The sequence below is a fragment of the Parasteatoda tepidariorum genome, chromosome 8, assembly GCF_982258835.1.
Source record: "Parasteatoda tepidariorum strain Cologne lab strain chromosome 8, Ptep-v5.0, whole genome shotgun sequence".
Classification (NCBI taxonomy): Eukaryota; Metazoa; Arthropoda; class Arachnida; order Araneae; family Theridiidae; genus Parasteatoda; species Parasteatoda tepidariorum.
The window spans coordinates 30667113-30901999 of NC_141762.1; the positions used below are offsets into that span (position 1 = coordinate 30667113).

A 234887-nucleotide genomic window follows, 5' to 3' on the forward strand; every position below is an offset into this window, starting at 1 on the left:
TTTGAATGTGGAGAATGGCAGATGTGAAGCAATTTTATACAGATTTTGCACTTAATCAAATAAAATTAACAAGGAACTTTATAGCAATGAATCCCACATAAAGAAACGTATGCCTAAGAGACTACGATATTAATTCTTAAATCAGGAATTAGAAGGACTCATTAACGATTAAACGAAAATTGATGGTAGGTTAGTTATCGGTAAACAATGTACTTATAGAAAATGGTATATAATAAACTCGTCTAGATTTTCTCGACAGCCATCGATTTTAATGCTCCAAGTATTTATCACAGTTTAGTTATTCAATCTTCAGAAAAGTATAGAGTCACTTTGATTTTCACATTTCATTGATTTATATGGTGAAGTCATTGCTAATTAAAAGGAAAGAATTATAGAGGTTGAAAATTTACATCAAAGGAGTTAGGAATCTGAATTACTAACAATGTTCCTTCAAAACTTTCCGCAGTTAAATTTCTGCTCAGTTTCTATGCATTGAGACAGAGGAACTTAATCTAAACTTCCGTAATATGAATAAAATTAATAACTTTAACAGATTTGGTTTCATTTAACATAAAAATTGAATTTTCAACCTTTTGACAGTTATGTTGTAAAAACCGTGGTGTAATATCTCTCCAAATTTGATATTCAAGTTGTGTGAGCATCAAATCTAAATATTTATAAAATGAAATGTATTTGATCTGAGATGTGTGAATGAACTTTTTTTTTATCAATTTAATTCCAAATAATTTAATTTAATTCATATACAATTTAAAGAATTTAAAAAAGCTCGAAACACCAAAAATGCAAACAGTTTACACCGGGATCATTCTCCTTTACACCATACGTTAAATATTTTTGTTTCCAAAAATTCCAATCGTGGAGCGTTTCGATTTCATCTATAATATTGTACGCAATCTATAACGAGTTGGCGAGTAATTACGACTGTCTTCTATGATGCATTTCATCAGCAGAAATTTAGTTCACCGTTAAAATATGTAGGTATGTTTTTAATTACAAGAGTATTTATTATGAGCCGTGATGGGTCAGGGGATAGAGCGTTCGCCTTATAATGAGGTGAACCGGGTTCAAATCCCGACGATGGCTGGTTGATACGAATGCACATACGAACCGGCTTGCACTGACCACAGTGCTGACGTGAAATATCCTTAGTGGTAAGCGGATCGTGGGTTAGAGTCCCCTTGCCGACAGCCTAAATGGGGGAGGTTCTCGTGGTCTTCCTCTCCACGTAACGCAAATGCTGGTTAATTCCATCAAAAGTCCTCCACGAAGGCAAATTTCTCCCTATACTTGCTCCAGGAGTTCCCTTGTCTTCTGGATTGGGTTTAAAATTACAAGGCTATGGAGTTGAACATTAGTAGCGTCGTAAAACCCAAAAATTGGATCGGTTGTTCAACGACGGTTGCTGTTGTTGTTAATTTACGTCGCACTAGAGCTGCACAATGGGCTATTGGCGACGGTCTGGGAAACATCCCGGAGGATGGTCCGAAGACATGCCATCACAATTTTGATCCTCTGCGGAGGGGATGGCACCCCCGCTTCGTTCAACGACGGTTGTAAAAAAAAAGGTATTTATATTGGCTCCGGGGATAGATCGTTCGCCTTCCAATGAGGTAACTGGTTTTCGAATCTCAACAATGGTCGATACAATCCGCATCTGGCTTGTATCGGTCACAGTACTGACGTGAAATATCCTGAGCGGAAGACGGACCATCTCTTTGCCATCAGGCTAACCGTGGACGTCAAGAAAATTACTCATTTTTTAAGCTCCTCATCACTGGTGACGAAAAATGGCTAGTCTACAACAGTGGTGGTGTCTTTACAAATGTTTTTAAACGGTAAAACTTTTACTTTAAATAAGAAGGTCAGAAATCACCTGGATTAGCTTTTTTACCAGCAAGAAACAAAAATTTTATACGCGTGATATCATGCTACTGCCAGAAAAATGGAAAAAGGTATTGAATCAGAATGAACAATATGACATTCAATAAAATATTTTTTCATCATGTAAGAAAATTTCCTTTCATTTTCATAAAAAAGAAAGAAAGCGAAATTACTTTTCGAATAACCCAATAAAAGTATTAGCCCACCTCCAGCGTATACATCTGTTGGTAAACAGAAGACTCCACAAATCAGATGAGATAGGATAATACAACATATTCAATAACCTTCGAGGCTTGGTAGCTTAAAATGAACAAAAATCGTGGTGCATTACTATTCCAATAAGGTCTCCATTTAAGATTTTTCTTTCATTAAATTTTTTTCTCATTATTCGCTATACAATTTATGCGATCTTTTACCCTAAATTCTATTCTATTTTTACCATTATGTTTTAAAATTGTTTGAATTAAATTAAAATAAAAAGTATACCTTAAATAATTTTTTATTTAAATAATTATTTTTACCCGTATTTTCAGCCAATAACTAATTGAGACAACGCTTATGCGAATCATTCTATGACTCATCTAACAGTTTTGAGTCGACCCATGATCGATTTTAATGAAATTCGGTGTAATGGACATGACACGGAAAGTACTTCTAACAATTTTCAATCTTCTAAATTGAAAATTGCTTGCATTATGGACGTAAAAAACATTAATTTTCATAAAAGTGACAAAATTGCATGCATTAAGAAGGTCTAAATGATTTTTCTGATTCTGGTGAAAAAGATATTAATATTATTGTGAAGCTATGTAGTAGAATTTTCAATCTATACACTTATTATCTTCTTAAAGTATGCTATATTTAGCTATGCAATATGTAATAAGTGATCTGATTTGACATTAAATGTCTAAAAACATGCATCATAAAAAATAAATTTTTTTTCACAACATTCTTCTTCACAAATCTTAATTCACCTTTCTATTCCAGACTATCTATACGCCAGGTATTAAGTGTTTCAAAACATGTTCTCTAACTGTATCTTTGTTTCAATTGTCCATATTTATTAAATGGTTAAACTTTCTGGTAGTTTTTAGAAATCGTTTTAAAATCAAACACATTTAAGGGAAATATCAATTTAGGTCCAATATCACTAAGAAAAGTGAGTTGATTTAAAAAAATAATACGAAAACTGATTCGAATCTATAATAAATCAATTTAAACTTAATGCTTATAGGTTTAGAAAAAAAATCAGGCTATGTTATTTTATTTTAAGTTTGCTTCTATTTAATTAAAATATAAATATATTTTATGAACAAAGCTGTAAATATAAAAAAGAAAAGGTTTAAATGAAAAATGCAAATCTCTTTAAAATAAATTTCATATGAGTTTTTGTAGAAATGTTAATAGCTAAATAATAATAAGTAATATTCAATATATTTTTATACCTACTTAGATATGGTATTACATTTATACAAAAATATCATTTTGAAAACTTACTTTCTATTTTCTTTTATGTGCATAAAGGTTTATAAAACTAGCTTGCTTTTAAAAACAGGATGGTGGCTCGTAGTGGTACAAAACGTTTATTTCTAGATATATAGAATTAAAATTAAATCACAAATGCAAGTGTTGCTCTAAAATTTACATAAAGCTAATTTTAACTTCCTGTTTTATTGGTGTTATTTAAATAGATAATTAAAATGCATTTAATACCTAAAATGGCAATACAAACAGGCCAAAAATATTTTTACGTGTCAATATCTTTAACCAAAAACTGATATCACTATACATAGTAATTCCATATATTTTTCTACTATCTATCCTTTTCTCTACACAGCATTCACTACTTCCTATACTTTCTAGAAGACGGCGCTGAAACAAACTTGTTTTCCCAGGCGGGAAGGCGGTGTCTGGGAAAACGGGAAAAGATAAAAGCAATATGTCACCGAAGTGGGCACAAAAAAAGGGGGAAAAATCTTTGGAGGGATAAGTAAAGGGGAAAATGGAACAGTTGATTCCAGCAATACTAGCCTTAGATGATGTTTATATGTACCAAATATATGACAAGTCGTATACATCAAAAAGTATTAGTCGTGGTTCATATGAATGATGCTGAGTAGGTAGCGTCCATAAATCATGCCAATTTCATGGTCTTTTTTCGGTTTTAACGTTTATTCACGTTTAATGTATATTTATTGATAATATTTTTTTAAATCATGATTCTGAAAAACTTATGTTTGAAAATAAAGATTTAGTGTGATATTTTGAGCTTCAAAACTGTCTTTAGAGGGGAAGTGATGTTGGGAGTTTTTACCTTAAGTGATTCAATTTTTTATTGATATAATCATAAAGGATTTATACATCTGTAGAATTTGTTAACATAAAGACTATCCAGAGATTTTGAAATTATAAAAGAATCAGTTTTTTGTTTTTCTTCTTAAAGACTAATCGGGTTAAAAGAAAGAATGAAAAATTTTGGAGAGAATATATTAAACAAATTATATCAAATATAAGATATCAAAAATGTTAAGATATATCAAAAATAAGAAGAATACAAAAATGCATAGATAAATTTAAAACTCCTTTTCAGTACGGCTAGTAACTTTATTTTTTAAATATGATTCGAAGTTCTAAAGATTATTAAAAAGATCTATAACTTTCATCTTATTACATTGTTTCTCACCTATGCACTTTGAAGCAATTAAAATGCTCGCATGGTTTTTAAATAAATTCAAACAAGGTTTGGTCCTTTTGATGTTACAAAACGTTTAGTTTTATCGAGAGAAAAAAAAATTGGTTAACATTTTCCGAGGCAGCCAGTCTAGCAAACTAAATCAGCAAATGCTACAAACCTCTAGAAATGTGAAACAAGATGCTTTTAAGGGGTTAGCAATCACTATTCTTCAACAACAATAAGCTAAAGTAGGTCGCTTCACTGTGAATGTATTGTCTAAAGTCGCACTTGCTAATGTCTAAATGACTAAAATTTCGATTGCAATATTAAGTCAGAGTAAGTCTGAGGTCGCTTGTAACTGCGACCTTAGACAGTATGTTCTTACTGAAGAGGCATACATTATGCCTTTGTTGCTCAAAGAATGGTGTTTTCTAAAAACTGGTGATTGTTTAGAGGCAAGTTCTTTTATATGTCCAATGGTTCATCACATTTTTGGATTAAGTGCTGTCAAACTGAAAGGTATAAAGTGCGACGCCTAATTATATATATACATCGAACACTCGATTGATTAATTACAAAGAGTTGTATGAAATGCAGCTCAGGAAAAAAAAATCGCTGCATGCATTGACATTACGGTTACAAAATCTGTACGTTCCTGGTTTTGTATGACAAACGAGTAAGCACATACATTCATACCTTGAGTTTAATGTTTCGTTTAGTGTGAAATGTGAATGGTGTAACTCACTGAATAAGATTTTTAACGTAAGTTCCTTTAACTGCTTCTATCATTTGGTCATGCAAATTCCATGGTCCTAAATAAATTCTAAACTGCCGATTTTTACTGTTAATGCAAAATTCTAAACCTTTTTGCACTTAAAATATGGTTAAAAAAACAAGGCTTATGACATTTTTTTAGTGCTATAAAACTTTTCAAAACCCTCGTAATTCAATTTCTTCACGTAATTATATTTATTTTAGTTTTATAACTTGGGCCTCTTAGAGTTAAATTGGTTTCATTTTTAAACAAATAATCAATTAAAATGCATGCAAACTTAAGAAAAAATATTTAAAAAGTTTTGTTTCACTTAAAAAAACTGCAAAAATGCACGTATAAAAGATTTATGCATGGAAAGTCCCTGGGAGATTAGATAAAGAAACAATTATCAATAAAAAATGTAATTTTATTTTCGAAAATTTTATTTTAGTTTTTTACTTTTGTAAAGATAAAATAAGAATTAATAGTAAATTAAATGCACATTAAAATTTTTTAAGTATTCCTTTGCTCTGAGTAATTAATTATCTCTCTCTCTGTGTATATTATTATTATTATTAAATATTTAAAAAAAAACTCTTAATTTTCTAATTAAAATTCAATCTAATAACTTTTTTACTTTAAATATATGCATCAAAATATGAAATGAAATATTTCTTTAGATTTTATAGAATTTCTTTTAGTGTAACACGGAAAAGTTTTAGAGTTTCCAAATTTTAAATAGTTCTTTTAGATATATTTTTAAAACTAATTTAAGTATAACAACGTGCATAGAGCGAATGCATTTCACGTTTTAGCATTACTGAAAGTTCAACGTGGGAATGCAAATCATAATTTGGACTTCAATTGTGAGATGTAATATAATCTGTTAAATTATTTTTAAAATAATAAATATTTTATTTTCTCAAATGATTAAAAAATCAGTGCAAATAAAGTCTTTGAAGTTTACTTTCAATGTTATAGATCTCCTTTAAGTAAAGTTATTCATAGATATTTTTTCTAAGTAGTGTTTGTTTTTCGCTATCATAGTTATTTAAATGTGAGGACATTACTTGTAGTATACAGATATATTAATATTAGAAATTTTGGTTTGCACTACAATCTATATATATATTTCTCTTACACGGCGACAAAAAAAAGCCCCATTAAAAAGCCCTCGAATGGCATCGCTAGAAAATCGACCAATGATTGTCGCTAAAAATGTCACATGCCAAATCTAGCTGATATGGCTCAACATATAGCGCTTTTAAGAACGGAAACTGAAATAACCAGAGAGAGCATAAGCTAGGCAGAAGTGAGTAGTCCTTGTGGATAGATCTCTATTTTAGTATTTTGTCGAAAGCGCTTTCTTTCACGAATTTATATATTACGAATTTATTTGACGATTTTTGATTTATATCACGAATTTATTTGTTTTACTAGAATTTATTTGTTTATGCAGGTTTTTCCAATGCAATTCACTTATTTCAATTTTTAATAGACTTAATTATAGCCAAAATTTTAACCTTTTTAAAGAGATATCAGGTTTAACGAATTACATGTCATTTATTTAAATTCAAATTTATTTTAATGACTCAGTATTTACTAAAAAGATGTAATTTTTTTTAAAAAAAAAGTTGTTATATGGATTTGAATGATTGTTTTGAATTTTTAGAATTTGTGCATTTGCAATGTACCTAAGTTAGTTGCGAGCGAATCGAGCTTGGTTTTCGAAGCAAACCATATAAGATTGCGTTGCAATTTTCGGGGGTTGCTGAGCGTTAGCGAGCAGGGGGAGCAGCCCACTAGTATAGTTTAAATTTGCTGAAGCGTACCGTGGTGCCAAATTGCACCATAATATGGGGCATAATAATCTTTCTTAAACTTAACTACACAATAGCAAGGTTAAATTTGAATGAGAACACAGTTTTTTTTTTAGCGCCTGATCAACCAATACAGCTTTACGAACAGAATATTTTATTGGCATATAATCTAGAGCAATAGTGCCACGACTAAGATTTTTCTATGTGTAAACAAGATCAAAATCTTTACTAATAGAATTTGTCCGGTAGTATTCTATAAAAAAATAATAACGGTGACTAAATAACATTAAAATAGTCTTTGGATGTTAGAACACCTTTTTATTCAAATTTTGAAAGGTGTGACGTTGAATGGGTTAATGTTGAACAAAATTTGCACGATAATATTGTTTAAGCTACCAATATTACGTTCAATGGCGAACTGATTTTTCTGATTGTACTAAACTGTTCCGTTTCAGAGAAGGAGAAAAAAATGTAAGGTAAAACAACCAGAATATGGTAAATTTTACCGTGTTTCTTGCTCTATGAGAACACGAAAAAAGCTCTGTAACTTTTACCAGAGCATTTTTATAGTGATTTTGATAAAGTTGTCAATAAAACAAAATTTTTAAAACGTGATAAATTTAGTTAGTGTAATAAAATTCCATAATTTTATCATGATATCATACCATGGCATAAAACCCATTTATTCGGTAACATTTAATTTTCAGTTCTGCATTTTTTACTGAATAAGTGAAAATAAGAGCTATAATTATGAGCAAAATATGCGGTAAATTGTTATCACATAATTGGAAAAATTTATGAAATGAATAATTCGAATTTTACATATTTTGGCTATTATTACCAGAATTAGAATTTATTTTAAACTAGAAATGTCATTACCATACAATAAGCTAATTTTAACACCATTTTTTTCCGCATGCATAACAGTGATAATCAATTAGTATAACATTAAGAATTAGCATATTAATGAAATTATTAGATGAGAAAAAAAAAATGCGTATGAATGCATCGTATAGAATGCATAATATAATATTAAGAATTAGCATATAAATTAATGAAAAAAGTGTTGATAAAATTTTCTTTTATTTACGTTTAATAATTTAAAAAAATAGATCTTAGTATGAATTAAAACTATTTAGGGCGTAAATAAAACTAAGAATGTTTCCAGCGTTTTAGTGATATTCCACGGTTGCTGTATTGATTGAAAACCATTGATTTATCCATTATCAACGCCCAGAAGGTATTTTATTCCTTTTTTATTGTCTTTCTACTTTTTCCTCTTTAGGCAAGCCTTGATAGGGTATTTGGAAACCGAAAACTCATTTCAGGTGTATTAACGACTTTTTATACTAACTTCTTCAAATTAAAACTCTTCTTGGTGAAACATTTTCAGGGACTAACTTTTTAAAAGGAGAGAACAGTTAAGTGGTAAAACTACTTAAATCTACCTTTTTTTCTTACTTGTTAAGGTAAAATTGTCAAATAAATTGAGTTCAAGAAATAATTTTCCCAAGAACGAGAACTTGAAATGGAGACTGAATGATTGCCCAGATTAAGTTTGTAAATTGAATACTTTATTTCACGAAAATCTTCTAAATGGCAATTTTGAGAAAATTAAGTGTTTTGTGTATTTTAGATCCCCGTTGATGGATTTACTGCACACTTAAGACGACAATTGTGCATTTATTGCAAGTGTAGAGGGAATGCAATGTAATTTTTTTTAAAAAACTCTACATGCAAGTGATCACTTTTTATACTTGAAACAGAAAAAATAATTATTTACTGCCAGAAATATCATTCTAAAATAATGGTAAAATAATCGACAGTAGTCTGTTCATTCAATTAACAGTGAAGTTTGCAGCGAAAAGCATTTTTTACCTTAAAGATTTCGAAACCGTTTGCAACTAGTATTATGAAACTGTGGATACAAATCTGTACGTTTTTTTAACCATTTACAACTAGCATGCTTTCAAAACCACAAAAAAGAAATTTCACTGAATATGAAAGCTAAATTTTTCGTTAGGAAATGGTCATTGGAGAACGCAGGACACAAATTGGGGAAAGCTGGACACTCTTCACGTAAAGGGAATGGAGCAAATATTGTGGTGTCAATACTAGGACTCGAATATCCATTCTGTTGCTCCTGTGACTGACAGATTAGCTCCTTCGGCTAAAATATGTACCCATGTACAAAGAACTATGGCTTTATCAGGTGGGCATCAGGGTGCGATAAAATTCTGGTTGTCTAATTGTACTAGGTGAAAGAGTAAAATAAACGGCTTTTCTTACAGCTGACAGTTATACCATCTTGTTTATGGTTACTCGAGTGTTTTGCTTGAATATGATAAAATAACAATTAAATTTAACTATTTTTCCTACTAATTTTTATCAGTGTAAAATACATATAAACTTATTAAGTATACTGCGTGGATTGCTTAGTGGATTGCTGCGTGGATTATTATCTTAAAGGGTAAAAATTTTCCTCTTGTATATTGTTGATGGAGCAATGATATAAAGATTTTGAGTAATAAGAAAAAAATTAGATACTAATATAGTTTGTTTATAGTTTGATAAATATAGTTTGGTTTTGATGAAATCAATAACTTCAAAATACTCCGAGTGGACATTTTGTCAAACTGAGAAAATCATCAGCGAAATTTGTTTCAAGATTGGAAATTCGTCAGAAGAATCAAACTAATTCTGCTTATTGTTCAAGCAATATTATTAGAAAATGCATCATAAAAGGAATATGTGTAAAAAAGTATTCAGTTATAAGTAAGAGTCGAATCCGAGAAGCGAGCCTATGAATATTCTAATGTTATAAAATTTTTCAGGAAATCAGAAACAAAAATAACTTTTAGAAAGTAGTAAGATGATGACACATGAGTAGGAGTAAAGAAGCAATATCATCAAATATTTGAGAGTTCACATTTCGTCATAACTCTCCACTTTTCCATTGTTTCCACATACATTGAACTTTGTTGATGTAGCCATGATATAAAGATTTCGAACACCGAGAAAAAATTGGAAACTCAAAATTCGCGAAATATTCTTTGTTTTTTATGAAATAAATTTCTTTAAACTGCTCCGAGTGGACATTTTGTCAAACTAAGAAAATCTCCATATCAAGTTGTTTCAGGATTGGAAATTTGAAAAAAAAACGAATCAAACTAGTTCTACTTATTGTTCAAGCAATATTATTAAAAAATGCAACATAAAAGAAATATGTTTAAATAAGTATTCGCTTCTATCGAAGAATTGAATCCGGGATGCGAACCCATTTGTCTATATACCCTAATGTAATATTTTTCAAAAAATTGGAAAAAAATTACGGTGAACTGCCAGAAAGTAGCAAGATGACACACGAGTAAAGAAGCAATATCATCAAGTATTTGAGAGTTTACATTTCGTCAAAAATCACTTGGCTTTGTGATGAAATGATTATTAAAAATAACAATAACCAGTTCCAGAGTGATAAGAATTGAGAAGAGAGATTAGGTGAGAATTGTTATATAGTTTCTGAATAAATTAATTTAAGCATGGAAATTCCTTGGTAGAAATTTAAATTTCAAATTTCTAATAAAATATTTATATAATTGTAGAATTTGAATGGTCTTTAAGTTAACAGAGATTTTGATATTTCATCATGTTTCGAGTTCATATTTCAGAAAAAATCTCTTGGTTTAGTGATGAAATAATTATCAAAAATAACAATATACAACTCAAGAATTAATGTATACTTACTAAATAAATTTAATTAATCAGTAGTATTTCTTCTCAAAAATTTAAATTAAATTTTTTTTAAATAGTAGAAAATATTAATTAATTCCGTAAAAACAATTAAATTTGCAACTTTTAGCTGTTTTAATTTCTTTCCTGTCTTTAGGAATACCTTATTACAATAAAATGAATATGAATAAATAAGAGCATTGAGGAAAAAAAAGTATGGCCAAAACTACCAGAAGATGGCAATATTTACCGTGTATTTGAATCTATAGAAACAATGAAAATCATGGTAATTTTTACCGAAGCGCCTAGGTAAGGAATGTGGTAAAACTAACAATAAAATATAGCTTTACAATATGTAATAAAGTTATAAAAATTTGGTATTATGGAAAAATTTGGAAAATTTAACACTATTTTTAACAATATTTCGACTCCTCTAAAGGATGTCCACGTGATTCTTAGGTTATTTCCAATTAGTATATTTTTAAAGCAAATGAAGTTATTAATCAAATAATAACCTACTACTTAAGTTGCTTGGGATTATTTATTAAATATTTTACCCCTTTTGGATTTCCTCCCTAGGTTGCACACGCGAGTTTTTAATCAATTAATATAAAATAAATCGGTTAAATACAGTATATTTTAATTCTATTGTCCAAAAGTACGTTTTTTTTCATTATAAATGTTATTACCATTCAGTACGGTAATTTCAACGGAATTTTTTTCTCTATGAACATATTCCAAACTTAAGGAATTGCTTGTTCATTCATTGGAAGATAAAGAGAGTGAGCTTTCTAAAAGCTCCAATAATTTTAATTTTATTTGATTTGATTTATGAAACATTCCAGGATTACTTTATTTTTTTTCCAGATCCAATTAAAATTCCTTAATATTTTTAAAATGTTCTATTCTTATAACAAAATTGTCGTCAGATATTATTTCAACCTTGTTGCATAAAAAATTATTAAAATGTTCCTTGCTTTTGACACATATTTTAGCAAAACAATCTGGTGTTATCACAATTTGAAGGGCGATCAAATTGTGAAACTCAAAGCAATATTGAAAGGAAAATTTTACCATTTATTTCTTTTCTTATTCCTTTTCAATAAAATTCAAAATTCTTTTATTTTTCACAGAAACTAAATATTTATTTTAGCTTTGATAAGAATAACTAAAAAAAAAATCTAATTTAAAGTTTCTTTATTCGTTAAAAAATAGAGAATTCGAATTTGTAATATTCCGAGGCTTCGGAGAAAACATTTAAGAAGCATTGCGGTTCAAATGGGATGTTTGCCAACAAGTATTGAGAGGTCCTTGATTCTTTCAAAGTCGCCAAGATGTCTGGGGGTAATAGCACAATGACAGTGGCTTTTGAAATGCATCCCAAAATATTCCAAATAATAAAAATCTTTAGAGCACTTTGAAAAATTTTTGCATTATTTTTATAAATGGAATTTTAAATTTAAATTTTAAAAAACGAATTTTGATTATTATTTCGACATTAGGTATGGAAAATATTTAAATTTCTATGAAATAGAGATATATATTTATTTAAATGCTGCTAAATAAAATTAAACAACCCGATGTAAATTTTAATGCAATGCACATTTTAGCACATTACTTAAAATTTAATTGCTTTAAAATAAATATAATGTGTGTAGTTGACATTTTAGGTGCTTTTTACATTCATTTGATATTAATAACCTAGTCCGACGGTTTCTATTCTTTTTGGCTATAGAACCTTAAATAATCGTGCTTCTTAATATCAAAAAAAAGTTTATTAGCAGCTGCGAATATGCTAACTCAAAGAAAGAGTACTAATTATTTTGTAAATATTTCATAAGAAGAATGAAACACTTAAAATTCTATATTAGTTCTTGGTTTATGTCTGTACTGAAAATGAATAAAATAAGCTGAATTAGGATTTTCACTGTTATGTTATAAATATCGAAAATAGTTAACAGAGAGACATAATTCTTTGTTCTTGAATTTTATTCTTTTATTTTGAATTGAAAAGTTTGATGATCTTATGGGATTTTTTATAAATGCATATTTTTTTACAATTTATTCATTTGTAATTAAAAAAATGTTCTTTTTCTTTTTCTTAATTTTGCTACTGCTTTTTCCTTGGCATTTTGCTTGAATAATTTCATTTGAACAATCAAAATATTAAAAAAATTATGGATAATTGATTGGATATGAGTAAAATTGTTACTGGGTAAAAAAAAAAGTCCTAGCTCTCGGAACTAATCCTTCCATGGAACCCTGGGGTTCCGTGGAATATTACTTGGGAACTGCTGACCTAGTCTTGTCATATTAATTTATGCATAAAATTATCTATCAACTTTTTAATTTGATAAGAAATAAAAAAAATTAATATAAAATCACTAAACGCTATCAACAATTAATAACTTTTCTACTCGGTTCAGCTCCATTGAATTCCAAAAATTCGAAATAATGGATTAAACAATTGCCATATTTATAGAAAAGATATTTAGAGACAATCTAAAAAATTTACTACAACCTAGAAAAGATTATAATAATTATTATTCTATAACAATTCTCTCAGTTTCTAGATATATAGAGGATTTTATTACGTTTTTTTTCGTAGGAAACAATATAAAAAAGATCATTACTATTTAGAGGAACCTTTATTAACGATTCTACAGGAGGAATAAAAAGTAGAGATTACTTAAGAGAAAACTTTACAATTTAGAGAAAACTTGATAAACGTACTGTTGTAAATTATATAAAGAAGTGAGCATTTCTTCTCCTGTTAAAAAAATCTGGTCAACTTTACCGTACTGGTAAAGTTGTCCCAATTTGTGGTACATAATAATTACTCAGATTTCTGTCTGTCAGAAAAATCTTGGGTATCATTCCGATAATTTAAAAAAAAATGAGAACTGTTATTATTTTTTAATAGTATTCAAAACATGTTCCCGTATATTTTTTTAAAGTTTCCAAGCATTTTTTAAAATCAAATTTTAAAAATATTTAAATAAATACAGTTGCAAGAATGTGTTTTTTTAAAAATTTTCTCAAATATTTTTGCATGACTTCTGATGCAATACGACTTTTTTAACCTCCTCTAATGAAATAATAAGTAAATAGCTTAATGTTTTCAGGCTGATTTTTTTTTTATTATTTCAGGATATTTAATTTTAATTTACAAAATTGAAAGAGTGAGACTTAGTTTTTACCGAGTTAGCCTTTTTCAAAACTTTTTCAATCAGATATCAAATTTTGTAGCAAATAAATGTTTAGAAAAACTGCTAAGTTTGTTTTCATGATTCATTTTTTTTAATTATTTAAATAAAAATTTAATATCTAACTCAAAATTTGTGCTAAACAATTATGTTTATTTAATGTTACAGTAATTTCAAAGCATCATTACGGCACATCACTAATTTCAACGTGTTTGTAAAAGTATAGACATTCAATTAATTTTATTCTATATCGTTTAATTTATTTAAAATATATGATAAATTGCCTAAATGAGATAATATCACAAACGCATTATTTCTTTTAATGTCTTTCAATTATAATAATACCCTAGTAATACCCGGGGTAAAAAATTTCAGATCAAATTACGTTAAAAGGTACCGGCACTCAGGGTACCGGTACTTTTTTACCGGCACATGTTGCGAAACAAAATCTGATGTACCGCATTTTTTGCCGTAATAATTACCGTAAAATCACTGAATCACTCTAATGAAATAGATATTACTGTAAAAATTGTGATACACTATTTTAAGGTAAAAATGGATTGTACTCAAAAACGGATTTTACGGATGATATAAGCCTCCGTTCCGGTACTTAATACCGAACTTTGATCCTGAGTTTTTTTTTACAGCTCCGAGTGTCTGCTTGCTGATAAGTCACAAATTAGTTAAATAGTTGTTGCTAACGGAGACTTGGAACTACAGCTCAATTTATAGTATCACATTAAAGTAATACGTTCATATCTGTAGTTTCCTATCACCTTTTAGCTCCAGGTCCCGCAGTGGACTGATCGTTAAGACACGGTTCCCAACAGATCACCGAAGTCAAGCATCACTGGCTGCGGTCAGTGTGCGGATGGGTGACCACTTGGATTAGTTTGCGTAGGGACCGAGGGTGTGCGGTATTGGTCCTCGTTAAACTGTTCTACCGTAAAGTGCTCGACTTCGCGCGCAAATCATCGGGCTACCGAAGCGGGGGTGCCATCCCTTCTGCAGAGGATCAAAATTATGATGATATGTCTTCGGATCATCCTCAGGGATGTTTCCCAGACCGCCGCCAATAGCCCATTGTGCAGCTCTAGTGCGACGTAAATGAACTACTACTACTACTACTACTTTTAGCTCCAGGGCAACCCCAGGACTGTTTTGTTGATACCAATCTGGACTAGGTGGAATCCTCCAAGTCCTGTTATTGTCAGCCTTTACTTTTGCATAGATTTCATTGTATGTTAGAAGACCGCTACTATCGATAGGATCATCAGAGCTCTCCGTGACCAGTCTACACCTGATCATTTGCTGTCCTGCATGGGGCTAGAGAAGAATTTTATCTTGGGTGGTCTGGCGATGGTATATGATTTTATATCGGTGAACGGTATTCTGGACTTAGTCTAGCCTTGTTCTGGGCCGAGTGGAATAAGTAACAACAACAAGAACCCTCCCAAGTCCTACTAGCTGCCTCAACGTGGCGGGGAGTGGCACTGGACGGGATGGGTGAAGTACGTCGGGAGTTTAACTCCTGGTAGGGCCACCCTAGGCGTGAAGACCATCCCACTATGCCCAGCTAAAGCTAGTAGGTGAACGGAGCAAAGTCAGACTTCTACCTTCGGGTGCTCCAGGTTTTTCAACCAACAAAAGCTGTCCCCTAATCCTTTATTCCATGAGTTTATACATCCTTTGAGATTCTGTCCCACGTTGGGACAGAATCTATGAGGGATGGGAATGAGATCGCTGACTCGCTGGCAAAACTTGGCACGAATGAACCTCTGCTGGAAAGTTTGGCACTCACATCCTCGGAAATTCACTCCGTTAGAAAGAAAGGTGTCCAGCTAGTCTGGAATACTCCCCCAGTATATATCTGGTACTCTGGGAATAAGCCGGGTCGTGCTTTGACCTTCAGAGGTAATAGAGGCGACAAGACCGCGTTCACTAGATTCATCAGTGGTCATATAAAGTGTGAACAGCAGCGAAAGGTGTGTCCCACCTGCAACAAATGTTTCTTCAGTGCAGTCAGCCCGGCCCACCTCCTTAGCTGTGTGGATTTTGAAAAGGAGGATTTTCTGCGTGACCCGGTCTTGTTTTTTGATTTCCTGAGGGTGAGTGGACTCATGGACCTGGTCTAGCTCCGCTAGACCAGTGGGGATGAGAAACAACAACAACAGTAATATGTAAATCGATTCTTATTTATTGCCTGCTGGATATAAGAAGGTTCTGTTATAAACTTTAGTATTATATATAAATTTTTATATATGAAAAAAACAAGAATTTTTAATTTTTATTCTTTAAATGAATTTAAAATACACTCATCCATACGTTTCGTTGGACCATAAAGATTAAAAAAAAAAATAAAGTCTTCAATGTTATGAAAGAAACCTCCATTTAAAACCAGCCTTACCACACAAATAAATCGCCCATCAATCAATGTGAACAAAGACTAAAAAAAAACGCACTGCTTATGTGAAATATATAAAAAAAGTACAAAAAGCGGGATAAATACTAAGGATCAAGACGCGTAGAAAAAGTGTGCGATATTATTTACTGGACGATCGATATTTACAGTAAGGACCTCCGGCAAAAGGATAAGGTTGTCAAAAAGGGTCTTCTGTAATGTTTATGCATTTCCCCCCTTCTTCCTATACTGTCACAACTTTGGAATGGGTTTCAGATCATATGGGGAAAAGCAATAAATATTCACCGTGCGTCAAAGTATATATTTTAAGATATTTATTTACTTGGCTTTCTTTTTCCCCCCCCTTTCGAAGACGGTATGATATCCTGCTTTCTTCGCTCGCTTGGAAAAAGAGATTCTATTATAGATGATACTTTTAGTGCCAAGCTAATGCGTTTGAACTTTTTGAAATCTTGCTTAGGGGCTGCAAACTTGATTTAAATATTCCTTTTATTTTTTCCCCCTCTTCTCGTGCGCTTCAAATAGGTTTTGTTTTCCTTAAAACTCTCTTCTGTGCTAATCAATTAATGCAATTTAGGTGTTCTCTTCAATTTTGGTTTGAACATAAAAACATTGAGCTGTGTTTCTCTGCTATTATAAATTCCACTTCGGTTTTTTTGAATTTTAGTAATTAGATGGGGTTTGTAATTAATTAAAGCGGTATGAATAGGGTAGAAAAAAACTTTTATGAACCTTATAGAGTTTCTTTTAAGTTGCATTCAAAGTGAATAAGTTCGCCTCCAGTCATTATTTTATTTTTTAATGTACGATTCTGGAATTTATTTTTAAGGACAATCTATAAAATGAATGATGAATCAAATTAAATTAAATTCCTACATCAAAATTTTATACTCAAATAGTATCAATCAAAATACACTAATTTTGTAATCTATAAGGAAAAAACAAATAATGGTAAAATTGCCGAATTGTTTGGTGATGGTATTACTGACAAAAAAAAAAACAAAAAAAAAAAAAAAAAAAAAAAAACATTAATTCTGATTAATAAAACCAAAATTTATGGTATTTAAACCATTTAGTTAGCTGATTTTTCTTTCATATGGTCTGATTTTCAAAATTATAGTTCTCATTATCACACATTTAGAAAAAAAAATTTCATGCCATGCTCTAAAGTATAATGATAAAATTACAAAATGTTACAACATTTATCAGATTTTACAACAAATTATAAACCATATTTTATTGTCAATTTTACTAAAATCATTTCCAAAGCACTTAGGTAAAATTTATCGAGCTCTTCAGCGTTTTCATGCAGTCAGAAATGTAAAAAAAATTATATTCTGGTACTTTTGAACATACTTTACTACTTAAATAACTATTTCAAAAGACAATTCAAATACTTAGAAAAGTTAATAGAATACCTTAAAATTTAGCTTTCTAGGATACAAATAAGCACCAATTAAAACTAAATTTTTAATGTATCAGAAATGTTACAAGTTTAAATTTTTTCCTCTAATAAAATCAAATGTTTCCTAACAATAAAATATTAAATATACGGAACAATAAATAAATGCATTAAAATCTATTAAAAATAACAATAAAAACAGCTAATTATTACTATATTTTTAATGTTTTTATTAGTAGATAAGATAAACAAGCGAAACGAAGCAATTCTAAATGCACTTACTAGTGATTTTTATAACTTTAAAATATTTTAATATTCTAAAAGATTTTCGTAGTAAACTGGGTATACTTTTTAATGTGAAATACATTATTAATATTATTAAGAATAACATTGCGCAGCTTTAAAGTATAAATTAACACTTAGAGACAGTTAACTTAACGAATTTAACAATTTTTTTCTACTGGGATGAATATCTAATTGTTATAGCCTTATTTTGGGAAACAACAAGCTATATTTTTCGCATATATTTGCATGAGGAAAGAATTATTGAAAGCTAATTTATATATATATTTATTTTGAGAAATATTCTATAGCTTATATTACTATCAGAAAACAATATCTTTGAAATATAATTTGAACATATTTCTTTTAGAAAATACCATTTAAATTTTTTTTCTATATTAGTAATAAAAACATTATCTTTAAAAACTAACTGTATGTATATGGCTAGTGTAATGATTTTCTATCCAAAAATTTAAAAGGTTACTCCATGGTAACTCTTGTTACATGTATTGTGGTGCTGCAAATCGATTTGCTTTTACTTATGTTCCTTTTTCTTTCAATTGAGCAATTATTTTGCCGAATAACAAGGAAGAATGTCTACCTTTCATATTCATGCTACAGAAACGTGATAATTGTTTTTTGGTTTTAGAAAATTTGGAATTTAAAATGAGGTTATTCTTCTTACCTGAAAAGAACATGATCCATTTACAAATTATGTAAATTTGCATTAAAGATTATTCTCTTTAAACTATATAATAAAATCTTCTTATTTTGAATAAATTCTAGAAAGCAAGGTCAACTTCTTAAATAACAGATATAAAAATTTTAAATACAATGGTATTATTTATTATGAATTTTAGTTTAGCTATTTTATTGAAACTTCAATCTTTTTGTAACTATTGCATTTCAAGTGACAAAAAGAATTTCAACAAACAAAAAAGTTTGTCTTTACTCTTGTTACACAAACTTGAAAGTTACTCTTGTTACAAAAACTTAAAAAGTTACTGTTGCTACGAAATTAAACTTAGAATTACTGCAGAATTTTTTTTTGGATTGTATGAATTGCATTGAAATCATAAGCCATTGTATTACAGGTAAGCAGCGTCTAAATATGGATATTTTTGATTTTAAAAAAATATTTCTATTTTAGGATGCACTTTTATAATATAATTTTTTGTACTTGTTACATTTCAAAGAATAATTAAATCAACTTTTTTTTATCACAGTAGTAGATATTTTTTTAAAATCATTTTTAATACTAACTGAAAGAAAGACATTTAATAACATTTTAAAGATTTTACTTTAATTGAGCTAATGAAATTACTTTATGAATTGGTATTTTGAAATCGGCATATTGGAATTCATAAATTTTTGGCTTTGAAAATATTATTTTCTAGACCATTTACCAAAAAAATAAATAAATATGGAAACAGGAAAAAATATTGTTCCAGTTTAGGTTTCTTTGTACTTTTAACTAAAAATGAAAATTGATATCCAGTACGACGAGTCAATTTGAAGAAAAAACTACATCCACTATGTCTCACTTCCCTTGGAATCGGCCAAATATTATACAAATATTATACTTGACTATTATACAAATATTATGCGTGAATATAAAAAAAAAAGTATTCTTAACAGCTATACTTAATTTTATTTATAAGAAAGAGAATTATCTTTCGCTTTAGTATTTATTATAATCTCATTGCGATGTTTCCATTCTGGAAAAATCGACTAATATTTTTTTGTCAAGCTCCTTTTTCTAAACATAATCGAAAAAAAAATATTTCTTTTAATATGTACTACTTTCAGAATTGATAAAGCCACTGCGGGTTCGACAGCTTTGTTGTTGCTGTTTCTAATGTCACTTGCCAATATAAGCAGCCTGCTTGCTTATATTATAGTGATACCAAGCAAATTTATATATTATAGTGATACCAAGCAAAAGCAGAGGGTGCGTTTCTTGTTTTCTAGTGGCCAATAATACGATTTCAGTCACACACATGTCACAGCTCGCTTATAGGGCGGAACCATTTATACTTCCATTCATCCACAGATCGTAATTCTGACCTGAGCCATCGAACGATCTATCTCCAATTGAGTAATAACTTGTTATGGAAAAATTGATGACTTTGTGACCCGACAGATTTAACTTGCACAAGTCAAATGGCTGGTGGGTTTCGAACTAACAACCCCTTGGGCATGTGTCTAACGCTCTACCAGCCAGGTTATCCCGGCCTTTGGTCAGTTTTTTATACATAAAAGCAGTAAGGTGATTTCAAAGGGGTTGTCTTCCACTTGTTAAATATTAGACTTTCAGGTTGTTCTTTTCAGATTAATGATTTAATATTAGTCAAGCGAAAGTTTCTAAAAGCCACATTACAATGTGGGATATTGGCAGCGTATTAGATGAGTATTCATTTTTTTCTCTTTTTGTTTTGATCAGCATTCGTATAAATATTATATTAAATTATTATAATAGAAAAACACGCACATTGCTAAACGCTAATAACTATTCCTTAGTGCAAAGTATTTTCTTCTTATTTTGAGATTATTAAATATTTTTTAAAATTTTTCTTAAATCAACTGCTTTCCGCAAATACCATCCTACATACTGCATATTTTTCAGTTGAATAACAAGATGGTAATGCCAAAATTTTAAATTGTATTCTGAAAATAAGTGAATTAGGATGAAAAAATCTCTATTTTGATTTTTTTTTCGTTTTGAACAGGAACAATTTAAGCGCATTATTATCAACAAAAGCTTTCCTAACTTTTCTGCTGACTTAATCTTCTACTACTTTTGATAGCATAGGTATATAAAAGTTGGAAGAATTTCTAGAGAAAACATTCGAGACAATAGACTACTAAATAGTTTTTTAAAGTTTATAGAACTGTGAAGAAAAACACTTACTTTATTACATCTCCAATGTGAATTTAAGAGGCAAACAAAGCTGCTTGATAAAAAAAATTTTTTTACCTGGGATTTTTCTTCTTCCGTTCTAGTTACGATGCAAGACAATAACAGAAAACCATTTAGATACGAAATGTTGCATGTCATTGCATATGGGCTATTTAGTTCATTTACAAGCGCAAGCTAATGAACTAAATTTCTGATACAAAAACACGAAGCAAATGCAAGAAGAACAGGCATCTAAATAATAGTAAGTACTATAAGATATTTTATTTATTCAGATCTAATTTTTAATTCAGAGAAGTATGAGATACATTTTACCCCCATTAGGTACCTAAATTTGCATTTTAAGATCATGATATATGCTTAAAATGTTTATACACTTTTGATGATAAATTAGTATGAAATAATGCAAGTCTACAAAAACACATATTTAATGAAAATTTAATTTGCAATGCATGGTGTATTACGAGATTGATCTGTAAATATATTTCACTACATTATAACTTTGTGTGCAGTAAAAATAACAGACGGTTGTGACTGATCTTGCTTGCTTTCATCGGCAAATTTATTATTTTATTACTTTTAAAGGATCTTAAATAATAATATTAGGAAGAAAAATGATAAAAAAATACAATCAATAGATAAGCAAAAAGAAAAATATTTGAATAAATCGTAAATTGTGGGACTTTTTAGTAAATTTTTTTCTCATTGAATAATAATAATATACCACTGAATTGCTTAGTTTAATGAGAACAATAAGAAAAGGAAAATATGAAAATGTCTCGTAAAATTTTTAAGATTTATCTAAAGAAAGAAAGGTTGATATGTTACGAGCAGTAAATTTAAAAAGAAATTTTGTTGCTGAAATTTTTAAAATTTATTGTGAATTTATCTAAAGAAAGAAAGGCTGATGCGTTTTCCTCAGAGAATTAAAACAAAAAACAAAATTACTTGTCATTTGTAAAAGATCATTGTATTTGTCACAAATCATTTTTCCTCTCTATAATAAAATTGTATCTTTACCTAAAAAAACATGCTTAACTTTGATAATTAAGAAGAATTAAGAAGTACGTTTTTATGTGCTACTGCAAAACATAGTGTAGTTACAGGATATAAAAAAAAAGTCTAATGCGTAATTTTCTAGAAAAACCTAACGTCAAGTGAATGAAAGTCTTTTTTTGGGGTAAAGGCAAGTCGTTGAAAAAGTATATTTATTCTATTTTTTTCGTGTTACATCTTGAAAATATTTCCTCAAAGTACACTGAAATCAAAAGTATGGTCTTAATTACCAGAATATGGTAAGATTTCCCGTATTTCTGTAATCAATGGGAACACCAAGGAGCTTAGTACTTTTTACCGAAACTCTTTGGTAATGATTTTGGTAAAATAAACAAAATATGGTTTTATAATACGGGATAAAATTTGGTAAATATGGCAAAATTTCGTAAATTCACTAGAATACCTAATAGCAGGGCATTAAAACCCTTTATTCAGTTAACGTTACTTTTCAGTTTTATATTTTTTTTACTAAATGCATGGTAATACGAATTATAATTTTGAAAATCAGAATTTCCCAAAAGATGATTGGCATATGAACAGAAATATTACAAATAATTTTTAAAATACTGTATATTTTGGTTCGATTATCCAGAATTATTTTTACCAAAAATGTCCTAACGATACAGTATGTGAATTTTGCTCGAATTTTTTCTTCACGCCGGACATTTTCAGGAACATTTTATTTATTAAAATAATAAAGTTTATACGTAAATTCATATATTTGATTTTTTTTAAATCTTCAAAATCAAACTGCTCAAAAATAATTTAAAAATTTTTAAAAATCATCAGGAAAAAAAAACCGAAAATAAAATTTATGAGGTATATGAATACACATTGAAGTAAATTAATTTCAATCTTACAAAAAGTACTCAAATAATTTCCCTCAACTGAATCCTTTACCTATTTTCTCAAACAAATGACTTTCTCAAAGCAGCATTCAAATTGAATGATTTTTGAAAAAAAGATCTTTAAAGGCTTACAATATATTTGAATATCCTCGTTTTAAACCATGAGTGAGAGCTTGGGATAAAAAAAGCGCTTTGGATAAATGAAAAGAAACCTTTTTATGTTTTTTTCTCGCAGCATTTTCACGCATGTTTTATAAACACTATATTCAGCTATTGCTTTTGAAAGTTGCACACGTTTCAGGTTAATGAGGCAATCGAAATGTATGAAACATATTGAGCTTCTTGGCAATGCAATCCTAACACCAGGAACGATATTCTTATAGGCCATTTCAGCTTTCCATCAAAGAAAAATTTGGTTCTTTCAGAGCCACTAAATTCTGGCCTACATTCGGGCATGAATGCATGGATTTCGCTTTCATTGAATAGATTGAATATACATTGAATATACAGAGTCTGAAAAAAGTGTGGAAATGGCTAAATATCTCAAGAAATATGCTTCGGATCGAAAAAGGGAAAATTGTCTCATATAATATTTTTAAAAGCTATCCAGTGGTACAGAGTTCGAATATTGCACTTTCTCAACCTAGGGGCTGGGTTGGGAGAAATTTTGTAATCTTAAATACGAACCCTTATTTTTCAATGCAGATTCGGATTCGCCGGAAAAAAACCCCGTTTGAGGTGTGGCTTTATGAATTTTTTTCTTCACAGATGGCGTTGCAATCGAGAAAAACTAAATAGGGTACAAGCTGTTTAAATTGTGGTAACTCGTGATCGAGACTCATCGCTGTAACTTAAAAAAATTAAATAGGGTACAGCTGATTAAAATTTTGGTAATTCTTGACCGAGATTCACCATTTTAAACAACTTGAAACCCTATTAAATTTTTTCTCGGTTGCAGTGCCATCTGTGAAGCAAAATGAATAACCCTACAACTCAAATAGAGTTACTTTTTTCTTTAGAATTATAATCTGCATTAAAAAATAGGGGTTCATGCTGAAGATTTCAGAGTTCCCCTGGCCACAATCCGGGAGTTGCGGGTGAACGATTGAGTTTGGTATCATTGGATAGCTTTTAAGAAATATTGAATGTGTCTAGTTTTACTTTTTGAATGTTTCTGAAGTATTTTTACCCCCTGTTTTGTCGTATTAATAATTTTATTTTACGGCATTTTCAGCAAAGAAAAAGTACTTATATAAAACTAAATTTTGCCGAAAATAAATAGCAGGCTTAAAATTGTATCCGTAGAAAAATTAATTAATAATTTGGTAATGTTGTTAAAATTTTATGGATGTAATAACTATTGTTTAAGGGTAATTGTTACCGAAGCACAAAGTTTTTATGCAATCTATTACTATTTGAATATTAACATTAATATTTTTAAGTTAGTAACATATATGAACAAATTTTTTTTTCATATATAAACAAAAAAAAAAAGTATTTTTTTTATTTATGTACGTAGAATGCTTGACATTTACAGTAATTTGCTCTTTTAATAAATTTTTCAATCCTTTTAACCACATTTAAGATATAAAAGAAAATCCTTTCGTTATTATTATTGCTCGATATCGAAACATTAAGAAAAAAAACATGAATATTTTAAGCAATGAATTCATATTCTTTTTACTTAACGCTTATGAAGATTGTAAATATTGACCACATTAAAAATTAAGTTATATTTTATTCTAAAACTTATTAATGAATTAGTTCATTTTAGTATTTTGCCATGCAAAATTTCGCTCTCCAAAACGATGCAAAAAAATTTGCATCTTATGATTCAACATTTTTTCAACTGTAATTAAGTATTATTATTAAAAAATAATTAATCTTTGCTAAAATATATTTTTTACCAAGAAATCTTTCAATACACGAGTTTTATACTTGTATGTAAAAATTTTTCAATTCTCTGATAAAGTTTTCTTGATAAAGCGAACTAGGCAAAACAGTAAAATTAACATTTGTGGTCCCAAACGCTTAGGAGATACAGCGTCCGCCTTCCAACTAGGTGAACCGGGTTTGAATCCCCAGCCATGGCTGGTCGAAGTGAATCCGCATCCGGCTTGCACCGACCACAGCGCTGACGTGAAATATCTTTAGTGGTAGACGGAGTCCCTTTGCCGTCAGGCTAACTGTGGGCGTCGTCTTCTCCGCGTAGCGCAAATGCTGGTTAGTTCCATCAAAAAGTCCTTCACAAAGGCATATTTCTTTCAATACTTGATCCAGGAGCTCCCTTGTCTTCTGGATTGGGTTCAAAATCACAAGGCTACGGAGTTGAACATTAGTAGTCGTACCCCCCCCCCCCACCCAAAAGAAAATTGGGTCGGCTGTTCAACGACGGTTGTAAAATATAAAATATCCCCATAGTTTTGAGGGGGTGGGTCAAAAATCTGAATCCGTTAAAAAAAAATTATGTTTATTCAGAGAAAGGGAGATTTTGTGTTCGATTTCGTAACTTAAATTATCCTAAGCACTATTAAAGTAGCATATTTGAGCTCATATCCTTGAACCATTAAGATTGAGTTCTAGAAAGTTAAGATTCGATCATTAGATCAAAAGTTATTCAGGATGTTGCGTTTTTTTGCACACTGTTAATTAAAGGTGGTGATTACAAGACATCCTGGGCATCCTAGAGTACTAGCCCTAAATAAACTTAACGTATATTTCATCTGTAAGGAATACAAAATGTAAATAAAGTTTAAAAAATATTTTTAAAGCTTCATTGTCTAGAATTAATGCAATAAATTTATTATTTAATTATATTTTTTGGTTTCTAAAGTTTAGTTACTTGAAGGATATGCAGCTTGCTTTGTTGCGGATATTTACAAATAAAATGTACAATTGCTAATGCATTCAAAATCAAATATGCTTTTTAAAAAGATATTTCGTTACGAATTTAAATTTAAATTTCATTTTTATTAGTATTTTTTATATTTTTGGTGCATTTCTCTAAGTAGTTTCAATAAATTTTTAAGTCTTTTATAAGTCTGATATTTTAAAATTCGAATTTCTTAGATTTTCTAAAAAAAGCTTTTAACAAATTTTTCTTCTCGTTTCGTTATTATGTTAGCATAAATTTTTTTCCAGATTCATGCTAAAGATAAACAATATTAATATTCTTTGTAGTGAAAATGGGGAAAATACGTATTTGAAAAGTGTTAAGAAAGTGTGCTTCACAAATTCTTTTTAACAAACTGCCATAAGGTTTTAACAAACTGCTATAAGGTTTTATTTAACTCTTTATTAGCAATATATTGGAACGGTTTCATAACATTGATTAACGAAAGCATTACTTTCAAGTTTATTTTTAAAGCATCCAAAAATAGTCAAATTCTGAAACAAGTTCACAAAACTTTCTTCATTAGATACCCAAGAAATGGAATACTTAAATATTCTTCAATTAAGTAGCATAGCTGGATGGTATCATGTGTAGCCATCTTCAAAAAATACTTAGTCCATTAACTTCAAAACATCTGATACCATTATCTTATATCTTTGAAATAAAAGCTTTCTGATACATAAAGCTTTAAGATAATATCTTTTTTGTTTACCAAGATAAGTAAAGAAGATTATCTTGCCTCATTTCCCAAATTTACCATTACTTTTACTCACTTAATAGGATAGAATTAGGACATAAATGTGCACATGATCCTGAAATCTGATGACAATCCTCCATTAAAATTGGTTTGTTTATTCATGAAAAAGTATATTATCATTCTGAATAGAAATATTAAGCAAGATATATTTCAGCGAAAGAGGCAGATATAATAATAAAAATTAGCTCATTATCATTTATTTTCAAATTAATACCAATGATTTTACTTATAAAGTGCAATATGATTTTAATAATGCGAAGTGTTTATTTGGAATCGAAGAACAGATTATACTAAAGATTTGAAGTATTATCATTATTTGTATTGTATTATGTCGTTGCTGTAAAATACTAAGAAATATGACTTATTTTATCAATTTGTGACTAATAACAAAAAATAGTTAATAATAGTCAATTATATATAGATATTTCGTATTTTCCTACTTACAAAATTTAAAAAATATGAATATTCTGTCTTTCTTTTGTGCGCATGACTAAATTCATGGAAAATATATTTCAATTCCTCTTAACAATGTTTCAATCTAAAACAGCTTTGACAAGAGGATTTCATCATATGTATTAAATTACTTATTGACTATTAGTTAAATTTTCTTCCACACTTTTGCGGAAATTAAATAGAATTTCATTATGATGTTTTAAATGATGTTTGATGTTGTAATAATTCTCAAAATTTATTTTGTTAATTTTCAGCTTCCTTCAATTGTAGTTAAAAACACTCGTTTCTCTTTGTCTCAGATATATTTTTTTCCTAAGTTGTATTTATATTCTCATTAATTGTTTGGCTAAAGTATTTTAAATTTTTACATTGCTTAATTTTCTGAAACACCAATTGATTTCTTTCCACTTGTATTTCAGAAAACGGAATAGAAAAGAAACAGAGTCTTTGTAGAGTCTTTTGAAGAGTGCAAAATCCCATTCTTACTTGATTACTTATAATCAACGTTTGGAAGGTATGTTCATTTTTTCATAAAATTTCAAAATTTTCAACTAATTCAAATTAATTACGGATTTAAACTTAGAATTTTCAACAAGTTGAATTAACTTTGAAGAATGATTGAAAAAAGTTGTCTTTTACTTTTCATACCTCATCACTTTAAAATTTATACATTTTGAATTTATTATAAGGACGGAATTAGTGATTTGAATCAAGGATGTGTATGACTAGTGATTGAATTAATAACTAAAATAACTAAAGCACTAAATCAATTGATTTCATTCACCATTTTAACAAATGATTAGGGTTCTTGGTTTAAAATCTATCAAAGACTTTAATCAGTGGTTTTGTATAAATGATTTGAACGAATATTTGAGTAGCTGGTTTCAAAATAACTGATTTAAAGTGTAAAATAATTGAAAACGATTAAATCAGTAGACAGGAATTCTTTAATTTAAATAGATATCTTTCATAAACTTTGAAACTAATTCAAATTAGAAATTCCAAAAGTACTTTCTTAAATAAAATTTGTTAAAAAACATTTAAAGATGCAACATCAAAACAATGTACATGATATTCGTTCATACATTATGTTTTTCTCCTCCAAAATGAGGCTTTGGGACACGAATAATATGTTTTTTCAAGCAGTTATTCATCGAAGAGCTACCACATAAACGTATGCGGTTGTTCCATAAACATGTCCCAAAACTGTGTTACATTCATGATTTTTTTCATTCGAATTCAATATACTTTCCTTTTTTAATTTAAATATTATTTCTCTTTTAATAAGTAAGTGATTCTAATTGATCTGGATAAATATTATTCTTTGATTTGAACCAACTTATTCGTATTTGTTAATTTGTACCAGGTGATTCATTTATAATTTTATGTCTCGCTTGATGAGTTTTGCAATTGATTTATTTCCTTTATTTTATTCTGTTGATTTGAAACAGTTGATTAAAATCAGTTGATTAAAATCAGTTGATTCCAAGAAATTCATTCATTTATATATTTTAAATTTGGTTTAAGCCATTCAATATAATCTTTTGATTTGAATCAATTTAATCATTTCGATTCGAATTCATTTTTTAACTTATTAATGTTAGTTAATTTGAATTGGGGATTGGAATTGATTGATTTTTATTAATTTATTTAACTGAGTAACCTTAAAAGAATGCTTTTGCTTCCAAAAAAGTGTTTAGCAACACGCTGTATATTCATTCTACACAGGAAGAAAAATGTTTGTTTTTAGTATAAAAAAAAAGGAATCATATGGGTTGCCCACGTAAAAAATTATCGCATATAATAGCGTAATAAGTTTGATAGCAATAACATTGTACCATAATTTATATTTATAACTGATTAAAACACAAGTTTGCATGTGAACATTTAAAGTGAGTGTAAAGTCGTGCTTAGATGGATTCACCCAATACACAATTACGTGCAGTAGTAAGATTTAGTGGTAAAAAGTAAGCGTAATGTGGGCTTTTAATATCGAATGCTTACTTTTTTATGGCAAACATTGTCAAAGCCAAATAGCTAATAACAAATGCTGTAACAGTTTTCGTGAATGGTGTACGTTAATGCCCAATCTACTAATATTCAGGGCAAACAAACGGTATCATTTCAATGAATTAATTGCCGCTGTTAATAAAATGATGATTAGTATTTGAGAAATTACGATTCGTGACATATGAATAAAGAAACAGTGCAAGTATGATCTACCATTGGCACCCAAACTTGTTCAGGTTATTTTGCATTGAGCGAAACGTTCTTAGCTTGACTTTACATTCACTTTCAAATGCTTTTACGTGTATTGGTTAATTAGTTATTCTCAGTCTACTGTGTATTCATCATTCATCTCACCTTTTTTTAACGCTATCACACGTAGTCGCATTTCATTTGAGTCACCATTCTTGGCGCGTTATGAGTTATTTACATAACAGCAACTTTAATGAAAATATTTAAGGAATTTTCATTAAACTCACTCTTTTCGTTTTTTTAAAGTTGTAATTGGTCTTTTAAAAGCTGACTTGAGCTAATATTTATATTTTTGAAAACAGAAAAAGAGACAAAGTTTGAAAATGATCATCCGTTGAGTTTTGGTATCAGAAAAACTACGCAATTTTTTTAAGAAACTATATCCATTTGAGCAACCAAATCTTATAGAAGATGTTCAATTCTATAACCGGTAATTTTGCAACCGAAATCAAGCATTAGATAAGCTTGTCTTTTTTAAAACTTTAGAAGTGAAAATAACACCATTTGTGTTTTGTCAAAGGAAAAATCATGAGAACCCCCATGTTTAGTCGAACTGTAAATTTTTTTTTATTCTTTTATCAAATGAAGAAAACATTCTGATGAAATTACCGTACTGTGTAATAATGAAACTTCAGGTAGAAAAAGCCCGTAATTCTGGTTAATAAAACCAAAATATATGGTTTTTAAACAATTCATTTGGTAATTCATGTGGCAATGGTTTACCCAATAAATGGTTCTCTTGTCCATGATAAAAAATTACCAAATTTTACCACATTTACCTCCAAACTTTATCGCAGATTATAAAACTATATTTTATAAATTAATTTTACCAAAATCGTAACCAAAGCATTGGGTAAAAATTATCGAGATTTTTTTTGTTTTTTCATAGAGCCAGAAACAGAATTTTTGGCATATTCTGGTAGTTTAAGCCATATTTTTTTCTCAGTGAACAAAAAGTTTAATTTTTATTTCAGTAAAAGTTTTCTCTCTCTCAAAATGAAGTAAGGGAGAGGAGTGAACACCTGGAAGATTTTTTTAATTTATTGGTCAAATTTTCTCTGTGAGATATCGTAAATTGGCAATTGAAGTAAATGCGCGAAAAAAAATTTGATTTAATGATTGGATCTTTACGTTTTAAGACTTAATCTTAATGGTTTAAGGGATGTTATCAAATATGCTAATTAGTTTGTGCAGACGATATCATAAAGTACGAAGTAAGACACAAATGTACTTTCTCTGAATAAACACAATTTTTTACTGATGGTTTCTGAATTTGGCTTCAAAAATATAGGGGCTAATCGTAATCTAGGAAATATGGTCTTAAAATTTTGGTCAGATGAGGGTTTGGTCCCCTTATTGTTAATTTTACTTTTTACACATTTCACCATATCTCGAAAACTTTTTAAGTGAACTGAATTAATTGCACGCGATTATAAAATTCATTTATCCTAAGATAATCCCAAGAAAAGAATGCTTTAGTAAATACTTATTATTATTTATTATTATTTCATTTAATTTAATAATAGCCAGAAAAATTTGAATTGTAAGGTTTATAATTTTTTACTACATTTTAAAGAATGCAATTTTGCATGGAAAATACAAAATTTGATCGAAATCGGTCAAATATTCCAGATAAATTAAATTTAAAAAAAGTTGCGTTCAAACTAAAACTCATTAAATTAAAACAGAATGACAGCGAATAGTTCCGTCCTCTCTATTGCGATTTGTTTACATTGCTCCAATGGAGGAAATATCTCTCTACCATGCACTCCGTGTGTTCTTTAATCGAACCATTTTCTCATCAGTTTAAAACTAAGGTTATTAAAATTGATTCAGCTTAAAATTGGTTCTGTGCTTTCAAATAAATCAAATTGAATATTAGTTTTCAAATATATAGATTTGCGTACAAACTCTCTTTCTAAGTAGGTATAATGAAATGCTTTATGACAAATTAGTACTGTACTTAAAATGTGCCAATATTTATTCTCCAGTAAGATTTGGTAGGAAATTAATAGCAGTTAGGCTTTAGATATACTTTTCTGAGTTGTATTAAAGACTACTTAATGAGTAATCAAGTTACACCACACTATAGCCGTATGACATGTTCACGCTAGCGAAGCGTAGTGGGGCTAGTGGGGATGAAAACGATCTTTTTTTTTAAAAAAAATATTATGGTAATGCTAGATAACAACTTTGTATTTCAAGATATAAAGTATAATGCAGTCAATTATTGTTAAAAAGCGTCCAATTTATTTTAAAAAAATATTTCATGAGTTTAAAATATGGTGTTTTGACAAATTTGTAAAAAATGACCACAGTACTCTCCCCTAACTTATATTCAAACTAGATTTTTCTTGTCGTTTCAATTTTTCAATATCTTTACTTTAGGATAATAAGACAGAAACCAGAAATTGCTGTAAATTATCTTAAATTTGACTCTAAGAAGGACTTTTTAACGATGTTTGCGCTTCGATAATTTTTGTGCTCTCTTCTGCATTATAAGAAACTTTAAAGAATTTCTTAGCGTAAAGAGCAGTCAAAGGCTTTGCAGACTAAGAAAAAAGGAATGTAGTTTTTGTGAAGGCATACAATAGATCTTCAGTTAAATATTTACGGGATGATTAAGAGCTGGAATACCTTTTAAGTAAATCAAACTTGGGAGTCATGTTACTCATATGAGTTTGTTTATCACAAATTGTTTACTCACAAATTAGCTCATTTTCTTTCTTCACTCATTTTGTTTGTTTACTCACAAATAAATGAATGATATCATTAATAAGTAGATGATAGTGTAATCTGTTCTATCTCATTGCACTTGCAACCAATTAAAATATTTCCAGGATGATTGTGAGACATTTCAAAGTTGTGTAAATAAGAACTTTTCTCAATGGTAGATTTAAGTTGGGCGGTTCAATGTTTCTGTAAGTGAGTAAAAACTTTTTTTGTATAATCTATAAATAATGTTTATTTAGTACAGTTTTGTAATCATTTGTTCAGTGTTGGGTGACTCTAGCAACTGTGCTATTTTCATTACAAGAAATCTAAACAATTAATTTTTGTAGTTTTTGTGTACTTACTTAAATTGATGAAGTATAGTTTAGAAAAAAGATTTGTAAGTTTAAAAAGAATTTTACCAAAAATAGAAACTTTAAAAAAAAAATTGCACTTTAAAATAATTATAAAAAAATATACTTCCTATTGATTTAAACTAAGAAATGTGCAATTTTAAAACAATGTGCTTGTTGCATCTACAAAAAATTGAAAATAAAATTCTGGAAGAAATTTATATAAATAGATGATATTCTGCAAATAATTTATGTGTCATATTTCTTTTATAAGAATTTTCTTCTTGAAAGATCACTCATACTATGCAATAAGAAATATTTGCTCTTTAACCCGTTCGCAACCATAGTAGTAAACGCACGCATATCACTGAGGCCAAGAATCTCTTTTGCAAGTACTATTCAGAGCTGGAGGATCCGCTGTTCCATAAAATCATTGAAAGATTAAAACGTTCTTAAATAATGTACAGCAAAGCATATGAACGACATATGCTGAATATATTTTCTTCTTAACATACTTTATTTACTTAAGTTTTTTTTGATTTAAATACATTATTTAAATACAATTTCGAGTTCAGTTTAAATCTTAAATGTTGCAACGGTAAAAAAAATTACATCCACAAAAGACATTATTTCATATTTCTCAAGAAGTACTTAAAGAATCATTTTATAATTTTAGAAGCGTTTAGATCATGCGGTTTCTCATCTATATCAATGAAATTAAGAACTTTAAGAGGTTCGAGGGACCGACAATAAATTAGAAACCGAAAATAGAGCACGGTATTTGTAACTTGTAGAACTTTTTTTTGTTATTATATGCAATAAATTCGCAAAACTTCGTAAGTTTAGCTTGAATATTTATGGAGATTTGAACACTTTATAAAATACTAATTTTTTTTCACCTTACTTTACCTTACTATACTTTGTAACTTTACTATATTTATACAATATATATATATATATATATATATATATATATATATATATATATATATATATATATATATATATATATATATATATATATATATATATATATATATATATATATATATATATATATATATATATATATATATATATATATATATATATATATATATATATATATATATATATATATATATATATTTATACAATATATATATATGTATATATATATATATATATATATATATATATTTATACAATATATATATATATGTATATATATATATATATATATATATATATATATATATATATATATATATATATCCATCATAAAAGAGGCGTACTTGTTAAGAGATAGCACGTTTTGTGCTTGATTTCGTAATTGAAAATATCGTCTGCACTAATTAATTATCATATTTGAGATCAAGCCATCAAGATGGAATCCTAGAATGTGAAGATCCGATTATTAGATCGAAAATTATTAAGGATGGTCTTTTTTTTAAGCACTGTACATACAATGCCATCTTGTGCATAAAATAATAGTTTTTTAAACGTTCCAAAACAAATATGTGATGACTGGGAGTGAACGAGAAATCGCTCTGGCACGCTGGCATTGTCGGCTGGGAGATCAGAATGTTTCATGCTGGCACGAATACGAAACAGTCTTTGCGAAAGGGTTAAAGAGAAAAACAATAAATTGAAACTTCGAGATAAGGAACAAGAAGACAGTTTATTTTTTTTTGTAAACAATTACTGTTACTACACTGTCTAAAATACATAAATATGACGTATAACATTGATGAAATGCTTAACATTTTCATGTGTAAAGCTTTCTTACAGAGTTCATACATTCAAATCGAAGTTTTTTGTCTGAGTCTTTTGGCAGACAAAAAAGTAAACATTTTCCAACACAAACATATAATCTATGACAGAATAGGCACGTCGACGAGAGCTTGATCCATACATTTAAATATCACAGTTGGGGTTCAATGAGTTGTATTTTAGAATTCATAGCACTGTCATCCAAAAGGGTCACCCGAACTGATTACAGCCATAAACTTCAGGGAAATGATCAACAGCAGATACAGTGGTATCAACTGGACGGAGGTCATTCTTGAAGATCTGTTTTGGACTAGAATTGAAATTACAGAAAATATTAAAACAACCGTTATTGAAACAAATTGCAAAATGAAAAACATTTTTAAATGAAATATAATATTTAGCAAACACAACCATTCTTATTTTAATTAACCTTACACTTTAATTTATGAAAAAAAGCACCTTACTAATGATCGTTTTACAATATTTGAATAGTAAAGTTGGTAATATTTTGAAAAATAACAGACTTAATATGTAAAAATATAACAGGTTTTGAAAAGGAGAAAAAGCCTGTTATCTCTTTCCTTCTTTTCAAAACCTGTTATATACATTTTATGCATACATATCAGTAGATGAAATCATAACACGCTGCTAGAGTTCATGCATTTGTCGGTAAGAAAATTGACGCTAGTCTTAAAATTTATTAAATAATTAAGTTAGTCAAACCCATTGAATTGCGTTGACTATCGTTGCTACAAGAGGTCTCTGGTATTTATTATAAAAAAGTGTCTTTTTGCGAAGAAATTATATTAGGAAAACAAAACTTATGATACACACAGATGGTGTTGGATATATAGCAAAGCAAGTAAAAAGCAAAAATAACATTAAGGTGTCAAAAGTTTTGGCCCGATTATAAATTTGAAGCCGTATTTTTTTTTATCCCTCATCTTTAGAGAATCAAAATATTATGTTTGTTCAGAGAACGCTTATGTTAGCAACAGATATTCAATTACAGAAAAATTTAGAGTTATTGCAAAATCAGACAGAGTCATCTGTTTTCTTCCAAACACACAGAGATCATATTCTATCAAAGTGGTAAAATCACGTCAAATGCATGGATACACACATTCCACTCGAATATTTTTGATTGAGATGAATACTGGATGATTTCTTTGCATACCGGTTATATAAATAAAAGGTTCAGGGAAAAAAAAACATTTTAAATCCGTAATTATTTAAAGTAACAAAATATATGCTTTAACCTTAGACTTTAAATGATTTTGATTATAATGGTATTTAAATACTTTGAAGATACATAAAATACTTGATTCTGAGGTTTTAATATAATGTTTTTAATTGTTAGAAAATTTTTTAAAAACATGTGTTATTTTAATTTTTATTTTACATACTATTTCGGAGAGCTAGTACTTCCAGTTCGCCAGCTCTATACATGATGTTTCGAAAAAAAAACAGTATTTTTCTTTTTAAAACTATGTTATTGCTAACTGTTTTCCAATTATTTAAATAAAAGCAAAATGTCTTGGATGAAAAACATTTTTGAATGATGCTTTCATACGAGCTAGAACTGAATTTTCCTTAAGTCACTCATATGATGCCTACTTAAAATGTTCTTCTAAGTTTCATAAAATATAAATTTTTTTGCTCCAATGTTTATACTATGAAATAAAATATTATTCGGAAAACTTTCTGACGGCGCTGTTTTTAAAAGAAGATTCTTTTTCATATACTTCCACTCTTTGGTTTAAGAGTCTTTTGAAGACTTGAGACTGCCTCAGAACAGTTCTTCATTCTTTACGGTTCTGTGCTTTAGATATACATTTCTTAATTTTCACATTTTTCAGACGCGTTTCAACATCTTCCAACCATCTACTTTCTGTCTTCTGCGTGAACCAGAATCAACAGAATTTGATTCGAAGTCCTTTTTTAACTCTCTATTTTAATGCATGTGTTTCCCAGCCATTTCGTTCTCTTTATATTCGTATCATTCTCTTTATCTTTATATTCGTTACCTTGTATTCTTTTTATCTTTATATACAGTAGTGGCCAAAAATGTGGACATTTTTTGAAAGTTTCATGCTTTTCAACTTTGTGTGCTTGTAGAATATATTAATTTTCACTTAAATACAAACGTTTATATGTCAAATGAAGGTAATTTAATGTTAAATTTAATAATAAAAGCAGAATTAAAATATCTGTATTACAAAAAAAAGTTATGCTCATTTTAGGAGAACAAACAAACACAAATCGTTTTGAATAACGACGTGTTTTGTAATAAAAGCGTACTAGAAAGTCACAAACACTGCTCTTAGGACCAATCAAATGTTTGTAACTATAGTTTAGGTTATTTGGATGGTAAAAGAGTTATTGTTGTGGAAATATTTTGCGGAATGATGCATACTAGTACAATTAAATAGAGTATTGCTGTTTTTGAATATTTTAAATCCTTTTTCAAATTAAACAAATTTTAAACAATGTCATCAACAAGAAGAACTAATTGGACATCTACAAAAAGAAGCCGAATCGTCATATTGAGAGAAAATGGCCTCTCTTATGCTGAAATTGCAAGACAAGTTGGTGATTCAGTGACTTGTTCTGGTGTACGAAAGTTCTGTTTACGTTATGAAAAAATGAAATCAGTGGAAAGTAAAGCCAAATCAGGCCGAAAAAAATGCACAAGTGCTATTGCCGATAGAAAAAAAAATTAATCGGCTATGTCTTCAAGATAGAAAAATTTCCCCAGATGCCATTAGATGTGAAATGAATATTGTGTATTGCAGTAAGTTCAAGAACAATAAGAAGAAAGTTATCAGGATTTGGACTACAAGCTAGAATTCCAAGGAAAAAACCATATTTAAATCAAAAGCAACGTGAAAAACGAGTTAAGTGGACAAAAGAACACATTAAATGGCCAGAAAATCAATGGAAGCAAGTAATCTGGAGCGATGAGAGTAAAATATAGCTCTTTGTTAGTGAGGGTAGAAAATACGTGAGACGTAGAGTAGGTGAAGCACTTCATCTTGATTGCATTGAAGCAACTACAAAAAACCCAACAAATGTCATGATTTGGGAATGTATGTCTGCAGATGGTGTGGACCGAATTCAAGTGATTGATGGCATCCTGAATGCCAAAAAATACATCGAAACTGTCCTGAAACCAAAATTGATACCTTCCCCAACAACGCACCACTTATTTTTCAGCAGGATTCAGCTCCATGCCCCACAGCAAAAGTATGCAAAGCATGGTTTCAAAATAAAGGCATAGATATATTACCATGGCCGGGAAACAGCCCTGATCTCAATCCTATTGAAAATTTGTGGCGACGTTTGAAAATTCTTGTACGAAAAAAGCGTTCATCCAATAAAAGACAACTTATTGAAGCTATAATTGTTTCTTGGCACCATGTGATTACGAAAGATGAACTCCAAAAACTCGTTCACTCGATGGAAAGACGCTGTGAAGCTGTTTTTAAAAATAAGGGTTATCCTACTAAGCATTGATTGTGTAAGTATCACTTTAAAAAAAATGCAAGTCTAAGATGGATCTTACTATTAGTTGCATGACTTTTTTTGTAATACAGATATTGTAATACTGTACTTATTATTAAATTTTACATTAAATTACCTTCAATTTGATATGTAATCGTTTGTATTTAAGTGAGAATTAATATATTCTACAAGCACACAAAGTTGAAAGACATTAAACTTTCAAAAAATGTCCACACTTTTGGCCACCACTGCATAATTGAATTGTTTATATATTCTTACACGATTACAGAAATACTTTTAATTTTTAAGACTCCATTTTCCTTGACAATTAAAATTTTTTTTCCCACCATCTTCTCAAATACTAACAAACTATCTTGATCTTTTTTCATGAATGTCCTGGATTCATTCCTATACTGTAAAAAATTCAGGATCAAACTACCGTAAAATACACCGGCGGCACTCAGAGTGCCGGTACTTTTCACCGTAAAATCCATTTTTACCGGAATATGTTATGGAGCTAAAAACTCTGATATACAGTGAAATCTCTTGGCAGCGACTACTCTCTGTTCCATAGTAAAATGATCGTTAATGGTAGGTCGTTCTTAGGGGTTAACTTTATTGATTTCAAAATGTTATGGAAGGTACATGAATTTTCGAAATGTTGATTTTACTCCCTGTTATTTTCTTGGTGCAGAAATGTCACTTATATTGAGGTCATAAAAACTGGACCGATGAATAAAATTTAGCGTAAAAAATGACCTTTACTGGGAAGTGTAAAAACAAATTTACCAATTTTGAATGACACTATTTTGAATAAATTACAAATTGTGTTTTTTGTTTAAGTTTGCATTTTATCTTATGTCAAATAAATTAGTAAACCTTAAAAAATGAGAAGAGGTCTGCTTGCTTAAAATACTTAGATTTTTTTTCGAAAATAACTTTATTTTTCTAATTTAACTTTCAACTCTAATTATAAAATTATTGATCCTGTTTAGAATACTTTGACTGAAGCATGAAGTTGTCGATCTCTTCCGGAAATCGTTAAAAAGAATTCTCTTACCAGGAGCCAATCTTAAAAATTTTGAATAAATTTTAATATACCTATTTGTTTTGTTAATATTTTTTATTTTGATATTTTTTCTTGATTACTTATTTGCATTTGGGTCAAAGTTTTGTCCAATCGCTGGTGGAAGTTTTTAATGTCTCTCCTAAAGGTTTTCTTCAAAGTCTATGGAATACCTATATGGAAAGTCTATGGAACGATATTTAAACTTTATCGGTTACAGCGCCACCTATAAAGCAAAATGCATAAACCTACAATTCAAATAAGGTTATTTTTTTGGATAATCCGAATCTGCAATAAAAAATAAGTGTTCATATTTAAGATTTCAAAGTTGCTCCCCACCTTACCGTCAGGCAGTACTAAGTGAAAATCGAGTTCGGTATCACTAGATAGCTTTAAAAAAATATTAATGTGACCATTTTCACTTTTTTGATTCGCTATATATTTCTCGAGATATTTGACCATTTCTGCACTTTTTTTACACCCAGAATATTTTTGAACTGTTAACAAACAGGTAATAAACAGAGTAACAGAACAAAAATTAGACGCAGCCTAGACGGTAACAAACAGGCAAATCTCCAAAATGATGCGCAAACGCAAGATGTCATTTGATTAAGTATCTCGTTGGAATTTAGAGATTCAGGGAACGACAGTATAATCAAGATTCCTTAATCATTAGCTGGCGGTGCTAAATGCCACTTTTATTATCCCTCAACAATACCGGAGAGGCACGATGAACTGGAATGAAAAATAAGAGGGAATATCTTTCTCAGTACCATTATTTGCCTCTTCTTATTGTGCTATTCAAATTGTAGCAAAAAGAAAGGTACTTAAAAGATAGCTTTTAAAGCAATAAATAAATCTAATAAAATCTAATGCTGTGATTACGGACTCCGTGTGATTTGATTTTCTTTAATGCATTCCTACGTATTCATTTAATTTAGAAAATAGGATTTTTAAGGAAAATTTACTGATGGTTACTTTAGTTGAGACGAACTAAGGAAGTATATATGTATTTGATCTTATCAATATTCCATTAATTTCTACTAGTGTTACTCGTATTTAAGACACACTAATAAATAGCATAAAAAATATAAAATACATAAATTTTTTAATTTTAGTTTTACGAAAATTCAGAAAACTCAATTACGCATGATTTTACAAATAGCAAAGAAGATCGCTGAATATTTATTTTCCCCTTTGCATTGGATTATAGATTATGAAGTAGAATACTGTGCTTGTACTTATTTGTATATTGAAATATTAAATAAATATAATAATAAATTTTAAGCCATGGCAAAAATTGATTTCGCATGTTAATGGTAAATTTTATTTATTTATCGGAAACATATTAAAAATAAATGAAAAAAAATATAGTCATCGAATCTTTTTTATATTAAAAATTGTTATATATTATTAGTCTGTATGTTATATAAAATTAAGTAGCTTATTTTACCATATCTCTTTTAAAATTATAAATACACATTTTCCTATATTTTAACTTTAGGTGCCAATAGTTCTATTTAGATCTTTTTTTCATTTTCTATTATCAGTACGTATAACTACAGATATGTTTTGAAGCTTTTTCAATTTTTAATATCCCTAACTTTTTCTGAAAAGAAATTGGCGATAAGTACATAACAAGAGTTCATTCAGTCATAATAATATAACAGATTGTTACCGTGGCTCATATTTTCTGTGATATGGAGTCCGGATGTTTGTTGGCGCAGACCGGATCCAAAGAACAGTTCCTCATTACTCATTGTGTACACCCTAGAAATGGTGGCTGTGCATTTTAATTTCATATTCCCTGATCTAAAATGTTGATCATTCACCGCAAATCTCAAATTTAAACTTGAAGTTTCTAATCCATCTGCATGCAACGTTGTAGAATGTTCCAACTCATTGTCTGGTGTCGCCTGAAATTAATGTTAAAATTAACTTTCTTTTAACAACTATAAATGCTGTTGTCACTTAAACCACAAAAAGAATCAGTCCACAATCTCGGTTGTAGTAATTATTAAACTAATTTACGGGATATAGAAAAAATACTAAAACAGTATGTCCCAAACTTCACGTATGAAGTAATTTTGAAAAGAATTAACTGCCAGTCAATTCTCTTCATTTTTATATTACTGTATAAATGTCACGGTATTTGAATTTCACGCGAATTTTGAATTACTTAAATCATGAAAAATCTTATGATTTAAAAGAAATACATAAAAGTAATATTAAATAAGATGTAGTTTACATAAGTATAACCTTTAACCTAATACTAATTTTTATCAAATACTATTGCATAATATTGTTTGTAATATTAAAATATCATTGATGCTGTGATGCCATTATAGGCATTACATATTCACTGACTTTTAATTTCTTTAATTTTATATATTCATTTAAGCATTCTTAAGCTAATTTTAATTAAATAAAGCAACCATTAAAATTTTTTCACATTTTACGAAAAGTGAATATAAATATTTTATTCTTTTCTTTACAATCAATTTAATAGCTAACTTTTTAATTCAATACAAATATATAGCTTCTTAATGCACTGTCGTGACTGAATCGAATATCAAAATCTATTTTTAACTCTTTATTCCTTAAGCTACTTTATATCTCTAACCACAAAAAATATTCCAATTACAGGGTTATATTAATTCTTACGATCTTATTGGTGACTAAGCTGTAGCCAGATTATTTAAAGTTTAATACTAATAATGTCGGGTTTTATTTGTTTTTTGCTATTTTATTTACCATTAAATCACTAAATTCATAACGTGTCTATTAGGAACTATTCAGTTACTGCCCATTTAAAATTCTTGGTGTTAAGACTAGCGGTTTTGCCCCTTAGTGTGACCGTTATTAAATTATAAAATCAAATCGTAATAATCGTTTTCGTGTTAAAATAATGCATATCTTTATTTTGTGATTTTTCATTTTATGAAATAAAAATATTATAAAATTCTCACTAAATAAGGCAAATCTTTAATATATATGTTTAATAATGCCTCCTCACAAAAACGCATAGGTACGGTGGAACATTACCATTATTACGATAATTATTCTTCCGTAAAATCTAGATCCAATGATATTATAGAGGCTTATTTTAAACTGGCATTACGAATGCATCAATCAAAAATCAATTTTCTTTAGATACAACAAACTAAGCTCCAAAATATAATAAATGCATACAGAGCGTTCATGCCTATTTTGTATTATGAAATAAATGCATCTACTAGTAACAAAACATAATTTACTGAAATATTTAAATTTGTAATTTGCATATTTTAAAATAAATCTTGTATGGAAAAATTTTGCATTGAAAAATATATGACTTTAATAAATTTAACAAAAATATCTTTTTCAAAAAATATAAAATACAAAATAGCTGAACGAAATATTTGAATTTTACAAACATTTTTTTTCGTACATAATTCTTTTTACATTGCATTAATTTGTTTTTATGAAAACATAATTAGTTTTTTGTTTGTTTGAATATCACTGCTTAAAAAGGCTACTTAAATTCTGTTTGGGAAGTTTCAAATAAGTGAACATTCAAAAAATCATCAAACTTAATCCATACAAACGATATTAATTATAGTAATGGCATTAACAAAAATCTTGAAATGTACGAATAAAAAGTCAGTTTATCTAATTTGAATAATTTATTAGTTTGAGAATAAAAATTAATGAAATACTAGAACAGATATTTTTTAGTATAAAAGTTACTTTTAATGCAAAAAGTAAAAGTTTCAATACAACATATTTTAATTAATTAAAAAAAAGCAGCAAATAAATTTAAATAAAATAAAATTGGAAAAATTATTATCGTTTTTTTTTAAATCTGGAGGGTTCACTTTTTAGCTAATTAAATTCATTAAAAGTAAAGAGTAATCCCATAAAAAGTTAATAATTCTTTTTAAATTTTTTCACTGCTTTTGAGAAAATTTATGCATTTTGTTATAAATTCAAATACATGAAATAAAATAAATTCTGCAAACTTATATCTGTGATCAATAACTAAAAATTTTCCGTAAGACAAATATTTTCGTTTCTTCCGTGAAACAGTGCTCTACTTTAAACTAAAGCAAACAAGTAGTTATCTATATAAAACAAAACAAGCTATCTAGTTGATAAAAAGTAAAAAAGAAAAAAATGAGTATTTACTATAAAGTAAAAACAAATATAATAACAAAAACAAAAGTCAGTTATGCTGACAACATTTTATATATTCAGTCCTGCTTTCTTTAGTATTTCGCCGTGAGATTTAGAATTTTTCTAGTGTTTTATTCATGCATATTTAACTCTAAATTCATAAACATGCAAAAGGAATACACTATTCATAAAGATTCGTCGAACGGTCTCGGAAAGTATTTAGAAGTTAGCCTTTCTATATTTTTCAATTTAAAAGTTTAAGTATTGACGTATTCTGGGCAGTCTATGAAACCAATGTTAATGAATCTAATATTAAATGTCAACTCACATCTTTGGTGTGCATTCAATTTTTACTTTATTCCTCATAAGGATTGTCAATATAAATATTACGGGCGGTGGTTACGGAATACCTTGCATAGGCAAGCCGCCACAGGGAATGTTAGGACTGGAAAAGCCTGTAAGAAATAGTACTCACTCAGTCAAGTGATCAGTGTGTAGTTTACACCAACCACTGCAAGAGAGCCTACGAATTCCGCATCCGGCATGCACCGACCAACCACAGTGCTGACGTGAAATATCCTCAGTGGTAGACGGATCATGGGTTAGAGTCCCCTTGCCGTCAGGCTAACCGTGGGTGGATCTCGTGATCTTCCTATCCAACTAACGCAAATGAGGGCTAGTTTTATCAAAAAGTTCTCCACGAAGGCAAATTTCTCCCAATACTCGATCCAGGAGTTCCCTTGTCTTCTGGATTGGGTTCAAAATTACAAGGCTACGGAGTTGAACAGGAGTAGTCGTAAACCCATAAAATTGGGCCGGCTGTTCAACGACGGATAAAATAAAATAAAATCACTACAAGACTTCACTTTTTTATTCAATCATATTTCTAAGCTTAACGTTAGTGTTAGAGTCCTTTTGTTGAGCTTTGGCGAAACATGTTCAGTTTTCGGGGTTAAGCATGGCAAATTTATTAATCATTTACATTAAAGTCCTTGCATTGAACTTTGGCAGAAAAGGTTCAATTTCCGGGGAAAAGTTCGACAGAATTAATAATCAATTACTCTCTAATCCTGATTTTTTTTAAAAAACAGAAAAACCATTCAAATCAAGATTCGAAGATATCATTTGTAATCATAGAACGTCATTCTTTGTAATAATAATTCAAAATTATAAATGCAAAATACTTACTAATTCGTCATTAATGTACCATCTGAGAGTAGCTGCAGGTTTAGACTTAGAAGAAGTACAATTAACTGAAACTGTATCTCCAAGTCGATACTTAGAGCGTCCACCTGTTATGCTAGGCCCCTCTGTTGGCAGAACTGTAAGATAAAATTTTTAAAACGTGAATCAGTTAATAAGGCATATTAGACAATAAAAAAATAAACACGTTACGTTAAATCATACGCATACTAACATGTTGTAATTATATATTTTAATAAAAATTCAGAAAAATAAAGATGGTGATGTTTATTCTCTATAACTTAAGAGTCAGTCATTGGTGTGCATCGAATAAAAAAGTAATAAGTTTTAGGATCAAATGCATAAATCTAATCCTACCGAAACTTAAATGAGCGATAAGTGCCAAAAATTCTATTTGTTCGATTAAGTTTGTAGAGAAAACAACATTTTGAAAATAAACTATTTGAACAAAAGTTTAATACAAGCAAAGGGTTGCATATTTTATAAGATACATAATTATTAAGATATAGATTGCCTACATCATTTATGCAGAATTGAGATAATAATAATATTTTCTTGAACTCACGTTAAGAATAGTTTTTTATTCTCAAATTTTCGAATTCTATTAATGTGAAGGCTTTTTAACGAGTTAGTTAAACAGCATCGCCTAATTTGAGTACAGATTATTTAAGCAAGACTTCCGCGTCCGTTTCGAAGTGAGGGGGGGGGGATGTAACTTATGAGGTGAAAGGGTTCTAAAATAAAATAAAAAGTTCTGTGACGTTTTATGCTTTAAGATGCTGCATGAATCTGTGGATTATCTTCTTTCCGCCAATGAAATTTATGCGTAGTACATCTGGCTAGTACAGCAAAGGTAACATATGAAGAAAATATTTATTATTTGGTAAAATTTGACACATTAATATATAAAACCTATGATCGGATTAGTTCTTTCATTGTGATTAGATGTAACGTAATACATAAACTCATTAACTAGTTTTACCGATATTACATTGATTTTAATAATTTTTGTAAATTATTCAGTGTTGCAGCTCCATCAATAAGCTTTTAAATTTTATTAAAATACTACAACTCCACCTAAACTATGGTAGTTTAGTGCACGCACGTACCACACTTTTTGAAGGTTTTCTAAATTTAGGGAAAAATGACCGACGACAGTATATCTATTCTATTAATCAAGTTAGGTTAAGAAAATTTTTACCATAATGGTTTTGAAACCGTTTACAACCGTTACGTTTAAAAAACCGTGAATATAATACTATACGTTTTTGTAACTACTTAAAACTGACACAGTTTCTGAACCATCAAAATGAAACTTAAACGAACATTGGAGTTCTGTGGGTGCTGCTTTATTTACGCGTGGATGACATTTTCGTATTATAATAGTCCAGGGTCACCAATTGAAAAGTGCAGGACACAGGAAACTCCTCATGTATTGAAGCAATGGAAGAAATATAGTAGTATAAAAGCTGAAATTCAACTCCCTGTTCATCCATAAGGTGGGTCCAGATGGCACGTATACAATTCTGGTTGCAAAATTGTATTAGTAAGGAACAATCAAAATTTTTTTTTCTTCCCATAAAGAGTTTTAACCTCATCTTTTTTACTGTTATTTGACTGTTTCGGTTGAATATAGTAAACTAACAATTGAATAAATTGCTATTTAACCATTTTCACCGAGAAATTTTTAAAAGTGTAGAATTGATCATTCGGGACGAATGATCATTTGGGGTCAGTACTAGTTGAAAATAAACGCAATGAAAAATACCAGACAATCGCAAGGACTTTATTGGTGTCTCTTTACTTTAACAGAAATATCAAATCAACTAAAACTATTGTCTATAATAAACTGAAAAAAAAATCTCGTTCCTTAGGAATAGTTAAAAAAAGCAATCTAATAAGCGCAAAAGGGTTTTGTATTTTTAGTCAAAATTGTTCAACTTATAACGGAATAAACTGAAATATAGGACTATGAGGATACGTATTTGTTAAAATAAAAAAACTTTAGAGTAAATAACCTAGATATTTTTCGAAACCTATTATAGTGGATAGCCATATTTCCCTTCATTTTAAAAATGAATAAAATATTTGTTTTTAACTATTAGTTTCAATAGCTATTTCAAGCTTGTTTTCAAAGTTTAAATTATCAAAATATTTAACAGTTAATTTTAATTAAATGCGACTAGAAATTTCGAAATGTATAGTAAGATCTTTTTCTAGCATAATTTAAAATTGAAGAAATATGCAATTTTGTTTAATTACGACAACTAGGTCTTGAGAAAAATATGTGTGTAGTCATAAAAAAGTTTTAAATTATAATAATCAGCCATAAAACATGTTGTTTCATGCAAAACCTTAATTTACTTTCAAATAGCGTCATTAATTTTTCATAAATCTAAGTACTTATATTAAAAGAAATTTTAGTTTCTTTTAAGCAGGTCCCATTAAACTGCTGTGAAATAAATATAAAGAGAACGCATAAGTGCTTTGACTCATAGTTTAGAAACAATTTCAATTTATATGACTTTAAGGAGAAACATATATTTACAGCATAGAAGTTGTTAAGATAGGGTAAATTTTAACTAATTTGTTTAAAATTGTTACTTTTTTTACAGTTAACATCTGAAGACTTATTTCTAACATTCCTTTATAATTCTATTGAGATAAATTAATTATCTTGAAAATCTGAAATAAGTCTCAATTAACTATAAATTAATTGTAATAAAAATGTTAAATATACGTCTAATTGTATACTAATCATGAGGAAGCTTAAAGTTTTTTTTTGTTGTTATATGTAAAAATAACTGAGAGAAATTAAAATAAGCATACTGAGCAACTGAGCAACTGAGAGAATTTTAATCAAGCATTCTTTATTGCTAGTTTTAATTGCGACTATCAACTTCAATTTAATAGTTGCTGATTATTTCCCATCTGTTTTGATAGAGTCCGACCAAATTATGGATTTAATACTAAACAATGGAATTAGTAAAAACTTCTTGAAATTTTACTACATCTACACAAATTTTATAAAGATTCTATCGATAATAGTTGCTTATTCATTTTATTCTAGCGTTTATATAATAATATTATTTTAAAGATTTTTTCATGCATAATAAATAAATGGCATATGCTTCGTATTATTTTTTCAAGAAAACTATTTTCTTTATAAACCTAAGATAGTATTTTGAACAATATTATCTTGCAACTGCTCAAACTGTATTATAATAGCATGCAATAATATTCTTAAAGGATTAATTTACATGATAATTTCTAATCGTATTCGGTATACTTTGCTTTTAATTGATATAATAATTCAGCAAAAGTATTTAAGTAGAATTTCTATGAGAATTTGTAGATTTATTTGAGAACGTGCTCGACTTTTTGTGCAAATTTGATTAAGTTAAAACTTTTGAACCAGGTGCATGATTTAAAAATTATCTTTGATACTTATGTATAAATGTTCAACATACACATTTTAAAAAATTTCCGGATCAAATTACGGTATAAAGTACTGGCACTTTGAGTGCATAATCTGTAAAATTCATTTCACCTTAAAATCCAATAAATATTATACAGTAATATTTATTCAATAGTTTTAAATTTTCCTAATTTTTACGATAATTATTGTTTAATTTCATAATTTAGTTTAATTTCGCAAACCTTTAATAATATTTATTTAATTGGAGTGATTTTATTATTTTACGGTAATTATTATTGCAAAAATTACGGTATATCAGATTTTTTTGTTCCGTAACATATTAAGGTAAAAATTGGCTTTGCGGTAAAAAGTACCACCACCCTGAGTGCAAGGGATTTTTACCGTAATTTGATACGGGAATTTTTGCTGTATACCAATTACATTTCATGCACCTTATTTATTGATGGACATAGTAATTGTTACGAGATAATTATTTTTATTCTATCGTAAAACCATATATTTTAATAAATCATGAAACCATTAATTTTTATTTTTTATTTATCACTCATATTATTACCTCTTAAGTATTTAGTTCCTTCTTGTTATAGAGTTTGTTTACCAACCAGATCGATATTTTGGGTGAAAAATATAGAAGAATTAAATCTGAGGCATATAGTTCAATAAAAATTAAATTGAAATATTAGTTACACGAAAAAAACAAACAAACCAGAAAGAGTTTTTTGAATATTGAGCGTCTACCTAACTAAAAGGAACCTAATTTAAAAGACTTTGTAAAGTATCACCAAAACTTAGTAAAGTATCATCTAACTTAAAATAACAAACATTATTTTAATAAATATGAAAAAAAAGGAAAAAAAAATAGTTTGGTGAATTTTTTGGTATAAAAATGGTACTGAAATATTTACAATAGATGTAGTCAATTACGTTGCATTGAAATCGAGATTAATTTATAATGACCGCAATAGCAAAAACAGCAGTTTTGTTTTGTATCTTTTACTAAATGTATGGTAATAAGAACTATAATTTTAAAAAACAGAATTACTTGTAAATCGTTGCCATATGAATGGAATATTTTCTAAATAAATGGTACAAAAACCGTACATTTTGGTTCGTATAAGCAACATAGTTTTTTTAAACCAGAAATGTCATACCCATACAGTACGGCAATTTGACCAGAATATGTTCTTCCGCTTACAAACATATATTTGAAATTTATTAAAGTTGTAGATATAAGTCTGCAAATTTGCATAAAAATTTCCCTAAATTTGGAAACTTACATAATAATACATAATCTAACTTGGTAAATGCCCTAAATCTTTAAATAGAAAATAAATTCATACCGAATACTTTCATCGGCTTTTCAGCTTCTACTGTTTGAAATTCTGGAGCCTCTGCTGATACTTCACATCTGTATACACCAGCACTATTCAGATCCACGTGGCGTAAATAAACAGATTGGCTGCCGGATTTTGAAAGCTATAAGCATTTAAAAAACATTTTAATGATAATAATTAGCATCTTCACATTAATAGGAAAATCTACTAATAATAAAGTTAGCAGTATTGTTCACAGAATATAGGTTAAGGCTATACTGAATTATAATTTGCGATCAATACTTATAATGGATTGTTTTTATACGCTTGTTCTATTTTTTTTGGAAAGAATCAATCATGATGCCTTTATAGGCATTACATATTTGCTAGCTTTTAAAATTTATTTAATTTTATAAATTTAATTTTTTTTAATCATTCTTAATCTTATTATGATTCATTTAAATGAATTATTTAAATTTACTCACAGTTTATTAAAAGTGAATATAAATACATTTATTCGTTTTCTAACGATCAATGTAACGGCGTACTTTTTAATTCCTTGCAAGTGAATAACTCATTAATTCACGGTCGTAGCTATTCCAATATGAAAATCTATTTTTAACTCATTTATTTTTCTTAAGCTGCTTTATTTCTCGAACTACAAAAATATTTCGGTTACTGGGTTTTAATAAATTATCAAGCTCTTTTGGTGATGTAGATGTAGTTAAATTATTTAAAGTTTAAGCGGCTAGATTAATCAAATTTTTAAATTAAGTTTATCCTAAAATTTTTAAAATTTATTATTAATTCATCATTTATTAAATAATAATAGCGAGGGGACGGCTTTGCTTTTGGCTATATTATCCATGGATAACTAGTCTATTTTGGATCTCTTCCCATGTTCGGTGTCCGTTAGTAACTAGCAACTATTTATTTACTGATAATTTAAAATTCTTGACGTTAGGACGGAGTTATTATTAGATGTCCGATGACCCTTAAGTCCAACCTAATAATTACAAAAATAATCATATAAAAACGGAACTCGTCGTTTCTCTAGAGCAGGGGTGTCAAACTCGCGGCCCGTGGGCCGCATGCGCCCGAGGTTAATATTTTTGCGGCCCAGTCAATATATCCGAAGCAAAGTAAAAATAAAATAGAAATGTGAATTAGAAACGAAACCAGCATATAAAATTATAATATACTTTATTTATAAACTATATGGATCATTTTAAATCGTACGCACGAAAATGTGAAATTCTAATTGGCTGAAATGGAGTCCGTTTCACACTAAGCTATCAATTAGATAGTGCATATTCAGGTTTAGCCTACTATAGCGAGTTACGTTGGTTATCTTGCTCCATGGTTCTCAAGCAATTCTGGGATTTGAAAGAAGAAATATGTAAGTTTTTACAAATTAAAAATCAAGATACAAGCTTGTTCTAAGATCAAATATGGTTGCACGATTTATCTTTTATGGCTGATATAACCAAACACTTATCTGATTTAAATTTATTGTTACAAGGCAATGATCAGATCATTACGAGCATGTTTGACATAATTAAAGCATTCAAATGTAAACTATTTCTTTGGAAAAGGCAACTGAAAAGTGACGATTTAACTCACTTCCCAATGTGCAACAAGAACAAATCTAGTTTAGATGATACTGTATCGTATCAAAAATATACAGAAAAAAATTTCAAATCTTAGAACAGAATTTGATACAAGGTTTAAAGATTTTAATTCTTTGGAAGACAAATTTTGCTTGTTTTCTTCGATTTTCTCAATAAATATAGACTCAGTACCCAGTTACATGCAAATGGAAGTGTTTGAGATTCAGTGCGACTTAAATTTGAAGGCAAAAGTCATTGAAGTGGGTGTGCCTGAATTTTACGAATATTTAGCGGCAAGGTTTGAAAATACTCGAAAATTCGCATATGAAATTATTTCCATGTTTGGAAGTACTTATCAGTGAGAGCAATAATTTTCTGTTATGAATGGAAATAAAACTCCTGTCCGAAACCGTATTATTTGCCCGCACGTTCGGTCAATTTTGAAAGTAGTCTCGGTCAATAAAATTTCTCCCGAAATAAAAAAGATAGAAGCAGAGAAGAGATGTCAAGTATCAGGACGTAAACAATAATTTAACTTTATATATGTTTATTACAATTCAAAATAAAAATATTTGTTTTCTATGAACATTGATTTTTCTTTGTTTTTTTTTTGCGACCCGCCTAAAGTTAAGCATTGTTTATTTGGCCCAAGTTAGCTTTTGAGTTTGACACCCCTGCTCTAGAGGGAAAAACTGCGTATCATTTTTTAGTTGATATAGCCATATTTGTTTAACTTTAAAAATACTCAGTAATAAATCAAGCGTTTGTTTTGAAATCTCTGGAGTAATTCCAGTTACACTAAGAGCGCAAATGTACCAGAAATTTTAATTATACTAACAATGCCTCCATTATTATTAATATGTAAAAAACATTTAATTCATTTTTAAATGAAAAAATATCATAGTTTATTGAATATCATTAGTTTTAGTGATATTTTCATTACTTTGATTAATGCATTTATTTCTATCACTTAAGATGTTTTTTTTAAAAATTTTTAATGCTAAATATTAGTGATTTTTTAAAAATACACGCAGTTGATATGTTGAAAATATTTTTTGTTAAAATACGCAGAAAATTAGTTTGAAAAAATCAAGTTTAAAAAAAAGGAGAAATCAGCTGCCAGCACAAACAATTTTATTAGAAGTACACACACGCGCACTTTCCATTTTTATTGTTTTATAGACATAGTAAAATTTATTTTTTATAAGCCATATTAATATATTTATAAAAGTTGCATCACTTTTTAAAAAAAGTCTATCTTCGTAAAAAAAAAACATTTTGATATTTTTGTGTACCCTCTAGACAAAAGTAAATAAATTAGAAAGTAAACAATAGTAAACAATCAAAAAACAGATTTTGATTGCATTTTTATCTCTAGGTAATATATTAAGTAAAAAACATTTTCGTTTTTTACAAAACCGATAATTCTCGCTTAGGGAAATATATATTTTTTGTGTGGATTATATTCACAGAAACTGTCAAACTTTAAGCCAGGAATACTATAGCGCCTGCATTATTTCCCAGACATGTCTGCCCGTATCCTAGCACTGTCTCATTATTAGCGACACATAACTTTTAGTTTTAGTTTCTGATCTTTTGGAAAGAAATACGTCTTCATATTTTAAGAGTTATTAATTTTGAGATATTTTGGAACAGAAATTTCAGAAAACTTTAGTAAATTTAAATTGGATTTTTTTGGGGAGGATTTACTAAACTTTTCTTATTTATTCAGTATATAGAGCAAGAGTTTTTATAAATAAAATATAATTTTTCGGTTACGATAGCTTTATATAGCTGGCAAATAGGGAAGAGTTTTGTTTAGTTTTTGTTTTTATTTAGGCTATTATATGAATTGGAAATTTGGATAGCGAATTTTGGTAAACTTTAGTGTTCAAAAATTTTAAACGCAACTATATTATTAAATTTTTAAAAATAGTGAATATTCTATATGCAATTGTCACATGCATGTATTAGTATTTTTATTCCCTACGCTGAACATGAAAAGCATGGTCAAAGTTTAAGGAATATTGTAAAAGTTATCACGTTTCTTGCTCTATGGGAACATCAAAAAGCTAGGTAATTTTTAACGAAGAGTTGTGATAATGATTTTGAAAAATTAACAGTAAAATATTTTTTTATAATATGCTGTAAAATTTGGTATTGTGGTAAAATTCGATAATTTTATCTTGATATCTTGAAAATTGCCATAAGAACAACTTATTCAGTTAAACTTATTTTTAATTTTTGAGCCGTAAATTGTCTTACATTCTGTAGAACTTAATCTTTTTTGTATATTGTATCATTACACGTTTTGGATTTATATGAAACTGCAATTGCGATAGCTGTAGGCTTATGGTGTATATTTTATTACAGTTATTAATTAGAATGAAGTTCATTATTTATAATTTATCAATTTCAGTTTGCTAAATTATATTGATTTAATAATGATTTGATTTAATAAATGATTTATGCATTAGAAACTACGAAAAATACCGTGATGTAAAATACCGAAAAATACTGTACCGTCATGTAGGGTAAAAATAAAGGCTTTATTGTGAAACTTACTGAATTCCTATTTTTCATATGAAGTAAAAAAAACAATCATAATTACCAGTTGTTGTTTATTATTACCGTTAGAAATGAAACTTTTAAAACACACTGTGATACAATGGCATCACAAACCAGTGCGGAAATAAGAATGGCTAAAAAATCATTTTTCTTTAAATTTCGATTACATTATAAATCATATTACATACTTATACTAATATTGTCACTTATTTAACTTTTAAATAAAAGTGAAGAATCGCTTCATAGTATTTTTATCAAAAGTATTTTCACCAAATTATTCAGGCAACAATTAAAAACAAACACCATGCGAGATGATAAGGGGCTTTTTTTAAAGGTAAAGGTTTATAATTAAGGATAAAAAAATTAAAGCTTGTTTCGAACGCGGGAGTTTTTAATATTCAGATATTTCGCAAGGATAAATGAACATTAATTTCAAGTGTCTTCAGTAAAAGTAATGTTAAATTTTTAAACAATTTTTTAGTTCTTGGACTAAAATTGCCAATTGAAGCATGCTGTCAAAATTTCAGGATTGTAGCACAAATGATTCCGGAGTTATCAAAACGACTACCAAACAATTAAAGACACTATTACTGCACCTATTCTCTATATTCCTAAAGTAACATTTTATTGCCTAACTTTATATTTCTTTTTCTTTTAATTCTCTTTGACTTTATTTAGGTTCATAGAAACACGTTTTAACAGTAAACAAAGGAGACACGTGGTTTCTAACGGCTTTCAAAATACTAATGCAGTAACGTCCTCAAAAAGGTCATGAAAACTACTCGGGTTTATTTCACTTTTACTGATATAGCATACAAAGCAAGGATCATAAATTATTAGAGAACGCTCAATAGATTCTTTGTTTTTGATTAAAATAAGCCCTATGCGTGTAAATGTAAGTCTACACTGAGAAAAAAATATTTTGTATGACTACCCGAATCTGGTAAAACTTAAAGTGTTTGTGATTCCACGGAAACTTTAAAAAGCTTGGTAATTTTTATTGAAGAACTTCAGTAATGAATTTGGTAAAATTAACAATAAAATATGGTTTTTCAATGCATGATAAAAATTGGTAATGGTGATAAAGTTTGGTAATTTTAATGATTCCCTAGAGGGTGGCATAAAAACTATTTATTCGGTAAAATATGCAGAGAAAAATATTTATGCAAGATATAAATGTATTTTTCGTTTTATTATGAAACCCTTTCTTTATACTGAAAAAAAATCATAAATCACAAATAAATCTGTATCAAAAAACTTCACGCTATCATGCACTAAACTGAAAAGCTTAAAATTTATTATTTACTTTTACAGATATTTATAAACAATTTTTATTACTTTTTATTTGACAGTATTGCTATTTTTAGTTGAAAAACAACTAAAAAATACAAAGGAAGTATAAAGTTGTATAGTGTGTAAAATAGAAGTGTTTTACTACTGAAAGAAAAAAAAAGCGAAAGATTCTGTACTCGTTGTGTTGCACAATATTCTATTTTGTTTTAGACTATTTACTACACCCAGCATATAACATACTTTTTTCAAGACGTATATTTCTCATAAAAACATATAAAAATATGAAAGATACCTGAAAAAAGCCTTTCAAAAAGCAACGAAAACTACCTACAGTTAATTTAACTAGTGAGATAGTAATCATTGATATTTTTACAATAACTTATTAGTAATTCTGCACCAAACCATAATATTTAATCTTTTTTATTAGTTATCAATAGTAATTTAAATTTTTTAACAAATGTGAGTTATATTATTAAGAGTTAATAATGGTTATTAAGGAAAAAAGAAGAAAATTGTTTTACTCAATAGAAAGTAATCGAGCAAATAGCTGTATAATTATTTCATGGTATATTATTCTCTTCTAGCTATGTAAATTATTCTCTGTATACAACGCAACTAACACTATTTTTAGAATGTATATTATTCTCTTTAGAGACTTATAAAATTGAAAAAGAAGCCTGAAAAGAAATTGAAAAAGATGCCGAACAATAAACATTTTTATAAGACTAAAATCTTCAGCTTTTCAATGTTCAATTTCATTTTTTTATAAAATTAAACTTACTATTAATTACTTATTAGTAATCAAAATCAATTTCAATTTCATATAAAAATGTAAGTTACATTATATAAATTAAGAATGGTTATGAAAAAAAAATGAAAGTTTCATTTCTCAATAGAAAATAATAAAGCAAATAGCAAAATAATTCTTTCATCGCATAATCTTCTTTTCTAGCATTGCAAATTATTCTCCATCTTACGCTATTTTTAGAATGTATATTATTCTCTTTAGAAACCCATAAAATTGCAAAAGAAGCCTGAAAAGGAATCGAAAAAGATGCAGAACAATGAAGAATCTACCTGCAACAAAATGCAATATAGAACTAGATTTTCTTTTATTTTTAGGCGAAGCAACATGTTTTTCCTTTGAAAAGCGCGGAAAAGAGATTATTTGAAGATGTTTCTCGTTGTGACTTATTTTATTACTTTTGTTTTATTTATTTCGCCGACTTTCTACTCTCCAACTTTATGTATTTTCTGAATCCCCAAGTTGCATCTTGATTTCCCCGAAATACTTTCCCTCTTTCCTCTATTTCATTTTTGATTTTCTTTTCCTGTCATAAGCCTTTTGGGAACTGCCGGGCACGAACATGCAAGAAAAAAAAAGGGAAAAAAGAAAAAAATATCTCGCCAAGTTGCGAAACATATAAAAATGAGTCCTGTGGTAAACAAGTCCCGGAAAACTGACTCTGACGAACCAATTTGTAGTGAATCGCTCTTGTGTATTCTCTCTCAAAATTAAGAATGTTATGAAAACAAAACAAGAAAATAAATATGATTTGCTGACTACAACGACAGTAACGACGATATTTATTGGTTCCCTTTCATTTATAAAGCTAAGTTCAGAAAAGACGAAAAGAACAAAGTTATATTGCAATTGCTACAAAGGCAATTTTAAAGGTTTGTTCAGAGAAGCTACCTTATTCGACAGTTTTGTGTACTTTAGGTTAGTAATAATTCGAATCAAATCCAATAATCTTCCAAAACGTGCCTTCTCTGTAAGATCAATAGAAATTGTCCTTACGCAAGAAACGTTATTGTATGAAGGATGCTCTCTGGGTTTATTATTATTGTTTTATTTTTTATGAACGGGAATTTTTAGTTAGTTTGATACGTTACTTCAGCAATAAAAGTAAAGGATTCTTTTCTTTTTTCCTAATAACAGAACAAAGGAAACTTTTCTGTCATATTTTACATTTTCGAAATGAGGAATAAAAATTTGATCTGTACTTTAAATGTTTTGCTAAATCATGAAAAAGAAAATGGTTAAACTTCCAATTTGAAAAAAAAAACTGTAGATAGAGAAGAAATGATTATTTTAAATATTGCATTGTTGAATAACAATATTATTATTCAAAGTTGCTGCAATCGGTATTTTGTATTCGATAAAGATGAAGTCGTCGACACAGTGCTAGATAACCATCATTTTCATTGGCATGACACCTCGGAATGGGCCTTGGCCTTCTTTAGAACATTTATCCATGCAGTTCTCTCTTTGTCGACAAATCTTCTCAATTCAATACATTTTTACACGAAATTGAAAAACACAACTGTATTTTTTAAGGTGACTTCTTGAGAACTGGGTGCAAAATAAATTCTGAACTGTCCGAGTGGGAAAAAAAACATAATCCCACTTAATTTTTTTAAAAATTGATTCAGAGTGAGAAAATTAAAAATTTTATCGTGGCGTCGTTAGTTACTTTATAACTAACACATTTGAGGTACTACATATTAAAATTTGGGATAAAAATTGATGAAACTTTTACTTGTTTATTTATCAAGAAATAAACTCTATTTAACAATACATATACAGTAGTGTAATTTAGTGATTGGATTTTTGTTCGTTTGGGATTTTTTCGTTTACTTTCTTTTTAATTTTTACGAGCGTTGCTTATTGAATTTGCAGACAATTTTAAATTTTGAATCAGTAAATAAAATAATTTTCAAGCATGCTTGTTTAATTTTTTTAAATTCATATATCAAGGTTTTTAATATAGGTTTTAAAATGAATTTTTTTCAAATAATAAAATTTTGCTCCGTCTATTTCGTTGGATAACTAACACATTTGAGGTACTACATATTAAAATTTGGGATAAAAATTGATGAAACTTTTACTTGTTTATTTGTCAAGAAATAAACTCTAATTAACAATACACATACAGTAGTGTAATTTAGTGATTGGATTTTTGTTTCAAGTCAGCTTGTGTGTGTATTATTCTTATGCATTTGTCTTGTATTTATACTTCTGTATTTGCTTTATGTATTTCATATTTTATATTGTATTCTCTTCCTGGACTTTGGAGAAACCTTTGGGGTACAGAGAGAGCAATTTAGACATTTGTCGTGCTCTCTCAATAGAAAAGGTTTTGCTTTTATGACTTCCGGAGCTGGTACCCCCCCCCCGAAGACGTCAGATTCGGTTGTCATATTTATTCATTTTTTCATTTTTCATTGTTTCTATAATTAACAATTTGATTCAAAAGATTGTCAGTTGCTATTTTATGGTCTCCCATTTTGATATTTTTTTCGTTTAATTTCCTTTTAATTTTTACGAGCGTTGCTTATTGAATTTGCAGATAATTTTAAATTTTGAATCAATAAATAAAATAATTTTCAAGCATGTTTGTTTAATTTTTTTAAATTCATATATCAAGGTTTTTAATATAGGTTTGAAATTGAATTTTTTTCAAATGATAAATTTTGCTCCGTCTATTTCGTTGGATAATTAAGCATATTTTCATCAAATGTAATTAGTTTGATTTTTGCTTGAATGGAAAAAAGCATTGAAGTTCTACAAATGTTGGAGCCTCAAACATTTATCCAAATACTGTTACTTTTATCCGTTGCTAACGAGGAAAAAAGAACTACGAAAAACCTGTGTTACATCGCCACTTCTTTATCTAACTCTTAAGTGTCCTTCTTTGGGCCATTGCGTGTAACATAGTACTTTCATTTCTTAAAATGATTTCTTTTGAGCTTATAAATACAATTTAGACTTTGATGTTGACAATGGAAAGAAAGCCTTATTTCTAAGGTTGCGATAGAATATTATGCATGTAAATAATGTATTTTATGGTGAAGCTCCTTTTGTTTTGATAAGCTTTACTTATTTTAAAAGGACGTTACTAATCAGTTTTAGCAATATAAAATTTATATTTGAATAAAAAAAAAAGACTTATTTCATAATTATCTAGATCATATTCAAAAAAAAAAAAAAAAAAAGAAGGAACTTTTAATCTTTGTTGCACGTCATTACACACCGTAAAACATTCTGGATCAAATTACGGTATACATCATCCGTACAATTCCTTTTACCGTAGAATATTATACTGCAATTTTTGCAGAAATATTTATTTCACAAGAGTTACTGAGTGATTTTATGGTAAGTATCGTAAAAATTATGGTATATCAGATTTTTTTCCCCATCATGTTCCGGCAAAAATGGATTTTGCGGTAAATACATTGCTTAAGACAATCAAAGGATGTTGAATTTGTGGGTTGATTTTGCACCAGGAGAATTGTTTGAATGATTGATATATTATCGACAGACATAGTAGGCAATATGAGATAGAAATGACATTTGCTTGGCAAAAAAATGCGTTTCATTGAGCATTTGGGAACAAAAGGGAAAATAACACAATTTAGGCAAATTAGAATAAAAAAAAGATTTTTCCTTAAAGAAAATCATTTTTAGTAGGGGGTATGGTTTTCCCGTACGGCCAGCAACGTTGAATACCTATGAGGCATCGAGTCAATGAGGCTATTAATGAAGGGTTGGGGTATTCTGTCCCATTCCTCCAGAAGAGCTCTTTCCAGTTCTTAGAGATTTTGTGGGGGTGGTAGGTGTCCAGCAATTTGTCTGCCTAGAATGTACAAGGAAATGCTAGATTGAGTTCATGTCCGGAGAACAGGATGTCCAATCCATTCGTTTGATTCCTTTCTCCGAAAAGAAATCATTCACCAGGTTAACACGATGTGGCCTGCAATTGTCAGCCATTTACAAGATGTCATCTCCAATTGCTGCAGCGTAAGGAGTTACAGTAGGTCTCATCCCTGTTTCGGTGACCCACCAGAGCTCCATTTTGAATGATATGGTGATCGGTGATCCCATCAATGAAAATGCCAACATAGACCATCACTTCCCACTACCAAATCTTACACTTTCGTACACGAACGCAGGATTGCTTCTAGTTCTACGTTCTTCCCAAATGAAAGTACACCTTTTATCAGGAGGCACAGAAAAACGGGATTCGTCAGAGAAAAGAATATTCATTTTCCCGGCAGTTTACATGCTCTGCTGCCTCCTCCCTGACGGCGCGACGGTGGCTTGCTGTTAACGTGACATACACCATTGGTCGGCGAGCATACAGACTTACAGCGTTAAGGCTGTTTCGTACAGTTTGTGTTGAAACTGTGGTGCCATAAGCTGAGGGAAGGTGTTGTTGAGGAAGAGTGGTATTCATATTTCGGTGTCTCCGAGTTATTAGCTTTAAATAACGGTCTTCATTGGGCGCTGTTGCACGTCTACGTCATTGCCCTGATCTTCGGCCTGCATTCCCAGTCTCCAAAAAAAAAAAAAAAAATGGTTCCGGATCCTGGAAATCACACTTTGTGAAACTCCAATGGCTTCTGTTACTTTGCCTTGTATCCCCCCCCCTCTAACCGACCAACAACTCTCCAAGTTTCTGATTCGGTTAAATGACTTTGTTGAGACATCGAAACAACGCGCTTACTGAATGTCGATCATTCTTTTCCGATTTGTCTTACATTAAATTGAAAGCCAATTCAAATCCCCTGCCGCTGAACTGTCGTCTTCGACGTCAAACTCAAAATTTGCATACTGCGAAGTTAGAAATTAAGAAAAAATTGCATGTGCGAGTATTTTCTTCCATTTTATGCAAAAAATATTTTGCTTATTCCGTTATTTTATACAAGACGTACAATATCCCTTAATTGTTTTGAGCAGTGTAGTACCGGCTCTCTGAACGCCGGAAATTTATACCGAAATTTGATGTGGAACTTTTTACCGTGTAAATCAAATGCAACGAAAATATGGTTCATTTAAAAATCCTTTAAATAGTGCGACAAATATACTCAGCTTTATAGTTTAAGTTATCGATGTTAGGGTTCCACATTAAGCCCATTTCCCTGAAAGTGCATGTTCTGGAAAAAGCCAAAGTAGTCGTATATAGTCATTTTATTGCATCTATGTACTTTTTTAATTGTAACGAGCTTTTTAAATACACCATTGCTGGAAAATGAAAATTGTGTTGCTCAGGTAGGGTTTTGTAGGACTTTTATACAGTAGGACTTCATGCGCAGTGCTCAAAATAAAAAACGAATCATCTTCAATAACTTTTGATAACCTAATGGTAAATATTAATAACCTAATGATGGGATATTCACGTTCTAGGGCTCACTTTTAGTGGTTAGTAGGACAAACGAGTTTTGTAACTATGTGCAATTTTTTTTCAATTCGCTTAAAAATTTATAGAGATATGTTGAAATACGCAAAAAATAAAATTAACATAATGGGGTTCAAAATTTGGATCGCTCTCCTGTCCAAACTATAGGGACCATATTTCCTAGATTGCAGCTATTCCCTATATTTTGGGGGTCAGAAATCCAATTCCATCTAAAAAAGGCATGTTTATTCAGAAAAAGTGCGTTTTTGTGTCTGATTTTGTAACTTAAAATGTAATGTGCACTTATTATTTAGCATATTTGAGTTCAATCCCTCGAACCATTAAGATTGAGTCCTAGAACGTGAAGATCCGATTATTAGATCAAGAGTTATTTAGGATGGCCCGTTTTTATTTTTGCGCACTGTACGTTATATCATGGAAAATAATGTAGTTTACCCTAATTAATTATCAAAAAACTCCTTATTTTTACAACTTTTTCTTTTGTTACTCTAATACCTGATGACGTCAGTCTTCTTATTTACTAAAAAGAAAAACATTACACGATCCTTTTATGGTGGATTTAATAAGTTGTAATAAATATTTTTGCAAATTAGCATTGTCTGTTTTGGATGTATTTAGAAAAAATATAAATAATGTTTATGGGAATAATTAGTATTGTCTGGTTATGATGCATTTTGAAAGTTGATACTGATATTTATTTAAATACTTTGTATTGTTCAGTTGTGGAAAAATTAAGAACTTATAGCAAACATCTATGCAAATGCTTTGCTTTGTTTAGTTTTGGTGTATTTTAAGAGCTATAATAGATATTTATTTTAATGCTTCATTATTCATCGATGGTGCATTGAAAGAGTTTTTATAAATAATTATATAAATACCTCATATTACCCTGTTGAAATTTGTTCTAAGTGTCTTCAATAAGTTTATTTTAAATAAAGTTTAAAAGTAATTACAATAAAAATATATAAATAAAGATTACGTGAAAGAGTTAAGAGTATTTAAATTACAAATATGGATAAATTCAGGGTGTGAGATAAAAATTCCAAATTATATTAAAGTTAAATGTTTTCCAAACTTCATTTTCTTTTCCTAAGAAAGCATTAATTATTATTTAACCAATATTGTCTTTGAAAAAATATTGAAATAAAATAAATAAAAATAAATGAATTGAAAATAACTATAATTATGCATTAGAGTTTATCTTCAAAATAGAAATTCTAAATTTTAATAAAAAACACAGACAAATAAAAGAAAATTCAACAATATTTAAGTTACGTGCCTGAACGTGATAAATTCGCAAAGAAAAATAATAGAGTCAACAAATGATTTAAATGAGTTTTGTGGAGTAAAAAGATTTCCTAGAAATGCTATCCAATTTCTGAGTGCAGTAAATGAAGCATACGTTTAACAAATGGATTTCTTAACATCAAATAATGCATATACTACTTCAAAGTTATTTTAAATGGTTAGAACAGTTCAATTTTTCTCTTAGTCACGTTTCCAGTAGTTTTAAAACTACAGTAGTTTTTTTTTTCATCTTAGTTTCTGTTTAATAAAAATAACAAATAAATAGAAAAGTAAATGCTGCTTAAGCGTTTTTATTTCTAATGAAGCATTTAATTTTCCGTTAACAAACATCACCTATTAAAAACTATTAATATTATTTAAAAAAATTACTCTTGCTACTTAATTTCTTTCCTTCAAAATATGAAAGATAATTAAAATAACATATAAATATCATATAAGCACAGTGCCCCCCCCAAAAAAAAACGAAAGAAAAGACTAATCACCTAGAATAACTTTCGATTTAATGATCGGATCTTAACGTTCTTGAACTCAAACTTAATGGTACAATGAGGTTGACCTAAAATAGGCTATATAAATAGTGCAGTATATTAGTCTATTAAAAGTTGAAAAATCCGACCAAAACGTACTTTTTCCGAATAAACATAACTTTTTTATGAATAGACTTTTCAATAGATTTTTGACAATCGAAATATAGGAGGTAGCCGCAATCTGGGAAATAAGGTCCCCATAGTGTGATCAGGAAAGCGATCCAAAGTTTGGATCCCGTTAATGTTAATTTTTTTTCTTCGTATTTCATCACATCTCGTAAACTTTTTAAGCCAATTGAAAAATTTTATTAAAAGATAATTAATGCAAAAAATAAACTTTAATATATATTTATTATTTTATTTAACTATAGTCGAAGAATTTTGAATTATACTCATTTACATTTTTAACATAGTTTAAAAGTATGTAATTTTGCATGGCAAAATGCAAAGTTTTAGCAAAATCGGATGAATATTTCGCGAGAAATCGAATTTTAAATGTACGACTTTTAAAAATTCAATCTCTCAGGAATTACTCAACCGATTTCGCTCAACTTTACCCCAGTTATTTCGGTGGTCAGAAAACCAAATCTATTGAAAAACAAATTAATTTTCATTCAGAGAAGGTACATTTTTGTAACGGATTTCACGACTTAAAATATCGTCTGCACCAACTAATTAGCATAATTGAGGTCACCATAATTGAGGTCAACCATTAAGAATGAGTCCTAGAACATGAAGATCCGATCATTAAATCAAAAGTTATTCAGGGTGGACCGCTTCCTTTTTTGCCCCACTCTACAACAATATTAACATTACATGCACGAACGTGGTAAATTAGCTAAGTAAGGTAATAGAGTCAACATATGAGTTAAAAGATAAATGTTTCTCTTGGTGGAGTTTTTGCTTGAAATCCCACCTAATTTCTGAGTCAGTATTAAATGAAGCGTACTTTAAACGAAATAGAGTTTCTAACGTCAAATAATGCACAAACTACTTGCAAAGTTGTTTAAGTGGTTTAAAGAGTTCTATTTCTTCATTAGTCACGATTTCAGTAGTTTTATAGCTAGAAAAGAATGGGGAGTCGTGTAAGGAAATTAAGCGCCGCCATTGTTATTGTTTAATCCTTTTTACGATCACACCTTGCGTTATCCTAATTTATTGCGCAATTACATGTTCCTCTTTAATGAGATTTTCTACCTAGTCTTAAGAAAGAGGGTATTTTATAGAACATAAACCAAGTATAGTACTAGGTCGAGGAAATTTTATTTATTCATGAACTAATATTACATTATTCACTTAGATTTAAATAATAATGGTTTTCTAGAAAATTTAATACTTACTGAAATTCTTTTAATGAATTTAAAATGGCAGTTTTGCACATTGCACGGAGTGTAATAATTTACTTAAATATTTAATTAATTATAGTTTTTAGCGAATGAAGACACGTAATAAATAAGTGTTATCTTAAAACTTGAAGGCATGTAGTATTTCATACTTTGTACTTTATTCGCACATATTTTAAACATAAAATGTCGTTTTTAAACTGGAATTATACACGGGGAAAGAAAATGGTAAAATTGCCGTACTGTATGGTAATGAAATGTCTGGTAAAACTAATTCCGTTTAATAAAATCAAAATATGTGGTTTTTAAACTATTAATATGGTAGTTTTTTCGTTCGTAGGGTAGCGGTTTATCGGAAATTAAGGATTTCAAAACTATCGTTTTTATTTCCTCACATTTAAACAAAAATGTAAATTTAACCAAAAAAATAGTTTTCATGCAATGTTTTAAAGTATCATGATAAAAATACTAAATTTTATCACATATTGTGAAACCATATTTTATTGTTTATTTTACCAAAGCGCTTCGCAAAAAGTACCGAGCTTTTTGGTGTTCCCAAAGAGCCAGAAATATAGTAAATTTTACCACATGCACTGTAATCTTGACAATAGTTTTTTCTCAGTGCAAAAAAGTTCAGTTTCTAATGAAATATATCTAATTAAAGTGTATTTAATTTAAACATAATTATGGAATGTCTTTTGAAATTTAAATAAATCAAATTTAAAAAGTGACAATAGATAGTTCAATTTATAGATCAACTCATACAATGAGGATGTTAGTACATGAATCACTGATCAATGAATTTGATCAATGATCACCCTGCTAGAACATTATTCAAAGCGTTCGTTATTTTTATATTGTTTTACATTGCAGTCTTAGTATGAATAATTGATGATTCAGATCGAAGTTATTCAAAGTGTTCAGAAGATTTGTTGTCTTTTATTTATTCATTATTTTTTTAATATGAATAATTGAATATTTAGATGAAAAACTACTCAAAGTGTTCAAGATTTTTTATTTTGTTTCATGTGACGTTTTCAGTGTAAATATTTACTAGCATAGTAATTAATCCTAACTATTGATTAGTAAATTGAAATATTTATTGATTAATGAAACTTATCGTCTACTTGGGTAGAAAATGTCTCAATAGTTCGAATGTATTTTGCCGAAACTCTATTTCTAGCTATTTTTTATTAAATTTGCGCTTTGAACTCAGGATTGTTAATTATCGGAAAATAAATGCATACGGAATTTCTGCTATGAAATTTGCTAATTTTTTTCTTCTTTTTTCCTTTAGAGTGAGAAATTTTACTTTCCTACATTTTTTTCCTGTTAGTTTGATTTCTAAATGTAATTATAATAGTCATTTCTGAAAAATTTTGGATTTCTTAGTACTCCATTTTTTATTACCAAAACTCTTTTTAAAAAAATAAAATAAAAATTTGAATTTAAAGCACATTTATTAGACTTATTCTGCTTTTTTCGGGAAAATAATTCGAAACCCGAGTGTTTTAGACATCTTGATTTAGAATACGCATTTTTCACTTCATAAAACTGGGAACTGTATTGGGAAAAATGTTAGTGATTTAGTTGGTATAGGGAACCCGATTTTCTTCTTCAGTAAAAGTTACGTAAGTATAAATACTGCAATGGAATTTTACAGTTTAGGTGAAAATCTACATTTACACTATTTAAATGCGGAATTCTTATTATTTTGAAAATATTTTCCAAATATAAATAAAAAAGCCTGTCTAACTATAGATCTCATATCTTAATTTTTAGTATGCAAAAAATGCAATAAAAAAGAATTTATCTACAAATGATCTAAAGTAAAAACAAAAAAAGCATTCTAAAATGCATGATTCAAAAGCTGCTTAATGTCATAATATCATGCTAAAAAGTAATCTAATAATAACGCTTCTTTATACCATGAAATCCTATTTTACCATGAAACAAAATCTCAGCGTAGTTATGGAGAGAAATTACTCAAATTAAAATTCGTGTCATTGAAAAAGAAAAAAAATATATATAAAGGTTCGGCGAGGAAAAAAGTTTGGTCAAAACCACCAGAATATGGTAACGTTTGCCGTATTTCAGGCTCTAAGGAAACATCGAAAAGCTCGGTAATTTTTAACTGAGCGCTTTGGTAATGATTTTGATAAAATTAGAAATAAATGATGGTTTTATAATGTGTGATAGTATTTGGTAAATGTGATAAAATTTGGTAATTTTATTCATAATACCATATATTTGGCATGGCATAAAAACCATCTATTTTGTTAAATTTGTTTATTGGATTTGTATTTTTTACTAAATGGGTGTTTGTAACAACTATAATATTTAAAATCTATTTTTCTGGTAAAACGTTACCATATTAAAGTAAAAATTACCAAATGAATAAATTAAATACCGAGCATTTTCATTTTTATGACCAGAGTTATGGTTTCTTTTACCAGAAATGTCATTACCATGCAGAGCGGAAATTTTACCAAATTTTTTTCTCTCCTTGTGTATGAAGAAAAAAATTAGCCAAAATATTAATTCACTTAAACTCTTCCAAGTTTATAAAATAACAAATATTGGTTTTATAGTTGAAATGAAAACAAGTTTTATATAGGGGAGAGTTGGATAAAACGGGATAGTCGGACAAAACGGGATACGTCGCCTAGGGACCAGACTATTGCAGCTATCTAGTGGATAACGACAGAAACGTGTTATTCGACCGTGATTATATCATTATCGGTGCGTCCCGCCTCGAGATCACTATTTTATAGAAAGTTGTAGGTCTCAGAACTTTTTTATTCTAATTTTTTGCCATTTTCTACATTTACGTGCGTTGTTTTTTACATTGTACTGCCTACATATATCGGAATAAAATTCCGGTGAATATTAAATTTAATTAACCATTTATTTACCAATATTTTTATGTTCAGTCTATCTAATTTTCTTTTCACATTTAGGCAGCAGCCATGTTTGTTTCAAAAAATTTCGGAGTCGGACAAAACGGGACACTTGTGGGTTGGATAAACCGGGATAGAGTCTTTTATGTCCCGTTTTATCCACCTATTTATTTGTTGGATTATTACATTTTAAAATAGCCATATATTAATGTAGGCCTAGGCTTTTTAAACAACTTACTTATATTAGCTATATATATTTTTTAAAAATTTAGTCTCCTTATATAGTAATGCAAAATTTGCTTATTAACGCTCATTGTTAAGCATTTTATTTTCGACTCTAGGATTTCACATCTTTCTTTAGAACTAATTGTAATGTATTTATCTGATGAATACTTGAGCTTTTTTATATATAAACAATATTATTTATATATTTGCATTATTTATAATTTTATATTTATATATATGCAAAAAATTAAACATTGTAAACCCTATCCCGTTTTATCCAACCCAGGTATGCTAAAACGGGATATGTAAGAGTCTGGAAATGAATTTTTTTCTCTATTTCACAGTCATTAAAATTAGTTTAAAATATGTTTTTTGTGTGCTTCAATAAATGTTGTAGCTACAAAAAAAATAATGTATGGTTTTCCTTAACAGATATTCCGTAGTAAATAAAAACAATAATGGTATCCCGTTTTATCCAACTCTCCCCTACTATAATAAAAATCAGTTTTAGTTTAAAGAAATGAAGTAGAGTTCTTTTTATCGTGTTATCTTTTAGAATTTTTTCTCTCAGTTATTAAAGCCAGCTTCAGTTAAGGTTGCTTATCGAATATGAAATAATGCTTTTTTTGCGAATAGTATGCTATTTTTTATAGCTGCTGTTAGGTTGCAACTGTTACTCATAACTGTTAGCTTAAGTTTAGCCTATCTAGAGTTAGAACTGTCTACGCTTATTTTGAAAATGGCGCAAAATGTCAATATGGAGAAAAACCACAGTTTTATGAAAATTGAAAAGCGCTTGTGGTCTAATTTTTTAATATTTAAAAACTTGTCATCACGAAAGCAAATTTCTCCCAATGCTTGATTCAGGAGTCCCCATGTCTCTGGACTGTGTTCAAAATTACAAGCCTACATAGTTGAACATTAGTAGTCATAAATCCAAAAATTGGGTCGGCTTTTCAACGACGGCTATAAATTAAAATATTTAAAAACTTACTCCAGTACTGCATTACCTGGGCTCATAAGAATGTGCGAAAACTAAGAATAAGGCATTGGTTTTGTTATTTCATCTAGGTGGAAAAATGCCTCCAAATTGGCGATTTAAAAAAAAATTAATAGCTTTTTAAAACATTTAAGTTAATTGTCAGTTCTAAACTTCAGACAATTCTTCAAGGCGAGATTATATATGTAGTTTAAAATCATAAAATTGCTTCATGTGTAAAGCACTTAAACTAAGTTTTTTTTATTAGCTATAATTTTTAAAACCTATTTTTCTGATAAAACGTTACCATATGAACCAGAAAAATTACCAAAAGAATGGCTTAAATACCGAACATTTTCGTTTGTATGACCAGAGTTATGGTTTCTTCACTTCGATAGAGCTTCGAAAGACACCGTTAAAGACTTGATTTTCTCCCAAAGATGCATTTCAAATTTGGTAAAAAGAATATAAGGGGTTTTAATTAAGTAGAAAATTTCAAAAAATACTTCGCTTCAGTTAACACTCTGCTGCCTGAAGCATGTTAATAAAATACTTTCTCAAATGCTAAAAACAAAATCCAATGTGTGTGTGTGTTTCCCATCACAACTGAATAATGAAAGTTATATCAATTTTACAAATGCCAATTATGGTAAGTATATCCTAAATAATTAAATTTCAATACTGGGATAATAATTCATCTTGGTTGATTGGTTTTGATTAATCTACGAAAATGTAACCTATTTTGAGCCATTTTTTATTATTTTTTTCAAAACAACCTGATCTTGTTTAAAAAAAATTATTTTTTTAAAAATCCTACTCGTAAAGAAAACTACATTCAAATAATCTAAAAAAAAATCAAAATTAAAATGTGGATAATTTTAAAAAATAAGCTCTAAACATTGTATCATGTAAACGCTGTTTTGTTAATTTTTGTATTTGCTACATAATAAAATGAGGATAAAAATTTGTACAACAAGATTAAAAAAATTGTATTAGGTTGTTAAAAAAATTCTGCAACACTTGCGAAAATTTCAACTTTTACAAATTTTCATTTTGTGTTGTTGTTTTTGTGTGTTTTTGGTTTAAACTTTCATCAATAAGCTCTATATGACTTTGTGTAAAACTGAACTTCGGGTTTTGATTCGTTATTGCTAGAAACGAGACCTTTCAGCAAGGGATGCTGCAGAACTTTTTTGAAAACCTAATATTAAACAAAGTTTATCACAATAGTTGAAATCCTCCTTTATTACAGGCTATTACTGTGTTGTTTTTCCTTAAATGTATGTTGCTTGAAAGCTTTCTTGAATTAACGTAAGATAATACCTCTTGTTATATAATGAGATATGAATCAAAACATATCATTAAGGAAATTATGAAGATTGAGAACATATGTCTCACTTTTACTACTGATTAACAACTTTTAATTTTCGATTATAGCTGATAATTTTATGTACCACAAACGAAGCGCGCTGACCCTAGAGCTGGCATGAAATGCTCCAACAGGCGGATCATGGTTTAAAGTTCGGCCCACTCAGCTTATCATGTGAAGTCATCGTGATTCTTAGCTCTATAGAACGCAAATTCATTCTGGTTTTATCAAAAACACTATGAAAAATTCCGGATCTAATAACGTTATAGAGTACCGGCACTGTAGTTACATCATCCGTAAAATCCATTTTATCGTAGAATTCCTGTTTACCTTAAAACTTTGAATTGCAAATGTTCAGTCATATTTTATTTAATTAGAGTGACTTTACGGTGATTATAACTCTAAAAATTACTGCATATCAGATATTTTTGTTCCGTGAAATGTTTCGGTAAAAATGGATTTACAGTAAGAAATACCGGCACTCTGATTGCAGGTATTTTTTCAGTAATTTGATCCGGAACTTTAAGCGAGGTGAGATTTCTCCTGAAATTGAATGTCTAGTTTTTTGGGGTATAAAGAGATACGCTTATAGCGAATAAAAAACATGCATCAAGCTTTTCCAAGTGACAAAATTTATTAAAAAATGTCACAACACGATTTAGATTAAATTAATTTATTGCAGTGTTCATTGGGGAAATTTTTTTTGAGATTAAAATACATGAAGTCTTATTAGAAAGCCAAATTCAATATTAAAAAAAGTGATTAGCGTAAAATACATTTTTTTACCCTCCCTCCGTTTTTAAAGCTAGTTTTACATAAAGAGCAACTTTTCAACTGAAAGCATATTTCAAAATCGGTCAGAAAAACTCAAGCTCTTTAATTAAGCAACATCTTCAACAAAAAAATTGCGTCACTTCAATTAACGCTTCCCAGTTTTGAAACATTTTAGTCAAACACTTTCCACAAATCTTGAGAGAGGAGAAACTAACACGCTAGTAAGAGTCTCGCACAATTTCTTGAATTATGATAAGACGAGCTGCAAGTGAAAGATTGTTAATGGAGCAGAGCCTGTTCGAGAGTGTTCCTTCCAATTTGTTTAGGGCGAAGGTTCTCGAATTTTAGCCCCTTAATAGCCTTAAGGTGATATATTTTGCCTCCTGTCACAAGAGACAGGCTAATCGGTGGAAAAATTATGGCACGCTCTTCAGGCATACTTTTGAAGGAACAAGAATACAGGAATTTTTCTTTTTGAGGGTAGTAGGGTCAGGGTAATTATTTTTCCTTGAGTAATTGCCTAGGTGTTATAAAATTCTTTTGCTGTTTTGGGGAAGAATTTAGAATTATTTAAGTGACATCTTCTAAATTGCTTCATTTACTTCGCGTTATGGATTATCGCATTCATTAGTTGGTTGTGTTTTTGAAGCTTATTCTCATATTGAGTGAAATAAATCATTTTTAGCTAAAGTAGATGTTTAGAAAAATATGTCACCCGGAAAAAATGTATTTAGCAAAATATCCATTAAGACGTGAGGTGTCTCAGAACTAATTATTCAAATGAGCGGAAAATGTTCGCTGAGGAGAAAACGCTTTCAATGGAAAATGGTGAAAATAATATTATTAAATACGCAATATGTACTCTAGAATTCAAATTTTAAACACTTTAGAATAATCATTTATGAAGTGTTTTATAGGATGCATAAGAATTCATTAAATATTTTATTTTATAACAGTCGTTGAACAACCGACTCAATTTTCAGTTTACGACAGCTAAACTTTAACTCTGTAGCCTTGTTTTTTAGAACCCAATCGAGAAGACAAGGGAACTCCAGGAACAAGTATTGTGAGAAATTTTCCTTCGTGGAGGACTCCTTGATAGAACTAACCCACATCTGCGTTACATGGAAAGGAAAACTAGGAAAACCTCCCATGGTTAGCCCGGTGGCAAGGGGAATCTAACCCATTATGATCCGTTTACCAATTAGGATACTTTGCATCAGCATTGTATACCGGTGCGAGTCATGTGCGGAATTTGTATCGATTAGCTATCGCTGGGATTAGAACTCGGTTCCCCACATTGGGAGGCAAACAATCTATCCCCTCAACTTAAAAGTGATAGTTTAGGATTTTATTTTATACCTGGCTATATACAGTCGACCCAATTCTGAGTTTACTTGTCTACCAATGCTGTAATTTTGAAACTAATCTAGAAGACAAGAGAGTTTCTGGATCAAGCATTAGGACAAACTAGCTTTCGTGAAAGTCTTTTTGATAGAACTAACCATCATTTACGTTACATGAAAAGAAAACCACGAATTCCTCTCATGGTTTGCCCGACAGTACAGGGATTCAAACCCTTAATTCGCATAATAGTCCTTAATTCGCATGGTTAACCTGATAACCCTTCTATGTAATTTTATCTTCATTTACTTGAATAATAAGCATAGATATATCTTCATATAAAGATACTGTAAAAACTTGTATAAATTTGTAAACTTCTAGAATATTGCATAGCAGTAGTAATAATAGCTAATTATTTTACTAATTAGAATATTTTCACTTAAAAGCCTCGTTAAAAGAATATTGTTATTCGCTGAATAAAAAAAGGAATATTACCATTCCAAATACATTTTATAAAATTAATTATGGCTCATAACAATTTAATTTAGTCATTTATCGATACCTGAACAAAAAGATAAAAATCTTGCATCAGAATTTCCACATATTTAATTTTTTCATCATAAATGGTTTTTAAAATAATAGTTGAATTTTTTAAATACGTCTGTTTTGAAATTTGATTTTTCTCAGGACCGATTTCACTAAGACTTCGTATTTTGCCACGTAAAATTATGTTCCTAAAATGATGTAAGAAATGGTATACCTTACATTTTAAAATATTTTATAAAATCTCATAAAATAATAAATATTTATTAAGAGTTATTTTTTGCATGGAATTATCTTTGGTTAAATTAATTAATGAATTATAATTGTGTGTCAATCACATCCCCTCTGCCTTAATGGCTGAAAACAACAACAATGAATGGTTTATATAGAAATTTCCGAAAAAAGCAATTACATTGCACTTTAACCCTACTAACGGGACTCATTTGTCCCAATAACAGTTGATCACTACAGGTGGGACATATGTATCCCCCCATTAAGTACGGCTGGGACATATATGTCCCAGCCTCTAAATTGATAACCGCTTGTCAAAAAAATCCCAAGTACTAAATTTGCCTTATTTGTGACCTATTTTGTCCTTTTGAATAATTTTTTTTTAAAATTCGTAGTCAAAGGGTTAAAATTGAAAAAAAGAAATTAATTTGAATAACTTACATCGACTCTGACACCTTTGAGAGGCAAGAATTGCCCAGGTGGCCAATCGTTGGGTACATATCTGTAGAATTCGACATCGTCTTTGTACCATTTCACTGAGTATAATTTGTCTTCATCTAACCTATAACTACAAATCAGCTCAACAGATTCACCTTGTGTAGTGGGACTTGGTACATCCATCATGAGCATTCGGATTACACCGAAAATCAAATGAGCTGCAAGGAAGAAAAAACGGAACATGTAAAAACAATTTTTCGTGAAATTTCTTAAAATGAAACTTAAGTCAAAATAAAAAAGTTCATTTCAGTAATAGCAAAGATTTTCAAAAGTCGCTTTTCAATCGTGTTAAATTTTATTTTAAGAATAACGTGCAAATATTTGAAAAATGTTCGGTGAAGATATTTGCAATCGTTGCATGTAACTTCATGACAAATTATATGAAGCTAGTTTTCAGATAAGAATTTTGTAAAAATAATTCTTGAATATTTTTATAATCAACGAAAAAAACTTTACTGCACGTCATGAATCTATATTCGAATACATTTTTCTGCTAATTTCGTGAATGGTGAATAATGCTTGGTGTACATCATAATTAAGTTGTGTGGAAAAATAATATATATTTTTTAAAGATGTTGTAAGAAAACTAAACCTGTTACAGAAGTTTTAATATTATTGTTGTTTACAAAAACAGGACACAAAATTTAAAAATATATTCTTTACAGTACAGAAGCCCTGTGAATTCTTTTGAAAAAATTTTTTTTAATGCATAAGAAAATTTTTAAGAAGAGTATATTTTTGTATCTTATTTGAAACGTATAACATTTTGTCAACTGTATTTCATTTTGTATCGCAAAATTACTTCTTGAAGTATAAATATTTATTAAAAGTTCCACTTAATAAATTTATAATTTTCTTAAAACTAAGATTACAATATCTGCCTTAGGTTATTTACAATATATGACATACTTTCTAATGCACGAAATTAATTTTTAGTATTCTGTCTAAACCATCTCTGTATTTGTAAGTTTCAGTTGTGGAAAAAAGTCCACATGTTTTCATAAATTTTTTTGAATATGTCATTAAAATAATACCTAAAAAACCTTAATTATATTATATATAAAGCCAGAAATACGATAGCGAATTCACAATACAATATTGCAGTTGTTGATTGATTTAATATTAAGATTTATTTACTAAAACCAATAAATGAAATCCTACAAATGTTCAACTGTATGACAAAAAGAAAGATGAGAAAAAAATGCGCAATTTTCAGTGATTTGGGAGTGAGGTTATTCACTAATTAGACAGATGTCTCCTTTGAATGATAAAAAATATGAAGCTTTGTTTCTTAAATAACCATTATGTGAAGTCCATAGTAATATTTCAGTTGGAATGATTCGAATTGCAAAAGAAAATATTACTTTATGGTTTACTTCAGTTAGAAGCGCCATCTGTTGGCACACGTTGATAAATAATAGTACTTGTTGAGAATAAATTTTTCGTTCCTGAAGCAGACTTGTTTACAATTTAATTGAGAGCAACATCAGATCAATTTGTTTGCTTTAGCAAAAACTATTGTATGCCATTATAAAATATAATTTTTTAATTTGCTTTTAAAATCAGTGGCTATTTTTGAAACTCAAGTTAATATTGAATATATACATAACAATTAATAAAAATAATTCCTATGAAGTTTATTTGATGACTTATGCCTTTCAAATCTTTTCTAATTTATAACGTTCCATGGAAGGCAAACAATAAAACAAAAATTATCCATAACCTAGGAAAAGCCAAAACAATCAATATCTAGTGGTCATCATTACGTCTGGCCAATCGGATCATATCAATGGATAAAAGTGAAATATGACGAGGACAAAGAGAACTTTTTCGTCAACATCAGCACTTAGAGGTGACAAGATACGCAGTTTTATGAAGGCCCAGAAAGGATATTTCCTTTCTTTTTTTCACACTTTCGTCACTAGATTCTTCATTAGGACTCTTGCTTAGATGAACTTTTTTTCTCCGCCAACTATATCGCCGGGAATTTTTTCCACTCTCAGCTCTGATTTTCTATTAATCTCTTCGATGTTGGACGGTATAAATCAATGACGTTTCCTTTTGAAAGGAGATTGGCTATATCGTATCGATTAATATGATCGATGAAAGCCCGGTGGGAATTGTTTTATTGAAAGGAAACCTGGTGATGGATTTAAAAAATGATTGTTTTTTTTTTTTCATTCCATTCCAGTGTCCATTTAATAACGGAAAAATTCTATTTGTTGTTTAGTGCTCCGTTGAGAAAAATTTCAGAATTGTTTTGAACAAAGTTATTTAGAAACACTTCAAAAATTGATTAAGCTCTACACACCCGATGCTTCACTAAAGGCACCCCCCTCAAAAAAAATTAGATTTATGTTTCAAATACTTAACAAAAAGAAAGATAAATTTAAATTGAATTTTATTTATCAATTAAAACTAAATATTTTTTCTTAAAATTACGGGATATTGCATAAATGTACTTATATGGTATGCAAACCATTTAAAAAACAATTATATTAATATTTTTGTACCATAAAAGTAGTATTTAACTGGTCATATTTAGATTGAAGGATATATTTAAATTGTGATACGCTAATATATATTTCATTTCAGTTTCATTGCAGTGAGAAAAAAGTATGGTTAAAGCTACCGACTATGGAAAAATGTACCGTATTTCTGTCTGTATGGGAACACTATAAACTCGGTGACCTTTACCGTAGTGCTTTGATAAAGGTTTTTGTGAATACTAACAAAAAAAAAAACAAAGAAAAAACACATAATTTATATTATGTGTTATAATTTGGCAAATGAGGTGAACTTTGATAATTTTATAAAAATATCCTTAGCATAGCAATGAAATAAAAATCTTTTATTTGGGGTTTAGATAATTTTTAAGTTTTGTACTTTTTATTAAATGTGTGGCAATAAGAATAAAAGTTTTGACAACCAGAATTTTCGGTAAGCTGTTACTATATGAAAGGAAAAATTACTAAATAAATGATTTTTGAAACAAAATATATTTCTTTTTATTATAAGAATTATGCTTTTTTTACCCTAAATCTAAACAACATACAGTACGGTAACTTAACCAAAAAATTTTTTCCACTTCGTACTCATCTTTATTTGAATGTTTGATAAAGTTTAAAACAATTTGCTCTTGTTCTTGCTTTTGTTTGTTTTCAAAAATCAGGTACAATTCAAATGTAACATGTAATTTTTATTAAAAACATTTTTCTCTTTAAATGCCAACAATATTTCAAAAACCTGTTGTAAAGCTTTGTAATTATAACATAAGTCCAATTAAATAAACTGGAGATCAATCATGTGATCGGTGGGGACTTATCACTATAATGACATTGGGTGTAACTGTTTCAAAGAATATTATATTTTTTATATCGAGGCCTTATAGCATGTCTCGAAAGTTAGCATGAAACTTTTCGCGTAGTAGAAATTTTATATTTTACGAAACGTTTTACTTATTTTTTAAAAGGAAAAAGTGATGACATGTAGCTTTTTTTACGATATAACAGAACTCAGCATGAAAGATTTATTGAAATATTATCCACAAGTAGTGTTGTTTGGGTAAACGTCAACCATTTCTTAAAGTTTCAATACATTTTACCCTACAATTGAAGAGAAACGGAGATTTAAATATGGTGACATTTTTTTAATTAATCTAAAAACCAGAATTTACGCTACTAGAATAAAAAAAGCCTCTTTTTTACACGATTTTATCATATTTTAAAGAACGTTATTAAAGAAAAAGAAACAAACTCCGGGAATTAATTAGGAAAATAGTAATCTATAAACTTCCCAATTGTGAAATAAAATACATAAGACAAGTTCTAGGAATTAATTGAGAAACCAGTAATATATAAGTTTTCAAATGTGAAATAAAATGCTTCAAAATGTTCTGAAAATTAATTAGGAGTGCAGTAATTTGTAAATTCCTGAAAATTGAAATAAAGTGCATAAAACAAGTTCAGGGAATTAAGAGGGAGAATAGTAATTTATAAATTCCTTAAATGTGAAATAAAAGGCATTAACACTAATTGCTTTGAATGTTACTTTTATAAGTGTTAAATATGAAATTCAATCGAATCCTAAAAATGAAGAGTTTGTAGAAATATAAATATAGGCCTCATTTTCAAATTATTTAAGAGTGTTATTTTCTTGGCATTTTGCTATTGAATAACACCTAGAAAAACATGTACGCAACAAGGTGTTTACGTTTATAGTACTTTTATCTATTAGTAGTATGTTTTAAAGTATCTACATGGAAGCAATATTTAAGAACAGTTTGATGTAAACATTATTCAACTTCAAAAAAATTTTGGGCAAAAGCTAGAAAGTTAATGCATTTTAACCCCTTCTCTGTCTGCGACGCATCAAATACGATCACGATAGGCGTTTTTGTGCCGATATGGTCGGCGTCGCATGCCATGTGACGAGAATAGAACTCATCTTTTTAAATCCCGTAATTTTTCTATATTTCTGAATATTGCTAATAACACTTCCTTCGCAACTAGTTATACTTTCTTCGTAATTTTCTCAGTGAGATTTCCCGCCTTGAATTGAAATCAAAATTATTTTATACTTTCTGTAATTTCTCTTTCCTTAGTGTTACCATTACATGTAATCTATAATAAATTATTTAAATTTTGTGATAAATGTGATTTTTACGATTTAATGCAGAAGACTAATTTTAAAGCTGTTTTAACAATAAGGTTAGAAAATTAGTTTCCAAAATATCTTTTACCTAATTTTAATAATTATTTTACGCAGATATTTATCTTAAATACCTAAAAGCAATAGAGTTAATAAATATGTTTTCACAGTGTATTTTTTTAAAAGATAAGACTTGGAAGCATTGTAGGGAAGACTGGTGATCAGCGAACAGTATATCACATATTTCACCACCAATGGATCAAGCAAAAAACCGCTTGCTAACAAAAATATTTTGCATTTTTGAATTTAGGATAGAACATGTATTAATTCTCAGCAGTTGAAAAAAGATTTTTTTAGGTCTGAAATTAAAAAAAAAATCTGATAGAGAATGGGTTAATGTGATATCTAACACATTAACGTACGCAAGCTTTACGCAACGCATTTACTCTAAAACAGTAACTTTTCTTTACAAAACTTGCATAGGTGAAAATAAAAAAAGGTCGCTACTTTTTTGCTCAAAACTCTTTATGTTTTGCTCCAGAGTTCACCAAACTTGAAGTATTAAATTGAGGAATAAGTTCTATTACAAAAAAATGTTCAAAAAATAAAGCTTTTAAATATTGCAAACAACAATATACGAAAAAATATATTGGACATTTTCGGCTTCGTATGTTAAATTTTCTTAACAAAACGGATTATTTTATGAGTTACTTTAAGCAGATAAGTAATGAACAAATAAGAGACAGTGTGAATTTTAAAAACATCAATCATGCACTTAAACTTTAAATGAAAGAAATAGCAACCTATAAGCCTATGTTCTTATAGTCGTCCTAGCTAATACTTTAGTGTAAAACTTTCATTTCATGTAAAATAATGTTTTATACATAAATATTTTTGCATATATGTTACCGGCAAAGTATGAAATCCGGCATTGTATAGAATGCCTACCTATTGTATAGAATGCCTAAAATTAGCCGGCAAGGTATGAAATGATTTATATTTCGCACATTGCCTAGGCATTCAATAGAATGCCAAATGCTATTTAGGCAAAGTATGAAATAAACGTCCTGATGAGGTTATTATGTAAATGATGTGCATGTTACTGTGAATGACCCAAATCGGTGGTTGTTGACTTTCACCGGTGAATGTTGACAATCACATAGTCGCTTTGGTGAATGTCCGAATAATTTATTGCATCCGATTTGATATTAATTTATTCGTGGATATAATTACATTTATTCGATATTTTAATACTTGCTGACGATAGATTAGAAGAAACAGCAGTGTTTGGAGAATCGGGCAAATGTATACCGGGCAGTGGCACTTGACCTTAAAAAAACATCAGTCTAGGATATACCAGGCAAATGCATACCGGGCGGTGGCACTTGACCTTAAAAGAAACATCAGTGTAGGATATACCGGGCAAATGTATACCGGACAGTGGCACTGATCCTTAAAAAAAAATCAGCGTAGGGTATACCGGCCAGTGGCACTTGACCATACTTAGTATATTAGACCTAGTATATTTACCAAAGATCTAGTCATACTAGGTCCAGTTAAGTGCCATTGCCCGGTATCGGGTATATCCCGGTATATCCTACACTGATGTTTTTTTAAGGTTCAGTGCCATTGCCCGGTATACATTTGCCCGGTATACCCTACACTGATGTTTTTTTAGTGCCATTGCCCGGTATACATTTGCCCGGTATACCCTACACTGATGTTTTTTTAAGGTCAAGTGCCATTGCCCGGTATACATTTGCCTGGTATACCGTACACTGATGTTTTTTTAAGGTCAAGTGCCATTGCCCGGTATATATTTGCCCGATACTCCAAACACTGCCGTTTCTTCTAATCTATCGTCAGTAAGTATTAAAATATCGAATAAATGTAATTATATCAACGAATAAATTAATATCAAATCGGATGTAATAAATATTTCGGACATTCACCAAAGCGACTAATTTGATTGTCAACAATCACCGGTGAAAGTCAACAACCACCGATTTCGGTCATTCACAGTAACATGCACATCATTGACATAATAGCCTCATTAGGACGTTTATTTCATACTTTGCCTAAATAGCATTTGGCATTCTATAGAATGCCTAGGCATTATATACAATGCCTAGGGAATGTATGCAATAATTCTCCCATTTCATACTTTGCGTAAAAACATCTGGCATTCTATACAATGCCTAGGCATTCTATACAATGCTGGCTCCTCATCCTTTGCCGGTAACATATACAGTAGAACGTCAATAGATCGTTTCTCACGAGATTATTTTTTAAGAACGACAGATACAGAAAAACGAAGAGCGCGGATCAGCTTTAAATGTTAAATAACGACAAAAAAAAGTATGAAAATTAATACGTTAGGTCTCAAAAATTAATAGTACATTAAGTGTAAAAAATTATGCAATTCCTGCAAAAATATTTACCTGCAAAAGAAAGATAAATAAATATATTTATTCGTTTACAATATTTGAAAATTTTGGTTCTTTTCAGCGCAAACAATGAATTTTCGTCATTCGTCACAGATTGCTCTTCATTTTCTGAAAGTTCGTTTGATTATTAAAGTTCTTCATCCTTTTGAAGCATCGAGGCCTGCAGCGAATGCTTGCTCGAATTCGTTGAGTTAAGTTCGTTCTTCATCGGTACCATTTTGCCTTGCTTTAGCTTCTGCAACCATTTTTTGAACCAATAACACCACAAGTTTTAATATTTTAATCAACTCATGCTTAAACATCACAAGCCTGTTGTTTGAGAGGTTTAACCCAAACTGTATCAAATCGAATATTTTCTCCATTTTTAGCATCAGGAGTTACTATTTTTGTTCTAAAAACAAATTAATATCAAAAATATTTTTTAAATATCAGTAGAATTTTCGAACGATAAATGCATAAATCTGCTAGTCCCTAAAATAATCTGAGAATTATTAACATTATAAAAATACCATTTACGACGAGACTATTAAAACAAGGCGATACATACGTAAAACCGAAAGATGCGAGCGAAGGATCGAGTTTCGACTGTACATATTCATAAAACAGTTGTTTATGTAGAACATAATTAATTTTAGCCTCAAAAACACATAACTTTAGAAGTAAGGGATGTAAAAAAAGAATTTTCAGAGAGGCAAAAAAATGAACTTAGGCAACATTTGAGACAATTTTCAGCAAAATAATTTTTTCACACGCTTGTCATTTTCTTTGCATGAGTGAAATACCTTCTTACGTATGAAGAAATATTTATATAATATATGCACTTGTTTGGCGTATACTAAAATAAATCTTGTAAAATAATTTTGTAAAAAAACTGGAATAGTATGGCAAAGACATTACTGGTACGAGGGTTGCCATTTATATTTCTGGCCTTGGCAACAGTAAGTGTTGCTAGGCTACCGCAGACGATTTTAATCGAAAGTTTGATATTTTTAAACATAAATTCAGCAGTCGATTTACCATTATAGCTTCATTTGTGTTGTTGGCAGTAAATTGAAAAGTTCTTCTCTTTCAAAAAATGGAATTGAATTTTGAACATTTTCGTGCCATTATATTTCATAACTTTCGACGTGGATTGTCAAGACAAGAGTGCTTCGATGAACTTAATTCTTTATTCAGCGATAAAGCGCCATCCTACACTGTAAAAAATTGGTATAACGATATTAATCGTGGTCGATGTTCGATCCAGGACGAATCCCGTGCAGGTCATCCAAAATCCGTTGTTGTGCCAGAAATGATCGATGCTGTGCGTGAACTGATAAAGCAAGATCGTCATGTGACATACCATGAGATAGAGGCGTGTTTGGACATTAGTATGACTAGCATCAATAAAATATTGCATGAACATTTGAGCGTAAAAAAAATTTGTTCGTGTTGGATCCCGCATAATCTGACAAACGTTCAAAAAAAGCTCGTGTCGATTGGTGCAAGGAAATGTTGGAAAAATACGTTCAAGGTACATCAAAGGCTGTGTATAACATCTACACAGATGACGAATCATGGATCGGATATGAGCCGAAACCAAAACAGCAATAAACTGTATGGGTCTTCCAAGACGAGGCAAAACCAACAAAAGTTGTTCGAGGAAGAAGCACATCGAAAGAAATAATTGCCTGTTTCTGCGGCATTAACGGTCATGTGGCAACAGTGGCGTTAGAGCAACGCAGGATGGTCAATTCTGAATGGTACACTACCATTTGTTTGCCAGAAGTCAACGGAGATATTCGAAAAAAGCAGAAGAACAGGCGAATCATTCTTCATCATGACAATGCGAGCTCTCACACATCGACTCAAACAAAAGCATTTCTGACGGAGCGAAAGATCGAACTGATGGGTCATCCGCCGTACAGCCCTTATTTGGCACCCAATGACTTCTTCCTATTGCCACACATCAAAAATAAATTACGTGGACAACGATTTTCGACCCCCGAAGAAGCGGTTGATGCATTCAAAACGCATGTTTTGGAGTTACCTCAATCGGACTGGAAAAAATTGCTTTGAAAATTGGTTCAAACGCATGCAAAAGTGTATTGATCATCATGGAGAATATTTTGAAAAACAATACAACTAATTTCGATCCTACTTATTTGTTTTTTCATTATTAGGGCAGAAATATAAACAGCAACCCTCGTAATAAAACCATTAATATATGGAATTTAAACTATTCATTTGTTAATTTTTCCGTTCGAATGGTAAAGGTTTTTTGGAAATTCTGGATTTCAAATTCATAGTTCTTATTACCACTCATTTAGTAAAAATACAAAATTAAAAATAAAATTTTATCAGATAAATGTTTTTTTTCCACCACGCTTTAAAATATCATGATCAAATTAAAGCATTTTACCTCATTAATAAATTTTTATCGCATGTTATAAAAGCATATTTTAACCAAATTTATTACCAAAGTAGCATGGTAATAAAACCATATGCTATTATGATATTACAAAAAATTATTACAAATGAGCTTAGGTGAAAATTACAGTACTTTTGGGTGCTCACATAAGAGCCATAAATACGGTAAATGTTACCATATTTTGGTAATTTTGACCATACTTTCTTTTACGTATTACGTATTTAAATAATATGTCAGATTCTAAACATAATTTTTTTTATAAAATTTCAACTAATTCAATTTTTTTATACATTTCAATTCATTTAATAGTTCAAGAACCATAATTTATTACTTTTTTTAGTTTATTTGGATTTCATTTGGAAGTTAATACATTCAAAGCAACTGCAATAATTTTCTATCATTTACAAATTTCTTAAATGCATGAAATTATTTTTATATTCGTTTGATTTTCTATTATAATAAATGTTTCCTTTTAATAATAGTGTGAAAAAACTTTGAAGCCAAATTCCAAACTAGTCACAATAAAATGCCGCTAATAAAAATGCAAATTACTAGCTGTTAAAACCATTCAACGTCATAAAAATGTATTTATCATCGATAGTTTTAAATTTTTTTTAACACTTCATTCAGTTAATTTTCTATGGCAACCTGTGTATTCGTTGAAAAAAATGACGCCAACAAATATGGGAAAATATCCATTAATCAAAGAAACATGAATTCCAACTGAATGCTTTATTATTCCTATTTATTTTTTACAAAATTGATAACAATGCGTATATGATATATTATTAAAAATTGTTTGAAATAAATGGGTTAGACAAAAGCATCAATTACATAAATGGAAGTTCTTTTAGATGTGAATAATTTTTTTAAGTGAATTCTGAAATAAAGTGTTTTGTTTCCTGAATAATATTCAGAATTTTTTTCTTACTATAAACATGTTTCATTTAGTGAAAAGATTTTTATTCATGAATATTTAAATTTATTGTTCATAAAACTAAAGTTATATAATTGTGTAAAGTTTAAAATAGCAAAATGTTTTGTTAGTAGACTTATTTTATTCGTATTTAAAAATGGGTTAGATGAAATAAACAATTTCTACCTGTAGAGTATGAAATATTTTTTTTTTGAATCTCGTTAAAAATTGTATGAGACACATGTAACTTGATTATTATATGCGTCTCATACGATGCATTTAATTACTAAACATAAATTCAGATTATATAATTAATAATTCTTGTAATATTATGTATATAACTTTACAAATGTTAATATTATAAATATAGTAATATTGCACAATTAAAAATCTGAATCAAATGTACTGTGACCCTGAATACAGTATCCCTAAATCCATTTAACCGTAAATTCCATGTAACCGTAAAATCCATTTAACCGTGAAATCCATTTTAACTGTAAAATTTGATATCACATATTTTGATAGCAATATTTTTAATGACAGTAATTCAGTGATTTTACAGTATACCAGATTTTTTGTTCCATAAAACTTTATCGTAATAATGGATTTTGCAGAAAAAAGTAATAGCACCCTGAACTCCGGAATATTTTACAGTAATTTGAATTTGTTACAGTGTGTATATTACAATATTTTTTATTCAAACTCTTAAGATTTCTTCTGGCTAGTTTTTCTTTTATTTCTTGCAGTACAATACAGGGAAATTTTAATTAAGAGATCTTATGTGCTTTAATTACAAAAATATTTTTTAAATGTCTTTTCCATGATATAAAAATGCTTTCAAGAAGAAAATAAAAATGGTCCATATTTGAAATATCATTTAACGATTTCTTCTCCCAATAATAGTTTATACAAATACGCTAATTAACAGCACAAAAATAAATAACTGAAATAGAAGTTTGTTTAATATGCTGTTCCTTAATACGCGACACCCCTATTTTAGCAGAAGGAAATGATGGACTCTACTAAAATTATTCAAGAACACGCCAGAAGGTTAAATGATGAAGAAAGTAAGAAAAAAGAAGTCTTCAATCACCCTTAGAGTATGTTTTAGAGTTTAAAAACATCCTTCCTTTGATTTTCTCAGTTTTTTAATGAAGCGTATTGTGCTTAGCCGGATGACAGTGAATATTCTTAAGGGCATAAAATTATTTTCCTCATAAAATTTAAATTTTAGGAAGATATCTAAATAATCACGATTGAATTAACTTTAACTCAACTTCTACTACCTTCTACAACCGTTACAACTTCTACTTACCAACAACTATCAGAATAAAGTATGGTCACATCTACAGAATATGGAAAAATGTATCGTTGTCTTTTCACTCTATGGGAACACCAAAAAGCTCTGAAATTTTTATTGAATTGATTTTTTTAAAATTAACAATGAAATATAGCTTTGTAATATAAGTTAAAAATTGGTAAATGTGGTAACAATTGGTAATTTTCTCATTATATTTCTGCATGGCATAAAATCTATCATTTTTTTGGTAAAATTGACATTTCAGACTTGTATTTTTTTTATTAAATATGAGGTGATAAGAGCTATAATTTAGAGAACTAGAAGTTTTGGTATACTATTACCATGTGAACGAAAACATCACAAAAAAGGGTTTAAATACTGCATATTTTGGTTTCATAAGCAGAATGACAATTTTTTTAAGCAGAAATGTCATTACCATACAGTACTGTAATTTTACCAGGATATTTTCTCCATATAAACAATAACGGCTGAATTAATTTTAACTCAATTTTTAGCATTATGAAGTGGAATTACTTTTGCAATATAGTGAGTTCTTAATATGCGATACCACACGTTGCTTAATATGAGATACAATCCTATACTTAGAAACTATGTCTCTTTATGTGAAATCTTATATTTTTTGTTGTTCTTGGTCATAGACTAGTTACAACTGAGCATTTATCTTTTGAAAGTAGAACTAGAGCCCTGAACAGAAAAGATAACTTCTTGTGTGCTCAAATTTTGCAATTGAAAGCAAATAACAAAAGAAAAAAAATCTTTAAATTATTATAATTTTTGTTGTTTTAGATTATAGTAATTCGAATAAGATTATAACAATTAAATACATATATATGCAAGATCTTGCTGCATGAAGAATAAATTTCGGTAAAATTACCATGCTTTATGGTAATGTCATTTCTGACGAATGATGATTCTCGTTAATAAAACGGTGTACGGAATTCTAAACCATGCATTTGGTAATTTTTCCGTTCACAGGGTAAGGATTTACGGGAAATTCTGGTTATTAAAATTATAGTTCTTATTATCACACATTTAGTAAAAGATACAAAACAGAAAAGTTAACTTAACTGAATAAATTATTTCTATGACATGCTCTAAGGTATCATGATAAAATTACCGAATTTCATCACATATTATAAAATTATATTTTATTGTTAATTTTACCAAAATTACCAAAGCACTTTTGTAAGAATTACTGCGCTTGTTAGTGTTCCCATAGAGCCCAAATACATGGTAAGATTTACCATATTCCGGTATGTTTGACCATATTTTTTATTAAGTGTAGTTATAATAAGAAAACAATTCAAAAGTTCCATAGAAATAACTTTAAAATTGTTTCCAGTATATTGATTCAGGCTCCTATTTATAATAAATTTATTCTAGTGAATATTTTCGTACAAGATGAACCTTTAAGAAAAACGGTAATATTTACTTATTTTGTGCTTTGAAAGTTACATTATTTTGCGATAAAATTGAAGAAACTATAGTGGTGAATTTCTGATATTCATTTTGCCATTTAGTCTCTTATTTAAAATACCGAGAGATGAAATGATTTGGTAAGCAAATAAAAATATAAATTTAGCGTTTTTTTAAAAAAAAAAAGTTTGGTTTCAAGTTTATGTTCTAGTTTGTTACAGAGAATATTCTTTAAATAAGCAACATTTTCAAAACAGAGGATAATATCTATTTTAAAAATGCCTTACAAGTTACGTCATTCCATTTTTGTGATAAAGTTGAGAACATTATAGAGCTGAATATTTTGATTAGATATCATTGAATTTAATCTTTTAACTAGTACAGAGTATTAACTAGTAAATGTTTAATTTAGCAGAACTAAATAAAATATGAAGTCAGTTATTTTTTTAAAAAGTTTTGTTTTAAATGAATGCTCCAATTCCTTTCAGTGAATATTTTACCAAAGCTAAATCTTCAAGAAATAGAATAACATCTTCTTATATATGCTTTGAAAGTAACATCCATCCAGATTCTTCGATAAAGTTGGGGACATTATCGGACTGAATATTCCGATCAGACATTACATCATTTAGTCTTTTAGTTGTTAAAACTTGATGGCTCTAAAAATGGTTTTCGACGTATTAAAAAGAAAGGTCCTGGGGCTTTTAAAAAATTCATATCGTTCAACGGCCGGCAAGGTATATAAAAATCGATTTCTGAACAGGAGTCTGGACTGTTTCGTCGCCCCTTAATGTTCGAGTCACACCCTTCCCTAATGAACCCAAGAACAAACCTTTGATGCTATCCTTCCATGTTAACTAGAGCATAGTGCCCAAGAATTACTCTTCTATATAGTAAGCTTGGAATTACTTTTTACTAAAGTGATAATTACTCGCAACTCAGAACGTTTGATGGAGATCAGCATTGAGTTTCTTCTCACGTACGATGGTTTTGATGAGAATAAGATGGGGAGATAGTTTATCTTGATATGCCATCTTGAATTGTTTATTGGCCTTAAATATATAAGAAAAATTTTTATTTCTGACGTTGCTGTAGTTTTTTGTAATTGTTATCACAACCTTTATGAGTATAATTCATTTTAAATCACACAAATTTATTTTAAAATTTTAAAGAAAACTATACAATTGCATGGATTTTACAAATGTTATAAAACTCTGTTGCGGTTGAAATATTTTATAGTATTGGTAGGTAACAGTCATAGGTAGGCAACATGCAATACTGAAGGAAAAAAAACGTAGTAAAAAACTACCAGAACATGGTAAAATTTGCCATGTTTTTGGTTCAATGGAAGCACCAAAAAGTTTATAAATTTTCACCAAAGCGCTGTGGTAATTATTTGTTGAAATTGATCAAAAAATAGGGTATCGTAATATGTCATAAAATTTGGTATTGGGAATTTTATTATAATATATTAGAATATAGCATAAAAACGATTTAATACGCTAAATTTACTTTTCATTTTTGCATTTCTTACTAAAATGTGGTAATGAGAACAATAACTTTGAAAAACAGAATTTAAAAGTTAGCCGTTAGAATTTGTCTGAATGAGATAATAAATATATTGTTCAAATACCATATATTTTAGTTTCATTAACCAGAACTATAGAGTTTAATACCGCAAATGTCAGTACCATAATTTTATAAGAATTTTTTCTCTCCATGAAGCTGAAAATGTTAGTTTGATAATATCATGGGATCATGATTAAAAATGGGATGCACATAGTTGATCGTAGAAATGTTACATAAAATTTAAACCGAAAGATCATCAAAATAATACATCATTCCGTTAGTATTTATTGTTGGTTCTTAAAATTGTTTTATTATTGAAGTTGCTTAAGTATGTTGAAGACTTTAAATGTATTAAATGAAAGCTAAGTAAAAAATTTTTTATATCAGACAATCTGTTATAATGTTGGACAAAAATGAAAAAAAATTTTTTTTTGTGAAAATCTCTCAGATAAAAAACAAGAAAAATGTTTAAAGTTAAGCGTTTGTGATAAAAAATGTGCTAAATTTTTGAAATTTTGTTTTCACTTAAAAGATTACTGAGTAAACATTTATTTTTCCCATTCAGTACATTAGTACATAAGGATTTGCTTAACATCGTACATTAAGCATTTATTATACATTTCTTTAAAAGGATTTGTCTAGGAAATAATCTTTTTATAACATGGATGAAAATGTGGTTTAATTTTTAACTCCCTCTCATCATGATAGAAAATTTGCACCGTTATATGGTCCAAAATTGAGATATTATGGTTTAACTGAAAGTGTAGAAACGGTAGTGGTTGGTGAAAAAAATTTGGTAAAATTACTGAACTTTATGGTAATAACATTTCTGGTTTGAAAAGGAACTATGATTCTGTAAATAAAGCCCAAATTATGCATAATTTAAACCATTCATTTGGTAATATTTCTGATATATGGAAACGATTTAACTGGAATTCTTGTTTTAAAAATTATAGTTCTTATTTAGTAAAAAATTCAAAACTGAAAAATTATTTCAACCCACTAAATGATGTACTATGATTAAATTACCAAAATTTACCTCATATACTCAACTTTTCATCAGATTATACCAAACCATATTTTTTTTGTTAATTTTACCAAATTTTTTACAGTAGAATTTCCATTTTTGAGTTTCTGTTGAGAATTCAGTAATTTTCCACTTCCGACAAAATTACTCAGCCTTTTGTTGTTTTCATAGAAACATGAGAAATTTTATAATTTTTTCATTCTTTTTTCTCAGTGTTGCTTTCAATTTTTAATTGAAATTTGCAGTAAATTAAATAGAATAATCCACTGTTTTAAAAGTGGAAAGTCAAAATCTAATTTTTAATAAGGTTTTTGTTAAAAATTTTATATGCATTAAAATTTGCATTTAAATAACACTGTAAACAGTATTAATGGTTTTCCAATAGCATCAAAAGGAAAAACTTTAAAATTAAAATTGTATTGATATTATTAAAGAGGAAAAGGAACCGATAAAAACTTTTAAATTCGGCTCTTATGATGTATTAGAAGTATTTAAGTACGTTACAAAACCGTTATAAGTAACTGAAACTTTTAAGCAGAAGTAAGATAATCATTTTAATTTTCTTTTTATTAACTTAAAAATATCTTCCTAAGCACAACATACTTTTTGATTCACTAGAATTTCAACAATTTCCTTTTACATAATATAAAAAGTTTCAATGCCATCTTTTAATGAAAACTAAACACCTTTTAAATAATTTTGCAAATATTTGCAGATCATATATTATATGTTAAACACATACTACGAGCTTAAAAAAATAACTAATACAAAGGAAATAAAAATAACGTTCTTAAATAAAGTAACAAGCTTTTAAAGTATTAGATAATTAGCATTTTTTAAAAGTAAGTGTATTCAAATAAAAAGATAATTCCATTAAAAAAATACCAGAACGAACTTAAAATACCGTTTTCGAATTTTGTGGACTTTAAAATTCTTACCAAAGAATTTGGTAGAGATACTTGTTACTCAACGTACTGAGCAAGTATGCATAGTTTGTTGTTGCTAAGATAAATTTCCCGTCCATTAAACTGAATTAATTAAGCCATAAATCAGGCTTATAGAACTCTTACCGTTCCACGATCGCTTATGCTAATGATTTGTAAATATATTTGAAGGTAGGTGAATTTTAAATATCGTCTATGTTATAATATTGTTAATGCTTGATGTGGCGTGAAATAAATTCTTTTTATCAAATATCGAATAAAGGATTATTTTAGATAGATCGGAATTTTCTTGTTTACAGAAAGATGATTAATAGGCATAAGCGCGTGAATAATTTATATTATTTATAATTTATAACCATGTGTTTTAACGCGTTGCAATATAAACTTATACGTGAATTTTAATGCTATAAAATTATTTACAAAACGGGTATATGTGTTAATATTGTTTACAAGTTTGCCATTCAGATTTGAAAATATAATGAAAGATTTTTACTAGTTGGAATAAATTCTTTTCAATACGAAGGTTTACTTTTGCTATTATTAAACAAAATCCGTAATTAGCAAATAATAAAATCAAATACTAGGACAAATAAATTATTCCCCATATCTTGCATAAATAAAAAGTAGTCGTGCACATTTAGTGCAATAAATTACTAGTCACGCATGCCTGCATGATTTTAATGTTGTTTAGTTTATATTATTGAAGTCGCTCTTAATTTCTAATCTTTATTGATCTAAACTCGAGTCAAATGATAATGATACAAAATAATTATTCGGAAGTAAATAATAAATTATTTAATTACTTTATGTTCAGCTTAGTAATGAGCTGAAAATTTCTTTAGTTATTATAATTGAAACAATATTTATAAATATTATCGTTATAAAGTGAAGAATTTGGTGGTACGTTTGTATGTCTGTGAGTGTGTGTTCCTCATTTAAAACTATTGTTATTTAAAAGTAAAGCTGTTTCAAAGAATGCAGATTGAAGTTTATGAAAAATAGCGAAATCAGTAAGAAAGATAATCTATGTTAATAAAATGCAAAGCTTGTCTGTTAATCGGTCTGTTATATAACTACAGAATCGTTTGAACGAATGACCTGAAATTTGAACTGCGGGTTCAAAGGGCAACTAGAGGTTGCGATTCTAAAATTCGTTAAAATGTTTCAATTAGAACATTCGGGAGAGAAGTTTGAAAAAGATTTTTTCTCATTGGTTTCGCATTAACAGTTGTTATAAATTAAACTGTAGATGATTATGTTTTATCTCAAAAGTCAAATTTATTTTATACCAAAGGACAAAAAAAAACATTTTTCGCAAAAGTGTTCAGTATTTATAGCCAAATCGCTTCAATTTATTCCCTGTTGAAATTCAGAAAGCAAACAGATAAAAAATTTTTTTAAAAAATTATAAAAAATTTCACCTTTTCTCTACATAATATAGAAGATATTTTCTCATAGTAAATCCTAGATCCTCCAACCTTTTATGCAGATTCTTTTATAGTTATATTCATGAAATTTTATGACTGAAATTATTAAATTGCTTTAAACCAGACACTCCTGCTTTCCACCGTTCAAATTTTAAATTTTATATTTGCATTTTGGTATTTTTTTTGTGTTTCCCTTCATGTGCTGTATTTTTTTTCTGTGCTGTATTTTTTTTCTGTGCTGTATTTTTTTTCTGTGCTGTATTTTTTTTCTGCGCTGTATTTTCTTTTTTATCACATTACATAAATTCTGTATTTATTTACATGGAACTGAAGATCGAAAGTGTTTATTTGTGTTTTATTTTTTTTTTAAAAAGACCCAGTTGCTGAAAAGAAATATTTTGAAGAAAATATAAGTGATGTTTGCAGCTCTATCATATAAAAAAAGGTAAATTTTTTAATATTTATTTTAATTTGCTCCGTCAGATATGATCAATCATCAATATGGATGGATTTGTTGGCTACGTCTCAGAACTGGTATTTTTATAAAATTATCTGAAACTACGTATTTATTTTGTTCATAATTACGCTTTGAGAACTCATTTTCGTAAAATTAAATTACTTAAAATCAATTGTAATTGAAATTAAAAGAAATAAGTTGCGATCTAAAAATCAAAATTAATGAGAAAAATGTATTTATTCATTTTGAGGAGCCGAGAAAAATCGCCAATGATGCCTTATTGATTTTGGTTAATTTGGTAAAAAGGTACTACTGATATTGTGGTAATTTGTGTTGTTTTAATAGGTACCAATTATACTGCTATAGGTATTACTGTGGTAATAGGTGTTTTACAGCCTTCTGTAAAGTATGAATATCGCAAAAAATTGCTTGATTGCCGTAGTTTTGACTATCATAAGTTAGCCGTGAGTAATAGTATCAAGTAAAACGATACTGAATAGAATTAATATTATTTTGATAATTTTAACTTTTAGTTAATGTGTTTTCTTACATTTATTATAGTCTGTATAAATAAAATTCTAAATAGATAAAATTCGTTATAAGTAAAATTCTGCGTAAATAAAAACAAATCATGTTTCTTTTTTGCTGCTTTTTTACATAAACATAAAAAAAAAGTTTTTATTTCTTATTTTTTTTTAATCGAGATGAATAAATTTAATTTTTTATTGACAAATTGTCTCCTGAAATTTCTGGAAAACGTGAGGTGTGCTCAGATTTTGTCAAGGAGGTACAATCGTTAGTTACTTTCCCCGCATACTCAGTCTTATAGTAAGGAAACGTTTTTACAAAGCCGCGTGAAACAACTCTCCGCATTATGATGATTTAAAGAAAACCTCTTGAGTTGATTTCAATCGAAATGAGAGGTCTTCAACGAAACATGTCTTCTTCGAGTACCTTAGAGGAGTTTAAAAAAAAATATTAAGCATGCTATCGCTAAAATAGTATTGCTCTTAGCGTGTTGTCTTGAAATGGATTTCTAAAATTTTAAATTGTTCTTGGTTTTACTTCATTTATCGGTTTTAAACCTGTTATAGGCTCTGAATGCTCAACTACCTATCTTTAAGCTTAATTCTGCAGGCAAAGGAACTTCCACGGAAAACTTACCTTCGTGATAAGCATTTCGAAAGAAATAGCACAGATTTTTGTCATTTGGATTGCATGCGTGGTCGGCCCCAATTTTAAAAAGTCGTACATTTCATTTCAAACCTCAAACTTAAAGATGATGTAAAGATTTGTATACCTAACAGGTCACACATAAAACAAAAATATAATAATAAATATATTAAATAATGTATAAAACAAAATAATAAATAATTACTGAAATTATTTTTTAGAATGAAATTATCTTAGTTAACGAAATTTGATATTTATGTGCAAACTTCTTTCGATTCACTTTAACAATTTTTGAGATATAGAGGATAAAAACAATTCACAATTTTTGACAATAAGGCAACTAACAAGATTAACAGGACAATTTTCGAAATTTTTGAGATATGAAATAAATATTAAGGAGATAAAATTTTTGATTACTATCCTTTCTAAACTATTGGGAACATAATTTTTAGAATGTGGTTATCCCCTCTGTATCGAAAGTTAAAAACCTAAAACCAATGAAAAAGTATATATTTATCCATAGAAAATACGTTTTTATATCTGATTTAAATTAACCTGTAATATGTACCAATCAATTAGTATATTTAAGGTTTGAAAATTGAACCATTAAGATTGGGTTTTAGTACTTGAAAATCTGATTTAAAATTTATTTAATTTCCCTTTTCTCTTTTTGAGCATTTTGCTATAAAATACGTCCAATTGGGTATACTATAGCCTACGTCACAGATCGTGTTATTCCTACTAAATTTAACTAGTAAACAGCGTTTTCTGCGAACCTGATTTCTAGCAACAAGTAAAAGCATCAAACGAAGTGTCTTGTTATAAGTCGCTACTCGCCAGGTTGGAATTGTATTAGTCTAGTTCCTTTGGAAAAAATTTATATTGTTGTTTTACCGAAGTTTATGAATTTAGTAAGCATATTTAAAACTCAGTTTATTAATTAAACTAAAAGGTAAATGTTATTCCTAGTAAGTGGAAGTAGTTGTGCTTTTTTCATATTATGCCAATTATATAAAATGATATTTTATATGGGTAACCAACAAGAAGAAATGGACGCTAACCATCTAAGACATTGCCCTGCACTTCCTCCTGGGCCCTTGTGGGAACGATATTGGCGGGCGAGATGCATTATTACAGACCTATAGACTCTTTATTTTTGTAGCTCTTGTTTCCGTTTTTTGTTCTTTCTTTATATTGTTCTTGGCTACAAATTTGTCTTTCATGTCTGCCATTGGAAATAAAAAAAAAAATATTTTATATGAACAGAATTTTTTCATTATTTCACGATAAAAGCTGTTTTATTTATTGCTATATGAGAAAAAAAATGACCAACACAAACTGGTAAAATCTGAAGCCATTATCATATCGCATATCATTTGGGGAAATATTTACTAAGATATTTTTTTACTTGATTTAATTTTGATTCATTAAAATTATTCTTATTCAGGTTAAATAAAATATGTAATAGTAAACATTCCACACGTATTAAAAAATTTTCAAAATTTCATCAAAAATATAATCTGTGTTTATAAATAGTGTTAATAATACTGTTCAAAATATAAAAAATGTATGAAATGAAAGCATCGTAAAAATATTGGAATATAGTAAAATTTGCCGTGTTTTTAGCCCTATGGAACTACCAAAAAGATCGGTAATTTTTACCAAAGGGATTTAGTAATGATTTTGGTAAAATTAATAATAAAATATGGTTTAATAATATATAATAAAATTTAGTAATTTTTTCATTACATTTTATAGCATTGTATGAAAACCATTTATTCGGTCAAATTTACTTTTGAGTTTTGAATTTTATACTAAATGTCTGGTAATATTTTTGAGAACCTGAATTTCCGGTTAACCGTTATCATATGAAAGGAAAAATTTCCAAATGAATATTATAAAAGCCATGTATTTCGGTTCTATTAACTGCTGTTTTGGTAATTTTAGCAGAATAAAACGGTAATTTTACCATAATAGCTCCTTGTGAATGTAGATCACAACAACACTATCAAAATCATCTTTGCCAAATTACTGCATTAATACTGTTAAAAGTGAAGAATAAAAATAAATTCTTTTATATGCATTTAGGTACGCTTGAATTAACTGTGCAATTTTTAGTTTGAATTAATTATGATGATTTTTTTTTTGCTTTTGTTGCATTAACATTAAAATTTTTACAATGGGAGACGCAATTGAGTTTTAAAATATAATTGCTAAGTGAAGCGAAATATTTATATCGTATTTGATTAAAAGGAATCTGAACATAGTTTTGTTTCAAATTAATTCTTTGATAGCTTGTTTCACTTGAGGTATAATTAAAATCTTAATTGCTTCTAATCATCAGTAATTAGGAACAAAGCGGAAAATCGTAAGCCAAACTTACGACAAGTGCTTCAAGAACATTAACGTGCTTCTAAATTAATTTATATTTTGTTCCAGGAAAACGTAATTAATTTCCTCTCAGCTCACTCCTTAGTAAAATACATACTTTTACATCTGTTCTCAAACATGTTATGAAAGTGGTTCCAGTTTTTTCAGTTTACGTTCAGGGTAGAATGCTTTAATTCTGCACGAAGTAAACTATTTAAATGATTTCTACCCAGTTACCTAGATATAATTCAATTATTTCAGTCATTTGCCAAGAAGCTTAGATAAGTATCTGAAATTAATGTGCTAAAGAATGTTTTGTACAAACTCTTTTATGCTTTATTTTACATAATTTATAACTTCTCTTACTTAATGTAAGTAAGCAAGGAATGTAACTAAATTAAAAGTATATAATGTAACATTTTTTACATATCAATAAAATATCTCAATTTTCTGATCTAACCGTTAGACTGACAGACAGAAAATATTCAAATTATTGTACATAAATTAAATAGAAACAAGTTGGTCAGTTCTACAGTGCTCCAAAAATAAGCGCACCAATCTTAATACCTTTTATTCTAATGATTAGATGTACACGTTCTAGGGAGTAGTCTCAAGTAGTCTAATTAATTAGTGCAGACGATATTTAAAGTTTTGAAATCAGACACAAAAACAAACTTTCTCTGAATAAACATGCCTTTTTTCAGACAGATTTAAATTTCTGACTTTCAAAATATAGAGGTAGCTGCAATCTGGGAAACATGGTACCTATAGTTTGGTCAGGTGAGTGGTTTAAAGTTTGCATTCCTTAATGTTAATTTTAATTTATGCGTATTTCTCTATATCTAGGAAAAGATTTTAAGTGAATTGAAAAAAATTTGCACACACTTATAGAATTCGTTTACCCTAAGATAATTCAAAGCAAAATGCAACTTTCAATTAATATATATTATTTTTTATTATTTAATTTAGTAATGGTCGAAAAAGCTCTGAATTATAATGTATACAATTTATTTTCATAATAACAAGAAATTCAATTTTAAATGGTAAAATAAAATAAAAAATTGTGAAATTTCTCGAATAGTTCCTGAGAAATCAAATTTAAAAAATACCACTATTTAAAGATATGATCCGATCATTGATAAAACGTTATTCAAGGTGGTACTTTTTCATTTTGCTCGCTGCACGCTAATGTAAACAAATAGCTTTCTTTTAAATCAAAAAAGGTTAATTCAAGTATCCTTTTATCTTTAATCACGATTTTACTTCACTAACATTTAGGTTTTCTTTAAATGAAACTTATTTATTTTTATTCCCATTTTTTTGTAGCAAATGTTTTAAAATAAAGTCATTATTAGAGTTGTTATAATTGCCAGTTTTAAAAACTGTAGCAAAATGATTGTTTTCCTAACAAAATGTAAGTTGTATATTTATACATTTTGTTCATGATGCTGTTCAGAGAAATTAATTTCGATGATATGAGAAAAAGTAAATATAATTCGAGCGTATTGAAATTCCTTTATAAATGCATCTTTCATTACATAAAAAAATATTTAATAATATTAGCTTTAATGACTTGGACTTTTAATTATATTTTCTACATTACAGAAAAAACTTTTCATGTATCTTAACTCCAACAAATAGTAGTACCGAAAGTGGTCGCACCCAGGACTAAAGAGAATAGAAGGGCTGGTTCACTCCTTTGAAGTATCTCTCGCACCGCCGATCCTCCGACGTCACTCTAGTGACGTCACTTTGGCGCAAAGCTCGCACTTTTACTTCAAAAACGGAGCGTTTGGCCTTACTAGCTCTAACTAATATTGGATCATTTCTTTTTGCGAGATATTCTAAGACATTTGTTATTTTCTATAATGAGTTTCCTCAGTTCTTGCAGTGAATTTACAAGAATTTAAAACTATTATCGAAATGCCAGTTTGCGCGATTGCAACTTGCAAAAATTCTGATATAAAAACAAAAGGAAAAAGTATAATTTTGCGCGTGTTCCCTAAAGTAAACGAACAACTGTGTAAAGAATGGATTCCGAAATGACACAGTTAATATAAAACAGCAATACGTTTATTCTGTCGTAAAGAACTTTTATAAAAATTCATTATCTAAATAGAAACCGCCTCGTTACTTCATAAAGAAAGGCAGGTGAAAAGAATTAAAAAATAGATAAAGTCAAAGAAAATTAAAATGTAAGTAAAAAGTATAAATAAAATATATAGTATATAGTTGAAATTCTCCTAATTTCATAACATATTTTTTAATGTAGTTATTCTAAATATTTATGATTTTTTTTAAAAATTATATTCTCTTCAATTTAAATATCTGTAAATTATATCATCGTAAATTTAAATGTCTATAAGCAATTATAAAATTTCTAATGTCATTATGAACCTAAATTATTATTTTGTTTCAGTAATTAGTGTTTAAGGTTGATGTTTCCCAATCATTAAGTATGAACAAATTGCTATTAACGACATATTTTAAAATCAGGGATTCTAAATTTAACTCAACTTATCGTTATAAAAGAATATGTAGATAAAAAAAGTGTCGATATATGCTTTCATTTTTCTTAATAATTAAAGTTAAAACTGAACTTTTTAAAATAAAGTATTTATAGTGTCATTTTCGCTAACTAGTAAACCATTTTTATAAGGTTAAAAATGGTATATTTTTTAATATAATAACCAAAAAAGTTTTTTTTTGAACTATGTTTATGAACGGAAATAATGTGTTAATTACGTAAAGTTTGAAGGCTAATAACCAGAAAAAGTCTAACTTATTTTTACAAAGAGAAAGATGCAAAGTTATCATATCTTTGCTTGCGATCTCCGAGATCTGTGGACACAGTGACGTCATGAGGAGGGAAATCGTAGCTTCAGCTCTAAGAGCGGAGTGAACTAGCCCTTGTATTCTCTTTAGCCCTGGGTCGCACCTACTTTATGCCAAGGTGGCCTTACACTAAGTGTTCCACTATATAAAAAAATAATGATAATTCCTGTTGTAATGTAGCAACTGGAATGTTATTTTTCCTACTATACTACTTGATAGTACTACTACTAGTACTTGTATAGTACTACTTGATGTAAAGTTACCATGATCACGTTTGTTATTCAATAATACTAAAATTTATAAGTACTATAAGATCAGATACACATGAAAATTAGTAAAGTTACTTTTGCCATAAAATAGAAAAAGAATAAAAAAATTAGGATGCTTATATTCAATATTGCTTAAAAAAACTAGTTTGTCTATCAAACATACTTAAGGCATATATAAAATATTTATATAAGGTTGAACAAAAGTTAAATTTTGTAAAATTATTTTATAAAATTGGCGGATTTATGCAAATCTTATGAGAACATGGATGTATTCCGAAGATTCTTGTGAGAATATAAATATATTTATCATACAATTAAAAAAATGTATGCTTTTCTATTGGTTTTTACGAGTAGTCTGTCAAATCAATCGGACAAGAAGATTGAAATTACTTGGCAAATAATCGGCTATAATAAATATATTTTTTATCAATCGTTATAGAGGATTTAAACTTACTCGGTATTAAATAGGTTATGACCAGTTTTTTGAAAAACAACTCTTATTTCACCTGTACACTTTCAGTAAACAGACCATCATCTTGACCGTTATATTGTCTCTATCTTAAAATTGCAAAATTATTTGCCCTTAAACTTTTAATATAGGTCCAAACGCATTTGTTACACGGCTGAAATATGTTTTACCATCATTCTACTCCACAATTTAATTAAATACTTTATGTTCGATTGTTCACTAATTGTTCGATAAATCTCCAGGAATTTGAAAAACGCAGTTTTCTTCACCAACTATGCTACAGATTGGCGTAACCTTTATCAATTATTTCGACTCGGTATTAACTGGAATAGTAAATAAATTCAAACAAATTTAGTGTTTTCCAAATCCAAATTCGAATAAGCATTATATCACAAATTTTACAATAAACTTTTGCAATATAATATAGTAATAAGGGTAAATATTTCAGCTCATAAAATGGCTGAATACGTAGAAGTATATTTATGATATATAAAACGGCTAAAACTGTTATAAGTTCTTATATGATATACGAAATGGGTAAAAGTGTTATAGTTGTTTGTGATATATGAAACGACTGAAAATGTAATAAATTTCAACATCTTCAACATTTGGCGTGATATTGAATTATACAGGTATTATTAATTTGACTTTTATATTTGCTTTTTACGTAACGCGTGAATAGTCTAGAGAATCTTTATTTAACATTTAATGATATGCGTGCAAACTTGCGCTCTTAATCGTCTGAGAGATAAACATTAAATGCGCTCATTTATTAGTGAAGATGATATTCTGAGTTATTAAATATAGACAAATGCAGTTTCTCCAACTAAACATAAACATGCCTAATTTCGAAATTCGAAATACTGAAGATAAAAACTGGTGAGAGAAGTAGCAGCAATCCAATAAATAAATAAATAAATAAATAAATAAATAAATAAATCAAAGTTTTAGTAGTTGTTTTTCTTACTGGTTTAATATGCGCATGCGTAACTTATTCTTACTATTTTGACCACCGCGTTGCTACCTTATTGAAACAGAAAACTGGTTGCTGTCAGTGTGCGGGTGGGAGACCACTTGGATCAGTCAGCGTAGGGACCGAGGGTATGCGGTATGGGTCGTCGTTAAACAGTTCTACCGTAAAGTACACGACTTCGCGTGCCGGTATTACAATGCATCTTTTAGAATCTAAAAAAATATTAAAGTCAAGAAAAAGTTCGTTGTAGAAATTGTAATTAAATTTTTCGCAAAAGGAAATTCGTTTTTTCAACTTTAAACTGAAAGAATTTTATTGTTTTTTTTACTGATAGCTATAATAAACATAAATCCTAATACAGCTATTAAGAATGCGTTGGAATTATTAATTGAAGTAAAGACTTTTTTTGTTTAGTCACTCTTAAAATTAAAAAAAAAGTCATAAAAAGCAATTTAAAGATGATACCATAACTAAAACTCTCATTGTTATTGGATATAATTTAAATTATTTTTTTTTATTTTCCTAAGAAATTAGCTTTTTAAAAAACATTTTATAACACACCCATTGCAAAAATCGTTAAAAGTGAGGCCAATTCTTAACTGGCGTTTTTTTATGACTGCAATTAATATAACATAAGTATTTTAACGATAACTGTTTATTTGTACCTTCTTATGTTTATTAAATTTAAAAGGGTAATAATGGTTCCAATTTTGAGTCTATCTTTGATCATAAATATGAATTTCAATCAACGACAAGGCTCTTTGTTTAATTTTAGCTTGTTTGTAAAAGGAATTAGAACTCGGAAACTTATATTTTTATACTTCAAGTTTTTATATTTCTAACGATTAGTTTAAGTCTTAGATCTTTTTGAATTTAAAAAGTTATGAACAATTGATTGGAAATATTTCAAAAAAACATTTTTTCAAGTTATATGAAATAATTAAAAATGTGCATTTGTTTTTTTTTTAAATGAACTTGAAAGCTTATTTTATTCTTATATGAGTTTTATGACAAAAATTTTGCTCAGTAAAACAAAAAAATAATTTTACTTTCAAGAAATTTATAATAAATTACAGGATACAAAAAACTATATTTAGCTTTACTACCGTTATTTTTAAAAGGACATAATCAGTTTAAAAAATACGATATTTTAATCGAGGGATTAAATACATATACATATATATATATATATATATATATATATATATATATATATATATATATATATATATATATATATATATATATATATATATATATATATATATATATATATATATATATATATATATATATATATATATATATATATATATATATATATATATATATATATATATATATATATATATATATATATATATATATATATATATATAAAGGTAAAGTTGAATGACAAGGAATTTAATTAATATGCAATACAGTAAATAAGCGAAGAGATATTTTATAAAAGTATTTAATGAAAAATAATAACAGCGAAATATATGCGTTTGCGAAGCGTTCTATTTACATCTGTGAATGTTGCCACCTTTTTTTATGAAAGTTAAACTATTCTCTGCTATAATAAAATTAGACTTATGCGAACCTTACATTCGGCCCCGCTCAATGCTAAATGTAGATATTTACATTGAAGCGTAAACATTAAGGTTCTAGGAGAGAGTTTGTCTAATAAGTCTTTCAGGCGGGCGTCGATTGCGTCGCAGATCGTAGCGGCTCGATGTGATGTTCGGGTAATTTTCAGAATCCTGGATGTTTTCTACTGGATGTAATTCGGAAACTGATTCTTCCTCTTCTTCCGAGCTCTCTTCTTCCTGGGTGACTGTCGTGTCTCGCATGTGATATGGACGAAGATGTTGTACGTGAACAACTTTCAAAAGATTCTTTCTTTGATCCATAGACTTGATCTCGTAGCATACGATAAAGTTGAATGACAAGGAATTTAATTAATATGCAATACAGTAAATAAGCGAATAGATATTTTATAAAAGTATTTAATGAAAAATAATAACAGCGAAATATATGCGTTTGCGAAGCGTTCTATTTACATCTCTGAATGTTGCCACCTTTTTTTATGAAAGTTAAACTATTCTCTGCTATAATAAAATTAGACTTATGCGAACCTTACATTCGGCCCCGCTCAATGCTAAATGTAGATATTTACATTGAAGCGTAAACATTAAGGTTCTAGGAGAGAGTTTGTCTAATAAGTCTTTCAGGCGGGCGTCGATTGCGTCGCAGATCGTAGCGGCTCGATGTGATGTTCGGGTAATTTTCAGAATCCTGGATGTTTTCTACTGGATGTAATTCGGAAACTGATTCTTCCTCTTCTTCCGAGCTCTCTTCTTCCTGGGTGACTGTCGTGTCTCGCATGTGATATGGACGAAGATGTTGTACGTGAACAACTTTCAAAAGATTCTTTCTTTGATCCATAGACTTGATCTCGTAGCATACGATAAAGTTGAATGACAAGGAATTTAATTAATATGCAATACAGTAAATAAGCGAATAGATATTTTATAAAAGTATTTAATGAAAAATAATAACAGCGAAATATATGCGTTTGCGAAGCGTTCTATTTACATCTCTGAATGTTGCCACCTTTTTTTATGAAAGTTAAACTATTCTCTGCTATAATAAAATTAGACTTATGCGAACCTTACATATATATATATATATATATATATATATATATATATATATATATATATATATATATATATATATATATATATATATATATATATATTTCTTTCTATCAGTTTTAAACTTTGTTAAACAACAACAGTACATTAAAATTTCAATTTAAATTAAACAAAAATTAATATTTTAGTTTATAAAGTGCAAAATATTGCTCTTAATTTTTAACCAAGTTGTGCAAATAAAACTGAATTCACTTAACTTGCTTCTCTTAAACTGAATTTACATTTTTAACCTTGATTTTAACTAAATTAACATTTAGTTTAATTTTCATATCTTTTCAGCAATTTTTTTCTACGAGTGTTTTCTTTGTTATTTACAGGAAAAAATGTTTTATGTATAATGGAGTTTATGTAGCCTTGTTTTTTTTAACCAATATATGTTGTTTTAAAATGAACATAAAATAAAAATAAATGCTTAAAATAATAATAAATATATGAAATTTTTACGAAATTTGAAAGCTCATTTTATTTCTAAAAGAGCTTTTAACAAAGAGTTGGTGAAACAAAAAAAAAAAAAAAAAAAAAAGGAATTTTACTTTTAAGAAATTAACACATAATAAACTGTAATTAGTTTACAACCGTTATTTTTAAAACGTTAAAAATTACTTTAAAAAATGAGAAGATATTTTAATAGATGGATTAAAGATATATATATAATACGTTCGATCAATTCAAAATATTTTGGATTGATCGAATTTTTTGATCGAATATTTTGGATTGATCAATTAAAATGGATTAAGGATATATATATAATACGTTCGATCAATTCAAAATATTTTAATACTGTTGATAAATTTTAAATATTGATAATAAATGTTAAATATTGTAATTTAAAATTAAAAAAAAGGTATTTTAGTAGTTTATAAAATTAATTTTGCATTTAATGTATCATTCAAGTTATAAAAGAAAACTGAGTTCAATTTATTTGCTTCTCTTAAATTGAACTAACATTTCTTATCCTTACCTAGATTATAACTAAATTAACATTTCACTTAATTTTTATATCTTTTGAGCAACTTTTTCCACAAGCACTTTGTTATTTACTGAAAAAAAGCTTATAAAGTATAATGGTGTTTATATTACTTTGTGGTTTTTTTTAAAAACAAGATAATGTTTTAAAATGTATTTTTTTGTCAAAAAGAAACCTTAAATCGATACACCAAAAACTGTTGAAATTTAAAGAAATCTTTCAGTATAATTTCAATTTTTTATATGCTTAGAGCCATTTAGCACTTTCAACGCATTTTGTTTTGAAGTTATAAGAAAAATATAAGCTAGTCTAAGCTAAAATCCCCCATTGGAATGTAAAGAGAGAAAAATGTTCGATAAGAACTTATCCCCTTTAGAATTACGATTTAGGAATCAAAAAATATTGTATAAAGGAATAAAAATTTATCTTCTGAGGATTCGAAATTCTAAAAAAAAAACCTAAATGAATAAAAAAAACAAAACAACGAGAAGAATTTTTCTGCATTCGAAGCGTTTTAGATTTTTTTATTATAGTTTTGTGGTTAAAGAAGCGGGAGACTAAAAGTTTTGTAGTGATGAAAACTGAACTGAAGATTATAGAAAAAGAAGCACTACAACTTTTATTTTTTGTCCTAAAAAGAAAACTAGCTTGACTTTCCAGTTTTATACCAGAAGATTTTTTCGATAATTGGTATATGTAGCTCAATAAATTGATTCAAGGAGTGGGCTAATTTTTAACTTTATTTGATAAAGAAAGCTAAAGTTTATATTTGTCTTTAAAATAGATAAAATGTAACTTTTTTCTTTCTGTTACTGTAAGTTAACATGAGGTTTCAAAAGAAGATATTAATATTTTTGGATAATTATTAATTCTTAGTTCAAAATTACCGAAAAGTATCGAATGGTCATTATAATCATTCTTTTGTCAGGATTTTATATGAATGGTATTTTAGCATTGTTTTACATTTTATTAATCGCTAAATAATATTTTTATCTAACAAAGAATAGGGCATACTTTGAGCTTCTATCACCCCAGGCTGTTGGAATTTAAATCACAGGTTTAAATTTTCTTTTAAAACCATTCAACAGTGCTCTTGATTTTCGTTTTGAACTTGAATTTTGGGAGTCATTCTGCACTTTGAAAAGTTCCATTAATTTAGTTTACGATTTTTCGAGTATTCCATAATTTTTTTAATATTTGTAAGTCTATTTTACTTTAATCTGTTTCTCCCATGGGCGCCCACATAATCCCCTCACCCCTGTTTAGTTTCTCCCCTTTGCTATTTCCTTGTCCAAACTTGTTCCTCTGTTTCTATTGGTAAAACCACTTCACATGTGTTTTTCTTTTTGCTTCTCTACCTTTATTTGATTATTAGACACTGAGAAATATTCTTGTTCATAGAATTAAAACTATAGTATTTATGTACTTTCATTTGTGCTTTATTCGCATTGCTTTATGATTTAAACAATGTTTTTAATGATAAATTTATTTTTATTTATACGTTTATTTAAGTGGTACTTTTATGCTGTCTCAAAAAGGCTGATTGATTATTAATTTATCCGAATTAAAAAAAACTAGAGTGCAGTTGAAAGTTTCAACAGTCTTTTCGACAGCTATCCTTTTTAGATAATTTACTAGAACTGGCAGACTAAGGCAAAAATTCCTTGTACTCCTACAGCGCATGCAGCTGAGTGCACCGTTACAGTCACCGGAGTGAGTTACAGCACAACATAATTGTTTTGGCTAGAAAATGAAGACATAGACTGGTTTTAGCAGGATGGTGCAACAAGTCAGCTTTATCCATCGAACATTCGATTATTTTTAGCATTAAGTTCGGTATGCCTTTCTTGGTGATCTAATTAGCCTTTTTTAGCAATCGGTGAATTGACGCCATTTAACATTTTGCTTGGAGTTTCGTAAGAGATTAATGTTTTGAGGTTAATTCACAAACAATTTAGGAAATTAAATACAATACTTCTGAAGTTATTTGTTAAATAGGGTCAGAATTTAGGGCACAAATAGAGAAAACTTTAATTTAAAGGGTGAACGACTGCTAAGCGATCTACATGATACTACTAGTGATATTTTGCATTACTGATTTTGTAAAACCTTAATCACATCACTTGAAAAAAGTTGCATCTCATCAATATTCAAAAAGTAAATGAAACAGTACTGTTTGAAATTGAAATTCTTTGCTTTAAAAAAATTGCTAAATGTCTAAACTTGTCTAATCGATTTTTTTATGGTAAAAATATGAGCACAGCTATTTCTTAAAATTTATTGTAGATAATTAAAATAAATGCCCGTACTAGGGTTTAAGTTTCATGTTTTGTTTATTAAAGAAGAATTATTTTAACTTGGAGTAAAAAAAGTATACTAAAATAATGTTAAATTCACCACTCAGTATTTTTGTAACGTAATTATTTTAATTTTAGCTTCGATTAGTTTCCATGTGCGTCACAGAAAAACCTGTCTCATTTCTTTCCAATCCAACGAAAACGTTTTAAGAGAAATAAATGAATTACTTCCTCTATTAGATACTTACAATTGCTGCCATTAACTACATCCACGTCTTAGGGCATTTTTCTTTAATCTACCATGAGAAATGACTGTTTTTAATTGCAGCTCATATCATACTCCGCCGATCTAATTCAAGAGGATTATGATTCCTACTACGATAAGGATATTGAAGGAAAACATCATGCCAAATAGAAGTTTGCTATTTTAAAACCTCCCTCTTTTATTTCTGGAAACGCCATTAAAATAAAAGATAAAATGGATTACGCAACTCACTTAGCTGGTAACACTCTAATTAAATTATATAGTTAGAGTTAACAGGTTAGAAATATAAAAATTTTAATTGTTTTTAAACATCAGATATTTTAAATGACACTTAAATTAAAAAGCTATACTAAAAAGATCAATTTGAAGAAAGTTTAGATCCATTTTGTTGATTTCACGGAAACAAGTTTCAAGTTAAAAAATCTGTTTTCGTTTTTCCTCTTTTATGTTTGCCAAACGAAAGTTTTATATTTTATTTCATAGCCAGCGTTGTATAGACAATTTAATTCTGAGTGACAATTTAATTGCGACTATCAATGTTTAATTCCGTAGCCTTTTAATTTTGAATCCAGAAGACAAGGGGATGCCTGGATCAATAATTGGGACAAACTAGCCTTCTTGGAGGACTTATTGTTTAACTAACTCGCATTTGCATAACATGGAGAGGAAGACCACGAGAACCTCCCATGGTTAGCCTGACGGCAAGAGGACTCTAATGCATGATCCGTCAACTACTGAAGATATTTCACAAAACCCTCCCTCAGTTAGCTCGGCGTCAAGGGGATTTTATCCCAATGTCCGCCAACCACTGAGGATATTTTACGTTAGCATAGTGATCGGTGCAAGACGGGAGCAGAATTGGTGTCAACCAGCCGCCTAGTGGACCCTGGTCACCTCATTGGGAGGCGAACGCTCTATTGCCTGAGTCACCGTGTCTTCTAAGCAAAGGTTAACATAATTTAAACATATAAACCAAAATTTCTCGTTGAAAATTTTGCAAAAGAAAGATGAAAAAGGTGTGTTAAAGTTGCAATCACAGATTTTAAAATTGGCCATTTTTGAACTAAAAGCAGAGCTGTAAAGATGACGCAGATGAGTTTAAATCCACCTGATGATACAACGCAAAAAGTTTATATGAATTCTAATGTCTTATGTTTAATTTCAATCCAAAATTATGAAATAAAAATTCTGCAGTTACATTTATTTAACAGCAGAGAAAAATTGAAAACACATTTTATGTGTTATTTCCGGGTACATCGAAATGTTTTTTGAAAAAATCTGAACGAAATAAAAAGTTTGAAGTCGGATTTTTATTTTTCCTTTTTGAATTTTAAGTGGATAAAACCACATTATTTTAGAAATACATTATTTCGTTCTTAATAATAATTACAACTATTTTCTTCTAGGTTAAGAAAGTGCCTTTTAACAATTCCAAACCTTTTATATTTCTGGACACTATATAAAAATATGATAATTTTTTTAAAATTATCTTATATTTTTTAATCGATATTTATCATTTATCCAAATAATTACGGTAATAAATTATACATTCTATGAACCAAGCTACATTTATCTAATGATTTGCAAATAAGTTACTTTTTAGGTCCTGTACAAGAGGGAGGATAGAAATCTGATTTTAAACAAATCTATCGTTGATAAACAATTCAACCATCATTGCAATCAAGATATGCTCATAAGTGGGCGTTTATACACTAAATTGTGCGCTAACTTAGTAATAGGACGTTTAAATTAACTTTTCTTGTCATTTTTCAAAATAGACTTTTTCATTATTTTTTAAAATTAAGAATCTTCAGCCTAGCATTTGCAAATAAAATAGTTTTAAAGTAGAAAGGCTGAAATTGTAACGGTACTCTCAATTTATTCACATTTTAATTAAGTAAAATTAATCAACACTTATACAACTAAGCAAAACAATCTTCATAATTAAATATAAGATACTTTAAAATAAAATTCCTGATTACAATATATATATCTAATAAAAAATTTTCCCATTCCTATTTCTCTCTGAAATCTTTCAACCGTTTAGAGTCATTTTCAAAAAGTCAGTTAAAGCAAGACTCCTTTTCATAAATTCACCAGACCTAACTCTATAATCATTCCTATTATTTGTTTAATGATTGAATGATTTAAACTAAAATTTCTAATCTAAACGTTACTGAAAGATCAATTATAATTTCAAGCTGGGGAAAAAATACAAATCACGAAATTAGCCCATAAATCTAAACATCACCTTTATTTGCAATTCAACTACAATTAAACTACAGAATGATATTTTTCTTTATCCTCATTTATTTTTACACTGTTATTTTTTCTCATTTTACATTATTCTAACTTTCATTCACTCAGGAACCTAAAGTTACCTTTGCCCGATCGTGTAAATCAGTTTAAACTGCTCAAAAGCAGTAAAATTGCGATATTATTATCTAGGTAATTTATGATTTTTTTTCCCCGATTCCTACTTTAATATTTTCTTACATCATGAAACTATATTTTTTTACAATAAATATTCGTCAAATTAAATATTCCTTCTTTAAAACTTCAACGGACATTTCTTTCCAATTTAAATCATCATCATCATTTTCATCAGCTTATAAAACTAAGCATCTTAATCATAGTCATTGTTTGACTCAAAACTATTTCTTCTTCAGCGTTTAAACGCATCTTCAATAATAATTAAATTATTATAGTAATGTTACATAAATTAAAATTTATGATTAAAAGAAGAATTTAATTCGTTATCTTCTCAATACTTCATTCCAATTCATACAGCTAGAATTTTATTTAGTACGCCATAACACTTTTAACTCTAAATCAAATTATATTAATCTGCAAGAAAAAGTCAAAAATGATGATTAAATAGACAAATTAATCTCATTTCATTTCCACTGACTTATCTTCACAATTTAAATCATCACCATTTTCATTATCTATCGCCAATTACCTTATTAAGTTTTGAATAACACACTATTTATGAAATAAATCTATCTCTTCAAGGAATAAATAATTTAACTTGTCACACATTTAAATTATAACATCAAAGACTCATCACAACATCTAAGGATGAGTGATGCAAACTTCTAAGCACTGTTTGTCACGAAAGTATTTTGATATCCAAGATAATTCTTCAGTAGAATACATTGTATTTTGTCACGAAATTGCTCATAATAGAAGCAAATGGCATTTTCCCACGAGACAAGTTTTGTTTCTTTGCGTTTTGCATGCCAGAAAAATGCACTAAAAAATTTGTTCGTCTGCTACTTTCCTCAAACGGAAAGGGTTTTTTTCAAAAATAAATTAAAACAATTGCATTATTGTTACTTAAATTAGAAAATTATGAATAAAATATCAAGCTAATATCAGCTTTTATTGCTTTGTCAATAATTCATTTCACATAAAAGTACTTTTCTTCAGTTTATGAAATAAAAGCGCTAACCATTTTAATTGTTCATCAAATTATTTTAAACTTCATGAAAATCATAAAAATGCAAAAATCATGACTAAAAACGTAAATTTCCACTTCTTCCCAATTCACATCATGATCATTTTCATTAGATCATAAAACTAAACACCACAATCACCTTTACTGTTTGCCTCAGAGCTATAACCTACTCACCTTACTAGCTCATGAATATTAAACGCTCTATGAAACAGTTCTGTCTCTTCAAGGGGTAAATAGTTCAACTTGCCGCACTCATATATTATAACAACAATGACTCGTCACATCATCTAGAAAAGAGTGATGCAAACTTTTAAGCACTATTTGTCACGGAAGTATTTTGATATCCAAGAGAATGTTTGATTAAAATACACTGTATCTTGTCATAAAATTGCTCATAACAGAAGCAAATTGCATTTCCCCACAAAATTTATGCCATGATACTCTAGAAAAATTTGTTCGTCTGTTATTTTTCGTACGCTTAAATAGTTTTTCTTCATAAAATGTAGTCAAATAATTGCATTATTATTATGAAAAATAAATGGAAAATTATAAATTAAAGATCAAACTAAAATAACCTTTAATTGCATTCCCTATAATTCATTTCATATAATCGCACTTTTCCTCAGTCAATAAAATTAAAAGCGGTTATCATTTTAATTGTTCTTCAAATTATTTTCAACTTCACGAAGACAGTAAAAATACAGAAATCATGATTAAAAACGCAAATTAATTCCATCCCTTTTCCATTTCCATTTCCTCTGACATTTCTTCCCAATTCACATCATCATCATCATTTTCATTATCTCATGAAACTAAGCACGACAATCATCTTCATTGTTTGCCGCAAAGCCATAACCTACTCACCTTATTAACACATGAATATTACACGCTTTATGAAACAGTTTTGTCTCTTCAAGAGGGTAAATAGTTCAACTTGTCACACACTTACATTATCACACCAATGGCTCATCACATCATCTAGGAAAGAGTGATGCAAACTTCTAAGCACTATTTGTCACGAAAGTATTTTGATATCCAAGAGAATTCTTGAGTAAAATACATTGTATTTTGTCACGAAATTGCTCATAACAGAAGCAAACGTCGTTTTCCCACGCCAGGCGAGTTATGTTGCTTTGTGTTTTAGATGCCAGGAGATTACTCTGGAAAAATTTGTTCTCCTGCTATTTTCCTTAAACATAAATATTTTCTTTTCATGAGAGTGCGACGAAAGAATTGATCTATAAATTTTATTTTCAAGTGGACATTTTTACGATAAATTTTTTTTTTCTAATAAAACACAATAATACAGAGTTTTAAAATAGTTTATTACATAAAAATAATTTGGCTATGAAAGTTTAAATTACATAAGTTATAATGAGTTATTTTAGAAGAAAATATTTTTGCAATACTTTTTTGTTTAAATTGTGTTACAGAAAGAAAGGTCTCATCTGGTTTTATTTAATTATAGTGTTAATTTAGAATTTTACAGATAAAATGCCACATATTAGTTTTTGTCAGAAATAAAAAGCTCTGGAGTGCTTATTATAAATTTGTTAGCTTCGAAAAAGGCGATATTGGCTATTAAAAGAAGATCGTATTTTAACCTCTTTGCTAATATATTAATTTATTTCAAAATCTAATCTGTATAAGCTCATTTTTTTTCAAATTGTTTCGTGACTTATATTTGTTTCATGCACTGTTTAAGGTAATTTAAGCTTACAAAATTTAACTACATATCTGATTCAAAACATTAGAATATTTAAAAAATTCGTCATTGAAAAGTATCTTTGATTATTTGTTTTTTGCTTAGTTAAATTATATAACAAATTTAACGTGTCATATCTACATATTTCACAGCATTCTTAAACATTAAAACGATCAAAATGAAGCAAAAATATTTTCGATAGTTTATTTTCGAAAAAAAAACTCATAATATAAGAATGAAATTTTATGTGATCCAAAATATTAGAATTTTGCATTATAAATATTAAAATTCTACTATAAATAGAAAAAAAAGTTACTTAATATTTTTCAGCATCGCTTTTAGCTTATCCTTAGCACTACATGTAAACAGTCTTGCATGGAATAAGCAATTTTTTTCATACCTTCGTTAGCTTAAATAAACTTAATGCCCTTCACTAGCTCTATTTTTATTGTTAGAGCAACTTATTGCAGTTTTTTACTTATCCTCCATAAATTTTCATCTTTTCTTTGAGATTCATAATTTTTCCAGGCCTTTTTCTGCTAATGCAACTACGTACCATCACATTAGATGTAAACTACTGAACATCTAAGGCTCTCTTTATTAAGAGTTTTAATTTACTCTGTATTATTGCTTCACCCTCCAAACTCGAACTTATTGATAACCATAAAATTAACAGAACGCACTTTTGTCATTACATATATTTTCCCAATCCTCCAAACCTCGTAACAATTTTGATGTATACCATCTAATTCTTGCAAGCTTTTGTTTTACTGTTATAAGTGGTTTTGTTTTTGAAGCACGAGATTGAAACTTAAATGTATGATAACGTCGATTTAGAAACAATAATTCCCTTTTCTTTCCTTTCCCGTTGCCAGAATCGATTTTTTAAACTACACTTTCGGTTTTCTGTTTTCTCAGACCAAAGCTTTTGAAGTTTTTATCTTCCTACAAGATTTAGTTTTTCCTCATACATTAAAATCAACTAGGATCTAATGCTAGGAAATCAACTTGGCACAAAAACAATTACTCCAGATTTATAAATGTAATTTATTTTTTAAATTTATTTTAGATTCCTTAATGCATCCCTATGTTCTATAGAATCCCTATGTTCTATGTTCTGATAGAATGTAATAGAGCAATATTTTAAGTATTTGAGTAGCAATATTTTGGGTAATATTTATGGAATAATAATTGAAATAATACAACTATTTGAGCAATAAGAGAAATATATATGTAGATATTAAAATATTATACGTTGTGTGATGAAAGGTAATTTTGTTTTGGTAATAATTGTGGTTTCAATGATTTTGTATCTATTTACAATGTTATAAATTTTAAAGATTCTTAAATCATAATATAGTGCAAACAGTACAATTTTGATACATCCTTAATACAATTCCAAATTGAACCATATTATTTTTTGCAAAAATTCTTTCTGAGCATCATACTACCATAATATGAAACATAGTTCAGTTAAGTCATTTTTAAGGTAGCAGCAAGCTTTGACGATGACAAATTGAACCAATTCTTTCAACCAATTTCTCCAACAATGTAGACAACGTAAAAAGAATAAACAATTTATTTTTCGATCCACTTGAAAATTATAGGCACCTGTTGATGATATTTTATAAGATATCGTCTTATAAGATATCATATTATAACCTTATTATCATGTGCAAGTGCAATAGTTCTTTTTGAACATAATATTGCCATAACATGATATATGGTTCATTTCAAAAATAATTTTGGTTTCAGTTAGCTTGAACGATAAGCAATTCAAAGAATTCTTTCAACTGATTTCTCCAACGTAAAAAAAATAAATAAGAATTTTTAGAAAAAAATTACTTTAAAATCATAAGCACATGTTGAAATAATATTTTTGAAACAATATATATATGTATTAAGCACTCTACGTTTTTTTATCATCAAGGAGATCCTTATGCCCATTCTTAAATGACAAATAAGAAAGAGCAACAATACTTCTGTAAATCTTCACCGGATCTATGCAGACCACGTCTTACGCTTCTATTGAGCTCTACACAATAGTTTTTCCAACTTACTAATATATAAACAAGCTCTACTCACACATTCACCCAAGTAACCTTAGAACACTCCAAGAGCAAATTGCTTTTCGCGTGCCATTATCGGAAAGTACGAAAGGGAGTAAGTTAGCAGAAAAAAGTCGCCAAGGTGCAGGAAAGGTGGAAAACTAGGTACACACGCAATTTTGCTCGGTTCGACGGTCTTTTTTCGAAAAAAAAAAGTTTATGGTTATGGGGTTAAAAGAAGTACCTAAAGTTCGATGCGTTGTTAAATGTAAAGAACCGGTAGGGTGGCCTATGGAATATAAATGAGAATTCGCTCAAGTTATTCTGCAGTATTTCCGAGGTTTTCGGTAAATATATATATATTTCTATGTTGTTAGGTTAAATTGGTTGGAAACATTTCAGAAGGTAATCAGGAAAGAAGTGAGTACATGAAAGAGAACTTAAGGATGAAATGGTTCGAATGATTACTACTTCTTTAAGAAATCTGATATTTCGACATCTCAAATTAGCTTTTTACGAACTTACAGGTTGGTCATATACATTTCGAGTAAAGTGGAATATATTTTGTTTATTCAATCTAGCGATTTCGGATCTTATTGTGCTGGTTTGTCGAGCGAAAAGAAATTTATTTCCTGGGAATGAAAATGAAATCAAAATAGGAAAGGAAAGAGCTGAAATATCTTCAAGAAAAGTTACTATATGAAAGTATTTTTAAAGGAAAGTGTAAATATTTCTAGTTGCTTAAAACTGTAAGAAAAATCATAATTTTATGAATCGTAGACATAAAATTGTAAATGTAACTATTATAACTAATTTATCATTCTATTAACTTAGTTTATTTTATGTTATATTCGTCATCGTTGTCGTTATCGTATATTCGTCATCGCCATCGTTGAATAGTCAACCCAATTTTGAGTATAGGATTACCAATAATGGTAGCCTCCATGAAGCAGATCCAGAAGACAAGGGAACGCATAAAATCAACTATTGGGAGAAATTTGTCTTCGTGGATGGAACTAACCCACATTTTCGGTACATGGAGAGGAAAACTACGAAAACCTCCCATGGTTAGCCAGAGAGGAAGGTGATTCTAGCCCACTACCACTGAGGATATTTTACGTCACCACTGTGGTCGGCGCAAGCTGGGTGCGGAACTCTCATTCACCAGCCTCCTCTGGGATTCGAACTCGGTTCACCTCGTTGGAAGACGGACGCTCTATCTCCTGAGCCATCAAGGGTATTATCGTAATTATACGTATTTACAGGATTTATAAGTTTCTAATGACATAAAATGAAAAAGACATTTTTAATTTAATTTTTTAAAAGGCCAACTTCCAATGAAAGTTATTTTATCCGGTTTTAAAAATTAAAATACATAAAATGTTGAATACTTTGATATTTAGCGACATTGATTCGAAAATATTCAAACTTCATAATGAATACAATTGGGCATATTGGATAGCATTAATTCAAAGTTACGTTCTTAGGCTTAAATCATGAAATGCCATACTAATGAACGAAAAATTATCAAAACCACCAACAAACCAAACAGAATACGAAATGTGGTCCTAGGATACAGCGTTTAGTGAAATGAGAGAAATAAACTTCCTAAAATATTTTCAAAACCGATTCTAATTTCACCATTCCACCTACTTCCTCATATTCAACAGGTACACAATGAACCCCGAAACTAAAATCAGTTCACTCACAGCGAGATTAAAATTTCAGTCATTTTCTCCCTCCTCTCTCAAAAGAGATAAATGTCTAGTCTCTCCCCTCTTCAAAATTAAAGTTTCCATCTCACCTAAAACTTATTAAAGAACCTATCAGACTGAACAATTTAATCCAGAAAGTAACAAGCCAGATCTCACGGACTTCCCGTTTCAGGAGTCTGGTCACCTATTGTCCAGCTCAACACCCCCCCTGCAAACCCTCTTTCCCCTTATCAAAGAATGGCTTGGGATTGTTCACAATGACCGTGGCCGAATTCAATCAATTCGCCTCAGTTGCAGGCTTTGGCTTCATTGTATCCGGAGAGACACTTTTGAACGGTGGAGTCCAGGAACTGCCTTAGTTGTCCCGGATTTGATGCCTTTGTGTGGGAGACAATGGAGCCAATGCAAGACTGAGCCTTTCTCTCCCCTATCTCTCAGATTCTGAGAGCAAAAATAGAAAATTCGTGGAGCTAGAGATGAAACTTAATGGCGCAGAGTTAGTTTCATGTTGCTATATTGAGTGGATGAAATGTATTGAGCAATTTATTTGATTTGATTCATGGAACTAGCATGAAGAATAAATAATAATGAGTTTAGAAATAATGAGTTCTTCTGGATGGTTACGCAAGGTTATTCTGCCTTGTGAGAAATGGATGCCCAAATTTCACGAAACTTTCTACGTTTCTGAGGATACCATTTAATGGTATACGCTCCGAGTGAAAATGTTGTCATAGTGACGAAATAACTATCGCAACTTCTTCAAGGAAAGAAATTTAGTCAAAATGAAAAAAAAAATTCATCATTCTATTTTTTTCCGAAAAAAACAACAACTTATAGAGCGTAATGTATGTAACTTTTCTAACTTTTAACGTGAGCGCCATATCATGTCACTGTCACCCGAACAAAAATGATACAACAAAGAGATGAACTACAAATTTCTAAAGCGTGATTCGAACACGGGATCTTCTTTGTACGAAGTCCACTCCTTGACCACTATACATTTCGACACTTTGTCTCGTCACTTTATTTTCGACCGTCTAGTTTTCATTCTCGCTTCGTCATTCTAGTTAACTATCCTCCACAACGCACTGCGATGAGGTTTCGGGTTGAGGAAACATATTCATCATATATTTGAGAGTTCGCATTTTGTCATAAATCACGTGACGAAATAATTCTCAAAATTAACGAAATGCAACTCAAGGATCGCTAAATTATCAAAAGTGTGAGTTATTCCTGAGAGTATGTACTTGAGCATAAAGACTTAAATAAATTGAACACCAGTGCACTGATTTAACCGAGCGTCAACCCTTTGACCAAATGGGACCGGTGTTCCCTTTACATATATTTTCAGACGTTCTAATTACAAGTGAAAATGCATTTTGGTATTTTTTAACAATGAATAACAATCTAATAGTAAAAAAAAATCTATTACATCGACGGAATTATATTTGTTCAGAAATATAAAGTAGTTTGAATTTTTTTTCAATCATATTCGAAATTTTATCAAATATTTATTTTTTAAATTAAGAAAAAATAAATGATGAATAAATGTTTCTCTTAGAACTAAATAACTACTGATAAGTGCAAATTTGAAAAATCATTGTTCGGAATTTAGTCTTGTTTGGAAGATTTTTTCTTTAACGCAGAAAAAGAAACCGTTCTTTAACGCTGTATTTCAAACCCATAAATTATAATTAAAATTATTATTATTAAACATATTATTATTATTATTATTATTATTATTATTACAATTATTATTATTACAATTATTATTATTACATATTAAATGCCAAATGTAATGTTATTCACTTATTTCGACTTAAATTAATTCAAAATAATGCGAAAATGAAGAAAAAAAATTGCACAAATTTTTCATTACGAGTATAAAGTACACTAAAACTTGTATTGAAACAAATTTTTTTTTATCAATTTTTTTTTTACCCTCTATTTCTTTTTTCTAAGATCTAATCTATTTCTCTTTTCTACACATTAACAAAAAACTTTGAATTAAAGTTGGGTTTAAAATTTAGTTCTTTTTACAAACTAACACTCTGAAAATAATTCATGTAACTAGAGGAAATTTGATGATTAGTTCATTTTAATTTAATTCATGGATGTATTATAAAAAAATGAAGAATTTAAACTATTTTGGATGGTTACACGCAAGAGCAAATCTCTAACTATTCCGTATTATTTTAAATTAACTAATCTTCTAAGACCACTCTAACCGAATGTTGAAAAAAGAAAAAAATTTAATGGTGCCGATTTTTTTAATTCAATCAATGTCCTTCCCTTAATGCTCCATTGTTCTAATCTTATAACTTATTCCTTTCTCTCTTCCATATTTTAGCATAATGATATAAATTAAAGTTAGATACAAAAATCAGCCTATTTGACAAATTAAAACTTTTAAATAAATTATGCAACTGGAAGATATCTATTGAGAATTTTTTTTCATAGAATTATTGTTTGCATGTAAAAAAAAAAAAGTTTAAAATAGTATTTTGGAGTATTACTCAAATATAAACCTCTTTTTATTTCGTATATAAAAGAAAAAAGTAAAAAGAAGGTAAAGGAAAAATTTCTTTCTATATTTTATCGTATGCTTTGTAAGTTAGTCAGTACCACTATGGGGAAATTTTGACACTTGCTCCAAATTTCTTCAACTTTTGAAAAGTTTATTGCTTAATCGTAAACTTTTAGGTGAGGTCATTAGTACTTTTTGTTTAATAACAACTCTTTTATCAATATTTTAGATATTTCTATCTGAAAATTAAACTACAATAAAAAGTTAAAATCTCAAAGAATGATAAAATACAGCTCACAATTTTTACAACCTTTGGGAGCCTTCCCATCGAATGTGATATGATTGTTCTACTTAAAATGTACCAATCGAATTCTCAATTTTTAAATTATATTTAAACAAATTTTTATTTTGATGAAAAAATGACAAAAAATTATTTTATATTCGGTGTTGGAAAATATTTTTGAATTAAAAGGAAAAGTTTGTTATCTGAACATTTGAAATCGACACAAAATTATTTATTCTTAATAAAAAGAAGAGGGGGCCCTCTTTTAAGATCCGATTAAATTTTCCAGGCTGTTTTCGGACGACATCGTCAGAACATCGTCCAAAAGCATGCGTCCCTGAAGTAAGTCTTTTATGTCCCTATCTTCTTATATTACTCCCACAGTGGACTGATCGTTAAGACACGGTCCCCAACAGATCACCGAAGTCAAGGATCACTGGCTGTGGTCTGTGTGGGGGTGGCTGACCACCTTGATCAGCCAGCGATGGAACTGAGGATGTGCAGTATCGATCTTCGTTAAACTGTTCTACCGTAAAGTGTTCGACTTTGCCGTAGGTCGTCAGACTATCGAAGAGGAGATGACATATAGTTCAAGATTAATAACTCCTCCTTTTGAGGCTGCCCTGCTTTTACAAAAATATAAGGTATTTTTGAGGTTTCTATGAATTTTTTTTTGAGGTGTTAAGGTTGATTTGAGGTTTATTCAAAGCTGATTTTAAAAACAATCTTAAAAGATCAATCTCCCAAGGTGTATAATCAAGATGTATTTGTTTCATTCACATTTGAGGTTGGTTTGATGTTGATGGAAATCTACTTTGGGGCAATCAGATTGGGAAGGTTGTTTTTGAGGTGCATGGATTACCTTTTCTTCTTTTTTTTACACATTAAGCAAATACGTGTATTTGAGGTGTGAATAATTTCCCCTGAGCTAAATCAAAGCTATTTTTGAGTTATATGGGACGTCAATTTTGTGAGGTGTAAAGGAGATTAAGATTGTGATTTATTAATGAGGTTATTTTTGAAGCAAAACATAACCTCATTTTCTACCTCGGGTGTATTTCTTTATATCTCTCAACCTCAAAACCTTATTTTTGTTACGGATATGCCATACCTTCTGCAGAGGATCAAAATTACGAGGGTATGTCTCCGGATCATCCTCAGGGATGCTTTCCAGGCAGTCGCCAATAGCCCATTGTGCAGTTCTAGCGTGACGTAAATAAATTACAACTACACTGTTCTTATATTATAACATAATGAGCTATGTTAAAATTAGTTTATTCAAATTATGTTATGCTTAACCTCAATCCAAATTTAAAACTGTTATGCTTCGTTTAGAAAAAAACTACTGAAGTTTAAAACAAATTTAACTACTATTTTGATCAAAACGAAATCAATTAAATATCGGAAGAGGCAGCATAATCAATTGTTAATTTCATTAATATTGAATTGCTATCATTCGAGTTAAACCTACTAAAACAATATTACAGAAAATAGATATATTTTTCGTTCAAACTGTTTAAAAACTTCTTGAATACCTAAAATGCTTTGGATAATAAAATGTGCTTGAGATGTTGCATTTTCTCTTCGTGTCGTTCGAAATGTTCTCTCATGGCTTATCTGGGAATTACTGCAGTCATTTAGAAAAAGAAAAGAGCAGTTGGAGCTGGAAGTAGATACTATCTCAATAACGGTCCCATCCTGAAGGTACACTTCAGATCGTTACGTAGGAAAGAGAATAGTTGGAGTTGGAAAAAAGGGGGCATAAGAAGTACTGCTGGAAAAGTTGACAATTGGGAATTTCTTGTTCTGCAAAAGTTGCTAATGAAGACAGTCTTTGAAAGTTCGAAAACTTTTTTCAATCTACCTTTTTCTGCGTACATTATGGATTTTTCTGGAATACTTTGTTATCGATATAATTCTATTTGAGAAAAGAGTTAGATCAAGTTGGTTGTAAAAGATATGTTAAATATAGTTTGTTTTAATTGTTGTCTTTATTTTCAAATTTATTTTTAAAAGTTGCAGTGAATGTTAATCTAATCTATAAGAATAAAAATTGATGCATAATTTGAAGAAAATTAAATACTTATAAAGTAGTTTTCGTGCATTTATTTTGATGAACTACCCAAATTAGTGGGGAGATAAATCAAATTAGTAGTTAGTTTTTAAATAAGCTTTGATTTATTTTTAGGAGTAGCGGACTCCGTTCGCTACCCTTCGTAATTGCTTTTCATCCATCATTGTTTTTTTCCCTTTTAAACGTGGGTATTTTCCATAAAAACGCAAAACATTATGTTTTCAAAATATATAATTATTTTAACTTTATGTAAGAACAATTTTCTAAGATGTTCATCATAACGAAATGGACGATTATCTGAATTTAAAAAATAATCATCTGAATTTGTAAAAGAAATAGTTTAACCTAAAAAGTTAATGAAACCTAAACCTAATTTACATACCCAATAAGATAATATGCCTAACCTAAATAAAATGATAAAGATAAGAAACAATTCCATAAAAAGAAACGAATGAGAAGTAATTTTAATCGTTGATGAAACTTATAACCATTCAAAAAGGGAACGGTTCTTATTGCTCTTCAATGAGCTTTTATTTGTATTTTTTTACTTTTAAAAATTTCACTTTAAGTGTACGTACTCCGATAAATTTTTTCTATGTACCCCTTTTAATTTCAGTACTTGAAAACACAGCAGTTTCAACTCCTAAAATGTATGAAGCTGAATAAAAAGGAAAAGATACAACCTTGTAGCAAAGTTGAAATAATATAGAGACAATATATGAATGGAGATAATATATCTGAGTAATATACCAGAAAATGGACATAATATTCTCCAATTTAATGGAATTAGGTTGACTTAGGGAGTAATGTATTTCTAACTGATTTCCGTTAATAAAACACATTTTTTCCAGTGGTAATTTTTAATAATTTTTAAAATTAAACTTATAGATCTAAATTGTTAATTACAAACGTAAATTTATAAGCATATTTAGATTAAAAACATTGAATAGATTGCTTATAAGGTAGAACTTAGTTGTAACCATTTGTAAACAGATTTGCGTATTGCCTAAATTTCATCTAACGGAACATCTCAATTCTAGGAGGAGAAAAAAATTCTAATTGATAATATTTTTGTTAGAAAAACTAAATTTATGAGCATATTTAGATTAAAAACATTGAATAGATTGCTTATAAGGTAGAACTTGATTGTAACCATTTGTAAACAGATTTGCGTATTACCTAAATTCCATCTAACGGAACATCTCAACTCTAGGAGGAGAAAAAAATTCTATTTGATAATATTTATGTTAGAAAAACTAAATTTATAAGCATATTGTAAACAGATTTGCGTATTACCTAAATTCCATCTAACGAAAACATCTCAACTCTAGGAGGAGAAAAAAAATTCTAGTTGATAATATTTCTGTTTGAAAAACTTTATAATTATGGTTATTAAAACCAAAATATGCGCTAAATTATTCATTTGGAGACTTTTTCGTTCATATGATAACGGATTACCGGTTTTATCATTTTGGTTACAATCTTGGCGATATATTATATAACTATATCTTGTCGAACATTATGTAACTATATCTTAATGTTAATATTACCAAAATCATGTACCCTTCCGTAGAAGTACCGAGATATTCGAGTTGGCATAGAGTCATAAACACGCTAAATTTTGCTCGATTGTAGTTGCTTTGATCACTTTTTTTGGTTCAGTGTAGTGTTCCAGGATTACTAAAAAACCTAAAAAATAATAATAATCTAATCGTTTACGTTACGTAACATTTTAAATTTTGAAACGTGTTCCAGTTTCCTTTGCAACAAAAGAATAAACGATATATAGTAATTTGCTTAATAATTTTTTTTCTTTAATTTCGTGGAAAATATTGTTTTTAATGGAATGGTTAGGGTTGTCTCCTTGCAGAAAAATGTATTTTCCATTTGTTTTATAAGTATGATGTACTAAGCTAAATGAAAAATTAGTTCTCAAGCATCGTTAGCTTCGAAGTAGCAAACTAAATTTTAATATAACTGTAGTAAAGGATGGTATTGTACCTTTGAAATTATCTAATAAAAAAAAAATAATTATTCAAAAGAAAAAAAAACTATCTTTCTTTTAAACTCTCGTTGTTACTTTAAATGCTTTCATTTATTGTAATGGAAAAGTTAACATGCGTTAGTGATTATTAAGTATTAAGAACCTGTCTAAAATATGAAAATATTACTAGTTAAAGTTTTAAATTCTCTTAGTACTTTTCTTACAGTTAACTGGAATGATACTAATAATTTTCAATAGGCTAAATCATAATTTATATTTTAAAGCAAAAAACTAACTTCATAATTTTACTTATTATTAGTTATGACTTGAACTAATGATAAAGCTTGGATGTGGGCTAATTACCTGCATTATCTTTTTTTTTTAAAAAAAATAATATTAACTTTTGATTATAGGCGAGTTATAAATTTTTGCCCAGAGATTTGAAAGTTTTCGAAAAAGTAATTACTCGTATGCTTCGGAACATCGATATTTGTTTATCTCCAGAAAGTTTTAGAAAGGTCAGCTGTTGATTTTTAGTAATTGATTTCGTTGTTTAGCTTGCATAGAAAAAAGCAGTAAGAGTCAACACAAAACTGAATTCATAATCAAAAATAAAACCAAATAGAAAAACTTATATGAATGTATTAAAATAATAATCAATCAACATATAATGAGATAAATATGATGAACATCATCACAGTAAGGTTTAAAGCTACAAAGTGACTTGAATCTAAGTACATTGACAGAAGGAAACTAAAATTCCTTTTATTAACATACACAGCTAATAAATTATTATGAGATAATAAAATTTTAACTAATGCTTATCTTTATAAATCTTTAAGAAAACAAACAGTCAGTGGCGTATCTAGGGTATGGCAAGTATGGCGAATGCCATGGGCGCATTATTTCAAAAGGGCGCAAAATCGATCAACATCAACGATTTTTTTACTTAAATTTTATTAAGTGTTTTTTTTAAATTTTTATATATATATATATATACTAGCTGACCCGGCAAACGTTGTTTTGCCATATGATTTATTTCTAGAGTATGAAAATATATCTTATTTATTGTAAGTGTGTGCGTATGTGGTATGTGAGTGGTAGTGGCATGGAGCGCTGTGAACGATGACGGAAGGTGAAAATAACAACACACCAATTAATAATTTTTTAAATTTATTGTAACTTTTTTTTATAAATTATATATACAACTAATACTGAAAATATTAGTAAACAATATTAATCTCTTAGTGCAATGGAGTGTACAATATTTTTTGTCATTCCGTCTTTTGCTAACACAAATAAACTGGATGGTTTACCCACTCGAGAGCATGCCACGTATAATTGTCCGTGTGAAAAACATGGTGTGCTCAAATCTAAGCCACAAACAGACATTGTTTGGCCTTGAGATTTATTAATAGTCATTGCAAATGCCAATCTAATCGGGAAATTGAATGCGTTTAAATTGAATTGGCACATCTGTGGGTATAATAGGGATTCATGGAAGTAATACACTTTCACCCCGGAATTTTCCATTTAAAATAATGACTTCGTTAACGTTGTTCATTAATTTTTTAACGACCAATCGCGTGCCGTTGCCCAGCTGTGGTGGGTTCAAATTACGAAGCAAAATAACAGGAGATCCAACTTTAAGTACTAAATTATGCGGTGGCATGCCTGGTAAATCCAATGAATTTAAAAACTCTGTTGGAAAATATGCAGCTTCCATAGGATCGCAAACTGCATCAACGGATTTGTATGTCACCATGTTACCTGGCAATAACTGTTGTATTTTCAGATTCAATTCGTTGACGTCCACATTTTTTGCTGCTAAAATCGCCCTTTCTGCAAGCCACTCATGATTAATGTATTGCGTGTGCAAATCGGGAAATATAAGGTTAATGAGAGCATCTTTTGAATCAATGATTGTGCAGAAATCCTCCGGTAATTTTATGCATCCTGTCTCATCCTTGGTAACATTTCCATCACCGATATCTAGCAATTATTTTGATAATGTTTCAGCAGATGGATCCTGAAGCATTTGGACTCGCATATTTACGGTTAGTTGAACTTTTTCAACATTATACCACAGTGGAGATGATTTCAAGCAAGCATTGATCTCATCAGCGTACGTTAAACGCGGAATGACGGGAAGTGTTTGCCTGAAATCACCTGAAAGGAGTAGCAGAGTGCCGCCAAATAATTTGTCATTGTTCTTTATATCTTTCAATGTCCTATTCAACGCCTCAAGCGAATGTTTGTGTGCCATTGTGCATTCATCCCAAATGATAATTTTACAGTGTTTCAACACTGTGGCCATAGACGATTGCTTTTTTATGCTGCACGCTGCGTCCGGGTTGTTTTGAATATTTAGTGGCAGCTTAAATACTGAATGAGCTGTTCTGCCTCCATCCAATAAAGTTGCCGCAATGCCAGATGATGCGACGGCCAACGCGATGCCATTATTTGATCGTATTTCAGCGAGAATTAGCGAAATAATAAATGTTTTGCCAGTTCCACCTGGTGTTTCCAATCCACCTTGACCTGCCGAAACTGCGAGCATAATGCGGTCATATATGTTCCTTTGTTCCTCATTCATCAGTGGAACATTGCGAGTCACAATAGCTGCCATTTCTACTGTATTGTAATGAAGTTCACGATTCATGTCATTGTTTAAAAAATCAGATGCACTTCGATTTGGCGAAAGCATACCGAAATGACTGAGAGGCAAGTTGGCAATAGTAATGCAAAGATCCTCAATAGCAATCAGTGCTTCATTGTACATAGCATCGCTGAATGCTATCGTTAGATCGTTACAACGTGTGCAATGGTGATACAGTATATCATCAGTCATCGAATCTTTGTGATTATCCCATAAAGTTTCTATTCTGCCCGGGAAACATGTAGTTAATACTATAGCGAATAGTACACGAATTTGCTTAGCAGTACAGTTCAATGCTGCTTCAGCAAGCATACATTCCCACTGGTTGTCATCTTCCAGCAAGCCGAGTGCAAGGCATGCATCTTTATACGTTGGATGCTGATGCCCATCGACTTTACGAATATCGCGAAATGACAATGAGACGGTGACATTAACCAACAACAGTCGAAGATAAAAGCACTAAGTCTGCCTTGGATTGACTGTAAATGCTCTCCCCAAGGCGTTTGATTTGAATAAACCGGGACAACGGCCTTCATCGGTGTGCCTTGCTTGCGGGAAGTCCATTTCTTTTTGTTTGAGCCCATGTGAAATAGTGTGGTACTTCTGAGTAAAGTAATGTCTGTGCAAAGGCATCAAACGCATCCGCACGATTACACAATTCAAAAAAATTCGGTGAGTGTAGTTCTTGGTGGATTTATAGCTCTGTCAATCGCTGTCTCGTTCGTGAAATATACGCGCTGACCGTTTTCAAGATGGACGGCTAAATGACTAACGGTAGGATCATGAATAGGGAATCCAAAGTTGCGACAAACAGCTTCATTGGAGCTGATGTACCGGCCAATTTGGTAGAGCGTTATTTCGTCGTTGTTATTCACTGGAAAAGCGGTCACATTGGTATTTTCAACTCGAAATACTGCCATATCACTGCCTTTATTCACATACTTGCAAATATATTTGATGCTCTTCTTTTAAGGGCGAGCATAAGTATTAGAGTTTAAAGTGAATTGTTGCAACGTGCGTGAATATTACTTTTTGATTTATCAGGTTTCTATGTCTAGTTTGGATTGGAATATGATTAAATAAAGATATATTTAAAATATACGTTAAATCTGTCCAAAAAATGAAAAAAAATTAGTTATAAACCTATTCTCATACCTACTGAATATACATATAAAATTTCATCAAAATCGATCCAGCCGTTTAGGAGGAGTTTAACCACTAAAACTGTGACAAGAGATTTTTATATATATAGATATATATATATATATATATATATATATATATATATATATATATATATATATATATATATATATATATATATATATATATATATATATATATATATATATATATATATATATATATATATATATATATATATATATATATATATATATATATATATATATATATATATACACACAGAGAGAGAGAGTTAGTTAGAGGGGGAATTAAAATAAAGTATACAACATTTAACCATTTCATGTGGGCTCGAAAAGAAGACATCGTCCTTTGAGGGACTCTTTTTGTCACTGGGGGAGTGAAGTATGAAAGGAAACCGCTAATCGTAAAACAAAGTAGGTGACAAGCGTCAAACAATTCAGGTTAAATATAATTTGTTAATGTTCATGAATACATTCACGATAAATACTAAAATAAGTAACTGAAAAAAATATCTTTGTCCTTTCTGCTGTTATATTTACGACGATTTCGGCAAAAACAAAATTTTAATTATAAAATCATAATTTAAAGAATAATGCTTAATTTTTAATAATTATTACTCTCGTTGCTAACTTTTTGATACATTCCAATTAAAATATTTTTAATTTTAGAAAATTTCCTAAATAATTCCCATTTAATTTTCATCAAAATCCTTTTACTAAAAGTCTTTTAAGAACATATATAATTTCAAATGCATTTAAAATTTTCGAAAATGTAGCTTATCATTGCTTCACAACAAGTCAAAGCTGTAATAGAAAGAATAAGTTATCACCAGGGCCGGATTAAGAACCTCAGAGGCCCTAAGTACTTATATTTTTGGATGATCCTTAAATATAATTAAGAAGATCAATATAAATAAATAAAATATTTTTCTTAAAGAAAACTAAAGTTTACAAAAATTAATAAATGGATATAACTGCAAAGTTTAACACTTTTTGCAGAGAATCTGGTGGAAATCAAAATTTTTCAATTAACTCTGTGAATGTTTTTTACGACTAATCAAGTATTCTTCGATTTTAGAGGAAAATTAAAATAATTTCTGGTATTTCATTTTTAAAAATTCATTTTAAAAATTTCCTGACCCACAAGCTATTTTCCCCCCTTTCAAATCTGTAAAATATAACCTAATTTTATTTTCAAACTTTCCAGGTGTTACGTAATGTTTTCGAATGTGCTTTTTAAATTTTTAATAAAAATATTTTCACTGCGGGTGTCAAGTTAATATTCACGTAAAAAAAAAAAAAAAAATATCGAACTTTAACCAATTTTTATGGAGAATACAAAAGGTTAATTCAGTATATAAACGAAATTAGTAATTAATAAAAATAACAAACAACTCTTTTTTTTCTATCTCCTAGAATGTTGAGAAACCTGAGACAGTTCTCCATGAATTAATAAAAGATTTCTTATTATCTACCGCATTTATTATTATTATTAATTCAACTATTTCGCTTTTTGTGTCAAAATCGGTTTGTTTCCACTCCTTTGAAAAACGTAGTGTTTATTTTATTTTACATTATTATTTTATTCATAATAATCAATCAAAAATATTCTATACATTTAATGTGTTTAATGTAAAACAATTTAAAGTTCTGAATTAATAATAAACTTAATTTATAATTAAACCGTTACATGCTGCTTCACTTTAATTTCATGTTTGTGAAAATTAACAACAGAAAGTGAGTTTTGTATATAAATGATAGTGTGATTATTTTAGAACGCACAATCATGGTTATATATAAAAATAAAATAATTAATTAATATAATAATTAACTAATTAATATTAATATAGTTTATATAGCCTGTGCTATGTATGAGGTTATAGCTTTTGAGTAGTAAATATATCGATATATCAAATTTCTTCTTCCTCGACAATGCATAACGTATTTATTTAAAATCATGTATTTTTCAATAATAAAAAAAGAAAACAAATCCTAAAAATATTTATTGATTTTTATTTAGAATAGTTTACTTTGATATTCATTTCAGTTTAAAATAATTTACTTAAAAAAATGCTTTCGACTTAGATTATTTGATATTATTTATGTATATTTGAAAATACCATATGTTAAAATTAAACTATAATAAAGAAGCTGAATCCTTAAATTTAAAATATTTATCTATATGAAAAAATTGAGTAAAAATATAAGAGACTAAAAGAAAATGAAAGGCGAACGAACGAATTTTAGGATGTTCAAAAGTGGGTGAGAAATGTAAAGAAACTTTTTCTCCTTATCTAAAGGAAAGTGAGACCTCCCATAGTGCATCCCACTGTAACTTTACTCTTTCTTTTGAAGAAGTCCCCCATTCTTAAACAAGAAAAGATAAGAGAAAGACCAGAATGCAGAGAATCCATGATCCCTGAGTAAATTTTTATTTTCTTTATTTTTTCACTACAAGCAAAGAGAAAAGAATTTGTTCATCCTCTTCGTATCACATTACAAGATTGTAGTCGTTCTAAAAAGGCAATTAATCAGGGAACCCCTTCAGGCAGAGATAGATCTTTGGTGATGACCAGAGGACAGAGAAATGTAAAATCCATAGGGTGTCTCATGCTTGTAAATCTTCAGTTTCATCAGGGGTTAAAATTTCTTTGAAAAACGTTTTCGGGATCTGTTGAATAGATTTCAAAAAGAACCCCTGCTGTAAATTAGCGTAAATCCTTCCAAAACAGGAAATATTTGTCATCCATGGTGGGAATCACCTCCACAAAAGTGTGAAATACTAAAAATGGGAGGTGCCTCTGTCTGGTAGTACAGTCCGCAAAAAAAAAAACGAATCACCCTGAATAACTTTCGTTCTAATGATCGGATTTTCACGAACTAAGTGTCAATCTTAATGGTTCCTGGGGGTGACCTCAAATATGCTAATTAATTAGTGCTAACTATTAATTAAGTTACGAAATCAGACACAAAAACGTACTTTCTCTGAATAAACATGCATTTTTTTTTACATATTTGGATTTCTTATCTTCAAAATATGGGGGGTAGCCGCAATCTGGGAAATGTGGCCCCCATAGTTTGGTCAGGAGAGCGATTCAAAGCTCGTACCCCTTAATGTTAATTTCGCTTTTTGCGTTTTCAGTCATATTTTCAAAACTAATGAAGCAATTCAAAAAAAATTGCACCCACTCATAAAACTCATTTACCCAAAGATAATTTCATGCAAAAAATAATTTTTAATAATTATTTATTATTTTTTATTATTTAATTAAAGTGAGGATGAAAAAATATTGAATTATAAGGTATGAATTTTTTTATACCATATTAATCTACATATTTTTCAATTGAAAAATCTAAAGTTTCAACTGTTTTTATTTATTAGAAGCTAAGAAAAATTAAAATTAATTATTTTTAAAAAAATAATTTGGCGACAATAAAGAAATAACTAATTGGGGCGATTAATATTAAAATGTGATAAACTTGGGAGGAACTTGACTTCGCGCGCGTAGCGTAAAATTTCATTCATATTTTTTTCGCTAATAATCGTTTGCTAATCTTTTTATTTTTATTTCTTTCACACTATAAAATACGATGTTTCTTTTTTAGTCATTTAATAATTTATTTGCAATTTAGTAAAGAATTTTGAATAAAAAACACTTTATTCAACAAATGTCTAGTTTTAAAAAAGCGTGCTTCTGATAGAATACACCAGATTGTGCTTATTTAATGTGATTATTTTTTATTTTTTTTATTTTGTTTTTCAATAACTGATACAATTTCAATAATATACATACGTATGCATAGATTTGGAATAATATATTTATCAATTTCTTGAATATATATTTTATAAATATTAATAAAAATACGTAGTCAACATTTTTAAACATCTCTCACAACATCGCAAATTTCTCAACATCTTATAGGGTAAACTAAACAATGAAGGAACACTTAAGCTTAGCTTGCCTTTAAAAAAAATTCATAAAAATTTCAAAATTTGTAATTTTAGCTAAACGATGGTTTCGACATATTTGTTATTAAATGCAAATTATGTAAAAAAAGTTAGATAACTTACATAATATTGTTTTAAGCTTTTGGTGGTTTAAATAATAAGTAGTAAGATGACCAAGTGAAGGAACAGTTCTTAGCAGTGAATAAACACTAAATTTTCCAGAGAATGAACACTTAATTTTGATAATGTTTGATGCTCGTTAGGAATCCATAGGCCACACAAATGTCTAAAAACAAGATTTTTCTTGGAATTACGACATATAACCATAGTTAATGTGGAAAATTTTACTTTTTTTTCAGTCATGGAATGGAAAGTAAAATATGTTTGAATACATAATTTTAAAAAAATGTTTTTCATTTTTTTTCTCACAGTTTAGTAGTCCGTTCTAAATTATGAATGTTTATCATTGTGTAATCTGATGATGTTTTTATTATTATTATAATTCGATCATTTTTTTGTTTAATCTTTTCCTCATATTTTTTAAGCTTTTTTTAAAATCTTTTTAAGTATTTTTTTTCTCTTCGTCATGAGTAATTTATTTCTTTTTCTTTTGATTTAACCTTCCTCTTTTTTCCAAATTTTTGACCAATGTAAATGTATCTTCGAAATTTCTTTTGATTTTCCAGTTCCATTTCCAGAATTCCTCACTGGATAATAAATGAGAAAAAGGAGTTTCGAAGTTTGAGTAAAACCCATCTCTCATTGACTTATATCTAGTAGTTACTTATGAAACCAATCGTTTTTGCAACTAACAATGCCTCAAGAGGACTTATCTCAAAATCGGTTTTCAAGATACTTTCATTATTATTGTTAGTTGTCTCAGCTTCAGAGCCAAAATTTGATTATACAATTGTTCTTTTTGAAATAAATTTTTCAATATTGAGAAAAGCGCAGGCTATTGGATATTTGGGAGATTAAACTTTTCTGTCAATGTTCCTTTAAAAATTTGCAACATAACTTGTGAGATTTCCTTCTCAAGCTTCTGAAGAAATAGCGCATCGTTACTCTCGAAGCATGTGTTTTGTTGATAAGTTGTCTTGCTCATTAATTCTTGGTGTCTGTTTTGCATGCATTTGTTACAGTCAACGTTTTCTACATCGAATGAAAAAATATCGCATTTCATAAAAGCATTTTAACTTCATCAGTTGATGCCTCAAATCTTATTTAAAAATGGATGTAAAATTTTCTAGACATATTGTTTTACAATTCTTTTGTTTATAAGATCTAACGAGATTTCCAAGAATTACGTAGAAAACTAAACCAGAAAATTTGTTTTGAGGAACAAAACTTGCTCAGTTTCAAATTGATATGAGATTTATACCTATCCAGAAGAAGCAAAATTAGGAATTTGATTGCATTTTTAATTAGCCATGGGTAGAAACATTTGCAATATATTTGTAAAATGTTGCTGCGGTCATCGTTTCATTTCATGAATAGCTTTTTCCAATGAAATATGTAGCAGGGACTGATTCTGTAACATCTCTACGAATTCTTCTGTAAGGAAAAACTACCAATGGAGGTACTTTTTCTTTCCTAGGTACTTTAGAATATAAATCCTTATAATTTTTAAGGCCGCAGATTTTTCTCGTTTAAGGGCAGTATTCAACTCTTGTTTCATTCGCATTGTAAATGCAATCACTTTATAAAAGGATGCCAGGGCTACTTCCCTCCTAAAGATTCTCTGAAGTTCTTAAAACCAGTATTTCGAATATTATTCTCTAAGGGAAGTTTTGCCTTTTGAAATTATCTTCGCATTGCACTGAGTTATCGGTGGATGTCACCTTAAAAAAACTTTACCCATTTTTCACCTAGATAATTGTCTTTAAATGGATTTTTCCTACCAGTTCCCGTTAGGACATTAAAGACGTCAATAGGATAATAATTTAGCTAATTATTGGCACAAAATCCTGCAAAGATTCCATTCAAGCTTTTATTATTATATTTAGTTGTTATATTTAGTTAATAAACATAGTTTATTAAGAAGTCTAAGGTATGATGTAATAACTAATCACTACATTTATAAAGATAAATAATAAATTAATTATTATTATAATTCTTTAAATAAATTTAGCAATTAAATTTGCATATTTAAATGAAATAGTTATAGGAACTATTCATACAACATTTAACTGAATTTTAGGAGTCCTCTATGTCGCTGAACTACTAATTATCCAAGTAAAATCATATTTCACACATACTATTCATTCACTGGGAAATCTATTCTCAGTGAAGGAACATGCCTGTTCCTTCACTGGTTAGAAGTTTTTTTTTTAATTTTTAACATATTTTTGATTTATAATAGATATGACAAAAGGTACAAGAAAATTAAAATTTTTCTTTTATTTTCATTAACTTGAAAAAATCCCAGTAAAGGAACACTTGTTTATACATTGGTTTTTCATCGTTCTGTAATCCAGTTAATAAACACCCCCTAATCTCAGTACTTGCTTATGTAATGATGCTTAAAATAAATAAAACGTAACTTCAATGACCATATTTTGAATTCTTTTTTTCACAATGAAAAGAAAAAGCATTATTATATGCAATTAATTGTAGTTTAAACGGATAACAACAAACACTGACCTTATAATTTTGTCAAAGAAACAAGGCGTTGAACAGATACTAACAAATTCAAAACTTTTTCCAGAGAAGACTCAAAGACCAGATAACTAAATGCATTGTTAAAGGACTTCCTATTGTTAGGTAGTAAGCTACTCTTACCAATCAATCTAAATTAAAACGTTTAAAATCTTATTTCTAAGAAATATCTATGAAATGCTCCTTCATTTGTTGGTTTACCCTATATCATCCTAATCTTAAAAGAAATTTCCGGAAGTGTATCGCAGAACCATTTTACCAACTATTTAATAAAATTTTAACATTTTAAAATTCTTATTCTTTTCCATTTTACGTTTATTATTTCTTCATTAATATACTAATAAGTTTTTTAGAACTTTAATTTACATTTTCTTTAATTTAGGTTTCCTTTTCAAATTATAGTCAAGTTTTTTTTAAAGAGTTATTGTCTAGTAGCTAAGAATAAAACCTTGTTAAGAAATTAAAAACATTCAGCTGTTTAAAATTATTTAATGCAAAACAGCTGATTATTTACTTAGCATACTATTTTTTTGAAAAAAGAATATAAATTATTGATTGTCTTCTTTTTTTTGTTTCTTGTGACTTCAACTTAGATTATCTAAAATCGTGTTGATGTTTTATAAGTTACGACAAGGAGGATAAAGATACCGAATATAAAAAGCTGTGGAATACGTAGCCAATTTTTTTAGTGTCTTAAAATATCTCAGTATCTTAAATGTCGTCCTACTATCTTAGTTGTGAAATTAAATTTTTAATTATCTGACCACGTGTGATTCACTAATTATTTCATTATATCTTTTACTCTTTATGATACCAAGTAGATTTTTTTTCTGATAATATACTAAACTATTTTGTTTAATTTTTTACTTTAGCATGATTTCCAAGATATTATTGTAGTATAATTTGTTATCAGGAAAATGCCTTATTTTGTTAATCAGGAAATACTAAAAATTGAAATTTGTAAGGATTCCGAAGCTGTGCACACAATACACAATTTCCGACCTTATTTAAATAAAAAAAAATTTTAAAAAAAACGTGGCAAGTAGGCTAACATACTTTTTACAGAAACTGTGAAAACTAATTTTTCCTATATTTCGTCAAAAGAGGATAAGAATGATATTGCTCCAAGGGACCTACTCAATAATTTCGCTATTTCCAGAATGAAATCTGTTTGATCGAAACATATTATTCCTTGAAAATTACACGAGGGAAAAATTAACTTTTATTATTTACCTAAGCTTATTCCATTTATTTAATGATAGCGGTATTAAGGTTAAGGATATGCGTCAGAAGCTCCGTTTATTATTATACTATAAATGCATTAAATCATGTAGCTTGAATAATTTATTTTAAGTAAATTATTTAATAATTTTAAGCAAATAAGGGTGTAAAAATAAACTCGATCGAAATACTCCGAAAGTATACCCTGAAATATATGTAGAATAAACTTTGGAATCGATATATAAAAAATACCTTTTCAAACAACTTCGAGTAGAACGGAAACGCTAACATGTTTAAAAAAGTTTTCTTGTTACTATTTAATTTCGATTCCTGGTACTAGGGGACATTCCATTTTCCCATTCGACTTTTGAAATTTCAATTGTAAACGGAATTTTTTTACGACCTTAAACTAAAATGTTAAGGCTTGCAGCAAAAAAAAAAATTTTTTTTTTACTGCATTAATTTTTTTACAAAGTAGTGAATTATTATTTTTTCAATCTAAGAACCTGTGCCTATAACATATGTAAAACTTATTTTAATATCGAATGAAATAATTTAATATGTTGTGTAACTAAATGGATAATCCCAAGAAACTGAATCGAAAATATAAAAACTTCATTGATTTAAAAAAATAATAGATGATAATAAAAATAGACATGTTTTGAGAGTTCAATAATAAAAGTCACAAGTTATCCAAGCCTGACAAGTCTTGAGAATGGGCGATTATATTTGAAAACTCGAAACATGTCGACTTTTACTTCCCTCTTCATATGTTTTGAAGCCAGTTGAGTTTTTATCGTCAATTATACTGTTTTACATTTGGGTCTTGATCATTATTTTGATAAGGATTTTACTCTAGTTAAAGTAAACATATGCATTTTAATATTTTATCAGGATTCATATGGTCCTTAAAAATGTAAGAACATCAATATTGTAAAAGTTATATTTAACTTAAAAATTAACATTTTGATACCAGATATTTTGAGTTAATGAAATTAAATATTTTATCTCTTAAGTTTTTGTGCCCCCATTTCAGTATCTTAAGGATCTTACGAGCTCTGTTTGAAAAGAGATCATCAGATAAGAAAGCAAAAATAACCATAGTAGCAGTATTTGGTGGTAAATGTAGCTTATCGTAATTGAAGAATATGCTGTGCGACATTTTATGGTGAATTTGCGAACGTATAAGTTTCAGAATGTATCGAAACATGAGGATGCTATTTGCTAATCATCTTTATCCAAAGGAAACGATGTAACCTAAATATCTAGTAGAATGAAGCGATTTTTTAAGCAATGAATCCTACAATTTGCAACATATTATTTCAATATCTTATTCTTAAACATAACATATTTCAATCTTTTTAAAATGCCACTAAACATTCAGCAATTCCTTGAGTTATAGAAAAAAGAAATATCGTAAATTATAGAAAGCCTTGTGAATGTGCATTAGAATTATTATACAATCTACATTTTATTTTTCAAGCACTTTTTTTTTCTTCAAATTTTCTTGCCTAGAAGACTCGATTAAAACTAAAAATGATTATCCCTAAAATTTTGTATATAGCTATAATAAGTTATGCTCATTTTATTTTAGTATAAAATCCTCGAATAAATATAGTAAAAACAGTGTAATCTAAACAATATCAGATAAAAAGTTCAAGTATTTAAATTCTAAAAACTATCATGAATAATTTATAAATCGATACAAATTTACTTTTCAAAGGAGATTAAAATAATATTTTTTTTGCTTTTTGGACAGAAATCCCCTAAAAAAATTGTTTATGGCCTGGAAACTTCGAGATATTTTCTATTAACAATAAATTAAGCCCCTCCGAGCAATCACTGAACATTATTTCAATTTTTTTACTATCAGAGTTTGGTTGCGTAGCAACCTAGTAAAATTAAGCACTCCTCTTTTGAATTAGTCAATGGGTTATCTTAAAATATTTATTTGCGCAGGCGACTTTTTTTGGCGGTTTTCTGGACTATCGCCAAATATATAAACATTTATTGCGGCCCAATTTACCACCCAATTTTTTTAAAATTTTGTCTACCCCCCCTAATTCAAGGGTCTAGATTCCAAATATGTAAAAAAAATTATATGTTTATTCAGAGAAAGTACGTTTTTGTGTCTGATTTCGTAACTTAATTAATAGTTAGCACTAATTAATTAACATATTTGAGGTCACCCCCAGGAACCATTAAGATTGACACTTAGTTCGTGAAAATCCGATCATTAGAACGAAAGTTATTCAGGGTGATTCGTTTTTTTTTTTGCGGACTGTACATCCCTCTATTTTGAAAAATAAAGACAGACGTAATTGTAAGTTGTTAGGTGTTCACGCTCCTATGAAAAATTCAGCTCGTTCTAGTTGTTATTTCAAAATTTAATTCAAGAAAATAAATATTTATAGTCTATTTTGGAATTTTATAATCTAATTTGATAGGTTACAGCTTTTTCAGATAGGTTTTAAATCATTCAACTATTTAAGTGGTAAGATTTTTTTCCTTGATTGTAAGTAATCATTTCCTAAATATTTAAATAAATGTATTACGCATAAATTATTAATTAGCGTTATAGGCGTTCGTTATATTTTTTTAGAAATGATGTCTATGTGAAGGGATGCCAACTGCTAAGATTTCTCAGAAATATTTTATTAAGTTGTGGAAAGTTAAAGACCAAAGCTTGCAAACGTTTGGATAATTTTGGTTAAATTTAAAATGCTTACCACTAGATAACTGGAATGAAATTGTGTTTAACACGAAATTTCGAATTATACATACGTAGTGGCTTAAAAAATAATTTTGTATCAAATTTAATAATTAAATAACTGTATATCTGCATAAAAAAAAGAAACAAAACAAATTTTGCTACCACTAGAAAAAAGTTTCCCATTAAACAGAGCAAGTTGGCATCTCTATATATATATATAGATCGAGAGGGACATTTGGCTCTCCCCCCTTTTAATTTTATAAATTAGAATTTATAATATTTTTTAGTTTCTATTATTGCTGTTTTATATGAAAAAACATTTAACATGCACAAGGAATTTTTTGTAGTAATAATTATACATTGTATAATTAAATATTCGTTAATGCTTTATTATTAAAATTAATATGTAGTAAAAAAAAAAGATAAATGTTAAAATTTCAAATGGGACATTATTTTTTAAATTTCCTGAAAATTTATTGCGATAGGTAAATAATTTTTTGTTTATAAGTAAGTAACATTCATAAAGTAACATGCTTTTCTTTTTATTTATTAATAGATAAATTTTAAATTTAACCACTTGTAAAAGTTTGATCTTTTTTTTCCTTTGAATGGTTAGGAAGCATATCGTCAGTTGTTGGCATTTTTGTTTTTTTTGTTGTAAGTTACAGAAGTATATTCACTCACAATTTTAATTATATTTTAGTGCTTTAAATGTGAATTGCAATAATCCTTCTACTTACAAATTGAAATTTTTTCTTCTAATTTTTAAAGACATGTTTGTTCTGAATTTTTAAATTATATTCAGTTAATATTTATCAAACTGTCTTTGACTTTGAAATTGAATCAACTTCTTCCTTATTTCTCGGCCACAAAATTTCGCAAATCTTTCTCCTATATTTCTTTTTTTCAGATTGCCATTTTCTTCCCTTTTTTTTAATAAAAAATAGAATAAATAAATACTACTTTTTTAATTTTATATAAATACTATTCTTTTAATTTTCAAGTGTTTTACAATATAATCACTTACATTTATATCACCCCATATCACATTGCTTGAAAAAAATTGATATACTATTTTCAAATGGGTTTATTAAGTGTCCTCCATTTATATATTATATTTATTTCTTATAATCAAAGTAAAATGGTAGCAAAATAATATTAATCTTATAATGTGTAGTTTATAACCCAATCATTACAACAGTTTAGTAACTTGAAAGAAAAAGTTATCAATAAAGTGATAATCACAATAATATTTATTCATTAAATAATTATCTTTATTTTAAGAATATATTTAGTAATGTATTTCCATAAAGATGCAAAAAGTCATTTTCTCGAATATTTCAATGATTTATATTTTTTTCTTTTTCCTTAAAAACAACTTAATTTACACAATTATAAACGACCTTTATAATTGCGCAGAAATTTTTTTTCACTTTGCTTGAAAATCTCTCTAGGTACTTCTCAGATTGCGATTACCCCCTAAATCTTGGGATTCAGAAATCCAAATCCGTCGAAAAAATGGCATGTATAAACTTCAGAGAAAGTACGTTTTAGTATCAGATTTCGTAACTTAAAATATCATACCTGCACCTATTAATTATCATATTTTAAGTCACCCCTTTGAACCATTGAGATGAGAAGAAAGTGAAGATCTGATCATTAGATCAAAAGTTATCAGGATGGTCCGTTTATTTATTTTTTTGCGCACTGAACGTCTAAAAATTTATAATTCAAATTTGTTTAATATTTTGCTTTATTTTTAATTTGTTCCATTGTGATGCGAAGAGAATTTTTCATAATTTGTTTCTTTTTAAATTAAATATGCTAGAATGTATTCTGGTCTATTTCTTTACTTTTTGCCTTTTTTTTACTCTAGCAAAATAATTATTTCTAGATATTCTTAAAACTAATCGTCAACTTCCCCTAATTTATTTCTCAATAAAAAATGTATTATTGTCGTTATTAAGTCTTGTTTTGTATGTAATTGTGTGTATATTTTTTCTTATTATCTGTTTTTATATAAGGATTGTAAAACGTAATTATATTAAGAGCATCGGTTTTTTTATTTTATTGAACAGTAAATAAACTAATCAAAATATATCTTTTTTTTTATTGTTGCTATTTTATTCGTAATTATCATAACAAATCGTAATTATTTCCACTGTAATCTTTAATGAATTTATTATATCGCGATGATTTTATTTTGATGTTAGCAAAACGTGATTATTTAAAAAAAATCAATTTCCTTCAGTTTTAATTTTTGAAAATGCTGAGTAATCATCCGGTGATGTTATAGTTCTTCTTTAACTCAGAGCTACATTTGTTGTGTGTACGTAATTCTGTTACCAAATTATATTTGTAAAACTTTAAAATATAATTGTGCTTAATTAAACAACTTCTTAGAATTTTTATTGACAATTGAAAAAACGCAATAGAATCTTCTATAAATATGATAAAAAAGGTATTTTAATTTCTTACCGATGAGGATTTCGAATACACGTGAATGCATAACAATTAAAAAGAGATAATTATATTGTTATATTTAATATTTATTTATTTATCAATTTTTTTAAAAATTCAATTCAATCTTTTTTGTGATATTGTCAAAAGAGTTAAATACTTCAAACAATGCTTTTATTTTGTATTGGATAAAAAAAAAAGAATTTTAATATTTTAGTAAGGGCGCCAGTAAGAGGTTTGCCATAGGCGCTTCTTTCCATAGATACGCCTCTGCAAACAGTAAAGGATAATTCCACTTAAGTTTATCAAAGTGCAGTTATTCTTACAATTCTTAATCTAATTCAGTTTTATTGTAAGTTGTGGGGCACGTTATATTATAAGTATTCTTTGTTTCGAAAAGTTTAAAATGTTTCAATTAACTACAGAAATTTGTATCATCCATTTTGATAGCTAAGTAGTAACTAATTGAATACCTGCAAGTTACGTCATCGTAGATAAATCTCGGTAATAGTCGATTCAGAGACCAATCAGGTTCGACACACACGCGTGACGTCGTTTACAGTTATCCAATTAAATCTTATCAAACCACATGGTTAGGCATAATCATTTCACTTCTTTTCGAGTTTCAAGTACCCAATTGTAACAGTTATTTACTTCATACAACTTAAAGACTAATTTAGGAAAGAAAAAGTTTTTTTTGAAAAATATTTAGTTTGAAATCTTTCAGGAAAGGTCATTATCTCGGACCGACATTGAACCACGAGATAATATGCCCACCCTCTCCCCACACACGGAATGGGCGGGGGACACAAACATTCCAAATTACCTTTTAAAATCCCAAAATGCCAAGATTCGCCTTTGGTGACATGTTCAAAACGCCCAGTACCGATCTCAGAACAAGCTTTCCTTAATTACTGCGATCTTTTAAGATTAATGACAATGCTTTCGAATTCTTTTTTAAAAAAGAAATGGCTAAAAGACGTAAACCGTTTGCATCGGCAGGTTGGTGTTATAGTTCGCTCAGACGAAATCTTATCGCAACATGGATTCATTAATTTTGTTCTTTTCTCCGATCCTTCTATATCGTTGCGTTAAAACGGTCGATGTCGAATTTCGACAACAGGATTAAAAGAAGGTAATATTACTGCACAGAAATTCGACATTCGGGAGGGAAATTAAAGTGTAAATGAAATCTTCGAGTTTATAAAGCAACTGGGGACTTATTAATTTAATTCTTGTATAAAGCAAACAAACGGCATGGTGCTATGAAATTATGGATATCCAATTTTCAGAATTCTCTTCTTGAAATTTAATCTGTTAAATTGACTATTTTCTGATTCTAAAAGTTAATATCCAAGTTTATGACATTTTTATGTTGTTTCAATAAAGACCTTAATCTAATGAGTCTGGTAAATAAAATTTAAAAAAAAATCACAATACTTTTAAAGATATTTGTTTGATAGTGAGTATAACTGTGGATTTCAGAAAATAAACGATTTGGAAGAGTTCATTCGTAGATTGAGATTTTTGATGTGATAAATTCAGATATATGATAATCAAGAGGTTAATTAAGTAAACTTTAATGGATAATATTGTAATGAGATTTATAACATTTATGGTAGTAGTAACGTATTTATTGGTAACGTAATTAAATTAAATATAATTATTTACGTAAATTTTAACAATATAATCAGACATTTTGATTATTCTTGCAAACAGCATATATATTTAGGTTAAATTTTGATATAATCTAAGCATTATTTAACTCGATTTGTTAAAAGCAAGCAACTGAAAGTAACTGATGTATTTTATCGGAGTTAATAAAAATTACCATTATTAACCAAATTTTCATAGCCGATTAGAAATTTAGGAGCGTTTTGGATCGCTAGAATCATTAAAATTTGCAGTAACCTTAATATGGTGTTAAGTTTAACCATATTACTCTAAATCATTCAATTTGAATTCATTCTCGATATTATGGCTCAACTTGAAAAACAAATTGGTTTAATTAATTTCATTTAGGTTGCAGAAATTTGTAAAGTATGTAATAATAAAAAGTAAATATTTTCTTAAATCTTATTTTCAGAATTTCTATCATGCATATTTTAATATAATATTTGTAATTATATAAGTATGAATATTTATTTTTGAAAAAATGGCACTCTACTGGGTTAAATAGATTAAAGTTAGAATAATTAGTTACAAATGATTGGTATATGAAATATTAGTTGTGAATGTTATCAGTTATAAAACAATCAAAAGTTATAAATATAAGCGTGTACTAAATAATACAGAATATTCAATATTTGAAATAGTGTGTGGAGAAATCAATAGAAATGGTCACAGAGCTTGTTCCATTGATGCACTCGCGAAACGACTTAGAGTTTGAAATTTTCCATTAACTACTTTAAAAAAAAACCTTAAATGTACATTTCTCAAAGAATAGTGGAGATTTTTTTAAATCAAAATTACATAATTTGTCATACATAATTCACATAAATTGTCAAAATTGTTTTAAAGATTATTGTAATGACATTAATTAGGGTAAAACATTATATATTCTTTATTGAAAGAAGCTGGATAAATTTCTTTTAATTTAAGAAAAAAGTTTCTCAATAAAATATTTAAAATCATTTTGCTTTCTAGTAAAACTTAAAAAATTTCCCTATTGTACAAAAAGTTATGCAATAATAATTTTTTAATCGCTTTATTTCAATTTTGATTATCGATGTTTTTTAAAAAAGAAATAAATAATAATTTTATGTTATTACGAATTTTTGTTAATGTCAACATAGGTAAAATAAAAATTTATCTTTTTACAATTTATAAACACTACTTATTAGTTCTGGAATAATAGATGTTTAAAATTTTAAATTTCGTAAAAGAACCATTTCTGCCAAAGCACAGAAAACTACTATGAGATGGTGTAATTAGTTAGTTTTGATAGCTTTTTTCTAATGACGCACTGTGTGTATAAAACTTTAAATAGTTTTTTTTTCTAATGACACACTGTAGGAAATTTTAGATAGCTTTTTCTAATGGTGCACTGTTTAAAATTTTAGATAATGGTACACTGTTTAAATTTTTGCCGGCCGAAGTTATAGTTATTATATACATTTATATATAGTTATAGTTATAATATCTATATATAATTGGTGACTGATGCACGTTAAAATTCTGTCGAGTCGCAAAGTCCTCTTCCTCCGAGCCTCAAAGTACTCCATGCTTCCATAACAAAGCAAACCTCTGGGGGTACTGGATTGGAGATCGATCGTTCTCTGATTCAGGTCAAAATTACGATCTGTGGATGAATGAATGGATGTATTAATGGGTCCACCTTATGAACAGGTGTGGCGTATGGTGTGGCAGAAGTCGAATTCTTGGTCATAGATGGCGCCACTGAAAAACAAGAATCGCACACTCTGCCTTAAATTTGCTCGGTTTCACCAAGCAGGCTTGCCCCTGTAGCAAGTGGTATTAGAACCAACCATAAAACTTTAAATATTTTTAATGGCATACTGTATAAAATTTTAGATAGTTTTTTTTTTCTAATGGCACATTGTATAAAATTTTAGATAATTTTTTTTCCTTCTAAAGACGCTCTGTATAATATTTTAGAGAATCTCAACACTGAAAATGGTGGCAACTATTTTACACCTAAGTGGTCTAGTAAAGCATCATATAAGCGTTTTGGATCTAGGTGTTACACTGCACCAAGAATATTCTTTCACACTACTTGGTGTAAAGTGGCAGCCACCTTTTTCCTTACTTAGTAATACTAAAATATATATAATTAATGATTTGAAATAACAAGCAATTTTTATATTTCTTCAATGCCTGATTTGGATAAGTATTTCGCCGCAGTTTTTACTGTGCACTTTCAATAATTTAATACTACTCTGAGAAGAAAAAAGTATAGTGAAAACTACTATACTATGGCAAAATTCATCGAGTTTCTGGCTCTGCGAAAACACCAAGAAACTCAGCAATTTTTAGCGAAGCACTTTGGTAATAAATTTTTTAAAATATCAATTAAATATGGTTTAAGACATGAGATGAAATTTAGTAAATGTGGTAAAATTTGATTATTTTATCATGACCCCTTATATGCATGACATAAAAATATTTTTTTCGGTTAAATTTAATTTTCAGTTTTGTATTTTTTCTAAATACACTGAATAATGCAATAAACGGCTTATATGCCTTATATATTGGCTTTAATAATCAGAAAATAATGCTTATTTTTTCCAGAAATGTCATTACCATACAATACAGTAATTTTAATAGAATTTTGTCTCTGTGTAGAATTATTAAACTTTAAATAAGCTGTTAACAACAAAAATTTTGAAGACATTATATTTTTTTAAATATGTTAAACAGTACATGTTTTCCTCTATTGAAAGAAAGGATTTTTCATAGGTGGAATGAAATAATTTTTAAAAGTAAAATATAATAAATATTCAAAATTATTCTATTCCACCTATGATTAAGAAAATTAAAAATTTTATTCCTACTATGATTAGGTGAAATAATATAATTTTTAAATTCCCACATCTTGAAAATAAACTTTTTTTTTAAAAAAAAAATTACTTTTACGATTACGATAATTAATACGATTTTAAAAATTTAAGCCAAACACATACAATATTGATTTAATGCATGCACAGGTTATTTCAAAAATGATCGACGATAGAAAAAAAAATATTTCAAGTAAAAATTTGATAGAAAGGAATGTGTATTGTTAGAAATACATATTTTTTTCAACAAGTTTCAAATTTAGTTGCAAATTTCAACAATGATAAACGAAAATAACTATGGGAAAGAATGTTAAAGATATTACCATTTATATCTCGCGCTGACAACGTGACAGGGTCAACAAAATAAATTTACAGGTGTCGTTCAAATCTTACACACAACAGTAAAAGTTTCTATTAAATGTTTCCGTCAGTCGCGCTATTTGTATATGAGCTTTGTAACTAAATTTTTAAAACTTGAGAGTGATTTTTACTCGTGAGAGAAGATTTTTAGTTTTCTAAGTTAATTGAAGCAAACAGAACGTTTCTGTATCTTTATTTTTTTATTTTATTTGTTTTTTCAAAGTGTCGCCAACCTAGAATTATAGATCAATATATCAAAATAGAATTAGAAAGAATTATCATAAAAACTATAGACTTTACTAACTCATAAATTTTCAATCATTCATAGCTTACTGGCGGCCAAGAGCTTCTATGAGTACCATTCACATAATTTAGGTTTTCAAAATATGTTTCCTGAATTTCCAAGTTTCTTTAAAGTTTACAACGGCACTGGTTGATAGGGCACTGGGTCCCTGTTCAAGAGTTCGTGGGTTCGATCCCAGGCCTACCGAAGACTACCGTGTAGTAAAAGGTGACTGTTGAAAGTTAAATCTGTCGAGTCGCAAAGACCTCCATGTTCCCATAACAAATCAAATACTTCTGGGGGTACTGATCCAGGAGATTTCTTGTCTTCTTGATTGGTTCAAAATTACAAGGCAACGACGGATATAAAATATAAAATGGTATGTCATGGTATAGAGCACCAACTTTCCAAAGAGGTGACCCAAATTCGAAATTAACCAATGGCTAACTGATACGAATAATCTCTCAGATGGCACTGAGCACAGTGCTGGCTCAAAACATTCTGAGTGGTAGAAGGGATATGGGTTAGATTCCTTTTGATGTCTGGCTAACGAGGTGAAGTTTTTTTGGTTTTCGCCTCCATGAAACGCCAATTCGGCTTAATTATATCAAAAAGTCTTCCATGAAGGCTAGTTTGCCCCAACGCTTGATCCAGGAGTTTTTTTGTCTTTTATGTTGTGTTCAAAAAGATCAGGTTCCGGAGCTTAGCATTGATGGCCATGAACTCAAAAATGACGGATTCAACGTCGGGTATAAAATAAAATAAAATGAAATGGCGTGCCTGCAAAATTTGAGCGATCTTTCACGTCAAAACAAAAGAATTTTGTAGAATTATTAGGTTCAAAATAACGGCAAAATTCACGATGAATCAAACTGTGCGTGGTGGCTTAGGAGATCTTTTGTCTTCCAATGAGATGAACTGGATTCGAATTCCAGACTGTTGGTTGATACGAATTACGTACCCGGCTCGCATCAACTACAGTGCTGACGTAAGATATCCTCAGTGGTAGGCGGATCATGGGCTACAATCTCCTTGTCATCAGGATAATCGTGGGTAGTTTATGTGATTTTCCTCTCTGTTGAACGGAAATACGTTCCATTAAAACTTCTAACAAAAAATTTCTATTTCCATCAAAAACGTCTTTCACGAAGGCAAATTTCTCCCAGTAATTTATCTAAAAGTTCTCTTGTCTTCTGAATTGGGTTCAAAATTACAAGGCTGCGGAGTAGAATATTAGTAGTCTTAAACGCTAAAATTAGACCGGCTGTTCAACGACGGTTATAAAATAAAATAACATAAATACACTAGAGTCGTGGTTGCTCAGGGGGATAAAGAGCTTGCCTTCCATTGAGGTTCCGGCTTCGAATTCCAGTGATTGCTGGTCGATACGATTCCGCATCTGGCTTGCACTGCCCACAGTGATGACGAAAAATATCCTCAGCGTTAGAAGGATCATTTGTTAGAGTCCTCTTGCCACCAAGCTAATCGTCGGAGGTTTTCCTCTCCACGTAACGCAAATGCGGTTTATTTCTATCAAAAAGTCCTCTACGAAAGTAAATTTTTCTCAATACTTGATCTATGGTGGCTCAGGGGATAGAGCACTCGCCCTCCAATGATATAAACTGGGTCAGAATTCCAGCGATGACTGGTTGATACGAATCCGCACCCGGTTCCCATTGCACCCACTGACCCCAGTGCTGACGTGAAATATCCTCAGTGGTAGACAGGTCATGGGTTAGAATCACCTTGCCATCAAACACATCATTAGAGGTTTACGTAGTTTTCATTCCCATGTAACGAAAATGCGAATTAGTTCCATCGAAAAGTCCTCCACAAAGGCAAATTTTTTCTAATACTTGATCCAAGAATTCTATTGTCTTCTGGATTGAGTTCAAAATTAAAAGGCTATGGAGTTAAACAGAAGTAAACTTAAACTCAAAATTGGGTGGGCTGTTCAACGACGATTATAAAATATGATAAGCCAAATCAATATAAGAATTCAATTGCATTTCTTTATTAAATTGTTTTAAGATAATAACGATTATTCATCTTAAATACTAATTTATAAATATTGTTGCAAAGAAAATAAAATGAAGAATTTAATTATAAAAGCATTAAAATTTGCAGTAAGTCTTTTTAGGAAAAAAATTAATGCATCTTACACATTTTTTAACTTATTACGTGAATAATTTGTTAATTCAAGTTCGAAGTAAATAAAAACCTTTATCGAAAGGAATAAAGTTATTTAAAAGCTACTAAATATAATTAATTTCTACATTGAACATAAAAAAAAAACAAGTATTTCTTCAAAATTTATAACTTATATAAAAATTTCAGCAATAAGAGAATTTTGTTTTCCTTGCAATTAAGCTAATTAATGTTATGGCATTTTCAGTTTTATGAGAAACTTTCACTACGCCATACATTTATTCTTTTTCCACATAAAATCATCATGTTCTCTACCAGGGGTTGTAAGAAAATATTCTAAGACAAATAATTTAGTAGTTTGTTAAAAATTTATTTCGTTAGATAAGTAAGTTATTCGAATAGTTATTTTATTTAACATCTGTTCCTTTTCCGGCTTTAAGAATAAAACAAACTAACGTTTCAATTACAAACTAACGTAATTTTTACAAACACTAATTCACCCAAGTATTTACACTAATGAAATTAATTTGTATTTTTGGGCGCAAGAGAGCGCTTTAGTCAATCACTTCTTAGCGCAAGAATTTGTAAAACAAGTTAACCTTTGTTTCAAAAAGCGAAAAAATTGCATTTTATTCATTTTGATTTCAAGTTTTTATACACCATGAATAAAGTCTTTCGCTTGAGGAGGTTCTACTAGCAAACGTTTCATTAAAATAAGAGTTTTTTGGAGAGAAAAAAAAATTCTAAAACAGTTGCTTGCATCCAACCCTTTTTCTTCAAAGACAATTTTCGTGTTAGAACTGGGATAATTTACTTGAGAAAAGTTCTTTTTTTATCTTTTGCTTTCTTATGCAAAACCAAAAAAGAACAGAAAGAAAAAAGCAATGAAAGGAAGATTTTCCTTTTATATGATAATTTTTTTTTTATTTCCTCTTAAGAAATTTGTTGTTCTTTTGAAACTAAAACGATCATTTTGTTTTCATTCTTTCTTTTAACTCACAGAGGGAAAACTTATCGAGTTTTTCCCCCACTCATTTAAATTCGTTTTAAAGCATATGAAAGAGATTATTGTGCCTACTTGTGTAAACATATTTTTCCCTATCAGGGGAGCGTTTGGGCATTTTAAGCATTTTCTTGCTAATGGGGTCATTTCCGTTTTACTGTTCTCTTATTATTATTTCCCCTTTGAATTAAAAACGTAAAAGTGTAATTAGTTTTTAGACAGAAACTTTCATACGGTTCAACAAAGTAAAAAAATCATTTAAAAAAGGAATTGTTACAAAAAAAATCTGAACAAACAAATAGCAGACGTCATAATTTATACAGTCCACTGCTTTTTCTAAAAAAAAAAATTGCTTTATGTTTCAAAATTATTAAAAACTGAATAATTATCGGACATTTAAAATTTTTGTTTTATCTAATATTATTAATGTTTTAAACAAATAAGAAATACTTAAAGAACCTTAATTCTTTTAAAGTGAAGAATATGATTTCAGTTATAATAATAAGAAAAAATACTCTGTTTTATGCAAATAAGTAGTATAGTTTATTTTTTTAAAGGAATTAAAACAGTCAGCATAGTAATTCTGAGATCAGGATTCAATATGCTATAGAAGTCAAAGTCAGTATAGTAATTTAAATCCAAAGTAGTGTCTGATATAAAAGTCAGTCATTTTGAGTCAATATCCTTGTAATCAGAATTTGAATTCGGGGATTAATAAAGTGAATTTTCTCTTAGTGAGGGAACTAATATAAAAAAATAAAACTGTTTTAGTTTGAAAGCTGTTTACATAAATTTGAAAAAAGGAAAAGAAAAAAAGTTATTTCAAAGAAGAAAAAAAAAACTTTTGACACTGATGTATTGTTTCGAGAATATAGTTGAACTAAGTTTAAAATAATCGAACATTGAATTGAATTTAGTGTTACCTCAAATCATCGAACTACGATTTTGCAGCTAATTACCACTTTTGAGTATTTTCATGCCATTTTCTTCAGTTTCTTACTCTCACCGCTTCTTATTTTTTGATGAGCTCTGATTATTGAACTAAATGGCCTCATAAGTACTATTTGTTACTCTAGGTACGACAAAAAGTAAGAATTTGGAATTAAATTTGGTGAACTTTAAATTTTGTTTACATACCATGCTCTTTCGACTGATATTTTCACCACTATTTTGCTGGTTTTGATGTAACCTAAACGTTGAATCAGAAGGAATCATGATTACTCTAGTGAAGTCTAAAATTATGAAATTGATACAAAATCAATAATTTATGATTTACTTTATATGCCTCTTTTCTCATTTAACATCGATTATCACTTCATGGAAATAAATAACATTCTTATTAGTACTGTATTTTGTCTCAGGCAGTACTGAAACTATGGATTGGATATTACCACTCTCAACATAATAGATAAACATTTTGCCTGAATGCTGGTGATTTTCAAAACGGGGTGGCAACTTCAAACTGGTTATCAAAATTATCAAAATTATCGTTCAGTTAAAAATGCCTCAAAGTAAGTTAGAAGTAATTTAACCAAATCAGACGTTTAAGCTAATGCAACTGTAAACAAGTTAATGGCAGATAGTTAATGAATATGATAATTTCTTTTTACTTTGCAGACTCTGTGCATGATTACAACAAAAAAAAGTGTTGCTTATGTTGTTACGCATTAATAATAAAAGTAGGAGTAATTGTGAATTTTATTAAAGTAAAAAATATATTTCCTTTAACAGATCACCGGGTCATCGGAGTCATACCTTAGTTTGAAAAAAATCCTTAACTTCAGTGGAGCTTTTTACTCATAATCTTAGATTAAAGAAAGGAAATAAATTTGGTGCGATCCGAGGCAGCTCCCCAAACTCAAAAAACTTAGGTTCCATATCCATTGAAATTTTGAAATAAATTTTTTGGTGGTGCTATTTCAGTAAAAATTAGTTCAATGCTTCATTGAAAAGTTGACCTAAACCTTGAAATTGCAGTAAGGAGCAAAAGCTTTGAGGAGATACGTTTTTGTGCTCGAATTTTTTCTGTAAGCAAAATTTCTCAATGATCTATATTAGAAATTTGTAGCTTTAATTAGCATGTATGGGGAGCAACTGATGATAGACTTGAAAATGTTTAATTTAATTAACAATAAACAATGATTTGAAAAACTGAAATCACAAGTTTTGAGAAAATTTAGTTTTATTTAAATAAATCAACCTAATGTAAGACAATATAGCAGATTTTAAATAATTTGCTGCATATTCCTTCACTGCAACACACCGTCTGGGTATGGAATTAAAAAAGCTTTCTAGAGTTGATTTACGGGTTTTATGCCCATTTTGACTGAAGATCCTGATGAAGGAAATTCGGAAGGAGTTCTGCTGTTGAAGAATGCTTCCGCGCCCAGACATTCCCTCCCGATGAATTTCCAAAAGTGTTCTCTTGGTTTTAAGTGGGGTGATTGACTCGGCCAGTTCAAAGTTTTAGAATTCTTAGCTGTAAGCAAACTTTTCACAAATTTGGAGGTGTGCTCAGAATCATTATCCTACTGAAACATTCAACCACGAGGCACTTTTTCACGAGCATTAGGTAGCATGTGAGCTTCTAAAATGTTTTATAAGTGTATTGATTCATTGTCCTATCGATATATAAGAGAGGGTTAACGCCGATACTATGAAAAGCTCTCCAGGCTATTACTGATCTGTTTCCGTGTTTCACTGTTGGCCGTTGCTACCGGGGAACTATTTTGGTATCTTTAGCATGACGAAAAATGTCAGTATCACTTCCAAATTTAATTTCGTGGATTCATCACTAAGAACCCTCTTCCAATCTTTAGTTGTTCATGCTTTGCACTCCTTTGGAAATTTCAATCAGATCATTCTATTATTTGTCCTAATGAGGGGATGTTTTTACAGGAGACAGAGCAAAGAATCCAGCTTTAAACAGAGGACGTCTTGTGTTTATACACCGGGAGTCCATGTGGGGGGGGGGGGCGTTTACTTGCAAATTTGATTAGTGCTTTTGTTTAGGACATCAACCAACTTTCTTCGCGTTGATACATTGTGTTGTTTTTCTTGTGTTCTCAGTGGATACTGATATGATTTGGAAGATTATGTACATTTATACCATACTTCCACTTCCTTACTATGTGACCAACGGTTGATTTTTGAATACTAAACTTGATGGTGATAGCAAAATATGAACCTTTTCAGTATCTTTAGTTTATTAATTATTCTTCTTTAATTAATTTTCATATTTGCTCAAATTTATCGAAAGTATAAGACTGTTTGCTTACAGCTTGTAAAGAAAAAGCTAATTAATTTAATTGTTATCACAACAGGAACTGAATTCAAACTCATATATTTTGCGCGGAATTCCTCTACTATAACCACTGAGCTCTAGAAATACCTAGGGTGTGGGAAATTATTACCTATATTAAAGTTAAGTATCAAAAACATGAATCGCGTTAGATCCTCTAAAGACTTTTGATATTGATTTTTAAAAAACTTTTTGGTGTTTATTAAATTAAAAATTTCAAGTCTATTGCTAGCCGCTCACTATTTAGGATGACTAAAGTTACAAATTACCAATTTACAACATTAAGATAATTTGCCTGAAGAAAAAGTAGAACAGAAAAACATACCGTCTCAAAACTTTTGCTCCTTACTGCAATTCAGCGCTTTGCTACAACAATTCTGCTTACGATCGAACCTTTACATTTGATGCAACATCACATCATACTACTTATTATATTAGTAACAGCTCAATCGGAGACCATTATTTGGTGGAAAGTTAAACTCTATTTTTAACAGTGTAAAATCTTCAATTTTTTCACCTTTTCATAGGGTACTTGTTTTAAGCTCAGTGTGGATAGTACCTGGTTATAGAATTAAATGTTATCCGTAGTGCTATATTTTACTTCAGAGTCACCTGAAAATATAGACTCAATTAGAAAATTGGCAATTTTTTCGTTAGTTTCTGTCCTCTTTTTCGTTAAGATAAGATCGGAAAATGGAATAAAATGCCACGGTGTTGTGATTATCCTTTATACCTAAAATTCGGCACTTAAATTAGTCATTAATATTTTTTTAACATTTCGAAAATGTATTTGTGGTTTCAAGTGGATGGAAATTCAACTCAAAGCTCTTTGTAGTTATAGATTCAGCAAAATCTTAAATTTGTGTTTTGTTTAATAAATTGGATTTTATTGGATTATATATACATTTTTTTAATTAATATTGTAATTTTAGGTAATTTATTATTTTGACAAATTAAAGCAATTTTAAATCTTATCATTTATTCATATGATTTAATATGTTTTCTTATTTGAAGTTTCTTCGTTCTCTTCTTATCGTTTCTTCCAAGAAAGAATTTTAAAAAATTTAATTTTTAACTCAGTTCAAATAAAAGATATTTAATAATCGCGTAATTAAAACGTGTAGTCCAGTTTCCTAATTCTCGTGTTTTTTCGAAGCTTAATTACAGTACCGCTCAAAAGTATCAGTACACCTAGAAACTTATAAAAAAATGGTAAATTTCAAAGTGTTATAACTTCTTTAAAAATGATCAAAAATGCTTCTGCTTCTTCTTCTCATTTTGAAGTTTAAAATCTCTACTTTTATGTACTTTAATTGTTTTTAATTAAAATATTTTGCTACTATGTACAATTACACTCTAAACAATCATAGAAAATTGTATTAATTTTTTGTGAAGTTTGACGCGATGTACGGGCACAAGGGGGTTAGATATTGTTAATTTTTATTATACCATTGAAAAATTTGGACTTTTAGCTTTCCTTTAAAAAAAAAATTCCCAAAAAACATGTTTTTTGACGAAGTTATTGTCAAATAAAAAAAAAGTTTTTTTTCCAGAATTTAATGATTTTTTAGCAATTATAATGAATTTTAGTGTAATTATAATATGATATGAAATTTTTTTAATTAAAATAAATTAAAATTTAATATTTCTCGATAATATTATTTCATAATTTATTATAACAATTTTAACTTTTTTTTTCGGAAAATATAATAATGAAATAAGAATCAACGTTTACAACGTTGTGTGCTGCAATTATAAAAGCGCGGGGAGGATATTTTGAAGAAAGCAAAATATGATGTAAAATATTTTTTCATTATTACATTTTTGTTTTCAAATTTTTTCTGAGAAAAATACGAAAAAATAAATTTCAAAATATTAAATTGTAAACGTTGATTCTTATTTCATTATTATATTTTCCAAAAAAAAAAGTTAAAATTGTTATAATAAATTATGAAATAATATTATCGAGAAATATTAAATTTTAACTTATTTTAATTAAAAAATTTTCATATCATATTATAATTACACTAAAATTCATTATAATTGCTGAAAAATCATTAAATTAAAAAAAAAACTTTTTTTTTTATTTGACAATAACTTTGTCAAAAAACATGTTTTTTTGGAATTTTTTTTTTTAAATGAAAGCTAAAAGTCCAAATTTTTCAATGGTATAATAAAAATTAACAATTTCTAACCCCTTTGTGCCCGTACATCGCGTCAAACTTCACAAAAAATTAATACAATTTTCTAGGATTGTTTAGAGTGTAATTGTACATAGTTGCAAAATATATTAATCAAAAACAATTAAAGTACATAAAAGTAGAGATTTTAAGATTCAAAATGAGCTAAAGCAGAAGCATTTTTGATCATTTTTAAAGAAGTTATGACACTTTGAATTTTGCCATTTTTTTATAAGTTTCTAGGTGTACTAATACTTTTGAGCGGTACTGTATTTTTTTTTCATTAGTGTCTAATGTCTGATGAATTCCTGAATATTTTCCTTATAAATGAATTTCATTAATGCAAAACGCAATGCTTTTGAAAAATACAGAATTTAAATTCAACATTAAAAAAAAAGATTTTTAAATAACAGTATTTTTCTGTGAAAAAAACGGTTTGATACTGGAACACCAATTGACAAATTTTTTTTTACCGTAAATTTAGGAGATTTTACTGTACAGTGTAATGTTTAAAAGTTTTCACCTATTAAAAAATATTTAAAATCAATGCGTGAATTAATATTTGTTTTAGTCTTTAAAATGTGAAAGCAATTTACATTTTACAATTTTATGTACAAAAATATTTCCTAAATGCGATTGAACTAAATTTCATTATTTGTTTTGAAAATATTCAGCGAATGAGAGAAGAATGAAATTTTTTCATCATATCGTTTTATCAATATCAACTTATATTAGTAAATAAAAATTAGTATAAAATATATATATATATATATATATATATATATATATATATATATATATATATATATATATATATATATATATATATATATATATATATATATATATAAACACAAATTAACATGAAAAACATGAATAAAATAAAAATAAAAAACTAAATGGTAGAGAAACAAGAATGATAAAAGCAAATAGTCGTTGTCAAGACACATCTAATTGCCATAAATAATGCGATATTTCTGAATAAAGAACAATTATCCTAAGATAAAAATTATTCTTTATATGTGTCGATATCGCAAAAAACCTTATGTTGTAAAAAATCATGAAATAAAAGAAAAATGTAAAAGGAAATCAAACTTACCGGCGTGAATTAAAACGCGGTTTAGGTTTAAAAGTACAATAATAAAACAGTTAACAAAAATCGCGAAGATGTAAAATATTGCTTATAGCTTGAATCGAATATAATAAAATTAAAAAAAACATTTGATCGAAGAAGAAGAAAGAAATGTTTAGGTAAAATATTAGTGCTGCCATCTATGAGAAACAATTAGTAAAAAGGTAATAAAATTGAAATAATAATAAAAATGTTTAACGGATTGAATAAATTAGCAGTCTTAAAAAAAAAATCATTAATAGGGAAATTAATTTAAAAGTCAGTCTGTCAGGATAGAAAGCCGTTTATAGACTTATCCTTCATTCATAAAATCTAACATAATTTTACAGAATACACATATCCATCTTTCATAGGGTGACTTATTTAAAAATCAGAGCCTGCATACAGGAATAGAAAACCGTTTATAGGTTTTATTCTTCATTCATACAACCTTACATAATTTTAAAGTATACACGTATCACCTGCATTCATTTGGGGTGGTTCTTTACGAACCAGAGCCCATTCCACTTATACAAAAATAAAAATAATTAAATAAATAAATAAATAAACTGTTTATTATACTGGACAATTAAAATTAAATTAATTTTAAGAGGCTACAAATATTAAAAAGTAACTAAAAAATATTTAACTAATCCAGTATAAAAGGTCATACATCCAAACTATTCCGTCCAGTGGCTTTAGGAATAGTTTATCATAGTTAGTTCCTACCTTGAAAAAATCAGAGCTTATTCTTAAAACAGAAAAATTAAATAAAAATTAAAAATTAATGTACCAAGTTTTTTAAGATTTTTTTAAAATAGAAATTAAGAAATGAACTAGGAAAATGGCTATTAATTAAATCGTTTTTATATATATCAGTATCTAATAAAAACTCGTTATAGTTAGAATTATTCCTGTAAAATCTATGAATTTGATTGGCAATAATATTAGAAAAAACCTTATTGGCTAAGTTAGAGTTGAAATCTATGCATTTTTTAACTGGAAATTTAAATTCATTTCTTTTGTCAAAAAGTTTAAATGTAATATTTTTATCTGCATTAATATTAAGAGTCAAATCTAAAAAATTTGCTGAAGAATTACTATTATTTGTTTTATTAAGAATTAATTCATTTGGATAAATATGTTTTGCTAGAATATCGAAATCATTAAAATTAATAACTAATAGATCATCAATGAATCTGAGAAAGAGAGAATCAATTGGAAGATTAACATGTGATTTTACAAATTTATATTCTTGTAGAAAAAGAAAAATATTGCAGATGTTAGTACTGAAATTATAGATGGATACGCAGTTAAAAGAAAATTAACTTAACTGAGAAAACTTTTTAATACAGAAAATGAGTAAAAATATTACGGATTTTTCGAAGCAATGTCTTGAAATCCATTGTTAATTAAAAGAGATTGTTTGGAATTGTTACTAATCAGCCAGCAATATTGAAATATAAAAAGCATAGTTATTTTCCTAAAATTTCAAAAGTCTTGTGCTTTAGTATATAAGTAAAAAAATAAACAAAGTGCCTTCCTTTTATTTTGATTCAAGTTAAAGTAATCCACAAAAGATTTTTAATAGAATCGATGAAAGATAAAACACAATAAATAAAAGATTCAGACCACAAATCACCAGGGTCTCAAAAAATGTGAAAATATGCAGGAGAATCGGAAAATCGCATAATTTTTAATTTTACCATCTTTTATCACACGTCAAAATCATTGCGAAAAAGCATCGGTGAAAACTTTCTGGCTATTTTAACTGAGAAAAATAACAAAGCCGAGTTCCCATAGAGCCAGGAAAACGGCAAATTTTATTATATGCTGTTAGCTTTCAATATATTTTTTTTCTCTACGGCAAAATTTAAATCATTTTAAAGAATTGTTTTAGTTCTTTTCTAGGTTATAACCAACATGTAGTACGCAAAAAATTGCCTCAACCTTTTCCTATAATTTTAAAAATATTTCTGCACAATTTATAGTGCCCTGAAATATTTGTAATAAAATATGATATATCATAAAAATTTTATGATTTGAGGTTTTAAAATGCGTCCTTTTCTCTCAACAGAAAGGAAATTTTGGCGAATATTACTTTAAAAAATCTTAATTTTAATTAAGTATCATTTATTTCATAAAAATATTTTAAAGAAACTTTGATTCCTTGATACAGGAAACACAAATTTTTCACGGGTAGGAAATAACCCATCCCAATTATTAAAACTATACGCTTGAAATACTTAATTTAATTTGATCAGTATTTTCCTTGAGCACATAGTACAGAATATTCTATGAATGTTTTATGCATGTGAAAATAATCTGCCACAAAAACATACTAAACTTCAATACAAGTTCCTCAGAAAATTCGTTCCAGGAATTCAAATCATGTATTCCAAAATAAAATAATGAAGAATAAATATGTTTTCGAAAAATAAACAAAATTTCTAACGAAATATGATCGCAGGCAGAAAACCTTTGAATCACAAACTCAGTGGATTCTGATATGAATCACTACAAAAAAATAGAAATAAAACTATTGAATTTAATGTTTACTTCGAATATTATTTGTTTTCTAGAAAGTATAGTTAGGAGTTATAGTATAATGTAAGTTTATTTTATTTCGAAAGCAAAAGTCTGATGGTTTCATTTTCAAATATGTTTTATTAAAGACTTTTCTCATCTGCAAACCAAATTTCAAAATGTAAAAACGACAAAAAACTGATTGGAGGAAATTCTAATTTACAGACATTTAAAAAACTGATAATCTGAACAAGAATATTAATTAAAAACTCAAGAGAAATATCTTTTTTTAGACATTGAAAAATATCAATTTTTTCAGTTAGCTTATAAATGAACTAACCAAAAGTTATGCATAGAAAGAATTTATATTTAAAAATTGTTACGAGTAGCACACAAACTGTAAAAAAGAATTTCTAAAAATTAAGCTAAAATTTATTAAAATAGCTGCGAAACAAGTATTAGTTGAACTTGAAAACTCCATATACTCAAAATTGAAACAGAATGTACTCATTTTTGAGCAAAATGCATTGTCTCAAAAGTGCTGTGGTAAAAAGAGTACGTTAGAGAGATGCCGGGAGGATTCGAACTTAGAACCTTCAAATTCGTGTCCGGATGCTCTAGCCATCACACCTGTAGGGGAGAGTGGGGTCAATTGTACCAGGGTACTATTGTAACAGAGCAGAAATTTCGAGTGTCGGGTTCCAGATTTGGTTCCTAGGTGGCGCACAAGGTGTATTTAATAAATCTTCATGTACACCCCTGCTAGCAACCATTTTTATGTACTTTTGAAAGAGCTACACCACAAAAGATATTTTCACGCTACGTAAGTACGTTTTTTGGTATTAGAATATTATATTGTAACAAAGTAATTTTGTTTAAACAAATAAAAATTATTAATCGAATATGCAAGTGGACACCTTAATTAACATTTCAAAAAAAAAAGATTAGTTTTGTTAATTAACTAGCATTGTTTTTAACAAATGAAGCTGAAATGGCGTCTTGGGGACAATAAGTAAAGGGACGATTGTAACAGCTGAAAATAAATAATCTTAAGTTTACAAACCATTACTTAACTCTTTAAGAACCACCAATAGTTTCCTATATCATTTATATTATGTTGCATGTGCATTATTTTATTTGTCAACTTTCACAGCATAAATTAAAATTTTTAACCCCTTAAAGTTAAAAGTTTAACCCTTTAGGTCTCTGCTCATTATTATTTTTACACCTAAAATATCACTACTATTTTGATCAATAAAAAAATATATCACAATTATGATAATATGTATAATTAACTATGTTTTATGAACTGTTACAATTGACCCCGTAAGTGGGGACAATTGTAACAAGTGCACGACTGTCAAAAATTGTTAATAACTAATATAATAACATTTAAAATAAGGTTTTTTTTTTTCTAGTAGAGGACAGTCTACTTTACTCGTCTGTCAATTAATACTAATAATTTACTGGATTTTTTGTTAGTTAAAAATAGTTAAGTAGAAAAATGTTACAATCTACCCCACTCTCCCCTACACTACAGTCCCAAGAGAATTAGAAATCTTTATATAGTGACATCATGATATTCTTATGATATGACACATCATGATATTCTTATTTCAGATTTCAATGGCACTAAGGGTTGCAAGTTGGAAAATATGGTTCCACTAACTTAGTCAAGATATCAGTCATTTTATTTTATCTTTGCTATATACTAAAGACTTTTAAGTTAATGAAATGTAAGTCATGATGTGTCATTACGATAATGACTATATAAAGCTTTCTAATTCCCCATGGACTAAGATGCACATATGTGTTGGTTATAGCATCATATTACAAACCAGGTAGTCCTTAGTTCGAGTCTTCATCATCAGCCAATGAACTTCTCTGGCGTATATTTCTCTATCCACATTACTTTTGAGACTATGCAAATTTGTTCAAAAATGTTCGCAGGGGTTTTCAATTTTGAATACATAGGGTTGAAAATGTAAGCATTTTTTTTATTTTACGTTAAAATTTAAAGTGCTCATATTCATTTGCTACATTTTTATTGCATATAAAATAAGAAAATAATTAGTAAATTTATTTAATAAATATATGTTTATCGATTTTGCAAAGATAGAAACTATTGTGAACATTATAATTCCAATGGCGTAAGAAAAACGGGTTTTTGAAATCTATTCTTGGAATCTGACGTTACAAAACGTGCTGAAAAGGTAAATTTTTTCTTTTTTCCCGGTCCAAATGATCGCATCATAAAAGTAAAATTGTGACAACAGTAAAAAAAAGAAGAAAAAAAAATACGAGGCCCCAGGAGAAAATATTTTCCAAATGTTTGGTCAATCACATTTTTAGGAGTGGCATCTTCAATTTTGTATGTCTTTTATGCACTCAATTCAAACTATAATGTGTACAAGGCGCCATTTCGTAAACAATTTCAGGATGGTTGTCAACCTTATAAGGGTAACTTTTTCTTGTTTTCTTACTTCTTATAAAATGAATACACAAATTAAAAATTTATACTACAAAGAGAAAATAATTCTGATTAAATGAACGCATGTAATGGTATTTCGGCTAATAAAATGTGTTAATTTCTGGTAATAAAAATCATAATATATGGTATTTAAAACATTCATTTGATAACTGTTCAATTCTTATGGTAACGGTTTACCGGAAATTACGGTTTTCAAAATTATGGTCTTTATAACCAAATATTTAGTACAAAATACACAACTGCAAAGTAAACTTAAAAGAATAAATGGCTTTTAGTCAGGCTTTAAGAAATCATGGTAAAATTACTAAATTTTACCACAATTACCAAATTTTATCACGAATTATAAAACCATATTTCATTGTTAAGTTTACCAAAGTCATTAATCAACTGGCTATGGTAAAAATTACCGAGCTTTTCGGTGCTCTCATAGAGTCAGAAACATAGTAAATTTTGCCATATTCTGCCATGTCTGATTATACTTTTTTCTCAGTATAAGTGTCTATGTATTTCATCCACATTTGATCCGAATATCTCATCTATAGGTTATTTATGATGTAAAAATATAATTTGTACTTATGGCCTTTTAACTTACATCTCAAGCAGTATATATGGTTTTACGAAATATTAATTTTGTAAGATTTCAACAAAACTGTAATATATCTTTAAAATAAAAAATAAAATAAATATGTTATGAAATTTAATGTAAATAAAATACTAAAATTTGAAAATAATCTTTACACTATTAATTCAACTACCGAAGTATTTCGGTAATGAATTCTGTAAAGTTAACAATAAAATATGGTTTTATAATCTGTGGCAAAGTTTGATAATTTCTTACAATGCTTTAGAGAATGAGAATATCTTAGAGAGACTATTTATTTTAATAAACTTACTTTTCAATTTTGTATTTTTTTAAAGTGTTTTCTAACAATAACAGCAATTTTGAAAACAGAATTTCTGGCAAACAGTTACCATATAAATGGAAAAATTGTCCAAACAATGGATTAAATACCATATATTTTGATTTTATTAACCGGAATTGTAAGGTTTTTTACTAGAAATGTCATTACTATACAGTACGGTACTTTTATTTTTAAAAAAATACTACTTGCAAATCTAAGACTTGAAGAAAATGAGCTCACATACTTATGTAAGAGTTTTGAAAACATTTTATTGCCCTTATTATTATTTTTTCCTAAATTCCGTATCCAAAACAGATCTTTTCAAATTTCTGCAGTAGCAGAAATAGCATTGTTTCGCCTTCTCTAGCTACTACTTTTCGATTTCAACTATATTATTTCAAAAAGAAAAATGTTTATTTCAGCGTAGAGCAAGGAGTAAAACAGCTGTATGTAGTGAATTTTATTATTTTAATAAATAAAATATTTTAAAACTTTGCTAAGGATTTAGCTTTAGTTGCTTACATCTAACATCACTTTAATTTTTTTCTTCTTTTTCGCATATATAGTCATTTTAAGTTCTATATTTTATTTTTCTAAGTATGGAAGATAAAACTAAAAGGGAATATAAAAGTCGTTTTATTTGAATTTCCATAAAAGGAAATGCTAAAAAAATGCGCTGAATAATTTTGAGGTGCTAGAGAAAGTGATAAATTATTCAGTTTTTCTAAAAGAAAATTTTTTTGAGATCAAAATTTTCTCTCTCTAAAAAGAATAGCATAGCTTGATTTATTACCGATTTGATTTGACTCTGATAGTAAATGTTGCATAATACATAATATTTAGGGACCGATATTTGCCTTATTTAAACACATTAAGAATGTTGAGTAAAAAAAATATTATTCTGAATAAAAGGAAACAATGAATCACTTACATAAATTCCAGGAGAGGAATTTTTTAATAGATCAATAATACACCAAAATATAGCTTTATTAAAATTATGGCTAAAAGTACTTAAATCAATCAGAGAAAAATCAGTTTTACCAAATTTATCGTTAAAAAAATATTTTGAGAATTTATAAAAAAAAATACAAAGAAAGACAATTTTATGAAATTTACGATAAAAAAAAACTTAAGTGAAGTAGTTAAGGAAATCAAATAATTGAAATCAAGTCAATAAATGTTACTAAATATTTGAGAAAAAGTAGTTTGAGACTTGATCAAACGTACGAAGAAGTCAGCTTTAACCAAATTTACGGTAAAAAGTACTGACACTCAGAATTCTAGTACTATTTTCCGTATTATTATATATATTTTTTTTGCAATGTAAATAGCGTATTTAAATTGTTCAGCAGAATATCAAAGTCATATCTCGGTTATTAAAGTTATGTCAACTTAGCGGTATTTAAACCGGTATTATATGCTTGTATCAAATGCGAAGAACTCAACTCCTCAGCATTAAGGAAAAATTATTAAACTACACGGCGAATAAAAATTCTAGTAAAATTACAGCCAAATTCTTTACCAAAGCGATTCGGTAAACTCACCAAGTTTTCCGTTTTTCCCACAGAGACCAAAAACACGGCAAATTTTACCATATTCTGGTAGTTTTAACTATGCTTTTCCTCTCAGTTTAGAATGAAAATGCAAATGAATAAATTGGATTATGATATAAGAATTGAGGCGGTCAATGATAAAAGGGGGTATGTTACAATTCTACACTTTCGAGAAAAATCAAAAATTTTGTGCCAATTGCGGAAAGATTATTTTAATTGCTTCCAAATAGTTGGATTCTCTTCTTTAGGCAGTTTAGAAAATATCTCGGCATTTGATAATCGGTGATTCATATTCCAAAACGAAATAAAAACTTATTTTCGTAAAAATGTTACATGCCTTCTTTTCTCATCAACTGCTTTAATTTTGCTTAAAACTTCTTATTTTAATATCGATCGAATAAAAATAATTAAATATATCTACATAAATATTGATATCTCTGTATAATTATCAGCATATTATTGCATATTATCTTTGCATATTATCATTCCTAGAAAAGTGAACACGAAACAGTTACATTTTTAAACTATAAAAAATTTTAATGTCTTTCTTAGAATTAAAATGTTATAATTATTAGGTTTAAATTTGTTTATTTACTAATCAAAACATTCTATTTTATTCAGATTAGTATAACATTCCTTATATATTTCTTAAAATGGCTACTTTAACATAATTAATATAAAAGTATGCAAGTTGAAAGAAATTACAAATTAAGAATAAAAATTATACAAAATATATTTTGCTGAGTTCAATAAAAATATTTAAGGTATGAAAGGAAATTGTTATAACAAAATATTATACTGTTTTCATTTTTTCACAACAATTTCAACAAGAGAAGATATACCAGAAATACCAATATAATTGTAACAAAATGGTCAAAATACATCTGTAGTTTGCAAAAAGGTTCTTAAAAAAATACGCTATAGATCACAATTGTCTCATAAATTATGCCAATTATTATTAATATTAAATATTTCTAATGCTTTCAAAATGCAAAAAATAGACTAATTGTTTTAAATTTAAAAAAATTAAAAACTGATTATAAGACCAATGTTTTACACTAATATAGTGAGAAGTCTTAAAGAATGAGATTTAAATAAACTGAGGAAAAAAATGCTTGAAAAAAGAATAAAGAAACATTTAAAATTCCACATTTTATTGAAAACTATATTTCATTAAATTATCTTTATTGTTTTAATGTAACGGAAAAGATGTGAAAAATAAAGTGATTACATTCAAGTAAAAATGTTTAAAGGTTAAGTATAAGCTGATTTTGCATTTGTATTCTTTTATTGTAAAATATATTTAATATTATTTTTAATTTTGCCATCTATTTTTATTTAAAAGAAAAGAAGTTTTTCGCATGGTTCATTTTGTTGAAAATGAAAACCAGGACCAGGATCCCAATTTAGCTTGAAAAATTTAATACATGTGTAGAAAAAGAGACATACCTCAATCATTTAATACGCTTGTGACCACTTCTGTAAATAAATTCGTACAAAAAATGTACATATACTTATGAAAACTCGGACTCGCAAGACCGCGTAAACATTAAAAAGATATTTTTTAAAATAAATAAATAAATTCTTACCAGAATTGAAAAAACTTTACTACCATGTCATATTGTTCTAAGCCAAGCTTCTAAGGCAACCATGGCAACAGTAGTAGATCAAAGTTAAAAAAAGTCTGCGATTTAAAAAATATTTGTAAGGAACTTTGTTTTCGTTTTCTTTGAATCTTTTTAGAAGATAGTTTGTAAGTAAATAATGCATATTGTATGCATTTTTGATAAAAATGTATTCAACAGTTGCTTTTTGTAAGTTGTATAGCAAATAATTGTAAAGCTATTCGAGAAATTTTTTAAAAAAATGAGCTTTCTTGTGTTTTAATATTGAGAGACAGTTCTATATACATACTTTAAATATAACACAATCTTTTTCATGTCTGTTTTACTACAATACTTAAGTGAGTTTCAAAAACGAAAATAAATCGATGAAAAATTAGTCAATCTTGAGTAAAATTGTAGAAAAATTTAATAATAGAAAACTAAATACTTATTTTTAATTTGTTTTTTAAGTTATGTATCAGCTTAAATTCATTAAAACAGATCTCAAATCTGGAGAATTATTTCAATCGAAGTCATGGTAACAAAACCAGATCTCATGAAATTGTTACCTTTTATAAAAAATTACTTTTTATATTGTATTATTAAAAGATTATGAAAGAAAATTGACAATTTAATTTTTCAAAGTTACAGACATGTAAGAGCCAATGAGCAAATATAGAAAAACCTATAAACGATTCTGAAATAAATAATCGTGGTTTCAATTGTTTATCTTCAGAGAAACAAAAGTATCAAAATATTTAATCTAGTAGACTAAAGGAAAATACTTCATAGGAAAAGAAAAAATTTATCAGAAAGTAAAAAAAATAAAATGTTCTAAATAAAGGAGAGAATCTTTGCTTCAGTCTCCAAATTCATTCCTTTTTATTTATTTTTAATTAAGTTAAATAAATAAATCTGTGGAAATCCTTTTGCGGCAAATATAAACAGTATTTTTTAATCATTAATGAATGACTTAATACCTTTTCATAAAAAAGAAATAAACAGTAGCAAAACTTATTGCCCTTAGGCTGAAAAAAAATACCTATATTAAAAAAAGAAGATTTTTTTTCACATTCTTTCTAAATTAAAGAATATAGGTTAGAGAATGATATAAATTTAACCAACATTAAAACTAGTACTTTTAAAAAACCAGTTCATTCAATAAAAAGAAATGTATCTGAAAATGTGCCGCTTGATGTCTGAAAAAATTAACAAAGAAATTTTATGTTTATGATATCTTTCAGATGCAACTTTATTTTATTACAAATAAGTTTTGTAAGAGTAAGTGTTTAGCGAAAAACATGACAAATAGTAGTAGAGACTAAATAATTAAATTAAACCTTAATGAATTAAATTTCTAAAACCAGCTAATTCACAGATGAGAAGTACACCGTGATGAGTAGCGTCAGAATGACGTCATTGATAAAGTATATTTTGTGTATGCTATATCCTTCTGATGAAGCTAGTTTTTTTCATTTGTTTCGTTTAAGTCAGGTTTAAAAAGTAAAACGCATATGATACATTCTTAAAAATGGGGATTAAATAAATCAAATATTCAAAAAAGATTTTTTTATCATTGAAAGTATTTTTGATCTCTTTTATATTTCTGTTTTTATCAAAAAGCTTTTTCATTTATAAAAAACAAAATTTTGAATAAGTTAAATTTAGCCAGTTTGCATGCAATTTAACAACCAACAATAATTTAAAAAAAATATATAGTATGCTTATTTCAAATATTAATTTAAGGATTTTTTTATTATGGGAGTAAAATCCTATTCATAAAATTAAAAAACAACACAATTTTATATAAAAAAATTATATAATGTTAGTTAAAAATATATTATACAAATTATTTCATTTGCATAAGCACCCATTCATCTTAAATTAAATAAGAAACATCTATGTCTATTAATTTCTCCATCTATTTTTTCTGCATTTTTCACCCGGTTTTCCAACAAACAAAATATTAAAGCATGCATTTTTCTTTCCCGGAGATTAAAAAGAGGATTTCTCGAACATCATTACCTTTTCCGAGGATTATCCAGAGCCGCGTTAGAGCAAAGACTCCATGCATAGCGACTCCTTAAAACCACATTCCATGTGCACAAGACTCCAAAACTTCAGATGGTGACTCAGAAAAGCTTTCAGCTTCTGGTTTTATGCTCTTTACCAACAAGTTCTTCATAGCATGCCATCTGGTGTTCAATTGAGCAACTCTATCGATCACTAAAGAAGAATGGAAAAGTTCCGGACCTTTTTAGAAGAGGTTGCATTCGAGTAGGTCATACAACTTTCTAAGAAATTCCCTCATCTTGAATTCTCTATAAGGGAAGATGAAGATTCTTAAACAAAATTTATGCTCTTTTCATACAATCGTTTTCGTAAGAATTATGTCCTTCAAGTACAAATAACAAATATTTAAAATTTAATATATTAATGTGTGCAGCAAAACTTTACTTACAGTAGTGCTACACATTTTAATGCTAAATTATCGCTAAAAGTTGAATAGCATGATAGAAATGCGACATTTTAAATAAAAAAAAGTAAAAATGTATCAATAGTAATAAAATGATGTAATTGTATTGGTTAATTTCCTATTTACGAAAACTAGTAAAAACATGTGAATTATGTAAAGGTATATTAGACATAATAATCAGTAAAATAAAATAATTTTGTTTTAGATTGCTTATAAATTACTTATAATTCATTTTTAAAGTAAGCAATAATAATATTTGTAATAGAAAGAATGCTTTGGTTAGTACTTGTGGTGGATCCACGCATCTGTATTTTATTTCAAAAGTTGGATTATTATTAAAATTTTAATACGTGTTATTTTCATTTAAATGAGTATAAAGCATGCGTCTGGAAGCATTGTAATTAAGCTCGAAGCGAAAAAAAAGAGGAAGAAGATAAGAACAAAAAAGTTAGGAAAGAGAAGGTTAAAAAGAAGAAAGGAAAAAGTGAGGTCGGAAGTATAAAAAAAAAGGAAGAGAAAGAATAAATAAAAATAAAGTGGGAAAGAACAGACATGCAGTTGAAGATGTAGAGAATAAAACACCCTCTAGTAATATGTGAAATAAAGAAAATGGATATCTTTATAAATATATATGTTAACGTGTGAGTCAGAGATCTGCAGAACGATTACCTTCCCCAGTGAATGCCAACAATCACATAATCGCTTTGGTGATTGTCCGAAACACCGTGTCCAATTTGATACTGAATTATTTATTGATATCTTAATACATATTCGATATTGTAATAACATATTAGGATAGATTCGGAATATTGCGTAGTGGCACTTATCCTTAAAACAAAAGTATCAGTGCAGGGAATATAGGGGGAGTTTATACCAGGCAATGGCACTTTATTTAGAAAAAAAAACTTCCGTATAGAGAAAGCAAGGGCATCACTCAAAATGTCTCCAGTTTAGCTAAGAAATTTTTTTTTGAGAAATTCGACATTATTCGTTAATATACTACCTTTCAAGAAATATATATTCCTTTACAACATTCTTCTAACTTTTAGATGCTTTTTTTGTAGGGCGTCCTAACGTTTGAATCCGTTTTATCTTTGCTCTCAAAATAGACCACAGTTTCAAAAATAACTTTTTCTTTTTAGCCAAATTTCTTTCCCTAGAGCATTTTTTGAGATCTTCAAAGAGTCAGTAGTCTCTAGGGGACAGATCTGGAGAGTATAAAGGGTAGGGAAATAATTCAAAACGCAATTCATTTAATTTAACAATTGTTTTTACTGGCTTGTGGTAAGGGACATTGTCTTTTGGAAACGGAATTTTTTTCTTCACATGTGAGGTTTTTTCCCCCCTGATTCTCCGGCTCATTCGATTCAATAATACCATGTCACATTCGTTATTGGTAATTTTATCTTTTTCAAGATAGTCGGTGAAAAAAAATATCACGCGTGTCCCAAAATACGTAGGCTAAAGCCTTGCCAGCTCACTTTCGAGTTTTTGGTCACTTTGTACGACTTTCACCGGCTGCTGTCCGCTGAGCTGAAGATCCATTTGATTCAGGAATGTAGAAATGGATCCATTGCCACATATCTACAAAATAAATCCTTTTTATCTCACTTTAAAAGTTCCAAACAGCGTTCTGTATCATCGACATGTTGGTAGTTTTTGGTTCCGTGTGAGTAAGCGATGTTCTTATTTTGAATGCAACTTGTGCATGCTTAAATTTGTATGTAAAATATTAGGGGGATAAGCCACCTGTTTGCTGACACTCGCCAACCCAAATGATTGCTTCGCTGTAATTTCTGTTACTTGGCATAAAACAGTGGAAATTATTCAATTAAAAATATATGTACTAAAAAGAGCACTAGTACCCCCCACTTCCCACGTCGAAATATTACCCTTATGATGCTATTAAAATTTACAAGTATTCATTTTTCTAAGTAATATATTTTTTTCGAAATAACATTCAAAATTAAAAGTATATTGTTATAACAAATTTGATGATTTCACAACTGTAATTTAAAAATTTTGCTTACCAAATGGACGGCAATAACAACGAATGTATTGACAATAATGGAAAACTTCGACACCATCTTTGGATTCTTATATATAGTACGATTCAGTACACTACCTTTTGATATTCTTAAGGTGTCAGACGCAATTTCACGCTACGGTTTTTCAAAACTATTTTATAAAATATTCTGATATTTTCAGGAAAAATGGTTGATTGTGGAGTATCAGAGTGCTCATCATCATCCATATCTTTACAACCGCGCTTAAATTCAGCATACCAGTCACTAATTGCTGATTTCCCTGGTGCAGACTGGGCCCGACTTAGCCTAATTGGGGCCCGGGGCAAAAACCTTTCAATGGGGAGGCCCCTCTGCTTTCATTACTTCAGTAATAAAGAACCGAATTTGATGGAGGTATTTAAATTTTTCACCTCATTATTAATAACAAGAAAATTGACTAGAACCTAAAATAGCTATAAAGTACCCCCCCCCCTCCAATGGTCAAACAAAATATCGTGCATTTTATTGATTTTCTGACTATTATATGTCCAACATTTAATAACAATGCAGTTTTCTGATTGTTAACTTGGTCATCCAGCTGCGAAAAATTCCTATCCTTGCTGACATTAGGGCGAAATTTAGCTAAGTTTTCACAATTACGATGGCCTAATTACGCCAATCAAAAGCTTGTATTTTTGAAAACATATCGCATTTTGCGATATGTAAAAATACAGAATTTTGTCTGGCCAAATTTGTCCATCTTAATTGTGAAAATGTAGCTGGATTCCGCCCCTAGAAAGCCATGGATTTATGAAATATAGATTGTGTTTTTACGAAGATTAATGAAGAAGCAAACATAAAACTGACGAATTTTATACTGTAATGATATTTTGTTTAAAAAGGTTTACTAAGGAAAGAAACGTAAAATAAACTTTTTATTCAATTTGGGGCCACCTCTGATGTGGGGGCTGGGGGAAAAGGCCCGATTACCCCTGCCTTAGTCAGGTTCTGGGTGTAGACACTTATAACACCTATCAAGTTACTGATTTGCTTCAACAGTAATTTTCTCCTTTACAAAACAATGCTTAGTCAAAACATGAAATTTGTTTTTATCTATTGTTTTACAAACTGCTAAACTAAAGTCACTAAAACTGCCTGTAACCTCTAAACTGATATCAGAATGTCATGAAAGTTTGACAGTTATAGTTGCCACTATCCGTAAAATGCTGTTATGGAGAAATCAAATGTTTTTTTTTTCAATGGTGCCATTTATAAGTCAAACCGGAGACTTATTGAGTGGTTTGTAATTCCGGACAAAGATTTTTAATCTTAGACATGAGGGTAGAGAATACTGTTTCATATTCCTACACAAGCTCAGATTTTCTATATCAATTTTTTTCCGAACTCTATCTTAATCAGATATTAAAATTTCAAATAAATGTTTAAATATTAATGAAGAAATTAATATCAAATTCAAAATTTACCAAAGCGATTATGTGATTTTTGACATTCAACGATGAAAGTTGACAAACACCAATTTCGGTCTTTCTCAGTGGTTTATAGTGTTTTGCAAAAAGTTGTCATACAGTTTCAAATAAAAGATTTCGACTAGAAAAAAAAAGTATTTTGATTTTAATTATAACCAAAGAAAATTTTTAATTTATAAAATCATTATAATCACAACGAGTGGTAAAAGTTCATCTTTTTGTTTTTAAACAATCTTTATCGCTTTAAAAAAAATAGCTTAAGCTAACTCCATAGCATCCATAGAATTTTTTCCCTATTCTTAGTCTATAATGACTCGAAGTTGGTTCGAAATTGCACCTCATCAATTTCAGAAGATTACTTATATTGAGTTGCTCAAGGAGTAATTTTTTTATGAAAATGGAAAGCAGTTTTCTTATGGTGAATAACTAATTTATTATATAATATATTGTCAACGTGACGACACAAATTTATTGCAGTAAGAACATTAGGAACCTACATACCGAGCTTTGATATTAAGCCTTAGGCTGTTCAAATAATTATGAACGGTCAAATTTGATAATTTGAATGTCTCAGTATGAATTTGGTAATTTTAATGTTTAATAGTTTATTAAATCATATATTGTGAAAGCGATGACACAAATTTATTTCCTTAAGAACATTAGTAACCCATATGCCGAGCTTTGAGATTAAGCCTTTAGGCTGTTCAAATGATCGTGAACGGTCCAATTTGATAATTTTAATGTCTCAGCAATCTCACGAATTGTTATTAACCGGTTTGCATCAGTTAATGTTTTTATTGTGTCCTCAACTGCTTAACTAGCGTGGCTCATCTAAATCGAAGTTTTGCTGAATTGAAATTTTGCAAATCAGTTTTGGCACTAGCGTAATGCCAATGCATCTTCACCATACAAAGTGGAATATATTTTTTTCTTGAACAGTATTTTCAATTTTAGATAGTAAAAAAGTAAAACATGTCGAAATTTCTGCTTTATCCTTTCCCTATTTAAAAGTATACCAATTAAAAACTACTGAGTAGGATCAACTGCATAGAACTTTTCACCTGCGATCGTTGCTATAACAACCTTCAAAATATATCATGACTGTGATGCTTAAGTGCGAAATTGACTGAGAAGAAAAAAATGAAATCCTCTATTGGGGAAAAAATAGACTACTTTCCAAACATGTACTTTTCAAAATAAGAGATAGTGATTAGTAAGATCTAAATGGTGATAAGTAAGAAGATATCTTACTAAGATATGGTGAGCTTGGGGGCATTCATCTTTTGAGAAAAATCTGTCCGATTACCCCTGCTCCAATGTTGGACATTTTTTGCAGTATGTAAAGAAGCATAGTCCTGCATCAAAATTTTTGTTTTCTCCAAATTTTGTGACTGGAAAAATAAATTCTAACTTAAAAATCTTCTTTCTCTGAATTTTCTTATCCTTTTTATACCGATGCAAAATTTCATTATATTTTTCCTCATCATAGAAATGTTCCTCTCTGTCAAAAAGCTCCTTTAAACGTTTTTGAACATGCGTTTAAAAATCTCCGCCCCTTTTTTTTTTTATCGTGGGGTACGGTTTGAATCGATATTGATCACAATCGGTAATTTTGAAGGTAACGGGGATGTTCTCATCGAAAAAGAGAAACTCGTCTCCAACATGTCATGAGAAAATGGTGTCACTTCCTTCCCCCCTCCTTTTTTTTAATGACAAACGATATGTCCTGCGTTTCCTTTTTAAAAGCTTTGAAACAATCTGCAGAAATTTTTAATATTTCAGGCAATTTAACATCATAAATTACTACCTCAATACCCGTTCTTCCCACGGGGTAAAAAAAGGAAATAACTAATAAATCTGTACTTATCAACAATGCGAACTCATGTGAAAAATTTAAAGTTATGAACCGACATAACAGTTAAAGCAAAAAAATATTTATTTATTATTAATTTTTGTTCTTTTTGTTTGCTTTACATTATTAGATTCAGCATAACACGCTATCATATCTTCACTCCATCAAAATAAAAATTAACTATATTCATTTAGCGTAAAGTTATTCGAGACTACCTTATGTAATTCAATCTTGACCACAATCAAGAAATTTTTGCTTTCAGGAAACTTTAAGAAAATGCAATATCAGTAGTACCTACTACCAAAATTAACGAAGCTCCATTCGCTATTCCATACAGTTCTCCGAAACATAAACCCCTTTTCTCTATTGATTTTGCTTTATTGTACAAGACTTGTTTTCATTTTTAATTGGATAACTGTAATTATAAATTACTTAGTTTTATTATAAAACGTTTTAAAAGTTATAAGCAAATGAACAGATGTGATTTCAGATAACTCTAGAAATACTAATTTGGTGATGATGTGTACCACATATGTGACCACGATCAAGTCGATCTTCAAGTTTAGTTCACATAACAAATAAAAAATATTTACATTTTTAAATACGTGCAACAAATTCTTCCTCTCCTTAAAAAAAGATCTATTAATTAGCAAATATCACTAATACCATCTCAAAAACATTTGGGGAAAAAGTAGAATCGTCGAGTAGAAAAGTAGAATAATATTTTTTTAGTTTACCTATTAAATATAATAAACATATCTTACCTCAGTTTAATAAGTTACTAAAACTTTTCTTAAAGTTCAACTTTTAAATTTTTTTTCAATGCGTTTGTAACCGAAATATCAAAACATTTTCAGTCCATATAATAGTTTGAAGGATTACTACTAATTTTGTAGTTTAAATTTTTGGAGACCTTGAAAGTTGTTGTTCAAATCTAAAATAATAGATTCAAGAATTTTTCACTCTGAATCACCCTGAATGAATCTCAAAATTTTGCTTTTTAGTTTTAAAGTGTGAAAAAAACTATGGTCTGGTAAATGTAATATAAATCACAGCTATAGGTGTTCGGCACTTTGCAATACCAAAATCCAGCATAGAGTTCGGAACAAGTTGGCACAGTTTCAAAAGGAAAATAAAATTTTCTAATGGTAAAAAAAATTCTAATAATGAAAAGATTGTAAAAATACTATAAACTCAAGTATGGATTAGTTATTAAAGTTTTTTGGTTACTGTTTCTCTAAATTTATAAAAATAAGGTAAACAAAGTATATTTAGACATCAGTTTTTATCATACATTTTCATGAAATATTTATCTTTTGTTTCTTATGTTAGGCTAACACAAGTAAAGCTAACTTTAACAGTTTCATTCATGCAAAGTTTAAAAGTTCAAACTTTAAAATTTATGTGAAACCACGTGTTGTGTTTCTTGAAATTACAAGAAATTAAAAATAAATTTAATTTATAAGATAAACACTAACAAATAATACAATTTGAGTAAAATTTGATATAAAGTATCCAAAATGGCAAAGAATTACAAAATACAATATAAATATATTTCTTAGAAACATTTTTATTCTTTTTCTCACTATAAAGTACTATTTATCAGTAAAATAATACATATTAATACTATTTTAGTGCTTTTGATTCATTATTTTAACAATAGATAGCGAAATATGCAATTAGCGAAGTTAAGCTTTAACTTAAGATTGATTCTAAATTCGTTTTAAAGTTTAAAACAATAATCATTTAGAAATCAATCGGCAGAAAAACCCTATTTTTAATTACATATTGTTAATTTAAAACAATTTTTTTTAGTTATTTTAGCTTTGCTGAGAGAATTTCAACATATCTTTTCATAAGTTAAAAAAACATTTTCAGTTTCTATAACTCAATTCTCTCAAATATATTGTGAAGTCGATTTCTTATGTTTACAAACTATTACTTAACTCTTTAAGAACCACCATTAGTTTCCTATATCATTTATATTATGTTGCATGTGCATTATTTTATTTGTCACCTTTCTTAGCATAAATTAAAATTTTTAACCCCTTAAAGTTAAAAGCTTAACTCTTCAGGTTTCTGCTCATTATTATTTTTACTCCTAAAATATCACTACTATTTTCATCAATAAAAAAAATCACAGCTATGATAATATGTATAATTAACTATGTTTTAGCTAAATTTATGAACTGTTGCAATTGACCCCGTAAGTGGGGACAATTGTAACAAGTACACGACTGTCAAAAATTGTTAATAACTAATATAATAACATTTAAAATAAGGTATTTATTTTTTTTCTAGTGGAGGATAGTCTACTTTACTCGTCTGTCAATTAATACTAATAATATATTGGATTTTTGGTTAGTAAAAAATGTTACTATTGACCCCACTCTCCCCTACAAAATGAATAAGTTTCATTTATATATTTACGTTCTATCTTTACCCTTCTTCTAACACTTCATATGTCAGGCCCCTGTTCCAAAATTTGATCCGTCACAAAATGAATAAATAATTTTAATGAAAAATATTTACTTTAAATTTGTCCTGTTGAATTTTAAGAAATTGCTCTATATGCTAAAATGAAAATTATGTTCTAAACTAATTATTTATAATTAAGAAATCCTATGAAATTCCATTGTTAGAATTTTCATTCAAAAATTATGTTAAAATAATCCTCAGAAGCCTGTATTTCCAATTAACCTAAAAATTTACCGTAAAGAATATTTTTTTTACCTTTAAAATAATGTTTATAATTAGTATGGTTAAAAAAACATGCATGCAAACTATACGGTTTTTAAAAAAACATGAATACATACTATAAGATTTTTAAAAAAAACCATGAATATAAACAGTACAGTTTTTTAACCATTTGCAACTAGCATGGTTTCAAAACCTTGAAAAAAGAAACTTAACAGGAAATTGGAGACAGTTAGTGGCTTTATAGTGAAGCCATCTATGTGTGAATGAGAGCATCGTATTCCAATAGTTCAGGTTTACAAATTTAGAAGACTGTGGACACTGGAAAGTCTTTATGTGTTGAATGGAATGGAGGAAATATGGTGGTGTCAACGCGGAGACTCGAAACACCACACCATTCTGTCTGTTATAAGATTGACAAATTAGCCCTATTGGCTACAAACTGTACCCATTTGCAACGAACTAATCGGGTTTACAAGATGAGCCTAGTTAGTGAGATAAATTTCTGATTGCTTAACCGTAATGGGTGAAAGCAGTTAATAAGCGGTTTTTCTCACAGTTAACAGTTTGAGTACTTTCTTATAGCTATTTGACAGTATTGTCTGAATATGGTATAGTAACAATTAAATAAATTGTTATTTAACCATTTTTTCAAAGAGATTCCTGTCAGTGTGATAATTTTATCGAATTATTTATGTATGAACTGAAAAAAATTAAGTTTCTTAAAGCTTAAAACTGTGAGTAATTGCTTTTAATTTTTTTATGTATGTATTCATTCGTATATATTCATTCAAAAATCAATTGATTGATTAGAAATGCGTAATATACATGAATATGTAAAAACAATTAAGAAACGGTTTAGGGCACTATGATTTTTCTAATAAATTCGAACCAGTTTAAAAAATCAACATAGCCATTGTATTTACTTTAAAAGTTTATTTCTGATATAAGTCAAGAAATAACCTTTAAGCTATAATAACAAAATAATTAAAATTAAAAAAAAATTAATAGAAGAAATTGAAAATTTTGTAACAAAGAATAAAAACAGGAATGCCTAAATGAAAAATTTGAAAAGAAATTCATTTCAAGTATTTGTAAAAAAATTAAAGAAAGTAAAACCAATTTTTTTTACAAATTTATTCGATTTTAAGTGCCTTAAGCTCTTTTTTATTCCCTTGAAAAATAACATATCTTTTTGAAAACCAATACTAAGTGTTATGATGATACCTAAAGAAATATCACTTCTTTTACAAGTTTTTACCAATCAATAACGCAAAGAATGATGATTTTTGGCAATTTTTTTCATCACTCAAGAAAAGTTATTAACTTAAAGATTAAAAAAAAAACTATAACGACACAGCCGTAGCTAATACCAATTTCTTCATCAGTCGTTACCCCCAGGTTGTTGCATCCAAGACATAAATTGCTTTAAAAAAGTTCATAGCGCCTGATAGAATTTTTTTTCCGCCATGCCTTTAATCTTTCTTAAAACTGATTCCAAATTAAAGCGCCAAAGAAGATTGAAAAGGAAAAAAAAAATATATCTATCGATAGTCGCCAAGTATCTAGATGGTTTTGTAAAATTCTTTGTTCGATTGGAAAATATTATCCGGATGAGAGATGAAAAAAAAAGAAAAAAAAAAGGGAGTTCGATCCTGTGCAATCAAAATGTATTTTTCCCTAACGTCTCTTCATATATGAAATGGAAGTTATAAAACTTGCGGCGCGTTAAAGGCAAATTCAGGAGATAAAAAAAATAACTTCATCGCAACAAATTCTTTTTTAGAAGAGAAAAAAAAGATGCATTTTTGTTCGTTTTTATCTAGCGGAGTTCATGGAAGTAAATGATTGGTTAAATTTTTTCCTTGATTGGTTTGTATGTAAGCATCGAAATGTGTTATATTTTGTTTATATATTTTCGTAATTCGGAGAAGAAGCTCTCTGTGGAGAAAAGAATTTTTCCACATCGTGGGTGGAAGGCTATTTCATTTTATGCTTCCCCAAACTATTAAATATTTTCGAGAAAATTGGAAAAAATGTTTTCATTCAGTATTCGCATAAAAATTTATAAAGCTTCAGGTGCTAGATTGAGATCTGGATTTGGTTTCTGGTTTGAAATATAAAGACCTTTTTATCCCAGCTTTATTCAAGAAGATTAAATTACGAATTTTAGATTCTTAACTTAGTTATTTATAAGCATGCTATTTAGATAAGTGTGTTTTGAAAAATGTGTTGATAAAAAAAAATTATGATGCCTTGTTTGTAAATTACAACTTACTAGCAAAGTTCACAATTTGCTCTCATTTCGTTGAAGTGAGTATAAGCCTATAAATTCTCAAAAATTCTTGTTTTAATTTTGAAACTCTTAACAAAATTTATAAATTAAAAGTAGCGATAAGTTTTCGTTAAGATATATTTTTAACTATTGTATATTTATAGTTTATAATAATTAAAGGAGAAGAAAATTCTAGTAAAGCTACTGCACTCTGTAGTATTGATATTTCTGGTTAAAAAAACCCCATCATTGTGGATAATAAAACTAAAATATACGGTATTTAAACCATTCCTATGGTAACGGTTTCTGTTCATATGGAAACGGTCGACCTGTTGTTTTGGCTTTCAAAATTATAGTTCTTATTAACATATATTTAATAAGAAATGCAACACTGAAAGGTAACTTTAAATAAATAGGTTTCGTGCCATGCTCAAAAATATCACAATAAATTTACCAAATTTTACCACATTTACTGAATTTGATCACATATTGTAAAATAATATTTTATTGCTAATTTTACCAAAATAATTACCAAAGCGCTTCGATAAAAATTATCGAGCTTTCTGACACTTCCATAGAGTCTGAAACATGGTAAATTTCACCATATTCTGGTAGTTTTATCCTTATTTTTTCTCATTGTAGTAATTTTTAGTTAATGATTGTATATAAATTTTTGTAATATCAATCTTTTGTTATATACTTAGTGTTCTTATATCTTGTAGTAATCTTGTGTTTATCCTATAGCTTTGACTTAACTACGTATTAAGAGAATAAAATGTTATCTTCGTAACAAAAGAAAAATTACCAAATGTTACACACAAGACACGGCTAAAAGTAACCTATATATAATGCACAAAAAAAACTTACTACCCTGAATTTTTGATTTAATGATCGATCTCCGCGTTCTAAACTCAATCTTAATTGTTCGAGGGTGTGTCCTAAAATATGTTAATAAGTTAAAGCAGACAATATTTTAAGGTAAGAAATCAGACAAGAATGTTCTTTCTCTAAACAAACACAGATACTTTTTCCCGACGTATTCGGATTTCTGAACCCTAAAAGATAAGGGGTAGCAGCAATCTGGGAAATACGGTCCCATTAGTTTGGTCGGGAGGATGGGTCAAAGTATTAAGAGAGCAGCATTAGATGGTCAAAATTTGGACCCTTTAATGTTAATTTTACTTTTTGCGTATTTCGCCATGCCTCAAGAAACTTTTAAGCAAATGGAAGAGTTATTGTACACATTATGAAAGTTTATTTATCTAAAGATAACACAATGCAAGAAATAAGATTTAGTAAATATTTGCTTTTTTTTATTACTTTAATTAATAATAATTGAAAAAAATTTTGAGTTGAAAGGCATAAAAGTCAAAAGGAATAAAACTTTATAAGGCAAAATAATAATCTTGAAGGAAATTGGTCGAATAGTTCTTGAGAAACCGAAATTTAAAAAAGTCGAATTCGTAAGTCGTATTTTTAAAAAAAAGCATGTTTGTTCAGAAGAAGTACGTTTTAATTGATTTTGTATCTCACTAATTAATCTTCAAGTACGTATCTTACTAATATCGTCTTCACTAATTAATTAGCATATTTGAGGTAATCCCTCGAACCATCAAGATTGAGTCTTGAAACGTGAAGATCTGATTATTGGAACAAAAGTTATTCATAATAATCCCTTTTTTTCGAACTGTAAGTCTGACATAAAATATTAATATTTAAACATACATATTATTATTTTAATTTTATTAACTACATTTATCATTCCAATTGATTCAACTTAGAAGCCTTGTAAATTCAAATTTATGAGAGAAAACCATGTAGCTCTTGAGTAAATTATTCGGATTAACTCTTCCTTAATGAAAACACTTTGGAGGAAACAAAGACGCATTTGCTTAACATATGGAGATCTAGACCACGAGAACCATTCTTTGGTTAACCAATAGAAAAGAAGCTCAGAAGTTCTTTCTATAACTGAGGATATTTTGCGTAAGCATTGTGATCCATAAAAACCGACCATAATGCATGCGCATAATACCAAAAATAAATTAGATAGGTTTTAAATATAGCAAGGCACTCTCGTCCTCAAAACTGCCAGCTAAACGAGGTAAGTTCAAATTTATTGTGAATATTCAATATTTCTTTAAGAAATTTTACTATAATATTTGTCAAAAAAGCTCGGAGCCAACAAATGTGCTTCTTTGAATTTTAATAAAATTTATGTGATTTTTTTTTTTTTTACTCAGAAAACTTTCTGTTAGAAATTATTTCTATAATCAATGCAAGCAGACTGTAGTAGTTTTTTTTTATCAATTTATGCTTACAAGTTATAAGAGAACTTTTGTCTGTTCTGGAGAAATTATATAGAGTTTTTTTTTCTCCTGTAACTAAAGAAAAGATAATTTTTCGATTGAACTCCTGATTTTCTTTTCTTCTATACAAGTTTTTTTTTGCGGTTTCTAAGCATAAATATTGTCTAACAGTAGTTTCTCATTAAATACACTATACTATTCTGTTGTTAGAAGTATTTTTATAATTTTTATCTTACAAGGAAACGAAGCCTATGAGCATTTCTTTTTCGAATTTCCAGGGAAATTTAATTAAAATTGTTTTGTTGATAGAGTTTAAAATTCATTGAAAACTACTAAATACTAAGCTCCTGGATCAAATTGTTTTGAAAATATCCTTTTTATCATTATATATACTGTATTTTATATTAACTTTTATTTAATCCTTTAATTATAAACCGGTTTTTTTAACACGGGCTTTCTTAAACTTCTCCTAATTTTATTATGAATTCTGCGACACTGTAAAATATTCCGGAGCAAACTGCAGTATAGAGTACCGGTAATTCGGGTGCAACATCTGTACAATGCATTTCACCGTATAATATTATACCGCAATTTTTATAGTAACATTTATTAAATTGTTGTGGTTGGAGAATTAAAGAGACGAAAAAAAATTACGATATATCAGATTTTTTTTTTCTCCGTAAAAATGGCTTTTACTGTAAAAACTAAAAGCACCCTAAGTGCCGGTACTTATTACACCGTAATCTTCCCGCATACCCACATTTGGGGGGGTCGGGATAAATTCCACCTTTATTACACCGTAATTTGATCCGAAATTTTTACAGTGTAGGAAATATCAGTGTTTTTAAATTTAATATCAAACTTAACTTGCTATTAAAAGAATATTTTACTTTTATGGTCATGTAGTTATACCAGAACAAAGCAAATCATTGACAAGTAACATGATGAAGGTGAAAAAAAATTATTAATATATTAAAATATTCTTTTTAACATTCGTAAAGGCAAAGGTTAGTTATGCTCATTCTGTGTAAATATTTATGCATTTTCTTATTAGTATCATTAGTGGAAGATAATTAAATATTTAACCATAATGAAATAAAATTAGATTGCACAATATAATGCAAAATTCAAGCTACATGTTTTCCATTACCAGTCAATTAACAAAGAGCTATAAAAGTCTTTAATGCATATCGTAATTTAAAAATAGATTTTTTCAACATGCATATTTATCAAACGTATGTTTTATTTTTTTTTTAATTGAAAACTATGCATTCATGTATTCAAATTTTATAATTGAATTTACTTTCTGTTTAAAAAATAAAAAATTAAATATTTCAACTCTTAAAGTTGTATTTTATTTGTGATGCTTTAGAATTAAACTAAATGACTTTATCAAAGGATGCTTATAAATAATTCATTTTTATCAATTTTAAATTCCTTCTCATAGTTTTATCATGCAATAAACAGTAAAATTTCTAAAAATTACTTTTGACATAACAATTAATACGAAACCTTATAAACTAGTTGCTTCGAAATTTATTTTAATGAAAATTAATTGAGTTTATCACGATTTCGAAAACTTTTCTTCCGTATAATTAAGTAACTTTGCTATGCAAATTTAAAATTTTAATCTTCAAAAGTATCTTTTTTAAAGTATTATTATTCTAATTATTTATTAGAGACAAATTTGAAGAGTAAAATTAAAACAAGGATTTTAAGTGAATATTTTTATAGATAAATTTATATAGGTCGATCAAAATCTATTTAAATTATGTTTTATACTGATTTAATTACTTCAATGCTTTTATTTTAAATAACAAAAAATTCTAAAATAATTTGGAGATCATAATTTTGATTTGAACTTTGTTCAACGAAAGAGTTAATGATTTCAAAGCTTAATAATTCTTAGCTCAATTTTAATAATTAAACTAACAATATATTAGTAGCAAAAGCTGTAAAAAAATTTACATATTGTAATATACTAACATCAAATTAGTTTGAAATAGTTTAATATTACACCAAAATTGTATATAGATTACACTAGTTACCAAAAAAAATTTTAATTGAAGTTTAACAGTTTAAGATAGATTACACTAATTGCTAAAATTGCTTTAATAGCAATATGTATCTCCTTCAAAAAGCACAATAGAGCAATCTGTTGAGCATCGTTGAAACATGAGAAAAGGTTACATTTTGAAGAAAATCACATATTACATAAAAGCGTGTATGTTTGAATTATGATTTGAGGCAGTAGAATCCAGAACTCAAAAACTTTCGAAATTTTTACTTCCTCTGCCGGGAATGTTTGTCAGCAGAATGCATGCCCAAATTAACTTTTGCATTGTTCAAATATCTTTTTAGAATGTATATAAATAAAAATCTATAAATGTATCTGTTTTTAATCTATCAAAAAATGGTATTAATAACAACATTACATCTGCATCAACACTTTTGTTTTAAGTAAAAGTTGTACGCATTATTATCAAAGAAGTATAGGTATTATTAAAATGGAAGTATTAAGCGATTAAAAAACATTGATGGAGTAAATGTAAAGCATTTTTATTAGTAAAGAAGTATTATCAGAATAATTAAATACTATGTACATGTTCATCCCCTTTAGCATGCAACTTTTAAACGTTGTTATAAATACTTATTTAAATTAGCTTTTTATATTCATAGATTGGGTGAACATTTTTTAATGAAAATAAGCATGACTAGAGAAATAAAAAGTAATACATTAGTTTAATAAATGCTTATTTATGTTATTAGATTTAAAAAAATTTAAGTTCTGTTAAATATAAGCGGCCTCCAGGTCAATGTCATTCATTAGTCCCATACTTTGATAATTTTCATCCAAATTTAAGAAGCACAACAGTATATTACGGCATTTCTGCTAGTGAGGGCAAAAAATACATGTGAGATCAGAATTTTGACATACCGCGAGATTTTTGGGAAATATGATTTTTGAGACCTAGTAGAACCTATTTATAACGATTATCATTAAACGAGATTCCGGATTAAATGAGGTAAAAAATTCGCATTCTCATTAGCAAAAAAAAATCAGTATTTTGTCTGTTGTAATGTTATAAATGCATTAGAGTGGACTATTTAAGAGAGCAGTTTTATTACCTTTTTGTGAGAAGAAAAAAAAAATTATTTTTGAAAGCTAGAACTACTATAACGAAAAGAAAATTCAAAAATAAAAGAAAAAAAATATATAGTACACTATCAATATTTTAAATATTATTATAAGTGTTAAACTGCCGAATTATGAATTTTGTTTTGTCTTCGCCGTACTCATTTTTTCCAAGATCAGTTTAAAATACACAATTTTACTTGGCACTCTACCAAGCTGTTATTTGCAGCTTTAAGAGTCATGATCGAAAAAAATTAATTCCTATAATGCATTAAAGGATAGAAAGTGATGAGCATCTTTATATTTTCGTACATGAAGCTGTGCATCTGATGGCAGATGTTTGACGTAATCTGTATCAAAAACTGTTACTGAAAATTTGGATCACAGAGGAACGGGATAATTTATTTCTTTTAACTTTTATAACTAACCATTCGAGTGTATATAGTTTTGATTTTTCTATTTCCTAAACTCCTTATTATATATTGTACTGCATTTCTAAGAAAATTATTGACTTCTGTGTGTCGGCAATTTTTGAAGTTAATTCAAACAAAATCATATTTGAAATTCTTACGGCTTTTGCTACCATTTAAACCATTATTTTATTCATAATTGTCAAGAGCGACTTAATTTTTAGTTTGATTATTCTTTATCTGGAACAAGTGCGAAATGAACACTTATTAAGGTTAAGTTTACATTCATAATTTTACACTGTTCCCATTCAAGATTTCAACTTATTCCCAGTTATGCTATAACATAGTTCACATTTATGACGTCGCACTGTCTACATTCATGATTTCACATTGTTCCCATTCAGGATTTCACATTATTCCCAATTATGCTGTCACATAGTTCACATTTATAACGTCCGCACTGTTTACAATCATGTTTTCACATTTTTCCATTTACTATTTCACATTATTCGCAGTCATGTTATCACTTAGTCCATATCTATGATGTCACACTGATGTGATTCATGATGTTACATTGCTTTCATTCAGGGTGTCATATCGCTCCCATTTATTATGTCAAATTGTTCTTTCTCATTAAATTTAAATTCATGTTATTTTTCACAATCATTAATTCACGCTAGTACAGTCATTAGATCATATAGAGCTCATTCATTATATCACATTTTTCCTATTCATTATGCTACATATAGTTTACATTTAAGGCTATCACGATGTTTACATTCATGATTTTCCATTGCTTAAAATCATGATTTCACGTTATTCAATCTCATGATATTGTTCAGAATTACAATATTGTCGATGTTACGTTTCTAACATTATCTCAAATAACTATTTAACTCAAATTGTATGCCTTTATGGAACTAAATTTTACAGCTTATAATGTTCTTTTTCGTATAGTGCTTTTTATAAATTATATTCAAATTCCGAACCATTTTCATTTCTACCTTACCTCAACCGAGAAATAATTTGATGCAGTTTCAGTTGCAAATTGATTCCGATCTTGAGTTTAATGTAAATCATCTAACAATGAATGATTATTTGCAGCAATGTCTTCGTTTGATTTATGAAATATAACAATCATCAGATGGATCTCATATCTACATTTCTAGCTCGATGATTTGGAGTATGATTCATTTAAAATACAGCACCATCTCAGATAATTGGATACACAACACTTCAATGATTTGTAAATAAAGCATGAGAATAAATTTACATCAGGTTTTCTTATTCTTTCAATGAATTGATTTTTTGATTTTCTTTTTTTTATAAGAAATAAATATAACTAATTATTTTTTAATCTTAAATGTATTATATAAGAATAACATGTTTCATTATTAAATTAAGAAACAAATTAATAATAATTTTTTTTTCACTCTTTAATTTTTTTCAATCTTCAATTCAAGTAAAGCAGTATAATTAAAAATTTATATGCAGTATAATTATTAAAGCAGTATAATTATTAAATTAGCAGTATAAAGCAGTATAATTATTAAATTAGACTATAAATTATATAAATATAGAATAATTGTTATAACAGGTATTATATTAGTACTAGTGGGATGTGCCCTCTGCTCGCTAACGCTCGCTAACCCCCGAAAATTGCAACGCAATCTTATATGGTTTGCTTCGCTCGCTACTAACTTAGTTTCATTGCAAATGTACAAAATTCTAAAAATTCAAAACAATCATTCAAATTCATATAACAACTTTTTTTTTAAAAAAAATTACATCTTTTTAGTAAATACTAAGCCATTAAAATAAATTTGAATTCAAATAAATGACATGTAATTCGTTAAAGCTATTAGAATCTTAAAGCGTAACAGCACGACTGAGACTCATTTTTCATAAAAATAATAAGACATATAAATTCGTGATATAAATCAAAAATCGTCAAATAAATTCGTAATATATAAATTCGTGAAAAAAAGCGCTTTCGACAAAATACTAAAATAGAGATCTATCGACAAAGACTACTCACTTCTGCCTAGCTTAATAGTATGAGATTGCCGCAACTGATAGGGTGAATTTCGGAAGAGATCACATTTGGTGAGAATCTCTCTGGTTATTTCAGTTTCCGTTTTCAAAAGAGCTATATGTTGAGCCACCTAAGCTAGATTTGGCATGTGATATTTTTAGCGGCAGTCATTGATCGATTTTCTAGCGTTGCCATTCGAGGAGTTGTAATGAGGCTTTTTTTTGTCGCCCTGTAAGAGAAACATATATATATAGATATTATAATAATTAGACCTAATCCAAATTATTAGACGCACTGTTGTGTTTTAATGACTGCATGTTTTGGAAGAGTTAATATGCAATGCGTTAATATGTTAACATTTAAACATACGTGTAATGGATTTTTAATCAGGAGAATTTTTATATACTTCCTATTTGTGTTTATTTTGAATGTATTGAATTACAATGCTAACCAATTGATACACGAACATTAACAAGTGTAAACCAGTTTCAGCCGCGTGAAAACAATAATGCTGTATAGTATCACCTGATAATTAAGATTATACAGTACAGTATATAAAGTAGTATATAAAACATAGTATATAAAACATATTCGACAGTAACATATTCGATAGACAGTATATAAAAAATATTCGCTGGATAATGATTTCACGTACTGAATGCAGTTTATTTATAGATAAGAGTTAGAGAAAGAATAAAGTTTATTATCATCTAATCTTATTAAAAACGGAAATAAAATAACAGATTAAATACATTTGTTTTAATCTGTTATTTATTTTATAAGACCATCTGGTGAAAATCTTTTTTTCTGCTTGAGAATAATTGACCCTTTTTATACCTCTGAAAGAAGCTGTCACTTTATTTTTATTTCTTATTGTCGGAAAGTTGATGCATCATTGTGATAATGAAGAATTTAATTAGTTTTTGTCTTTATTTTATGCATATAATGAACACAAATGTCGCTGTAGGGGAGTAACATTTCATGAAGAATTTTTAAACGAGGTATCGAAGCAACTTGAATATCACGTGAATATTTTTCAAGAAAATATGAAACTCATTTAATAAAGTATTTATCTATTATATAGCAATTTTTAAACTCGTATATTTCTGGTGCTAAATTTAATTTCTTGTCTTAGATGTATTAGATAGTTGCTCAAAATAAAATTAAAATCAAAACTTAACGAAAAAATGTGTATTGAAATTGCCATAGCTTATTTCTAACATATAAAGATTGTGAGTTTTCAAAAAGGGTAAAATTATAATATTAGTTTTAAAATAAATTTTTTTTAATCAGGACGATTAGCAATATGCATGTTGTTTTTAAGGCCTCTTAGCTCGTGTTATTTGAAATGTAAGTTAGTTTCAATATTTTCAATCTCATTCCTTTCATCTAAATATTGGAGAGGAGAAATATATCACGCATGATCTCCGAGCATAAATTAAATTCTTTTCGAAGGTTTTTTCAACACATAATTCAGAAAACTAATTTTTATAAGAGGGAACACTTTCAGAGTTACTCTAATATTTAAAAACATTTTGAATAATTGGCAATTTTTGCATTCATATGTTGATACTGCATGTTTTAAGTTTTTTATACAATTAAAGTTTTTACTTCAATGGACTGAGTCCCCATTATTAATAATTTGTTGAACTCTTTCCCCATAACAAATATTCTGTAAAGACATATAAAACTGTAAAGACATGCAACAAAAGACGTTTCTAAACTATAAAGCAAAAATATGCGGTATTTAAACCACTCATTTGGTAATTTTTCCACTCGTATTAGCGAAATTCTGTTCTTCAAAATTATAATTCTTATTAAATACATTCAGTTAAGAATACAAAACTGAAAAATAAATATAACAAAGTAAATGGTTTTTGGGCCATGTTCTAAGGCATCATGATATAATTACCAAATTCTAGCACATTTACTTAATTTTATCATATATTATAAAATCATATTTTACTGTTGATTTTAACGAAATCATTACCCAAAAACACTTGGGCAAAAATTACAGAGCTTTTCGATGTTCCCATAGACCCAGAAACAAGGTAAATTTTACCACATTTTGTTAATTTTAGCCATACTTTGTTTCCTCGGAGTAGTAATTTTTAGTTACAGATTACATAAAATAATTTTTTCTCAGATTCTTTGTGTTTTTAACTGTTGTATTAATTTTGTTTCGGCGTTACCCTTGAATTAACCACATATTAAAATAATAAAACATTATCTTTTTAACCCCCCAAAAGAATATCAGCACAAATAGGAAATATTGCCTCACTTGTTTACACGGATAATCAAATATTGGTAAAATTACTGTAATGTATGGTAAGAATTTTTCTAATAAAAAAAAAACATAATTCTGGTTAATAAATTCAAAATATACGTTATTTAATCGTTTTATTTGGTAATTTTTCCGTTCATTCAGTAACGGTTTATCAAAAATTTTTGTTTACGAAATTTCAGTTTTTTTAGTATACATGTAGTAAAAAATTCAAATTTGATAAATAAATTTAACCAAAAAAGCGGTTTTTTTTAACCCGTGCTCTGGTAGTATTACCTAATTTTACCATATCTACCGAAATTTATCACGCATTATAAAGCCATATTTAATAGCTCATTTTACCAAAATTTTTAGCAAAACGCTTCGGTGAAAACTATCCAACTTTTTGGTGTTTTCATAGAGCTCGAAACGAGATAAGTTTTAACTTAATCTGGTAAATTTCGACCATCCTTTTTTTTCTAAGTGCGGTATGACTTGTAGAAAAAATTAAGATTATTTGAGGCTCGGTACAGTCATGCCCGCGGTTCTTGTGCTATTAGACAGAAATCACGCAAACAACAATATGCAATTCAGGAGGAAAACCCTTACGAAATCAAAACAAGGTGAGTGATGCAACAAAATGCGAACATCAAGAAGCAATCACTGTTAGTAGTTTGTTACTTTCCAGTAAATTGAGAAACATATCCTTTTCCCTGATTGATCTTTGCGGTTCAAGACTGCTCGATTCAGATCGAAATTGTATGAAAGTTCAAAATTTTTTTATCGTGACTGATTGACAATATTTGAAATTCCTTTTTATTTTGTCATTGTGCCGCTTTATTTTGTCATTGAAACTGCAGAGATATGACCAAACATCGAAAAATATATATTTTTTTATTATGAAGCACTTTTATAATGAAACAAACATGGCCATACTTAAAAATTCAAAAACAAATTACATAAAAACATATCAAAAACATATTCAAAAACATATAGCGAAATAAAACATTGCCATCTCTAGTAAAAAGAGGAAGATAGTCTCTCTTTAGGAAATGATTTTTATGTAACTATTTTGAGATACTTTCAACGGGGGATGTACAGTTTGTCTAAAGTAAGAACCCCCCTAGCTATTTGTTTGGACCAGTGACGGTGACTATGTTAACGGGGTGTAACTATTTCATGTAAGGGTGTAGGGTCACTGTTTAGGACAGGTTTTGGCTTGGATCGGCGATAGAAAGGGAATCTTTTTCTTCGATCTACTGTGTTAGCCCTAGAGTGAAGAGAGGCTACCCTCCCTGAAATGCGCTATTCTTGTTTCCATAGCAGCAGAAGGCCTCAGACTTTGTGGCGGGTGGAGTTCTTACCGTAGACAAACTATAAGGGCCATCGTACATCCAAAATTCCTTTCAATTCTAACGCCAAGAAATTCAAATTGTCAGTGAATTCAAAATTATTAAGGAAACTTAAGAGCTTACTAACAAAAAGAACGTAACCGAACGTTAAAGAAATGAAAAAGAAAATTTAATATCTTAAAGAAAAATATAGTTAAAAATAGATTTTGATTTTCAATTCAGTCGTGACACTGAATTAATGAGTTGTACATTTGTAATGAATTAAAGAGTTAACCGTTACATTGATTGTTAAGAAGAATTAAGAATGTGATAAAAATTTAGTAATGGACTTAATTTAATTATGATAGGATAAATAATAATTAAAACACGTGAATTTATAAAATTAAAAGAAATTTTAAAAGGTGAAAAATATGTAGTTTCTATAATGGCATCACACTTGCATAACTTCGTAAAAATTAAATTCATAAAAGTCAGTTTACATTTTGAGCATTAGGGTGAAGTCATTTGACGTATTTCGAACGAATTTCAAGGGTTTAAATTCATTCATTCATTCTTATTGAAGTAATGAATGCAAAACAACTAATTAACATTCTTAAGCAATGGTAACTAACTCAGTATTTGCAAAGTTTTTCTATTTTAATTTTATTCTAATAAAATTAAAAACCAAATTTTTGAACCCAATCTGTATAAAAAAAATGGATCTCTTATTTAATTGTAATGATTTAATTCACAGATATATGAAATTTAAAAAAAAAATGCATGGTTGTTTAGTATCCTATTGAAAACTATTTAGATTTGCTACGTCTTTCACCCAAAAGAAAACATCGAAAACAACTATTTATAAACCCACTGAAAAAAAGTTTGGTTAAAACTACCAGAATATAGTAAAATTTACTGTGCTTATGACTCCATGGGAACTCCAAAAATCTCTATAATTTGTTAATGATTTTGGTCAAATTTACTATAAAATATTGTTTTGTAATCTGCGATAAAATTTGGTAAATGTAGTAAAATTTGGTAGTTTTTTCATGATACCATAAATCATGCTATAAAAACCATACTCTTCAGTTTTGTATTTTTAACTTAATGTGTAGTAATATGAATTACAATTTAGAGGACCATAATTTCCTGTACAAAACACATACAGTATGAAACTGTACAAAAAGTTTACCAAAATATTTTTCTGCATGTAATCATTAGAAAGAAACACACTCACACACACTAAACAATCCTTTTATTTGCTGCAACCGTTCTGAAAAAGACTGATGAAACAGTTACGAAGACTGTATTGATTAAATACTCGTATTGTAGTTCAATAATGCATAATTCAAAAACTATTCTATTGTCTAAGTTAAAAAAATAGGGCAAATTTGTTTTTTACCATTAAATTAAAATAACTTGTTTAAATTTTTTGAAGGAGGTATTTAAATAATTAAATTTTACACTGAACTATTCAATTAATTTTTCAAAAACTTCAAAAATAAAATATTTTTGAAGAACCTCAAAAAATTATTATGAAAGAAAAAGTGATTAAGTAGGGCCTGCATTTGACATATTAAATCATTGTGAAAAGTACTTCAGTATAAACAAAATCCACTTCATTTAATTAACTGCTCTCAAGAACTTATAACAACTAAATTTTTCAAAGGTCTTTTAGGGTGAATAATGAAAAAATACTCAACGAAGATTGTTTTTTCTGTCGTAAATTAATTAAAATATTTATATCAACCAATCTACTTTAGAGCTTTAACCAAATACAAAAACTATTTTATGGTATATTTTGTTAGAATAACGGGTATTTGGTTATTAAATATAACTCTTATTTTTATGTAGAAAATGAATCAAAAAACCTTTTTTTAAATTTGACTTAAAGGATTTTTCCTTTATTCAATGTTTTTAAGATATTAATTCTTGTTGTTAATTTTTAAAAAAAAAGCTTTTATTGTAAAATAATAAATTATCTTTCACTCGAAACTGAAATGCTTTTGTGTTTTAAATGTTTTCTGCCTCTGGATGATAAATATAATGCAAATTAGTAAAACTATTATAATTTAATCTTCATGGAACATAAATAATGCTAAAACTGACCTTTTTATATGTACTGCCGTAGTATCACGTTATCACGTTTAAGGAAGATTTAATTTACCGATAACATAATTCAACCTATTTTTTCATTAAAATTGTTACGAATTCGAGCTATAGTTCAATGAGATACAAAAATTCCAACACTGTATGAGACGCTTTTCTTAAGAAAGAGTTCGAATAAGATCTAGTAGCGCATATCTAATAAACATTTTATTACCGAAATTAATTTTTATAGCACAAATTTCATCGCAAAAGAAAATGTTGAGACACGTTAGTTAAAAATCTATACACTGTTGTAATTTTCATTCTAAAATTATGGTAGAATAACCGGCAGCAGTCAGCCCATCCAATTGACCGTAAATTTTACAGTAAAGAACATTTTTTACCTTTACGGTGTAAAACCGTTTAGAAGTAATATGGTTAAAAAAACAACAGTTAATACAAAACTAAACGGCTTTTCATCGATATATAACTAGCATAGTTTCAATACTGCAAAGTAGAAATTTAATTGGACATTGGTGATAAAAAGCTCTATGGAGCTGAAATATACGCCTGAATGAAGTGTTTAGGATGTTTTTTTATTCCTGTGTACTTCTTGTACAGTTTAATGCACCCTTTGTAATAATAAATTTCTAACTTCTCTAGTTTTTACTCAACAAAGCAAAATAAACACTTAAAATTCCCATAACTTTCGATTAAATTGGAATTACGAAAAAAATAACACTAAATTCATAAATAAAAATGACCTTTTCAGCAGGTCAAATTTCAATTGTGTAGTTGCATTTCTGTGGTCTACAGAGCTGTTCATAGTACGATAGATTTATACTAAAAGTTCATAAGTTAATGACTCTCAAACTAATTACTCAATGCTAATTTTTTCATTTAATCGTATTCCCTTCTTATTTTTCTCTACAATGAAAAACAAAAAAGAAAATGAAGAATTAACTGAACGAGGAACACGAGATTTTTATTTTTCAATGTGGATGTAGATAAAGATTTTTTTAAGAAGAGAGGAACAAGACTTTTCTTAATTTTGAACTATCGTGATGAATTAAGAATTTTAAATATCTACCACAGTTAAAATTTGGGAAAATATTAAATTTTATTATATTTTAAATTTTCTAGGGCCATGATGTGATGCTATCTTTAACCATACAATCACACTTCCTAAACTTGATTACATCGCACTTCCTAAACGGGGGCAAATTATCTCCATATTATGATTCATGGTTCCGACATTATGGCTCAAATTTGAAATACTATGATTCATGGTTCCGACATTATGGTTCAAATTTGAAATATTATGATTCATGGTTCCGACATTATGGTTCAAATTTGAAATATTATGATTCATGCTTCCAACATTATGGCTCAAATTTGAAATATTATGATTCATGCTTCCGACGATGGTTCAAATTTGAAATATTATGATTCATGGTTCCGACATTATGGTTCACATTTGAAATATTATGATTCATGGTTCCGACATTATGGTTCAAATTTGAAATATTATGATTCATGGTTCCGACATTATGGTTCAAATTTGGATCGCTTTTTCTTCACAAAATGTAAACATCTTATTAACTCTTTAGTAATAACTTCTTAATATTTTTCCATTTTATCAAATATAATTGTTTCTGTCAAATTAATTACATTTATAAAAACAAAAATCGAGTTTAAGTTTTATCTTGTGAGTAATAAATCATTGCAGTAAATGATACTAAAATCTACCACCAAACCCCGGAGAATGCCATCTAAGGGAATAGGTCCTTCAATTGCGGTTTGCACCCTCACTGTCAGGGAATTAAATAAAGCGATGAACTACCATTTCGCAGAATAGTCGTAATATGGGTATTAGTCGGAATCGATATTAATGCCGACTAATCTAGCAATCTCTCAAGCGAATGACGAATTGCCTCTCGTCTTCTAAGCACTCTCACTTCTAGAGCTTAGTGCTGGAGGAAAGTCGTTCTCTGATTGGCCCCCACGACTTCCAGAAAGATCCCACTTGGGACATGCAACAGAATCAAGCTCAGCTTTCTGAGTTTTAATTAGTAGCTTTCATCACAGTTAATAGGAAAACGTTTAATTTATTGAGCATTTTCCTTATGTGTTTTTGGTTCTTCAGAAAAGTCTCACAGCAACTCGTTTGGTTATGGGCTCATAGTTAGCTTGACGATGTTATACAAATTTGATTTTCGGAAAATCAAACAGATTTTTTTTAAAAAGTAGAACTACTTCATGAACTTTAAATATTGATTTATTTAGATCTATTTATTTGATTATTTAAACAAAACATTGTTTCAATATCAGCGTAATTATCTTAATTATAAACTCCTAGTTAACTTTTTTATGTTTCATAACATTGAACAGCCGACCCAATTTTCGGGTTTACGACTACTAATGTTCAACTCCGTAGCCTTGTAATTTTGAACCCAATCCAGAAGACAACGGAACTCCTGGATCAAGTATTGGGAGAAATATACCTTTGTGAAGGCTTTTTTGGTGGAACTAACCCGCATTTGAGTTACGCGGAGACGACGACACCCACAGTTAGCCTGACGGCAAAGGGACTCCGCGTGCCACTGAGGATATTTCACGTCAGCACTGTGGTCGGTGCAAGCTGGATGCGGATTCGCTTCGATCAGTCATCGCTGGGGATTCAAACCCGGTTCACCTAGTTGGAAGGCGGACGCTGCATCCCCTGAGCGAGTATTGGGGGAAATTTGCCTTCGTGGATGACTTTTTGATGGAAGTAACTAGCATTTGCGTTACATGGAGAGGAAGACTACGAGACCTCCCACGGTTAGCTTGACGGCAAGGGGACTCTAACCCATGATCCGTCTACCACAGAGGATATTTTACGTCTGCACTGTGGTCGGTGTAAGCCGGATGCGGAATTCGTATCGACCCGCAATCTCCGGGATCGAACCGGTTCACCTTATTGGAAGGCGAACGCTCTATGCCTTGAGTCATCGCGGCTCATCTTAGTTAACTTATGCAAATCAAGAAATGGAGAAAGAGAGCCAACGAAAGAGAGAGAGTGCAATGGAACTATGTGGTAGAGAAAGCTAAGGCCCACCAAAAGCTGTGGAGAGAAGAAGTAGAAAATAACTTATATTGTTATTCAAACTTTAATTTGCTTATTAAATAAGTACGGTGACTTGAATCTTTTTAAGTTTTTCTAATATTAAATTACTGAAATAATCGCAAGTATTGAGGCCTTTAGAGGTATTAAAAATTTATTAGATTATTTCAAGAAACATAATTTAGGCATATAAAGCTGAAGGGAGGAAAATAATCCTCTGAGTTTTCCGTGCGACATACATTAAGACGGTTATAAATTATATAAACAGCCCACAAAGAACTTAAAGATGTAAGTTGATTATATAATACAAAAGAGGAAAAAAATGTTTCATGCAATCAAAAGCAAAATATTAGCTTTTAATTACTAAAATATGATTTTTTTTTTTGCATAAACAGAAAAGATAATTACATATACTGAAAATTAATGAAAATACGCTCTTGACGGCAAAAAAAAATTAGCCTCATAAAGAAGCGCATAATGCCTGTCATCTTTTTTACTTACTTTTGGATTTCTGAAGATAATTTTAATTTTTTTTTTGTTTGCTAGTTAGCGATCATTACCTGAGATTTAAATATTTTTTTTTAAATCAACAAATATGAAAAAATTCTGTTTATTCTCTGCATAAATAAAATTTTCTACATCTATAAAGAGATATCTTGATAATTATTTTTTATTTATTAATTTTGTTCAAAAAATAAAGCAATTAAAATTTTAATTTATATCACCGACTTTATTTGTTTGACTTAAATCATAGTCACCCAGCTAAAATTATATAAAAGTTATGAAGTACGTCAAACACCCTTCTCAATTAAAACAATATACAGTTACTCGTATACTATTTAAATATTTTTGTCTTCTAAATATCCAATAAAAAATATAGAAATTATATACGATTATAATTTATTTAATTTAAACGCGAATATAATCTATGTAATATTTGCCTTAAGTATAATTTGTTATAAGCATATGGTACATAAGTCTATTAAAAAAAGCAATTTTTTTCTAAAAAAAAAAAAAATCGCAATTTAAATTTATTCTGAAACATGTTTTTTTCTAAAATTATCTTCTATGAAAATATTTACTATTTTCAATTTTAATTTGTTTTACATAAGCTTTATAAACTTCTTCGAATTTCAGAAGAAAAGCTCCATATCAGAAATATAGCTGAATAAACGTGCTTCGTTATCACTAAGTATCCTTTCCGGGCAATTCAATATTCTAACTATCTATGTAACAGAAATATTTGTGATCTCATCAAAAAAAAGGAAATTTTATTTGCGCTCATGAATATACTTTTAGAGAAAATAAAGTAAACAAGTATTTGAAATTCAGTCGTCTGATAGCATAAAAAAATAATAATTGTTATGACATCTACTAAAAGTTACGTTGCTGTATTTTCATTCCGTCTATTATGATTGAACATGATATTTTAAATTCAATGGTTTATTATTAAAAAGAAAAATACCGCAAAGAGTTCGAAGTGATTTCGCAATCATTAAAAATGCTCACGAATTTAAAAAATTTTAACAGAAATTTCTCTTTGTTATAGACATTTCAATTGCTAAATATTAAAGAACTTTAGTTTCTGGCATAGCATTAAAATACTCTGCATGTTCAGTACACTACAACGATGACAAAAGTCAAATTGAATTCACGCACATGTTTTTGTATAAATTGAACTATAGAATAAGATATAACTTAATCGATAATATGGTTAGGAGGTAGAGCATTTACTGGATGTTGTGGTTAGCATGCGTTAGATTTTCTTTAATGTAACATAATAGGAGATTCAATGTGATCTGTTTGGTTTATTAAAACAATGCAGTTTATTACATTTTTTTCTAAATCACAATAATATTTTCAAGTAATGAGTTACATCAATAAAATTTTTATTGAGAAAAATATATTTAGGGATTTAATATTGATCAAGTTTATGATTAAATAAAACATCATGAATTCCGTCCGAATTTTTTGAATTCCGTTAAGAACAACCATTACGCTAAGACAAATTTATGGAACCATGCAAAACATAGTAATTTTTAATGCTTTTGTACAGTGCGCCAAATATGAAAATAAACACTCATAATAACTTTCGATGTAATGATCTGATTTTTACGTACTAGGATCTAATTTTCATATTTTAAAGGCTTCACCTTACATATGTTAATAAATGCGACTATATTTTCAGCTACTAAATCAGTGAAACTTTTTTCTCTAAAAAAATCATACCCTTTTAGACGAATTCGTAGTTAAACAGATTTCGTATTCGTAGTAACTAATTTAAGGGGTAGGTGAAATCTGTTAAATATATCCCCTATTGCACACATTAATTAGTCTGCATTTGCACACATTAATTAGTCTGCACTTGCAAACATTAATTAGAATGTTTGGGGTGGAACACTCGAACCACTAAGGTTAAAAGCCAGTATATTTAATTTAATTTTCGTTGTAAAAAATAGGGCAAATCTGGCAGATTCGGATATTTGATATTTTTGATTTTTTTGAAATTTTCAAAATATGTACTTTATGTTAAATATGTTAGATGTTTCTTTATATTTCGCAAAAAAAAATTCTCGAAGTTTTAGAGGGCTTCAGACCGAAGATCAATTTGAATTTCGAGAAGAATACATTTATGTGGGAATACTTTTTTTTTTGTAACAACTGAATCTCGGCACTTACAATTATTTTATGTTCTATTACGTTCATGCAAACTATAACTATTAAGATGAAAATACTTCCAGTGGACCTTTTCATCAAATGTCATTCAAAAAATCTTCAAAAAAAAAAAAAAAAAAAAAAAAAAAAAAAAAAAAAAAACGGATACGTTTTCAAATTTGTACAAACTACTACTACGAACAGTAAACCACAATGGTGTATATTTTTGTGAGCACATAGCAATGAACTAACAATAAACGCATATGTTCCCTTACCTGTTGTATACGTTTATTATTTTACTGAAACTTTGCTTGTCGGCATATCAATACATTGTACTATTTATACATAAAGCTCTTATAATTCTTGATTTATTAGTTTCATTGACATGGATGAGGTTTTATTCAATTTAGTGTAAAAAATATATATATATATCAAAACAATATGCTATTTGTCTAGATGGCAAAGTTCAAATTCCCCTCACTACTCCCTCTCTCGCAATAAGAGTTAATTTGAGACTGAAGGTCACCACGGGGAAGGAGGTACTAACTTCAGATATCTACACTGAGCCTAAATACCATTATTTTTTTTAAAACAATTTATAGCTTTCCCCTAACTATTTCTGTATTCAGTAACTGAGGTACGAGTCACAAAAGTTAGGGCCATATCATAAAAAAAGTTGAATCAGTAACTATAGGTCTGTGAATTGATTTTGCTTCCCTTATAATTACGGCTTGCAGAATTCCATATTTGTCTAGTTTTAGCAAAAGCAGTTAATGACATTTAAAGTTGCGTAATATTCCAGGCACTTGTTACGTTTAAGTCAGTTTCGGAATCACGCCAATTGTTGACCGCACATATTTTTTTTAATGTGTTACTCATTGGTACATATTCAAATATCTTGAATATTTCACTGTTTTTACTAAAAGATTTTGACAGTCAAAGTCAGAGAAAATATCCTTCCTTCAAAGATTTTGAATTGCCTCTAACAAAAAAGTCTGCAGAAAGTATCTATGTTTTGATACTTAGCGTGAATGTAGCAGAGCATAAAATAATGGTAAGTGCCCGTATGAACTTTTTGCGTATCCTGGAAGTACATTTAGAAGAGGAAATTATGGAAGTATACTAAATAAATTAAACAAAGCCCGAATCAGTCACGCTATGATCAATAAATTCTGGAAAAACAAGAAAATAACAAATTTAGCAAAAATTAAAATTTTCAATACTAGTGTTAAATCTGTCCTCTCTATGGATCTGAGACATGGTCGTGCAATAAAAATAGCATGAAAAAACTTCAAGTATTTAGTAACAACAGTTAAAGAAGAGTCTTGAGTATCAAGTGGCTCCATAAAATTTGTAACACGGAAACCCGTAAAAACGCAAAACAGAATCCAGTTGAAGTGGAAATTTAAAAACGTTAATGGAAATGGATTGGTCATGTTCTACGTTAGCCTGAGAAATTCGAAGTAAAACAAGATTTTGCTTGAAACTTTTAGCGGAATAGAAAAAGAGGAAGAACGAAAAATTTTTCAGTTTAGGATAATTATAAGTGAATTGAAAGCAATAGAAAAGATGTGATGAGAGGCAAAATACCTAGCCACAAATAGAGATCGAGTTATGACAGACGCTGATTGATGACAGCCGCTCGAGTTGTGATCCAGTTTGGAATAAAGAGGAACATGCTTATATAGGTACTTGGTGTGAACGTAGAACAACATTAAGTAACGGTCAGTATCAAGATTCACACGTTTCGCAAAATGTGTCGCCACTTGCAGCATGATGTACTCTTTTCAAAATTTCAGGGGATCTGCAGTATTGATCATCAAAATCCTGAGAAAAGAAAATGTAAAACTAAAAAAAGAAAAAAAAAACATGTCTATTAGTTTTACATAAAAAGCATATCCTTTAAGTTTCAACTAAATCAAAAATGTCAAGCACCCAATCCTGCCGCCAGCTCTTAAGAAACTGGCTCTTAAGTCCTAGCCCATGAAAATCCGATAGCTAGATAAAAAGTTATTAAGAGCGTTCATTTTTCTCTTTTGCCACTGTGAAATTAATATTAAATTCTCGATTATTTTGTTTTGTTAACCGTGTTGGTAATTTGCTGGGAAACCTTTTGCTCATACGAATAATTGCGATTTTTTTAAATTAAAATCTGCGATTTACATGTGAACAAAAAGTTTTCAATAATTAAAAAAAAACTGTAGTTCTATTCAGTTCCCATTATAAATTAAATATATTTCCGACATATTCAGCATTGTATATTCATTTCTTTTCGATATTTTTTAAAGGGCAAAACTTTAGAAAACTAGTATTTCTTAGATTCATTTTATTTATGTATTATTTTTTTTCTAGGTATACATGCATCTCAGAATTAACGTAGTTTTTTTTTTAATTTTTCAACTGCTTACGAATCTGTAGAATATTTGTTATGTAGAAGAACACCAAACATATAGATTATATTCTTGAAAAACGTGAAGTGCTTGAAACATAATGACTGTTACTTGCCATTTATATTTTTAAACGAACAAATTTTTAATCAGGTAATACAGATTAATTAATTTCGATGTAATTTTAAACGTCCCATTCCCAAAGTCATTCCTTAACAGTTCTTGTCACACTTTCCAATCCAATCTCAGATTAAAGATCGAGGTATTAAAATGAACTTAAATTTTCTTCCCATATATTTGTCGGTGTTTATTTCACAATAATAGAGTTAAACTTTTTATCTGTTTAAGCCAAAAAAGACGAAAATGATAATCCATGCATCAATTATTTTCATTCGCTAATTTTTTCTCTCTGAAATAGCATATTTTTACAATCAATATTTTTTAATTATTGTTAATAAATTCCAATCTACTTGTTGGAGAGATAACCGAATTTTAAATTACGTTTTGCATTGTTTTTTAAATTTTTTTCCAACTGCTTACGAATATATAGAATATTTGTTAAATAACGGGAACACCAATAGTACAGATTAATTAATTTCGATACAAATTTAAACGTCACATTCTCAAATGCATTCCCTAACAGTTCTTCTCTCACTTTCCAATCCAACCTCGTATTAAAGATAAAGGTATTAAAATGAATTTAAATTTTCTTCGCATAAAGTACTTTATATTTATTTCACAATAATAGAGATAAAATTTTGATTTGTTTAAGCCGCAAAGAAAAGAAAATGATAATCCATGCATATATTATTTCTATTCGCTTATTTTTTCTCTCTGAAATAGCATTTTTTTCAATCAGTATTTCTTAATTATAGTTAATAAATTCCAATCTGCTTCATTGAGCGGCGGTGGCTCAGGGGATTAGCCTTCCAATGCGGCGAACCGGGTTCGAATCCCAGTCGATACGAAATTCGCATCCGGCTTGCACCGACCACAGTGCTGACGTGAGATATCCTCAGTGGTAGACGGATCATGGGTCAGAGTCCCCTTGCCGTCAGGCTAACCGTGGGAAGTTCTCGTTCCTCACCATGTAACGCAAATGCGGTTAGCTCCATCAAAAAAGTTCTCCACGAAGGTAAATTTCTCCCAATACTCGATCCAGGAGTTCCCACGTTTTCTGAATCGGGTTTAAAATTACAAGGCTACGGAGTTGAACTTTAGTAGTCGTAAACCCATAAAATTGGGTCTGCTGTTCAACGAAGGTTATAAAAAAAATAAATCTGCTTCATGGAGAGATAACCAGATTTTTAATGGCCTCACTTCTCGTATTTTTTTAAAAAATTTTCAACTGCTTACGAATATATAGAATATTTGTTATGTATCAGAACATCAAAAGTACAGATTAATTAATTTCGATGCAATTTTAAACGTTCCATTCTCAAAGCCATTCCTTAACAGTTCTTCAACCAGTTTCAAAACCTTCTTTCGGGGTTCTTTTCTGCAAAACCATCCATCTAGAAAGACATTAATGATTGCCCGGACATAATTATGACTGTAAAGGAATTGGGTTTGTTAATGCGGGGATGTAAATTAAGTAAATCGGATTTTTGAAGTTACTCCCATATAGTTTCAATTACACGCTCCCTCCTAATTCCGTTAAATCGTTTTCCCTAAGGGGTATCTGCCCTCTCCTGAAAGGCAAACTTCGTTGCTGCGCGTCTCCTCATTCGGTTCCGCGTCTTAGTTTTAACCCAGGAGCGGAATGAATCGAAATAAATGAGTTCGTAGAAGTTCGTTTCATTTAAGAAAGGACATAATTTCCAGCTTTGTAAATGAAACTCCGAAATATTACTTCATAGGACTCGTAATAACTTGTTTGTTGAGGAGTCGTGTTTGTGAATTTGAAACAATGTGCACTTTCTACGAAATTCTTTACATTTTATAACAATTTTAAATTATTTATTTCTAACGATTTAAATATATAGTAATCGCAAAATATCTGAATTTTTAAGGAAAATTTATTGAATTTAAAAGTTTTTATTAGAAAATTTGCACTTATTACTTCATAGGACAGTTCTTCGTAATAACTTGTTTGTTTCATTGTTGAGGAGTTATGTTTGAGAATTTGGAACATAGTGCACTTTCTATGAAATTCCTTACATTTTATTACAATTTTAAATTTTTTATTTCTAACGATTTAAATATATAGTAATCGCAAAATATCTGAATTTTCAAGGAAAATTATAGAATTTAAAAGTTTTTATTAGAAAATTTGCACTTACTACTTCATAGGACAGTTCTTCGTAATAACTTGTTTGTTTCATTGTTGAGGAGTTATGTTTGAGAAATTGGAACATAGTGCACTTTCTATGAAATTCTTTACATTTTATTACAATTTTAAATTATTTATTTCTAACGATTTAAATATATAGTAATCGCAAAATATCTGAATTTTTAAGGAAAATTTATTGAATTTAAAAGTTTTTATTAGAAAATTTGCACTTACTACTTCATAGGACAGTTCTTCGTAATAACTTGTTTGTTTCATTGTTGAGGAGTTATGTTTGAGAATTTGGAACATAGTGCACTTTCTATGAAATTCCTTACATTTTATAACAATTTTAAATTTTTTATTTCTAACGATTTAAATATATAGTAATCGCAAAATATCTGAATTTTTAAGGAAAATTTATTGAATTTAAAAGTTTTTATTAGAAAATTTGCACTTACTACTTCATAGGACAGTTCTTCGTAATAACTTGTTTGTTTCATTGTTGAGGAGTTATGTTTGAGAATTTGGAACATAGTGCACTTTCTATGAAATTCTTTACATTTTATTACAATTTTAAATTATTTATTTCTAACGATTTAAATATATAGTAATCGCAAAATATCTGAATTTTTAAGGAAAATTTATTGAATTTAAAAGTTTTTATTAGAAAATTTGCACTTACTACTTCATAGGACAGTTCTTCGTAATAACTTGTTTGTTTCATTGTTGAGGAGTTATGTTTGAGAAATTGGAACATAGTGCACTTTCTATGAAATTCCTTACATTTTATTACAATTTTAAATTTTTTATTTCTAACGATTTAAATATATAGTAATCGCAAAATATCTGAATTTTTAAGGAAAATTTATTGAATTTAAAAGTTTTTATTAGAAAATTTGCACTTACTACTTCATAGGACAGTTCTTCGTAATAACTTGTTTGTTTCATTGTTGAGGAGTTATGTTTGAGAATTTGGAACATAGTGCACTTTCTATGAAATTCCTTACATTTTATTACAATTTTAAATTTTTTATTTCTAACGATTTAAATATATAGTAATCGCAAAATATCTGAATTTTTAAGGAAAATTTATTGAATTTAAAAGTTTTTATTGGAAAATATGCACTTATTCGGGATCATTATCACGAAAGCAGTTTCGAGAACTTAATGAAGAAAATTCATTAAATAGATAGATTTCTTGATGAATAAAGATTACTCATATATTAAGTATTTTATACGCTATGTATTTATTTATTTTATACGCTATGCATTTGCTTATTTAATATTTCTCAATAAATTTAAATTAATAAGTTTAATTGGTTAATAAAATAAGTTTTAGATTTGTAAGCAAGATTGAAATATTTTACAAAAAATTGTAAAGAAACTTTCGTTTAGTCGGGGTTAGTTGCAAGGTAATATAGTTACAGAACTAAGTTAATTAAATTGATTATTTCATAGATTGTTTGATGAATTAAAAAGATATATTATTAACATTACTCGTATATTAATATATTTTTCCTTTATACGCCATATCTTCATTTATAATACACACTTTAAATAAATGTTAATTATGCAATGTCTGGATTTCAATGTCTGGGAATCATATGTTTGACGTTTATTTGACAATAATTTAAACTGTTATGATTTTTAACTATGTTTAGTTAATTAACTTAAATCAATGTGCTTTTAATGAAAAAAAAAGTAAACCAATGATAAACATAAATTGCGGAAACTAGAAGAGGATAATAAAACTGATATAAAGTAAAATAAATATAAAGTAGAACAGATTTTAGGAAACAAACCATGCTTATTCGTATATTGTTATGAACAAAATTAGTCTTCAAAATCAATCAAAACTTACAATTAAAAACATCAATTAAAATTAATAAAAAACACATTTAAGAAAAATTTTACATTCGTGTGTTTTTATTCGAAACTAAGCATAAAGCAAGTATAAGTGTTACGTAAAAAACTAGAACTGGTAGGTTAAACAATTATAAAGTGAAAATTTTTTAATATAAAACAGATTAATATTGTGCATCACAGGTATAAATAGAATTCACTTTAATACCCAATCTGTCAAAATTCTTATTTGCCATCATTTTAAATTGATGTCTTTATTCCCATTTCAAAGTAACTTTTAAAGTTTACTTTTATAACTCTTTCAGTTAAGAAAAATAGAAGGAAACAAATGTCAGGGAATATTTTAGGCATGTTTAGAATCCTGATTCAAACGTATAATGCATGATGAATACTCAAGTGTTGAAAAAGGAAATAATATCGATCCATATTCAAATTGGACGTCTGGGACTATTATCATAAGGAATATAATAATACCTTTTTGTAATTTACGCACTTACATTTTACATTTGTCTGAAGTTAATGAATTTAATTTGTCACGTTTCTTGGTAATGTCGGAAACATTTTTTTCTTTGCAATTCATGTCGTGTAATTTATCATTGCCCTATATTTCCTCAAAAACAAATTATTTTAGAAATTTAAATAGTGCACATTTTGAGCAGCTTGTTTATATTGCAAATGTGTTTGCAAAAGAATTTTATTGTAGTTATGAAGAAAGGGGGGTGGGAATCATATTTTAACAACATTTTTCAAATCATCATTTAGAATAATATTTGCCGTAAAAAGTAAATAAAATAATTTTTAAAAATGTTAAATCAACTTACTGCAATTAAATAAGGGCAGATTATTTTTTTCCTTTGATCCAAAAGCCAAATGCCGACATGTCAATAAAACACACTGCTAGAAGTTTCTCTGATAAAAGGGTTTATGTTAATCGTTAACAATTATGTTAACAATTTATGTTAATCGTTATTTTATCACAGTCAAACAAAACATAAAAATAACTATTAATAAAATCGTATTCAAACCATTAACTGTGAGAAAAACCGTTTACTAACTGCTTTAAACTAATAGAGTTAAACAACCAGAATTTTATCGCACTAACTAGCCCCAACTAATGAAGCCACTTAGTTCATTGTAGCCGAGTACATATTATGGCCGAGAGGGCAGGGCTTACAAAACGGAAGTTCGAGGCCCAGCTTTCATGTTTAATTGTTATTTCATTATATTTTAAAAATAACTATTAATGAAATGGTATTCAAACTGTGTTAACTGGGGAAAAACCGTTTTTTCACTGAATTTTGAAGCAATATTATGCTCCCCTCTTCTCCTTTTGCTAAAAAATCTTTCTAACCAAAATGTTTAACGAGTGCTTAAAGTAACCAAAACTTAAATTATATTAAATAAACATATTTGTGTGGATAAAGTTGCTAAGGTAAATGTGCAAATTTTTAAGTTCAAATTTTACCTCAATAAAACTGAAAACTATAACTGTATTAATACTTCAATCATTATCTGTTTGTCGTCTAGAAACAATATTGATAGTGAATCAATTGTGGCGATTAAGTGGGTGAAATGAGGAGCCTAAAGAAATATTAAAAAAAGTATTTCTTTAATTTAAGCTTCATTTTGACAATAAAAAAAGGTAGTTGGTTAAAGAAATGATTACTATTAATTATTGCTTAGTAGAATGCGTGTAATGGATTTTAGATTTCAATTGTGAATTTCGTTTAATATTTCAATTATTAGCCTATGTGATTTGTTTTTCAATAGAAATCTTAACTTATAAGCTAACGTACGTCTCTTTCCTTCTATTTTATTTAAATTGCCTCAAGCGTTTTCTTCAGAGTAAAAGTGTAAAAAAAAATATTTTTGTTAACTTTCAAACTCTCAAAAAGTTTACAGAAGAGAATTTTCTGAAAAGGTTTTGCTTCTTTTCAAAAATGCCAAAAGGTTTGCTTTTTTGTAAGCATCGTTTTAACTTCTATAAATTGTGTCTTAAGTGCAAAGAAGAAAAGAAAGAAAATTCACTAACTAATAAGAATTTAGACATTACATAACATAACTAATACAATTACATAAGTAATACGAGTGCATGTAAACAATACGATTGCATAACTAATATGATCTTACGTATGTTGCAACGCAAGTGTAATAAATAATATTTTTGTTTTATTCAATGCATTCGGAACGCATTCGCTATTTCATTAAAAATTATGACCTACTATATATCGCGTGCTTTTATTTACGTTATAAATTATAACTTAGATTAGATAATAATTTATTAACAAGTGAGTTAGAAACTACAACTTACTCTAGATTATGAGTTACAAGCATGTATGCGTTAAAAACTATAACGTACCATTAGCATATGCACAATAAATAAAAACTCAGGTTCTAGTTCTAGGAAATAAAAGTTTTTCTGAAATAAGAAAGATAGTTATGTTGTTGTTTCAGTTATCAATAAAATTATAAATTTACTGTTATTCTATTGCATTTCTTCTCTAAATAAAGTATGAAACCTGTTTGTACGTTCGCTAACAACTCCAGAAAGAGTGCACTGGTTTTCGCTTTGTACTTTTTAAATATGCAATGAGTAACTTAAAAACATTCAAAACTTTCCTGAAGAAAAAAAAATAGTTTATGCCTAAAATAGAAAATGCATTATTTAAGACTATTTTTAAGAATTAAACTTACTTTAATATCTTTTTAATATTTTTAGTGATTGACGAGACGTTCTATTCCGGCAAATTGCCATTTTTTTCCAATTTTGGAATTATTTCACTTCTTTGCGTTAAACTGTTCAAGTGCAATATGAAAAAAAAACGGATTTATTTCCGTATAGCCATTACATATTGCGTATCTTTTTTTTTATTTCAAAAGAAATAGAAGTAGACAAAAATATAAGAAAAACTATAAGAGTTTAGAGCTCACTAAACCCAAAAACAAACTCGAATATTAGCTAAAAAAAACTCAAATTCAATTTTACAGTTATTTAATCATTATTTCTTCAGTTTGCATCAGCCAATTCAAATTTTAAAAACTCCAAATATGTAGAAAATTCATCTATTGTTCAAAATGATTCATTTCCTCTTCAGTTTCTCAAATGTTAGCTTTATGTTTTACATTGAATTAGAATGTATACATAACATACATAAATTATATGTTTGAGCATTGACATATATAAGATCAGCGATATCCTAACTCCTGTATCCCAATATGCAAAATAAACACCTTTTATGCAAAATAAATAAAATTTGAGGGTAAAGTGCTTTACTAGGAATTATTTTTGACTACCGATTAAACATGCCAAATAAGTTATAAATTGATTCTAACTTTAAAGCAAAAAATACTATGTTGTTTACTTATGTTATCTTTTAGTTTTTCAGATGCAGTTTAATAATGCTTTTCTGACTTGCTTTTGCATAAAGAGAATTACCATAATCTTTTAGATTCAGATTTAAATAAATTTATAATAATAACTCCTTGTTTCGTATTGGTTTAAAAAAGCTTTAAAAATAAAAGTAATTGGTATGAATTACTTTTGAAGTAATTTGAAAGTAATTGGTTCAATTACGAGCATCAACTAAGTGGTAAATACACTGTAAAAAATCCCGTATTAAATCCCGTAAAAAATTCCGTACTGGCACTTTGAGTGTGTCATCCGTATACTCAATCCAATAACCGTGAAATCCTTTTTTACCATGAAATATTGTACAGCAATTTTTAAAGTAAAATTTATTTAAGAGTAATTCAGTGATTTTATTTTCGACCGATTTTAATTAACTCTTACAAAATTACATGCAACTCTGCTTTTATTCCTACATAAAAACTTTATATTTTCTTTAAAAAAGGAATGGATAAAAGGGAAAAATATTAGGTTGTGGTTTTTATCATTTACTTAAAAGCTGATTTTAAAATTTTGCATTTATTTCTAACGGCTGCAAAATTACGCAAAAAAACTTTATTTTTTTGTTTCTAAAATAATTAAAATAGATTATTTTACTGATTATTCAAGCTATAAGGGCATACTTTTTTTATTGCTGTAAAATTTGCAGTAACTCACCTTTCTGAGAGGTTTATACTTGCAGCAATTTTATCGACGATTTTATCAAAACGAGGCAGGATCGATCGCCGAATGGAGATGGTCCATCAAATTCTACTCTCTTTTCCATCATGATCGCAACATCCCGGACCAATGCAATTTTTTAACTAGCTTCTATTTTTATCATTTTTATTGTTATCAACAACAGCTACAAACTCAATCGAATGCACGGTGATACAGATGGCTTATTCGCTGAAGTAAAAAAAAACAACCAAATGATAGAAAAGTGATGCCATTCTCTGAAGAGAAATAATATTATTTTTTTTCAGAACGATTGTTTTGTGATAAATCAATTAATTTTCTTGCTTTATTGGAGAGACGTTATGATTAAAAAATAGTTCTGGCTTAGAAAAAATAATTACTTTGATGATTTTATCGTTTGAAGATTTTTGTTTTCTGTCTTAAAAATTATAACATTTGAATTAGAAACGCATGCACGTGAAAAATACATTGCATTCTAAATAACAACTTGTTTAATGCTGGTATTTTCAATAAATTTAATAGCTAATTTATGACACTACAGTAAATATACTGAATTAAAAATTAAAATAATAATACGTGTGGGAATTTAAATCTTGAGAAAATGTTATCCCAAGCATAATGATTATCATCATCATAAAATTATGAATAATTTTTAACTGATTTTTTTTCTTATGATGGGGCTAAATAAAATGGTAAAATTAACTTTAAATGCATTAAATGACACAAAGTTCTTCTTTTTTCCATCATGATAGTATATCCCGAACTGATGCAATTATTAAAATAGTTCCTATTTTTATCTTTTCGATTGTTATCAATAAATTAAAATAATAATTAACACTTGTGTGAATTTAAACGTTGAGAAACTGTTATCCCATGTATAATGATTATCATCATCATAGTATTATGAATATTTTTTAACTGATTTTCATTCTTATGAGGGGATTAAATAAAATGGTAAAATTAATTTTAAAATGCATTAAAAGACATCAAGTTCTTCTTTTTCCCATCATGATATCCCGGACTGATGCAATTATTAAAATAGTTTCTATTTTTATCTTTTCTATTGTTATTACTAACAGACAGAAGCTCAAAAACCCATAGGGATACAGACAGTCGCATTGAAGAAAACCGACTGATTGAAAAATGATGCCATTCACTGAAGAGAAATAATATTTTTAACATTTTAGAAAGGTTTTGTGTTAAATCATTTTTGTTTTGCTTTTAAAGGGAAGACTCTGTGATCAGAAAATAATCTTTAGGTTTAGAAAAGATTAAAAGTACATGAATATTATCCATTTTTGGTTTAACTCGTATCTCGAAGTTTACTTAACTTAATTAGTTATAAATAAAGCCTATTTAGTTGAATTAATTATTTAGTTAGAATAATTTGTAATCAATGAATTACATTCCATATCATTCATATAGTCATATTAATGACTATTCCTAAGTGTTTAAAAGCATTAGTTTAAATTAATTTGCTTTAATTACATATAGTGCACAGTTATCTTAGAAATTTATTTAATGTGTCATTTTTGACATAGTATTAAACAAGCACCGTTTTAAACACACATTGCTTAATTATATTATACGTACCAAGCTTATGTTGTCTAAATAACATTGTCAAATAAAATATATATTTAATCTAATAGAAGTATTAAAATAACATTGAAATGTTATAGTATTAAACATTAGTAAGATTAATAAATAATAAATTTAATAAAATTAATAAATAATCATTAGATTAGTTTTTTTATAAAAACATTGTGTAATGACAATTAGAAGTTAAAATTTTTTTATTTAGGCTAGCATATCAATTAATCCTTCAGAGAAATAATAAAGAAACAAGTATAAGAATAAAGAGCAATGTATAAAATTGTGACTAATAAGCCATTTTAAGTCTGCCTCTGAAAAATGTCTGCCGCAAAACTAAAACAGCTTCAACATTTTCGAAACATAATCGTTTATCTAAACAAAAAAAATCTAAATAAAAGTAATACAAATATGCAAGAAAAGCAAACAAGAAAAAAATTATCTATCTTTATATAGAAGATATGTATCAGTAAGTCAGTGGTTTGCAAAATTTTAATTAACTCGTACGAAAGTGCACCATGCTAATTTAAGCTACAGAAGGCACAGTAAATGCATTAATTTATGCAAACCGGCGAATAAAAACTTGTGAGATCACTGAGACGTCAAATTTATCGAATTCGACCGTTTATAATCATTTGAAAAGCCTAAGATTTAATCTGAGAGTACGACATATGGGTACTTCATGTTATAATGTTCATGTTCGGAAAGAAATTGGTGCCATGTCATTGGTGCCGCGTCTGTAATTTGCTGCTCTAACATACTGAAAATTATCACTTTTTAAAATCCATCATCACTGAAGAAAAGAAATGGGTAGTCTGCAACAATTTTCCTATTTCTAGAAAAAGTTTAGACAGTAAAAAACCTTTACTTCAAATTAGAAGGCAAAATCACCTAGACCAGTTTTCCGCCAACAAAGAACAAATAAAGCGCTTGGAGTAATTGCTTCTACCAGAAAGATGACAACATGTATATATATATATATGTAATAACAGGACTACAACCCTGTTATCAGTGTTGTATTTAGCTTGAAATAATGCAGTCGTAAGCCATCAGACGTTCTAAACAGGTTTATTTAAATGTAGGCTGGTATTGATAACAGTTCACATCCACACTCCCTACGGGAGGGGAATGGACAAGACTTCTGGCAATTCCGGAACAGCTTATCAGGATCACATCAAGATGAATAGGACACGCAAAAATTAGTGTTCTTACGTTTTATACCAACACAGATTTGAGGTAAAAAGGCACACTTCGTACATTCCTTGTAACCTTACGCATTAAGGGAAATCATTTACTGCTTCCTTATATGGAAGTGAAAGAGGGAACGATTCTAAAAATAACTCTTCCTTTGAAATATAAATCTATTTATATTTCAATGGTATGTTTTCAGCCTTGAATTTCCAAAATAGAATCTCTCTACGCTTATTCTTTAACAAAGACATTTCATGAAAACGAAAGAGTTTTAATTCTTTTATTAATACAAAAGTATTTAATTTTTGTATTATATATATATATATATATATATATATATATATATATGTATATATCATTTTCAATAACATATTGAGCATGTTCTAAACATATAATTAATTCAACTTTTTGCAATTGTCGTTATTTATATACTCTTGAATACACTACAATCAAATATTTATTTGTTTTTATTTAACATTAAACATTAAACAACAACGCAATTTTTAATTGACGTACAATTGGAGAAAAACAACTCTTCTTTCACTATTATTACTTCTATAATGAACATAATTGATTCCTTTGTTTGTCACAGCAATATTCTATTTGAGTCACTAAAACTAATTTGCAGTATAAATAATCCCGATTCATCACTTAACCACAAGGGAGTAAAGGTAAATGCAATTCACCATAAAGTTCTGAATATTAATATTCAATATGAGCTCAAAATATTCTATTTTTCACCTGTGTTAGACTCCGGCATAGTGATTTTCCAATGAAGACTCCCCCTGGAAAATCACTTTCCCCAAACTTATTATTATACATGGCGATGATGAATTGTCTCTCACAATCGGCGTTGAAGGTCACCCGAATAAAGTATATAATTGCGCCTTCATTTTCAATTTTCTGCTCTTTGACTTTAGCATTAGAATGATAAATGGAAATTATTTCTCTCCCTGCACACTGCCAGACAATGGATCGCAACAATTTCCTTCTGCAAATTGAATCGTCCTTTGTACTTGATATTATTAGGTGGCACTCTTGGTGGGGGGAAAAAAAGACTGCCAAGGTAGAAAACAGAAATGAACTTTGTTGAAGAATGAACATTTTGAACAGGAATACCTTTCAAGGAAGTAAATAATAAAAAACAAAACAAACATGGAAATAAGATATAGAAATATTACCTATTTACATGGCTATAATTTTTTCCATTATGTAGTATCTTTATGTAGTTAGTAGTTTGCACTCTTGGAGAGAAAAAAATGACCGTAGGAGAAGAAACAAAAATGAACTTAATTTCAAGAAAATCTATATTAAACACAAAGGACAGCTAAATATTTTATTTTATAACCGACGTTGAGCAGCCGACCCAATTCTGAGTTCATGATTATCAATTTTCTACTCATTGCCTTGTAATTCTAAATCTAACCCAAAAGACAAGAGGATTCTTGGATCCATCTTCAGGACAAACTAGTAGCGAACTTTTTCATGGAACTAATTCGCATTTGCGTTACATGGAGAGACGCACGGTTAACCCGACTGCAAGAGGATTATAGACCATGATCCATCAACCACTGAGGACATTTAACGTCAGTATTGTAGTCGGTGCGAGTCTGGAACATCATTCGCATCAACCAGATGCTGCTGCGTTTCGAACCTGGGTCACCTCCCTGAGAAGCAAACCCTCTATATGCTCTTCAACTCACAACTAAAGATTTTATTTTACTTTAGTACCGTCGTTGAATAGCCTACTCAATTAGGAGATTACGACTACCAATGTTTAACTCCATAGCCTTGTCATTTTGTAGCTCCAGCGTCCAGTATTGGGAGAAATTTGACTTCATGGAGACCATTTTGGATGTTCGTTACATGGAAAAGAAAACTTTGAAAACCACCCACGGTTAGTCTGACAGCAACAATATTTCAACGATCCGTCTAGCACTGAGGATATTTTTACGGCAACACTTCTGTCAGTGTGAGTCGGGTGTGGAATTTGAATTTTAGTCATCGCTGGAATTGGAACCCGTGCCACCTCACGACTCGCAACTAAAGATTAATAAAAATGAGCTTTTATTGAAAGAAGTTAGTGTCGAAATCAGTCTGTGTTTATAACAACACTGGAAATTAGCCAAAAATTGAGCCTTTCATAGATCTGTGATTATTTCTATTGCGAAAATTGTTTTTCAATTTTATTCTACCGAAATATTTTTTAATTCGAACATATAGCCCAGTCTTATTTTTTAATTCAAACATTTAGCCCATAAAAAAGTTAGGTGGCACTCTCTTGGAAAATGAATTACTAAGGCATTAAACAAAGTGCATGAAGCATACAAAAGAGAACTTAAGTTTAAGGAAGTAAATGAGGAAATCAGTCAAAAACTTCGCTCTTTATGTGGTTGGAATTTTTTCTAGTACATTTTTAGACAAATTTTATAATTTTTTACTACCATCGAAATAACACCGTTTTGTAATTTAAAAATTTATCTCCTAAAATTAATGCGACACTTTTGAAAAAAAAATACAGCATAAAAAAAGATAGATATGACTATTAAACAAGAATGGCTACCAAGAAGTAAATCGTAATGAACTGAATTATAAGGAAGTAGATGTATTCATATGATTTATTAATCAGCTAAAAACTTTTCTCTTAATAGGGAGGACATTGATTTCTATTATGTAACTTTTTTGTCGCAAACTTTTAAGATTTGTATTATAAAAAAACGCTCTTTTTTATAAATTTATCCCAAAAAAAAGTAGTTGACATTCTTGTGAGAAAATATATGCCATAAGAGAAAACCGCAATGAGCTTACGTCAAAGAAAACCAAGGAAGTATACAGAAATAAATTTACGTTTAAGAAAATAAAAAAAAAAACTTAGTCTTATTCAAAAATTTTCTAATGCATATTTTGTCTTAGTCAAAATTTTTCTAATGCATAATTTGTTTACTAATAATTGGTTTATAGATAACCATAAGGACGTCATCCTTTGATTCAAAAATTAATCCTCGAAAAATCAACAACAAAAAAATTACCGATAATGAAGACTACAAAAATGTAGCTTGTTTAGATGAATTAAAACTTAATCAAAAATGTTTACTAAAAAATAAATTTAAAAAAACTCCTTCTTTGGGAAGTAGTTCAATAAAACTGTGAAAACAGTAGTCCGTTATAATGTCGATATTCTTTCGTAGCATAACTTGTTACTTATTTTTTTAATTTTCATTCTATTGAAATGGCAGCGTTTTTTTTTATTTAGAAAATTGTCCCCGTCAAATACTAGCGCTTAATGTGTACCACTTTTAGAGAATACTTAAACATTTTAAATCAATATTTTTCATGATATAATAATAAATTACACATAGATGAAAGTTAACCTCTAACAAAAAAAGCTAAGTCTTGAATTCAACCATCGAGAACAAATGAAATATTTAAAAAGATGCAAAATAAAAAAAAGCAACAACCTATTCTTTGATGATAAAACTTATTTCTTGAACTCACTTGTCATGAATAAAAGAGAAATATTTGGATACCTGACAAAATATATTAAAATAGACAAAACTTTATTCTCTAGCTGAAAATAATTAAATTCGATTGTCGAAGATAAAAAAATAAATGAGATTCATGTAACTAGTGTGATCTATAACAATCTACTTTTTAATGAAATAATAGATTTTTTTGAACTCAATGGTTCAAAAGGGAAATAATATTTAAATACTTCGAAAATATGATGAAAAAGAGATAACAAAAGGACATCAACTTATCCTTAGTAGGAAAAATACATTACCTACAGAAAATTTATAAAATAAAAGAACATGTAAAGTTCATGAGCCAGGAAAAAAAAATAGTTCTGGAATTTCATTTTTGGGAACAGATAATAAATATTTAGATAGCATGTTTAATATGTGAAAAAGTGCAAAAACCTATCATTTGACTAAAAAACGTATTTCTTGAATTCAAAATGCGAGAGTTCAAAAATAGGCAAGATAGCAACTTTTTCTAGAATTAAATTTTTCTGATCAGAAAATAAATATTTAGATAGTACGCTAAATAGACAAAAATATACAACATCATATCCTCTAACGGAGAACCCTATTTCTAAATCGCATGGAGTGAGAAATAAATATATAGATAGTATGCAAGATTTAAATTTAGATAGCATCAAGGTGAAAATAGATAACCTATCCTCTGACGAAAAACCCTATTTCTTAAATTCAATCGCCGAGAATAAAAAAAATAAATATTTAGATAGCATGCGAAAGTTCAATTGTTTGTGAAATGTGGAATGTGAAATGCGATATTTTTATCAGCTATAGTGTTTCACGAAAAGAATTTATAAGACTTTAAGGTAAATGCACTCCATACATTGCGGTTTGCTTTCGGAAAAAAAAATCACCCTTTCATCCTAGGCTAAAGAGAAAAGAAAGTGCTTCTCATGACTCCAATTTTTCTCACCCCAAAATAAAACCATTAAAATATTTTCCTTATCCAAGTTTTATGCACTCCCGTTTACTCCTAACTCCCCTAAAATGGATTCTAGATCGTTTTCCTTTACGATTACAAAATAAAATTGAAAAAAAAACCAACAACAAAAAAAATCATAAGTTGTGGGTGGTAAAGTTGGAAAAAAAGAAAGACCCCCTGCTGTTATTTAATCTTAGACGTTTTTGCATGCGTGTGTTGGAGAAATGGTCATCAGTTCCACCTAGCAAAACGCGATGTTGAATCTATTGCTTTTCGCTATATTTTCTGATTTTTCTTCTTCAGTTGACAGAAGCTCTGACGACTGGAGTCGTTACCGTGAAATTCTTACAGTCAATCACTGGAATTGAGCTTTAGATTTTGGGGAAAGTGCTTTCTTTATATATAAATATATGCTGTATTTTCTTTAGCTTTGGAAATTGTAGGAGTTTATTTATAATAGTTTCTATAATGCTAAAAATACAGTTTTAGTTTGAAGTTTAACTGGAAAAAAAACTTATCTTTATTAAACGCTTAATCGCTTCAAGTCAGAGTTCCTGTATTTTTAATAAATGCTTTTTTTTGACTAACTTTCTTTCTAACTATTAGTTTCTGGCAATCATCGATCCAGAAACTAAAAGTGTTCGACACATACGCGTGACAGTTATTCACTTAAATGTGACTCAAATCATGGTTAGGAAAATAACTTCATTTCTTCTCTAGTTATAAATACCCAATTAATCTCAGAATTGCTTTTCATTAGACAATTTCCATAGCATAATTATTAATAAACACATAAGATCGAAACATAATCAGCATGAAATTAATATATGTTAACGATATTTACACGTAAATTATTAATTCATTCAATCTATAATGTATATTTCATTAATGGAAATCAAATGAAATTACACTAAAAGTGATGTTTTTTTACCCATTGTCAAAATAGGTGTTGTTTTGGGTATGATGGCGTGCGCACCTTATTTGGACATCATTACACTTTTCAACTGTGTTTAAGAGTAATAGTAAACAGTGCGCATGCGTTGCTATGGCGACCGCTGCTGTTTGATAATTTTTTTAGAACTCTTTTTTTTTCACTTTTAATATTGTTATTTATTAAGTTGGTGAGTTTCCTTTTGAGATATGGGACCAGAGAGATCCCATAAATACTTCTTGAGTTGTGAATAAAAGAGAATTTCATCATTTGAATGATATTCTTGCTTTCATTGTTTTAATTAAGAATCAGAAACTCTAACCTACAGTTCAAACTGGATTGTTTCAATACTAATTCAGGTGAATATCACAAATAAAGAGCGTCCCAAACTGATTGATACAGTCCCAAAGGTTAGAGTTGAAGCAAGAAAAGAAACGATGCCAAGGCTTAAACTTACCGATGCTGAAGAAGCTGAAGCTAAAGCAAAAGAACGTGAACTAGAAAAAAATTAGACAACAACCATTTTGCCAATAGGTAACCTGTGATAGACTTTCGACGATCATAATTTTTTTTAAATTTTTTCATTGTTGCTATAATTATAAGAATATTTGAACTAGAAATATTCTTTAAACTTATTTTATAAATATTATTGTTTTTGAACTTATTAAAAAGTCACAATTTTAAGTGCATGTTTCGACAGTTATCTAAACTAACTTCAACTTTGTCCTGAAATTATAATAAGCCTTACACTTTTTGAATTTCATTTACTTTCAAATCGCCTAGTCTTACTCAGATGCTTTAATCATTCCAATAAAACAATGTTTCCGAAATGTTCCAAGTTTGTTATAATTGTTTTATTTGGCTGACAATACGTTTTTTTTTTTTGGATTTTATTTACTATTGAATGACCTTACACCTGCTCTAATCTTTAATCAAAACAATGTTTCTGAAATGTTCCAAAATTACTACATTTGGCTGACCAACTTACTTTTTGAACTTCATCCACTTTAAAATCACCTAACCGCTGTTTTAATTATGTAATCAAAAGTGTACTTTCAAAATTGTTTAAATGCTCACTATACTTATTCAATAATTTTCTTTTTAAAATAATAAAATACTAAATTGCGCGAAGTAATAAAAACAAAAAACTTTTTATCTATTTATTTATTTACTTATTCATTTGTTTATCTTTTAAAATAGTCGTGTGAAATTACTTTATAAATATTATTGTAAAATGATGATTATTGCTGCTGCGTTTCCTAAACTGCTAAACATAAACTATGACTGTGAAAACGTTTTACAATTCCTAAACTGCTAAAAATAAACTATGTCTAGAACATACAAATATTTGAGTGTACATTTTTAATGATTTTTATGTGCAGCCATACACAGTCAAGGCATGCAATTAAAATCAAGAACAAAAATATTTGAAATAGCTAATAGATACTTAGTACTAACTTTAAACACTGTTATTTTATAATATTTGTTCAAAAGACTTTTTGAAATACTTTTGGCAGCTACGTTTATTGCTAAAGAACTTAATTATCTAAGATGCATGGCGCATAAAAAGTGCAAAGCAGAAATTAACTTCATAGCAACAACTACATCAAAACTGGTAAACTAACTTAAAATAAAATTAAATATAAAATGAATTCAGTCTTTGGATGTCAACTGTACCAACTCTTTTGCCCGCCATTATCGACTCTATAGGCTTTCTTCTTTTGACGAAGAGCATTTTAGCAAATGAACTCCATTCATTGCTAAATCCATTTTACACAAAGTGCACAAAGCACTGTTATTTAGTATATACCAATGAGGTACCGCTTGCTAAGCGCGGCAGCTGCGATGGATGTTGGAGATTTCAGGATGTTACAAATCGAATCCTTCCATTTTCTTTGAGTAATTTAACACCATTATTGTTCCTCATAGTATTTTTCATCAAAGTAAATAGTGTCTGATTATTATTTAACTTCAAAATTTGTCTCCTTTACCGCTTTTCGGCTAGTTTGTTTTAAGTATTTAATATTGGAGAAGTAGTTAATAAGTATATGAAGCTTCAATATTTGTAAGCATAAATCGCTCGGAACACCAAGAAACAAATAAGAATTAAACGGGCATGTTCCTGCAATGAAGTTAGAATATGCAATTACGCACAGTAGCAATTATCGAATAAGTTTTTATAGTTATGAATTATATTTTTATCGTTATCAATTATTATTAGCATACTTCTCAAGAGTATATTTTTTAAAAGGCTCATTTCAACGAAAAGAAAGAAAAATTTTTATAAAAAGTTACGGTCAATGTTCGAGTCAATGATGATAGCTCAAAGTGTTCAGATGTAACTTTTAGTAAGTTTTAAAAACCTTGTGGTGTTAAGCTAACTCAATTATTAAGCAAGAAAGAAAGTTAACATTTAAATTTAACATCACAGTTTATTATAAAGAAATAATAAATAAAGTAAATATTAAGTTAGTTAAAAAAAAAAGTTACATGATTCTAGGATAAAAATAAAATTATTAAAGATAGTCGAGTAGACTAAGTCCGAACTTGGCGAATCAGCGAAAAGCAGCAAAGTGCTGCGGAATATTGCAGAGTACGTCCACACTGGACGGGAGAATAAAAACGACTGGTTGACTAGCCAGCGGTTGCAAGTTATGAGAAGAGTTCAGTCTTGTGTTGCCAGTTGCAGAATTACAAAAAGCTTGTAAGTTTCTTCTATCGCCACCTGGCGAAAGGAATGATACACAAGGAAAATTTCGTGTATCGCCATCTGGCGAGAAGCACGGTACATCACAACCTAAAAGCTTCTTCAAACCTGTTTAGTTAGTAGTACATTGGGAAAAAAATCACTACGCATCAGTACATTATTTAGAAGGGTAAAAATTACAACCCGAGTATCTAAAACGAGAAAAAATGTCGTACTTTTGAACTATGCTAATGGCACGACTAATCTTTATGCATTATCAAGGCTGAGATAACCTTTTTACGTCATTCTGTAGTGGTTTAATCAAACAACGCTTTCTGTTGCTAAATTTGGAGACATTTTAGAATTAAAAATAATTCACATTTTATTTATTCAATCCTGCGTCATCATACATAATGTTTAAAAAAAACACATTGATGAAGAAAATCTTTCAGAGTTAGATAAATTTACTAATGTTTACATTTGAAATGAGTTTTCTACGTTACTTTTATCAAAATATGTCTGTTATTCGATGTTCTTTTAACAAGGATAATTAAAAAAAAATCATAATAAGTGGTTTAAACTGAAAGATAGGCTATAATTTTAAACAATACTCGAGGCAGAACCAGCCGTTAAGCATTAAAAAAGGCGACTAGAATCTGTTTAGATAATTTTGTAGTGGTTTTATCAACGCTTTTATCATCAAATTTGGCGACTGTTTAAATTAAAATAATTCATGTTAAATGTACTCAAATAGCACGCCAACACATACTGTACACAAAACAGCAATTATGTAAATCGTTATTCTTTTATCCCGCAATTAGATATTTTATCGGGCTATTGGATATGTGTTGAAAATTAATTAAAATAATTATTAAATATTTATGTGTGAAGAGTCAAACCAAACCGAAGAATCAATGTATATATTTTATAACGGGCAAATATCTTAAGTAAATAAAAATATTTATTTTTTTAAATAACTAATTTGTCAAAATGTTTTAATAATCACTAATCATAAAAGCCAATAAATAACTTTAAGACTCTTGCATATTTTTAATGAGTTTAAGTAATGCAGAGTTGGAATAAGTTATAAATTATTTTATTTTATAGACGGCGTTGAATAGCCGACCCTGTTACAACTATGAATGTTCAACCCAGTATAGCCTTGCAATTTTGAACCCAACCCAGAAGGCGAGGGAAATCCTGGATCAAACATTAGGAGAAACTAGCCTTCATGGAGGACTTCTTGTTGGAACATGGAGAGAAAAACCACGAAAATTTCCCATGCTTACCCCGATAGCAAAAAAGACTCTAAACCACGATCCGTCTACCACTAGAGATATTTTATGTCAACACTGTGGTCGGTGCAAGCTGGGTGCAGAATTCATATTGATTAGACATCACTAGGATTCAACCCTGGGTCACCTGATTGGGAGGTGAGCACTGTATTCCATGAGCCACCATGATCCAAATAATGAACTTTTTAAAAAAAACAGATCAAAAACACTTTTCATTCAAAACTGTTGCAGCTTTCCTGCAAATAAACATTTTGCATATTTTTGTATTTAGTTTAGAGGGTGCAGATTAAAGATGGACGAAACCTAACCTAACAGTCACCAATAATCGAAGCTAACTCTAGGTAAATATGAAAATTACATATTAGCCGTTGAAAAGATTAGTTAATATGACGGTAGAGCCTTCGAAAAGCAACCATAAGCTAAACTAGATCCGTATTATTTCAAACAATTTTGATAAGCTCTATCAGTACTGCTCAACTCGCAAAGAAATCTTAATTAAAAAAAGAAATTCTAATTTTATATGGAACCTTTCTCATTCCCCTTGTTGAGATATGAGATTTAATCTCAAGCAGAGCAAAATTCATTTTTAGTTCTAAGCATCCCTGCCACCAAATCCCAGAACAAAATATCTTCCCATTCCCCTTCCCGTCCTAATGAAGAACCGCCAATGAGTAATGTTTAAAGCAGTGAGCAATAAAGCCCCTTTTCTTCCAGTTCTTCAACCCCCTCCTGCAGCCCAACTCTTACAGTACAGGAAATTGGAAACTGTTTAAGTAGTCTTGTATCTATTTCTGAGATGCTCTGGATGGATTCGTGAGTCGGAAATGAGACCAGAAGATGCTTAAGAGCTTTCCCGAACGGTGAGATTGCTCTTTTCCGAGGACCCCGAAACAAGAAACGTCTCCTATTTTGATTCACTTTCCGTGTTCCGTTGTTAATGTCTTTTGTCTTTTCCTTCTTGCTCCTCGGTGGAAGAGCGAGAGAGATAAGTACTTCCAATTTTAATTGGAAAACTCTTAGACCTTCCCTCCTAATGAGATGAGGATGATCGGACCAACTAGATGGCGATATTTGTCTTGTCGAGATATATATGTTCCCCCGTGTGTGCCCATGTGGAGCAAGAGAGAGATTAGGGATGCTTAAAAGAATCATTTTTAAACTTCTGGCCCATATGGCTTTTAATTACAAATAGAAAGAATCTTTTCAAAATATTTCAGTCCTTGGAGAGTTCTTTTTTAAATGAAATTAAAATAAGTTTCATTTCTATTTTTAGCAAAGAACAATGGTTTGGTGTTTTGCAGCAAATATTAGATCAGTCTGAAATGCAATTTTCATTGTGGGTATGAGTAGAAATTATGCATATTTTGTGCAGTTTGTCGTATAATTTTGGAACAATAAACGCATGCACTACTAATTATTATAACTAGAAAAAACCCAGTTTTTCGATGATACAATGATACAAATTTAACTAAATTATCTATATTGTACCTTTGTAGCTTGAAATATGAAAGTTACTTTTTTGCAGAAATTCTAAAGCCATTTCCGAAAATTGCATGTTTTGTAACGAACAGATGAGCTGGTTTTTTTCTCCGTGAAATCCTCATTGCGAAACCTTTATGAGCATATTAGCTACAGTAAAGTCTTGGTACAGGTTTAGTGCAGAAATGCTTACTTTTGGGGGAGGGGAAAATAGCTTTCATTCAGAAGATTAAATTCAAGTACTTTAATTTTGCGAGTATTCTTTAGCTAGAACATTGATGCGATGAAGTGTACGATCTTTTGACGAAATTTTCGTATCAGTCTAGGATGGTAACTTTTATTTACGTACAAAGTCGACATTTTGTTTGCTTGGTGCAGTTCCAAGCAAATGTTTTTCAACTTTGGGATTTGGGATCGATATCCATTAGTATCTACCGATTACTAAAAATAAAAAAAAATTATGCATAATATAAAAATTTGTTCATTATACAAATGTAATTATGTATTCCCCGCCTTTTTCTACTGAAATTGAAATTAATATTTTAAAAAAAGTCTTAGCACATTTTTTTTTAAAAAAATGCATGCTTTGTAACAAGCAGATGAATACAATTTACTAAAAGATGCTTATTTTGCTGCAATTTGGAATACATTATCAATAATGAAGTGCGGAATGCTAAAACAGTGTTTTTCCTTGAATGAAAAGGAGAAAAAAAATTTTTCTTCTTTTTTTTAAATCAGTTCAGATTGGTTGTTTTTCATTAAAGCAGCTTGAAGAAGTTGCAGCAGCAATCACATTGTCATATTGTAGATTTAACAAATGTAGAGGCAATTTATCATGCTATTCTGAAAGATATATATATTCCCCCTTTCGTTAATTTATTAATATTTTTTTATAATCTAGAGAAAGGGATATTTTAAGTTATTTTTATAATTTATTGAAATTTTTATTCTCAGAGAATAAGTTTTATAAATGAAATTACATTAGTGGTTGTTAAATAACTTGTTAAAAAACAAAAATCAAAAACAAAAAAAAGAAAAGAATTTTCGGATCGAATTTTCCGATATTTAAATTTTTTTTTTTAATCTGATCAAATGTTGACGATTTAAAAATCTTAAATAATTTTTGCTTCATCTGAATTCTTTTCTATCCAAATTCCCATATAGTACACGCCAACGCTTGAAACAACTGCATTGTTATATAATAGATATTCTATTTATCTTACCAGTTAAAATTTTAGTGAGACAATTATTACAATCAAACATTACTTACACATTAAAAACTATATATTAATGCGGAAATGTAATTCTATTGGTTGTAACACCATCAGATTTAATTCTGTATAACTTCGTTTCATGCGGTTATTTTATCGCATGAATAATTTCTATGTTTGAATTTCAAAACAAATGCAGAAATTTTGCTTGTTTTTTTTTCATATATCAGTGTTTTTCGCAATCTTTGATCGTTTTATTTGTGCATAGTCCCAGAAAACACGAGAAAAGCATATCTAACTTACTCCTAACTTAGCTTCCTTTTTTTCATTAGCAAATGGATATATATTTTTATGGTGTAGCAATAAAATACGACACAGTTTATGTCAACCATATTTAATAAGTTATTAATAAAAAAAATAATATAAGCAACAGAAATATATATTTAAATATCCTGTTTTTAGTATATGGAAATCATTGGCATTATGCAGATTTTTCTTATGCATAACTCACATTAAAACGAAAATCACACAATAGTCATAAAAATGTCATAAACGGTGTTTCGTGACTTTTAAAAGCAAACAAGATCTACACGAATCTTTGTGAAACCAAGTTTATCTCCCAGGATTCGGGAACTAAAAACTTCATTTGGCGTGATGTCGCCAAAAAGCACTACACTTCTCAAGTTATGAAAGTAATATTTAACGAGCTGTTGCTTTAATCAACGGGATCGGGCCCTGCATAAAACTGTAACTTACTAAGAGCCATTCCAGGCAGAGAACACTAAATGACTCAATGTTACATTTTAACTTAGTATTCTTTTTTTCCCTTCATTCCCTGAGTAAAGACCTATCATTAAAGATCCAAAAAGGCGCGTAATACAAGCATAAATTAACGCAGAGAGAATCAAATGGAGACACGCCCAATCGGTAAAACATTAGTTTTACAACACAGAATTGCGTGCCTATAGGCAGTAACCCTTATACGCCGCGATGCAGATTGACTTCGTGTAAAGAGATAAATTGTTTGAGTTTATCTGATCAAGTAGGGAATGGGGTGAACGACAAAAAAATGAGAGGTATTTTTAGGGAATTTCTGTGAAAATCTAAAAGAGAATACTATTGATTTTTTTTCACCGGTATGATACTTAATTTAAACATTATCATCAAAAATGATAAAGTGAGTATTCTGTCATTGCAATTGTACAAAACTATTAAATATATCTATTGTAAAAAAATATTTAATTTGTTGAAGTAAATAAATTACTTTAAAAATCTGCTAAATACTCGTACTTTACGCTTGTTTTCTACGCAAGCTTTAAGAATGAATTTATATGTCTCATAAAAACTTAGTTTATTGTCTCATAAATGCATATAACTCATTATTTGTTAATATTTGAAAGCTTTGTTTCAGCTACTTTTTTTAAGAACGAAAAAGTATTAAGGGGAATAAGAGGAATAAAAGAGGAATCACTTTTTTAAGAAAGGAAAAGTACTTGAGAAAATTATTTAAACTACCCGGATAAAACCATATTTTCACAATGGCTCCGATTAAAATTAAAAAATATTTAAAAGGATAAGAAATAAGGGTATTAAAAAAACAAGTAACGAGGAGTATGATCTATTTTCTGTTCGCCCCCCCCCATATGAGTAATATTCGGAAACTTAATGAAAAAAAATAAAAATTTGCAGAAAAGTTTAATTTATGGTAGAAATATATAATTAAAATAATCATAACTCATTTATAACTTTCACATATTGCTATTTCTTTTAGCTCTACTCTCGGAACGAAATTGGAAAAATTGCTGAATATTTCATAAGATAGGGACAGTAATTGGAGAATAGTTTTTATCCAATAGTTAGTCTTTCTTGAGTGATTGAACGAAGTTTAATGAAGTAAAAATTGAAAAAAAAAGGAAGGGATGATAAGAAGGAAATTCGGTAGGAAGACCCTCACGTAGTTAGGATATTATAGTTTCCTATCACTGGACTCCTCATGAGTATTCAAATTATTATAAATTATTCCTTCTTTTCTGTGTTACTCAGTGCTCAGTTACTCAGGTAATAAGGATATTTTGATTTCCTTTTCACTGGACTCCTCATGTGTATTCAGATTTTTCAAAGTATTATAAATTATTTCCTCAACTCAGTTACTCAGGTAGAAAGGGAATTTTGATTTTCTATCACAGTACTTCTCAAGAGTATCCAAAGTATTATAAACTATTCCATCATTGCATCATTTCTGTGTTACTCAGTACTCAAGTAGTAAGGATATTTAAATTTTTTATCACTGGACTTTTCAAGAGCATCCAAAGTATTACAAACTATTCCCTGCATCATTTCTGTGCTACTCAATACTCAGGTAGTAAGGATATTTACCTTTTCTATAACTGGACTTTTCAAGAGTATCCAAAGTATTACAAACTATTCCCTCATTGCATCATTTCTGTGTTACTCAGTACACAGGTAGTAAAGAAATTTATATTTTCCATCACTGGACTTCTCAAGAATATCCAAAGTATTACAAACTATTCACTCATTGCATCATTTCTGTTTTAATCAGTATACTCGGTTACTTGGGTAGTAAGGAAATTTTGCTTTCCTATCACTGAACTCCTGAGTATTCAAATTATTATAAATTATTCACTTATTGTTTCCCTTCTATGCTATTTTTAAGCTGCACATTTTTGCTGAACTCGTAGTTTTTTCCTCATAACTGATAAAGAATTTAATTTATGATGATTTTAAAGTATCAAAAAATTCCCTCAAGTGTCTAATGGCTCTCAACACTGAAAACAATACTGAACCTTTTAATAAAAAAATTGATCAAAATTAAACGCAACAAAATTTTTATTATTTGCTTAGAGTTTTCTAAAAATTGGGAAATGATAAATCTTACATCATAAAATGCGACGAAGCATGTTTACAAATTAAACAAAAGTACGTGATAAACTTAGTTCAATTGAAAAACTAAAGGTATAAATTACACAAGCGTCTTATAACATTTCTTTAGTTAATAATCTCAAACGTCCAATCTAAATGTAGGTTGAACTGTTTCCGTTTTCAGCACTTCATATATCAAAAATTGTGTGTTAAAGCTAAAATTAAAAATATGAAAGAACAATTGGAGAGCATTTATTTCTGACAATATAATAAATTGTTTTAATAAAAGTTTTTATTGCCTTTTTATGTTAATAATAGCAATCGTGTTTATCGTTAGGATATTATTATAACATATCATTATGCTTGAAAAATATGAAAACCGATAAAATTTGACAGATTTCTTCCCTAACTGTCAAGCACTTAAGGTAAATTTATGTAAAAGTGTCCGCAACGAACATTATTTTTGCTTAGAATAAGAATGAGGGAAAAGAAATTTTGGTGGGGTTGTTGTCATTTAAAATCTTTAGTTTCGGGAAAAAAAAAATTGTTGGTAAAACGCATGTACTGAAAGATTTTTGATTAATCGGAATGACCCACGGGATAAAAGAAAAAGCGCAAATGCGTGAATATGCGAGCAGATCGTATTCTATTCTTAACTCTTCCTATTCTTTCTATGGCATTCACGGGTTTTTCGCTGGTCAGCTAAAACTAATTGTGCTGAAAATAAAGTAAAAGAACTTTTACAAGTCCTTAAATTTTTTTTCTATTCCTGGAAATTTAAAGGATTACATTTATATTATGTTAAGTGTAAATAATAAAAGTCATCTTACACGACCCTTGACATTAAAATCGTATAACTGAAAAGCAGTATTGGGAGTTCATTTATATAACATGTTAAAACTTACAATGACATTGCATCATATCTACTTTATTTTTAAACGATTAATGAATTAAATGAAAATCGATTAATTCTTAAGTTTCAGTACTGTTGGAGACTCTCCTATTTAAGACGGTAATGAAAATTTGCTTCAGTTTAGGAGGAGAGAATATAAGATTTGTTTGCCTTATTTCAGGCAATGGGTCTTGACGTTACCATTTTTGGCGCATTCCTTTTTTTTTCGACTAAATTTCACTAATTTGACAATCAAAGAAAAAATATTTTTTTTATTCAAAAATTTAATTTTTAGGAAACACAAATTATATTTTAATGAGTTTATTTTGTTATCATTAATAATCGATAATTATTTACATAAAAATACCCGATATAAGGAAAAACATTTACGTAAGAATTTCTAGGCAATTGCATTTAACTTAGAAGAAAAAAAACGATAGTGTAGGGAATACTGGGCCGTGGCTGGTATAAATTAATCATATAATACATCAGCTCAGTCTATAGCAGGCAAATGTATACCGTACAGTGACTTAACCAGTAAAAAAAACGGCATTACTATTGAACATGAAGTAGCAGCATTTAACCTTAAAAAACATGAGTATAGAGGAATTGAGGATACTGGGTTAATGTTTACTGGGTAGAGCTCTTAACCAATAAAACAACAGTGTAGGGTAAACTATATCAATATATACCGGTCCGTGTCGTTTGCAGGGATTGCCAGGCAATAGTCGTTAATCTATAAAATAAAAATAAAATCTATAAAAAAGGAAAAAATATTGTGGTCGCTAGATCACAATCACTGGTTACACATTAGTCAAATGCTTTTTTTCTGGTTTGACTCCGATAAACGCCACAACCTTTCAAATCATGGGTTGCAAAAACTGTCTCAACTGATGTTTGTCGTCGGATTGTTTTTCAAATCCTGCCTCTGTACGTGTTTCAAGACGTCACAAAATACTTTTCCTTCTTCAGTATTCATATTTATATTAAAATCACCGTCTAGACAGTAATTATAAGCTAATAATAAAAAGAATATAAGAAAAACTTTAAATTATTATTATGCAAATACTAATGTATTGACTGCCGGTGAAAAAAAAAAAAAAGAATTCTAAAAAAATATTAAACAGCAGCGGTCGCCATAGCAACGCATGCAATGACGACGCATGCGCACTATTTACTATTACTCTTGAACACAGTTGAAAAGTGTGATGACGTCCAAATAAAGTGCGCATGCCATCAAACTCAAAACAAGACCCATTTTGCCAATGGGTAAAATTAAAAAACGTAGAAAATATAGGGAAATGTGATTTTATTTTAAAGAATATTGGTTACTAGTTCACTTTATTAGAAACAATAATCAGATCTTTTGGTTATTATAATGAAAAATTATATTAATAATATTGCCCGTTATTTGCTACAAAAAAAATAAAAACAACCTGAATAAAAATTAAAAATAAATTTAAAAAAAATTCTAATACAATTGTTACATAAATGATAATTTACTTATCTAAACATATAATATCTAACTAACATCAAAAAAGTTAATTTATTTATCCAATTCCATCAATATAAGGAATACCATACTGTCTTAAAAGATAATAAGGCATATTCTTATGGCTCTTCATTAAATATTTCTTAAGAAAGCAGTTTAATATTTTTAAAAGCCTCCTAATTAAAAACTTATTTATCATTATTTTGTAAAGTGATATCAAGGAGGGCAAAAAAGCTTTAAGGAGAAGATAGAGTTACGAAAACTCAAGGAGAAACTATGAAAATGTAAAATTTCAATATTTTAAGAGATAAATCTATTTTTTTTCTCCTTTCTAACTTAAATTATGATGATTAATAAATTATTTATTATTATTGTTATTCAAACTTTCAATTGATGCTCGTTTATTTAGACTGTTAAAAACCTTAAAAGTTTAACTATTTTTTTTAAATAGCTCAGTTAAAATTTAAACTATTTTACATTTTCTATATTTTAATAAAATACTATAAATTTTGCAAGCATTTTTGTCCGAAACAAACGAAATAAATGAAAATAAACTAGAAGTTTGCTTGCATAAACTTATGCGCTTAACCTTGGTCTTTAATGCTTTTTTCACAAATTCTAAAATGAATTTTCTAAAGAAAATATTCATTCAATTGAAATGCAGAGATAATTAAATTAAAATTTTCTGCGGAATAAATTTGTTAAAATATTTATTTAAAAAAAAAAGAAAAGGATATCCAGATCAAATTTCGCAGGAGGAATAGAAACTTGGAATTTAAAAATATCAAAAGCCGATTTTGGAACTTAGAGAAAAATAAATGGCGATAGAATTCTTTAAATTATCAAGTAAGAAAACAAAATTACACTTACCTTCATGTGAACAGTTGAAAAAACTAGTTTAATGTTTGACTTGTTAAATGTTTAAGATAAACTTCAACAGTTTATGTAAAATAGTGAAATAACATAATTTCCTTGAGAATTTTTTGTCTTTTTTCTTACATGATGCTAAGTAACTCTGAACACTAGCTTCGTTTTTACTGTTTTCTGCAACTGTCCATATGCATCCATTTAAATAATTAAAAAAAAGTTTTTTTAAAAATTTTATATGCATTTAAATTGAACAAAACATCATCACCTGCTTTCTAGAAGTATTGTATAAAAGAGAGAGAGAGAGAGAAATAGAACAATGACCGCAAAGTGCAAACGATTTCATTTTTTTAGACTGTTGCCAAATCTATTAAGAGAGGTAAATGTATTTTCGAGTCAAACTTTATCGTTCCATAATTTTTATTTTAATATATTTTATAACTAAGCTAATTAAATCCGTTTAATCAGTTAACATCAAATTTACCTTTTTTTGCATTTGTTCCACGTACTGTGCTTGAATTTTATGGTTTGAAAGAACTTTTAAAAAAGGAAAGTGATTTTCTATGAATTATAGCAGCATTTTTTCCAAAATAAGAATAATAAATTTTTATGAAAATCACATGCTTTATATTAATGTGGAGATTTTAATAAGGAAATGTAGGTGGGTTGGCGTTTTTATGCTTGTTTTAGTTCATTATTTCAAAAACTTTAGAGTTACTCAAATTACGCGCTAAACTGTTCTTTAAAATATTTTCGAATAAATTCAATACATAGTATGTTTTCACAAAAAAAATCTAAAGCGAATTTTAAGAGAATGCTTATTAATATTTTGAAGGTTTTGTTTCCACTACATTTTTAAATAACGAAAAAGTATAAGAGGAATTAAGGGGGAAAAGAGGAATAATTATAAGAAGAATATGGGGAATTACATTTTTAAAAAGGGAAAAGCATTTGAGAAAATTATTTGAACTACCCGAATAAAACCATATTTTCAATGTAACGTCAAAAAAAGTAAAAAACGATCATATCAGTCACAGGTTTAATCTTTTAAATTGTTCCAAGAAATCATATAGATGCTATTTTATCTTGTGATATCACATAAATCACCCTGACCATTTTCTCAAAATGATTTTAAAAAACAAATTGATTCCGTAAAATGTTACTCGATTCTCTAACACTCACAGTGTCAGAAAAAAAAAGATTCTAAAAGTAAATATATCTCTATTGATCAAATTACAAAACAATATATCTATTTTAATATTATCTATTGAAAGAAGTAATTTGGATGATCATTCTTTCTGTCTTCTAGAATAAAATGCAAATCTTGTAGATGAAATAGGCAAACTTATACGTGTGTGTAGGCGGAGCCAGTAGAGAAACAGATTTTATAAGTGCGCGTAAGTTAAGACTCATTTCGTTCGCTAGCACACATCGGCGAATTTCTGGGTGTTATTTTGCAGCAATAGGTTAAATTCAAAATGTAACAGTAAAAATGAGAATTTCTAAATGTTTTGTTAGAGACAGTTTTGATCTTGGGTATTTAATGCCTGTCCCAACATGAGATTCGAGACTTTTGGATTTTTATCCCTCAACAATTTAAAAAAATTCTTTTGAGAATTTCTTTTCAGAAGGGTTGGGAAGTAATGTTGCGTTGTTTTTTCGTGTAATAATAATGTTCATAGTGGTTTCGAGAACCGAGACAGCACGTTTAGTCTCGAATAGGGATATGGACGTGATTACTGCCGTATATTTAACTTAATTTTACCTCTAAAAAAATTTAATATACGTAGGCCAATTGTGTTTCTTAACTTAACTAATACAGGTAATTGTTGTATTTTTACATATTGTTTTTCAGGGACTCAGTATTGTAGACGCCAATAAATGTCCATTATTTTGTTGTATAGTGTTTGTCTTATTTCAGCCAATGCATACCAATGGGTTTATTGGTGGTATTTGTGTGAAATTGTTACTGATATTTACTGGGTGGTTTCGTAATGTTTAAGCAAAGGCAAAATCCACAACATAACTGATAAACTGTTTTGGTTTTATTGACAATCAGATCGTTTTCTATTCTAAAGACCAAGATTGCAAGGTTTCTAAAGCTTTGTTCATAGTCTGTTCAGGTGTTTGTCGTTGCTCTTCATATTTTCCGATATTTCCTGCCTCAATACAAATAAGCTTGCGAACATACATGCATTAATTCCTTTAATGCTATTTAACTTTGTTAACAGGTCCTTCATATAAATGTTGAAGAGAGTGGAGTTACTTACTGCTCCTTGGGATAGACCTACTTTTATTTGCTTACTTTGCGATTCCACAGTGTTCCATCTAGTCTTCATCCATCTTTGTGATAAAATACTTTTTATACCACTTCAATATGTTGCCTCAAGTTTCGTAGGTATATAGTTTGTTCATAAGTCTATTTCTCCAGATCGCATCATAAGTCCATTCAAAGTCGACGAAGATGGTCAGGGGGCTTCTTTAAGAGTTAAACCCAATTTTCATTTTGTAAACTAGCTTCATTATTGAATTGATAGTTGGCAGACTGTTTCAGGAGCCAGCTTCGAGAGAATTGTAAAGACTTTTAAACTATCACACAAAAGACGAGTCGTCGGCATCTTAAATTAATTTATTTAAAGCTAAGGATGCACATAACAGATGTAATTGACGACAGATCACAGACAAAATTTAACCAGCGACTAATATAGGCATTACATAGACATTTAAAATATTACGACGACATTGACGACATTATAACATAGATATTTATCGAAAACCTCCATCATCTCTTTTAATCTCGACTCCGAACTCTTGTGGAAACAAAAAGAACCTAAAGGAAAGTTTTGTGAGCCACCTAGTGGCCAGTTTCTTTCAGAATCCTGCTAAAATTTTAGTCTGGAAGTGATCATTCTTTTGAAAGTTTTGATCAGTGTGGAAGTCAAATACTAGATTGGTTGGTACGACTTAACGTGGTTTCCCTAGTTTTATATGATGGATGACCTTTGCCTTCACCCAATCTGTTGATATTTTCTTTCCAAAACTTATTGCAAAATGGACAGAAGATATGTAAGGTAGTGCTACTCACATCCGTGATATTTCTTAAATCACACTTGTATTCAGGGTGGTGCTAAATGACTTTGGCAGCTCATTGTGAAGATTCACTCATACTTACACTATATTAACTATTCTGTTTTATGTTAAATAATTCAAACTTACTCATATATTCCACATTTCGTTAGAATATATGATACATTAAGGGACGCAGTATATTACTGCAAAATACGAAATGAATGAAGAAAACTTTAACGTACGCTTAAGGACTTTTTTTTAAAGTTATATTTATTTAAACTGTCACACCTGTGAATGTAATTTGTTGCTACCATTTATGACTATTGTGATTCATACTGTTGTTTTTGAGAGATTAATTGCAAAAAATTCTTACAAGACTTTCATGTGGCTGGTCTAACTTTAGTGAAATAAATAGCATAAAATTACGCACGTCACTTCAATGAAGCTTACTCACTAAAAAGTAAATAGAACAGAATGAGACAAGTGACAAAAAAATATCCCTGTGACTTAAGCTATGACAATTTAGGAAATGATTCACAGTTGACTTTCAAAGAATCAAAATTCTAACAAAGTTTCTCAGTCACCTCAGTCCAGGTTAAGTACAGTTGCATTTACCAAACTGACAAAAGTTACAATAAATAGTCAGTGAGACTTGTATGTGATATCACAAGATAAAGTAATCTCGAAATAACAGTATGGTCTTTTTGGTCAATTTAAAAGGGAGATATTTGTAATTATGACTGCTATAACCGTTTTTGACTTAATATAACTGTGACAGCCTGCGACAATCTGTGTTATCTGGGATATGACTAAAATCGTAAAATTCTTTTCTCTTGCTATAATTTGATCTGATTTTTGAAATAATTTAAAATCACTCTCTCAAAATTCTAAACATCAAAATGAAACTTAAAATAAAGTATTTTTACTTTTAAAATCTTAAAGGAAATCGATTTTTTTAAATATATATTTGGTCACTCAAAAGACGTTTTCGAGTTTCCAGGGAGTTGGGCAGCAGACCATGCCTAAGTCTGACTTTGAGGAAACTATATTCCTTAAGTGTATTTTTTAATGAATAAAAAAAAAACTCCTGTGTTACGAGGTAAGAATATTCACTTAATAAAAATTAGCTGACGAAACTCCTAGCACTCAATGAACTTTCAAAAAAAAAAAAAAAAAAAAAAAAAAAACGAATTTTTATATCCTTTAAACAACATTACATTATAAAAATGATTATTTAGTAATTATCACTTTACCGAACTTATCGAATATTTTTACCATAATAAAGAACCATTATTTAACTTTTTTTTCCTCAAAAATTAAAGGTTGCGAAGAATTTATTTTAATGTTTTCCACTGGGTTATATGAATAATTAACCGCCTATAATTAATCGTTCTCCAGCAGCGCTAAGAAATTAGATCTATCAAATTCCAACAACTTAAAAGAAATAAAAAAAACGTAAATAGATTTTAATAGCATATTCTTAGACATTCTTAGGAAAACAGAAGCTTATAAATTTTTGAACTACTAAGCAAATAAAAGCTTTTTCGTTGCAGCAACAAATACTTAAAAAAAAATTAGTTCGGAAATGGAGAAATTCTCCCCCTTTTTTGCTTCGGCTAATTGGAGCCTACTACGAGAATAGTTCAAAAAGAAAGAAAAGAAAGAAAAAAAAAACAAGAAGGGATATTCGTTTTTCCCAGTTTTTTAATTTTTTTGTTTTATTTCATATTCCCGAGTGACACTCTTATATCGGATAAAAAATGGTTTCCGTCAAGAAAAATCCACAAAGAATTTGCTTAGCATCATTTTTCGTCATGTGACACTTTCTGAAACATTAGCTACTTTTTATGTCCACCCATTAATCAAACTAAAATATTCCAGAAAAAAAAGTTTAAAAAATTTTTGTCAAAGAAGGAAGAAAAAAAAAGGTAAGAGACAGCTTTTATTTCATTCTAGTCTAGCCGAAATTATGCAAAAGAATTAGATAAAGTTTTATAGTAAATGAGGATAACAATTCGAATAGTTTTACAGCAAAATTTCTTATGAGTTGAGTTTTATTTTAAAAGTAAAAGTTGTTTTCAAAAGTAAAGGCAGTAATTTCGCCCTTTTTGAAAGATATAAAAAACATTAAGAAATATTTTTCAGACAATAACGATATCTGTCCAACCTTTGTTAAAAGTTTATTTGACAAGGTAAACGATAAATTGAAGTTTAAGTTGTGCAGTTGATAATGTTTTTGTGCATTGATTTACTTAGATGAGATAAAAAACTGCATGTATATATACATATATAAGTTCAAAATGAAGAATAAAACAAAGAAAAATTATAAACATATGAAAAAAAGGGGGGGGGAATAATAAGTAAAAAAATAACAAACAACAGTTTCAAAAAAAAAAGAGGATGAAATTTTATTTAAAAAACCGGGAAAAAAACCGGAAAAAAAGATATAATCTTTTCATCAGCCCACACGATTATATCCGCAAAACAGAGTGCTTTCTGGTATTGTATCAATAAAGCCAAAGCAAAATATATTAATACAATAATGTGAGGAGCACTCAAAAATTTTTTTATAAAAATAACTTTCTTAACTTTCTTCGTGTTTTCTTGTATTTATTTATATATATAATATATATATATATACATGTAAATAAATACAAGAAAGCACGAAGAAAGTTAAGCTGAACTTATATATATATATATATATATATATATATATATATATATATATATATATATATATATATATATATATATATATATATATATATATATATATATATATATATATATATATATATATATATATATATATATATATATATATATATATATATATAAGTTTAGACTCACTCTTGAATTTTTAAAAATGAAGAACAAATAGCAAGGCTTCGAAATTGAAAATCACAACAAATAAACTTTAATTTGATAATTATAGACATACTTTTGCAGTAAGAACTATATTTTTACGTATCAATTATGAATTTCGTCCAATCTTGTATTTTTCGAAATATCCTCCTTTGGCCTTAATCAGAGTAGCACATATTTTTGGCATTCTTTCTATTAGTTTTTGCCATGTTCTAGTTGAGATCTGGTTCCAGCAACTAAGTTAAGATTCCCAAAGTTTGTTTTGATTGGTACATCGAATTTTCTAATATTTCTATAGAGTTAATCCCTCAATAGCTCAATAGGATTAGCATCTTGGGATTGAGGGGGCCAACCCATGCATTTCAGTACTTTTTTCTCTTCTTCTTTTGATGCAATGTAGTTTCTGCACAATTTCTACGAATGTTTCGGATCGTTATCTTGCTGAAAAACAAATCCTTGACCAAAGATTCTCTGTCCACATGGAAAAACGTAACGCTGCAATATTTTGTAATACAGTAGAGTCCCGATTATCCGAGTTAATGTGGACCGCGACTAACTCGGATAGCTGAAAAACTCGGTTAAAACGAAGAGTACAAAAAGGAAAGAAAAAGAGTAGGTATAAATGTAATATATTTAACAAATACAACATTTATACGAGTATACCACATACAATTCATATTAAAATGAAAAAACTTACTTAAAAACATATAAAAAGCATACTTTACTAGAATTAAATAGTTTTTATTTATAAAAAGTCCTTCATCTTTTTTTGCTTTACATAACTTTGGTGCTTTTCTGCAGCAATGTTTCGCCATTTTTTAGGGATAACAGGAAGGCTGGTGTCACCTCTTTTTGTTGTTCAATATATTCAATAGCATTTTCGATAGCTCTTAGTTCATCTGTATGAGAGATTTTTATATGTTGATTTTAATCATCGCTGTCTTCATCATCTTCGCTAGATTTATTTTCATTATTGACGATATTAACGATAATTTCATGGGATTAAGTTGTTGGATTTCGTCTTCTTGAGTGTTTGGAAGATAAAATTCAGATTTATTTTTCGGTACTACTATTCACTCATTGCATCATTTCTGTTTTAATCAGTATACTCGGTTACTTGGGTACTAAGGATATCTTACTTTCCTATCACTGAACTCCTGAGTATTCAAATTATTATAAATTATTCACTTATTGCTTCCCTTCTATGCTATTTTTAAGCTGCACATTTTTGCTGAACTCGTAGTTTTTTCCTCATAACTGATAAAGAATTTAATTTATGATGATTTTAAAGTATCAAAAAATTCCCTCAAGTGTCTGATGTCTCTCAACACTGAAAACAATACTGAACCTTTTAATAAAAAAATTTATCAAAATTAAACGCAACAAAATTTTTATTATTTGCTTAGAGTTTTTTAAAAATTGGGAAATGATAAATCTTACATCATAAAATGCGACGAAGCATGTTTACAAATTAAACAAAAGTACGTGATAAACTTAGTTCAATTGAAAAACTAAAGGTATAAATTACACAAGCGTCTTATAACATTTCTTTAGTTAATAATCCCAAACGTCCAATCTAAATGTAGGTTGAACTGTTTCCGTTTTCAGCACTTCATATATCAAAAATTGTGTGTTAAAGCTGAAATTAAAAATATGAAAGAACAATTGGAGAGCATTTATTTCTGACAATATAATAAATTGTTTTAATAAAAGTTTTTATTGCCTTTTTATGTTAATAATAGCAATCGTGCTTATCGTTAGGATATTATTATAACATATCATTATGCTTGAAAAATATGAAAACCGATAAAATTTGACAGATTTCTTCCCTAACTGTCAAGCACTTAAGGTAAATTTATGTAAAAGTGTCCGCAACGAGCATTATTTTTGCTTAGAATAAGAATGAGGGGAAAACAATTTTGGTGGGGTTGTTGACATTTAAAATCTTTAGTTTCGGGGAAAAAAAATTACTGAAAGATTTTTGATTAATCGGAATGACCCACGGGATAAAAGAAAAAGCGCAAATGCGTGAATATGCGAGCAGATCGTATTCTATTCTTAACTCTTCCTATTCTTTCTATGGCATTCACGGGTTTTTCGCTGGTCAGCTAAAACTAATTGTTCTGAAAATAAAGTAAAAAAACTTTTACAAGTCCTTAAATTGTTTTTCTATTCCTGGAAATTTAAAGGATTACATTTATATTATGTTAAGTGTAAATAATAAAAGGCATCTTACACGACCCTTGACATTAAAATCGTAACATTAAAACCTTGACAAAAAAAAAAACAAACTTTATCAGTACTTTTTCTGGTTCTTTGAAATTTCTTAATTTTCTTACAAAAAGAAATTCCCAGTGGAGCATTGAAACAATAACACAGATTTTATAGTTTAACTATTGATACACCATAGAAGTTTATGATAATCATTTGATACTTACGAGTAATAATTTTTATGAAAAATTAGCTCATATTTTACGGCTTAAAAAATAATCAATCAATTACAATATTAAAACCCCAGTCGTCTCGTTTATAAAGCATTTGGAACCAAAGTACAACATTTGCAGACGATTTTAACGCAAGAGCAGTTCTCTAATGAATCCTGATTATGCACAAGTAAATTTTAATCTTAAAAAAAAAATTTGCTCAGAAGAAATAATTTTCAAGATATGCTCTTTCATACTTTATAAAGATAATGTCAGGGATTTGTATGTCATTCTTCTTTGAGCTACACGTAATTATTTGCATTTAAAAGACTCTCGAAAAATACTCCCACAACCGAACAGGCCACAATTATAATTTTTTCCTCCCTTCTCTTTTGTTTCATCTTTCCTAAGTTGAAAAGAACAGCAACATTAAAAAAGGATTAGTCTCATTTCACTTCACTTCAAAGCCACTGAAAGCTTCTCTGCTGCAAACGATTTTGTTTTATTCTCGTCTGATTTTTTTTCTAATTTCTTGTTGGTTTCAATTGGCCAGAGGATGTCACTGGGCTTAAAAATGTCTTAGTTCATGTGTCATGATAATCATTCTTTTATTCATTTTCCGATAAATTTTTTCTTCTTTTCCCGCTTTGATGGAGAAAAAAAAATTAGAAGAAACATGCGTTTTCTTCTCCAATCAAGGAAGAAAAATTTCTTTCTTGCGAAAGGTAGAAAAAC

General features: G+C 28.7%; 1 protein-coding gene and 1 long non-coding RNA gene across 2 annotated transcripts; one reads left to right on the plus strand and one right to left on the minus strand.

Moving 5' to 3' along the window:
- Window positions 1-34080: 34080 nt before the first annotated feature.
- On the minus strand, window positions 34081-164321 carry LOC107449976 (cell adhesion molecule 2). Its single transcript, XM_016065671.4, has 6 exons — window positions 164117-164321; window positions 72530-72744; window positions 48899-49034; window positions 44105-44238; window positions 40440-40677; window positions 34081-34501 (listed from the first exon to the last, which is right to left on the minus strand). The coding sequence occupies exons 1-6, from the start codon at window positions 164163-164165 to the stop codon at window positions 34389-34391; spliced, it is 885 nt and encodes a 294-aa protein (XP_015921157.1). The 5' UTR covers window positions 164166-164321; the 3' UTR covers window positions 34081-34388.
- On the plus strand, window positions 112582-218659 carry LOC147806041 (uncharacterized). The gene is made up of 3 exons (XR_015428694.1): window positions 112582-113940; window positions 216787-217315; window positions 218248-218659. It is a non-coding gene; the product is annotated as an uncharacterized LOC147806041 (long non-coding RNA).
- The last annotated feature ends 16228 nt before the right edge of the window (window positions 218660-234887 follow it).

Excerpts from the sequence above, each read along its gene's own strand:
- LOC107449976 (XM_016065671.4), bottom strand. The coding sequence starts at position 164,165 with ATGCATGGAGTCTTTGCTCTAACGCGGCTCTGGATAATCCTCGGAAAA. Across the intron at positions 72,745-164,116 it reads CTGGATAATCCTCGGAAAAG|CTCATTTGATTTTCGGTGTA; the intron begins GTAATGATGTTC and ends TCTTCCTTGCAG. Across the intron at positions 40,678-44,104 it reads GGTACATTAATGACGAATTA|GCGACACCAGACAATGAGTT; the intron begins GTAAGTATTTTG and ends CATTAATTTCAG.